This window comes from Monodelphis domestica, chromosome 2 (assembly GCF_027887165.1).
Source record: "Monodelphis domestica isolate mMonDom1 chromosome 2, mMonDom1.pri, whole genome shotgun sequence".
Taxonomy (NCBI): Eukaryota; Metazoa; Chordata; class Mammalia; order Didelphimorphia; family Didelphidae; genus Monodelphis; species Monodelphis domestica.
This window is the reverse complement of record NC_077228.1, coordinates 491,801,993-492,090,350: the sequence shown is the minus strand read 5'-3', so window position 1 is coordinate 492,090,350 and position 288,358 is coordinate 491,801,993. Positions and strand designations below refer to the sequence as shown.

At 38.2% G+C, this 288,358-nt stretch overlaps 3 protein-coding genes and 1 long non-coding RNA gene across 8 annotated transcripts; 1 reads left to right on the top strand and 3 right to left on the bottom strand.

Annotated features, from left to right (window-relative positions):
* Positions 1 to 14,208: 14,208 nt before the first annotated feature.
* PHGDH (phosphoglycerate dehydrogenase) lies at positions 14,209 to 56,512 on the bottom strand. 2 transcript variants are annotated; one of them, XM_001367133.3, is made up of 12 exons: positions 56,237 to 56,512; positions 44,369 to 44,520; positions 41,810 to 41,875; positions 40,995 to 41,049; positions 40,795 to 40,893; positions 25,672 to 25,804; positions 23,101 to 23,249; positions 21,042 to 21,194; positions 18,840 to 18,972; positions 17,353 to 17,483; positions 15,850 to 16,087; positions 14,209 to 14,541 (listed from the first exon to the last, which is right to left on the bottom strand). In XM_001367133.3, the coding sequence occupies exons 1-12, from the start codon at positions 56,372 to 56,374 to the stop codon at positions 14,387 to 14,389; spliced, it is 1,602 nt and encodes a 533-aa protein (XP_001367170.2). In that variant the 5' UTR covers positions 56,375 to 56,512; the 3' UTR covers positions 14,209 to 14,386. The 2 variants fall into 2 exon arrangements, with proteins under 2 accessions (XP_001367170.2, XP_056675244.1); XM_056819266.1 differs by lacking the exon at positions 56,237 to 56,512 and adding an exon at positions 54,396 to 54,505.
* A 69,540-nt stretch (positions 56,513 to 126,052) lies between these two features.
* LOC100012668 (3 beta-hydroxysteroid dehydrogenase/Delta 5-->4-isomerase-like) lies at positions 126,053 to 134,215 on the bottom strand. 4 transcript variants are annotated; one of them, XM_007485291.3, is made up of 4 exons: positions 133,295 to 134,215; positions 132,655 to 132,843; positions 129,075 to 129,239; positions 126,053 to 127,282 (listed from the first exon to the last, which is right to left on the bottom strand). In XM_007485291.3, the coding sequence occupies exons 2-4, from the start codon at positions 132,809 to 132,811 to the stop codon at positions 126,471 to 126,473; spliced, it is 1,134 nt and encodes a 377-aa protein (XP_007485353.1). In that variant the 5' UTR covers positions 132,812 to 132,843; positions 133,295 to 134,215; the 3' UTR covers positions 126,053 to 126,470. The 4 variants fall into 4 exon arrangements, with proteins under 4 accessions (XP_007485353.1, XP_007485352.1, XP_007485351.1 ...); XM_007485290.3 differs by having other exon boundaries at positions 132,655 to 132,840; XM_007485289.3 differs by having other exon boundaries at positions 132,655 to 132,840; positions 133,344 to 134,214.
* Positions 134,216 to 150,921: 16,706 nt separating this feature from the next.
* HAO2 (hydroxyacid oxidase 2) lies at positions 150,922 to 194,807 on the bottom strand. The gene is made up of 8 exons (XM_007485287.3): positions 194,627 to 194,807; positions 181,487 to 181,631; positions 178,880 to 179,031; positions 176,434 to 176,717; positions 164,659 to 164,868; positions 163,080 to 163,238; positions 155,991 to 156,060; positions 150,922 to 152,420 (listed from the first exon to the last, which is right to left on the bottom strand). Exons 2-8 carry the CDS (start codon positions 181,615 to 181,617, stop codon positions 152,365 to 152,367), a joined length of 1,062 nt encoding a protein of 353 aa, XP_007485349.1. The 5' UTR covers positions 181,618 to 181,631; positions 194,627 to 194,807; the 3' UTR covers positions 150,922 to 152,364.
* On the top strand, positions 178,975 to 263,479 carry LOC103104648 (uncharacterized). The gene is made up of 3 exons (XR_001627318.2): positions 178,975 to 179,695; positions 251,226 to 251,364; positions 262,751 to 263,479. It is a non-coding gene; the product is annotated as an uncharacterized LOC103104648 (long non-coding RNA).
* The last annotated feature ends 24,879 nt before the right edge of the window (positions 263,480 to 288,358 follow it).

The following is a 288,358-nucleotide window of genomic DNA, read 5'->3' as shown; positions in this document are numbered from 1 at the left end:
ATGAGTTTCCTGACTTGAGGCCAGGTACTCTATCCATTGTGCTACATAGCTGTCCCTGTCCTTCCAATGGGTTTTAGCAAAGCAGGATCTGCCCAGACAAAACCCAAGGTTACAGCTCCTCCCCAACTTCCAGGCAAACTCTCTACTTTTATCCCTTCTCTGATTTTATAGTCTTTCCCTCCTTACAATGCTTCATGAGACCAAAGGCTCTTTTGTCAATAAAAGTCAAGCCCAGGAAGTGATATTTCCTGGGGCAACTTAGCGAACCCCAAGGGTAGAAGATGGGAATGTCATTGGAATAGGTAGAAAATAGGGTGTAAATTTGAGAATTTCTTTCTCCGCCAGTGGGCATTTATTTCTAACATCCTGATCTCCCCAGTAATGCCAAGACAGTGATATACTTAAAATAGAATAAAGATCCTGGGTTAAAAAAAAAAGGGTAGTGGAGGAGAGGGATGCAAGAACTCCAAGAACAAATTTGTAGGATCCATTAATAATACCAGCTCATTTTAATTGCTCAGAGAGCCAGCCCACTTGGTTCTTTTTTTTCCACTACCCTCTCCCATGAGCAAGCCTTTTGGGTACTAGTTCACTAAATGTCACCAGTTTTCCAATAACTCTCCTGGTCTTTCTTTCTCTCCCAGGGAAATTACCTTTTTCAGGGTCAAAAATTCCCTAACACAAGAATAGAATAGAATAGTTAAGAGCTCTTAAAAGTTTTCAAAACATTTTACAGATATTATCTTATCTGATCCTCACAATAGTTCTGGGATATAAATGCTGGCACCATTATTATCCTCATTTTACAGATGAAGAAACTGAAATAGACAGAGGATAAATCACTTGCCCAGTTAGTATCTGAGGCTGAATTTGAACTCTCGGCTTCTTGAAATCAGATCCATCCATCCATCGGCTATGATACTTGGCTGCCTCTACTCATCCCTGACCTAGTTTTAGATGAATCCTGAGAGGAAATCGTTCAGGAACATGTTAACCCATATGTAGTCTGTGTCCTCAGGTTCAGGCTACTTTCTGGTATTTGAGGCAGCAACTGAGAGCACTCTTTGTCTGTCTTTGTCTCTGTCTGCCTCTGTCTTCTGTCTCTCTGACTCTATCTCTCTTTATAAAATTTTTATTCATTCACTTGTTTTTATTTCCATATTATTAATTTTTATGAGGAAGCAATCTTACAAAACCAAAACCTCAAAACATAAACACAAATAAACATATGAAAAATTGCACACTTTTATCTGCATTCTGACTCAGCAGTTCTTTCTCTGGAGGTGGAGAGCATTCTTTGTTCCAAGTCCCTCAGAATTATCCTAGATCATTGTATTGCTGAGAGCAGCCAAATCTATCAGTTGATCATTCTACTATACTGTTGTTACTGTGTAAAATGTTTTCCTGGTTCTGCTCATTTCACTTTGCATAATTCCATGAAGGTCTTTCTCTCTCTTTTTGTTTGTCTATCTCTCTCCTACTCTATTCCCTTTCTTGTACTTTCTCTCTATTCCTTCTGTCTTATCTGTGACTTAGGCAGTCTTTGGTAGGAGAGATAAAGAGGGAGCTTAGCATAATGTCCCACAAAGGTTTCAGCTTGCTAATCTGGGACTCCAGCCTAAGAGAGACTTTTTTCATTAATCTATAAAGCAATCTTAGCCAATTGGCACCCCCTAATAACAAATACATCGAGCAGAGGGTTTACATCTACTGTACATAAGGAACAATTTTCTCATTTTAATAGGAATCTCCCAGAAGCAGTGAAGGCAAGAGAATGGTCCTCAATGATTGAAAAGGAAGATGAAATAACCTAGACTGTAATATTCTAAAATGGACTGAAAAACAGCATAGAATACCACTTCACACCTAGCAGATTGGCTAACATGACAACAAAGGAAGATAATAAATGTTGGAGGAGCTATAGAAAAATAGGGACATTAATGCATTGCTGGTGGAGTTGTGAATTGATCCAACCATTCTGGATGACAAGTTGGAACTAAAGACTCTGCTCTTTGATCCAGTCGTACCACTGCTGGGTTTGTGCCCCAAAGAGATAATAAAGAAAAAGATTTGTACAAAAATATTTGTAGTTGCATTGTTTGTGGTGGCAAAAATTTGAAAAATGAGAGGATGTCCATCAATTGGGGAATGGCTGAACAAATTGTGGTTTCTGTTGGTGATGGAATACTAATGTGCTCAAAGGAATAATGAACTGGAGGAATTCCATGTGAACTTGAACAACCTCCAGGAATTGAAGCAGAGTGAAAGGAGCAGAACCAGGAGAACATTGTACACAGAAACTGATATACTGTGGCACAATCCAATGTAATGGACTTCACTACTAGCAGCATGCAATGATCCAGGACAATTCTGAGGGACTTATGAAAAAGAACCCTATCCACATTCAGAGGAAGAACTGTGGGAGTAGAAACACAGTAGAAAAACAACTGCTTGATCACATGGTTTGATGGGGATATGACTGTGGATGTAGACTCTAAGTGATCGCCCTAGTGCAAATATCAATAATATGGAAATAGATCTTGATCAATGACACATGTAAAAGCCAGTGAAATTGCATGTTGGCTACAAGAGGGGAGTGTGAGGAAGGGAGGTGTGACCAAGACACAAACCATGAATGCACAGACTAGAAAAGATTCCTTACTTACCAGCTTGCAGGAATCTTATGAGGATTTTGATTTTTCAAGTCCCAGGAACATGGCATATCTTAAAATGTGTTGTGAGGATTTGCTACAGGGAATAAAATAGTTATCTGAAAGGCCAAATGTATGAGGAAAGTTTGATTGTTTGACCCAAGGGAAAAAAGAACATCTTTCTGCATTTATTTATTGCCTTCTCAAAAATATCAGGGGGTTAATGGGATTCAGCCCTGATTCACAGGAATCAGTGGCACATGTAAGAAGACAATTTCTTAAAGGCTATGACAAGCATTTGAGAGATTTCTTCTGAAACTACTTCCCTAAATATGATTCTATCCTGCTTAATGAACTCAGGGACACTGCCACCTAATTACATGAAAACAAAGTAGAACAGGAAAGGGAAAAAGAAGACCTTACAAAAAAAGCTGCAGGATACTACTGAAACACTTGGGCAGAAAGAGATAGAAGTTAAGAAACTTGCTACAATTAAAACATTCAATAGACAGCCCCTACAATACCGGCAGACCCCTCAGTATCAACAGAGGGTATAAAGAGACACCAGGAGATGTTTTCTATGTTCAAGACAAGATCACATAGTGAGAAATTGCCCACAGAAACACAGAAACAGTTTATGAGCATAACCAAAACAAGAGAGAAGGGCGGTATCAGAATTCATATTCACAGGGCAGGGTGTACACTAACAAAAATTATGGGAGGCAAGACTCAAATAATAAGCAATGTTGTTCCCACTGCAGACTTAAAGAACAAGACACCCCAGATCTAAAATCAGTGGAAGCAGCAAATTGCGTCTGGAGCAAAACTCCATTATTCAGAGGTTGTGGCAAGGAATACTCACTATTCAGCATGATGCCAGGCCTCAGCTACATTTAGTACTCAAAAAGGGACAAATTTGGGAGGCACCCCCGGGAGAAAACATGAGGGCATAAGCATAGAGTGCAAAAAGGGGAATGGCAGAAAGGAGAAAGAAAACTCAAAAATTTTAGTGGCGGAGAAACAAACAGTTTGGGAAATTGAAAAGGGAAGCAACCTAAGTGCAAAGCAAAGGTTGTGGAAAGGAAACAAGACTGACAGTTTGTGGGGGAAGAGGCTATCTGGGAGTTACTATTGGTTGGAATTCTTCTGCATAAGGATTTAAGGTTGACTTTTCTATTATGTCACTGGTATTTTCTTTTGTAATATAATCCCTGCTTTCCATGCCATTATCTCCAGGAGGTCTGCTAATGAATTACATTGGGTTTCATTACACTATAAAGCTACTGTGAAATTGACATTTATGCGAAAAAAATTGGTCTCGGTATCTACAATGGAAACACAATAAAAACATTAAATTTATGTTGCCCAGACTAAGGAGCGTTAGCTAGGCAATATTTTCTACCTCCTTCCTACATTTCCCTCTCTTACTATCACCATTTTGCTATAATACAGCTACTAACAGTCTTATAACATAATATTTAATAATGCAACTTCTTGAGGCTGTACAAGGAAGTGGCAATAATCCACTGTAGATCACACACAGGGGCTAATGATCATGTGTCTTTAGGAAACCATAGAGCTGACATTATAGCAAAATTTGGAGCTAGAGAAGGACCTTTTCATGTATTGAATTTCTCAATAGTTGAACAGGACAATCTAACTGGTGCCTATAATGAGCAGGAAATTCAATCATGGATAAAGAACTTAGGTGCAAAACAAATAAGAGGAATATGGTTTTCACAACTAGGCAAGCTCATCCTGCCTAAAAATTTATTTTATCACGTGGGCAATGCAATACATGCACAAGGACACTGTGGAACCCAAGCTGTGATCGATTCAGTGAGACGATTTTGGACTGCATCAGGAATATCCTCATATGCCATAAGAATTTGTCAAAAATGTAAAATTTGTATGCAATTTAATCAGGGAGTTTATAAGACCAAAGGCTTAGGAGGTAGTCCCTTAGCATATACTCCATTTGAATGCATACAGATAGATTTTATCAATATGCCAAAAGACAAAGGGTTTAAGTATTGCCTTGTCATCATAGACAGACTGACTAGATGGCCAGAAGTTTTTCCTTCCAAAAAGAACAACGCAGCATTTGTGGTCAAAATCCTATTAAAAGAAATCATACCTAGATTTGGGATTCCCTCAAAATTGGACTCGGACCGTGGAAGTCATTTTACTCAGTCAATATTAAATGAAATTTATAAAAATCTAGGAATACAAGCAACATACCACACACCATATCATCCCCAAAGTTCAGGGCAAGTGGAAAGATTAAATAAAGACATTAAAACATTGATAGGAAAAATTTGTGCAAAAACACACCAAAAATGGACAAACATTCTGCCATTAGTTCTGTTCCATCTTAGAACATGACCCAGTGGAGATTTGCACATCTCTTCATTTGAGATGCTATATGGACACGCAATTTGGCAAGGAAGGACTTGTAAACCAGCTTACATTGCCATGATAGGTGGAGATCATCAATTAACAAAATATATACAACCTTTACAGACAAGAATAGCAGAATTGCATGAAATGGGCTTGATACAACAAACAGTACCCCTGGATTACAATTTGCACAACATCAAACCAGGAGACATAGTATACTTAAAAAATTTCAATAGAAAATTGGCTACAGACATAAAATGGACTGGACCACATGAAGTATTGCTTACTACCCCAACAGCTATAAAAGTTGCAGGGAAAGACTCATGGTTTCACTGTTCCCACGTGAAACCAGAAAAAGTTCAACATCACTGTAACAGACATAGTAGATAATTAGACAACAGATAGGGCTGAGAAATGAAAACAAAAACTGATTAACATAAAAAGTACAATACAAAGAAATAATAGTGAAATATAATGTTCGAGACAACTTCCCAGCCCAGAGGAAAAGCAACTCAGAGGAAAAGCATCCCAGAGGAAAAGCAACCCAGAGGAAAAGCACCCCAGAGGAAAAGCATCCCAGAGGAAAAGCATCCCAGAGGAAAAGATTTTAAACCAGCCCAGAGGAAAAGCATCAAGAAAAGATGCTAGAGACAAGAAACAAAGAGGAAAAGCTGAAATGGACAGCTAGGACTTTGAACTTTGTAAATTTGTTTATATAAGAAGGGGACAGATCAAAAACGAGACTTATATGTAAGACTGAGTGTGTTGAAATAATAAAACAAAAGTAACTTCACATATTAGGGAAATAGCATGCATCACTACATAACATGGAAGAAAGAAGAGATCCATCAGTCAACATGAGAAGTGGAAATCTGAAGAAACTTGATAAGTATTAATTCAACACAACACTATTAGACACAAAACACAAAAGCACAAACTGACATATTGAGAGACCTTGTTTATATAAACAAGGGTCTGAAATTGTATTTATGCAAAATGTAAATATGTATATAGTTAGTTCCATAAGGTCTTAGGCAAATAGAAAGATCAATAGATATTTCTATTTGACATCAGGATGTGGAACAATGTATATTGTTGTATTATATGTAAATAATTTCTGTAAATAATGTATTAGTTTTAGTTAACTTAGAGTAAGTAGTATTATCACTAAGATTCAAATTTCTTGTAATAGTTTTGTTCAACATTTATTGTACTGAATTTATTGTAAAACCCTAAAACTACCCTTATCTAAACTTTCCTGCTAAGAATTCCTTGGAGTAGATTTTCTAAATTTGTAACTATCATATAAATATGTGACCTTGGGAAGGTCACAACAAAAAAAGGGGATGATTGTGGAAAGGAAACAAGACTGACAGTTTGTGGGGAAGTGGCCAACTGGGAGTGGCAGTGGGGTCTTGGGACTAGCACTTCCTTCCTGCCGTGGGGGACTGGCTTCCGGGTGTTGGAGGAGAGGGGAGCTTGTTCAGCCCAGTCTGGTGTGGTGTGCCGCCTCTTTCTTGGTTCAGTCTGAAGATTCAGGCCCAATCTCTTCTGAGGGTCAGATTTGTTCTTGTTTGCTTTCTGTCTACTGCTAAGATTCTGAATTATACAAAATTGGACTGATATAGAGGAGACAGAAGTGGGAAAACCCTCCGCCAGCCTCTAGGGCCTGGCCCTCTACTCTGAAGCTAAGGAAATACTCCAATTCCAACTGGATTATTAAATTTTATATTATATTATATTATATTTATATTAAAATTTATATTATAATATATTTATAAATGCAGTCAGATACGTGGACTATCATTTCTGGTCATAGAGGGAGCTGAACTTCAGTTTCAGTCATTCAAAGACAAACAGACCTCATTGGACCCCTGCTGTTTCCTCTCAGCAGGGGGCATCTCCCTCCTTTGCCTCACCAGGCAGTATACCCTCTCTCCCCTCTCTCCTCCATAGCACCATACAAACCTCCCATTTATCCCCTGTTTTCCAATTCCCTATTTCCTTTCCCAATAAATATTACAAGGTCCATAATTGAGATAAGAGAAATTGCACAGCTATAACAGACATAAAATGTGACATTTTCGGTTCACAACACATGGGCATACAAATCTGCATGGAGAAAAGCAAGGACCAATTTAAAACCTTTTTTGGAGAATTTCTTAGAATGCAGAATGGGTCTAGGAATTAGAAAATCAAACAGGGCTAGCAAATCTTTAAAACAACTACTTGATTCTGCAGACCACTCTGACAAGGCAGCCCACAGAGACATTGTTTCAAAGGACTTAAAAGCTGATACATTTGAATATCAAGGAGAGGGTGGAAAGAGAACTAAGGGTAGAACTAACTTAAACCCAAATGCTAAAGATTTTTACCCATGAGATCACATAAAAAAATCTTATACCACTCAAAATTGGTAGTCCTGGGGAAGGATTTAGCACATGTCAATACCGTATATCCACTGACACGCCATAATTTGAACCAGAGACTGGAAAACAATCTAAGGGAGTGGGAACAGAAAAGTTTAGAGAAATTTTGACGAAGAAACATCATGCAGGCAGTTCTCAAACAGAGCATCTGAGCAAGCTATCAGTTCACAGATAGGAGTGGTCCAAAATACTACAAGGCTAGTCAATCGTAGACTGAAGGGGGATGGAATAACTTTAAAGGGGATGGAGAATTACACACTAACATCTGGAAACACTCAAACATCTACTAACTATACAAGTTCATTACAAGCTATGGAGCAAGAGGGTACAAAAGATATTGAGGAGCCTGCCCTTTCCAGTAACATGATAACAGATCCTCAGAAAGGAGCAAGTCCACAGGAATCAAATTGATCACCATAGAACACAAAATTGCAGCATAGAACAGGGCAAGAACTAGTGAAAGACCTGGAGAATACAGAAATCATTGAACAAGAGCCAGAGCTAGACATAGATAATACAGAACCACTAGGTACAATAATATTTGACTCAGATAGTGATATAGAACAAGAACCTTATGAATACACCAAGCTCTACAAAAAAAGACTACAATGATTTACAAGAGTGGGAAACAGATTGGCACAGTGAACCTTTGAATCCAGAAATAATGATCTTTTCTGATGAGTTAAGCCAAGACATAGAAAACACAGTATCAGTAGAGGAAATGTTGCATGCATTAGGAGTCAATAGCTATGAAGAACTTTATGAAAAGTCTGAGGAATGGGGAAAGTGACACTGAAATAGAAGTAAATGAAACTGCATTACAAGATATGACAAAGAATAAACTGAAGAAGATATAGACAATTTAATCTTATTATCAAATTCTCCTTTCTCCAACTTTGAGTCTCCCATAAGCCTAGTTATACCACCTATTGAGAAGACTTGGTACCAAGACTTGCCTGAGTTCCATAGGGTAGCAGACAACAAGAAACCTTATAAGAACCCAGACTGGTACTAGACATAAGATCCAATACTTAATCCACAAAGTAACCTTGATCTAATCAGGAAAAACCCAAAACTCATAGTAACAAGCCCTGGCTAAAAAAAAATTAAGACAATTCCACAGACCCCAGTAAATGGAGATGGGAAACATTCAAGATGCTATTGGAGCACCTTCCCCAAATAAAATTTATTGTGTGGAACCATGAATCTGAAAACAAAGGCACCAAAACAGATTACAAAAGAGAAAAGAAAGTGGTTACCCATATCCCTCATCCTCCACCTAAAACACAATCTTTCCAGGGGGGAGGACGAGAGGAAGGGCATCCCACAGAGATATTAACTAACAGTTTCATGCATCCGACATTAAACAGCACTATGCCCACAGTGACACACCAGAAGAAAACTTAATTGAAGCCCAGAATCCATGCAGGCACATATGCATCAAGAAAAGCCCTTGATAAACAAACAGAAAGCCCAGGAGCCTACCCAAGATACAGAGAGAGAAACAAAGACACCTAACAGAGACAGCCTGAATAATAATAAAAACAAAACAGAATGATGCGCAACACAGATAGTAAACATATATTCAATTCTTCATCTCAGACTTAGACTAAAATATCATTAACCTCTACAATTAACCACATAGGAAAATAATGTTTGCTTTACTATCACACATTAAGAAATACACCTACATTCATTACAAAAGAATCTCACTTGCACACACTCAATGAAAATCCACTCTTACACACAAGCACACAATGGCATAACAATCTTACACACACGCATGATCCTGTAGTTTGGATACTTGAGATCGTCTTTCAAGGTGAGACAATAGTCAAGTATGTATCCAATAAAGGCGAAGGTATCTGGACCTGTGACAACTTCAAGAAACACCAAAGGCTGGAAGACATGTTAACAACTGGAAAGAACTTTAAATCAAGGACATTAGGGGGAACAAACTTTAGGAAAATGGGTCATGTAAGATTAATCATCAATCATGTTAACTTCACATATAGGGAATTGCATCCACAGACACATAAGAGTCAACATAGAAAGAATGAAGAATATATCTTCAGGCAACATGAGAAGAGGATTTCCTTAAGAAGAGAAAGTATGCAACCATCACCACATATTTAGCACACAAACCACAAATTCACACTGACCTTAGGGGCTATTTTGTAAATAAGGACAGTCCATAAACTGTATGTTTGTAAATAAATCTCTATTAGGACTCATAGAGATGGGAAGGAAATGATTTTCCTGTCTGGATGACTTCAAACCAGAGAATATATATATATATATATATATATATATATATATATATATATATATATATGTATGTATATGAACATGTACCATATGTAAATGTGCAAAAAAATTGTTTCAGGTAGATAGCATTAAATGTAAAACATAGAATAGTTTATTCTCACTTAACTAGTTAAATGTTACATGATTAGGATAGAGATGTGCATTAAGTTTATAGTTGAAAATTTGTTGTATTCACGAATTGTTACATGCTACATTGTAAAAACTCTTATTTTTTTGACACATGTAATCCTGATCCCCCCTTCCTGAATTCATTCCCTAGTCTAAAATAGGATATTAAGATAGTAGTACATAGACAGATTAGGATAAGATTTATTACTTTGGGAGGGGGGAGGTTAGGTGGGAATAGTAAATATCATAGATAGTTTAGAATAGAAACATATAGAAGGTAAGTAATTATTGTGGGATCATGGTGACACCATACTCACAACAGGAAATAGAGGATTGTGATAGAGGTTTCAAACCCTAGAACTGGAGTTACAGTCTAGGAAATTGATGGCGCCTCAGTCACAGCAGGGGAGGGGCTCCAGGAGATGTTCTGTAATCTTGGGAGAGCAAGAGTTTTCTGTCAGAGAGAGGCAGTTAGCTCTCTCTCAATCCTGAGACAGCCTAAGGAAAGGGTGTCAAGACTTTGTTCCTGAGGGAAGACTTACATTTTTCTCCTGGTGATTGGACATCCTTCCTCCCATCGATTCCCAATTGAAGGGGCAGTTGGAGAAGACAGCCAAGCTGCTGACTAGATCACCTCACAGCTCCTGGTGCCCTGGGTCTGACCTGTGCCTGTGGACTAAGACCAGGGCCATCCACATCTGAATCTCTCAGGGGCCCAAGGCTGCCAAGGTCTGGGTTCTCCAACTTGAGGAGGGAGGTAAGGGCAGCTAGAATAGGGATGCCTTTTCCCCTCTTTCTGCACAAAAACCCTTCCCACAGCCATTTCCCTGTGTTATTTCCAAATTGATTCAGTTAGAATAAAGTTTGTCATTTTCCCCAACTGACTCTAGTATGAGTGGGAAACAGTTCTAACTTGAGGGGGAAGGGTAACTCTCTCTCTTTGAGGAAAGACTTTAGTAGTAGAGGGAAGTCAAGAGGCAGTTTGGGGTTGAACAGTCATAGTTGAGGAGAAGCTAAAGGAGGAAACTACTCTCTCCCCCTCTCTTCTCCCTTGGCCAAGTTAAACAGCAACTGTCTCTCCTGAACCCCAATTTGAAAGGGGAGGTCTCTACTCTTTCTCCCTCTCTCTCTTTACCACCAGATTTAACTGGTATAGAGGGAATGAACATAAATCATGTAACCATGGAAAAATTCTTTTAATCAATTAAATAAAGTTAAAAAAAAGGCAGCATGGAATATTGAATTGAAACTTGGCTAGAAAGATCTATGTTCAAGGTTGACCTCCACTTGTAAATTGTGTGATCCTGGGCAAGTTACCTCTCTTCTATGCTATAAGCAACTCTATGTTTCTACATTGCAGAGAAGGTACCTGCCTTGTGAGAGAGTTTCTCTCTCTGGAAGTTTTCTAATCCCAATGGAATCACTGTTCTGAAAGAAAAATATTCCCAGATATCATACTGCCTAGAATTAGTTTTTTAAGGCTAATTTTTTTTTCAGTTTTTAGCCAGGGAGATACCACAAAAATGTTGCTGTCCTCATGAGGAAACTGAGATTCACAGGCAAAATAACTCTCCCAGGGTTGTCAGAGGCAGGACTTGAACCCAAGTCTTCCTTGGACCCTCCCTGCCTCCCTCCCACATCAGCTATAGTGCTCTCATTCTTCTCCAATTATCTTGCTCTTATCTACCTCTTTTACTCATGTGTTTGTATCCACAGCACCTAGCAAGGAGTCCTGCAAAGAGTAAGCACTTGAATGCTTCTGGAATTATACTGAATTATTTCAACATCTGTCCATTCTTCCCACCCTTTGTGAATATACAAAGCACTAGTCAGAACCAACAGGAACCAACAGACACAAGAATGGAAATTCTGTTTTAACTGTGCTAATGTGCACCTGGCTCACTGAGAGGTGGCAAACCACAAGGCACACCACGTGGCTACTCATTTGTGGCTTCTTCCTGCTGATGACTAATCTACAGTCAAGGAATGGAGCCTTTTCAATTCATATGGCCAAGAATTTGTAGTCAGCCCTTGGGGGAGCTGGGAAGAGGACACAGGGACCCTGCCTTCCATGGCCTCTTTTTTCACCTGTACCAAGAAGTTAATTTATGGTGCTCAAGTACTTTGGGGCCCAGGTATTGTTTTCAGTGCTTGCCATAAATCTCTGCCTGTTTCGGGGCAAAAACACCATGTTTACAGTCCAGGAAGTGGTTGAGCTAAGAATCACCAAACCATATATAGTATAAGGTTTCTGAGAAGTGAGTCTTGAATCAAAAAGTGGGCTCTATTTTTTACTAGAATAATGACAACAGGAAAAGTCAAATCATTCCTCTAAGCCACATTTTTCCTGGATATAAAATTGTGTGTGTATGTGTAGGGACAGAAAAGAGAGACAAAGAAATATTCCTCAAATTGTTGACATCTAAGGGTCAAAACATAAAACTAGGAAATAGCATATGTGCCTATATTCCAGTCATGACTCAGCAGTTAATAATAAATGGCATAATTGTGAGGAACATGAGCTCCTATTTCCTTCTCTATTAAAAAATACCTAGGAGGCAACTGGGTGGCTCAGTGGATTGAGAGTCAGGCCTAGAGACTGGAGGTCCTAGGTTTAAATCTGGCCTCAGAAATTTTCCAGCTGTGACCCTGGGCAGGTCACTTAACCCCATTGCCTAGCCCTTACCACTCTTCTGTCTTGGAGTCAATACCAGTGTTGATTCTAAGATGGAAGGTAACGGTTTAAATAAAAATACCTACTTTTCATCCATAACATCATAGGAAAGGTACAAGTATAAATGAGATGCCATATGAAAATCCTTTGTACTCTTAGCATTATATGCATGTATTAATTACAAATATCAGTATCTAAATGTTTAAATAAAATTATTAATAATTTTGTAAAGTACATTAGATTTTGTTAAGCACTTATCACACATTACCACTTCATATGAATATAGTCTGTGACCAACTACTCAAGCTCAGTACTGAGTCACAGCTCATGGCTATCTCTGCTCTATTCTAGTTCTTTCCTCTGCTCAACTGGATCACAAATGGATTTTGCTAGCTCTATGGTGCAAGATAGTAAAGATGGATCAGCACAAACTCATTAATTACCATTGAGTAAAACTCAGATATGTAAAGCCACTTTCAGGTAATTAGGAAGGCACATGTAGATGACTCTCAATTTTTTTAGAAGAGTCACCATTAAGGTCCTCTGCTGAGGCCTCATCAGACTTTAGGGATGTCTGTGTTCTTAAAGCCAATGCTTGCAGTCTCTGGTAGGTTCTCCCATGCTTGAGATGCTCCCAGTAAAACCTATCTATACAGACAGATAAATTTGTCACTAGATAGTTGGTCACTAAAAGATAGAATTCTGGTCATAGACATTTGTGAAACCACTACATAAAAATAATTCTGATTTATATTAGTGATCCACCTGTACCTGCAATATATGGCACTCTGGCTTATGAAACTATGGATCCTTAAGGAGTTATTGTGAACAGGGAGGTTGCATGGTGGAGGGATGAGAGTATTTGTTGCATTGGGAGATAGCAGACCTTGGTTCAAATCCTGGTTTAGCTTCTTAATGTGGACAAGGCACTTATTATTCTGAGTATGTCTCTACTTTTGCAAAATTAGAGCAATGGATCAGATGGCCTCGGGGTCCCTTCCAGCTCAAAACTGGTGATCTTATGAATATGCTTTCAACTTTTGTGGAAAAAAATACCTGTGTATTTTTTCAAAGTTCCTGGGGAAGGTAATCCAATTGAAAGCACTATAGCTGAAGGCTGTGGTATCTAGAACTAGAAAAGAGATCTTTTTGTCCTATCTACTAATTTTGCCTATGGTGGAAAGTTCAAACTCAGGCCATTTGACTCCCAAGCTAGTACTCATGCCTTGAGGTTTATGTACTTCTAAATATCTTTAGAAAAGGGGTTCTTAACTTGGGGGTTATGAATTTGTTTTCTTGATATTTCAATAATCATATTTCAATATGATCGGTTTCCTTTGTAATCTGATGTATTTTATCTCTTTAAAAATGTTATTCTGAGAAGGGGTCTATAGGTGCTGCTTGACTACCAAAGAGATCCATCCATAGTATAAAGAAGGTTAAATAGCCTGTTTTTAGAAACATCCTAGGGATCTGAGTTTAATATATACAATAATGCCTATTCCAGGCTCCAGTTATGTGCCTCCATCCTTTAACCAGATTGACTCAGGACCCTCATTGTCTTGTGATGGGCTTTCTTGTGGATTTACAGGGGTAGAAAGAAAGCTAGACAACTGGCTTAGTTTCTGGTAGTCTCTTTATTAAATGGTTATTTCCAAACTACATAAGGATGACATTCTGGAATGGAAGCAGTGACAGAAGCCACTACTGAAAACCCAGGATTCATGAAATGGCCCTTTCTTTGCTAATCCTATCAGAGCTCTCTTCTTGCAGAGTTTGTTTCAGAAGGACCAGATTTAAAAGCTAAACTGGAAGGCCTCTGTCACATGCTGCTTCCATGCATCAAGATTTGGCAATGAAGAGGAGAGGCCCATGACGTGCCATGTTTCTCCATCCAACACCCCCGAGGTCTGGTAGGACAGCAACTGTGTCCCTGACTTTGCCAGGAGCCCTAGGGAAAGGAAGAAAGAGGACATCTCATTTGTCTGGGGATGAAGAAGTAAAATGAAGATGTTCAATGACTCATGTATTTCGACCTTTGGGGGGGGGGGAGATCTTAGAGATGTAATACTCCGACTCTTCCATTTTACTTATGAGGAAACTGAGGCAGACAATGGACAAATTACTTGCCTAGAATCAAATAGCTAGCAACTATTTGGTGTAAGATTAGAACTCAAGTCAAACTCAGTTGGTAAGTCTAATGTTATCTATCTATTCTGTTAAAACCATAATACTTTAATTCTGCTACTTAAGGGATATGGAGGGAATCTGGGGATTCCAAAATCATGGTGTGGCCTTCCCATGATATATTCCCAGACTTGAAAAGTAGCATTAGAATCTCTGGAGTCACATAAGAGCATAGATCAGGATTGGGAGAGACCCAGGAAATCTAGGATAACTTTGGTCTCCCCCAGTTCAGAGGGATTCTCTCTTGAGTTCCATTGCCACTGAAAGAAACCATGAGGACTGAGCTTCTGAGTCAAAACTCCTGGATGAAAGGTTTTTATAAAAGTACAAGAGTGGCAACATAGTAAATGAGAATGAGGAAGCCTAGGTTCTGGGTTATCACTGCCATGGAAAAAAATTTATAGCCTACTTGATCTCTTTGACCTTAAGTCTTTTCATCTACAAAATGGGGGTGGTTGGATCATTGATGTCCTTCTTGACTAAAATTTGGGCTTTTGTTTTGGAAACCACATTCATTATCTCCTCATGAGGTTAATTCCTTGCAATGTCATTCACTCCCTTTCCCCACCATCTCACCAAAACAGACCTATGGACAGCACCTGGCGTTTTTTACAGGGGTTTAAGATTCAGATCACTGTTTCTATCTTGGGGTAGAGACTCTAAAACAAAGAGAGGCAGCTAGCTCGAGTGGTAGATTAGCACTGGGTTTGGAGTAAGAAGGTGAGTTTTAATCCAATTTCAGACACTTACTAGCTGTGTGACCCTGGGAAAGTCATTTAATTTTATTTGCCTCAGTTTCCTCATCTATAAAATTAGTTGAAGAAGGAAATGGTAAACCAATCCAGCTTTTTTTCCAAGAAAACCTCAAATAGGGTCCTAAAGAGTCAAATGAGACTGAAATATATGAACAAGAACAAAGAGAAGATGAAGTGAGATGGGGGAGATACATGGGGCACCTTGGGCAGACACACAAACTCCCAAGGAGGTCTCTTTCCCATAGCCTTGTGCAATGAGGTCATTGCTTGGTGGCAGGGGTAGCTGGGTACTAGGAGGTAGTAGGCATCACTCTTACCAATCATTGTAGGCAGCAATTCTGGGTTGGAGGACCGGGCCCTGTAGAATAGCAGGGGGAGATCTCGGCGGAGAGGCACTTCGGGTTTAAATATGGCACCATTGAGTTCTTGCAAAACTGGGGTTGTACCCTGGACTAACCCCACTGCTCTGTAAGGGGCACCTGCCAGGGAGATGGTCAGCAGGCTATCCCCACTGCTATGATCCAGGGGGCAGACTGGGCTGTGTGTGGTAGTGACCTATAGGCAAAAGGCAACAAAAAGTAAGAGTTAGCCACTTTGGATATTGTCTCAACATCCAACCTACAACTCCAAATAAATGGTGAAGAATATAGATCTTCCTTAGAGGATCTCTCAGTTCAGGGGATTAGATACATGAAACTAGGGGGACTGGCCCAACAGTTGTGGCCAGACATGACAGGGTAGGATCAGAAATTCTCAGAGTTAGAACATATCTCAGAAGTGATCTAACTCGCACCAACACCACTCTGCCTACCTCAGGAACTGCTTATTCCCAAGATGCTTATTCATTTCTGCCTGAAAACCTATAGTCCTGGAGAGCTCACTACCTCTACTCTAAGGCAGTTTTAGCTGTTAGAAGGGCTTTCCTTATATTCAGAGATTCTCTCCAACTTCTATCCATCATTTTTGGTTCTATCCTCTGGGATCAAAAGAAATCAACTTTTTAAAAACATTTTTCAAATTCTAGAAGGTAACTTTTGTATATTATATCCAGGGGCATGGTGGTAAATGTTTAACCACTGGGTTTCCAAAAAATGCACAAAGGACACACTTTTAAGTATAGTTTGCATTATTTGTTTTCTCTTTCACTTTTTGAATGTCTAAACAATCAACAAAATAATAACTCAAGTTCTGATTTGTATAGTTTGCTGATTTTTGAGGGCTAGCTCACACTAAAAACAACTGACTCCAGATCAGTTCTCTTGATTACTTCTGATCAATGGTACACAAAGACAGGATAGATGGCAGGATTTGAACCCAGATCTCACTGGCTTTAAGGACCCTGATGTGCCCATTTATACCACCTTATATCTCTCTGCTAGTATCTCCACATTGGTCATGCTGTGGAAGAAGACTCATAAAACAAATTTTTAAAAAAGTGAAAAATAATATGTTTCCTCCTTTTTATTCTTGTGTAATTCTTCTTATTGGTTTCCCCTTCAAAGCTGCCTTTAATGTTTATATAGACCAATTATGACCTGTATAAAAACTATGAGAGAAAAGTTAAAGGTAATGGAGAAGAGGAAAAATATAGTGGAGTCACAAAACTCAAGTCATGGCAATTGCCCTATCAGAGTATAGAGAGGGCTTTGGCTACCCAAAGTAGATGTGATTGAGGAAGGACTTCAGATTTAAGGAAGAGAAAAGGGAGGCGCCTTAAAATGAGGCTGAGTAGTGTTGCTAAGACATCTAGTACTTCTCAGCCTGAAAGAAGGAGAAATCGGTGAGGGAAGGAGACTGACCCTAAGTCAAAGAAGACCTACATTGAGTCCAGCCTCTTGCATCAGAAGCTTGGCATTCACCAAGTTTACTTCTGCCTGGGTGGCTGTTTCCTTCAGGAGGCCAACAATGACTGCAGGGCTCAGGGAGCTCCCTGAGTTCTTCAGAGATGGTCCTGCAGACAGAAGGAAGGTCAGTGCCTTGGTTTTCTCATCTATAAAATGGGGATAATAGTACCTTCTCCTTTAAGGTTGTTGTAACGATAAAATGAGGTAAAATGTTAACTATTCTATAAATCATACAGGGTTATGTTATTAGAGTTATTATCATGTATGTTATACCTACTAATATATTATAACATATATAATAATTGTTATGATAATTATTATAATTATATATTATAAATAATATATGTATATTATACATAGTATATGATACATAGTTATGTGTTATATTATAATAGATTAAAGTATTATATTAATGGCGATAATAACTTGACCACATTTTCAATGGCCACTCGGCTATACTTCTATCTTCAGCTGATCTAAAAACCTACAAGTTCATTCATAGACTCCCTCTCACTGCCTACATTAGTATCATTCATCCTAAGCTAATAAATCACTAATGGTGAGAAGCTCACGGCCTCAAAAGGTCTGGACAACTTGAACTCTAAGAAAGCCTTCCTTTTATTTAGCCAAAAAAGTCCTCCCTGTGACTTTTATTACTGGTTCAAATCTCTGGAGCTTCCTAGAATAAGTTGAATTTCTGTTCTTTCAGATCTTAGAAGCCAGCTATGGTATTTATCACCAAAATCTCTTTTTATTTAGATGAATTATTATAAATTTCAATAATATCAATAATGTGGGTTTTAAAAATATTGTGCCTGAGGGACTGCATCCCCTAGCATGCTCCAGGGGTCCCTCCCCCTACTTCCTGGCATGGAATTGGTCTTGAATGAACCAATCCCATGCTAGAGAGAGACCACGCCCCCTACTTCCTGGCATGGATTGGTCTACATAAGGACCAATCCTGGGCCATGGAGGGACCTTTTGAAACTGACTAGATTAGGGGTTTAGCAGACAATCAATTTCAGGCTAGGGAACTCCAGTGTTTTTTCTTAGAAATAAAATTTTTGTGAGATCAAAAAGATAGTTTCCTTTCAGTATAACAGTAACAACAATAACAGTAATAACAATAACAGAATATCCCAAGCTTTAAGAGTTATTCCTAAATATGGTTTCCAGATCTCAATTTATCCTGATCACTTGTTTTCTAGACACATTTCAGTCTCTGAATCTCCTCCCCAAAATATTCCTGATGTGTTGTGACCAGTGCAAAGCCCAGAGAGGCTCTTACCTCTTTTATCTGGTAAGAGTGACATCTCTCCATGAAGCTAAGGGTTGTCTCTTAGTATATCTGTTTTGGAAGCTGGCATTTTTATGGGAGAGGATTTCTCATAGTAGACTATCCTTCCCACCCTCTTTACTGTAGCTCAGTTCTTTGATGAAGACAAATTGAAGTCTGGGCTCACCCTGTGTCATGACTTGAATGGTCCCTTTGGGTGACCCAGCCCAGGCTCGAATCAACGTGCCCAGAGCTTCTGCCAGACCGATCCAGGGCTTGGTGCTGGGTGAGAAGGCGCTGGCGAGGGCCTGGGCATTCACCTGCAAAGAAAAGAGGGAAAACTGCAGTGCTCAGGCTGAAGCTGATAGTCCCAGGTTAGCTCAGAAGTCAGGACCTTCTGGAGACAGATTCATGGAGTACTAAAAGCAGGAAGCTTGCTCTATCCAGAAAGAAATGTAAAAAAGGTATACAATTTCTTTAGCTGAGATAAATAATAAAAGAAAAGTCAATTACTAAGAGAAACCAGTCAATATACAAACATTCATTAAGTATATACAATGTGACAGGTAGAAAGTATGCCAGGTGATGAGAGTGGAGCATGATACTTATGTCTCTATCTATTTGAAGGGCTTATATGTGAAAGAAATTTGTTCTATTTGGACATAGAGAGTGGAAATTGGAGTAACAAATGGAAGACATCGAGGAAGATTTAGTATCTATATGAGAAAAAAAAATTCAAAGAATTAGTTGTTTGAAAGTGGAGTAAGTTGCTTGGGGGCAGTAGTAGGTTCCCTTCCATTGGAGAGCGTCACACTGAGATTGGTTGATACTACCACTGGTTGGCAGTATGGTAGAGGGGGATCTTTGGTCAGATATGAGTTGGACTTGGACTTGTGAAGAATGAAGCAAACTCTCTTTGTCTATCAATCAGTAACTTTAAAGTTAATCAATCAAAACCTTGTGAACTCTCATATTTAGTGACTGGTAAGGTACTAAGTAGGGGTACTAAGTAGGTGCTGATTGATAGGGAGTTTGATTGACTCTTCATAGACTAATAACTCTTATTAGATTCTGTGATTTTGGTAAAAACAGCAGGTGTTCTAGGAGCACAAGATTATGGGATGCTGGAGTCATTATGAAAGGCTTTCTGGGGTGGGTAGTACTTGATCCAGGTGTTAAAGGATGAGTAAGTTCTTAGTAGGCAAAGAGGAAAGGAGAAGTCAGTCTTGGACAAAGGATTGAGGTGGAGGAGTTCAGATAAGGAAAAGAATAAAAAAAACAGAATAAAAGATTGAGTCCTGAAGAAACCGAGGAGTACTATGATTGCTGAAGAAAAGTTGGCACTGGGGACAAAGCTGGAAAGGCAGGTTAGGAAGGAAGAACTAAGAAAGGCTTTAAATGGCAGGCTGAGGTGTTTGAACTTGATCCTAAGAAGGTTTTTGAGCAGGGGAGAAGAATGGTGAAAATAAGCATTTAACCTAGCAGCAGAGTACAGGGCATATTGAAGCAGGAGGCAGGCAGCCTAATTAGACAAATTATCATGAATAAGAACCTAGGCAGGGAATATAGAGATGTAAGACTTGAAAGGCTGAGAAAATGGAAAAATCTCAATGGAGGAAAGAGCAGAAATCTGGGACTGACTGATTCCTCCACTCTTCCATAGCCAAAGTTGGTGCATGAGCTTGGTTGGCTAAGGAACGATAGAGATCATCAGAAGGGGAGAGACATTTTTTTAATAGCACCAAAGAAAGGAGACTGATGGGTATCCTGGTCTCTGAGTCTCTTCCTTCTGAAGCAACATTTTTCTGGAAATTATGTTCTTATTTTGGATGGGTGCTTTGGGACGGTGCCAAGGTGTACCATGTTGGTGAACAAGATGGAGGCTGACTGGGGTGTTCTCTAACTCTCCTTCTATTCCCCTTCCTACAAGAGTTAGTTTTCCTGGCCTGCATCCATGAGCTTTCAACCATACAAAATTACCCAAGCAACAGGCTTCTGACCCCAAAGCTGGCAGAGCACCAGGGGTGGAGCCTTTCACAGAGGCCCTGGGAAATGGCACTCTCTCTGTGCCTAGGGGTACAATGAGCCAGGGCTGAGCCTTTCACTGACTCCCTTCCTCCCTCTCTCACCCACATCAAGCCTTTGAGTCCATGGCCACAACCCAAGGAAAGAGACAGACGCTCTCTCCTCTTAGTGGTTGGGCAGCTCTCCCACAGTGTGGGGAGGGAAGAGTGTCTTTCATTTATCCAAATCCCCAGGCTGGGCAGTGGTCCCAGTTCTGCCCTGTCTCTCCTCCCCCTGCTGCTTCTAAACCCAGATTCTTTTGTTCCCCCCTTTTTTATTGTCCTCCCCTCTCCTCTGTGCTTCCCCAGGACAAGGTTATACTTACAACCCCAGTCAGAGACTTGCCCTTCACCATGTTCACAAACTGAACAGCGATTTCTTCCCCACACCGGCTCTGGGCTTCCTTGGTGCTGGCACCCAAGTGGGGGGAGCTGATGACATTCTCATGGTTCACCAGGGCCAGGTCTCTCGGGGGCTCCTACGCAGAAAAGCCATTTCCATGAAAACAGAGTTTGAGGTGGGCTCTCAGACTAGTAGAGATGAAGAATAAAGGAACAACAGGCTCCCCATAGTGGGTAAAAAAACTAGAGGTATTTTTTTACTCCATTTAACAGCTGAGTGCCTTGGCTGAGATGAGTATGTGAGTGCACCCCCTGGAACCCAATGTACTGCCCATGGCCCTAGAAAACATTCATGAAGAGGAAAGGATACAGCAGAGGTCTTTCCTGGAGGTTTTGTTGGTTCTATCCTCTTGGCCGTTTCTATGGCATGTTAAAGTTTGTGAAGAAATTCACAAATATATAAGCAAAATGTCATTTCTGAAATACTTCTTTCTCTGAAAGTCCAGCATGTCTGGGATACTTCTGTTTTATCGCAAATTGCCTTGACTTTTTTGTTCATTTTTTTGGTGGCTATTTCTTTAAAAAATATTTTTTTCTGATTGTTTATTTTCTATATCACTTTTAATAGCCAATCTACTCTTTTTCATCCTGAGTCTGGGATGGGAGGGAGAGGGGAGATGAAAGTGGAGGATAGACTGGGGAGGGGGAGAAAAAGAGGGAGGAAGGGAGGGAGAGAGGAAGGGAAAGAGAGAAAGGGGGGAGAGAGAGAGGAAATGGGGGAAAAGAGGGAGGGAGGGAGGGAGAGAGAAAGGGGGAAAGAGAGAGAAGAAAGGGGGAAAGAGAGAGAGGAAAGGGGGGGAGAGAGGGGAGGAAAGGGAGAGAAGGCAGAAATGAGGGAGGGAGGGATACAGAGAGGGAGGGAGATAGGAAAGGGAGGAGAGAGGGAGAGAGAGGAAAGGGGGAAAGAGAGAGGGAGAGACAGAAGGAAAGAAGAAAGCAAGGAAAGCAATTCAGATTCCACATCAAATGAGGTAACATATGTATGGTGCTTTGCAAACCTTAAAGCTCTCTATAAATACTACCTGTGGTTATTATTATTTGCTATTTTTAGATGAGGAAACTGAACTCCCAGGGAGGGTAACACAGTCTGTTATGTGTCTAACAATGCATCCAGTTCCTGGCTGAGAGAGTGAAAAATAAAGCTTAGATTCTAAAACCCTAAAAAAGTGGTCTCTAGTGGCAAAGGCCATTCTCTGTGAAACAGACCCAAGTGCCAACAAGTGAAGCAGGAAGATGTGGGATAGGATGACAAAAGCAGCATTCAAAAACACTAGTGGACCCAACCAGATTAAAAGTATAATTGAGAAATAATTAACAAAATAATTAAAAATACAACATGAAGTTAATATATGGCTTTCTAAGTCAACATGCAGTCAACAAGCAGCCCCCATTTCTATTTCAGTTGGATACCATTGCTCTAAAGGAAGAGGCACCCAGGTCAGGGAGCTCTTTATATTCATTCAAGTTGGCACTTTCTTTATACCTTGTAGTATTAGAGGATTTCCTACAGAACTAAGAGGAAGGTGATTTTTCTAGGATCATATAGCTGGTATGTGCCAAGAGGAAGAACTTGAACTCAAGGTCTTCCAGTCTAGCTCTCTATCCACTATACTAAATTTTCTCTCATTACTACAACTTGCCCATTTTGCTTCTGGGTTCCTACAATTACTCAGTTGGCTCTGATGATCAATAAACCCAAGTGAACTACCCAATAGAAAATTAGAAAAAGAAAACCCATAGTCCTTCCCAGTCTGGAGCTGGGGGAGCAAGAATGCAGATGAGGTTGACTCATTTTTACTTATTTGGGATTAATACTAGAAATTTAGGATATAGAAACCCAGTTTCCCACATTCCACACTCCTCCATCCTATTCATTTCCCTCCCTGGAATACAGCCACATCAATGAATGTGTTGGGGAATGAAACAGTTCCATTCAGCCTTTGACTTGTCTCCCTCCTCATTCCCACCCAGCCCAAGACTCACTTCTGTGAACACATCCAGGGCAGCCCCACCACACTGGCCTGACTGCAGGGCATGGAGCAGGGCTCCCTCATCCACGATCCCTCCCCGAGCACAGTTCACCACCCGGACTCCTTTCTTGCACTGGGCAAAGGTGTTCTCATTCAGCAAACCTGAGAAAGGAGAACAAGGAATTTCCCATGATGCAGGCTGCCTTTTCCATCCTCCAGTGTGCAACCCAAGTTCCCGAGATCCCTTCACCAGGAAAATGTATTTCTTTCCCATGATATTTGAGTTCCATTCCCCAGATACTCAGGTCTCTCCTGCCAGAGAACAGTTCTATCATCTTTACTCATATCCCGAGTAAAAGACTACAGACAGTCTGCATTTCATCCAGGGTGGAAGCAGAGATTGAGAGGACAATCTGGGCACCAAGGATGCTCCCTTTTTCCAAAGGACTAGAACTTACTTGGATATATTTCTTTTCTAGAGAACTCCCAAACCAATTTTCCTTTTGAACTTCTATGGGAAATTGGCTCCAGGATCAGAAAAGAATGTCTTTCTCTACACCTGAACTCTCTAATAGAATCCTACCCTTCAGAGATATGGGGAAGGGACTGCAACACCCCAGGGCATCAATGCAATGGCAAAAGGTGCTCAGTGGCTCAATACTCTAAGTAGGAGGATTTGGGGAGGAGAGGAACAACTTGACATGGGAATGTCTCTGTAGGGCATTGTTGGGTACCATTTTTTTTTACACAAAAGATTGATAAAACATCTTGACTTCTACTATTGGCTAGTCCAGTCCATTGTCGTTGAGACCTCCTCCCTTCAGGTCTCAAGTCCTCATTGTCATCTCTGCCAAAATACTGCCATAACCCACAAATCCACATCTTGGAGACACTCTTCGTGCTGGGTCTTTAGTGCTACTAGACCCTCTGAGCATCCTAATTGGTTCTAATATACTGAAATTCAATGGGTATGGTTGGTTGACTATTTCTACCTTCAAAAGGAAGGAAGGGAGGGAAAGAAGGAGGAACAAGAAAAAAATTGAGTGAGTACAAGTCCAAATGAACACAATTCCTATAATAAAAGTATGGCTGCCCAATATGATTCTTGGGTGGAGATAATATCCTCAGAGACTATTCGGGGAAAAAGAGAAAGCAAATTAGAGAATCCTTGGATAAAATAATGGAGAATGCCATCTGCTTCAGAATTAGGACCAATAACGCCTTTATTGGGGTCCTTTTTACTTCTCACTCAAATTATTGCAATAGCCTATTAACCAGTCTTCTTGACTCAAGTTTCCTTCTACCCCAGGCCATTCTATATCCAGCTGCCAAAATGATTTTTTAAGGGCAGACTTGATAATGTGACTTTCCAGTTCTACAAATCCTCAGTCCCCAACTACCTCCAGTATAAAATAGAAACTCTTAAGATTTTAAAGATTTAAACAGCCCAGTCCCAACCTATCTTTTGGGTCTCACCGGATGTCATTCCACCTCCCAACACTGTGACCTTCCTCACACATGACAATTTGTCTCTCATTTTTATGCTTTTGCTTCAGCTATGCCTTCTACCTAGAGTGGGATTCCTTCTTCCTTCTGCCTTAAAGACTCTTCTTTTAGGATGAGTCCCTTCTGGAGCCCTTAAATATCTAGTTAGTAATTTTGACAACTAACATATTTGGATTTATTCATTTTATATAGTTATTTGTACTTGTTATCCTCTTCCTCATTAAAATGTAAGCTCATTTTGAGTAAAGATTGTGTCTTTTTTTTTTTTTTTGGTATGTATAATCTCAATGCCTAACACAGTTCCTGGCACATAGCAGAAACCTAGTAAATGTCTTGGATTTATATGGTGACCATTCCCAGATTTTTAGATACGAGACTGTTTAAAGATGTTTGCTGGTAACCTCAAGTTAATGTCCCACAGACTCCTAAAGCTTAACATATCAAAACTGAAATGATCATTTTTCCCCTGAAATCTCCCCATTCTCCACTCCTGTCCATTCTCCATTCAGCTATTTGTTAGGTCACCAAAATTCCAGTGGCTCCCAATAACCTCTTGTTTGGCATTCAAAGCCTTTATAACCCCCCCCCTTTATAACTCTAACCCCTGTTTTCCAGTCTCCTGACCCTTTACTTCTGCCATCATATATTTTGCAGTCCATTATCACTGGTCTCCTTGCTGTTCCTGGCACAAGACACTCCACCAAACCTGGGCATTTTCTCTAGCCTGAAATGTTCTCCCTCCTTCCTGGCTTCCTTTATGTCCCAGATAAATTCCAACCTTCTATAAGAAACCTTTCCCATTCCCTTTTCATGCTAATGCCTTCCCTCCATTGATGATTTCCAATTTATCCAGCATATAACTTGTCTGTACATAGTGATGTGCATCTTTTTCCTCCCATTAGACTAGAGCTCCTTGAGGAGCAAGGACTGTCTCTTGTCTTTTTTTGTATGCCCAGAACTTGGAAGTCCTGGACACATAGTAGGTGTCAAGTAAATGCTTATTGACTGACCGACTTGCACAGTTATCTGGTCTTCTGGAACCTGTGCCCAGGCCAAGACAAGGAGATTTAACATCTACCTGTGGTGGAAGGTAGAAGAGGTGTGTGCACGGTGATGAAGTCACAGATGGGCCATATCTGCTCCAGGGGCAGCTGCTGAACACCAAAGGATGCTGAGACCTCTGGAGGGATGATGGGGTCATATCCCACTGTCTGATCATGGAAATTGAGGTGGTGGTAAGGATGAGGAGGAGGAAAGGCAGAGAGAGGGATAAAAGGAAAAGAGAGAAGAGGAAGAGAGAAAAAAGGGAATGAAAAATAGGGGGGACGGAAAACAGAAAGGAAGGAAAGGAGGGAGAGAGGCATGGAGGAAGGAAGAAAGGGATAGGAGGTAGAGAAGGAAAGAGGGAGGGAGGGAGGGGGAAGGAGGAAAGAAGGAAGTATGAAAGGGAAGAAGGAAGGGAGGGAGGAATGGAGGAATGGAGGAAGAGAAAAGAAAGAATGGGAAGGAGAAAGGAAGGAAGAAAAGAAGGAAGAGAAGGAAGGCAGGAGGCAAGGAGGGAGGAAAGAACGGTAGAAAGGAAGGAAGGGAAGGAGGGAAGGAAAAAGGAAGCATGGGAGGGAAGGAAGAAGGATGGAAAGAAGAGAGGGAGGGAAGGAGGGGAAAAGGAAGTATGGGAGGAAAGGAAGAAGGAAGGGAGGGAGGCAGGGAGGAAGAAAGGAAGAAAATAAGTTAGTACAGTACAAATTAACACAATTCTTATAATAAAAAAGTATAGCTACCCAATATGATCCTTGGGTGGAGATAATACCCTCACAGAGATTATTCAGGAAAAACATAAAGGAAATTAAGAGAATCCTTGGATAAAACAATGGAACCAAATGCCATCTGCTTCAGAATTAGGAAGACCAGAGTAGGTTAAAAAGGAAAGAAGATGGGGAAAAAAATGGAAAATATAAGGAAGTGATAAGACTTGGACAAAGATCTCTCCCTTGGGGGAGCAGGGTTTATCTTACAAGGAGGCCGAGTAGGTGTGATTTCACGAGCTCTCAGAATGCTCCTTGTCCCCTGCAAAGCCAGCAGCAGACCCACCAGTTTGCTGACACCTAAAATTCCTTCCACAAGGCACAAAGTCCCTTTATCTCATATTGAAAATGAAGGATGAAAATGCAAATTGCCCTAGAGAAAGAGCTGACTGATACAGACTAGAGCTTCATGGATAGATGGAATTCCCCTTTCCTGAAATTTACAGGCTTAAAGGATGCTGCTCAGAGTTGTCCAGTCACAGTCAATACATGTTGTGTTTCCTACACCCACGGAAGGGGAAGTGGCAAGGAACTGTCATAGATCCTAGATTTGGAGTTAGAAGAGAATTTAGCAGCCATTTAGTCCAACTCCTTTTTGTGACTGATCAAGAAACAGACACCATGGGAGATTGTGACTTGCCCAAGTGCCACAGAGAATAAACATCAAAGCCAGGATTCAAACCTGGGTCCTCTGACTCAAAATTGACTACTCTTTCTGCTTTATCATGTTGTTCTTTGGACATTATTATTTTATCATCCCCCTCTTAATGATCTTCGATAGAAAAAATTCCTGGAACAAACTACCATGATTCTTTATGGTCAAAGATCTACAATATATTGAAAAGGTGGATTTTTTTTAAAGCTGCTTTCTGTTGTTGAATAAAATTATTAGAGTGCAAGCTCATCCTCTGTAAGGTCCCTCACAGAAAACAGAATCAGATCAGCCTTGAGGGCTCCTGGGTGCTCTAGGTGTCTCTCAGGAGAGTCTACAATAATTATGAATAAATAACAAGCTCTGAATGGTTTCATTTCATTGCAAATATGTGGTCAAAGTACTAAAAGGCACATGGAATAGGGATGCCTGGCCCTCGGTGTGGCCTCTCAGGAATGTGCTGGACAGTTCTGTTCCTAGGCTCTGATTGGACAAGAGATAGGCAATAGATGACCAAGTTATGACTCAGGATGATGGTGAGTCTTACCTATGCTGACTGTCCTCATACTTCCCAGGAATGGACACACACAGATGCATTTAGAAGAACTCTGAATAGTTACAAGACCCCAAAGAACTTACAGTCTATGGGACGGAGATCAGGCTAGTTCTCTCTTCTGAAAATTGAGAAGACTGGACTAGAAGATCTCCAAGGTCTCTTATAGCCTAAAATCCTACAAATAGAATTTTTTGATGTTGCTCCTTGCTCAAAACCCTTTAAGGGGCTCTTCATTGCCTATCATATAAAGTTCAGACTCAGCCTGGCATTTGAAGCTCTCTACCATCTGGGGACACCTCACCTTTCTAGCTTTATCTCATAATATTTCCTTCTATATAATCTAAATAACTAATCTGGATTACTCTATCCCTTGTATATTTCATACACTAAATTTCTTATAAATTTTTCATACTTTCCTGCTTTTGTGGTTTTTATTGTTGTTGTTCAGTTGTGTCCAACTCTTTGTGACCCCATTTGGGGTTTTCTGGGCAAAGAAACATCTTCTTTTTTCTGAGCAAAGAAAGAGTGGTCTACCATTTCTGTCTCCGGTTCATTTTACAGATGAAGAAACTGAGGCAAACAAAATTAAGGGACTTGTCCAAAGTGTCTAAGGCTGGATTTTAGTTCAAGTCTTCCTGACTCCAGGGCCAGCACATTATGTCACCTCCCCGCCCAGTCAGTAATGTCCTTCCAAATGACCTCAGAAAGCACTTAGTTTGTACCATATCTGGGTAGTAATCACAATAATGAATTATTTTGTATTGTCATTATCAATTAATGTGTTATATCTCCTTATTAGATGTTATTTCTATAAGTGCAAGGACTATATTTTGACTCAAAAAAAACCTATTAGGTACCTAATGTGTGCAGAACACCATTCTTTTTTTTTTAAACTTTAATAGTTTTCTCCAATTACATGTAAAAACAAATTTTAAGACATTCATTTTCTAAAGTTTTAGTTCCAAATTACTTTTTTCTTCCCTCCCTCCAGCATTCTGATATCTATTTTACATGTGCAACCATGTATAAAACATGTTTCCATTATTAATTTTTCAAACACAAAAATAATAGAAAGAAAATGAAATATAGTATATTTCAGCCTATATTCAGTCTCTATCAGTTTTTTTCTTTTCTTAGATCACTGCATTACTAAGAATAGCCAGGTCATTCACAGTCATTCATCAAAAAATGCTACTTTCACTGTGTACAATGTTCTTCTGGTTTGGCTTGCTTCACTTTGAATCAGTTCATGTGAGTCTTTCAAGATTTTTTCAAAACCATATTTGTCATTTCCTATATCACAAAAGTATTCTTCATAATCATATATTCCCCATTCTCCAATTCATAAATAACACATCCATTTCAATTCTTGCTACTACAAAAAGAGTTGCAATAAATATTTTTTACAAGTCTTTTCCTCTTTTAAAAAAATCTTTTTTCAGTTATGGACCTAGTAATAATAATGATGGATTAAAAGTATGCAGTTTTAGTCCTCTGAGCACAGTTCCAAATTGTTCTCCAGCATGGTTGGATCAGATCACAATTCCATCAACGGTGTATTAATGCCTTGAATTTCCCGTATCCTCTCCAACATTTAGAATTTCTCTTTTATGTCATATTATCTAATCAATTAGGTGTGGGGTCATACGTCAGAGCTTTTTAAATGTACATTTTTCTAATCAAGTGTGACTTAAGAGCATTTTTTGATATGACTATAGATGGCTATGATTTTTACATATGAAAACTTCCTGTTCATATCCTTTGACCATTTATCAATTGGAGAATAATTTTGATTTTTATAAATTTGACCTAGTTCTTTATGTATTAGAGAAATGAGAGAAACTTGCTATAAAATTTTTCTCCCAAGTTTTTGCTTTCTTGGTTACATTGGTTTTGTTTACAAAAAATCTTTTAAATTCAAATAACCAAAATTATCCATTTTACATTTTCTAATGCTCTCTATCTCTTGTTTGGTCCTAAATTTCCCCCATATCCATAAATTTAACAAGTAGACTAATTAGACTAGTGCTCCCTTAATTTGCAATATTAAATAGTGGTGATAATGGGCACCCTTGAATCACCCTTGATCTTACTGAGAAATCTTCTACTTTATCCCCACTATGGATAATACTTACTGATGGTTTTAGAGAGATGTTATTTATTATTTTAAGGAAAGCTCATTTATTCCTATATTTTCTAGTGGTTTTAAAAATAGGAATAGGTATTGTATTTTGTCAAAAGCTTTTCATGCATCTTGAGATAATCACGTGATTTCTGTTGATTTTGTTACTGATAAGGTCAATTATACTGATAGTTTTCCTAAAAACTGAATCAGGGGGTAGCTGGGTGGCTCAATGGATTGAGAACCAAGTCTAGAGATGGGAGGTCCTAGGTTCAAACCTGGGACTCAGACACTTCCCAGCTGTATAATCCTGGGCAAGTCACTTAACCCCCATTGCCTAGTCCTTACTGCTCTTCTGTCTTGGAACCAATACAAAGTATTGATTCTAAGATAGAAGACAAGGGTTTAAAAAAATAAACAAAATAAAATTGAATCAGTCTTGTATTCTTGGTATGAAAACCACCTGGTCTTAGTGAATGATCCTTGTGATATATTGCTGTCTTCTTGCTAGTAATTTATTTAAAATTTCTGCATCAATATTTAATATTGGTCTAGTTTTCTTTCTGTTTTTGCTATTCCTACTATAAGTATCAGCACCATTTTTGAGTCATAAAAGAAATTCAGGAAGACTCCTTTTTGCCTAATTATCAAAATAATTGAATGAATGAGTATACTTCCAAGAAGACCCTCTTGAGCATTCATCTTATGATCACATCCAATTTCCACATGACCAATGGAGAAAAAGCAGAGAGACATTTCCAGGAGCAGTGGGAACCAAGCAGAATCACTGTTCTCAGGATACGTAGCCGAGATCACGTAAGTAGACAGTGACCACATCAGCTAGCTGCCTAATCAATATTTCTTTTGATTGACAGATTTAAAATCTCGTCCCTGATCTCAGAGTATTATCTAATGGAGAGAGATAGCACATACACTGATAATATGATATGAATTAGTGTAAAAGACATAAAACAAAATGTAATAATACATGAAATAGACAAGATAATACATTAGTGTAATAGACATAAAATAATACATGATCATGATTAATGCCTAGATAAAGCACAAACTAAGTGCTTTCTGAAGTCATTTGGAATCCACTATCAATGATGTTAGCAAATGCATCTCACTGAGCAAATCAGTGAAAAATTCAGTTAATCCCTTACAGAGCTGGACAAAGGCTCTGACCCAAAGCTCATGATCTACAGAAAGGTGCATGCAAAGTTTGTCAGGGAGGACCCATCAAGTCCTATAGGAAATAGATAAAGGGGAGAGATCCCTGGAAAATATCTCCCACCACACACTAGGGCAAAGTTTCAGCCTTTGATAATAAGGGGAAAGAAATCATTTTATTTGCTTAGATTTCTGAGACAGAAGTCAGCCCTAGAAAGATTCCCTAGCCAGCGGGTCACCATCAGGCTTACAGAATCAGCTGCTTCTGCCAAAAACATAGAAAGTAAGCTCAGAAAACACTTTAGGTTACCAAAAGGGAAAGACTGGTCTCAAGAAAGGAGGAGCCCTGATATTACAAGTGTTCTCTGTCTGCAGATTTACAAACTGGCTAAAACAATGACCGAGTTCATTTCAGCTCTCGGGGAAAAGAGGAGGGATGTGTGTGAGTGCACGCGTGCATGTGTGTGTGTGTGTGTGTGTGTGTGTGTGAGAGAGAGAGAGAGAGAAAGAGAGAGAGAGAGAGAGAGAGAGAGAGAGAGAGAGAGAGAGAGAGAGAGAGAGAGAGAGAGAGAGAGAGTTCACAGCCATTCTTCCCATGCTCATTTCATAAAAGCACTCAAGAATAATCAGGGTGAGAATTCTATCAAATGAAATTTCAGGCAGGAGAATCATGGTAAGTTACAAGCTGTGTGGCAGAGTAATTGATAGACATTTTCTTTTCTTTGTAAAAAAAACCCTTCACTTTTTAGAATCTAGATTATGTATTGGTTCAAAGGCAGAAGAGGCAAATGGGGAGGCAGTTAATGACTTGCCCGGAGATGGGAAATGTCTGGGGCCATCTTTGAATCCAAGACCTCCCATTCCTAGGTGTGGCTCTGTATCCACTGAGCCATATAGGTGCCCCAAGTCATTTCACATAAGGAAAATAGAAATTACCTACCCAACTTTTTTTCTTCTCTTTTTTTTCCTCTGTGATTCCCCAGAAAAGAGGAATCAAGGACTTCTCTGAAAATAACACCCCACTGGGGACTGAGAGTGTAGGAAGCCCATAATCTAGGTAGCTCCTTTTCCTTGCTGGGCTCCCTGACTTCTTAAAGCAACTGTGTTTCCTTGTTGAATTTATTGTATTTGTGCATCCAAATCTATTTGAATATGTTCAACTTTCCTTTGTCCAGCTCACATATGAGTGAAGTTCATGAGATGACTATTCCTTCCCTCTCTGCATCACCTCTATATTTTTTATTCTTCTTCTACATCCCAATTATAAGGGTTCCTTCCATTGCTTCCTCTGGCTATTCCTTCTCCCTCTTCCTTTTCCTCCTCTTAAACAAACAATAAAAAAGAACAATCTTGCCCAGTTCCTACATTCATCGTTTTTTTTAATCTCTGTGACCCTTGAACACAGCGGCATTCTGAAAGCACTCCTATCTCTCCTGGTTCTATTAGAATATTTGCATTTCACCATTATTCAACCCCTTCCAATTACTCAATTGCATTTACCTTTCTAGTTTTCTCTTTATTCCAGTGTTTACACTTTAAATATTCTTCTCAGGATACTTAAAAGTCCCCAAATCTTACAAATGTTTATTTTATTCTCCTGCAAATTATACTTTATTTTGGAAGGTAAATTAATTAACTCTTTCAGACAAGCATCTTTATTTTGTTTTTTTTTAATAAATATATTCTAAAGATCCTCTTGTATGTAATGCAGTGTGATCCTTACTATGGTTCCTTGTTACTTGAACTCTTTCTTTCTGTCCGGTTTATATTATTATGATCAAGCAGCCAAAATCCTGAGATTCCAGTCACTGAATTTTTCTTATATTCTCAGTGTTTTCATACTTAAAATGGGGATGATAATAATAACACTTGAACTCCGGTTTTTGGGAAGACTACAGATGAACATATCAAGCACTTTGCAAATATTAAAGTATATTAGTGAAGGCTAGCTACCCCCTTCCCTTGCACATTGCTTTTCTAAGCACCTAAAGGCTTCTGGCAACCTTGTGTAGTCCTAAGCTGGATGGAAGAATCTACTGAAATTCTTTCATTTTTAAAAATAATTTTTCCATCTGATGTCCTCTTTATTTTTTTAAAAAATACCTACTATGCCTTTATTTTATCATCTGATGTCCTTTTGGATTTCTGGAGGAGTGTTTGTGCAAGAACTAGGCTTTCTTGTCTGTCTCTATTTCAACTTAAAGTTTGACCAATATCAATTATTAATGAAATGGGGGCAGCCTGGAGATGTGTTCAAATCTGACCTCAGACATTTCCCAACTGTCCCATTGGCTTCTAATCTCCCACAGAATCCAGGGAGTTCCCAATAACCTAAAAAGAGAACTAGAGAGGGGAAGCTGATTTTTTAATTTTATTTTATAGAGAGGAAGCTGATTTTAAAAAAGAAGGGGAAAAAAAGGACATTGCTGAGAAACATCAGCAGTTTTCATGAGGAATTCTTGAACAAAAGAGAAAAGACTAAATAAGGGTCTTAAGCTGGACTGTTAATTGATAGATGGACAGAGCTTGTTGTTCCCCTGGTTATGCCAGACAGTGACCCCAAGAAGTCACAGTCTGTAATCTATTGAAACATCAAGTGGGAAGATTACTATGGATCCCAAGAACAGATGAAATAATTCAACAAGGAAACTATTAGGGATACAGAGACTGAAAAACTCTAAAGCCTAAAAAAAAGTGATTAAAATGTACAAATTTTTGCCTTTGAGATTCCCATTTTAGGGACTCATTTCCTGGGAGGGGGTGGTCAAAGACAGAATGGCTCCATAAGAAAACAAATATTCACAGCAGCATTTTTTGTGTGGTAGGGAAAAACTAGAAATAAAGTAGATGGTTACTGACTGGAGACTGGCTGAATAAACTGTACTATATAAAGATATTATTTTACTTTTAAGAAGAAATAAGGATTATGAAGGAGTCAAGAAACTTAAGAGTGAAATAAGCAGGACCATGAAAACAATATAAAAAGTGACTATGATTATATAAATATAAATTCCAATGAGATGAAACTATCTAATATTGGTTCTATATATTAGATGAAAAAGTACACCTTCCTCCTTTCATTTAAAGTGGGTGTAGAATGTTGAATATGAAGTCAGAGGAGGTTGACGTATCGGTTATTTTTGTTTAGTTAAAAAAATCTTTGTAACAAAGCTAGACAAAAGGAGACAATATTCAGAAAACAAAAATGATATAAAAACAAAAATTATGAAGAAAACTTCAAAAATTATTTGTTAGCATCTTAGCAGGAATTGACAATCCTTTATATGCTAGCTAAAATCTCACTTTCTGTAGGAAATCTATTTCAGTCCCCTTTAATCCTAGTGTTCTTTCTCTGTTCGTTATTTCCAATTTTTCTGTCTATAGCTGGTTTGTACAAGCTGTTTGCATGCTGAGGGCCCTCATTATACTGTGAGTTTCTTAAAAACAGACTATCTTTTATTTTCCTTTGATATATTTCCTGGAATATAGTAGGTTCTTAATAAACGCTTGTTGACTGATCAACATCTAGTAGTCATTGAACTAGGGAATAAGAGAAGAGTCTAGGCAAGTCACTTAACTTCATTCTGCCTCAGTTTCCTCTATTAAATGGGGAATAATGTGTTTACCTCTTAGATTTGTTCATTCTTTCATTCATTCATTCTTTTCTTCTCTTTTTCTTTCCTTCCTTCCTCTCTTTCTTCCTGTCTCTCTTACTTTCTTTTTCTTTCCTTCTCTCTCCTTTCTTTCCTTCCTCTCTTTCTTCCTGTCTCTCTTACTTTCTTTTTCTTTCCTTCCCTTTTCCTCCCTTCCTTTCATTTAAAAAAAAATCCTTACCTTCTATCTTAGAATTGATAATAAGTATTGATTTTAAGGCAAAGGAGTGGTAAAGGCTAGGTAATTAGGTTTAAGTCCCATCACTGTACCTTGAACAAGACACTCCATCTCTCAACTTTGGGTATTTTTCATGGGCTATTCCCCATCCACACCTGGAATGCTCTTCCTCTTCATGTCTACCTCCTGGCTTCACTGGCATCCTTCACATCCCAGCTAAAATTCTATCTTCTACAAGAAGCCTTTCCTGATTTCCCCTTTAGTGTTTTAGTACTTTTCCTATTGAGTTATCCTGCCTATCTTATTTGTACATAGTTGTTTGCCTACTCTCTCCTCCACGTTTACGTTTGGTGCTCAATGCAGAGAAAAAACAAAAACTCCTTTCCATCTCTGCCATCTCCTGCTTTTGTGCCTCTGACCTTTGCCTACAAATATTTGTTTTTGTGGTCCCATAGTTGAGTCATTTTCTAAATACATCACTATGATCATATCACTTCTCTACTCAGAATTCTTGAAGGACTCCTTTAACTAAGGAAGCCTCTGAAAACTGGATCCAACCTGTTTGTCCAGCCTTATTTCACATCATCCCCACCTTTGATTCTCTTTCATGACTGACTGCTTTTACTGGTGGTCCCCTATGCCTGAGACATTTTCCTGGTTTCAAATTTCAGCTAAAGTCACATATTTTTTCCAATTAAATCTTTTCTGGTTCTTCTTAATCCAGTGCCTTTCTTCTGAGATGACCTCCAATTGATTCTGCCTATAGTTTGTACATAGTAGTCTGCAAGTCATCTCTTCCTCATCAAAGTGTGGACTCCTTGATAGCAAGGACATTCTCCCATTTTTTTTTGTATCTCCAGAGCTTTTCAGTGCTTGGAATATAGTCATTTGATAAATGTTTATTGACTGACAAACAGGAGGTACTCAAGAAATATTTATTTATTGAATTTGAGTTGTTCCTTAGTCAGTCTGTGTTAATCATGGAGATTTAAAACTATTTGTCCTAAAAGAAGGATCATAAAATGTTAAAGAATGTAAAGATGGGATTAACTCTCCCCTGCCCATTTTTAGATTTAATCACCAGAAGTGCATGTACCCCACTTATTCTTAAGTATGGGGAGGTCTGTGACCCTCGGTGTGCTATAGTGAATGACAAATCAAAACCCACCAACTTCCCCCTGGGCAATCCTAAGCAAAACTATAGCTGCAACTGGTCCATGTAAAGTGGAAGGAAGGCACAGGAAGTGACGGAAAGGAAGGGTCTTTAAAAGTGGCATGAACTTCCTGTGAAGAGCTCTTTCGGTTTAGAACTTGATTTTGAAGGAGCTCTGCCTTGGGACCTTGAACTGCTCTTTGATTTTCTCTTAGGACTACCACATGGGTGAGTGAAAAAGGCTGACTCCCTTTCTTGGCTTTTCTGGAGGTACTGGCCTCTGGAAAGGCCCTGGAGGAGGCCTTGTGGCTAAAACCCTCAATATAATTTACCTTTGGGCCCCCTTTGCTGGAGTCTCTGAAGCCCTGCCCAGTTCAGACAGGGCTGGAGTAATTATTTGCTCTACTTCATTTCCTTACTTTTACTCTTTCCCTCTATTTTATAAATACATTGCTAAAAAGTCATTCTGACTTAAGATATATTAATTTTGGTGACCACACTCAATCCTTTAATTTTAACCCTTACAAAAGAAACCCTCATGGGAGAAGAAAAGAAAATTTACTACCAGAATACAAGCTAGAGGTACTTCTTGCTTCCTCTTGCAGGGAGGTATTTCCCAAACAAGGAAGGTAGGAAGGATGCTGACATATTTGCCCCCTGTTACCTCTCCCAAGACAAAGCTCAGGTTCCAAGAATGGAAGACTTTAGTCCAGTTATGGTCTATGATTTCTGCCATGTTCCTGGCCCTTCCAACTGAGCCTCTTGAATGAATAAATGAGTGAACAAATTATGAAGTGCTTGCTATGTGCAAAACAAATAGAAAAGTCCTCTTGGGAGGATAAAAAAAGACAAGTGAGTCTGTAAGAGGAAAACTTCAAGGGAGGAGGGAACAAACCTACTCTATGCCAAGCATTGTGCTAAATGCTTTATAAATATTATCTCGTTTGACCCTCACAACAACCCTAGGAGGTAGGCACTATTATCTCTATTTTATAGGTGAGGAAACTGAGGCAAATAGATGCGACTAGCCCAGAGTCACAAGGCTAGTATATACAAAGTCACGTTTGAACTCAAGTCTTCTTGACTCTAGGTCCAGCACTCTATCCACTATATGACCTAGCTGCCTCAGCATCCCCCATGTTTTTTCCAGGATTTCCTTGATTTATAGACTTTTCTATTTTGGTTAAAAGTCAGCGTTCTATTACTTGGGCAAGGACTCTACAATTTTTCCCAGCATTTCCTTAACTTACAGACCTTCCCATTTTGGATAAAACTGGCTTTCTCTTATTTAGACAAGAAGGACGCCACAATTTTTTCTAGGATTTCCTTGACTTACAGGCCTTTCTACTTTGGTTAAAAGCTGGCTATTATTTGGGCAGGGATTATACAATTGTTTCCAGGATCTCCTTGACTCCTACCTTAGTTAAATGCAGCTTTCTATTATTTGGGCAAGGATTCCACAATTTTTTTCCAAGATTTCCTTGACTCCTACCCTAGTTAAAAGCCACTTTCTATTATTTGAACAAGGATTCCACAGTTTTTTCCAATATTTCTTTGACTCCTGCCCTAGTTTAAAGCCACTTTCTATTATTTGGACAAGGATTCCACAATTTTTCCCCAAGATTTCCTTGACTCCTATCCTAATTAAAAGCCACTTTCTTTTTGGGCAAGTATTCTATAATGTTTTCCAGGATTTTCTTAACTGACAGAACTTCCTACTTTGATTAAAAGCAGCTTTCTATTATTTGGGCAAGGACTCCACAATTTTTTTTCCCAGGATTTATATATTCACTCATACTTAGGTTTAAAACTGGTTTTCAATTATCCAAGTAAGGATGAAGGCTGGGCTTTTGGTTTGCTTTAAACCTCTCTGTAGTTGGTATTCCCAGCTGGAGTCCTAGGCTGGCCTTGGGGCAAAGAGCCATAGCAGAGGATGTGTTATCTATGATAGGTCTGATAGTCTCTACAAACACTGTTCCCTCAACAAAACCTGTTTGTCTTCACAAATATGGTAAAAGTCCAAGATCACTCACAATAAGGGCATCTGATTTTTACTTGAAGTTCAGGAGTTCTCTAAGCTCAAGTCTTTTTTTATTTTTAATGTTTTCTTAATAATTTCATAATCTCACTTTCTAGTGATTCCTTGCCTCACCTAGCACAACCTGCTCTGGTAACAAAGTACAATTAAATTAGACAAATCAACTATTAACAATGTCTGAAAATCTGGGTCTTATTCTGCACATTTTACCACCTCTTTTCTAAGAAAAGTCCTAGTTGGTTGTTTTTTTTTTTTTAGTTTAGAAATATCCCCAGTAGGTTGTCTAATAAGATAATAAAGAGCAGCCCATCATAAGAGAACACTTTGCATGGTTTTCCAGTGAGGAACTTGCATTGAGCTCTGATTCCTTTCCAAATAGCCTTCACACTTAAGATTTCCAGAAACGTAGGCAGAGAAAGATTGCTTATCCTTCTTAATACTATGGCGAACACAATTGGTGATCCAGAAATGAGCCCATTCTCTGGGAAAGAGAAAAAAAAAGTCTTCCGGTACAGTCTAAAGGGAGGACCATTGCCAATGAGCAGGAGATCTGGGCTTTCACCCTTGTGCATTTATCAGCTCTATAATTTTGAGTAAGTCACTGTTGAGAAACTTGGTCCTTGAGAGACTACCTTGAGATGGTTACTGTCTTCTTTTTGAATCATATCCTGAACTTCTTCATGAAACTCAAGTTTTCAAAGACACCAGAACCTACAGAAATTTAGCATATGGGAGAAGTTTAATAGATGGTTATTGAATTAAAGCTAAGCTCATCAAGGGCTCCATGGTTTTTCCATTTCCAATCTCCGTTTTCCACATCCCAGAGAACTTCATTTTTCATTGTCTACCAGCCAAATAAATCTTCCACCTTTCATATGATGCATTCCTGGTCTCCCTGGATACTTGTCCTTATCCCCCCAACTCTGACAACTTTGCATTCATTTTGCTTATGTTCTGAATATAATAATATGTGTACACGCTCTCTCTTCCATTAGAATGTAAGCTCATGGAAGGGAGGAAACTATTTCACCTAGCACAATTAAAGTGATAAATAAATTATTTGTTAAATGATTGTGTAATGGGGGTGAGGGTCTGAAAAATGAAAGTAATATGTCAGGTGCAAATCCAACATGTGAGATTTTGGTGAGCCCCTTTTGGTCTTGGAGAATTAAAAGGACCCTTCCTCCTTCTTCAAAGCCCAATACATAAAATAGCTTCTCATTACATAAAGTTTGAGATGGTGTAATCAAATTACTCTCATTGGGGCAAAAGATAACCATTTGTATTAGTAGCCTGACATATCTAAGTCTAATGCATTAATTAGTCCTATCCCCCCAACACCAGGTATTAATTTCTACCCAGTTGTATTTGTGCAAGGCATATTCTCTTTGTCCCTGTGTTGTCTCCTGTCTGCCCTTTCCCCCTTTTAGATGGCAAACAACTATTTCTTGAAAGGGGAAGAACTTTACTAAAATGAGGATCTTTAAAAATCACTAGCAACAAAGCCATATTCGTTTTAAAACCAAATAACAAGCAAAAAAAATCTAGTGATCCCTTGTGGGGGTTGGGTAGGAATTAAAACCAGACAAACATCCAACAGAAGAAAAAGGGTAAAAAGACAGAAAAATCACCGTTTGCTGGCAACCTCCTAAGTATTCCTATTTGTGAAAATAAATAAATTCCCAATAAAATGAATGGCCAGTCTGCAGAGAGAGATGATATAGCACCATTAGTGAGAAGGAGTGGCTTCAGTGTCCTTTCCCAAATATGTAGGAAAGCATTTAATTGTTATAGAAAATTTTTTCTAGATCTAAGAACAAGCTAAAACTCTTAGGAACTAATATATATATATATATATTATATATATATATATATATATATTCACACATATACACAAATTATATAATTATATATAACACATAAATAAAATAAAACATATTTGTTTCAAGTGGCCAAAACCCCCACATTTTAATATATAATATATAAATTATAAAATTTATACATACTATATAAAATTATAAATATAAATATATAAAATATATAAATATATTATATATAATTACAAATATATAAAATATAATATGAAAATATAAAAATAATTATAAATTTTATATATATTTTAAATAAAGTATATTAGGAAGAGTTTTCAAAAGGCCAAACATAACTTGATTCCCCCCCCCCCCAGCCCATGAATTCAGACAAGTGGGTGGGAGGAGGAACAGGATGTTTCATTACTGCATTACTTTTTTAAATTTAATTACAATTATTTAATAAATACTATTAATTATAATTATATATTTAATTATTTATTAATCTAATATATGATGTGTAATAATAAATTATAATTAATAAAATATTATTTATTTAATTACAAATTACTGCAAGTAATTTGTCCCAGAGTCTAACCTCACAGAAAACTGGGTAATTTTCATTTAAAGGGACAAGTTCTGACTACGATATATTGGTCCTTTTCCTTCTAATGGAATATCCTATGTAGTCTATGACCATTAAAAAGCAGATACATTCCCCTGCTTCCCGATCGTGAAATGAAGGGACTTTAATGAAAATGAAAGTTCTTTGTTCTTTGGGGTACTGACTCTATAGGTGAGTGGAGCCATCTCCACGAAAAACCCCAAGGATGTCAAAGTCACTGGGACCAATGTGTAAGAGGCTGCAGGCTGTTGGTGCTTCCCGATTCTCTTGGACCCATTTGCAGAACTGTACCAAGGCAACTAGTCTTGTTAGGTTATCTCACAGCACCCCAAAAATTACTCTGAGAAAAAGGAACCCACCTAGGGATAAGCTCTTTAGAGCCATGGTGAAGTGACTACATTTTTGAGAACAGCCCAAGGGGGGCTCTTCACTCCTTACCTTCATCCCAAAGGACTGCATCCTGGTGGCCACCTCTCTCCCGATTCTCCCCAGCCCCAGGATCCCCAGAGTTTTCCCATACAGCTCGGTCCCCATGAACTACAACAGAAACAGATAAAAGGCATGACATCAAGGACCACCCCCCAAAGAACACCTCTGATGTACATGGGGGAAGCAGGGAGAAACCTCCAGATACTCACCTTTTTTCGTTCCCATTTCCCATTCTTCATGGAAGCTGCAGCTTGGGGGATCTGCCTGGAAAGAAAGAAGGAGGTCCAACCGGAAGTCATAACCTCCAAGTGCTAGACAGGACGTATATGCCGGGCCTGAGCAATCACAGCCTTACTCATCATCATCTTAACTCTTAATCCTAGAAATCTACAGAGCGGCCAGGAGAGCGACTGTCCTAGCAGTCTTTCCAGTGTCTAGGGCCATCCAAGATTCATGGTTAGAAATGCTAAGGGAATTTCTGAGGAATAAATTGGAGGGTGAACCTAGAATTAGAGGAGAAGCAGTAACTACGACCTGGTTATAGAACAGGACCACTAAAGTAGAGCTGAAAGGAACGTCAAAGACCATCTAGTCTAGCATCATCTTACAGACAAAGAAACGGAGGCACCAAGTGGTTTAATGACTTGCCCATGCTCTAGAAGGCAGAATGTGAACTCACACCGAGATTTTAGAAAACCACTTAAAAAGTCTCTTATTCTATTCTTATGGAAAATGTGGAGACCTAGGGGCTGAGGTCAAGGGATTTGAAACTAAGTGAATAGACAGAACTGTAAAGGAATTCCTTAAAGGTTCAGCTCAGGAACATTTGCTTGGCCATTGTCTGTTTAATACCCTTTTATTTTTCCTCCAATAATTCAGATAAGGTAAATATGGCATAACATCCCATCCAAGGGGCATTGCTGTCTTATGTCTAAGTTTCTCTAGGCTAATTTATTCAATGTTAACTGAACAATTGGCATTAGATTAATGAGGGAGTGAGTCTAAGGAGAAACCATAAACTTACCTGGCCAGGCTCATGATCATCCCACAGGTGAGCTCAGCAGCACTGAGGCTGTTCCCATTGGGGGTGCTGAAAACCAAAGCCAAGAAAAACTCATCAGTGGAACTAGTGAGCTGTAGCAGATGTTCCCGCTCAAAGCAAAATGTTCATATTTTCAGACGAATTTTAATGTCTTATTCTGGGTTTCCTTTCTGGTACTATTTCTGATTACCTTTTTTTTTTATCAGATTCTTTAGTCTCAAGACTTTCTCCATGCATACATCCTACCTCAGTTGATAACTATTTCCGTTTTATATAAGAAAAAATGAAGTTCTAAAAAAAATGTCTTAGAGAAAACACTAGGGATAAAAGGAATGGTATCATTTCTTTTAACCCTTTTTGCATATCTATAAGTAGAAATGACAAGGAAATTAAAATGTCACACCCAACTTTACCCAATAAAATGGTAGAAGCAAAACTAATGTGTAACTCTTCTGACTCCCAACTCACCATCTTCCTGACAAGACTGTAAGATGAAAATTAATATCCGATAACTCTAAGTATTATTTTATAAGATTTATTAATAATTTGTTAATTTTATTAAAATTTCAATTTATTAAATATATAAATTACATATGGATATATAAATATATAATGTAATATATAAAATATAATATATAAATAAATATTAATTTATAGAAAATTTATTAATAATCACTTGAAGTTGAGGAAATAGAAAAAGCTGAGTAAAGAGGACTTTTCCAGGCCACGACAGCAGAAGAAGAGAGAGAGGGTAGAGTTACACAAACTATCTATAAAACACAAGGATGTAAGGTCAGGGAAATGAAGTTAAAGGGTACAAAAATTCTAATTAACACAAGACCTTATTAAACCCCTGAATGTGGAAGAATATACATTTCTAGAGCTGAGGAATTGGTTCCTTCTAGGAACAGTACATATACTGCATATGCCTGGGTCCATTCTGTCTGACTGCTTAAATCCCAGGAACGATTCTGAGGATGGATTAGAAAGAGCAGGGAAGGTCTTCGAAGACACTAACAAGGATGGGGTGGTCCTTGGATTTATTTATGACCCACATTTAACCCTTGACATTTTTTGTGCCTGAGACCTTTTGAAGAGTTCAGATTATGATAGAGCAAATTCTCCCCAGGGATGGGGAGAATCATAAACAAACACACAAACACAGAAAAGGAAGAACATCAAAGCTCATGTAGCCATATTTCCTCCTCTGATTCTTCAAGAGCAATCCACCCTACAAAAGCCACCTGATGAAACAATTGGTTGTTGACATCTCTAGAAAGCAAAGAGGACTATTGGCAGGAACCTCTATTTTTCTTGAGTGTATTAACAGTATAATAATGAATATCCTTATTGTTCTTCTTTTACATCTGACATGTAATTATCCAAGTAGACTCTGCACTATGAATGAATGCCAGAAGGATCATTTCCAGGAAAATAACAGCCCAACAAGCGACGAGGAAAGCCTAAGAATGGCTCAGTGGAAGAGAATGAAGATGCAGCAAAACTGAATCTAAGGTTTAGAGTAAGATTCTTGAGTCAATATCAATCTATGTCTTGGTAAACAACAATGATGGGTCATTTCATGACATCCATTTTCAGTTTTCTGGAACATTTTTTAAAAATACCCCATTTTTTCCCTTTATCTTGTATAGATAAAAGACAAAAGGGAGAACCTATGCTCTTTTTATAGCCATTCTGGTTAAGTACAGAAGTTCAATAGAAGGAGTGTTGGTTTTAGAGTGAGATTTGAGTTCAAATCCTGTTCCAGATCCTTAACTAGTTAATGGTTTGGTTTTGTTGTTGTTTGGTTGATGTCTGACTCTTCATGGTGCCATTTTGGTTTTCTTGGCAAAGATAATGGAGTGATTTGCCATTTCCTTCTCAAGTTCATTTGACAGATGAGGAAACTGAGGCAAATAGGGTTCAATGGCCTCCCTAGAGTCACATGACTAGTAAGTATCTGAGACCAAATTTGAACTCAGGTCCTTTGGCTCGAGGGTCAGTGTTCTTCTATCCACTTGGACACCTAGCTAGTGTTTTCCTTGGCAAATCACTTAACCTTCTTCAGCCTCAAATTTCCCCTCTTAAAATGGAGATAATTATAGTATCTGACTCAGTGATGTCAATGATCAGATGAAATCTTAAATAAATGCTAATTATTATTATTATCTTTCTTCTTGATCTAAGCATTAACCCACCCAGAAATGAGAAGCTAGGGAAGATGACTTCCTGATGTTTGTTCTCACTCAAGATTCAGCAGGAACCATTGCCAGCCCATACCTTATTGCCAAAAGTCCTTTTCATTACTATTATTTACTCAAATCTGTACAATGTTTGTAGGTCTACAAAGTGATATTCTTACAAAAGCCCTTTGAAGTAGGTAGTGTAACTACTACTGTCTTCATTTAACAGATGAAAAAACAAAGGTAGAGAACTAATTAGCCTGCTCAAGGAGGTCTCAGTTTATGAACCCAGTTGTGTCTCCTGAGTCCCAGTCCAATCCTTTATCCTATCCCACAATGCCTCGTGCCCCACGCTCACTTCATGACGAGGACACCTTTTCTCGTTGCTGCCTCCAAATCCACATTGTCTACCCCTGTGCCAGCTCTGCCCACCACCTGGAGCTTCTCAGCAGCATTGATGACGTCTGAGGTCACTTTAGTCGCTGAGCGGACAATCAGTCCCTCACAGTCCTGCAACAAAGCAAAGAAATATTTGAAACCAAACCCTGCCTTTCTAAAGTCCTAGAGACACCACGGTTTGTATTTTTTTAAATAGTACCCAGTGTCTAAGCCCAAGGAATGTAATTCAGATAAAATCGACCAGCACATATGAATGGATTTCCTACTCTAGAGACAATAGATTGGTTTAGCCATTGGAGAAACAAAAATAAAAGGCATAGTCTTTGTTCCTAGGAAACTGTTCGTCAACGCGGGTGAAAGGATAGTTCCACTAGTAGCTCTTCATACAAGGTAGGATGTGATTGGTGCACAGGAGATTTCTGAATGACAGGAAATTGGTTGGTTTGGGAGGATTCCAGCTTTCATTGCTACTAAGCCACCATCTTGACTCCATCCCAGAATGGCAGGAAATTTTGTGTTTGGGAGGATTCTCAGGGTGGTTCCGAGCTTTCACTGTTACTAAGCTGCCATCTTGGCTCCATCCCCCAATGGCAGGGAAATGGTTGGTTTGGGAGGATTCTCAGGGCAGTTCCCAGTTTTTTGCTGCTACTAAGTCGCCATCTTGGCTCCACCCTCCCATGACAGGAAATTGGGAGAAAGAGAAATACAATTAGCCAGCACTTGGCTCCATCTCCCAATGGCAGGGAAATGGTTGGTTTGGGAGAATTCTCAGGGCAGTTCCCAGTTTTTGCTGCTACTAAGTCGCCATCTTGGCTCTACCCTCCCAGACAGGAAATTGGGAGAAAGAGAAATATAATTAGCCAGCACTTGGCTCCATCTCCCAATGGCAGGAAAATGGTTGGTTTGGGAGGATTCTCAGGGAAGTTCCCAGTTTTTTGCTGCTACTAAGTTGCCATCTTGGCTCCACCCTCCCATGACAGGAAATTGGGAGAAAGAGAAATACAATTAGCCAGCACTGACATAACATGTTAAGGTTTACAAATTATTTTATACACATTAACTCATTTCATCCTTACCACAACCCTGGGAGATAGGTGCTAGCATTATACCCATTTTACAGATTAAGAAACACCTAAAGAACAGTTAAGTGATTTACCCAGAATCACACAAGTAGCAAGTGTCTACAGCAGGATTTAAACTTAGGTCTTTCTGACTCCAAGTCCAACATTCTATCCTTCATACTGACCTTCTGCCCAACAAGAAAGAAACTTCTATGGGCTCTTCTTAGTTCATAGAGGTTTTCACAGAGGAAATGTCTGAGGTCAAATTTGAACCCAGGACCTCCTGTCTCCAGGTCTAGCTTTCTTTCCACTGAGCCACCTAGCTGCCCCAGCCCAGCACACCATTCTTGACCCCAGCTGATGCTTATTGAGAACATCACTGAATCTCTAGTACCAGAAAATTCTTTGTGATGTTAAGACACCCATGCAAGTTACTATTAAAGAAAGGATTGAATGGAGAAGTAATGAAGAGTTATGAAATAGCATGGCAGAGGGTAAAGAAAACACTGACTCTGGAGCCAGAGGTTCTGCATTCAAATCCTGCCTCTTACTACCTGTGTTCCTTTTTTTGGCCAATTCTACCACTTCTCAGATTCAGTTTCCTCATTGATTAAAGTTAGTTTTCAAAGTCCCATCTTTGAGCTGCTAAGGGGGAAATCTCTAAGGAGAAAACCCAAAGATATGGTGGAAAACAAAAAAAATGAAATAGTTTAAGGTTAACAAGGAAAAGAGAATTTTATAGCCTAGGAATGGCATAGCATCATAGAATAAATTAGCAGCTATGGAAATCAAAGAACACAGGTTCAAATCTTGGCTTTTTCTATTTATTATCTGTCAGTTGACCAGCATTTATTAAATGCCTGCTATGTGCTAGGTACTTTGCTGAGGACATGAAGAAAAGTAGAAGACAGTCCCTGCCTTCAAGAAACTTAGTATCACCCCAAAAAGATCATAAGGGAAAAAACTTGCACAAAAATACTTATAGCCACTTTCTCTGTGGTGGCAAAAATTGGAAAATGGGGGGATGCCCTCTGATTGGGAAATGGCTGAACAAACTGTGGTATATGTTGGTGATGGAATATTATTGTGCTAAAAGGAAAAATGAACTGGAGGAATTCCATGTGAATTGGAACAACCTCCAGGAAGTGATGCAGAGTGAAAGGAGCAGAACCAGGAGAACATTGTACACAGAGACAGATACACTGTGGTACAATCTAATGTAATGGACTTCTCTGCTAGTAGCAATGCAATGATCCGGAAGAATGCTGAGGAATTTATGAGAAAGAGAGCTATCCACACCCAGAGGAAGAACTGTGGGAGCGAAAACATAGAAGAAAAACAAACTGCCTGATCACATGGTTTGATGGGGATATGATTGGGGATGTAGATTCTAAATGATCACTCTAGTGCACATATCAATAATATGGAAATAGGTTTTGATCAATGACACATGTAAAACCCAGTGGAATTGCATGTTGGCTACAAGAGCAGGGTGGGAGGAGGGGAGAGAAAGAACATGAATCATGTAACCATGCGGAAAAATTCTATATTAATTAATTAAATAAACTTAATAAAATAAATAAAAAAGAAAATTAGCATTGAATGCAGGAAAAAAATAAATAAAAAAAAAGAAAATTAGTATCGAATGCAGGAAAAACGTGAAAACAACAATGTATAATAATAATGAGGAGAATAACTATTTATATAATGCTTAGTTATTTCATTTGTTGTCAGCAAGTAATGGGTTAACTACATAGCCTGAGGAAAACCTTTGGAGTCCCAAATTTAGGTTTCTGATGCAATCTTGAATTAATATGTCTTCCCAGAACAAGAATATTCTTGCCTAGACATATGATGAAAAGTCCTATAACATGCAGGATGGGGAAGCAAGTCAGCTTCTCTCTTGTTTCTAACCAGGTGCTGAAGGAACTTGTGAAATGTTCTGCTAAATAAACTAGGCTAGAATTCCAGGGATTCGGATTCTAGTCCCAGCTACGCCACTGACTAAGTCACTTGACTGTAGGCAATCCATGCAGCCTCTTTGGGTCTCAGATTTCTCATTTGCAAAATGGGGGAGTTGGACAAGTCCCCCCTCAACATGTCTCATTCACTGTTTCTTTTTCTTTGCCCCAGTAGACATCACTTTTCTTTCTTTTTTTCACATAGGCAAGGACTTAGCCCCTGAAGGCGGTGAAAACAGGAAATTAATTTTGAATGTTGAGAATTTTGACTATGGTTTTGCAACATATCTGAACTGAGTCTAACACGTCGGGGCAAGCAGCCTAGAAAAAGAATCAAGGTGGGGTACTCACTAGACTGGAAGACTTATGCAAAAGAAAATAAATAAATAATAAAATAAAAAAACAACCTAAGCAACAAAAAAACCCAAAATACCCAAAATCTGAAGCTCTTTCTACAGATGACTAAAATAGCAAAACTTATAGATACGCCTCAGCTTTTTAACCCTGGACAAATCACTAAAATCCCCCTTATGTTCTCTTTTCCCTTAGAACCAATGTGGATTCTAATTCACAAGGCAAGGGTTTAAAAACAAATAGTAAAATAGTAAAAATTAAGACTTCAGCTGGAATATCAGGTACTTGGACTAGTCACAAAGAAGGTCTTTCTTGGGGATGAACTTACCTGCCTTACAAAAGCAGTTCTAGCTCCCTAAATTGTTAAAGCCTCACAAGAGCATTAAGCCTGACTGAGCACATGACAGATAAATTTTGAAAAAGGAGAAAAAAGAAGAAAGATTCAGAGAACAAGGTATCCCTCCATGGAAGGGGGTGGCCCGAACATCTAGGAAACCCTGAAAGGAAAGTGAGAAGATAAGAGCAAATTTACCTATATCAAACTTCAACCTCAGGAGAATTGGGTCTAAAGCCAAGTTTGGCAAACTACATCCCAGGGGCTTTTTCTAGGGCTTAGCTAAGATCGGGCTTTTCCTACATTTTAAAATACAATTGTGGGGGAAGCTGGGTAGCTCAGTGGATTGAGAGGTAAGGGTCTAAAAAAAATAAAATAAAATGCAATTGTGGGCTGGATTTGATTCTCTGGGCTGTAAGTTGCTGACTTTTCAACTAAAGATTGGGAACCTTAGAGGCTTTCCAGCCCTCCCTTTCTCATCTATATTCCTGTGCCTTCTAAGAGTGGTCTAGAAGTCACCAGCAATAAAAAGAGTGATATTCTCAGTCATCACTAATGTATTGGGGGAGTGGGCAAAGTTCTGGGCTGATAGCCTATTTTTACAATAGGAAAAGAAGTTTCCTTAGCAGTCGAATAGCAGAGATCCCATAAGAAAGTTAAAAACTGAAGATTCCATCCCCAATAAGGGAAATCTGGGGAAATTTTTGAGTGACTTTCAATAAGCACATACTGTTTGTATTTCTGCATGGCTAAGTGACATCTCATATTCAAGAGTGCAAGCTCATCTCATTCCTAGAAGAAAATTAATTACAAGCCTAGATCAAAGGCATGATATAGTCATTCTGGGGAACTTTAATTATCAAGACATCTGCAGGATCTCTTTTTGTCCCCAAATTAGAACGGTTATTACTTTCTTGAATTGTTTTACTCATTTTACCTTCTAAAAGGTGGAAGAAATACTGAAAGGGGTAATTCAATTCAATTCTAGATCCTATTCTTACTAATAAAAAACTGTGTTGGAGCTGAAAATGATGGTATCTTTTGGAAGGAAGTGACCGCAGTCCCTCGTATGTTTCTGATGGGGGAGGGGGGGGGAAACAGACACAAAGAGAGACAGAGACAGAGAGGAAAGGATAGAGAAAGAGGAGGAATGAGAGGGAGGGAAAAGGAGGGAGAGAAGAAAGAGGAAAGAGAGAAAAGCTGCAGAGTCTGGCATGCACCCTAGATTTCGGGAGAGCACTTTCAAAGGGTTCAAAAAATATATATAATATAATATTATATATAATATATATAATCAGAGTAATATTCTATGGGTAAAAGCTAGCAAACTCTCCAAAATGACTCAGAGGACAGAAGAATAACTTTTATGATGAGGATAAAGAGGAGTTATCTAAAAAGATAAATATATCCAAAGGGAACTCACCAACCAACTTAGATTTTAAGAAGTCATGTCCAGAATATAGGCTCCAGAGAGAGTGACAAAAACATGGCAGGAAAGATAGCAACCAGTGCAGTAAAACATAAAATGAGTTAAGGCTACCAGGGAAAGCCAAAAAATACAAAGGTGCGTGGTTTTCTTTTTCAAGCTAATTTTTTTTTTGGGGGGGGGAGGATGTAAGAAGATATAGGATCACTACTCTGAATAAATGAGTTTCTCCTTTTGTATTTTGTTCATTTTCTCTGCCAACAAGAATGAGCACTGGACTGAAAAGGTCAGAACAAATTCGACTACATGAGAAGAGATAGGCACAAAAGGTTCAGAGGAAAAGGATCTTGTGATAAAACTCTTGGGACCTTACCTCCTGAAAAGACCTGTGGAGGTCATAACTGAGCCCCCTTAGCTGAAAGATCACAGAAGATGGGAGAAGCCCCAAGAGTCCAAAGAGGCAAATACCACCCTTATTTTCAAAAAGGGGAAAAAATTGTAACAATTTCCAAGAAATTTTTAGACAATAATTTATTGGGGAAAAGGGATGATTGATAGACAGCTAGAGAAAAGAAGTAGCCGTAACAAATTATCAGAAAGGCTTCACAACACAGGTTGTACCTGACTAACCACATTTCTTTTTCTGGAGGAAGACAAAGGTGGTACCGGGCATGGTGGACTGTCCTCAGTTCGAATCTACTTCAGTCATTTACTAATTGTATGACCCTTGGCAAATCAATTAACCTCAGTTTCCTCATCTGTAAAATGCAAAATGGGGATAATAAAAGTAAACACTTCCTAGGGTTGTTGTGAAGATCAAATGAAATGGCCACATAACTAATTTAAAGTATTTAATATTAAATTATTTATATTTATATTGAATTAAATATTTAATATAAAGTATTTGATATTTAATAAATCAACAATAATAAATATATTTATAATAAATTTATGATAAATAATAAATAAATTTAATATTTAATAAATACTTTCTTCCTTCCTTCCCTCTCTCTTTTCCTTTCTTCATCCCGCTTGCCCTCCTTTCCTTCCTTCCAATAGGATTACTAAATTAGTACATCAAGGGAAATTCTGTTAATAAAATTTTTCTGCCTTAAAAAAAATTTTAGCAAAGTAATAGTCTCATGAAATATAGATTACATATCATGTATATATACACGTATCTCTCTATACATACAAATATACATGTGTAAGTACATGTGTGTATGTATATTATAAATGTAGCCACAGAGATGTGTATATATATGTACACACACACACACACACACACACATACATATATATGGGTATACCCAGAGATATGGGCTGGCCAAAGGATACAACTAAATAGATTTAGAACCAGCTGAATAGCTCAACTTAAAAACCATTCAATAAAATTTTAGGTCAACTTTCAAGGTCTCCAGTGCAGAATTCTAGGAAGCTGTTTTTTTTAACACTTTTATCAACAAGTTGAATAAAGATATAGGATAAGGCTGCTAGAATTGCTGGTGACATCAAGCTGGGTGGGATAGCTACCACATTGTTTGACAGAGGCAGGATCCAAAAAAGGGAGGAAAAAAAAAATATATATATATATAAATAAATAAATATATAAACGTTATATAAATAAATATATAAACGTTATATAAATAAATAATATATATATATATATATATATATATATATATATACACACACACATATGCTGACATGTTAAACCTTTGGACCTCAGCAAATACGATTAAATTTATGAGGGATCAATACTATGTTACATCAGGGATTTTTAAAAATCAAATTTCTTAAGCTGAACATGGAAAGAGTGCTGAATGTATGCTCCGAGGACTTGGGTTCGAATCCACAGGAGCTTGGGACAAATTGCTTCATTTCTCTTAAGGGAGGAGGCCGGACTAGAAGGAGGCTTCCAGGTCCTCCCTAGCCCTGAATGCAGGATTCTGAGATTCTCAGCACTGTGGTGACAAGGAGAGAGGAAGCTCCGGCAATCTGAGGCTCCCTTTAGATAACCAAAGGGTCCCGATCAAGGGCATATCCTGAAGAGCCGGTGTACTGTGCCCTCTTCGGACCACATCAGAAATGAAAAGACGCTGATCCAGCGGGAGGATTTCTGAAGGAGGGGGACAGGACTTCAGTTTCATGCTATGTCATCTATACTAGAGTTCAAAGAAATGGTCATGTTTAGCCCAGGAAAAGGGAGAAAAAAAAACCCACCTAGGAAGGGGCCATGATAGAAGTCTTCAACCACCAGAACTACCAGGTCTAAGTATTAGACTTAATATTTCTAGATCCAGAGAGGCAAAAGATGGAATTTGTTGTTCTGTCAGTTTTCAGTCACCCCATTTGCAGTTTGGGGGGCAGATCCTGGAAAGGTTGGCCATTTCCTTTTCTAGCTCATTTGATAGATGAGGAAACTGAGGCAAACAGGATTAAATGACTTAGCCAGGGCTACCCAGCTAAGAAAGAGGAGTCTTCTTGACTCCAAGTCCAGGGTTCTATCCATTATGCCACAGGGAAGCAAATTTAAGCTTGGTGTGGGGGGAAAAATAGTTGCTAGAGCGATTCAAAAGTGGAATGGGCTAGTTCTGGAGGTAGTGAGTTTCCCCCTCCATGGAGGTGGCCATTGGTCAGTGGCCCGATGGTCACCGTGTCCCCTTAGCCACCGCTGAAAGATCTTGAAAGATGGGAGAAGCCCCAAGGAGAGTCGCTGTAGAGGGAATTTGTTTTCTGGTGCAGGGTTGACTAGCGGTCCAAGGAGGACCCATTTAGCTCTGAAATCCTGTGATAATCTTGTGGAAAATGACCATTAGTTCTGGGAGATAAAGGTAGTGTGGCAAAGGTTAATAAGTTAATGGTTGCAAAGTATTCTGGGATGCTTGGAGAAGGCAAGCAGTCAGAACAGAGCCGGGACCAAAGTTCACTCCTTGGAGCCCCGGGACCCCAGAGCAGACTCTAAACCCCAGGCTGATACAATCTTTTAATCTACTTACCCTTGAATGTAATGGGGAAATTGGATATTTAACAGAAACAGAGGCTTTCACAATGCCTTCTACAACCCAATCTTCTCTATCCAAGCTTATCTCCAATCACCAGGGCCTTCCTGCTGCATTCCAGGTAGAGGGACCACAGTGTTCCCCAGCACAGGCTGTGGTCATCACGATTCGGGCCTCCTGGGCCTTTTTTCAAGCTAAAAATAGCTCAAACTTATCTAATTCTTTAAGGTTTTCAAAACCCTTTTCATACATTGCCTCGTTTAAAGTGCTATTATCCTATTTTTACTGAGGAAACTGAGGCACAGAGGCTAGATGACTTGCCCAGAATCCTTTACCTATATTATCTCACTTAAGGTGTTATTATCATCCTAATTTTACTGATGAGGAAACTGAGGCACAGAGGTTAGATGACTTGCCCAGAATCCTTTACCTATATTATCTCACTTAAGGTGTTATTATCATCCTAATTTTACTGATGAGGAAACTGAGGCACAAAGGCTAGATGACTTGCCTAGAATCCTTTACCTATATTATCTCACTGAAGGTGTTATTATCATCCTAATTTTACTGATGAGGAAACTGAGGCACAGAGGTTAGATGACTTGCCCAGAATCCTTTACCTATATTATCTCACTTAGGGTGTTATTATCATCCTAATTTTACTGATGAGGAAACTGAGGCACAAAGGCTAGATGACTTGCCCAGAATCCTTTACCTATATTATCTCACTTAAGGTGTTATCCTAATTTTACTGATGAGGAAACTAAGGCACAGAGGTTAGATGATTTGCCCAAGGTAGCTAGAAAGGGTCTGAGGCTGAATTTGAACTCTGGTCTAAGCCCAGTGCTCTATATAGATGCTCTCCCTATTCTTCTCTGCTGATTCAGATTTAATTCAAATGTCATACTCATCATACTCATGGTTTCCAGAACTGGAGGACACCTCAAATTTTTTAAAGATTTAAATTAAGATTAAAACTTAAATTAAATTTTAAGATTTAAATTAATTTAAATTTTAAAAGACTTTCACTCCAGAGAATTCTTCCTTCTATTTCAACCTAGTGTCCGCCTTTATATCATTTGGCATTTAAGTAAATGATGTCTTCTACAAAAATCAAGGACTTGGTTTTACATTTCTAACAGTGTTAAGAACACTCAAGGACACTTTTATCCAGTAATAAATTTTTAACATTTTATTATGACATTTTGCAATTCTCGAATTCTCTCTCCCTCCCTCCTTCTCTGCCTTTCCTTCTTCCTCACCTTCACTCATTCTCTCTCCCCTTCTCTAAGATGGAATTTAAGGGTTTTAAAATGGTGTCCTTCGAATATGGAAGTATATGTATCACGTGACAACCTGTGTATAATCTGTTTAGTGTCTCAAGGGGGGGGGGGTGGAGAGAGAAAGGAGGAGGGGGAGAGGGGGAAGGGGAGGGAGACAGAATCAATACTAAGCCAGAACAATTTTGTAAGAATGCTCTCAACCTCCAGATAAAGAATTGGAGTCAGAATGCAAATGGGAAGCACGTGATTTTTCAATTGTTTATTTGGGTTTATGTTTGAGTTTTGATAAGATTACTCAGGAAAATGAACAATACAGAAATATGTTTTTGCATGATAATACACATATACACCAAATCAAATTGCCTGCCAGCACCAAGAGGGGGAAGGAAAAGGAGGGAGTTTGATCCTATAACTTGGGAAAACTTGTGTGGAAATTACTACATGTAATGAATAAAAAATAAAAGTTTTAAGAAAAAAAAGAATACTGTGTATGGGTTTCAAGGTCTTAGAGAAGGGTTAGGCAACGGGAGCTGGGTTTGGATCTCCATCCGCTTGAGCCACCTACCTGCCCACGGGGAACCCTTGTGGCCCCTAGTCCTTGTCCAAATTGGCATCGCAGGGGGCACAGGTGTACTGGATCTCTTCACTCTAGCTGTAAATCATTGGGGCATAATGATCCGAGGGGCCAGGGGGCGGGGCATAAAGGAGGCGGGGCATAAAGAAGATGGGAGGAGCCGCGAGGTTGAAGGAGATAAGGGAGAAGGTCCCGGATGGCGGAGGGATGTCTGGGATAGTAAAAGGCTTCTGTGCCTGAGGTTGGTGGAGGGGATACAGATTTTGAAGATGAAATTACAGGAGGGCTTCCAAGACAGAAGGTAAAAGTTAAAAAAAAAATGAAGTCACTAAAAAGAAGTCAAATCACTTTCTCGTGTCTCCTCAGGGAGAAAATGATGGCCTGTCGGCCTTTCAAGCAGGCTGGGTGTAGCATTATTTATTAATTTTTACAAGAGATGCCCGTCTGCTACCCAAATCCTAAGAGATAACTTCCTGGGACGGTTGGATTGGGTAAGGGGAGATAAGCGCTGCTATCGAGATTTTAGACACCTTCAATTTTCCTCTGTTCTACAGAGGCAACATAAGTGAGAAGAGCCCTTGCCTGGAGCAAGGAAATTTTGGATTCAGATCCTCCAAGGTGGTGTGGTGCTGGGCAAGTCACTGGGAACCTCTCTGTACCTTGGTTTCTTCGTCTGTCAAAATGGTGGGGCGGGGAAGGGGGGACTCGTAAATTCCTTCCAGCTTTAAGCTGGAATTCCAGACCACAGATCCCTAAGCCCTTGGGTAGCGCGTCCTCAGGCCTCCTAGGAAGGGGAAGGACCCAACGTGCCAAGTCCCCATCCCCCTCTGCCTGGCCTGAGGCCGCGAAAGCAAGTCTCGTTCTTGCATCAGACAAAGACGGCCCGGGACTGGCTGGGCACCGCAAAGCTGTTCTCCCTGCAGCTCCCGCAGCAGTCCCGGCCCTGTCTGGCCCAGCACTCCGCAGGGTTGGGTGCAAGGGCCCAAAGACGGACTGGAGAGATCGCTGGCCCAAGACTCATGGGTGAGGAGATGCCCAACCAGCCTAAGATGCTAGCACTCCCTGCCCCCAGGCTCACTCCTCTGCCGCCAAAGAAACGCACACAGCCCCAAGCCAAACACCAACCCCCCCCCCCCCAACCTAGCCCTCGATTCACTGTATCGAGGTAATGAAACCCTGCCCCCCCCCTCCGCCCCATGCAATGCATTCTCCCAGGTCAAGAAATGCACTGTTCCAAGCCGAGCACCCCCCCCCCGCCCCCCAAAGAGAAAGCATTCCACCACCTCCCTCTGTCCCGTGCAGTACACACCCCAGTCCCTTGCAATTCATCTAGTTCCACACGATGTACCCCTCCCGAGACTCATGCTATGCACCGTCCTACACCGTGCACAGAACCCCCCCCCCCCCGCCCCACGTGATGTACTCCTAGGCATTCGAAGGCCCGGAGTTCCACACGCAGCCCTCCCCCGCCCACACGATGCATCCCAGCCCAGGCACAAGCAACACCCTAAGCCCCCTCCCACTGCCCTTGACTTCCCATCCCCCATCGCGACTCTTTGGGGGTCAGCTTTAGTACCGGGAGCGCTGGCACCCGGGCTAAAGAATGACACGCCTCTCTCTCCTGTGCCCGCTGAAAACCCGCCCAAGCAGGAGCACCACGGGCTATAAACGAGCGCGGCAGAAAGTTTGCACTTTCTGCTCTCCGCAGATCCGAAGCCCCCGAGGCTCACGAGGCAGACTGGGTCGCAGCCCCTAGTCCCGGAGCCCAGGAGCGCTGGCTTGCCCAGGGTGCGAGGACGCGAGCCGGCCCTCCTCCTGCGCTGCCACGTTACCTGCAGCTCGGCTAGGAGAGCCTCTTTGCTCAGGTTCTGCTTCTCCACCACCTGCAGCCCTCCGTCTTCCAGGATCTTCCGGCAGCAGGGGTCCAGGCTGTCACTGATTAAGACCTTCCGGAGATTCGCAAAGGCCATGGTCAAAATCCCGTCTCAGACCAGCGCTGCTGCCCTGCAGAAATCGCTTAAGGAGGACTGCTCGGGCAGGACGGGCTACTGTAACTGGGGGGGAGTCTCTCGGGTTTGTTTTTCCTCCGTACATTGATTGGGCAGAAACGTTCAAAATCTCCATAATCCCGCCCTCTTTCTCAGCCCCCCCCCCCCCCGAAAACCCACCCTCCTGCAACGTCTCCCCGCCCGTTTTGCTCTTCCTGAGATGAATTAATTTCTTTGAGGCAGTTTCCCACACTTGGTGCCCACATAAAAAACACCAACTGGTGTCTGAAGTGAAAGGCGAAAGAGCTAACTCGTGCTGGTTTCTTCTATAAGAATGAAGTGTTAACTGGAAAAACAAAACAAAACAAAACACAGAACTATTAAATAGCCCGATAAACCACTTTTAAATTTTTTTAAACCCTTACCTTCCGACTTAGAATCGATATTGTGTACTGATTGCAAGGTAGATGAGCAGTTAAGGCTAGGCAGTGAGGGTTAAAGTGACTCGCCTGGAGTCCCACAGCTAGGAACTATATGAGGTCAAATTTGAACCCAGGACCTCCTATCTGGACCTGGATTTCAATCCACTGAGCCCTGTAGCTGCCCCCAGATAAGTTTTTTGAGATTTAGAGCTGAAGCCTCCTGGAAGTCAGTTGTTAGATTGTTAGTTGTGAGTATTTGAATAGGCAAATAGTACAAATCAGGGCTTGATTCAGTGTCTTGTCCAGACTTAGGAAAGTGATGGGTTCCAGCTAGGTGGTTCAGTTTAGGGACAGGAGGTCCTGGGTTCAAATGTCTCAGATACTTTATAGTTGTGTGACCCTGCACAAGTCACTCGTTGTCTAGCTGTTCCTGTTATTTTGCCTGGGAACCAATACATACATAGTATTGATTCTAGGAAGGAAGGAAGGAAGGAAGGAAGGAAGGAAGGAAGGAAGGAAGGAAGGAAGGAAGGAAGGAAGGAAGGAAGGAAGGAAGGAAGGAAGGAAGGAAGGAAGGAAGGAAGGAAGGTAGTGTTGTGGGGGGCTTGAGGTGAACCCCCGGGGTTCAGGAAGGGTACCTTTTGCAAGGATGCAAGACTCTGAAACTTAGCTTAAAAATAAAAAGAGAAATTTATTAGTTTAGAAAGTAATGTTGAATCAGGCCAGGAGGACAGCATAGGTGGTAGACTGCCTCCTAGGGGGAACAGCATGGATGGAATGTTGTTCTCCCATATGATATGATTTCTGGAGTCTCTATACTCTTTACAGCAGTGGAGACATGACTTTGTGCTATGCAGAAGACATGACTTTAGAGTGGTGTGCACTGAGGTATGGGTGGGGAGGGTTGGTCATCTGACCGGGGTCTGTCTGAAGACAGGGTGTGACCCTCATAGTTTAGGGCACAAGACATAGGGGGTGACCCTCATAGTTTAGGGGACATAGTTTAGATACAACCTGATAATATCAAGGCATAGCCTGGATGGTATATCTTTCTGTCCATCCCAAATCTAAAGAACTATCCAAGGAGAATAATCCTTTCAGGTCTTATAGGAGTTATCAGATGTTTGGGGTTAGGAGTCACAGGGATAGAAGGGAGCAAAGGAATTTTCCTGCTTATAGTTTGCTTTCTATGGTTTTGGGGGTACAATGCCCATGCCAGTAGGAGGGAAGGAAGGAAAGAAAGGAAGGAAATAAGGAAGGAAGGAAGGAAGGAAGGAAGGAAGGAAGAAGAAAGGAAGGAAAGAAGAGAAAATGCTAACAATGCAGATTAAAAGTAAAAGTGTGCCACACATACATTTTCAGAAAGCTGGTTGTTAAACATTTAGCAGTATACTCCTTCGGTCACCTGTCTTCACTGCCCCCACTTCATAAACATCCCATCACTTCAACTAGAGAAGTATACCTAAACTTTCATAATGTTGATGAAAATAAACAAACACATTATGGAAAAATATCCAGAGGCTTGGAAGTTTGTTGGAAAGAAAAGGAAGTGCACAATTCTTCCAATTTTCCCTTTCTGGTTTAGGATCAAGCAATCAATGAACATTTATTAAATTAGAGAGTCAAACGTTTATTAATCATCTACTTTATGTTTCATATTGTATAAGGAGATACAAAGGTAAAAATAAAAAAAAATTCCTATTCTAAAGGAATTTTTTTTTAAAAACCCTCATATTCTATCTTAATTAATACTGTGTTATTTGTTCCAAGGCAGAAGAGTAGTAAGGGCTAAGCAATGAGAGTTAAGTGACTTACCCAGGGTCACACAGCTAGGAAGTATCTGAAGCCAGACTTGGACCGAGGACACCCCCCCCCCATCTCTGGGCCTGGGTCTCAATCCACTGAGTCACTTAGCTGCCCCATCTCAAGGAATTTAATATTCCATAGACTGAGATAACACATATACATTTGTTGCTGTTTCAATTAGTGTCCAACCCTTCATGATCCCATTAGGGTTTTCTTGTCAAAGATATTAGAGTAGCTGGCCAATTCCTTTTCTAGTTTATTTTTACAGATGAGGAAACAGAGTCAAACAGGGCTAAGTGACTTGCCCAGGATCAAGCTAGTAAGTGTCTGAGACCTGATTTGAATTGATGTTCAGCTGACTCCAGAGCTGATACGATCCATTGTGCCTCCTAGCTGCCCTGTACACATTTAAGTACATACAAAACAAATATATATAAAATACAGGCAAAATAAATTGAAAATAAATTGAAAAGTCAGGCATTAATAACTGAAGAGCTCAGGAATGGCCTCAAGAAGGAGGTGGTGGAAGTAGGCTCAGAATTTTGGCACAAAGTAGGAATGCTCAAAAGGAGAAGTGAGGAGGAAGCCCAGTTGGCCAGAGATAGGAGATGGGAACAGCAAGATGGCAGGTCTGACTTGGGCAAAGAGTGTGTAAAGGAGAATGAATCACTTATAATAGCCAGGATGTGGCTCCTAGATCCCAAAGGGGAACTAGATTTGAAATCATAGGAGTTTATGTAGTAAAGAAATAGCACGTTGACCCAGTGGTTTGAGTGTTGAACCTAGAGGCAAGAAGACCTGAATTCACATTGTCCTTAGATACTTATGAACTGTGTGACCCTGGGCAAGTCACTTAACCCTGTTTGCCTCACTTTCCTCACCTGTAAAACCAACTGGAAAAGGAATTGGCAAACCACTGCAGTATATTTTGCAAAGAAAACCCTAAATGGGGTCACTGAATCAGGACTGACTGAAATAGCTGAACAATAGTAACAAAATAGCACTTATCCCCCAAGGTTGTTGTGAGGATAAAATAAAATAATACACATAAAGCATTTTATCAACCCCAAAGTTCTATGCAAATACTATTATTATTATTCTTAGGAATACCATTTTGGCAGCTGTGTGGACAATGGATTAAACCAAGGTGAGTCCTAGTGCAGGAGAAATAGATCCCTGCAGAAACCAGTCCATGGGAGCAATGATGAGAGTCTGAACTAGGGTGTTACCGTGGGAATGTAGAGAAGGGGACTGATTTAAGAGACTGGAGATAGATTTAATGATTCAGCAATAGATGGGATAGGGGAGGTAAATGGGAATGAGGAGTTGGCTCCCAACCTGTCTGACTGGAAGAATGGTGCTGCCCTCAGGAGAAATAGGGAAGTTTGAGAAAGGGATGGGTTGTGGGAAAGAGTATTTTTGGTATCTTTCCAGAATTTTCAGTTCCAAATGTTTAATAAACAGTTGATAATTTGGGACGGAGGTCTAGAGAAAGACAAGGTCTGGATATATCACTGTGGGAGCTATTTGTGTAGAGATAATTGAAGCCAGGGAAGTTAATGAGGCTCATAAAACAGGAGAAAAAAGATTAGGGCCCAGAACAGGGACTTGGGAAATATTTTCCCTTTGACTTGGTAATTTACTATTGAGAACCCTGAAACTCAATGATTTTATTTTTGGATTCTTCTTTTTTTTCTCCTTTGGTAATGTTTTATTCTTATCCAGTTATACAGAAAACAACTTTGGTATTTGTTTTCTAATATTTTGAGTTCCAAATTCTCTGTCTCCCTCCCCTCTGTCCTTCCTTCCTGAGATGGTAAACAATTTTATATTGATTATGCACAAGCGATCATATTCTGAGTCTTTTTAATAGTCTTTGGCTCAAATTTCCCATGAGGGGATTATTGTCACATGTGGCCAGTTTAGTAAGTAAAGAGACCTATGAACATTATCTTAATTCATGGCAATAATCCTCTTGTCTTGGCTCCAAAAAAAATTGAAGATCATAACTTCAAAATATGTACCTGCCACCACAATAAAACAATTAGGATGGCTAATAGAATCCCACAAGATGGGCCTTTACCTGTTGTTAAAGATACCTATGGGCAACTATGGGGCACAGTGGATAGAGTCAAGAGGACCTGAGTTCAAATCAGGCCTCAGATACTTACTAGCCCCTGTTGGCCTTAGTTTCCTCATCTGTCAAATGAGCTGGAGAAGGAAATGGTAAACCACTCCAGCATCTTTGCCAAGAAAACCCCAAATGGGGTCCCACAAGTTGGATGTGACTGAAAAACAACTGACTTTAGGGGATGGCTAGATAGCACAGTGGCTAGAATGCTAGGTCTGGAGTTGAGAGGATCTGGGTTCAAATATGGCCTCAGACACTTCCTTAGCTTTGTGACCCATGACAAGTTCCCTAACCCCGATTGCCTAGCCCTTGCTGCTCTTCTGTCTTAGAATTGGTACTTGGGCAGAAAGTGAGGGTTAAACACAATAAATAAAGCTGCCTGGAAAAGAGAAGGAGGAGTAAGATTGTGAAGAAAGTTTTGGTGGGCAAGCCTAACTCTTCTATTGCAAAAGGAGGAACCAGATATAAGAGAGTGCACATCCCTGTAAGCAGGAGAAATTCTGCTGTTTGCCTTTGAAGTACTGACGTTTCAACCTAGCTCTGTAACTCACAATTTCCTTTATTTTATTTCTACCCTCACCTTTTTTTAGTAGAAAGTCGTTTTTAACCATAACTTGTCTCCAGAGATCATATTAGAGAAAAGGACAAAATTTTTGGTCTTCATCCAAGAGACCAAGTTGGAGCCAGTAGTAATATTGGGAAATCTTCCAGCCCCTGGAGATGGGGTTTGGGGATTACACCACAGAGAAAGAGTAGGTTGAGGGATGGGTTTTTTTTTTCCTGCTGTTTTAAGTTTAATGAACTATTAGGCTCCTTCTTATATTCCTTCCCAGACCCTAAGCCTAGCTAAGACAAGGGTTCTCTACTAGACAGGAAGAAGATATGTGTATGGGAATTTTTAGGGAATGTAAGAGGAAGCCTTGAGCTTTCCTTGAAAGGATAGGTAGGAGTTAGACTGGCAGAGTTAAGAACAAAGTGAATTTCAGGTGGAGCTAGAGGATAAACAAATAGGCAAAAATCCTAGGATCATAAATTTAGAAGAGACGTTAGAAACTATCAAAACTAGACCCCTCAGTTTACAGATAAAGAAACTGAGGCAAAGAATAAGTGACTTGCCCAGATTTACACAGCTAGGCAGTTTGAACTTGAAACTTTCTTGCTTCAACTCCAAGACATTATCCTCTGTATCACCTCTAAACATTGCACCATCACTGATAAGTCTACTCGAAATGGAAATACCCACTTGCATCACAATGTTGTGGGGTGCTAGAGGTGAACCCCCTAGGGTTTGGGAAGGATACCTCTTGCAAGAATGTGAGACTCCAAAGCTTAACTTAAAAATAAAAAATGAGAAATTTATTAATTTAGAAAGTAATGTTGAATCTGTCCAGGAGAATAGTATAGGTGGAACAGCAAGATGAAAGGCTACTCCCAGAATTCATCAATTCTGGGGATTATATACTCTTTACAACAGTGGGAATGTGTTGTTGTGTCGTGGTGAGGATGTGATTCTAGAGGAGTAAACACTCAGGCATCAGTGGGGGGTTTTGGACATCTGACTGGAGTCTGCCTGGTGGCCTTCATAGTTTAGGGGACAGATAGATGTCTGAGATACAGTCCAGTGGTATCAAGGTGTAGCCTGGAGGTGTATCTTTAGATTCATCTCAAATCTAAAGGACAGTCCAAGGATGATGATCATCTCAGAATCTTATAGAAGTTATCAGATGTTATTGGGTTAGGAGTCACAAGGACAGAAGGGAGCAAAGGAATTTGCAACAATCCTCTTTTGGCCAATAATAACTGTTAGAAACTTTTCCCTTACATTTAATCAAAGGCTTTCACTCTATAACTTCCACCATATATAACTAGTTCTGCCTTTGGGAACAATGACAGATCTTGTCCTTCTTTTTCCTCATCATAGTCCTTCATATAAAGATTGCTTTCCATGATCCTCTCTGTCTGCTATCATGACCCCTTCCTCTACCCCATGCTTCTTTTTCTCCAGGCTAAACACCTGCACTTCCTTCAAACAACCACCAAATGGCATGGTCACTGGGCTTTCCATCATCTTGGTCACTGTCTTCTTCTGATTGCACTCCAACTTAACCTATGTCCTCCTTCAAATATGGCGGAAATGATACTCCAAATGAAAACTGACTAGGGTGAAATGTAATAGGGTTGTTACCTCCTTGATCTAGACTTTCTTAATGTGAGAATTATAGGTAAAACAGTGAATAGAGTGCCAGAGCTGGAGTCAAGAAGACTGTAGTTCAAATCCAATCTGAGATATGTACTTGCTGTGTGACCTTGGGCAAATCACTTAAAAACCTCTGGTTTTTTCAGTAAATTTCTTAGTAAAATGAAGATAATAATAACATATACTTTCCAGGATTGTGGTGAGAATAAATGAGCTAAATACTGTAGAGAGCTTAAAACAGTGCCTAGCTATCATCATCATTCTTAAAATATGTATCAAAATCTTCACAGGGTCACTTTTTGTGGCAGCAAAAAACTAGAAACAAAATAGATAACCACTGGAGAATGGCTGACCTTCTAGTCATTTCTCACACATGCCATTCAAAGCATTTGCCTCACCAAATTCATTTCTAAATGGAACATATCTGATGGAAGCAGTATTATAGGAAACAATGTCTTGGCTGTCTGCAGTTTATTCCTTAGGGGTGCTTTCATGAATTGAGTAGCTCTGTTGTTGGAAACTCTGGTATAGACTATATTTCCTGGACGCTTGGTGGCTCACAGAGACATGGCCTAGTCTGCTCTAATTTAAAGCAGCAACTAATAAAACACATAAAAGATGGAAAACTGGCCACACCATGAGATTATGTATTTCAAGGTCCCCAGTTGGAGAGAGCAGGACACTGGTGCTACCTTTCTCTTCCAACTGGAGACTTCCTGTGGTCCTTGAGTCAGTTACCAAAAGGAAAAGGACGATGGCTAGTCATTGCTTTTTGTAGGTAACCAGTCTTGTTCATCAGCTAACTAAGACTTTTCCTTGCAATGCAGAAAGCAGGTAAGAAATATTCACAGAATATTTGTATATGCTCTGAACATATTTTATGTGTATGTGTTTATGTATGTAAACATATGTATCTCTCTCTCTAACCCCAACCCTCTCCCTGTCTCTCTCCTGTCTCTCTCTCTCTCTGTCTCTCTCTCTGTCTCTCTCTCTTTTTCTCTCTCTTGTAAAGTGTTTTAGGGTTTGTAAAACTCACTTAATATAAGTTACGTCATTTTATTCTTGCAACAATCCTGTAAGGTAGATTCTACCATTACCATTTTATGAATGTGGAAACTGAGGTTCTTAGCAGTTAAGTGACTTGCCCCTGGTCATACAACTATTAAGTCTCTGAAGCAGGAATTTAACTTCTGCTGTCCTGACTCCAAGTTCAATGTTATAACCATTGTGCTTCTTAGTGCACATTTGTGTACATTTGTTTCCACCCAGAACAACGAGCTTTATGTCAGGGTCTGTTTCATTTAGCCTTTGTATTCCTAGATCCTGGCACACTCCTGGTTCCTAATAGCACTTGTTGACTGATGAAAACTCTTTAGTAGAATATTATTGTTATAAAAAAATTAATATGACTAATTCCAAAAACTATAGAAAGATATTAATGAACTGATTCAGGATAAAGTAAACAGAATCAGGAAAACAATAAAAGGAATAAACACAACAATATTAATTGAAAGGATATTTTTAAAATATACTTCTCTCTTTTTTAAAGAGGTAGGGGATTTGTGAATGTGGTATATGGAATATGCTTTCAGATAGTTGATGTCAAAGAAAAATGTTAATATTATTATTATACTCTGAGGGATTTTTTTTTGTCCCAAATCATCCAAAAACTATTTAATTTATCATCATTCTCTATCTAAGCCATATCTAGCGTGTAGAAAAAGAGGTATATTTAAACTGGCATATTCTCCCATGCCCTCTGATATGACTCTTTGCCCCAACAAAAGATTTTAGGTACTATTAACAGGAATCTAGAACAAGGAAAAAAGATGTTGAAATATCATCTAGGTTAATATACTTTATTATTACATTATTTATTTATTTTTATTATTTATTATTATATTAAGAATAGTTGAGGAACCAAATTGCCTAGAACACTCCCCCTCAGTACTGGAAAAATATGTTTTATCTTGTACTTTGAAGCTCTCAACTTTATAACAGGAGATAGTTAGCATGTTTCATCATTAGTCCTCCAGAGTCAGTGGTTAGTTATTATGCTAGTAAGAGTTCCGAATTTTTTCATAGTTGTTTCCCTTTACAATACTTTGCCATTGTATAACTTATTCTCTTGGTTCTGTTAACTTCACTCTGCATAAGCTTACGTATCAGTCTTCCCAGGTTTCTCTGAAAACCTTCTCTTCATCATTTTTTACAACTGTAAAAGTTAAAATTAAATCTCAATAAATGAAATATTATATTTTAGGAGATTTATTAATGATCATTTGAAATCAAGGAATAAAGAGGATACAAAATAAAGACCATGTGCCCATGGCCGATTAGACATTTTAAAATCCCCCGCCTTACTGCCGCCACCATGATTGCTGCAAGCCATAGAGAGGCTGGGACCCTCCACATGACTGCCTAATATTTCCTGTCTACAGGAAGTATATAACAACAGGAAGTCAATGGGCTCCTCAGATATGTAGTTCTTTTTTTTTTAGGTTAACAGATTTTCAATTATACATTCCCCCGATGATCAATTTGGGGGTTAGTCTCCCCCAATTTGATCATTTAACATAATCAACTTTTAAATTACAGTAATTTGGGGATAAAAAGGGAAAGAACAAACCCATGATTGCTAGGTGCATTAACAAAAAGCCAATTAGGGAGCAGTCCCCTTCAGCATAAGAGTGTATATACAAAACAAATGCATCCACCCCACATAGTTCAAATCACCACATCCCAAAGTTCACTCTGGATCTTCTGGTATAGTGTGTTGTCTGTGTAGGCATCTTCATGGTGCCTTCTCCATCAGTTCACTTTCTGAATTCAGAGAGGTAGCATATTTCTTATCCTAAAATTACTCTCAAAAGAATTTAAATGTATTTTAGAATAATTATACTTTCCCCTCTGAAGAGGGTGTTGAAAAACACAGGGATCACTTAGGGATGCATAGCTGAGTTATGAGGTATATGAATCAGTTGGCAAGAGAAATCAAAAACATAAAAAAATCCAAATAAAAGAGAGAAGATAACTTTTGAATGAAACTATCAACGTCTTATGTGTAAAAATTCTAAGTAAAGGAAAAATAAACCTATAACAAGTCCTTGAATCAGGACCTAATTAAAGTAATTTCTATCCCACAAGTCTGTAAGACAAAATGCAGTAATATTTCACTTACCCATTGTAAAATGGAGATTTGAACCCTAGACTTCAATCCCCAGAAGTCCTTGGTATTTCCCAGAATTCCCATAATCTCACCTGAGTCTCCACCTGGGCGAGATCACAAGGAATATTTAACTGGCTCTCTGCCTGACATGCGGCTCTCTCTCTTCTATTGCAATGAGGTAGAGGGTAAGCTAAGCATGTGGGTTTTGAATGGGCTAATCAGCCCTAGGCACATGGTTTTTCTATTTTGTATTTTCTTTATTCTTAATTCTAATAATCCTTAATAAACCTCATAAAATATAATATTACTATTACTAGAGACTAATTTAATTATTACACCATTTGCAGACAAGACTACAGGAAGTTGCCATACTATAACAGAAAAAAAAGGACTCAATTTTTGTGTGATAGGGAAGTGTCACTCCCTGGTCTGATTTTTACCTCCACTCTCAAAGATAGGGGGAGCCAGGATGATAGCCAAACTTCAGTACTTGTCTGTGAGTATTGCAATAATTAAAGGAATTGTAGAGGATTGAAGAGGTACAGGGGATAAGGAAGGTCTTGTAACAGGGAATGGAAGAGTTGCAGGGACAGAGAGAATATGCCTGCTGGTGAGGTAAAAGGAGAGAGACACCCCCTGCTGAGAGGCTGTTTTTGAAAATGGGGTTCCCAAGAAATGGGCCAACTATGATAGCCTGAGGAGATGTCTTCTCTATTGATTGCTATTGAAGATACCCCAGGGCAGGTAAGCATGGACCCTCCTGAGGGACAAGCCTCCCCCTGGACCAAGGTTTCCTAGTAGACGTCCAATAAGGACCATTTATGGTTGAATGGCTGTCCTTAGTTTCTTCTCCCTCTATGTCCCCCTGAAATGATAGTTCTCATCTTATCCAACTGGGAGTTATTTAAATAAAGATGAATTTAATAACAAGTTTGGATCAGGAAGATATCAGGGTAGAAGGAAGAGGGGTTCCCTATACTTTTGCCCAGATTGGGTTTGAGTCTCTCGCACCTTTTGAGCTGAGGCCAGCTCTCTCAGGCCAGTGGAGGGTTTCTTTTATTCCTGTCTATGCTAATTTATGCTAGCTTTCTTAAGTTCAAAGTCTTAGCAGTAAGAGGAAGAAAAGGTTCTGACTTTCAGAGCTGGTTGAGACTGTCTTTTCAGGCTAGCAACCCAAAAGACTGGCCTTACAGTTCAAACTGCTCCCCTTAAATTCTTTTGTTCGATGATACAATCACAGGAATCCAGGTAGAGCACACAGTTGGAAAAATCCAGGAATAGAGGCACTTCTATTCAGAGACAGGGAGAGAGTGCTCCTTCCAGTCCAAGGGTCAGGAAAAAGAAACCTCGAGAGCAACTGTCACTTTCCAAGTTGCCCCTCCCCCCCCCACCAACTGTCATCGTTGTCAATATCTTCACTCTTACATTTCAACTGCTGTCAGTTCCACCTCAGTACCAGAATGTTTGGAGCTTGATTCAGTTTTCCTTTCCACAGTATTTCACAAAGAATGTAGATACAAGGCATGCTGTGTCTTAACATAAGTCAAGTACCACAACCTCATCAAGTCTCACACTAGGTACAAGTCCTTTTGTATTGGCCTAGAAGTTCATCCATTCTACCTGGATTGGTTTGGTCCTTTTTGACCTTGTGCTTCTTGGCACTGTACAATGGTTCTTTTGTTCTCTTCTCCTGGAATCAGACAAAATCATTACGCAAAGTCCCATAATTTTTATCAATAAATGGCAGGTTTCCATAGTCTAAAATTTTGGGGTATGTATTAATATTATAGCAAATATATATCTTATATAAAATAAAAAAGTTAAAGAAAATCTCAATACTGGTGACATGTGCTTCAAATACAAAAAAGAGAAAAAATAAAATTGAAATAGTATAATGCACATGCAAGCAAAAACAATAAGAGTTTTATAAATCAAAAAAATATATAGCTTAAAACCATTGACACACTGTGTCAGCTAAAAGTAGAGTACAAAGGTTTCTCACCCAAAAATTAGATTCATTTCCTTTTTTAACCTGGCCATGATCCACAGTGAGTGCAAATGATTTCACAAAGTATCAGTTTTTTATAAAGAACAGTAGTCCAACAGATAATGCACATTCAAAAGGTATCAAAATCCCCAAAAGTTATAATAACCCATTTAATTACAATAGCAAACAAACCCATTATCATTAGGATTCACATGAGTCTGCTGTATGACATTTATTTTTTTTTCTTTTTTTCCTAATTTATTTATATTTTTATTTATTTATTTATTTTTACATTATTTTATTTGGTCATTTCCAAACATTATTAAATGGAAACAAAGATAATTTTCTTTTCTTCCCTCCCCCCCACCTCTCCCATAGCTGACGCGCAATTCGAACCCATTTCCATGTCGTTGGTATTTGCATTAGAGTGTTCATTTAGAGTCTCTCCTCTGTCATATCCCCTCAACCCCTGTAGTCAAGCATTTGCTTTTCATCAGTGTTTTTACTCCCACAGTTTATCCTCTGCTTGTGGAAAGTGTTTTTTAGATCCCTGCAGATTGTTCAGGGACACTGCATTGACACTAATGGAGAAGTCTATTACCTTCGATTGTACCACAGTGTATTAGTCTCTGTGTACAATGTTTTCCTGGTTCTGCTTCTTTCACTCTGCATCACTTCCTGGAGGTTGTTCCAGTCTCCATGGAATTCCTCCACTTTATTATTCCTTTTAGCACAATAGTATTCCATCACCAACATATACCACAATTTGTTCAGCCATTCCCCAATTGAAGGGCATCCCCTCGTTTTCCAATTTTTGTCCACCACAAAGAGCATAGCTATGAATATTCTTGTACAAGTCTTTTTCCTTATTATCTCTTTGGGATACAAACCCAGCAGTGCTATGACTGGACCAAAGGGCAGACAGTCTTTTATCGCCCTTTGGGCATAGTTCCAAATTGCCCTCCAGAATGGTTGGATCAATTCACAACTCCACCAGCAATGAATTAGTGTCCCTACTTTGCCAAATCCTCTCCAGCATTCATTACTTCCCATAGCTGTCATGTTAGCCAATCTGCTAGGTGTGAGGTGATACCTCAGAGTTGTTTTGCTTTGCATCTCTCTGATTGTAAGAGATGTAGAACACTTTTTGATTTCTTTGGCTGAGAACTGCCTGTTCATGTCCCTTGCCCATTTATCAATTGGAGAATGGCTTGATTTTTTTGTACAATTGATTTAGCTCTTTGTAAATTTGAGTAATTAAACCTTTGTCAGAGGTTTTTAGGAAGATTGTTAACCAATTTGTTGCTTCCCTTCTGATTTTAGTTACATTGGTTTTCTTTGTACAAAACCTTTTTAATTTGATGTGGTCAAAATTATTTATTTTATATTTTGTGACTCTTTCTAAGTCTTGCTTGGTTTTAAAATCTTTCCCTTCCCAAAGGTCTGACATGTACACTATTCTGTGTTAGTTATGATTACTAGCTGTGTATTTCCCAGCATTTTGATTTCTGCTCCTGTTCCTGCCTTTTCTTCTTTCACTATTTCCTTCTACACCAATTTTTGCTTTTAAACAGTCCCCCTTGTTCCCACCCTTATTTTACTTCCCTTTCTACCCCCTCCCTTTTTATTCCCCCCCTTATTTTCCCTGTAGTCTTTCTAAAATTAACCCCCCACCCCCTCCCTCTCTTGTACTGCTTCCCTCCCCACCAGACCATTTGTTACCCTTCTACTCCCCTATAGGGCGCAAATCTATTCTCTGTCCCCAGTGGATTGGATTGTTTTCCCCTCTTTGAATCAATTTCAAAGCACTTAAAAGTTGAGTATTTCCTGTCTCTGATCTCTTTACCCTTCCAGTGTATTGATGTTCTCCCCCCTCCTGAATGAGCTTCTTTATGACATATAAATTTACCCCCATTTGTTTCTTTTCCCATTTCTTTTAATACTAACCTATTTTTAAGCTCTAGTTATATATATATGTGTATATATACATATATGCAGACATTCATCCATCCATCCATCCATCCATCCATCTAGTTTTATAATAATAGTATTAGTTTTATTCACTTTTAGTAATGAGCTTATCAACTGTAGAACAAATGTCAAAATCAGAAGAATGAATAAAGATTTAAATATCACATTGCAAGCAATTATAGCAGATTCAATATAACCTATTTAAATTATTGACTGAAAAGTAGAAAATGGATATTAGTGAAGATGTAGACTCTACTTACCACCATTTTTTAGAGAAATTTTAACTTACTGTTAGGATGCTGGTGATACAGTCACTTCTACTTTTTTATACTTCTAAGAATCTTCTCCAAATTAAATATTCAGGTTTCATCAATTGATTCTTATATGGCTTGGACTCTTGGTACCACTCTTCCTCATTTGCTCCTAGTCATCCTAGTTTCACTATGTTGAACATTTTCTAGTTTATCACTGACCTTCATAAAATGTACTCAGAGTAGAACACAATACTCTGGATGCGATCTAACAAGAACAAGATGCAATATTAACACCTTTCCTATTTTTGTTGTACCTTTATCTTAATTCCCATCTTCACTTGATTCTGGGCTTTCATGAATAGTATACAATTAAAAAGAAAATTATCCTGAACATACAGAACATATAAAATGGGCATTTCAATATACATAGTAAAGCAGAAAAAAATAGATTAACTTGTAATTGCATCTTATAAGGCTGTCTTTTTAAATATAATGCATTCAGTATGTATGTTTCCAAAGTTCTCTTGCTTGTCTTTCTGACCTTCTATTCTGTGTATTTTTTAAAAGGCCATTTATATATTTTTCAGCCCCTCCCTTCCCATACCAAAGAACTCAACATCCAGCAAAATATATAGATGATGTCTTTTGTGTTTCCATTTCTTAGTTCATTCTCTGAAGGTGAACATTCACAAGTTATTCTTCAAATATTAAATATGTAGCTGTATATAACTCAGTTCTAATCATTTTACTCTTTATTATCTCATGTAGTTCTTTTGAAGTTCTTCTAATTAATCTGCTCATTATTTCACATGTTAGATTTAAAATAGTTTTGAGCGTTAAATAATTGTAGATAAGAGAGTGGGAGCCATAAACTGTGATAATTAAAATGTTTGGGAGCAAGGGAAATATATAACAATTATGTTTTCTACTGTGTCTTGGTTTTATATAGGTATAAGATGGTCGCCAGGGAATATATTCCCAATTTATGAATATGCCTAAGCCAACTGGGTTTTATAGAGAAATTTAATTTATAATACACTGATTAATCAATAGAAAAAGAGAGAAAGTAAGAAAGGAATAAGAATGAAGGGCCTCAAGCAATAAGGCCTAGACCTCAGTCCTAAGAGATAAATCAGTCATTTAGTTTTATCACTCACCCAAGATCTCTCTAGGTAAGGCTTCTCATGCCAACCTCAGGCTCCAACTTCAAGAGAGCCTCCTTTCAAGAAATGTTTCCAGAGAATCCTCCTCCTGACTCCTCCTGAGTTCTCCTTCCACAGCCTCCTTCAAGACCTCTCCAGGACTCTCCCTCCAGGACCTCTCTCCTCTCAGACCTCCTTCAGAGCATCCAAAAACCCCTCCAGTCCTCAGACCCCGCTATCTTTAAGCAAACAACCTAAGTTCCCTCCCCTCAGTTCTCACATCTACCAATCACTGTCGATGTCTCCCCTGTGCCAATGGTGGCTCTAGCTTAACCCAGGACCTCCCAGAGGTCTGTCTCCTTTGCACATGTCTGTTGAAGGTCATATTCTCAAATAATTAAATCTTGATCTTTGCTGCAGCCCTTCCTAAATCCTGTTACTCTGAGTTGGGTGGAGATTGTAGTTTCCAAGACCTGGTTCTGTCATTCCAGGTATCTCTATTGTATCAATTCTAAAATCAATCATGACTCAAAGAACTTCCTGTTCTATGCTTAAGCATAGGTCAAAGCCCTTTCCATTGTTTAGCAAAAGGTTTCTGTCCTAAAGTAGTCTTAAGTAGGGAGGAGAAGGATCCTCCTATGTCAAGGAGTTTCATATTCCAATAGAGTTCTTACCATCAGTGGGAAATTTCCAACATTCATAAGTCTAAGAAATTTTAAGGTTTACACACATGATGCTGTAGTATTCCATCAGTTGCTTGTTTATGTTTTAATTTTCAATACTTGTCTTTTAAAAATCTGAGCTTTTCAGTATGTTCACTCTGTAAACATAGCAGTATCTTTAGGCAATTTCCCTTTTCTTCATCTTAAGAATAGTGTCTGCTTTTGGCTTCAGAATCTTTTTCTTGAGAGTTTCACATCCTAGAAAATGTTGGGCCATTACATTTGTCCTATTCTTTTCCTGAACTCTATAATCTGTTCTCCTAAAATCTAGGGTATACATTAGACTATGTCTCTAAAAAAAACCTTCACTGTCACAAACTCCAAGGTTCTTGTCATTTTTAGTAAAGCAGCCTTGTTTGTCAGAATCAGGTCAGTGAGAGGATGTATGTCAACCACTTTGCAAATCTTGGAGCACAAGATAAATGTTAACTATTGTTATCAGTTCTTATTGTTTTTAGCCTATATTGTATTATTATTATCATCATTAAACATTTTACAGATTTATTAGCTATCTACTAGATTTGGCTAGTCAAATTCTCCCATTTTTATAATATACTTCTATGCCAGTTTTGTGATCTATTTCCCAAGCTCCTCATTTAATTCTTTTTCTAATCAATTTTATCTGTAGTGAACCTCTTCAACAAATATAATTTCTTTTCTACTACTGACCCAAATGCTTTCTACCATTTTTTCTCTCTTAATTTCCTAAATTTCCAAGAGAGAGAGAGACAGAGAAAGAGAGAACACATATATACATGTTTTATATCTTACTATTTAGCATATATTAGTATTTTTAAAATTCCTTTATAATAAATATGTGTTCTAGTGTTGAAATCTCTTCCCAAAATCATATTCTAGGAATGTGACCCATCATACTAGTTCCATTTCATATCTCCAGAAATATTAAGAGTTTTATTTTATTTATAAGTAAAATTAAAATCTCTCAGCAAAAATAATAAACATTCATCCTTCAATATAGGTATTCCAATTACAGTCCACCCATGCTGTCTAATTTCTGTCTGTCTTTCTAGAAATCCTCCATAGGGGGGTGTCTTATCTGTGAATGAATGAATGAATGAATGAAAAAGCATTTAAAACTATTATGCCAAACTCTATGTTAAGTGCTAGGGATACAAATACAAATGTAAGGATAATACCTGCCCTCAGCCTGTATTCTCATGAAGAAAACAGTACATAAAGGGGAGTAGTAGCCATGAAGGAATATTTTGTTTTGGAAAGTGTATGGGTTGCTCAGGGAGGGGTAGTATCTCTGGTATGGAGGGCTTGTTGTGCTCTCCTAGGGCAGCTTTCCAACCTCTGACCCTCACCTGAGGAGACCCACTTGTGTCTCCCACTAGCTGCTAACATGCGACAGTGGCCACACCCCGGGCAACGGCTTCAACAGGCCAGCTAAACCCTGTGAAGGTAGCCATCGGGTCATAGACCCCTGGTGAACTAAGGCTTTGTTCACCCAGCATGTGAAGACTGCTTCGGTCGAACAGACGGAAGAAACCAATAAGAAGGTTCAACGGCTGAGAGGGCAACGCAGCAAAGCACTGTGGAGTGCTTAGGGTGTGTTGGAGCACAAAAGACAACACAGCTATCCAGTGCAGCTGAGGAAGTCTCCAGGTGTAACAACTTTTCGTGCCAATGGACTGAGGCTTCCAACACCGAGAGAGTGGGACTGTCTCTGTGCATCGACTTTTCCACTTAAATCTTTTTCACACACAAATGTTTTTGTGTACACTCATCTACATCACAGATGAAAGCTCACAAAGACAATCATCATCCTTGGTTACCAAGAGACTACTACTACATACTACTCATGTGTATGTATTTTTGCATGCATATATCTATATACCTATTTATGTCTTGTCCTTTCATCCTATACAGTTTGTCACTGGTTCCCTCTAAGTGTACTTCTTTTTGCTGCCCAGGTTATGTAAAAAAATAGACTCGAATACAGGACTACAATCCCCACGAGCCTTTGCTCCACTTCCCCAGAATGCCTTGTAATCTCACCAGGGCCGAGATCGAGAAGGTATTTAAGCTGATTCAAAGGCTTTTGATGGCTCTCTCTCTCTCTCTCTCTCTCTGGGCTCTTTTTGGACTTCCGTTTTGGAGCAGGTGGTCTCTTGTGTGATGTGAGGTTATTTTGTCTAGGCCTCTGGCCTAGGCGCATGTTTTTTACTAGTATATTCTTTAATCTTTAACCTTCAATAAACCTCTAAAAAATATAATACTCCTTGCAGAGAGAAACTAATTTCTACCTGCCTCAGTCTCCCCATCTCCCCTAAATTTTAATCTTTACAGTTATAGTTTTTAATAGTTACCAATGACCTCTTTTCTTATAGGGATACATATCATTTTAACTTATTGAGTCTCTTAAAATTTTTTTTGTTTTGTTTTTCTTCCCCCCCCTCTTTTTTAATTACCTTTTGATGATTCTCTTGAGTTCTGTGCTTGGACATCAAATTTTCTGTTCAGGTCTGGTCTTTTCTTTACGAATTCTTGAAATTCTTCTATTTTGTTGAACGACCAGACTTTCCTCTGTAAGAATATAGTCAGTTTTGCTGGGTAGTTGATTCTTGGTTGTAGACCTAGTTCCCTTGCTTTCCAGAATATCATATTCCATGCCTTTCTTTTTCTCAGTGTGGATGCAGCCAGATCCTGCATTATCCTCACTGTGGTTCCGTGGTATCTGAATGACTTCTTCTTGGCAGCCTGTAATATCTTTCCTTTGGTCTGATAGTTATTGAATTTGGTCATGACATTCCTGGGTGTTGTCAGTTGGGGATTAAGCACAGGAGGTGATCTGTGGATTCTTCCAATCTCCACTTTTCCCTCTTGTTCTAGGATATCAGGGCAGTTTTCTTTAATAATTTCCTGTAATATAATGTCCAGGCTTTTTCTTTTGTCATGGTCTTCTGGTAGGTCAATGATTCTTAAATTGTCTCTCCTTGAAAGATTTTCTATATCCTCTGTTTTGTGAATGAGGTGCTTCATATTTTCCTCAAGTTTTTCATTTTTTTGGTTTTGTTTTATAGTGTCCTGCTGCCTTGTGAGGTCACTTGATTCTAGTTGTTGGTTCTTAAAGACTGGATTTCATCCTTAGTTTTTTGGTTATCCTTTTCCTTTTGGTCTGATTTTCTTTGGAGGTCATCTTTCATCTTCTTCACCTCATCTTTCATCTGCTTTGCCTCATCTTTCATCTCCTTTGCCTCATTTTCCAGCTGGTTGATTTTGGCTTTCAAGACACTATTTTCTTGTTTTAATTCAAGTGCCTCTGTTTCCAGATGACTTATCTTAGTTTTTAAGTTCTTTTCCCAATTGTCTTCAGCCTCTCTTAATTGTATTTTGAATTGCATTTTGAGTTCTTCCAAAGCCTGTATCCAATTTGCTGGGATTTCTGATTTTTTCTTTGCTGATCCCTCCCCATCTGTTTCATTCACTCTTTGCTCATTACCTGTGCAGAAGCTATCTATTGTAGTTTCTTTCTTCTTTTTCTGTTGTTTGCTCAAGTTTACTCCTTCTTTGCTCCCAGTATTTGTCTGTGCTCTTGCTCCTCTCATTTTATTTTGGTTTTGGGGCTATCAGTCTCCCCTCTTGGAGCTTTGTCAGATCTCTTTGTACAGTCTCTAGGTGAGGAATGTTAGCTTCCCTGTCCTCTGGAGGCTTTTGATCAGATTAAGTTCAGCTGGGTTGGGCTGTATGTGCTCTGAGGCCGAAGACTCCTGGAAGGGTGGGCCGCTCAGGCTCTCTCCAGTTCTCTCCAGCTGCTTCTCTGCTGTCCGCAAGGTTCCCTAGTGCCTTTGCCTACCTCCCTGAGCTCTGAGGAGTCCTGATGGGATTATGTTCAACTGGATTGGTCTGGATGTGCCCCAAGGCAATGGTGAGACTGGAGCCAGATGGAGGGACCCAGCCATGGCCCAGTCTCTCCCTGGTTTCTTCCCCGCTGTCCATGCTGGAAGCTCCGAGCCCGGCTCCCAGCTGCTCACAAGGTAGATCCTTGGAACCAGCACCTTTGCCCACTCAGAGGCTCTTGCTGCCGCTTGGGGCTCATCCCTCTGGGTTGGGGGGGAGGGGTCCTGGGACCTTCCCTCTGCCTTCCCCTTAGACCCGAGTATTCTTGGTACGGGCTTTTGGGGGACATACCTTTTGATTTGAGTCCAGAAGGAGGGTTCCCCACCTCTGTCCTGTTGTTCAGTTTGAATTTCGGTGCCCTAGGAGCATTCAGTTTGTAATCGGTAAGGAAGGGTTTTCTGAGGTCTAAACTTTTGCTGCTTGCTAAGCCACCATCTTGACTCTTCCCCCTGCTGTATGACATTTAAAGCTAATGAATACTTGTCATAAGTTCTTCAGGTGTAGCAGTCTTACAATCTTGGCTGAGAGATTTTAAAAATCTATTACTTACATTATTGCAAAAATATGGCAGACGAGTCTAGAAAAAACAAACCTCTACAGTGTTGATGTTGAGTCTAAAAGTGTCACCAAGCATCTAGATAATTCTGGTGGAAGGTGTGAAAATTAAAATTAACTCTCCCTTGATTATAACAATGAAAATATTTAACTCTCCCCTGATTGTGAAGATTAAATTGTAATCCCTTCCTGTTTTTAGAATATGGTACTTAACGTTGAGTAGGAGATCTGCCTAATTTTAGATTTAATAACCAAAGGTGTAAACACCCCATTCCACACATTGAGTGGGGGATGTCTGTGCCCCACATGTGCAATAGTGGGTGATGAATCAGAATTGACTTACTGCCTTCTGGACAGTCCTAAAACAAAGCATCAACTATGATTGGTAGATGTAAAATTAGGGGAAGGCACAGGAAGTGACACAAGAGAAAATGTCTTTAAAAGGAGCAGTCACTCTCTGTGAGAGTCAGTTTTTCATTCTTTGGAAATGGAGACTGAAACAATTCTTCATTCTTTGATCTCCTAGCTGGACCTGGGACCCTGTTCCCAACTGGACTGACATCTGATGAGTGAAAAGCTGACTCTTACCTGCTGGTTTTTCTCTGAAGAGACCAACGTCAAGAAAGACCTATCCTTTTGAGAAACCTCCCATGTCCTCGACTTTGCTGAGGCAGGCTGAAACTAATTCTTCCTGCCGGGAGTAGATTAAAACACAGTAGATTAAAATGATTCAGTATAACAGAATAGTATTAAATACATTAATGTATGAACTTAAAACAACATAATTAAATCTTAAAGCATACAATCAGCAAAATACAATAAAATACAGAGACTTTCATAAAAGAATGGAATCTGAACAGGCTTAAAATTTTCACCTCCAGTCTCTTTAAAGTTCTTTTCTCTATCCACTCAGATTCCTTTTGTCAGAAATGTGATATTTCCCATAGCGAGGGAGAACATGGGCTTGAGGGATCTCAAACTGGATGAATCTTAGAGCCTGGGCAGGCCCAAATGGCAAAGGGTTGTAGGGAGATGAATTTCTCCCATGAATCTCAGGCTAGATAAGTGAAAGATCAGTTTGGTAGTTTTGGTAAATGGTAGAAGCTATTTGAAATAGGCAAAGTCTTTCATAGAGTACGCCATGCTTGCAATTTTTACTTCTTGTCTAGATGAGTAAAAACTTCTTCCCTTCCTTCCCCCACTGAGGTAAAATGATAGGGAGCAATTTGTTTCCCCAGCCACATGGACAGGGAGTTAGGAGGCTAATTGTTGTCTAAGGAAAATACATCCCCATTTTTGCCATTGCCAGGAGAGCTACTCCAAGTTTGTGAGTTCCAAAGACACAGTGGCAGCTACCAGCAGTCTGGGACTAGGCTGGGGCTGGGGCTAGAGCAGGAGCAGGAGTGATTGGGATCAAGAAGATCAGGAGCAGATGTCTGGGACAACCCAGGAGGCTGGATCGCCAGCAGGAGCAGGAGCAGGAGCAAGAAGCAGCCTGCTAGGATTTAGCAGCCAGAGCAAACAGAATCAGAAGCAATAGGGCAAGAGGCAGTAGTAAGGTACTGAGGAACATGGGCTCAAGCAGATTGATGATAGAAGTGACATCTCTTTGCCAAGAGTTCCCTGGCTAAAAATAGCCCCGCTGGTAGGGAGAGTGACAAGGAAAAAAGTAGGCAAAGAAAAATGCAGCAGCTCCAAAGAGAGTTCAGAGTTTGCAAGGGTGGGTGGGGAGAGTGAAAAGCCTTGGCATGAGAAATGTGGCTTAAAAAAATTATCTAGGCTATCTTAAAAAGATTGAGAATTCCTTCTACAAGTGGTTGCCATCAATATAAAAGTTAAAATTAAATCTCAATAAATGAAATATTATATTTTAGGAGATTTGTTAATGATAATTAGAGAAATCAAGGAATAAATAGTATATAAAATAAAGACCATATGCCCATGACTGATTAGCCATTTCAAAATGCCCCGCCTTACTGCCTCCACCATTATCACTGCAAGGCAAAGAGAGGCCGGGACCCTCCACATCACTGCCTAATATCCCCTGTCTACAGGAAGTATGTAACAACAGGAAGTCAGTGAGCTCCTGGGAAATGTACTTCTTTTTTAGGGTAACAGATTTTCAATTATACACAACACAATAGTATCCCATCACATTTATATACCAAAACTTGTTCAGCTATTCTCCAGTTTATTGGTATTCCCTCAGATTCCCATTCCTTGCTATGTCAGTCAAGAATATACATTTTTGTGTGTATTTTTAGAATTTGTTTTGCATAGGGTGAATCCCTCCCTTAATTTAAATTTACCCTCTCTCTAATATTATTTTCTCCCTTTTTCTGATATTTCCTAATTGACTGAAATACACACATACACACACACACACACACACACACACACACACAATACTACAGTGTATACATTACTCCTTTTTTTTCAACCAGATGAAAGTGGGCTTCATGTGTTAGCTGTTACCTCTACATCCCTTCTTTCTTGTCCCCCCCCATAGATGTCTACTTGTGTACCCTGATTATATGAGCTAATTTTCTATAACTTTCCTTTCCCTCCACTATGCCACCCTTTCCCTTCCTGGCATATTTCTCTTCTCCTTTCCTTCCATTCTTCTCTTAAGGATGATTAATATATAATAGATATACTCCCAAGTGGTATCTAATTAGACTTCTTCTTTGACCCCTGATGATGTTAGGGTTCAGAGGAGACATGTATCATATCCCCATATTTGAATGTTAGTTTCTCTGTGTTTGAACTTCAAAGTTTCTATACAGCTCTGGTGTTTGCATCAGGAATAATTGGAGGTTTTCTATTTCACTAAAGATCTGATTTTTCCATTTGTAAGATTATTCTCAGTTTTTCTGGGTAAGTTGTTCTTGACTGTAAGTCTATATATCATTTGTCTTCTGGGTAATTATATTCTAAGCTTTCTACTTCTTGGTGGTGATAGTTAAATCATGTGATTCTGACTGTGGTTCTTTAGTACATGAATTTTATTTAATTATGTATTTTTGGCTACTTGTATTTTTACTTTAAGCTGAAATTTCTAGATTTTAGCTCTGATTTCTTGGTAATTTCAGTTTTTGAGTTTTTTCTTCCTATAGCAGATTAACAATGAATTCTTTCTATTTGTCTATTTTGTTCTCTAGTTTTAAGAGATCTGGACAGTCTTCTTTTAATATTTTTTTGATGTATGATGTCTAGATTCTTTTAATTGGTTATGGTTTTCAGGTAGTCCAAAGATTCCTGAGTTTTTGCTCTTCAGTCTGTTCTCCAGGTAAGTTGTTTTTGCTTTGAAATGCCTTACATCATCTTAAAAATAATTATTTAATTTTTATTAATTTATTTGTTTGTTGGCTACATTAAAATTCCCAGGCATCTCTGTAGCAGTCCACCCCTAGCTATGGGCAAGGGGAACAGTTGGTATGTGCAGATTGCCTTAAAAGAGAGCATGCTCAGTCTTGAGCATGCTCAGTATTGCTCATGGCTGGGAAGGCCTCTGACCCTTGACCCCAGCTTCCCCCAGGTTAGGCGGGAAAACAGGTTTCTTTGTTCTCGCCTGGTTAAGAGAAACCACAGCTATGCCTTGTCATTAACCAATGAGGATCATCCCTATGTACTGTGTATCAAAGGGTATAAGTAGCCCAGCAAGCTCCGCCTCTCTCTCTCTCTCTCTCTCTCTCTCTTTCAGGCTAGCTGATGGCTGTCCTTGCAGGAGCTTGGCCTCTGGCCAAGCTCCATCTTTAATCTTTCTCTTTCATCTCTCTGACCTGTGTGGTATTAAATGTGGATCTCTGGACTGGTAAAAGCCTTCGGAAGGGTCCTTTGATCAGAGCTTAGCTGTGGCTCACTGATAATTAATAAAGACTCATTCTGGCCACCTCATATCTCTAATTTGACTTTGTCATCCCCCTCGTGGTATCTAAAACTTCTATCCTGTCTCTATCTTCCTACCTTAAAGCTTCTCTCCCCCCTGAGAGAACTTCAATCTCTCTCCCTTCCTACCCTCCCTACAATAGATAAGCCATCACTTTCATATCTTTCATGTTTCTATTTATGGAGGTGGACATTCACAATTTAGTCTTCAAACATTATTTCTGTAGCTGTTTGTTCTATTTGTTTCACTTTTTATAATTGAATGTAACTTTCCAAGTTTTTTTTTTTAGTTTATCTGCTAGTCATTTCTTATAGTGCAATAGTATTCCAGCACAATCATATGCCACAACTTGTTCAGTCATTCCTCAATTTATGTATATTCCCTCAATTTTCATTCCTTTGCCTCACAAAGAGAGCTCTTATAAATATTTTGCAACATATAAATTCTTTTCTTTTTTCCCTGATCTCCCTGAGAAACAGACCCAACATACTATTGCTGGTCCATATATCTCTAGGCATATTCCAGATTGCTCTTCAATTAGATCAACTTGCCTTTTCCATCAACAGTGTATTAGTGTCCCCATTTTTTCCATTTCCTCCAATATTTGTCATTTTGCCTTTTTATCATTTTATATTGTTATTTTATTTTATAAACTTAAAAATTTTTAAATTACATATAGAAACAGTTTTTGATAATTGTTATCTGACACTTTGTTTTTCAGATTCTCTTCCCCCATTTCTCCTAGGCAGAAAATAGTCTGATATAGGTTATACCAGAACTGTCATGCAATACATATTTTCATATTCCTCACACCATGAAAGAAGATATGCATCACATACATAATTTTTTTAAAAACTCATGAAGGAAATAAAGGGGGAAATGGCATACTTTGATCCGCAGTAAAAGTCCACTAGTTCTTTCTTTGGATATGGATAGTATTTTTCATCATGATTCTCCTGGGGTTAACTTGGATCCTTGCTTTGCTGGAAGAATTTAATCTTTCACAGTGTTCTCTAGGTTCTGCTCACTTCATTTTGCATCAGTTCATATAAGTCTTTCAGACTTTTCTGAACAAATCTTATCTCATGTCTTATTTTGCAATGGTATTCCATTACAATCAATTACCACAACTTATTTAGCTATACCCCAATTGATGGACATCATTTCTATTTCTAATTTTTTGCCACTACAAAAAGAACTACTAAATATATCTTTGTACAAATAGGTCTTTTCTTCCTGCCTCTGATCTCATTGGGATATAGACCCCCTTTTATCATTTTAGTCAATCTAATAGATTTGATAACATCTTATAATTGTTTTGATTTACATTTCTTGAGTAAGTAATGATTTAGAGCATTTTTTCATATGCCTATATATGGCTTTGATTTCTTCATTCAAAAAACTGCCTGTTCATATCTTTTGACCATTTATCAATTGGGGAATGGTTCATATTCTTATAAATTTGACAAAATTCTTTATATATTTTATGTATGAGACCTCTGTCTAAGAAACCATAAAAATTTCCCCCCAAGTTTTTGCTTTGCTTCTAATCTTGGTTACAAATAGTTTTGCTTGTACAAAACTTTTTAAAATTAATGTAATCTAAATTATCTAGTTTTTATCTCACAATGCTCTCTGTATCTTATTTATTCATATATTCCACGTCCATATCCACTCTCCATTAATCTGATACATAATATGTTTCCTGTTCTTCTAATTTGCTTATGATATCTCCCTTTATATCTAGGTCGTTTTGCATTTTAAAAAATTTTTAATTGAAAAATTTTGTTTAATTAATTTAGAATATTTTTCTGTTTTCATGATTTATGTTCTTTCCCTCCCCTCACCCCACCCTGTAGCTGACACACATTTCCACTGAGTTTTACATGTATCATTGATCAAGACCTATTTCCTTAATTGTACAAAGGGTGATCCTTTAGAGTCTACATCCCCAATCATATTCCCATCGAACCATGTGACCAAGCAGCTGTTTTTCTTCTGTGTTTCTACTCCCACAGTTCTTTTTCTCATTTTTGCATTTTTGAAATTATCTTAGTGAGTGGTATGATATACTAGTCTATATCTAGTTTCTGCCAGACTGTTTTCCAATTTTCCCTGTATCAAATAGTGAATGTATATATCTCAAAAACTTGGATCTATGCTTTTGTCAAATTCAAGATTAGTATAATCTTTTTTTGTTGTTTCTTGTATGTCTGTCCTGTTCCATTGATCTTTCTTTCTATTTCTTAGCCAATACCAGATAGTTTTGGTAGAGATACCTTATATTTTCTTCTGCTTTTCTCAGTCTTTTGACTTCGTCTTAATATTTATTGTCTTATGGAGGATTTTATCTGTCCTATTCTAATTTTCAGAAAGTGTGTGTCTTGGACAGAATCTTGTACTTCTATTAATTCCTTTTTCAGTTCTTTTATAGTCCCATTTCTTTTCCATTTTCCCCTCCCCCAGCATTCTCATTTCATTTATAAAATTATTCATTTCTTCTAGGAATTTTAGTTGAATTGGTATCCACGCTGTGTTTTACTTTAAGCCTTTGCTTTTAGATATTTTAGAGTTTTTTTCTCTTTTTCTGAGTCTGTATCTAAGTGACCCTTTTAACATAATAGCATTAATATGGAGGAATTCTCTTTGTGTTTGCTCACTTTTCCAGACTTCCTATTTTTAGTTTTGATGTTAGGGACAATCTCTGGACTGGCCCTGGTTTTGTTTTCTTGGCGTATTGAGTGTTCTGTTTTTCTAGAATTTTAGGGACAATTCAGGCCAGGGCACAGCAAGTTTTGGTAAGTCAGTCAAAAAGCATTTATTAACCTTCTACTAGGTGCCAGACCCTGCAATACTTGCTGGGTATATAAAGACAAAAGGCAATCTATACTTCTGAGGTGATTATAGTTTAACGGTGAAGACAACATGCAAACAAATATGTACAAATGAACATATGAAGAATAAATAGAAAATTATCAACAAAAAGAAGACATTAGAATTAAGAAAGATTAGAAAAGATTTCATGTAGGTGGTAGAATTTTAGTTTGAGCTTGAATAATACTGGAGAAACTAGAGATGGAGAGGAGACAGCCAGAGAAAATGCCCAGAACCAAAGGTGGAATATATTGTTTGGGAAACAGCAAGGAGGCTGATTTTGGTGGATAGAAGAGTATATGGGGAGACAGTTGTAGGATAAAAAACTGGTGGTCAGGGAGGTTAGGCACTGACCTCTTTGTTAAACTGAGTAATTGTATTTTGTCCTGGAAGAGATAGGAACAAATAATGCATATTGAGTAAGGAGTAAGTAACCTGGTCACTTTAATGATCTGATCCAGAGCAAAGTCTGACTGTTGACTCCATGGTCTGAACTATGAAAGGTCTTGATTTGGGTTTGGGTCTGAGCAATAACTTTTATCAATATAACTGTCTGGGAAGCTCTGCTAATTCAGAGTGGCAGAATTATAAGCTCCTCTTGGGTTTGAGATTCCTATCCTACTATTCCTCTGCAGGCTTCAGACTGATCCAAAAGTTAGAATGGAGATTTTGTTCTGTTCCTGGGGTTACATTGCTGTTCTGAATTTCTGAATTTCCCTTTCCTAGTACCCAGCCCAAGGCCTGCAACCTTCCTCACCCTTGAATATGTTAAATTTTTTTTGTGGTTGAGACTGAAATATATTATGTGGTCGCCAGGGACTTAATTTCTAAATCCCAAAATGAATTACTAAAGTAAATGGAATTTATGGTAGTTTATTTACAATAGAGGGAAGATGTTAAGGAATAAGAGAAAAGGGGGGAGAGAGATAGAGCTCTGGCTTCCACTGATACCAGTTAGAATTTCTAAGCCCCAGCCAGGGGAAGAGAGTCTCAAGATGATGGGCCTTTCCTGAAGGCTTTACCAGCCTTTCACTCACCAAAGGTGACTGGTGACTGTCTAAATGAAAAGAAGTCTGGGTGTCTGTCTTCTGGTCACTCCTCAAGTGTCTATCTTCCAGTCTCTCTTCTGAGTCCAACTCTGAGTCAGAGATCCTCCATCCAACTCGAATCTTGAATCGAATATATCTTCTAGCCTTTGGTCCTCTTAAAGATCTTTTTCTCTTGTGTCACCTCCCCTAAATTTCATGTCTACCAATCACAGCAGAAGCTTTTTTACAGGACTGTCTACTCTAGTTCACACCTTCTTTGGTTAGGTTACGTATGTAGTTACTTAACACCTTTTTTGGTTAGTTCACCTTTTGTAGTTTTTACTTCACACCTTTTTGTAGTTAAAATGAGTAGATCTACTTAAAATACTGAGTTATCACCTTTTTGTAGATTAAAATCTAAAAATTGATTGTGGATTACAATTCTAGATTCACTATAAAGGAAGAACTAAACACCTTCATTGTTACAATCAGGAGATTACAATTTTATCTTCACAATAAAGGAAAAAATAAGTATCTTCATTGTTAAAATCAGGAAATAGCTGAATCCAGTCTTCACAGATACTTGACTGCCCGCCCTCCTTTCTTCTCTGGCTTTGTGATTCAGAACTGGCTAGTAGGCAAAATATTGCCAAGTGGCACTTGTTCTTATCAACTGCTCTAGGTCACTGTGTCCTGGCATAGGAATGGTATGACTTGCCCCTGTGCAGAGTCTTTCCTTGGATTGTAAGTGCTCTATCCACAAGGTCTTGGCTAGACTCCCATCCTCAGGGTCCATAACCTCTTTGTCTCCCTATTTTACCAGGGTTGGAGAAATGACTTTTTGAGAATTTTTCTTGAATTTCCCTTTCAGGATTTGATCTAATACATTTTCTAGATTTATTGGGAGGAATGTGAGGAGAGTAGCTTAGCCATACAGCTTTCTGCTGCTCCATCATTTTGGTTCCCATCACTATTGTTTCTAGTGGTATTTTCCCAAGTATTTCATATTTTATAAATGTTGATGTGGATTATTTTTATAGTATGCCTTTTAATTGTGTCAATTATCTGAATAATCTTTTGCATTACAATGAGCTATAAAATTTGAGATGGAGCTTTACATCCTTTAGTAAGTATAATATGGCTGGTCCTAAAAGATGAGACATCAGTCTGCTTTTGGAGGAAGATATATTTTGTTTCCAGACCACATAGGTTGAGTGTGGCCTTTTCCATTGGCCACATAGCCAAAACAGGATGAGGTTTTTAAACTACCAGACTGGGATGTGAGGAGTCCCATTTTGGGAAATGTGGGCATGAGAAAAAGAGCTAGTGTCAAAGCATGTTGAATTAAGAAAGTATCTGAATTCTGTTTAGGATATGAAATATGATAAAGCTTGGTCTCCTCACTTATGCTATATCTCTTGAATTAGAATATTGACTAGTTGGAAAAATGGATCTTATCAAGGGTTATTTGTATTTTGTATGATTGGGAAGGAACAAAAAGACCATTTCACAGATTACTAATTTTGTTTGCCAAATATATTAGGCATTATCTAACTGTGCCACATAAAATACTCAGCTCTACTACAAAATCTGAATGAAGATGAACCTAATGATTCAAATTATAATGTCAAGGTTCAGCATAGATGAGAGATCCTGTATTCTTGTTTTTCTTCCTTATGATACACTTCTCTCACTCTGATTCTTTTCTTCCCTTCATTGCTCCAGTCTCCCTTTATTTCACTTTCCCCAGTAGTGAGGGGAATTAATTTTATGCTAAACATGATTTGAGTGATGGAAGGGGAAAATAAAATGAAAATTGTTAAGGAGACTTATAAGTCTTAAAATCAATCTGGGAGTCCTGTTGAAAAGGTTCTAGGCGTTTGAATCCTTGCCCTCCAACTGGTTTGCTGTATGTAATCCATGTCAAATTGTTAAACCATAGGGTCTCATTTTCTTTGCACATAAAATGAGTTTGTATTCAATGGCCTTAAAGGTCCCTTCCAGCTCAAAACCATCTTTGTTACTGGTTGATGGTCAACATGCAAATCTGCCGTGCACCAGATCATCTTGGTTTCATTCAACTTCATCAAGCTCCCCTACAATAATTTGATAGAATCATATTATTTTGGGGTGGGAAGGGATTTTATTGTTAACTTCATCAAAACTAATTTCACAGATGAAAAAACTAATTCCAGAGAGGTTTAGTAATTTTCTCAAGATTCTACTACCAGCACTTTGCTAGAGAAAAAGAAAATCTTCTTTAAATTTCTACTATGGTAGGCTAAGTCAGATTTTAACCTTGTCTTCTCATTAAGTCCAAGTGCTGAATTAATAGTGAAACATTTTTTTCTTGAAAAACTCTCACTTCAACACTGGAATTTTTCTCCAATATTGAAAATTTTGTGGGAATTTGAAGATCAAGCAAATTAAAGACCTTCCATCTTTAATAGATGTTAGGGGATGGACAATAATCTGAAAATAGCATTTAAGAACCTCATTATGTTCCACATAGAGTTAACTTTTATTTTAAAATATACACTAACAACACCTAACTGTAAAGTGAATATGCATATTTTCCAACAGAATAGAGTACCTTTTCCAGGACCTTCCAAATTATGCAAGCTATCTAAATATATATTTTTGATTTTTTGTTTGTTTTTGTTTGCCAAGTAGGCAGATTTTCCTTCTTTTTCGGGATTGGGGGGTGGGGGGCGGTGAGGAAGTGGTTGCTTTGTTTTTTAAACAGATAATAGAGTTACCATTTTAGCCAAGAATGCTAAGCCTATCGATAAAATTAAAAGAAAAAATCGTATATGGAAAATGACCACAGATAGCAAGCTTTTTCTTGGAGGCTTCCAGTCGGGGGGAACAGTTTCTATGTTTTCTCTATACCGAGGTCTCTTGAAGAAGGGAGCATCCCAGTCGTGTCTGCAATAGCAATTTCTATGACTTCTGCAAATTCCTTCCTTGATACATTTGTCCGAGACACAGTCAACCTTGTAAACGTAAATCAGGTTACAGGTGTTGTTAAAGCACACAAATCCTTCACCACAGCGGCTGCAATCCCTAGTCTTTTCCACATCAGGTATCTGTACGGTGATCATTTCCCGATGGTAATCCGTCCCCCAGCAGATAATGCCCGTCTTATCCGCGATTTTCAAAATGACAGACCCGTCAGGCAAAATAGGCACATTCTTCGTTTGAGTACACAACAGCCTCCCGCAAAAGACGTCGCCGTCTGCACACTGCCTGTGAATCAGTCCGCCGAACCCAAACACGTGGGAGTCGCTTCCTTTTTCGTAGCAAACCCGAGGGGATTCGCGGGCCCTTTTAGCCAGAAGGCTCCAGCCTTCCAGACGGCAAAGTCCTCGGGAGCAGCAGCCTTCCCGAGTGCACCTCACTTCTCCGTAGCTGGACACCATCATCACCAGATCCGCGTAGTTTGGAGGCAATTGACAGGAACCGGTTTTTCCGGGAGACTGGTTCTGGTTCCACTGGCGGACTTTCTCTTTGTCAGTGAGTGGATCGCAGGTCTGGTTGGTCTGCACTTTTCTTTCTTGGACCCAGGGAAACAGGGTAGCGAAGTGCTCCATGCCCTCCACGCCCAGGAGGTAGGACAACCGTCCCGCAGTCTCCACGTCTCCGCCGTAGGAACTCAGCTGTCGCGGGATGGTCAGTACGCTGGAAATAAAGCTCCTCTCTGGAGGGAAGATGAAGTCGTGGGCCTGGCAACCCAGGCTGAGGAGGAGCGTGCCTAGGCCGAGCAGCCGAAGGAAGCCGCTCAGAGAGGACATAATCTCCTGAGCCCCCATCCTGGCTGGACCTGCGAAAAGCAGGACCCTCCCCTGAAGCGGGGGCTGGAGGAAATAGTAGAAGGGCAGGCGCTGCTGCGGCCAACTGGGTACTACTGGACACTACTGGATAGGGCGAAGCTGCAGAGAGTCTGAGCCTCAGCTCATCTCCAGCCTCCTCTGGACTCGCCTGCCCGTGCCCCACAGACGGTTAGGAACGCGCAGGGCCGGGGGCTGGGAGTGGGGACAGGCAGAGATTATGGGAAAGAAGGAGTGAGGATTGAGGAATCTCAGAGTGGGAAGGGAAGGAGACCAGTTAGCCCAGCCTATACCTGATAAAGAATACTCTCCACAACATCCCGGACGAAGGGTACTCTCTCACCTCTCCTTGAAGACCTCCTTTGCGGGGGACCTCTTCCTGAGGCAACTCAATTCATTGTGGGGTGGCTTTCATTGTTTTCTCTTATATCACAAAGAACCCTCCCCCTCCATCCCCAGGTGCGAGACTGAGTGCTTGTACACACACACACATACTTATTTCTCCTAGCTCTACCATCCCTGTTTATTTTTTCCCCCAAATCTGGAATACTCACCTATGTCCCCTCTGCCAATTCAATTCTTACCTACCTCCATGCACTTTCGGACTCCAAGGCCAAGCCCACCATGTCTTTAATAATTTCTTTAACTCAGATATTAGGTTAAGAGCTAGAAGAAACCTCAAGGCTTATCTCATCTGACTCCAGAGATAATGAAATGACTTGTCCAATGCGGTAATGAGGCTGAGCTATGATTTGATTGGGCTCTTTGCCATTCTCCTCCAACACGAAACACTATCTGTTCACTGGGCATTTTCACTGGCTCTTCCCTTGTTCCTAGATTGCTCTCTTACCTCATTTCCAAATCTCATATAAAGTTCCATTTTTCCTTTAATTTTAGTGTCTTCTCTCTGTTGATTATCTCTAATTAGATTTTATATAGTTGTTGGTGCAACAGTTGTTAGTATGTTGTTTCCCTTATAAAATGGGGCTCCATTGAAAGTGGACTTTTTTGCTTTTATTTGTACCCCCCCACTTTATTTTTATTTATTTTAAACCCTTACCTTCCTTCTTGGAGTCAATACTCTGTATTGGCTCCAAGGCAGAAGAGCAGTCAGGGGTAGGCAATGGGGGTTAAGTGACCTGCCCAGGGTCACAAAGTTGGGAAGTGTCTGAGGTTAGATTTGAACCTAGAACCTTCAGTCTCTAGACCTGGCTCTCAATCCACTCAGCTATCGAGCTGCCGCGAACCCCTCCACTTTAAAAGAAAAGAAACAAGCAATTATTAAGCACTTACTGTGTGCCAGGCACTAAATTTATGTAAAGTGCTTTACAGAGATTGCACTGATTTCTCACAACAGTCCTGTGAGCTAGGGGTCATTCCCATTTTACAGATAAGGAAATGGAGGCAGACAAATCAAATGTTTGCCTAGGGCATACACATAGTAAATGTCTGAGATGGGATTTGAACTCAGGTCTTTCTGACTCTAGTCTCAACTTTCTATCCATTATGCCACCTACTTTCTTATCACAATTATTGGCATATGCTAAGTATTTAATAAAGACTTATTTACATACATATAAATACATTGCACATAAAATATATAATAAATATATTGTGAAAATATAATAAAATATTGCATAAATTATATGTATTCTGTATATATATGTATGTGTGTATACACACATATAAATACACACACACACATACACACCTACATATGTAAATGACTGATTGAGAATCAAGGCTGGTAAATGGCTGGGAAAATGGAAGAAATCAAAGAGCCAGGTTGGTCCAATGGAAAAGAGTATTGAGACTGTATTAAGAGGTTCTGGATCTATGTCTTATCTCTACCACTCATTAGCAACATTGTCATAGACAAGTCAATTAAGTTCATTGGCCTCAGTTTCCTCATATGTAAAATGAGAGCTTTGCATTAGATGACTTGAGAGTCTTTTCAGCTTTGAAACAGAATTGAAGCAAGGAGGAAACAGGTTGGGAGAAGCTGGGATGAAATGTAACACTGTGGGATGAGAAAGAACCTGGAGTTCGAAGAGTCAATTAGTGAGTCAATCTATTTATTAAATCCTTACCTTCTGTTTTAGAATCAATACTAAATATAGGTTCCAAGGTAGAAGAGTGTTAAGGGCTAGGCAATTGAGGGTTAAGTGACTTGCTCAGAGTTATACAGCTAGGCAGTGTCTGAGGCCAGATTTGAACATAGGAACTCTTGTCTCCAGGTCTGACTCTATCCACTGAACCACCTAGTTGCCCTCAATCTATACGGATTTATTAAGTGTGAATTATCTGCCACTGCCATTTCATGGTACAGGAGCTTGTATAGCTCAATGAAATCATGAACTATATGATATAGAGTTACCCCAAATGGACCGGTTATAGTGTAGAGTTCTGTCAAAAGATGATAGACACATTGGAAGGGGAGATGGCAAACCACTCTATTGGAGGAGGAAATGACAACCCACTAATATTTTTGCCAAAGAAAACCTCATTGAAAATATTTTTAAAAAGAGATGACATTGGAAGATGAGATTGTGTCAGGGAAACAATAACATGAACTTGGACAAAAATTGAAAGAAAATGGAGGCTAGAAGGACCTGGTGTGCTAGGATCCATGGGATCATGAAAAAATGAACATGACTAAATAACTAAACAACAATGTTCCAGATTCTATGCCATGTTCTGGGTATTCATGGAAAGGTCAGAAGACAATTTCTATCCTCAATGAACTCACAATCTGATGATGGAGACATGCAAACAGATATAGACAAACAAATATTCAGGATAAATAGGAAATAATTAAAAGAGGGAAGGCACTAGAATTAAGAGGGATTGGAAAAGGCTTCCTATAGAATTTGGGAGAGTGACTAGAGTGGATAGCATGGCAAAGGAAGCAAGGTGGGTCAAAGTGAAGGTATTTCTTTGTTATGGTATCATGACACAGGGTATTCTTTTGCCATGATTTTATGAGTAGGGTAGAGTATGTCTCCAGAGACCAAGGCAATCATTCAGTCAAAAAACTTAAGGGCAGACTATGTACTAAGTACTGTGTTAGACCCTGGAACTACAAACTTGGAAGTAGAATAATCCCTGATTTCAAAGAATTTATTTATTTATTTGTGATTTGAAATTTTTATTTAATTAATTAATTTATAATATTTTTTCATGGTTACATGCTTTGTGTTCATTCCCTCCCTTTCTCCTACCCACCTCCTACAGCCAATGAACAATTCTACTGGGTTTTACATGTGTCAATCTCAAAGAATTCATATTCTCTTTGGGGACACATGTATATTTATAGTTAGGTACAAAATAGATACAAGGTGACTGGGAGGGGTGAAGACACTAGTGTAATGATGGGAAGTGGAACAAAAGAACCATTGGGAGAGAATGGAAGTTGAGAGCTCTACAGTGCATGAAGCAAGAATGACAGTTGGGAACTGAACAAGGACTTCTGGGAAATTCTCCTGAGGAGAGGGGGTCTTGGGTGCAGAGACACAGAAGGGAGTGGAAGGAGTTGCTATTTCTCTGGACCATTTTCAAGGCACCTGTGGAGATTTCTGAAACTGACAGAAATCTTAACATTGCGGGTTCCTGTTTAAAACATCACTGGTTCCTGTCAAGAAAACTTAATTTCTCTGAAGACTTCCATTCCATGAACTATTGAGATACTGGACTCAAATTGGTGAGCAGTATTCTCCCCTTTTTTACCTCTCCCCTGCCTATGAGAAAACCTTGTACTAACTTATTGAGAAAGAGATTTAGAGTGACCTACAACCCCTCCAACTTTTATCCCAAGCAATAGTAAATGATAATTGTTTGAAGAAAGTTAAATATAATATAATATAAATAAAAATATAATAGGATTGAAGGGGTTTTAGGGAAGAAACATAGAGGGAACATATAAATATTTTGATTTTATTAAACAAGGAAAGGGAAGGTAAAAAAGGAAGAAGGGGAAAAGGAGAGATCTTAATTATTTTACCCTCTAAATGATAAACTATCTGACTTTATTTTATTTTATTTATTTATTTATTTATTTATTTATTTATTTATTTATTTATGTCTAAGTACATTAAAGGCAAAGTCTTTAGAAATTAGTAATCTTACAAAAGAGTCTTTGGTGGGCAAAGTCCAAAAATTCCAAGAGAAATATCCAAAGGTGGTCTGTTTCTCAGGTTGGCCAGCTTCTTCTATCTGTCCGACAGAAGAATGAAGACTTCCTTCTTTTTCAAAGCCAAAGATATTCCCAGGTTTGTAATTTGAATGATGGTTTCTTAAGCTATTCTAGGAAAATACACCTGCCTTCTCCTTCATCCAGGTCCAGAGAGATTGTGTCAGTTGCTTAACTGTTTCTCTGGGATTCTATTCCACCAGCTTCAGGGAAAATTCTAAACCCATGCCCCATCAATCACTCTTATGTCCTAAGTCATATTTCCCATTGTAACAGTTTGGAACCACTTTATACTTACTCCAGTAGATCCTTAAATTTTCAGTGTGAGCTCTTATACCTTAAAAATAGGAAAACCTACAAAGCAAGACTTGATTTATTCTTTGGATGATTATCTAGACTTGAGAGTATTGGAGAAAATATTAATAATGAAGATTTAACTTAAAAATATGTACTGCTTACCAGTTTGGCTTTTTCTGAGTGCCTGTTCCTAAATTCTTAGTCAACAGGGATCAGGACATGCTTCACGGAAGATCTAACATTTAATATTGGGCTTTAAGGAATAGGCAGAAATTCAGTAAGCAAAGAGGGAGGATATTCTAGGAAAAGGGAAAATTGTAAGTGAAACCAAAAAAGTGAGAAAGGTGTAGGGCTGGTGAATTAGGGGATCTTTTTGATGAGAGTCTATTCCCAGGATACTAGTACATTGGTCCTAGTTGTTTCACCCCAGTTGTGGCTCTGATTTGCATATTGAAAATATCCTTCATTAAAACATAAGAACAGACATACCTTTGCAAATAATTCTCAGCAGTAGAAAGACTTTAGTCACAAAATTGACTGAAGTGTGCAGAGAATGCAGGATTATGTTATGTCTGTTGACTACAAAAGCTTATTTGATCCAAAATGCAACCTTAAAGTCTTCTTCTCCAAAAAGAAGTGTCTCAGACTTCTGGGTAAGCATGGTGGCAGTCTAGATGCTAGACACTTCCTCTCCCCAGCACTCACCTATATAGACTACCTCAAAAGACCTAAAAAAACCATTTTCATATGAAAGGAGGGGCTCTACAGTAGGGCGCAGCATTGAAGGTAGGTCGAATTTGGGCATTTCCACACTATAAGAGGGTGAAAAAGCTCCCAACCAAACGTGAGCTGAACTACCATTCCCCACCCTACCTATGGAGCCAGAGTCAGAGCTAGCCAGCACACGCCAGAATCAGCAAATGAGTGAGGGGCACCTCTAGAGTGAGCAAGGGGCACCTCTAGGTCTTGGGAGCTAACTAAGACTACCAAGAACCTACCCCTGAGAGCAGCTACACCTGAAAATCTGGAAGGTGGAGGAGCACAGACCATGGTCACTCCTATGAAGGTAGCACAGAGAAGAGCTGTGAACAGCTGTGGAGATTCAAGAGCTTGCCTAAGGCAAAATCCTTGCTCCTTAACTCCATACACAGAGAACCTGCACAGCTCACTCAGATTTCTGACTAAAAAGGGAAGGTAGAACCTCCCCAGTGATGGCAAATTGTTCACAGGAGCAAACACCCTCCAAGAAAAACAAACAAACAAAAAAGGCAGTGTCCCTCGGAAATTTTTATGGAGGAAAGACCCAGGCTACAGATGAAATACAGGAGGAAATTCAAACAAAAACAAAACCTTCTAAAAAATGGACATTGTCCACAAGCTCTGGAAGAATTTAAATTGGAGCTTATCAAAAAGAGGGAAGCCTTCTGGCAAGAGAAGTAGGAAATGGTTCAAAGAGAAAATAAAAAAAATTTATAGCAGAAAATCAAAAGATTAAAGCAGAAAACCAGGCCTTAAGGACCAGAATTGAACAACTGGAAACCAATGATCTTGCAAAACAGCAAGAATTAATGAAGCAAAGTCAAAAGACTGACAAAATAGAAGAAAACATAAAATATCTCACTGATAAGGTGACAGATCAGGAAAACAGAGGAAGGAGAGACAATTTGAGAATCATTTGTCTACCTGAAAAGCCAGAAATAAACAGAAATCTTGACATCATACTACAAGAAATCATCCAAGAAAACTGCCCTGATGTTCTTGAACAAGGGGCTCAATATAGACATTGAAATAGGTCATAGAACACCCTCTACACTAAATCCCCAAAAGGCAACTCCTAGGAATGTAATTGCCAAATACCAGAGCTTTCAAGCTAAGGAGAAAATTCTACAAGAAGTCAAAAAGAAACAATTCAGATACCAAGGAGTACCAATCAGGATCACACAAGACCTGGAAGCTTCCACAGTAAATGACCTCAAAGCCTGGAACACGATATTCAGAGAGGTAAGAGGACCAAGTCTTCAACCAAGAATCACCTATCCATCAAAAAATGACTATATACTTCCAGAGGAAAGTATGGACATTCAACAAAATAGAAGATTTCCAAATATTTGTAAAGAAAAGACCAGAACTAAGTGGAAAGTTTGACATCCAAAGACAAAGATTCAGAGAAACATGAAAAGGTAAATAAGAGAGGGAAAATGGGAAAAATGTTTTTTTTTTTAATATTCAAACTTTTCTTTAAGGTCTATAAGTAGAACAAATTATATATATATATTAATATATGGGGAAAATGTTATTTGTAACTTTCAAAAATTGTATTTGTTATTATGGTAATTAGAAGAATTACTCATAGGAAAAGATTGGGGCATTAAAAACTCTAAGATGATATGCAAAAAAAGAAAAAGTGTGGGGGGAATCGAATATGGTACCAAGAGATACTTGAAGAAATAAAAAAAAAGAGAATAATTTTTTTTCATACAAAGATACACATGGGAAGGGGAGGGGAAGAATACTCTTATAAGAAGAAGAGGAAGAGAGTGCTAATAGGTAATACTTAAACCTTACTCTCAGTGAAATCAACTCTGAGAGGGAAAAGCATCTAGATCCACTGGGATCTTGAATTTCATCTTATCCTACAGGGTAAGGGAGAAAGGAAAACTAAGGGGGGGTAGAGGGGAGGAAGTACAAAAAGGGAGGGAAGGAGAGGGGGAGGGAACTTAACAGACCTTAAGACAAAACAAAACAAAACAAAAAGCAACAAGAAGGGAACAAAAAGGGAGGGACCAGAAAGGGAAGCATACCAAGGGAGGGGATTAGGGGGATTGATTAAAAGTAAACCACTGGTTTAAAAGGATATAGCAAAAGAAGAAAGGTCAGAACTAGGAGAGGATATCAAAATGCTAGAGAATTTACAAGTGATAATTATAACTTTGAATGTAAAGGGGATGAACTCACCCATAAAACACAGACAAATAGGAGAGTGGATTAGAATCCAAAATCTTACCATATGTTGTCTACAAGAAGCACACCTGAGGAGGGTAGATACTCACAAGGTCAGAATTAAAGGTTGGAGCAAGATCTATTGGGCCTCAACTGATAGAAAGAAGGCAGGAGTAGCAATCATGATATCTGACAAAATCAAAGTAAAAATAGACCTGATCAAAAGGGATAGGGAAGGTAAATGCATCCTGATAAAAGGGAGTACAGGCAATGAGGAAATATCACTAATCAACATGTATGCACCAAATGGTATAGCACCCAAATTTCAATTGGAGAAACTAGTAGAATTGAAGGAGAAAATAGATAGTAAAACTATACTAGTGGGAGACCTGAACCTACCACTATCAAATTTAGATAAATCAAATAAAAATATAAATAAGAAAGAGGTAAAAGAGGTAAATGAAATCTTAGCAAAATTAGAGTTAAGAGATATATGGAGAAAAATAAATAGGGACAAAAAGGAATATGCCTTCCTTTCATCAGCACATAGTACATTCACAAAGATTAACCATATACTAGGTCATAAAAATATGGCATACAAATGCAGAAAAGCAGAAATAAAAAATGCAAACTTTTCAGATCATAAGGCAAGAAAAAATAATGATTAGTAAGGGTACATGGAGAGTCAAATAAAAAATTAATTGGAAATTAAACAATAAGATTCTCCAAAATTGGTTAGTTAGAGAAAAAATCATAGAAACAATTAATAATTTCATTGAAGAAAATGACAATGATGAGACATCCTTTCATACACTGTGGGATGCAGCCAGAGCAGTACTCAGGGGGAAATTTATATCCTTGAGTTCATATATTAACAAATTAGGGAGGGAAGAGGTCAATGAATTAGATATGCAAATCAAAAAACTTGAAAGCAAGCAAATTAAAACCCCCCAAAAGAAAACCAAATTAGAGATCCTAAAAATTAAGGGAGAAAATAAAATCAAAAGTGATAGAACTATTAAACTAAAAAATGAGACTAGCAGCTGGTATTTTGAAAAAAAAAACAAATAAAATAGACAAAGTACTGGTCAATCTAATTTAAAAAAAAGGAAAGAAGAAAACCAAATTAACAGTATCATGAATGAAAAGGAAGAACTCATCTCCAATGAAGAGGAAATTAAGGCAATCATTAAAAACTACTTTGCCCAATTATATGGCAATACATATGCCAATCTAGGTGATATGGGTGAATATTTAAAAAAATATAAATTGCCTAGATTAACAGAAGAAGAAATAGAATTCTTAAATAATCCCATATCAGAAAAATAAATTGAACAGGCCATCAGAGAACTCCCTAAGAAAAAATCCCCAGTGCCTGGTGGATTCACAAGTGAATTCTATCAAGCATTCAAAGACCAGCTAATACCAACACTATACAAACTATTTGACATAAGCAAAGAGGGAGTTCTATCAAATTCCTTTTATTACACTAATATGGTACTGATTCCAAAGTCAGGCAGGCCAAAAATGGAGAAAGAAAACTACAGACCAATCTCCTTAATGAACATAGATGCAAAAATATTAAATAGGATACTAGCAAAAAGACTCCAGCAAGTGATCAGGAGCGTTATTCACTATGATCAGGTGGGATTTATACCAGGAATGCAAGGATGGTTCAATATCAGGAAAACCATGCACATAATTGACCATATCATCAAGCAAACCAACAAAAATCACATGATTATCTCAATAGATGCAGAAAAAGCCTTTGACAAAATACAACACTCATTCCTATTAAAAACACTAGAAAGTATAGGAATAGAAGAGTCTTTCCTAAAAATAATAAACAGTATATATCTAAAACCATTAGCCAACATCATCTGCAATGGGGATAAAGTAGAATCCTTCCCAATAAGATCAGGAGTGAAACAAGGATGCCTATTATCACCTCTATTATTTAATATTGTCCTAGAAACACTAGCAGTAGCAAATAGAGAAGAAAAAGAAAGTGAAGGTATTAAAATTGGCAATGAAGAGAGAAAGCTATCACTCTTTGCAGATGATATGATGGTCTACTTAAAGAATCCTAGAGAATCAACTAAAAAGATAGTGGAAATAATCAACAACTTTAGCAAAGTTGCAGGATACAAAATAAACCCAAGTAAGTCATCAGCATTTCTATATATCTCTAACCCATTTCAGCAGCAAGAATTAGAAAGAGAAATTCAATTCAAAATCACCCTAGACGATATGAAATACTTAGGAATCTATCTGCCAAGACAAACACAGGAACTATATGAACACAACTACAAAACATTTCCACACAACTAAAACTAGATCTGAGCAATTGGAAAACATTAACTGCTAATGAGTAGGACGAGTTAACATAATAAAAATGACCATCCTAACCCAACTTATCTATTTATTTAGTGTCATACCCATCGAACTTCCAAAAAACTTTTTACTGAATTAGAAAAAACCATAACAAAGTTCATTTGAAAGAACAAAAATCAAGGCTATCCAGGGAAATAATGAAAAAAAAAAAGCAAAGGAAGGATGCCTTGCAGTCCCAGATCTCAAACTATACTATAGAGCAGTGGTCATCAAAACAATATGTTACTGGCTAAGAGACAGAAAGGAGGATCAGTGGAATAGACTTGGGGCAAGTGATCTCAGCAAGACAGTCTATGACAAGCCCAAAGATCCCAGCTTTGGGGACAAGAATCCACTATTTGATAAAAACTGCTAGGTAAATTGGAAGACAGTGTGGGAGAGATTAGGCTTGGATCAATACCTCAAACCCTACACCAAGATTAACTCAGAATGATTTGAACATAAAGAAGGAAAGTATAAGTAAATTATATGAATACAGAATAGTATACATGTCAGACCTTTGGGAAGGGAAAAATTTTAAAACCAAGCAAGACTTAGAATGAGTCATAAAATGTAAAATAAATAATTTTGACTACATCAAATTAAAAAGTTTTTGTACAAACAAAACCAATGTAGCCAAAATCAGAAGGGAAATAACAAACTGGGAAACAATCTTCATAACAAAAACCTCTGACAAAGGTCTAATTACTCGAATTTACTAAGAGCTAAATCAATTCTACAAAAAATCAAGCCATTCTCCAATTGATAAATGGGCAAGGGACATAAATAGGAAATTTTCAGTCAAAGAAATCAAGACTATTAATAAGCACATGAAAAAGTGTTCTAAATCTCTTATAATCAGAGAGATGCAAATCAAAACAACTCTGAGGTATCACCTCAACACCTAGCAGATTGGCTAACATGACAGCAAAGGAAAGTAATGAGTGCTGGAGGGGATATGTCAAAGTCAGGACATTAATTCATTGCTGGTGGAGTTGTGAATTGATCCAACCATTCTGGAGGGTAATTTGGAACTATGCCCAAAGGGCACTAAAAGACTGTCTGCCTTTTGGCCCAGCCATAGCACTGCTGGGTTTATACCCCAAAGAGATGATAAAGAAAATACATGTACATGCTGCGCTCTTTGTGGTGGCAAAAAAATTGGAAAATGAGGGAATGCCCTTCAATTGGGGAATGGCTGAGCAAATTGTGGTATATGTTGGTGATGGAATATTATTGTGCTCAAAGGAATAGAGGAATTCCATGGGAACTGCAACCACCTCCAGGAAGTGATGCAGAGCGAAAGGAGCAGAACCAGGAGAACATTGTACACAGAGACGGATATACTGTGGTACAATCGAATGTAATGGACTTCTCTATTAGTGGCAATGCAGTGATCCTGAACAACTTGGAGGGATCTATGAGAAAGAACACTATCCACATTCAGAGGAAAAACTCTGGGAGTAAAAACACGAAAGAAAAACAATTTCTTGAATACATGGGTTGAGGGGATATGATTGGAAATGTAGACTCTAAATGAACATCATAGTCCAAATACCAACAACATGGAAATGGGTTCTGATCAAGGACACATGTAATACCCAGTGGAATTGCGCCTTGGCTATGGGAGGGGTGTGGAGAGGGGAGGGAAGAATAGAAAATGATTTTTGTAACCAAGGAATAATGTTTGAAATTGACCAAATTAAAAAAAATGTTATAAAAAGAAAGCACTGAAAGCTAAAGGTTAAATTTATAGACTTAAAGATAAAACTAACAAATAAAAAAGGAGTGTCTCTTACTTATGTTCATGTCAAAAATTAATTAAAAATGTAACAATAGGGCTAACTGTTCAATGATCCTCTGATTATCATTGAGTAAGGGGTAAAGTAGGGAATAAGTTCACCAAAGATGTTTATCATATAAAATGGAGATTTGAACCCTGGACTTCAATCCCCAGAAGTCCTTGGTACTTCCCAGAATTCCCTATAATCTCACTTGAGTCCCCACCTGGGCAAGATCACAATTTGTATTTAAATTGGCTGCAATGCCTACTTTGGCCTCTCTCTTCCTTCCATTGCAATGATGTAGTAGGTAAGCTAAACGTGGGGGTTTTTTGAATTGGCTAATCAGCCATGGGCACAAACGTGGTTTATATTTTTGTATCCTTGATTTCTAATAATCTTTAATAAACCTCATAAAATATAATACTTTTATTACAAGAGACTATATTAACTGTTACAATCAGTATCACTGAAGATATTTTATGCAAGGTCCACATAGAAGAAGGATTCTCTTTAAATGGTAAGGGCTTGGGAATTCTTTTGTTTTCAGGTGATATCAAAATGATTTCCTCAAGCCCCAGGACAGATTCCTTCTTAAAAGAAGGTCCTCTCTGAAATATTCTTTCATGATGAGGTCCATGAATCTTCAGAAAAGATTGAATACACACAGGGGTATCTCCAGCCCCAAAGTCCTTCAGTATGTGACTTTCTCACAGGTAGAGATTAATGCCCTTTTAAGCATGAAGGGTGAAATAGAGTTGGTCAGGTAGATGAACTCCAGCCTTCTTCAGTCTTCTTTGGGACTCTTCAAATATCAGGTCCCTTTGGGTATTCCTGGCTTTCACTTTAGGGGAAAAAAATGGAAGAGACCAATCCTGTTTCAGGTTCCTGAAGGAAAAAATTCCAAGAAGGCACAGGAGGAGCTGACAAACTCCATCACATCCCTATTTACAGCTACCTATTGTGGAGATTTCAGAGGGCTTCTCCTTGGGTGAAATCTAAGATTTTCCTTGGCTAATTTCATTTATATCAATCTCAGTGGGAGAATTCCTTCACTCAGTATTGTCTGATAGTTTTGCTACTGATAGGAGTGGGTGGGTACCAGGTCTAGAGACAGAAAGACTTCTCTTTGATTCAAAATCTGGCCTCAAATGCTTCCTGGCTATGTGATCCTGGACAAGTCTCTTAACTCTCTTTTACCTCAGTTTCCTCATCTGTCAAATGACTTGGAGAAGGAAATGTCAAACCACTTCAGTATCTTTGCCAAGAAAACCTCAAATCGGGTCACAAAGAGTCAGATACAACTGAAAATACTGAACAGCAACAAAAACAAATATGTACAAATGGGTTTTCTTTGATGATTTCTATTCACTGTGTGTGTGTTCATTGCGAAACTGGTATTTGGTGGTAAAGAGATCACACTTTGGATGCAAAGAATGGGGTCCACCTTCTCCCAAATAATGACATAATGATTAGAACTTAGATAAAATATGATTGTATTCCCCAGACTAAAATACGTAAGGGAATAGATAGATATAATTCTAGTCAGGTGCTCTCTCTCTCTCTCTCTCTCTCTCTCTCTCTCTCTCTCTCTCTCTCTCTCTCTCTCTCTCTCTCTCTCTCTCTGATGAGAGCAGAAAGCAGCCTCTGGGCCAATTTCCTACTTCCCCTCCTGGCAGGAATGAAAGTCTTTCTTAGAGAAGGGTAGAGAGAAGGGACTAAAGATATATATTCTGCCTCTCTTCTACCACACATTGACACTCCCTGCTCCTTGTTGGGGGAAGAACCCTAGCTCCATGTAAGCCTTATTATACATGGGGCCTCTCTACAAATGACATTACACAGTGGGGGTTGTTAAAAGGAATATATATTTTTTCAAAAATATAATCATAAATATATAAACATATCCTCCCCCAACACATGGGGGTCATACTTCTGCTTGTCCTATCTTCCCATTTCAGTATCTGGGGAAGGGAGAGGAATTATATCCAAAGCTTAGCTTAAGTTTCCAGTAGAACATAGTCCCAGATTAAAGTTCAAAAACCCTTTTGGGTTTAAATCTCTGGAATCCTGTTGACTCAGGGCTTACAAGCTGGGGTAGCCTACAGCTCCTGCCTCTAAACTTGGCTCCAGAGTTTCTATAGTTGGAACTCATCTCCTACACCTGGCAGTGAGGAAATATAACACAAGGGAGAAACAAACACCCCCTGGTCCATTTTTTCTGAGTTCAGGTAAAAGAGGGAGAGCAAAGAAGAGGCAAATTTCTTTCCTCTCACCTGTTCAGTTCATGGCTGTCCCAGAATGGATGGAACACTGAGGAGCATAGCAGGAAGACATCAGTAAGAGAGAGGAATATCAATTTTAAAAATGTAGATAGCCAATCAAAGAAGGTGATACAGCAGGCTGTGTGTTAAGCAAATTGAGCATGTTCAAAACTGGATTATACTATTTAATCCTTTATATAGTTTACCTATCTATGCATCTATCTATGTATCTATCTATGGATCTATTTATCTATCTATCTATCTATCTATCTCTCTCTTTATTTGCATGTTGTCTCCCCCATTCGATTGTAAACTCTTTGAGGACAAGGATTCTCTTTTGTCTGTTTTTGTATCCCCACTATTTAGTATAATTCCTGGCACAAGGTAAGAGCTTAATACATGTTTACTGAATGATTGATTGTGTCTTTCAGAAGCCTATCTTTATTTGGGAAATTCTATCATCCAAGGACAATTCTGCTTCTCACTATATCAGTATGTTTATAAGAGTTAATCATTCCCTCAAAAAACCTGAGAGAGCAGCCGCCGCCATGGAGGAATATCAGCCCCACAATGATGGGATTGGTTTCAATGCTGATGAAGCACAATATTGTGAAAGAGTGTATAGATGCTATATTGGGTGGTATGGATTATAATCAGAATAATGTCAATCAGGGGGCAGAGTCAAAATGGCGGCTTAGAAGCAGCAAAAGTTCAGACCTCTGAAAACCCTTCCTTACCAATCACAAACTGAATGCTCCTAGGGGACTGAAATTCAAACTTAACAACAGGACAGAGGCAGGGAACCCTCCTTCTGAACTCAAATCAAAAGGTACATCCCCCAAAAGCCAGAATCTGAGAACACTCGATTCTAAGGGGAAGGCAGAGGGAAGGTCCCAGGACCCCTCCCCCCTAACCCAGAGGGATGAGCCCCCAGCGGCAGCAGGAACCTCTGGGCAGGCAAAGGTGCTGGTTTGGAGGGTCTACCTTGTGAGCAGCGGGGCGCCTGGCTCAGAGGGTCCAGTGTGGACAGCGGGAAGGAAGCCAGGGAGAGACAGGAGGCCGTGGCTGGGTCCTTCCATTTGGCTCCAGTCTCACTGGGAGGTTTTTGCCTCGGGGCACATCCAGACCAATCCAGTTGAACCTAATCCCATCAGGACTCCTGAGAGCTCAGGGAGGCCAGGACCCCTTCCCCCTAGAGTGCAGGGCCTCCGGCAAGGACAGGAACCTCGGGGCAGGCAAAGGAACTGGGGAACCTTGTGGACAGCAGAGAAGCGGCTGGAGAGAACTGGAGAGAGCCTGGGCAGCCCAGCCTTCCAGGAGTCTTTGGCCTCAGAGCACATATAGCCCAACCCAGCTGAACTTAATCTGATCAAAAGCCTCCAGAGTACAGGGAAGCTAAGAGACTAGAGACTGTACTAAGAGATCTTACAAAGCTCCAAGAGGGGAGACTGACAGCCCCAAAACCAAAAAACATGAGAGGAGCAAGAGCACAGACAAATATGGGGAGCAAAGAAGGGGTAAACTCGAGCAAACAACAGAAAAAGAAGAAAGAGTCTTCCGGTTAAGATGGTGGCTTAGAGAAAGCTAAAGCTCAGATCTCCTGAAAACCCTTCCCGACCGATCTCAAACGATAAGCTCCTAAGGCGCCGAAATTCAAAACGATCAACAGCACAGACCCTGGGAACCCTCCTCCTGGACCTGGACCCGGATCAAAAGGTACGGCTCCCCTTAAAAGCCAGAACCCGAGATCACTCGGACCTCAGGGGTAGGAGCACAGAGTCCAAGGCTCCCGGAAGCCGCAGCCCGGCCGGGCTCAGAGAGCAGAACCCTCAGGGCCTTCTACAGTCCCGGTGAAAGTTACTGCCTGGGGCTTCCGCTGCAGAGAGCTGGTCGAAACAACAGCAACCCTCAGGGCGGGCAAGACAGCCTCACGGGCTGGATCCTGCTATCCAAGTCTCAGTGAAAGTCCTTGCCCTAGAGCTTGGGAAAGCTGCAGCCCATCCCCCCCGCAGGCTGACGAAACAGCCTCACGACCAGCGATTCTGAAGGCAACTTCCGGAAAGCGAGCCGGGGGGAGAGTGTGGCCTCGTGGTCCGACCCTTCCATTCCAGTTCCAGTGAGGCATATTCAGTTTAACCCAGGGAAAGCTCATAGAACCATCTGCCCAGGACTAAAGCCTCTGAACACCAGACAGAGACAAGAAAAACGAATCCTCCACATTCAGAAATGGCAAACTCCACAGAACCACAGAAGCCCCAAAATACCAAGAAAAATAAGAAGAAAGGGGCGACTTTGGACACATTCTATGGAGCCAAAATACAAAATACAGAGCAGACAGAAGATAATATAAAAGAAAATGCTCCAAAACCTTCCAAAGGAAATGGAAACTCTCCACAAACCTATGAAGAATTTGAATCAGAAATGACCAAAAAGATGGAAGCCTTCTGGGAGGAAAAGTTGGAAATAATGCAAAAGAAATTCACGCATCTACAAAACCAGTTTGACCAAACTGTAAAAGAAAACCAGGCTTTAAAGGCCAGAATCAGGCAGCTGGAAGACAACGATCGTGTAAAAGAGCAAGAATCAATAAAGCAAAGCAAAGACCAAGAAATTAGAAGAGAACATAAAATATCTCACCGACAAGGTGATAGATCTGGAAAATAGGGGGAGAAGGGATAATTTAAGAATAATTGGACTCCCAGAAAAGCCAGAAATAAACACCAAACTGGACATGGTGATACAAGATATAATCAAAGAAAATTGCCCAGAGATTCTAGAACAAGGGGGCAATACAGCCACTGACAGAGCTCACAGAACACCTTCTACACTAAACCCCCAAAAGACAACTCCCAGGAATGTAATTGCCAAATTCCAAAGCTATCAAACAAAAGAAAAAATCCTACAGGAAGCCAGAAAAAGACAATTTAGATATAAAGGAATGCCAATCAGGGTCACCCAAGACCTTGCAAGTTCTACTCTGAATGATCGTAAGGCATGGAACATGATCTTCAGAAAGGCAAGAGAGCTGGGTCTCCAACCAAGAATCAGCTACCCAGCAAAACTGACTATATACTTCCAAGGGAAAGTATGGGCATTCAACAAAATAGAAGACTTCCAACTTTTTGCAAAGAAAAGACCAGAGCTCTGTGGAAAGTTTGATACCGAAAATCAAAGAGCAAGGAATACCTGAAAAGGTAAATATTAAGGAAAGGGGAAAATGTTATCTTCTTCTTTTACTCAAACTCTCTTCTATAAGGACTACATTTATATCAACCTATGTATACTAACATGTGGGGAAAATGTAATGTATAAATAGGGGGTAAAGAAAGACCAAATAGAATAATCATTCTCACACAAAGATTCACATGGGAAGGGGAGGGGAAGAAAACTCCTATAAGAAGGAGAGGAAGAGAGGGGGGGGGGGGTTACTTAAACCTCAATCTCAGGGAAATCAGCTCTGAGAGGGAAAAACATCCAGATCCATTGGGATCTTGAATTCTATCTTACCCAACAAGGGTAAGGAGAAGGGAAAACCAAGGGGGGGGGGAGAGGGAGAACAAAAAGGGAGGGAAAGAGAGGGGGGAGGGGGAGGGAACAAAAAAGGAGGGAATAAAAAGGGAAACATCAAGGGAGGGGACAAGGGGGACTGTTTCAAAGTAAATCACTGGACTAAAAGGTAGAGCCGAAGAAGAAAAGGTTAGAATTAGGGAAGGCAATCAAAATGCCAGGGAGTCCACAAATGACAATCATAACTTTGAACGTGAATGGGATGAACTCACCCATAAAATGTAGACAAATAGCAGAATGGATTAGAATCCAAAACCCTACCATATGTTGTCTTCAAGAAACACACATGAGGCGGGTTGACACCCACAAGGTCAGAATTAAAGGATGGAGTAAGACCTTCTGGGCTTCAACTGATAGAAAGAAGGCAGGAGTGGTAATCATGATATCTGATAAAGCCAATGCAAAAATAGACCTGATCAAAAGGGATAGGGAAGGTAATTATATTTTGTTAAAAGGGACTATAGACAATGAGGAAATATCATTAATCAATATGTATGCACCAAATAATATAGCACCCAAATTTCTAATGGAGAAACTAGGAGAATTGAAGGAAGAAATAGACAATAAAACCATACTAGTGGGAGACTTAAACCAACCATTATCAAATTTAGATAAATCAAATCAAAAAATAAATAAGAAAGAGGTAAAAGAAGTGAATGAAATCTTAGAAAAATTAGAATTAATAGACATATGGAGAAAAATAAATAGGGATAAAAAGGAATACACCTTCTTCTCAGCACCACATGGCACATTCACAAAAATTGACCATACATTAGGTCACAGAAACATAGCACACAAATGCAGAAAAGCAGAAATAATGAATGCAGCCTTCTCAGATCACAAGGCAATAAAAATAATGATTAGTAATGGTACATGGAAAACCAAATCTAAAACCAATTGGAAATTAAACAATATGATACTCCAAAACCGTTTAGTTAAAGAAGAAATCATAGAAACAATTAATAATTTCATCGAGGAAAATGACAATGGCGAAACATCCTTTCAAACCTTTTGGGATGCAGCCAAAGCGGTAATCAGAGGTAAATTCATATCCCTGAATGCTTATATTAACAAACAAGGGAGAGCAGAGATCAATCAATTGGAAATGCAAATGAAAAAACTGGAAAGCGATCAAATTAAAACCCCCCAGCAGAAAACCAAATTAGAAATCCTAAAAATTAAGGGAGAAATTAATAAAATCGAAAGTGATAGAACTATTGATTTAATAAATGAGACAAGAAGCTGGTACTTTGAAAAAACAAACAAAATAGACAAGGTACTGGTCAATCTAGTTAAAAAAAGGAAGGAAGAAAAGCAAATTCACAGCATTAAAGATGAAAAGGGGGACAGCACCTCCAATGAGGAGGAAATTAAGGCAATCATTAGAAATTACTTTGCCCAATTATATGGCAATAAATACACCAATTTAGGAGAAATGGATGAATATATACAAAAATACAAACTGCCTAGACTAACAGAAGAGGAAATAGAATTCCTAAATAATCCCATATCAGAAATTGAAATCCAACAAGCCATCAAAGAACTTCCTAAGAAAAAGTCCCCAGGGCCTGATGGATTCACCTGTGAATTCTATCAAACATTCAGAGAACAGTTAATCCCAATACTATACAAACTATTTGACATAATAAGCAAAGAGGGAGTTCTACCAAACTCCTTTTACGACACAAACATGGTACTGATTCCAAAACCAGGCAGGTCAAAAACAGAGAAAGAAAACTATAGGCCAATCTCCCTAATGAATATAGATGCAAAAATCTTAAATAGGATACTAGCAAAAAGACTCCAGCAAGTGATCAGAAGGATCATTCACCATGATCAAGTAGGATTCATACCAGGAATGCAGGGCTGGTTCAACATTAGGAAAACCATCCACATAATTGACCACATCAACAAGCAAACTAGCAAGAATCACATGATTATTTCAATAGATGCAGAAAAAGCCTTTGATAAAATACAACACCCATTCCTATTAAAAACACTAGAAAGCATAGGAATAGAAGGGTCATTCCTAAAAATAATAAACAGTATATATCTAAAACCAACAGCTAATATCATCTGCAATGGGGATAAACTAGATGCATTCCCAATAAGATCAGGAGTGAAACAAGGATGCCCATTATCACCTCTACTATTTGACATTGTACTAGAAACACTAGCAGTAGCAATTAGAGAAGATAAAGGAATTGAAGGCATCAAAATAGGCAAGGAGGAGACCAAGTTATCACTCTTTGCGGATGACATGATGGTCTACTTAAAGAATCCTAGAGATTCAACCAAAAAGCTAATTGAAATAATCAACAACTTTAGCAAAGTTGCAGGATACAAAATAAACCCACATAAATCATCAGCTTTTCTATATATCTCCAACACAGCTCAGCAGCAAGAACTAGAAAGAGAAATCCCATTCAAAATCACCTTAGACAAAATAAAATACCTAGGAATCTACCTCCCAAGACAAACACAGGAACTATATGAACACAACTACAAAACACTCGCCACACAACTAAAACTAGACTTGAACAAATGGAAAAACATTAACTGCTCATGGATAGGACGAGCCAATATAATAAAAATGACCATCCTACCCAAACTTATTTATCTATTTAGTGCCATACCCATTGAACTACCAAAATACTTCTTCACTGATTTAGAAAAAACCATAACAAAGTTCATTTGGAAGAACAAAAGATCAAGGATATCCAGGGAAATAATGAAAAAAAACACATATGATGGGGGCCTTGCAGTCCCTGACCTAAAACTATATTACAAAGCAGCAGTCATCAAAACAATTTGGTACTGGCTAAGAAACAGAAAGGAAGATCAGTGGAATAGACTGGGGGAAAGCGACCTCAGCAAGACAGTATACGATAAACCCAAAGATCCCAGCTTTTGGGACAAAAATCCACTATTCGATAAAAACTGCTGGGAAAATTGGAAGACAGTGTGGGAGAGACTAGGAATAGATCAACACCTCACACCCTACACCAAGATAAATTCAAAATGGGTGAGTGACTTAAACATAAAGAAGGAAACCATAAGTAAATTGGGTAAACACAGAATAGTATACATGTCAGACCTTTGGGAGGGGAAAGGCTTTAAAACCAAGCAAGATATAGTAAGAATCACAAAATGTAAAATAAATAATTTTGACTACATCAAACTAAAAAGCTTTTGTACAAACAAAACCAATATAACTAAAATCAGAAGGGAAACAACAAATTGGGAAAAAATCTTCATAGAAACCTCTGACAAAGGTTTAATTACTCATATTTATAAAGAGCTAAATCAATTGTACAAAAAATCAAGCCATTCTCCAATTGATAAATGGGCAAGGGATAGGCAGTTCTCAGATAAAGAAATCAAAACTATTAACAAGCACATGAAGAAGTGTTCTACATCTCTTATAATCAGAGAGATGCAAATCAAAACAACTCTGAGGTATCACCTCACACCTAGCAGATTGGCTAACATAACAGCAAAGGAAAGTAATGAATGCTGGAGGGGATGTGGCAAAATAGGGACATTAATTCATTGCTGGTGGAGCTGTGAACTGATCCAACCATTCTGGAGGGCAATTTGGAACTATGCCCAAAGGGTGCTAAAAGAATATCTACCCTTTGACCCAGCCATAGCACTGCTGGGTCTGTACCCCAAAGAGATAATGGACACAAAGACTTGTACAAAAATATTCATAGCTGCGCTCTTTGTGGTGGCCCAAAACTGGAAAATGAGGGGATGCCCATCAATTGGGGAATGGCTGAACAAACTGTGGTATATGTTGGTGATGGAGTACTATTGTGCTAAAAGGAATAATAAAGTGGAGAAGTTCCATGGAGACTGGAACAACCTCCAGGAAGTGATGCAGAGCGAGAGGAGCAGAACCAGGAGAACATTGTACACAGAGACAAACACACTGTGGTATCATCGAACGTAATGGACTTCTCCATTGGTGGTGGTGTAATGTCCCTGAACAACTTGCAGGGACCCAGGAGAAAAAAACACCATTCATAAGCAAAGGATAAACTATGGGAGTGGAAACACCGAGAAAAAGCAACTGCCTGAATACAGAGGTTGAGGGGACATGACAGAGGATAGACTCTAAATGAACACTCTAATGCAAATACTATCAACAAAGCAATGGGTTCAAATCAAGAAAACATCTAATGCCCAGTGGACTTACGCGTCGGCTATGGGGGGTCGGGGGGAGAGGAAAAGAAAATGATCTATGTCTTTAACGAATAATGCTTGGAAATGATCAAATAAAATATATTTAAAAAAAAAGTTAAAAAAGAAAAGAAAAAGAAAAGAAAAGAAAAAAAAAAAGAAAAAAAGAAAAAGAAGAAAGAAATTACAATAGACAGCTTCTGCACAGGTAATGAGCAAAAAGCGAATGAAACAGAGAGGGAGGGATCAGCAAAGGAAAAATCAGAAATCCCAGCGAATTGGATACAGGCTTTGGAAGAACTCAAAATGCAATTCAAAAGACAATTAAGAGAGGCTGAAGACAATTGGGAAAAGAACTTAAAAACTAAGATAAGTTATCTGGAAACAGAGGCACTTGAACTAAAACAAGAAAATAGTGTCTTGAAAGACAAAATCAACCAGTTGGAAAATGAGGCAAAGGAGATGAAAGATGAGGGAAAACAGATGTAAGATGAGGTGAAGAAGATGAAATATGAGAAAAAGGAGATGAAAGACGAGGTCCAAAGAAAATCAGACCAAAAAGCCAAGGATGAAATCCAGTCTTTAAGAACCAGAATACAATAACTAGAATGAAGTGACCTCACAAGGCAGCAGGACACTATAAAACAAAACCAAAAGAATGAAAAAATTGAAGAAAATATGAAGCATCTCATTTACAAAACAGAGGATTTAGAAATTGTTCAAGGAGAGACAATTTAAGAATCATTGGTCTATCAGAAGACAATGACAAAAGAAAAAGCCTGGACATTATATTACAGGAAATTATTAAAGAAAACTGCCCTGATATCCTAGAGCAAGAGGGAAAAGTGGAGATTGGAAGAATCCACAGATCATCTCCTGTACTTAATCCCCAACTAACAACACCCAGGAATGTTATAACCAAATTCAAGAACTATCAGACCAAAGAAAAATATTACAAGCTGCCAAGAAGAAGTCATTCAGATACCACGGAACCACAGTGAGGATAATGCAGGATCTGGCTGTATCCACACTGAAAAAAAGAAAGGCATGAAATATGATATTCAGGAAAGCAAGGGAACTAGGTCTACAACCAAGAATCAACTACCCAGCAAAACTGACTATATTCTTACAGAGGAAAGTATGGTCGTTCAACAAAATAGAAGAATTTCAAGAATTCGTAAAGAAAAGATCAGACCTGAACAGAAAATTTGATGTCCAAGTACAGAACTCAAGAAAATCATCAAAAAGTAATTAAAAAAGAGGGAAAAAAGAAAAACAACAAAAAAAATTTGAAGAGACTCAATAAATTAAAATGATATGTATCCTTATAAGAAAAGAGGTCATTGGTAACTCTTAAAAACTGTTGTTATAACCTGGGCAGCAAAAAGAAATACACTTAGAGAGAACAGTGACAAACTATATAGGATGAAAGGACAAGACATAAATAGGTATATAGATATATGCATGCATAAACACATACACATGAGTATGCATATATATATATACTTACATATATATATATATAACTAGATGTTAAAAATAGGTTAATATTAAAAGAAATGGGAAAAGAAACAAATGGGGGTAAGTTTATATGTCACAAAGAAGCTCATGGTGGGAGGGGGGAGAACATAAATATACTGGAAGGGTCAAGAGGTTGGAGACAGGAAATACTCAACTTTTACGTGCTTTTAAATTGACTCAAAGAGGGAAAAACAATCCAATCCATTGGGGTCAGAAAATAGATTTGCACCCTATAGGGGAGTAGAAGGGTAAGGGAAGCAGTACAAGGGATGGAGGGAGTGGGGGGTTAATTTTAGAAAGATTACAGGGAAAATAAGGGGGGGAAGTAAGAAGGGAGGGAGATAGAAAGGGAAGTAAAATAAGGGTGGGAACAAGGGGGACTGTTTCAAAGCAAACATTGATATAGAAGGAAATAGTGAAAGAAGAAAAGGCAGGAACAGGAGCACAAATCAAAATGCTGGGAAATAAACAGCTAGTAATCATAACTCTGAATGTGACTGGAATGAACTCACCCATAAAACACAAGTGAAAAGCAGAGTGGATTAGAATCCAAAAACCATACCATATTCTGTCTACAAGAAACATACACGAGGAAGGTAGATACACATTGGGTGAAAGTAAGAGGGTGGAGCCAAATCTATTTGGCATCAACTGACAAATAGAAGGCAGGAGTCGCAATTGTGATATTCAACAAAGCCAAAGGAAAAATAAATCTAGTTAAAAGAGATAGGGAAGGTAATTACATCCTGATAAAAGGCAGTATAGACAGTGAGGAAATATCTGTACTTAACATGTATGCACCAAATGGCATAGCATCCAAATTTCTAAAGGAGAAACTAGAGGAGCTCAAGGACGAAATAGATAGAAAAACTATACTAGTGGGAGACCTGAACCTTCCTTTATCCAAACTAGATAAATCAAACCAAAAAATAAATAAGAAAGAGGTAAGAGAAGTGAATGAAATCTTAGAAAAATTAGAGTGAGTAGACATGTGGAGAAAAATAAATAGGGACAAAAAGGAATATACCTTCTTTTCTGCAGCACATGGTACATTCACAAAAATTGATCATGTATTAGGGCATAAAAACATTGCAAAAAAGTACAAAAGAGCAGAAATAATAAATGCAACTTTCTCAGATCACAATGCAATGAAAATAATAATTAGTAAGGGAACATGGAGAGGTAAATCGAAAATTAATTGGAAATTAAATAATACGATTCTCCAAAACCAGTTAGTTAAAGAACAAATCTTAGAAACAATTAATAACTTCATTGAAAAAAATGACAATGATGAGACATCCTTTCAAAACCTATGGGATACAGCCAAAGCAGTACTCAGGGGGAAATTTATATCCTTGAGTTCATATATTAACAAATTAAGAAGGGCAGAGGTCAATGAATTGGACATGCAAATTAAAAAATTAGAAAGCGAACAAATTAAAAATCCTCAGATGAAGTCTAAATTACAGATCCTAAAACTCAAAGGAGAAATTAATTAAATTAAAAGTCAAAGAACTATTGATTTAATAAATAAGACTAGAAGCTGGTACTTTGAAAAAACAAATAAAATAGACAAAGTACTAGTCACAGTCTAATTTAAAAAAGGAAAGAAATAAACCAAATTGACAATATCCAAGATGAAAAAGGAGACCTCACCTCTAATAAAGAGGAAATTAAGGCAATCATTAGAAACTACTATGCCCTTTTGGGACAAAAATCCAGTATTTGATAAAAACTGCTGGGAAAATTGGAAGACAGAGTGGGAGAGATTAGGTTTGGATCAACACCTCACACCCTACACCACGATAAACAAAGAACGGGCGAATGACTTGAATATAAAGAAGGAAACTATAAGTAAATTAGGTGAACACAGAATAGTATACATGTCAGACCTTTGGGAAGGGAAAGATTTTAAAACCAAGCAAGACTTAGAAAGAGTCACAAAATGTAAAATAAATAATTTTGACTACATCAAATTAAAAAGTTTTTGTACAAACAAAACCAATGTAACTAAAATCAGAAGGAACACAACAAACTGGGAAACAATCTTCATAAAAAAAAACCTCTGACAAAGGTCTAATTACTCAAATCTATAAAGAGCTAAACCAGTTGTACAAAAAATCAAGGTATTCTCCAATTGAAAAATGGGCAAGGGACATGAATAGGCAATTTTCAGTTAAAGAAATCAAGACTATTAATAAGCACATGAAAAAGTGTTCTACATCTCTTATAATCAGAGAGATGCAAATCAAAACAACTCTGAGGTATCACTCACACCTAGCAGATTGTTCAACATGACAGCAAAGGAAAGTAATGAATGCTGGAGGGGGTGTGGCAAAGTAGGGACATTAATGCATTGCTGGTGGAGTTGTGAATTGATCCAACCATTCTGGAGGGCAATTTGGAACTATGCCCAAAGGGTGATAAAAGACTGTCTGCCCTTTGATCCAGCCATAGCACTGCTGGGTTTGTACCCCAAAAGAGATAATAAGGAAAAAGACTTGAACAAGAATATTCATAGCTGCGCTCTTTGTGGTGGCCAAAAATTGGAAAATGAGGGGATGCCCCTCAATTGGGGAATGGCTGAACAAATTGTGGTATATGTTGGTGATGGAATACTATTGTGCTAAAAGGAATAATAAAGTGGAGGAATTCCATTGTGACTGGAACAACCTCCAGGAAGTGATGCAGAGTGAGAGGAGCAGAACCAGGAGAACATTGTACACAGAGACTGACACATTGTGGTACAATCGAACATAATGGATTTCTCCAGTAATGGCTTTACAATGTCCCTGAACAACCTGCAGCGATCTACGAGAAAAAAAACAAACAAAAAACTATCCTCAAGCAGAGGACAAACTGAGGCAGTAAAAACACTGAGGAAAAGCAATTGCCTGACTACAGAGGTTGAGGGGACATGACCAAGGAGAGACACTAAATGAGCGCCCTAATGCAAATACCAACAACTAGGAAATGGGTTCAGAGCAAGAACACATGTGATACCCAGATGAATCGCGTCTCGGCTAGGTAAGGGGTGGCGGGGGTTTGGGGGGGAAGAAAAGAAAATGATCTGTTTCCAATGAACAATGTATGAAAATGACCAAATAAAATAATGTTTTAAAAACTAAAAAAAAAACCAAAAACTACTATGCCCAATTATATGGCAACAAATATGGCAATCTAGGTGATATGGATTAATACTTACAAAAATATAAATTGCCTAGACTAAAAGAGGAAGAAATAAACTACCTAAACAACCCCATATCAGAAAAAGAAATTGAACAAGCCATCAAAGAACTTCCTAAGAAAAAATCCCCAGGTCCAGATGGATTCACAAATGAATTCTATCAAACATTCAAAGAACAGCTAACCCCAATACTATACAAACTATTTGACAGAATAAGCCAAGAAGGAGTTCTACCAAGTTCATTTTACGACACAAACATGGTACTGATCCCAAAGCCAGGCAGGTCAAAAACAGAGAAAGAAAACTATAGACCAATCTCCCTAATGAATATAGATGCAAAAAATCTTAAATAGGATACTAGCAAAAAGACTCCAGCAAGTCATCACAAGGGTCATCCACTATGACCAGGCATGATTCATACCAGGAATGCAAGGGTGGTTCAATATTAGGAAAACCATCCCCATAATTGACCATATCATCAAGCAAACTGACAAAAATCACATGATTATCTCAATAGATGCAGAAAAAAGCCTTTGATAAAATACAACCCCCATTCCTATTGAAAACACTAGAAAGTATAGGAATAGAAGGGCCTTTCCTAAAAATAATAAATAGTATACATCTAAAACCATCAGCTAACATCATCTGCAATGGGAATAAACTAGAAGCCTTCCCAATAAGATCAGGAATAAAACAAGGATGCCTATTATCACCTCTATTATTTAACATTGTACTAGAAACACTAGCAGTAGCAATTAGAGAAGAAAAAGAAAGTGAAGGTATTTAAATTGGCAATGAGGAGACCAAGCTATCACTGTTTGCAGATTATATGATGGTTTACTTAAGGAATTCTAGAGAATCAACCAAAAAATTACTTGAAATAATCAACAACTTTAGCAAAGTTGCAGGATACAAAATAAACCAACATAAGTCATCAGCATTTCTATATATCTCTAACACATTTCAGCAGCAAGAATTAGAAAGAGAAGTACCATGTAAAATCACCCTAGACGATATAAAATACTTAGGAATCTATCTGCTAAGATAAACACAGGAACTATATGAACACAACTACAAAACACTTTCCACACAGTTAAAAATAGATTTAAACAATTGGAAAAAACATTGATTGCTCATGGGTGGGATGAGCTAACATAATAAAAATAACAATCCTACCCAAATTAATTTACTTATTTAATGCCATATCCATTGAACTACCAAAAAACGTCTTTACTGAATTAGAAAAAAAACATAACTAAGTTCATTTGGAAGAACAAAAGATCAAGGATATCCATGGAAATCATGAAAAAAAATGTGAAGGAAGGAGGACTTGCAGTCCCAGATCTCAAACTATACTATAAAGCAGTGGTTATCAAAACAATTTCGTATTGGCTAAGAGACAGAAAGGAGGAGCAGTGGAATAGACAGCGTAAATGATCTCAGCAAGACAGTTTATGACAAACCCAAAGACCCCAGCTTTGGGGACAAAAATCCATTATTTGATAAAAACTGCTGGGAAATTTGGAAGACAGTGTGGGAGAGATTAGGTTTGGATCAACACCTTACATCCTACACCAAGATAAACTCAGAGTGAGTGAATGACTTGAGTATAAAGAAGGAAACTATAAGTAAATTAGGTGAACACAGAATAGTATACATGTCAGACCTTTGGGAAGGGAAAAATTTTAAAACCAAGCAAGACTTAGAAAGAGTCACAAAATGCTAAATAAATAATTTTGACTACATCAAATTAAAAAGTTTTTGTACAAACAAAATCAATGTAACTAAAATCAGAAGGGAAGCAACAAATTAGGAAACAATCTTCATAAAATCCTCTGACAAAGGTTTAATTACTCAAATTTACAAAGAGCTAAATCGATTGTACAAAAAATCAAGCCATTCTCCAATTGAAAAATGGGAAAGGGACATGAACAGGCAGTTTTCAGCCAAAGAAATCAAAACTATTAATAAGCACATGAAAAAGTGCTCTACATCTCTTATAATCAGAGAGATGCAAATCAAAACAACTTTGAGGTATCACCTCACACCTAGCAGACTGGCTAACATGACAACTATGGAAAGTAATGAATGCTGGAGGGGATGTGGCAAAATTGGGACATTAACGCATTGCTGGTGGAGTTGTGAATTGATCCAACCATTCTGGAGGGCAATTTGGAACTATGCCAAAAGGGTGCTAAAAGACTATCTGCCCTTTGATCCAGCCATAGCACTGCTGGGTTTGTACCCCAACAGGGATAATAAGGAAAAAGACTTGAACAAGAATATTCATAGCCGCGCTCTTTGTGGTGGCCAAAAATTGGAAAATGAGTGGATGCCCTTCAATTGGGGAATGGCTGAACAAATTGTGGTATATGTTGGTGATGGAATACTATTGTGCTAAAAGTAGTAATAAAGTTGAGGAATTCCATGGGAACTGGAACAATCTCCAGGAAGTGATACAGAGTGAAAGGAGCAGAACCAGGAGAACATTGTACACAGAGACAGATACACTGTGGTACAATCGAATGTAATGGACTTCTCCATTAGTGTCAATGCAATGTCCCTGAACAATCTGCAGGGATCTAAAAAACACTACCCATAAGCAGAGGATAAACTGTGGGAGTAAAAACATCAATGAAAGCAACTGCTTGACTACAGGGGTGGAGAGGATATGACTGAGGAGAGACTCTAAATGAACACTCTAATGCAAATACCAACAACATGGAAATGGGTTCGAATCAAGGACACATGTGATACCCCGTGGAATCATGTGTCGGCTAAGGGAGAGGTGGTGGGAGGGGAGGAGGAAAAGAAAATGATCTTTGTTTCCAATGAATAAAGTTTGGAAATGACCAAATATAATAATGTTTAAAAAAAAAGAATAATGTCAATCAGTGGACTGCAGCTATAGTGGAATAATCCTTAACCCATTTGGTAAAGTTAAGGAAGACATTTAAATATATTGTTATTTGTGCAGTGATGCAGAAGAGTGGGTCTGGTTTACACACAGCCAGCTCATTTTTTTGGGATACTACATCTGATGGAACCTGTACCATAAGATTGGAGAATCAAACTATAAACTGTATTGCCAATGTTTTTGCCATTGCTATTATCCTGTAGCTAAATGGAAATATTATACCAGCACCTTTAATATAAGAAGTTATCAAGATGTTATTGATGGAATTGTTCATAGTATTATTTAATTACCTTATTATTGCACAAGAAGTGAAATTGTGCAATTGGCTTCAGAACAGTAAAAAGTAAACCTTATAACTAACTAATCTTATAACATAGCATACTTTAATTAAACACTTGCAGAGTTAGAAAAACATCAAACCCGAAAAATAAGGCATTAGATTTAAATACTCTATTTATATTTGCACCAGCTTTCCATTAACGCTATGTATCCAGAGAAATGGAGGAATTAAAATTAGGATGATAAAGTTCTCTTGTTTTGGAAAAATAACATTCTATCTGCCAAGTATATAAATTTACCCAAGTTCTTAGATCAGTGATTATCAGTGCTTTTTTTGATTATACAAACAAGATAGCATAAGTATTCTATGTTTTTCTTTTTATTGAGTACTATTATATAGTAACTAGAATTAAGTTGGTTTCCCCCCCAAGTAATTATTTAATAAGTTTTGCCTTTAATTCCAAAATCCAGATTTCATAATTTAACAATATGGGTGAATTGATTTCTCTAGCCTAATAAAATTCACTTTAGAATAAATAACAACATGTACTAATTCAACAATAATTGTCTTTCGATTCATTGTGTGTTCAACAAATATATGTTGATTACCCACTATGTGCAGCATTCTGTTTAATTACCACATTGCTGTTGCCTTCCGCCCAGTTTGGAAACAGTAGCATATATAATTTGGGCTGTGGATATGAGGATTAAAACATTTGGTTTGCAATTTAGAGTTTATAAGACAGTGGCAGTTAATTAATTTTAAGAGGAAAATAAAATGAGCAGAAGCCATGCAGAAGTTAGTTAAATCATGTTCTTGCTATAAATAGATTTTACTTACCATTGTAGACACTACTTTGAGAAATATTTAAAGAGATTTGGTTAGAATAAATATGCACATTTAATTTTGTTCTTAGTTTCATAACTAGTGAGTTGTATTTATTGTTTTGATTATTAACTGACATTTGTGAATAACCTACATGAAGTTTAAAATATATAGAGTAAGTTATAAATGTAAAGTGTATATTCTTTGTAAAGTTATATATAATGTAAAGTTATAATTCAGGGCTTATGATATGTAGAAAAATATATTGAGAAGTAAAGACTTTAAATTAGTATACACACAGCTGGGCTACCAAATGCAAAGTCAATCTGCTGTCTAAGCAAGAAAATAAAGTTATAAATACAAATAGTCTTAATACTGAGTAAATCTATGGAGTAAAACTAATACATTGAACTTTTGAAGAAAGGCTTAGTGGTGATTAGTAAATGATAATGGGGCATAAGGTTATATTTGCATGTTTGTATTTTAGATATGTAACAGATGCATATTCAAAAAAGATAAGTTCATTTTAAATGCAATAGTGTACCATTTTTGGTACATCAAAATTTATCTCAATTATTATTTTGATGTTATTTTTCTTGAACTTGAAGATTGTACTAGAGTGAGCAAAATGCTAATGTAATTGAGTGATGTTAGTGAATCTCAGTTTCTTTAAAAAATAATCATAGATACATATACCTTGTGAAATCACGTTTTAAAGAATTTGCTTGATACTGTTTCTGTAGCTGAAAGATAATAAAGATTGTCTGCCTTAAAAAAACCCCAAGAGAGTGGAAACACCGAGGAAAAGCAACTGCCTGAATACAGCGGTTGAGGGGACATGACAGAGGAGAGACTCTAAATGAACACATGAACACTCTAATGCAAATATTATCAACAAAGCAATGGGTTCAAATCAAGAAAACATGTAATGCCCAGTGGATTTACGCGTTGGCTATGGGGGGTGGGGGGGAGGAAAAGAAAATGATCTATGTCTTTAATGAATAATGCTTGGAAATGATCAAATAAAATATAATAATTAAAAAAAAAAAGAAAAAAAACCCCAAGAATTCCAGACCCCTTGGAAATAAAAGTATAGGTCTAAGGGGAAAAATAAATATATAAATATAATAAATAAATAATATAAAAATCAAATAAAAAAATAAAAAAGTAAAAGTATAAGCCTTAACCATTTCACAGTCTCATGAAGATGCCTTGATCTTACAGGCATTTCTGTTATTGCTTTGAATGAAAAAGTGTTTCATTAGAAAAAAATTCTATCTTTCCAATTTTTAGTATTATAGCCATAGTATTGTCTTGACAAGTATTTTTTTCTTCATAGAAATGGTTAGTAATGGGTTGTAAAGGGTGTTTAGGATATGCAAGGACACAATTGGCACAAGGGCTTGCTGAGCCCTGCCAATAAGCTCTCACCTGTGATGCTAAGAAGCTGTACTCTGAACAACAACCCCAGCCCAATAAACCATCTTAGCAGAAAGGCTAAACCATCTTCAAATGCATCAGTGAATTTGGGGTTGCCTACTCCAGGCATGTGAAGACTTGCCCCCATGGAAGAGGTGGATGCGAATTTGTTCCAGTGGCCATGAAGGCAGTGGAGCTTGGTTAGACACTGAAGAAGCCAAGATCATCCACTGCATCCCAAGCCATCACCAGTCATCTTAACTTTTGTCTTGACATTGGACTTGGAGAACTCTGAAAGAGAGAGTGAGGTTGATGACTTTGTACAACTCTGCTTCACCTAAATGCATAGGATCTCTTAGCCAGGCATTTCCTTTTCTGGAATACTCACTGATTTAAGATTAGGAAAGGATAACTCTAGAAACAGGGGCACGAGGTAACCGTGAAGAAATAGGGGCAATTGGGAAGCGAGCTATCCTGGCTGGCACGTGACAGCTCATAGCCCTTATGGCTTCACCACCAAGAAGGAACAAAGAGATGTGAGTGATGGGCTTTGTCTCTTTATATTAAATCTCAGTTCCCTCTGAGGGAACTCCTTTTGGCTCTGCAACTAATTAGAAAATTTCTCAATCATCTCCAAATCACAGGTTGCCAGAACATTCCACAGGATGAAATTAGGCAAGGAGTGTTGGCACATGAGCTGCATAATTCACTAGAAAGGACAAATCTGAGCATGCTCTTCGAATTGGTGCCTTGTAGGCTAGTTCCTCCATTACATTTGGATAATTCTACAAAGGTTTCCATTTTACTTGTGTTATTGAAAAGCACATCTTTGAAAACAAGGTGAAGACCAAGATTTTCTTTCATCTACAAGTTTCTGCCGCCATCATGTGGCCAGCCACCTCACTGGGTCTTTTTCATTTTTTATCGAGCCAGTTTTGTTTTTGGACAGCATGCCCAATAATATGTTTTGTCCTATCCCCAGATATAGCCATTGGAGGCATACCAGACTGAGGCCATAGGGTTTGTGATCTGAGGGCTCCTGTGCCTTTACCCAACCACAATACTTAGAATTCTTAGTCTGGAGAAATAGTTCAGGGAAACAGGATAAATTACAGAATTTCAGAGATGATTTTGACATCAGAGGACTTTATTGATTTTGCTGGCAGATCCGCAACTTGCTTTTTGTGTGAACTTGGACAAGTAACCTCAACTCTTTGGGTATCTGCTTCCTTCTCTGTAAAATAAGAAGATTGGGGTGTGGAGAGTTCACCACACTCCCTTCCAGCTCTCATACTGTGGGTCTATGACTTCGGAAGTTATCTAATCCAATCTCTACCTAATCAGGAACTCCTATGACAACCCTGACACTTAACTATGAATGAATAAATGAAACATTTATTCAATACTTCCTCTGTGCAATGTATCATGCTAAATGCTAAGGATATAAATAGAAATGTAAGAAAGACAGTCCCTGCTCTCAAGGGGTTCATATTCTAAGTGAGGAGAGGCAGGAGGGGACACAATATTTATTTTTGTTCAATCATTTTCCAATTGTGTTTGACTCTTTTGGATCCCATTTGGGGTTTTCTTGGCAAAGAGATCAGAATAGTTTGCCTTTTCCTTCTCTGCCACATTTTGCCGATGAGGAAACTGAGGCAAACAGGGTTAAGTGACTTGCTCAGGGTCACACAGCTTGTAAGTGTCAGAGGCCAGATTTGAACTTAGGAAAATGAATTTCCTGATTCCAGGGCTAGCACTCTATGTACTATGGCACCATCTAGGAGACCTGGGTTTAAATTATACTTTAGATCTTGGGCAAATCATTCAACTCTAATTACAAATAGGAAATTAATAGCACTTACAATACCTAAGAGAGTTGTCATTCTGGACCCGATATAATTCAAGCCAGTCCAAAAATTCAGTCTTGGAACATGGGACACAATAAAACACTCACAGAATATCAAATGCAATGAAAATTAGTTTTACTTGCAATAAACGATTAGAAGAATATAATTATTAAAAACAGGCATTATTGTCTTTTGCCTCAAAATCTCCAAGGCAGCAATGCTGGATTAAAAATATAACTAGCTAAAAAGTGGGAATTCCACCAAACCTCAGGAATCCCAATCTCACCACAAGCTAGATTTTTATACCTCATATGGCAAGGAAGACTTTGAACTCACCAAATTTCAAAGATGGTTTCCTTGCTCCTTTAAAGAGATACTAAACCAAGTTACATGATCACATCTGTCTACTTCATAGAGGAGGAGACTGAGGTGACTTGCCTGTGGTCATATATATATGCATTTGAGTGTCCAGAGAGTTTCAAAAATCTTTAGACTCCTCAAAGAGATTTATAATCTAAATCTAAGAATCATGGCCTAAGTATAACATGATTGGGGCAGATAGGCAGCAAAATGGATAGAGTACGAGGCCTGGAGTTGGGAGGATTTGGGTTCAAATCTGGCAAGTTTAGATCAGAAGTGTTGTGAGGATTATTCTAGCTCTAAAACATGTTGGTTATGGTCATTCTTCTTCTTCCACCCAATGACTGGCAATTTTTACCATGCTGTTTTTTCTGCTCATAAAGAGCAGATGCTTTATTGAAATTTCTGTTTAAAACTCATCCTCTAAGTTTGCTAGACAGTTATTAATCATTTTCTCCTCAATGCTCTCTCCTTTTTGGGTTTTCATGATGCTTCTCCTTTTTTATTCTCCTTGTACCTGTCTGATCATTCCTCCATAGCTATTTTTGATAATTCTTCATCTCCATCACATCCAATAACTATTGTTTTTGTGGTTCAGTCGTTTCAGTTGTGTCTGGTGCCCAGAGACCCCATTTGGAGTTTTCTTGGCAAAGATACAAAGATATGTTGCCCTTTCCTTCTCCATTTCATTTTACAGATGAAGAACCAAGGCACACATGGTTAAATGACTTTCCCAGGGTCTCACAGCTAGTAAATGTCTGAGGCCAGATAATTCAGGACATTGAGTCTTCTTGACTTCATGGCCAGCACCCTATGCACTATGGTGCCACCTACCTCCTGTGAAGATTAAATTTAACACTACCCTGATTATAACAATGAAAATGCTTAACTCTCCCCTACACTTGAGTGGGGAAGGTCTGTGACCCACGTGTGTGATAGTGGGAGACGAATCAGAATCAACTGATTCAGGGGACATCTATGGAGTCGCAATAGGGGACAGTTTAGAACTGTTGGGGGACAGCTTAGAACTGTCGGGGGACAACTTAGAGCTGTCGGAGAACAGCTACGGAGTCGCAAGAAAGAAAGATTGGAACATTATCAAAGCAGGGATAATGAATGTTTATTGTAAGCAGCACACAAGATTTAAAGCTCTCCTTGAGGGAAACAATCTATCCTCCCCATTCTTCCCCAGAATATGAACAGGGGAGTTAACCTGTTCTCAGGATTTCTTGGAACTGTTTATGCAGCCTTGAACTGAGATTACTATGTTTTGGCATACTCAGCAGGAATGGTATGCCTGGGAAGAGGAACTCTATTTCATGAGATCATGAAAGGTTCACTGCAAACTGACTGCTTTCTTGGCAGTCCTAGAGCAGAGCATCAACTGTGATTGTTAGACATAGAACTAGAGGAAGGCACAGGAAGTGGCACAAGAGAAAATGTCTTTAAAAGGAGCTGTTAATTCCTGTGAGAATTGAATTCTTCATGCTTTCAAGTTGAGGCTGGTGAAGAGGGGAAGAAGAATATGCTGACTGAACTGACACATGGTGAGTGAAAAACTGACTCTTAACTGCTGGATTTTTCTGAAAACAAACAAACAAACAAACAAACAAACAAACAAACAAACAAAAAAACAAAAAAACGCTATCCTCTGGAGAGACCTACTCTTGAGAGACACTTCCCAGGTCCTCAGCTTTGCCAAGGCCAGCTGAAACTAATTCTCCCTACCTGGAGTGGCTGGGAGTAAATTACTTAGTGCTCAGGCTAGATATCTTACCTTATCCTCTCTCTGATTTCTTGCTTCACTCTTTCTATATATTGTAAATAAATTATAAAAAAAAAATTCTCTTTGGAATTAATTAAATTCCTAGTGACCACACTCTTAATATATAAAATCCAACACTTTTAAAATTGAACCCCTTTAAAATCAAACCCCCTGTCCCCTTACACTCCCTAATAACCATGGGTACCCCTAATGATATATCTATATCCAAGGGTTTAATTACCAGAGTAATGCATATGATTCTCAGCACTGTATATCTAATGCTAATCTTTCTGCTGAGTTAGAGTCCCATAGAACTAACTGCCTACTGGACATCTCCAACTGGATGTCCCCATGACATCTTAATCTGTCCAAAAGAGAAATAATCATATTCCCCTCCAAACTCTCCCTTCTTCTGAACTTCCGTATTATTGGTGAGGGTAGCACTCTTCTCTCGGATATCTATATTTGAGGATAATTCTGAAACAGGGTTAGTTTATCTTTAATAACTTTAATTATTCCTTTCTTTAACTCTTTATCAGGGGGACCCTGAGAGAGTCAAGCAAAGATCAAAGGATAGAACTGAGTGGACTTGATTCCTAGAGCCATATCATACTTTGCAATCCTGGAAGTGCTCAAGATTGCATGGGACCAGATATGCCCGAAGCATCCCAGGGTCCTCAAAGCTTTGAGCTTTAGAAACCTTAGCAAAATGAGATTGGGAGAAGAGGGCTTAAAGAGTAGAAGCAAATGAGCAATTATACTTTATAATGAGGAGGGCTAAATAAGTGATCATTTCCATTTTAATGGCTCTAAGACCAAAAAGAGAGACCTCTTGATACCTAAGAATGGATATTACTGGCACTTGCCTATAGAGTGGCACAGCTTCCTAGGAAACCATTCCACTGCCCAACTAAGAGCCCATTATAACTTATGGTGGAATGGTGTAAGTGCCTATGCCCAGGTATGGAGAGGAAGTGATAGTAACATATTTCAGTTGCATTAACTGTCAATAATGTGGCAGAGGAGAGGGTCATCCAATAGCCACGCAGTGGGAGTTATTGAACTCAAGCCTTCTGGGAGAATGTTAAGAATTCCTGATCTTTTAGCCGTCTAGAGACAGAAATTTTGGGGCAGCCCCAGCCTTTTGGGGGAAGAAAAGGTTTGTGCAAGTGGTCCCAGGGGTAGAGGAACAGCAAGGGACCAAACCATAATATGGAGCAGCAGTTCTCCCTGTATTCCAGCTGTGAGTTGTTTGGACAGTGAAGGTTTGATGGGGAGGGGGAGTGTCTATCTGGCAACCCCAGTGTTCAGGGGTTCTTGACTTACTCTAGAGAAAGAAGAGGAAGCTCGTGTGTAGTACCATCCTGTAGAGGCAGGTAGGGAAGGTGGTTGCATTGATGTAACTTCAAGAGACTGAGCTATGATACAGAAAAGCAAAAAATTCTGATCTCTGCTCTTCACTATTATGTATTTTTGATTGGGGGAGGTCATGTGAGAAGGGGATTCTTCTGGAATAGCCCTAAGTTAATTTCCTCTTCATGTAATGACTTTTAAGCTCTTAGAGAAGTACCATAGGTTGAGAGAGAAGCCTTTCTAATATCTTCAAATTTGTTTCCCTTTGGAGGGGAATCCAAATCACAGGATTGTGATTTGCCCACAGGACTGTGGGCAAATTTGGAGGATTATATTAGGGGAAAGGGAGACTCGATAGAAAGGGAGCATATTATCAATTGTTGACAGGCTTCTGTGGAGCCTGTGGAATTTCTGTCTTTTTTTACTAAATATTTTGCCGCTTTATAAACTTACAGAGGAACTGGGGTACTGTTTATCTAGATTTATAGAAGCATTGACAGTGGTTCCCAGAAAAAAAACTTGGAGCAAGGCTAAAATGAGCCAATGATGACCTTTTTTTGGAGAAACTCTTCAAAATCAAATCTGACCCTTGGGAACCCATGGGAATTTGAGTTAACCTCTCATGACTTGGAGACAAAACTCCATTCTTCTTTATATTCAGGATAAACTCTTGATTTCCATGCTAATAGAAGAAAGTTTGGGCAAAAATTATCCCAAATCCTAGGTACAGATGAAACAGGCATATTAAATATTTTTCATCATCTTTATTAAATGTGAATTAATTTTTTTTGCATAGATTAGTATGCAATGAGTTTAAAAAGTACAAGTCTTTTTTTTTTGCCATGAGTAGTATAGAAACATAAGAAAATAGAAACCATGGACACCTTGACTTTCTATCATACCCTTTTTAAAGCAAAGACACATGGTTTTGAAATCAATCCTTGAAGTGAATGAATAAATAAACTTTTATTTCTTTTCCTTTCCATTTTTCATCCTATTTTCTAGGGGTTTCATTGGTAAGGAAGGAGAAAGGGATCCCACAGTGAGCATTGACATGTCCAGAAGTTTTCTAACCAGGGGAGGTATTGGACAACATGTCTCTCTAAAGGGAGGACCTAAAGCAGTGATTTCATGAACCCCTGCCTCCATGTTCCAAACATATCTAGATCAGGGGGTCTTTGTCTTCTGGTACTCACTGTTCTGTGCCACCAGTGTGCCTATCCACTGACTGGTTTTTTGCTTGGCTTCTAGCCAGCTGAAGCGAGGCTTATAACCAAAATCTTTCTGGGCCTTCTTGTAGGAGAAGGTAAAAATACTGTTAGTCAATGTTAGCAGATGGCGGTTAAAGGGAGGTTCATACATGAAAATGGGGCCTAGCATGAAACTTATCATCTCTAACAGGAAGGCTGCCCAATATAGGAATGTTAAAGGAATGCCTATTTTTGATCCAAGTTTGAAGCCCCATTCCTTGGTCATTTCATAGTTAAACTCAGAATAGCTCTGGTGAGGTGTATCATCAGAAATGTAATAGAACTGACCCCCAATGCTTTGGGCCTTCTCAGAGTCTTGCAGGGTTCTGAGTGCCAGGACATGTGCCCAAGCAACATTTCCAACATAGACTGGGTTGGCCTGGGCACCCTCCTTATTCCTTATAAAGGTCTTATCATTATCTAGGGCTCTGATTATTTGATCTTGGAGCAATTGGCTCCCTTCCCCATATATATACATGGGTCTTAAAGCACAGGTGTGCATGGTGGCACCATTTCTAAGAAGTTGCCCATTAGCTGCCAATATAGTCTTCTCAGCCAGCTTCTTGCTATAGGGATATGCATTGGACCATTTGGTTTCAAGGGGTTCACCCTCATGCCCATTTCGTACATGCTTTATAAATGAGTTGGGGCCAGCCACTTCCAGAGTGCTGGTATGGAGGAACACAGGCACGTTAGCTGAAATGCAGGCTTCTAAGAGGAGTTGAGTACCTGCCAAGGAAAGACAGAATTGTGATTGGCAGAAGGGAAAGACCTCTAGTGGTCAACCAAGATGATGAGGTCAGTAATAGTCAGAGTACATTTATTCAGCCTCAGCTTTTTCAGACTGGATACAACTCCAAGTCATCAGAAATGAGACAGTAAACCTATTTACTCCACCAATTGTTTCATTGAGTCATAGCAGAATAACCTACCTTCTTTTATTTGATTTTTAACAAATGTTAGTTGGTGTATACTTATATTAGGGAAGAGTCATAGACACAGTGATCTACTCTGGTCATTTCTCAGCCTCTCTTAATTCTAGTGCCTTCTTTCTCTATATAGCTTGTTTGTATAGCACAGTACCTAGCACATAGTATGTACTTAATAAATATTGCTTGATTGCTTGAAGAAGATAATTTCGTTAGAAGAGAGTCCATCTTCAAAAGGAAGCAAACATGGAAGATTTCAGCCTTGAAGGTATTTTGAGGAGACAGCCCATTGTGTCTGAACCCAAGAAATGAGCCCAGAGAGAGTGCTACAATTCTCCCTTCCCTCTCTCCTTCCTTCCTTTTCCAACCTTGTTCTTAGAGAGACTGGATCAGTATCAGGCAATATACTCAGCTATACAGTTTCTGGAGGGAGAATCTTGGGAGAGTCTTGAATGAAAAACTCTTATGTCTGGAGGGAACCTTACTTTTTCCCTTAAGTGGATTCGAGGTATGGGGCAAGTTGGTGGAATGTTGTTCACTTATGCCCCAAGGACATTGGCACAAAACTACAATCTCTGGGGACCACCATTACTATGCAAACTTGGAAATGATATTGTATGAAAAGAAATCTGCTTGAGTCATCCAGGAGTACCCAAAGCTCTGAGGAACTGTATTGCTGGGTTGGTGGGTCTTCAGGCCTTTGTGGTGCCAGATTTACTCTACCAAGATTAGAGGATCGCAATCGAAGGACAAAGTCCTTTGAGAGTTTCAGACCCGATTTTTTTTAAAGGAAGATTAAGTCCGCATATAGCACAAGAAACTATCACCAGGGATTTAAATTCTAAATTTTTACTTCTTTTAAAAAGCCTTTTCTACAATTGCTTCATCACATGAGTTGATGGGGATATGATTGGGGATGGACACTTTAAATGATCACCCTAGTGCAAACATCAATAATATGGAAATAGGTCTTGATCAATGACACATGTAAAACCCAGTGGAATTGCTCGTTGGCTACAGGATGGGTGGTAGGAGGGGAGGGAAAGAACGTGAACCTTGTAACCATGGAAAAATATTCTAAATTAACTCATTAAATAAAATAAAAAAAAGTCTTCTCTGATTTCCTTAATTGTTCCCCACTCCCACCTCTAAATAACTTTGTATTTATTTTGTGTATATGCTGTGCAGAGAAAAGATAGCAGTGGATTAGGAGCTGACTTCAAAGTAAGATCAGTTTTAGGTTCAAGTCTCACTTGTGACATGGACTGACTGTGAGGTACATATAAATCGCTAAGTCTATATGTTGTAGATAGGTATCCATCTGTATTGATAGAGAGAATTTCCTTACCTCACTGATAAATTCACAGGTCAGCCCATAATCCTGGCTCACTTTTTGATGAATGACTCATAGTAAGTGTTTAATAAATATTTGTGGATTTTTTTGATGGTTGATTAAGGGATGTGATGAAAGAAGGACTGTGGTTGTTGGGCTGGTCTCCATCTCTCAATCTTGGCAATAGTGCTAAGTTGAGAAGATGATAGCAAGCTTCTTCAGGGGAAGGACACCACACCAACCTGGGTAGCTCTCCTACCTTTCAGATTGACTTTCATGATGACCTCTTTCTTGATACATATTCCTGTGTCAATGATGCATGCAGTGTGAATGACAGCAGAGATGCCCTGGCAGGCTTTATGGACGAACTGCTCATCTAGAATATCTCCTTCCAGCACAGTCACTTTGGTTTTGTGCTTGAGCTCTGCACAAATAGAAGGCAGGTTAGTAGGGAACATTCTCAAAATCATGAGCATGGCTGTGAATGTTAGTTAGGGCCATGCTACTCCTTTAGGGACCTGGTAGCAGTCAACTGATGAGGAAGCTGGCTTTGAAAATGGAGAACTTATCATTATTGTCATCCAAAGACTGAGGAACAGAACTTCTCATGGTGATTTCTGATTTCTAGAGATAAGGAGAGACACCAGAATTAGGAAGAAGGAAGAGAGATCTGCTTTAGAGTTCTGGGAGTTGAAGAGGATAGAGGTAACATAGATAGGGAGTATTGAGTTATGGAGGAGAGGGTAGAAGTTGAGTTCTACTATTGAGTAGAAGGAGGAAGAGGAGACCAGAAAGAGGGTGGACTTTGGTGGGAGGTGAGAGAAGGTTGGGACAGTCACATGGATCACAGAGAGAGACATAGAAAGGGAAAGCGGATGAGAGCCACAAGCTTACTTGTACTCTTTTACAATTTCCTCCAGGGACAAAGGATCTTCTCCCCTTGCCCTTCTCCTTTATTTCTTTAGTCTGGCAATGACCATCCCAGAAAAGCTAAATTAATTTTAAATCGTGGAGATATTCCAGTATCAGAAGACAAGATGAAGGTAGTAGAGATGGTGATGGTGAGGAACAGTGAAACAGGAAATGCACAGAGGCATTTAGCTCATTGTCTGGTGAACATAATTGCAGAATGAAGAGATCCAATTCTGGTGGATTAGACAACTTAGGAAACACTTCCTCTCCTATATCCATTCCTTCTCCTTTGATAACCTTCCATACTCCTACGGGGGGGGGGGGGGGGGGAGAGTTATAGGCAATTATACAGAAGGACATTTCTTAATCTGACTTTTAATAAAATCATATTTTAAAAAAACATTCTTCATATTTCAAATGCCTTATTTTAAAATGTCATTCATTTATTACAAGTTTAGTTTATTAAAGTGAATGTGGGTAGTATATGAGATCTGAGTTTTGTAATTTTTCAAATCTTGTCTAACAATAATAATAGTTAGCAATTATATACTATTTTAAGATTTGCAAAGCATAACAGCCTTTTTAAATAGATGTCATTATTGCCTCCATTTTGCAAGTGAGGAACCTGAGGAAGACAGAGGCTAGATGACTCACCCAGGGTCAAACATTTAGTAAGTATCTGAAGTAGGAATGAAACTTAGATCTTCCTGACTCCAAGTTTAAAGCTCTTACCCATTCTCCCATCTATGCCTAAAAACAACAGCAACATGAGCAACTGCATGCTTTGAAGTGAATTTGGTCTGAGAATTTCAGGATGTTTTTTTGCAACAAGGGGTAGTATGAAAGAAAGGAAAGAACTGGGAAAGGAGGAGAGTCCAAAAAGTGGGTTCTACTTCCAGAATTGATTCTAACTTGCTATGTGACTCTGGGACTATCACTTGACCTTATTATGCCATTGGTTCATCATCTATAAAACCACACAGGAGTGAGATGCAGTGTGGCTTAGTAGATACATAACTGGGCTCAGAGACTGGAAGACTAGGGTTCAAGAGGGTAAGACCCGAGAAAGTCAGTCTACCTCTCAGCCCAGATACCAGGAGTTCTTAAGTTTTTTGTGTCCTGACTCTTTGACAGTCTGGTAAAGCCAATAGATCCCTTCTCCAAATATTGTTTTTAAATATATCAAATAAAAGATATAGGATTAAAAGGGAAAACAATTCAAATGAAATGCATCTATCTAAATATTTTTAAAAGCAAAAGTTCATAGGCACCAGGTTGGCAACCCTAGCTCTGAGTCTATAAATTACAAATCAGATGCCTTTTTCATACTTAGGAAGGGAAGTAATGGGAAGCAAACATTGTCCTCTGCAGTTGGTGCTTAAAGGAAAAAAAATGACAAGCATTTCTTCTGTGCTTACTTTGTGTCTAGCACTGTGCTAAGACAACAAATGTTGCCTGCAAGAAGCTGAAAATGGAGGTGGGTCTCCTGGCATCCATTTCTCAGGTCACAGTTCTCATCAAACCACAACCTTGAAAGAATGTTTCTGACACCAACCTTTCTCCTAGTACCAAACCAAGCAGGCCATTGGTCTATCTGAACAGAGAAAGCATATCTCTTTACCTCTTCTGGCACGGTATTCATTCACTCATACATTCTATTATTTGCCAAACCATCATTAGATGTCTACTATGTTCAAAGCATTGTGATAGAGGGCATAGCTTAGGGGATATAAGATGTGTTCTCTATCCTACCATCATCCCTAATCAGGAACAAACCAAAGGATTATTTCCCAGTCATTTCTGCGGCCTTAAAAAGCAAAGCTAATTCAGATCATAAAGAAACTATGCTGGGAGTCAGGAAAGGAGAACTGGGTTCTATTCCTGGTTGTATCACAATGGTCTTTGCAAGTCAGTATGTCTCTTTCTCTGGGTCTTATTTTCTCATCTGCCAAATAGAGCTAATACTTGCCCTACCGTCCTCCCAGAGTTGTGAGGATCTAGGAACAGGATGAAGTCTGAGTGGGGAGAAGGCATGAAATCTGAAAAATCCAGTGTCAGGAACACTTCAGTCTTTGTCCTGTACTACAGAGATTCATTTTAGAAAAGGACTAATAAAGTTTTGCTACAAAATCGACTCTCCCTTTTTGGCCAGATCTAGATTTCTTGATGAGGAAGGGCAGGACCAGATTAAATTATGGATGTTTACTAAAGTTTATGGACTAATGTTTCAGCCTCAACTTTCCACCAATGCCCTAAGCAGTCCCTCTCTCATCAATAGATTTTGTCAGTAATTTTATTTCCTACTGTAAAGAGAATAGTAAATAATAATAGAAGGCTGAATGATAAAGGGATGGGGGGGGGGAAGATTAGTAGGAAAAGGAAATAAAGCAAACAACCAGAAAAAGGGCCCAAGGTGGCTGAGATTCAAATGTCCTGTGATGTCGCAGAAAGCAGGGATTCATATAGCCTCATGGAGTTTTCAGGATAGAAAGAATCTTCTAAGTTTTTCTCCAGATCAGCTAGTCCCCCCCTGCCTTGAAAGCTAGTGCTTTGTCCAAGCTCATAAAACTTCAGAGCAATAAAGCTGTGCCCAGAAGCCAGGTCTCTAGACTCCCAGTTCAATATTTCCTCCTCTATCTCATATGAATTTTCTTTGGTGGTGTTTTGGAAATCAAAAGAGCCCACAGTGTGGTTCATCTATGTACAATGTCCACATCCATTTGGGAGGCTTTCCAAAACTGAAACATAAGATCCCAAGCATAGATTTGGAGATAGAAGGGATGTTAGAAGTTACCAAGTCCAACCATCTCATTTTATAGGTGATCAAACTGAGGCACAAGAGATTCATTCAGTCCTTTGCCTAGGACCACAGGTCTGCCTGACCTAAGTCCCAAAGAAACACACTTCAAACTATTGCTCCCACTTACCTGAAAATTCCAATAGCAACTGAGGGCTGAAGAATTTGTCCAGGACTCGAATCTCTTCTAGTTCTTTTTCTTCCTCCAGCAATAGACGGACAATCCTCTGACCCAGAAATCCTCCTGCTCCTGTCACGAGACAGCTCCATCTATCCGTGGGCAGCATAGTGCCAAATACCTCTTACCAGAAAATTCCTACTGATGAAAACACAGAGAACTTGAAAACAGCTTTTGGGACCTCGTCTGATTTCAGAGGAACCTCTAAAAGAAGTTCTTAACTAGATTCAAGCTCGGGGGAATGTCTGGAAGTTGCAGAGAGTCTGATTTTGACTTGCTCTAAAGAAAATCTTCCTAAATGATTAAGACTGGCCCAAACTGGAATAGACTGGTAGCATAGATAGTGAGTTACCATATGACATCAAGTAAAGTCAAGATGGTAACATATGGTGAAGGTATTAGAGAAAGGCTTTTTACATCATCAGCTGAAGGAAGTTTAGACTAAATGACTTTAGAGTCCCCTTGCAGCTTTAAGAATCGGTGGATTCTAAGCCTGATCTAATTCCTCAGTTTGTATTTATTCCTAGAGGACTTCTAGCCCCACCCAGACTACATGTGAAACAGGGAGAAAAGAAGGAAAAAGTGTGCTCACCCCCTGCCGCTAGCAAATCTAATCCCTGTTAGTTGTGAAAAGGCAGTACCTTTCAGCTCAAAATCCTGTGGTCCTCTAAGTAATCCTGGATGCTGTTTGCCCTTTATCCCAAAAGAGAGTTGGCTAATTTCATGCCTCACTGACAGCTGCGCACTTGGATCCTCCTCCTTGCCTCAGAATGTGGGTTTCCACAAATTTGTTTCTTTTTTGTTGTTGTTTTCTTAGCCTTCTTCCTCCCCCATTAAGCAAGGTCAGGCTTGCAGTGATAACTTTATCATGAATTCCAGGATGTATAACAAGTATGTACTCATCCCAAGGACACAGATTCACTCTCTGGGTTATGGGAGGGGAGAAAACATCTATATTTGGGCACAAAAAAACCAGAGTGAGTGGGAGTCTTGGACAAGGGAGTGGATAGGAGTGAAAACATCCTGTCTCTCAGGAGAGGTTTTGGGCATTCCTGTTTAGTTGGAGGCACAGCGTATAGAGTGCTAAGTCTGGAGACAGAAAGACCAAAGTTCAAATCTAGCCTCATATACTTACTAATTGTTTGATCCTCACTAAATCCTTTAACTTCTGTTTACCTCAGTTTCCTCAGCTATAAAATGGGAAGAGTAACATCACCTACTTTGTAGTGTTGTAAAGGTCAAATGAACTAATATTTGTAAAATGCTTAGCACAGTGTTTGGTGCACAATAAATCCTTATTCCTTAAGTACCTACCCAGGTTTTATCCTGGCTTGGAATGCCCTCTTCCCTCCTATTCCACTATCGAAATCTCAACCATCCTTCAGTAGCCCAGCTCAAATCCCACATTTTTCATGAATCTTTCTTTGAAAGTTTTCTCTGACATATACTGACTGTGTGACCCTAGATAAATCATTTAACCTCTCAGGGTGCTAGGCAACTAGGCTTAGAGAGTTTTTAGGAAAGATATTATCTGAATTGGCAGAGGGAATTTCTCTCTGAGTTCCCTGTATCACTGAAATCACATGCCTAGTACTTATTCTTATTTTTTCCCCGAAAAGAGTCTCTCTATTTTTACTCCCATGGCATATGCCATTTAATATTTCTAATGAATCTTCTCATGTGTTTATGTATTATCTTCTCATTTAGACTGCAAGTTTGTTGAGAGAAGGTATTAGATATCTCTCCAAATGGTTCTTACAATGTCACAAATGATAGGTCCCTTACTACATGGGTGTCATTGGGTAAGCCACTCCATCTCTCTGGGCCTCAGATCCAATTCCAAATCCAATGATCCAATAAATACATATTGATTGAGAGAATTCAGAGCACTGAACAAGGAAGCAGGAAAGGAATACCTGTTTGCTCATATATGATGCTATATACAACTTTGCTTTATAAAGCTCTTTATTCATTCATGGAGAGAACAATTATTTGATGCATCTTGCCTGTGTGAGGGTCAATGATTGCTTAGGAGAGAAGACATCCTAGACTTTGTTTTCTGGCTTCAACATAGGATTTTTCAGGGAAAGGGAGAGGGGAGGAGAGAGAGACAGACAGACAGACAGACAGAGACAGAGAGATAGAGACAGAGACACAGAGACAGAGAGAGGAGACAGAAAGAGAGAGAGAGAGAGAGAGAGAGAGAGAGAGAGAGAGAGAGAGAGAGAGAGAGAAGAGAGAGAGAGAGAGAGAGAGAGAGAGAGAGAGAGAGAGAGAGAGAGAGAGAGAGAGAGAGAGAGAGAGAGAGAGAGAGAGGAGAAAGAAGGGAGAGAGAATCCCAGAGTCCACAGAATCACAGAATCTCAAAGTTTGAAGGGATTTTAGTGGCCATCTTGTCTAACTCATCCCTGAACAAGAATCCCCTACATATCATTCCCAAGCAAATGACCATCCTGCCTTTCTTTACTGATCTTTAGAAAGGGAGCTCCTGTTCCTTCTGAGGTTTCCTATTCTACTTTTGTATGGTTCTAATAGGAAGTTTTCCCCCAATGTCAAGTTTAAGTTTGCTTCTTCACAACTTCCACTCAGCAGAAGTGAAATCCCTCTTCACCTGGCACACATTCAAATATTTGAACAAAGCTGTTGAATTTCTTCTTAAGGATTTGCTCCTTTTTTAAAAAAAGACCTTTACCAACTCCATCTTAGAATCAATGTTAAATATTGGTTACAAGGCAAAAGAGTGATCAGGGTTAGGCAATGGGGTTGTGACTTGTCCAGGATCACACAGCTGGGAAGTATCTGGGGCCAAATTTGAACCTGGGACTTCCTATTTCCAGACTTGACTCTCTATCTACTGGACCACGTAGCTTCCCCCATCCTTTTATCTTTTTTACTGAATTTCAACCAATTATTATATGGTATGATCTTGCATGGTATCCTTCATCATACTGCCTATTCTTTTCTAGATACTTTCCATCTTCTTTACATCCTCTCTAAAATGTGTCTACTCAGAGAACTCTAGAGTTTTTCTGTAAGTTTATCAACCAGGGCTGGTAATACTGTAAATAACAAACAATGAAAGGTCTGAGAAAACAAAATTTGATGTTCCAAGAATATTGATTTATTGAGTAATCCATGCCAATTGCCCATCAAATCTGGACCAAGCCCCCTCCTCAGTTAAGGGCTGAACCCCAAATATAGGGGTAGACAGACTTCTATACAATACAATTAATTATCAAATAAGACTGATTGATTAAAAGGAAACAATACAAGATTTGGTAGTCTCATTTCTAATCGGTTGAAAGATGAAGGACTTTTCAAGTGGGGAGGGGGCAAGAGTAAAGAGGAATGATTTCCTGAATTCAGGAAATGAATTGTCCCACTCCTCCCCAAGTGTCTGTAAAAAATCAATGGAACATGAAAACAATAACTGATTGATCAAGATGGGGCCAGTTTTCAGATAAGACAGGGGTTGCTTAAGATGTACAATTATGAGAAAAATCTTTCTAATCAGTCTTAGGTTTGTAAATCTTGAAATTTCTCAGACTTATGAATGTTAAAAATTTCCACATTGAGGAATCCTCCATTGGAACAAATTCCCTACTAGAAACATTCCCCATTTTGATGTGAGAACTCGCCAGGATCAGAAATGGGAGGACCTCTACTCCACCGGTACTTAAGACTGCTTTAGGGGAGAAAACTCCTTGCAATGGGAGGACCTCTACTCCACCCATACTTAAGACTGCTTTAGGGGAGAAAACTCCTTGCTAAACAATGAAAGTACTTGGACCCATGCTTATGATGAGGCAAGGACTTCTTTGAGCCATGCCTGTTTTTAGAATTGATACAATGGGATGCTAGGTACCTATACAGGCCGGGCAGGTTTTCTCTTAATGAGATTAGTCGAATCAGCTGTGTTTTCTCTAGTTCAGATTTAATGAGGGGATTAGTTGACACAGCAGCATTTTCTCTGGTTCAGACTTACTGAGGAGATTAGTCGACTTAGCAGGAATTCAGATGGGCAGTCCTTTGGAAAACGTCTACAGTGATTGGTAGATGTAAGGACTTAGGGGAGATGGCATAGGATTAAAACCCCTATATAAGAAAAAGCAGAATCTCTTGAGGAGACAATCCTTTTGAAGAAAGCTCTTATGAGGATCACTTGGGGAGAATCTCTTGAGAGAGGCTCTGGAGAAGGGAAGCTCTTGGAGGACAATCTCTAAGGAGGTCTCGCTGGAGCTCCTCTGAGGGGACTCTGTCCCTCTGGAAGCTCTGGAGAGAGGCCCTTTGAAATAGTCTCTGGCTTGATCTCTCTTTGAGGAGGACTCTGACTGGAACTCTCTCTGGTGAAATCAGCTGAGATGGAGCTGGCCTGGTGTCCCTAGAATCCTTGCTTAGACAGACCTTGTGGTGAGTGATAAAAGACTAACTGACTACTTCCGGTTAAGATGGCGGCTTAGAGAAAGCTAAAGCTCAGATCTCCGGAAAACCCTTCCCGACCAATCTCAAACGATAAGCTCCTAAGGCGCCGAAATTCAAAACGATCAACAGCACAGACCCTGGGAACCCTCCTCCTGGACCTGGACCCGGTTCAAAAGGTACGGCTCCCCTTAAAAGCCAGAACCCGAGATCCCTCGGACCTCAGGGGTAGGAGCGCAGAGTCCAAGGCTCCCGGAAGCCGCAGCCCGGCCGGCTCAGAGAGCAGGGTCCTCGGAAACAACAACCCTCAGGGCCTTCTACAGTCCCTGTGAAAGTTACTGCCTGGGGCTTCCGCTGCAGAGAGCTGGTCAAAACAACAGCAACCCTCAGGGCGGGCAAGACAGCCTCACGGGCTGGATCCTGCTATCCAAGTCTCAGTGAAAGTCTGTGCTCTCGGAGCTTGGGGAAGCGGCAGCCCATCCCCCCGCAGGCCTGCGAAACAGCCTCACGGCCAGCGATTCTGAAGGCAACTTCCGGAAAGCGAGCCGGGGGGAGAGTGTGGCCTCGTGGTCCGACCCTTCCATTCCAGTTCCAGTGAGGCATATTCAGTTTAACCCAGGGAAAGCCCATAGAACTATCTGCCCAGGACTGCCTCTGAACACCAGAAAGAGACAAGAAAAACTAATCCTCCACATTCAGAGATGACAAACTCCACAGAACCACAGAAGCCCCCAAATACCAAGAAAAATAAGAAGAAAGGGGCGACTTTGGACACATTCTATGGAGCCAAAATACAAAATACAGAGCAGACAGAAGATAATATAAAAGAAAATGCTCCAAAACCTTCCAAAGGAAATGGAAACTCTCCACAAACCTATGAAGAATTTGAATCAGAAATGACCAAAAAGATGGAAGCCTTCTGGGAGGAAAAGTTGGAAATAATGCAAAAGAAATTCACGCATCTACAAAACCAGTTTGACCAAACTGTAAAAGAAAACCAGGCTTTAAAGGCCAGAATCAGGCAGCTGGAAGACAACGAGCGTGTAAAAGAGCAAGAATCAATAAAGCAAAGCCAAAATACCAAGAAATTAGAAGAGAACATAAAATATCTCACCGACAAGGTGATAGATCTGGAAAATAGGGGGAGAAGGGATAATTTAAGAATAATTGGACTCCCAGATAAGCCAGAAATAAACACCAAACTGGACATGGTGATACAAGATATAATCAAAGAAAATTGCCCAGAGATTCTAGAACAAGGGGGCAATACAGCCACTGACAGAGCTCACAGAACACCTTCTACACTAAACCCCCAAAAGACAACTCCCAGGAATGTAATTGCCAAATTCCAAAGCTATCAAACAAAAGAAAAAATCCTACAGGAAGCCAGAAAAAGACAATTTAGATATAAAGGAATGCCAATCAGGGTCACCCAAGACCTTGCAAGTTCTACTCTGAATGATCGTAAGGCATGGAACATGATCTTCAGAAAGGCAAGAGAGCTGGGTCTCCAACCAAGAATCAGCTACCCAGCAAAACTGACTATATACTTCCAAGGGAAAGTATGGGCATTCAACAAAATAGAAGACTTCCAACTTTTTGCAAAGAAAAGACCAGAGCTCTGTGGAAAGTTTGATACCGAAAATCAAAGAGCAAGGAATACCTGAAAAGGTAAATATTAAGGAAAGGGGAAAATGTTATCTTCTTCTTTTACTCAAACTCTCTTCTATAAGGACTACATTTGTATCAACCTATGTATACTAACATGTGGGGAAAATGTAATGTATAAATAGGGGGTAAAGAAAGACCAAATAGAATAATCATTCTCACACAAAGATTCACATGGGAAGGGGAGGGGAAGAAAACTCCTATAAGAAGGAGAGGAAGAGAGGGGGGGGGGTTACTTAAACCTCAATCTCAGGGAAATCAGCTCTGAGAGGGAAAAACCTCCAGATCCATTGGGATCTTGAATTCTATCTTACCCAACAAGGGTAAGGAGAAGGGAAAACCAAGGGGGGGAGGGGGAGAGGGAGAACAAAAAGGGAGGGTAAGAGAGGGGGGAGGGGGAGGGAACAAAAAGGGAGGGACTAAAAAGGGAAACATCAAGGGAGGGGACAAGGGGGACTGTTTCAAAGTAAATCACTGGACTAAAAGGTAGAGCCGAAGAAGAAAAGGTTAGAATTAGGGAAGGCAATCAAAATGCCAGGGAGTCCACAAATGACAATCATAACTTTGAACGTGAATGGGATGAACTCACCCATAAAACGTAGACGAATAGCAGAATGGATTAGAATCCAAAACCCTACCATATGTTGTCTTCAAGAAACACACATGAGGCGGGTTGACACCCACAAGGTCAGAATTAAAGGATGGAGTAAGACCTTCTGGGCTTCAACTGATAGAAAGAAGGCAGGAGTGGTAATCATGATATCTGATAAAGCCAATGCAAAAATAGACCTGATCAAAAGGGATAGGGAAGGTAATTATATTTTGTTAAAAGGGACTATAGACAATGAGGAAATATCATTAATCAATATGTATGCACCAAATAATATAGCACCCAAATTTCTAATGGAGAAACTAGGAGAATTGAAGGAAGAAATAGACAATAAAACCATACTAGTGGGAGACTTAAACCAACCATTATCAAATTTAGATAAATCAAATCAAAAAATAAATAAGAAAGAGGTAAAAGAAGTGAATGAAATCTTAGAAAAATTAGAATTAATAGACATATGGAGAAAAATAAATAGGGATAAAAAGGAATACACCTTCTTCTCAGCACCACATGGCACATTCACAAAAATTGACCATACATTAGGTCACAGAAACATAGCACACAAATGCAGAAAAGCAGAAATAATGAATGCAGCCTTCTCAGATCACAAGGCAATAAAAATAATGATTAGTAATGGTACATGGAAAACCAAATCTAAAACCAATTGGAAATTAAACAATATGATACTCCAAAACCGTTTAGTTAAAGAAGAAATCATAGAAACAATTAATAATTTCATCGAGGAAAATGACAATGGCGAAACATCCTTCCAAACCTTTTGGGATGCAGCCAAAGCGGTAATCAGAGGTAAATTCATATCCCTGAATGCTTATATTAACAAACAAGGGAGAGCAGAGATCAATCAATTGGAAATGCAAATGAAAAAACTGGAAAGCGATCAAATTAAAACCCCCCAGCAGAAAACCAAATTAGAAATCCTAAAAATTAAGGGAGAAATTAATAAAATCGAAAGTGATAGAACTATTGATTTAATAAATGAGACAAGAAGCTGGTACTTTGAAAAAACAAACAAAATAGACAAGGTACTGGTCAATCTAGTTAAAAAAAGGAAGGAAGAAAAGCAAATTCACAGCATTAAAGATGAAAAGGGGGACAGCACCTCCAATGAGGAGGAAATTAAGGCAATCATTAGAAATTACTTTGCCCAATTATATGGCAATAAATACACCAATTTAGGAGAAATGGATGAATATATACAAAAATACAAACTGCCTAGACTAACAGAAGAGGAAATAGAATTCCTAAATAATCCCATATCAGAAATTGAAATCCAACAAGCCATCAAAGAACTTCCTAAGAAAAAGTCCCCAGGGCCTGATGGATTCACCTGTGAATTCTATCAAACATTCAGAGAACAGTTAATCCCAATACTATACAAACTATTTGACATAATAAGCAAAGAGGGAGTTCTACCAAACTCCTTTTACGACACAAACATGGTACTGATTCCAAAACCAGGCAGGTCAAAAACAGAGAAAGAAAACTATAGGCCAATCTCCCTAATGAATATAGATGCAAAAATCTTAAATAGGATACTAGCAAAAAGACTCCAGCAAGTGATCAGAAGGATCATTCACCATGATCAAGTAGGATTCATACCAGGGATGCAGGGCTGGTTCAACATTAGGAAAACCATCCACATAATTGACCACATCAACAAGCAAACTAGCAAGAATCACATGATTATTTCAATAGATGCAGAAAAAGCCTTTGATAAAATACAACACCCATTCCTATTAAAAACACTAGAAAGCATAGGAATAGAAGGGTCATTCCTAAAAATAATAAACAGTATATATCTAAAACCAACAGCTAATATCATCTGCAATGGGGATAAACTAGATGCATTCCCAATAAGATCAGGAGTGAAACAAGGATGCCCATTATCACCTCTACTATTTGACATTGTACTAGAAACACTAGCAGTAGCAATTAGAGAAGATAAAGGAATTGAAGGCATCAAAATAGGCAAGGAGGAGACCAAGTTATCACTCTTTGCGGATGACATGATGGTCTACTTAAAGAATCCTAGAGATTCAACCAAAAAGCTAATTGAAATAATCAACAACTTTAGCAAAGTTGCAGGATACAAAATAAACCCACATAAATCATCAGCTTTTCTATATATCTCCAACACAGCTCAGCAGCAAGAACTAGAAAGAGAAATCCCATTCAAAATCACCTTAGACAAAATAAAATACCTAGGAATCTACCTCCCAAGACAAACACAGGAACTATATGAACACAACTACAAAACACTCGCCACACAACTAAAACTAGACTTGAACAAATGGAAAAACATTAACTGCTCATGGATAGGACGAGCCAATATAATAAAAATGACCATCCTACCCAAACTTATTTATCTATTTAGTGCCATACCCATTGAACTACCAAAATACTTCTTCACTGATTTAGAAAAAAACATAACAAAGTTCATTTGGAAGAACAAAAGATCAAGGATATCCAGGGAAATAATGAAAAAAAAACACATATGATGGGGGCCTTGCAGTCCCTGACCTAAAACTATATTACAAAGCAGCAGTCATCAAAACAATTTGGTACTGGCTAAGAAATAGAAAGGAAGATCAGTGGAATAGACTGGGGGAAAGCGACCTCAGCAAGACAGTATACGATAAACCCAAAGATCCCAGCTTTTGGGACAAAAATCCACTATTTCATAAAAACTGCTGGGAAAATTGGAAGACAGTGTGGGAGAGACTAGGAATAGATCAACACCTCACACCCTACACCAAGATAAATTCAAAATGGGTGAGTGACTTAAACATAAAGAAGGAAACCATAAGTAAATTGGGTAAACACAGAATAGTATACATGTCAGACCTTTGGGAGGGGAAAGGCTTTAAAACCAAGCAAGATATAGAAAGAATCACAAAATGTAAAATAAATAATTTTGACTACATCAAACTAAAAAGCTTTTGTACAAACAAAACCAATATAACTAAAATCAGAAGGGAAACAACAAATTGGGAAAAAATCTTCATAGAAACCTCTGACAAAGGTTTAATTACTCATATTTATAAAGAGCTAAATCAATTGTACACAAAATCAAGCCATTCTCCAATTGATAAATGGGCAAGGGAAATGGATAGGCAGTTCTCAGATAAAGAAATCAAAACTATTAACAAGCACATGAAGAAGTGTTCTACATCTCTTATAATCAGAGAGATGCAAATCAAAACAACTCTGAGGTATCACCTCACACCTAGCAGATTGGCTAACATAACAGCAAAGGAAAGTAATGAATGCTGGAGGGGATCTGGCAAAGTAGGGACATTAATTCATTGCTGGTGGAGCTGTGAACTGATCCAACCATTCTGGAGGGCAATTTGGAACTATGCCCAAAGGGCGACAAAAGAATATCTACCCTTTGACCCAGCCATAGCACTGCTGGGTCTGTACCCCAAAGAGATAATGGACACAAAGACTTGTACAAAAATATTCATAGCTGCGCTCTTTGTGGTGGCCCAAAACTGGAAAATGAGGGGATGCCCATCAATTGGGGAATGGCTGAACAAACTGTGGTATATGTTGGTGATGGAGTACTATTGTGCTAAAAGGAATAATAAAGTGGAGAAGTTCCATGGAGACTGGAACAACCTCCAGGAAGTGATGCAGAGCGAGAGGAGCAGAACCAGGAGAACATTGTACACAGAGACAAACACACTGTGGTATCATCGAACGTAATGGACTTCTCCATTAGTGGTGGTGTAATGTCCCTGAACAACTTGCAGGGACCCAGGAGAAAAAAACAGCATTCATAAGCAAAGGATAAACTATGGGAGTGGAAACACCGAGAAAAAGCAACTGCCTGAATACAAAGATTGAGGGGACATGACAGAGGATAGACTCTAAATGAACACTCTAATGCAAATACTATCAACAAAGCAATGGGTTCAAATCAAGAAAACATCTAATGCCCAGTGGACTTACGCGTCGGCTATGGGGGGTTGGGGGGGGGAGGAAAAGAAAATGATCTATGTCTTTAACGAATAATGCTTGGAAATGACCAAATAAAATATATTTAAAAAAAAAAAAAAGACTAACTGACTGATCTCTCTCTCTTAAGACTCAGGTGTAGGCCATGTTGGCTTAAGGTCCTTCATACTTATTTCCTTTCTCTCTCTCTCTCTCTCTCTCTCTCTCTCTCTCTCTCTCTCTCTCTCTCTCTCTCTCTCTCTCTTTCTTTGATTACTCATTGAATTATTAATTAAATTCTCTACAAAACCCAGTTGACTTGGGCATATTCATGATTGGGAATATATTCCCGGGCGACCACCTTATATTTGATTTAAAAACCAAGACACTGTAATGAAACATATTTTCTGCAGTCAAATTTACTCACCCTCTCTTATATCTATCATAATTTATATCTTCCACCATTTTAACTCACTACAGTATACAACATCAACCATTTTAATTATTACAGTTTATGGCAGACACCTATTTTAAATATAACAGGATCTGACAGTATTTCTGGTCAAAATAAACTAGGTCCTTGGTAAACAGTCTCTAAAGAGCAGATATAGGTGATCCAGTTTTCCAGCCATACAGAACAAGGTTCAAACAATGCATTATGGTTTTCTCCTATTTCTTACAACTGAATAAACAAGCCAGAATTTAAACTAGGCTCATAATCGAATAGAAAGAGAACTAAACTAGCTCCAGAATTAAATCACAACATGGAGTCAGTGTGGTTCACTCAATTCCCACAATTAACCACTTGCTGTCCTAATCCTGTCTACAATTTTCTAACAACATCACGGGACTTGGAGACAGGAAGACCTGAGTTCAAATATGATCTCAGACATCACTATGTGACCCTGGGCAAATTACTTAATTCTGTGTGCCTCAGTTTCCTCATCTGTAAAAGGAGGTGGAAAAGAAAATGGCAAACTACTCCAGTATCTCTGCCAAGAAAACCCCAAATGCTGCCAGTAAGTGGTTTCATGACTGAAATGAGTGAACAACAACTAAATAATGATTGGTTGCTGCTTTGATCAGAGTTCTGGCATCTTGCAAGGTCATTATCCTTTATCTTGTTGTGGTCATGGGGGAAATTGTCTTTCCAGTTCCGCTCATCATTTCACTTTGAGCTTTTTGTTTCTTTTAATGCAACCTAAGATGAATTAACCTCCTTGACATCTACATAGTGATGCTTACCCATACTGAGTTTGCATAATAATAAGATCTCTCAGGCTTTTTTAGACAAATTGCTTTCTAGCCATGTTTTTCACATTTTGTACTTCTAATACTATTGTTGTTTTTAAACCAAATAGAAGACTAGATTTGTGACCTAGGGGTCCACCATTTATCTCTAAGAATAGCTTAAGGACTCATTGGGTCTAGTTGGAAATTCTCAGGTTTTGACAATAAGTTCCTGTGAATAGTATCATATCCCTTGAAGTCATGGAGAGAACTAACTAACTGATCCATAGCTGAACACAATAGTCTGTGGTGTCCAGAGCTAAATGTAATAATATAGAAGTAATATGATCAGAGAAGAGAATGTATAACACTGTTATCAAATGATTTACCAAAATTTAGGTAGATTATATATACAGCTGATCAGTCAGTTTAGCAATCCTAGACACCAAAAATCCCTACTTGCTCACAACTGGGGATTGACAAAGCAGACACCAAAAAGACTAGGGCAACAGATCCTGAAGGCAGAAAAGTTTGGTCTTGTAGCTCACCAGGGAAACACTTCGGAGACCCAGGCATGCAGACCAGATGCCTGCTCTTTCCCTGGACATAACAGCAGGAGAGGAAGAGAAAGAAAAGAGTGTACATTGGTGAGTATGGTTGCTGAGGGATGGGACAAGTAGGCTGTAGTCACCCCATAAGAGAGCAGAATCCTTGGTTGTTGCCACATTGGGAAATGAGGTGTCTGCTTGCAAAGGAAGAACTTGGGGGGTGTAAAATTGAGATTTGAACTCTGGACTTCAATCCCCACAAGCCCTTGCTCCACTTCCCCAGAATGCTTTGTAATCTCATGCAATTCTGAGATGGGCCGAGATCGAGGAAGGATTTAAGCTGATGGCAAAGGCTTTTGGTATTTTTTTTACTTCCATTTTGGAGCAGACGCGTCTCTTCCATGATGTGAGGTTATGTTGCCTAGGCTTCTGGCCTAGGCATGTGTTTTTTCTTATTCTATATTTTCTTTAATCTTTAACCTTTAATAAACCTCTAAAAATATAATACTCCTTGCAGAGAGAAACTAATTTCTACCTGCCTCAGTCTCCCCTAAATTTTAATCTTTACAGGGGGGAGGTCTGAGGGGGTCAGGGTGGGGAGGCTCCCTTGGAGCACCTGAGGTCAATCTTGGGCTGGAGCTTGAGTAGAGGACCTCAGATTACACCAACTCTGGATTATAGAAATCAGAGGAACTAAATAGGCCTAGAAAATAACAAACACACAAAAAAATCCTAAGATCTAGGGCACCACTTCCTAACACCCTAGGAACCCTGGGACTTTAGGGAAAAGGTAATAATTAAGTCTATTGGCCTGGCCACTGACATTTTTTTAAAAAAGAGTAAGCATAAGAGAAATAACCCAATTATTGATAGCAGGGAAGCTAATGATTTCCTAAGAAAAGAAATACTAAAGCAAAATAAAGAATGAAATAATAGAAGAGGATATGAAACATCTTAACATAAAAACAACTGCCTTGGAAAGTAGATCAAGGAGAGACAATATAAGAATAGTTGGACTCCCAGAAAGTTATGATTGAAAAAAGAGTTAAGACATCAAGAAATCACTAAGGAAAACTACTGAAATCCTAGAACTAGAGGGTAAAATAGAAGCTGAGTTTACAACAAGAATAACATACTCAGCAAAGCTGAGCATAATTACACCAAAATAAAAAGATATTTAATGAACTAAAGGAGTTTCAATTATTCCTGGGGGATGTAATCCCTGGAAAACCCAGACCTCAGTAGAAAACTTTATTAATAAGAAACATAAAAAGGTTAATTGTGAAAGATCAATTATAAGCAACCCCACAAGGTTGAATTGGTTAGTTCTTATATGGGTATCATCTATAACCCTTAAGAATAATATCATTACCTGGGTACTTTGAAAGAGATATATAGATAAAAGATGAGGTTAAATTACATAAATTGGAATGAGCTAAAGTAATAATAAAATAGACCAGGAAGAGGTAAACTGAAACAATGATCTCATATAAAAAAGGAATAAGAAGAACTGTCACCGAGAAGTAGAGGAGGAATTAGAGAGTCTGTTGTACTAGAATTCTACTCTCATCAGATCTGGGTTAAAAACAGCATATGTAACTAGAAGGGTAAAAGTCTTCTTAATGTTTAGAGAAATAGAAGAGAAAAGGATCAGTATAGGGAGAGACTGAGTTTCCTTACTGGACTATGAGAAGGAAGGATAGATTAAAAAAAAAGAGGATAAGGAGATGAATAGATTCTTAGATAAGTTAATTATGATGGATACCTGGAGAGAACTGAATGGGAACAGAGAGGATTATACCTTCTTCTCAATAGTACATTATGCCTTTATAAAAATTAATCATTTATTAGGGTAAAAAACCTTATACTTAAATGTAGGAAAGCAGAAATAGTAAATACATTCTTTTCTGACCATAATGCAATAAAAATTATATGTTATAAGGGACCATCGAAACAAAAAGTTAAAACTAATTGAAGACTAACAATCTTAAAGAATGGGTTAAAGAACAAATCATAGAAACAATAAATAATTTCATTAAAGAGAATGATAATAATGATACAACATAACAAAAGCTAGAAGAAAATTTATATCTCTGAATGCATTTAAAATAGAGAAAGAAAAGATCAATGAATTGTGAATACAATTTAAAAAATAGAAAAAAGACTAAGTTGAAAATCCCCACTAAATATCAAATTAAAGGTGTGATCAATAAAATTGAATGTAAGAAAACCATCAAATTAATAAATCAATCTAGGAGCTCAGTAGGTTTTTTATTGAGTGAGTTGAATGAGATTTTTATAAATAAGGATACTGAGGGATTACCCAAAATCCTGCAAGTAGAAAGTAACAGAGGTTGGATTTGAATTTCCAAAGCTGGTGAAGGCAATGTAGTGGATTGGAAAGAGACTTATATTTGGAGCCAGAAAACTTAGATTTAAGTCCCAGCTATGAGACTTTCTATGTGTGTGATCTTGGACAAATCACCTGGCCTCTCTTGGCCTCAATTTCCTCATCCATAAAATTAGGTGGTTGGACTAGATGACTGTTGAGATTCCTTCTAGTTCTAAAGATGATCCTATGGATTTTGGATCATCATTCTTTTCATTTCCTTACATTGTTCTTGAATTTTATAACTGCTTTCCTTCTTGAATATTATCTCCTGTGAATTTCTGGATGTCTCTGACCTCTGTGTTTTTGTATGGACCATTCTCTATGCTTGGGATGCCCTCCTTTATAGCCTCTTTCCAGAGAAGTCCTGTAAGATTATTCTCAGATACCATTCTCTCTGTGAAGGTTTTCCTGATCTTACTGGTTGTTAGTAATCTCTCCCTCTTCAGATGCCTTATGTTTACTTATCTGTGTGTATGACTTTTCCCCTAGTAGCAGGGCTGTTATAGTTCCCAATACCTAAACATAGTGATTCGCATATAGTGTGAATTTTAAAACTATTCCACCCTAATCAGACCATTCTTTAGAAGATCTGATTTAGCTATTTCCTGATCAATAACAATGGAGATACTTGGAATGACAGAATCAGGTCTTGGAAGCTCTACATTCTCCACCCTACTCAGTTTAACAAGATTTTGAAGATCTGCATCAAACTCAAGATTTAATTATCTGAGGAGATAGCCTTCAACAGACATGTGCAAAAAAAGGACAGACCTCTGGGCTGTCCTAAGTCAAGCTAGGTCCTCATTGGTACAGATGAGACACAAAAAAGTGATGTAAAAACATCCATATAAGGCACGTAACTTCCTGCCTCTTTCTCTTTTTCCCTGGAGAGGTGACCCTGGCTGGCAGTGTGCTAGGTGTTCTGACATCTTGGGAGTGGTGGCAGTTATTTGTCTGGGTTTTGGTGATGAGTTTTGTCCTTGACCTGATTTAGGTTCAGGTATCTCAGCTGAGCCCCTTTTGGAGTTCAGGTTGATTCCTTCCTCCTTCACACTCTAAAACCTAACTTTCTAAAACTCTATTATATCAATTAAATCACCATAAAATTTGGCAGCTGACTTGCGTATTTTATTATTTGGGTTTTTGATTAAGATTTTTATAAATAAAATCCTTGGCGATCTAAATTAATTATACATTCAGTCTCAGCCATAATTTCACCCTTTAAAATAGTAGGCATTTAGTAAATGCTTTTGGAATTGTACTGAACTGAATTGAATAATATGGGATTTACCATTCTTATTGTTAATGATTATCTTGAGATGATTCACACTAAATCCTATCTTGACATGCCAAGGTCCCAGACATAAAGAATGGTCTGAGAAATGACTGGGTAATAATTTACATTGTAATAGCTAGCGGAATTTGGAAAACCAGATGCTTTCAATAGGAGTTTATCAGTAAAATTGCTACACAGAACTCAAGGGACCCTGTAGGATTCATCAAATGTTGGGAGAAAGAAAGACAACATTGCATTAAGTTCTTTGAATTACACCCAACTTTTCAAGGCTCTTTCACTTCAAAGAACATATTGACCCTGGAAAAGTCCCATTTTATACCTGATAAATGGTTGGAAAGTTTAACTGTTTAGGAGAGGAAGGATAGGAATGGATGTAAGATCAGAGTTTCATTTTTGTAAATAAAGCTTAGAAAGGAAAGGACAAATGAATGGGAGTGGGGGTGGGGTATGGAAGTGATGGCATGGCATCTTTGGATTTTTCTTAAGAGCTTTAATTTCCTTCTCAGTTATTAGAAACACACACACAACCTTCCCATACTCCCCCCTAAAAAACTGCATAGTAGAAATGATACCTGTGACATTAAAAGGCACTGAGACCATTAACAAAAACTCTAAACTAGTTTCCACATTTCTAAATGGGGAAAATAATGTTTTCAGTACCTACCTAATGAACACCACAGTACCACTCACTTTATGCCCCCTTCTACATGTGAATGTGAAATCCCCTACCTGTGATTTTTAAATCTCCATCTTGCTTGGTCTAGCACCCAAAAATTGTGCACACCCACACTACATGGGCATGTGCTAGTCAATGGCAAATCAGAAATAACTAACTGTCCACCTGGGTTGTCTCAAGCCAAGCTTGAGCTACCATTGGCATGTGTGAGGTACAGGAAGTGAGGTAGAGAACAGCCTCTGGAGTTCGCTCACTTCCTGTGGACAGAGCTATGGCCAGTTCGTTCTAGGAGCTTGAGCAGGGAGGAGACCCGCAGGCAGCTTTCCTTCAGATCGGTCACGTGAGTCAAGGACTGGTTCCCTTCTCTGCCTTGGCCTTCTAAGGCCCGAACTCCCTCTGGTTCTGCCAGAAGGTCTTTCCTTGTCCCCTTCTTTCCTTCTCTCTCTCTCCTTCTTCTTACTCCCATTGTAATTAAACTGCCATAAAACTCCATTCTGACTTGAGTGTTTCATTTAGGAATTTCATAAGTGAATTCCTTGGCAACCTTAAATTAATATATATCAGTCTTTAAAAAATGATTTCACTATCACATACCCCACTCATGATTACATCAGTATCAGCAGTTTTTCCTAGTTTAGTTATTTTGTAGATCTTAAACTTTTCTAAAAATAATCAAGATATCCGCACAGCAGGTACACAGTGTTCTGACACTTCTCTCTTGTCTCTATTATGTAAAGTTGTGGTTCAAGCACATGTTATCTGATTTTACTTGATACTTGAGGATCTCTAGAGATAGCTGTAGAGATGGTGGGATTCTTGGGGAATTATGAATATATCTTGATTCTTGAGGAACTATAAGTATCTGAAAAATTATTGTACTATAGTGCAAGTTTTGGGGTATATGAGATGGTTACTCATAAGACTTGGGGTCTTTGGTTGCCAACCAGAGTCTGGTTTTATTGTAAGACTGACCCTCTCTCAATAAACATATTTATTTTTGGCTTGGAGACTTTGTTTTACTTTTTGGTATTTCTGCTAACAAATTTTCATCACAAACATTAATTTCCTTTTACAGGTTAGGTAATAAAAAAAATTCCAAGGGAATACCTTGGAAAATATTTTTATAGGACTTTTGAGCTAGGCTGGAGCTTACTGATCATTGGGTCTTATTTATTTTATAGATAAGAAAATGTACATTAAGTGACTTGCTCAAAGTCACTAAAATAGTGCAACTAAGGGATTCCTGGATATCCTACATAGCTCCTCCCTCTCACTTTCCCTCTTTCTTCTCTTCTCTTTCAAGAACATAATAATAATAATAATAATAATAATAATAATACACTGTTTATAGAGGGTTTTCAAATTTGTGAATCACTATACAAAAACAACCTCATTTAAGTTTTAAAACATTCCTGTAAAGTAGGTAAGATGGGTTTTATTATTGTGATTTTACATGTGAAGAAACTGAAAGCCACAAAATATTAAATGATTTTTGTCCATGGTTATACAGCCAGCAAGTATAAAATGGAGGGTTTATTATTATTATTATTATTAATTTGTTTGTCACATTAAAATTCCCAGGTATCTTCCTCTCTCTCCTTCCCACACTAGATAAAGAATCATTTGACAGAAAAATATACACATATATAAACTATGTCTTTTGTGTTTCTATGCATCAGTTCTTTCTCTGGAGGTTGAAGTTCACAAATTATTCTCCAAACTTTAATTCTGTAGCTATATATAACGTTTTCTTATTTCTACTCATTTTGCTTTTCATAATTTCTTGTAGGTATTTCCATATTTAAAAAAGCATTCTGCTTTTCATTTCTTAAGGCACAATAGTATTCCATCATAATTATATGTCATAACTTATCCAGCCATTCCTCAAGTGATGGACATCCTCTCAATTTCCAGTTTTTTGTTCCCTTAAACATGGAGGATTTGAAACCAGCTGTCCCTGACTCCATAACCAATACTCCATCAATTAGTAGGAGTAATAAGGGTAGCTCTGGCTTGTTGAAAATGAAAAGACTAAGTTGAATGGGAAAGAGAAAATTTTTACAAATGTAAGCAAGATATTTGTGTTCTCATCTATATTATTGCAGTATCCTCTAAAGCTCCAAGAAATAACAGCCACTTTTGAGCCAAACTATTATTAAAGAATACATAGTTAATCAATGTTTTCTTTATGTTTAGATTAGAAGGCAGGATCTTGGGTATGGACTATTTCTGGATGATAAATTGAGGCTTATGAAGACTCTGTGACATCTGTGTATTAGTGAAGGTCTTCTGGAGAGCCATTTGGAAGCTTGCCTACACATTTTTTGTGAAGTCAGAAAGAGAAATAGTCTTCAAATATTGAAAGAAGAATTTTCCTTTTAGTGATTAGATCCTTGGAATTTGAGACCCTCTGACCACTAATGATGGAAATGATCCTGGATGAGTACTACTTTTTGTCTGGTCCCTTTCTTCCCCTTCCAAAGTGAGCACTACATTGTTAATGTTGCAAATATTTTAATTATCATTGGGAAGCCCAAGTTGACCAGTCTGGTTTCTGGGTACAAGATATGCCAACAGAACCAGAACTTCAACTGATGGGAAAATCAGTCATTCCTTGACAAGAAAGGAGGAAATCAATTAGTTGGGCTTATAACTAGACCATCCCAATATCCCAGTTCTTGTTGATCCTGGTCCTCTTGCTCCTGAAATCCAGTTCAGTGGCACAGCTGGCTTGATGAGCTGTTTCCCCTGGCTAGGTTTTGGTGTGTGTATGTGCATGTACATGCATAGGTGTAAGGATAGAGCATCCATATGGTCACTTGATGTATCCATTCCTCAGATCATCATTGGAAAGGTCACCTCTTATAGCCTGGAGAATTTTACTAAGTCTTGGCTGATCTCTGAAACTGAATGGCAGCCTAAAACAATAACAATACAATATGTCAAGTTACATTCATCTGGACTTCTTTAATTCAAGGCTCCATGTTAATTTATACAGAAGAAACTTAGGTTGAATTAAAAAAAAATCCTTCCTTTCCCTCTTAGAATCAATACTAAGTATTGGTTTCAAGGCAGAAGATCTATAAGGATTAGTCAATTGGGGTTAGGTAACTTGCCCAGGGCCACACAGTTAGGAAGTATCTGAGGTCATATTTGAACCCAGGACCTTCCATCTCTAGGCCTGGTGTTCTATCCACTGAGCCACGTAACTGCCCTTTAGGTTGACTTTTATGCCATCCCCAAGCTTATTAACAAGGAATGCCTCATCTATTTGAAAGGATAAGTTATCTCAAATACTTTTGAAACATTTAAATAGAAAATCCTACTGTGAGAATAAAAAGTTTTTAATTAAATTAATTTTAATTAAATTTTTAATCACTTCATTTGAGCCATCCTTAAAAGATTTCTATTTGGCAACTTCATTGGCCTAGTCTTAAACACTATTTGCTATAAAAAGACAATTCATTTTATTTCTTAAAAATAATTACGACATTGTATGATTTTACATATATACACTATATTTCTGTGTCAAATGGTGGCCTTTGGTGTGGTGTGAGGAGGATGGGAGGGAGGTTGCTCAGAATTTGAAATATAACAAAAATAAATTAAATTTAAAAATTAGATTGGTCTTCCTTCATTAGATGTAGTGAGGGTGGTCCTAAGTTAGCTTAGGGCCCAGAATTCTTTGTATTTTAAACTCTTGTTCTCATCAGAGAATCAAAAGCTATTTCTATGAACTCTGTCACAGCCTCTTTCCAAGTATTGCATGATGCCTGAGTGGAAGTGGTGTGAGAAGGGTAGCTGAAAGTCTTTCCACTTTTCGGATTCAGACCATTTCTGATTCTTATCATTCTGCCTAGTCTGACCTACAGGTTGACCTCCTTGGTAGATATTTTAAACTCATCTTAAAATTTGTCAGTTTTTAAAGGTGGCCTAGACTTTTCAGGCTTGTTGGCACTGGTCAATTCAGGCAACTAACTTTCTGCATTCTGGGTAGGGTACAATGACTCAATTCTGTGGCAAAACTAGAAGCTGAATTTAAGTTTTCTAACCTTAATCTTAGTACTTGGGCCAAGATGTTTGATTTTGTGGCTTGGAGACATTCTAGATTCAAAGTCACTTTCCCCTAAACACTCAATTTACAGAAGATTTCCCTCCATTTAAATGGTAGGGAGTTCTATGGTTTACTATAGGATTGTGAGAATTTGTTTTTCACATTCTGTATCAATTGCTATATATTAGGGAGAATTATTGTATATTCCTGGTCTGAGATCTGAGTCAGAGATACCATCCAGTCTATTGATTTTTTCATTTTCTTTGACTTTGGGAATCCTAAGGAATATCTTCCTTTTAAAACAGAATTTGGTTATTAAATGTAAGGGAGGAGTATTCTTTTCTTGTGTGTGTGACCTGCCCACCTATGGGGATGGAGATGGGTGGATAATTTGATGGATCACCTCTTAATTAGTTGTCACCAATTAAAGATATCTTGGGATGCTCAAGGGAGGGGTTGAATAATGAGTTCCTAAAAAGTTTGGATCATCCCTTGGTCAGGAGAGAGCCATGGAGGCTTATATCACTTCATCAGCTATGATGCTGGCCTAACCAGTAAGCCTGATATAATCAATGAACTTGTATTCTTACCCCTAAATTAGTCTCGGGATCATTTTAATCACAATAGATTCAGGGCCTAGTCTCCCCTTCCCCCCCTCCCCCTTTTTAAATAAGACACTGAAAGGGAAGCAATAGCCTTAAGGAATGATTGAAGCAACTAGATAGAGTTAGTCCAAAGAAGAAAACATTGTTGAATGGTTTTTGTTTATGTGGTCAATTAGGCTACTAGTTTTCCCAATATTGAACCAGTCCTGCATCCCTGATATAAATCCCATCTGGTCATAGTGTATGATCTTGTGTGATATATTGCTTTAGTCACCATATTACTTTATTTAAAAATTTTGCATCCATATTCTTTAAGGAAATTGTCTATAGCAGTGATGTTGAACCTTTTAGAGACCAAGTGCCCACACTGCCCTCTCATGCAGCATGTGAACTGCTTCCTTACCCCAGACAGGGGAGAGAAGAAGTGCTTACATTCCTACATGAGAAGACAATACTTGTAACTTCTAAGAACTTCATCATTATTGGGGCAATTAGGAGGAGTGACTGCACGTGTATAACCTATATCAAATTACTTACTTTCTCAAAAAGGGGAGAAGGAAGTAATGAGGGAGGGAATTTGGAACTCTAAAAATGTTAAAATTATTTTTACATATAATTGGAAAAATATAAAAATTTAAATTTAAAAAATCCCTTTCAACACAAAGATTCTATGAGTATGGATCTCAACAAATTTTGATGTGAGGGAGAAAGAAAAAAATATTTCTTGTTTTAAATACTTTTTCATTTCTTTACTTCTAAACAGACACTCCTTATTTTAATGAGAGAATTTCCTTATCAGATGCTCTCTGTCCCCATGAATTTCTAGGTTCCCATGAAACTAAAATAAGAACTGAGATTTTAAATTATAAAGGGCATCAGTAGGTTTATCTCCCACCATAGGGGATAGATATTACACATTATAGTGGCCTGAATTAATTATTGATAATTTGACAAAATTATAATTAATAATTTGATAATAATAACTTGATGATAAATAATGATAATTAATTATCATAAAGTCTTGAGTACTTCTATTTCATATGATACCATTCAGTTCCACTTAATTCAATAACTACTGGGGACCAGGACTGGGCTTGATTTGAACTCAGGTATTCCTCAGATATTATCTGTAACCCAGGGCAAATTTTTGTTTGTCTCAATTTCTACATCTATAAAATTAGGATAATAATAGCACCTACTTCCCAGAGATGTTATGAGGTTCAAATGAGGTAATAATTGTAAAGCACTTAGCATAGTGCCTGTTACACAGTAAGAGCTATATAAATGTTAACCATTATTATTACTATTTAGTGTTAGAATGTCCTTACTCTTTTGTATAATAGCTACCTCAAATGCTTGCTGACAGCTAGCATTTCTCTTCTTTGTCTCCTCTCTTACAGACTAAAAACACAATATTTTAACTGTCCTTTATGTTCTAGTCCCCCATTCCCTTCTAGTACTCTTTCCTTTCTTTTAATACATTTTAGCTTCTCGAAATCCTTCCTAAAGAATGTTTCTTAGAACTAGACACAGTACTCCTGAGAATGTGATCTGTTTAGTGTTTTAAGCATAGTGAGCTAACTACTTTCCATAAACTTCTTTGTAACAATCAATTAATACAGCATTCCCACCCCCCCCTCCTACTTTCAAAAAAGCAGTCACATTAAGCTGCCTGTTCCAGTTAAGATTCTCCCTCTTGTGTTTCTCCCTTGTACTCCTTTCCTGTGGAGGAACATAAAATGGAGGGGAGGTGATGGATGAAAAAAGAGAGAAATTATACTTGTTCCTTATATGCATTACATTTAATACAAACCCAAAGTGAATCTTACCTGTAAGGGCCATGGATCTATAGAACTCCTTTTTTAATAAGTTCAAGAGTTGTTGAATTCCCTCTTCACCCTATTCCCAAAAGGAGATAACTGTGAGGCAATATTTTGACCATTTAGAACATGTGATCTGACCAACTAATGAATATGTCTTGATATACAAACTTAATGAATATAGACCAAAAACATAGACAAAATGCTTCTTCTCCTTCACCCAGAAGCATTTTACTTGAGGTTAAGAAAGTTTTGTTTTTGATTAGCCCACAATCAAGGAACTGTTTTTAGACTATTCTCAACCTTCCAATCATTTCTCAACCCATTTAGTACTTCCCAAGTTGGTCAATCATTTAGTAAGCATTTATTGAGTGTGTGCTATATGCTTAAGCACTAGGAATGTTGTTTGTCATCCTTCGTTTTCAAAGAGGACCACCGCTATCATGGAGTGATGTCTTGACTTGTACTAGAATTGGATTTAAGTGAGGCAAAGTTCCATAAAGTTGTCAGCCTCACTCTCTTCCAGGGTAATGAGAGTCTAGTGTCAAGACAAGAATCAAACTGACTGGCAATGGCCTAGGATGAAGTGGATAACTATGGAGTCTTTGATGTATGATTAAGCTCTAAACACCCCACAGCTCAAGTGATCCACAAGGAAATTGGTTTTATCAAGGCTCAAAGGGGGGAATTGAAAAAAAATAATCTATAGCTTAAGTAGTATTGATTATCTTAATGATTTATTTTAGTTTGTAAGGACTAATCCATATTGCTATTATATTTTATTTTTAAAACCCTTACCACCTTCCATCTTAGAATAAATACTGTGTATTGGTTCTAGGGAGGATGAGCAGTAAGGGCTAGGCAATAGGGGTTGAGTGACTTGCCCAGGGTCACACATGTCTGAAGCCAGATTTGAATCTAGCACCTCTAATCTCTAGGTCTGACTCTCAATCCACTGAGCAATATGCCCCCTTTATTACTATTTTAGAATGAGATATAGATCATGGTAGTAAAAGATTAAGTTCCTCATTGTTGCAGAGTTGAATCTATGCATACCTGAATTGAGCTTGTGCAGAGCTAAGCTGGTATGGCCAGTTTTTCATTTCATAGCTGTATAAGTTTCCCTTTGTGCCATCTAAGAGCATTCTCAACCACATTTACTTTAAGTGCCTCACTTTTCAGCTAAAGCAATAATTCTGTGATACAGAGATTGACTGTTTTAATGTAATAACCAAGCAGATAGACAGTTTGATGATCGTTATACTCTCAAAATGCCAGGTATGTCTCCCAACACATCTAGCAACCCTATATTGCAAATCAACTTACTTCTTTATTTCTGTTATACTTCCCTATTTCTGTAAATCTCATGAGTAATCATTAATGTCATGAATATGTATTAATCACATGAATATAATTTCTTGTGGGGAGCCAACAAACCCCTACTGACTGACAAGCTCACAGTTGGGAGTCAGGAACTGCAAAGCAGTCCCCCATGAACAAAGGCCCCTGCTGACCCCCTTCTGTGACTTCTTTCTCTCCAACTTTCCTTACTAATTGACTTGTTGTGATTATTATTCTCTCCTCAATACAGGAGAAATAATATGAGAGCAAATACTTATAGGATCAATACATATATATCCCACTTTAACCCTCTAGGTTATTATACCAAAAGACTGCAATTACAGAACTAAAGCCCAAAGATTATTGCCCATTACCCCTCCTTTCTTTCACTCAAACAGAGGTATGCTTCAAGGCCCCACAATAAACACTGGTCAAATGCTTGAACACTATAATTAATCTTTCCTTACAGTTATCACACTCCAATGAATTTGTTGATGAACAGAAACCAGGCAATATTGCCAGGCACTTCAAAGTAACACAAGAAAAACAGTAAATTGAGTAAAACCCCCAAACCAGTCTGCTTTAAGTCACCTTTTAACTAGATATGAAAATGTTTTGTTATACATCTCCTAAGCAATTGTGATTGATGGTAAAAGCTGATCAAAAGCACAATGATTCTCTCAGTAGGTCAAAGGGTACTAACCTACAAACGACTTTATTCATGTTATTCATATACATCACATAGTGTTGTAGAAACATAGTAAATGATCACAGAATTCTTTGTTGTAGTAACATCATAAGAATGTTGATTAATTGATTTGATAATATCCAATCAGAATGCAGAATATCACATGTAGAAAATTGATTGTGTGCCAAAGAAGTATGTACTTGAAACCCTGTATAATAAATGAACCACAGTACTATGGCAGAGCACTGTGTGTGCTGCCTACATATGTGGGTTTGAACATATAGTGTCTCTCACCTCATAATTCGACCGGATCATCACAGTTAGACAGAGAAAAAAGCCTCGGACCCTCAGAGAGACTGCTGGACAGCTCTCCTTAATTTCTCTTTTATTACTCTAAAATAAGCTCTATAAACACTAGTTTGTTTTTGTCCGCTGAGGAGCCATTGACTGTGTTTATTGGCAAATGCTAGCTTTGTTAATAAATTGAACATGCTCAGAACTTTTTGCCTCAGTTTCTGTTTATCTCAGATTTCTATTGTAATGATTAAGAATGAATTGAAAATTTAGGGAAAAACACAAAGGACAATGAAAGGGGTTTTTAAAGGTATTATTGGTATACTAAAGAAAAAGAAAGGATAAACTTATTGCTTTGAGAGAGATGGGGAACTGTGTAGGCTTCAATGATAATATGGAGAAAGTGGAACTTTTTGACTCTTCCTACCTTGCTCCAAACTTTATATCAAGGAGAATAATCTGGAAATAGTAGAAGATATTAAACATTTGAATCATGTGGTACTTCTGAGGTCTCTAGTAGCTTCATTATGCAATTATTTGATTTGATAAGAAGTGAAGAAATAGTTTTAGGGGGGTCTATAACTTCTGATTCTCTGGATCCCATGACTTCTGACTCATTCTACTACTATCTATTTATTTTATGTTGGTTCTTTCGTCTTTGTTATTGGGGAAAGCAGGTGTGCCAAAGAATATTCATTACTGAGCCAAAAAGAATCACCAGTGTTTTAGAAAGGATATCAAGAAGCTTATCCCTTAGATCTTAATTGATTGATAAGCAAGTGTTTATTGAGAGCTTCCTATGGGGATTTTAAAGAAGTATATGATGTGGCCTCTCATTCAAGGATTATGTGATGTATTCGAGGCAACAATATCTATATATGAAATGATAAATGATCAAGGCCTTTCATATGCATCAGTCAAGATTTGTGGAAGTTCATGGCAAAATTTGGTTGCCTAGAGAGGTTCAGCAGTACTGTACACCAACTCCATGTTGTATGATATACTTGTATGGGTTCTGGATAATGGATGAGAATCTTGTTCTTTCCCAGGCACCAATGGAGTAAAGCAAGACTGTGTGCTTGTTCCCTTACTTTTAGCAATGTTGTTAGATGCCTTTAATAAGGTCAAAAACAGCAATAAGGTCAGCTATCACACTGATGGTAAATTATTTAACTTGGAAAGACTACTAGCTCAGATGCAATAGAGTATGAATGATTTCTCTGCTGTTTGTGCTAATTTTGGCATGACAATTAACACCAAGAAAAAAAAGTTCTCCACCAGATAATACTGCACCTGCCATATGTTGAATCATGGGTTACAACAAATGGAGAAATTGTGAATGCTGTGGATAAGTTCACTTAACTTGGCCGTATACACACAAATGATGAGCTTGATATCTTGCTCAGTGTTTGGGAGACTCTGAAGGAAAGTGTGATAGAGAAGAAGGTAGGTTGCCTACCAAACTGAAGGTCTATAGAACTATTGTTCTGCCTCATTGTTGCATGTCTGTGAAACCTGGACAGTACACTGGTGCTAAGCCAGGAAATTGAATCACTTCCTTTTTAATTGTCTTGGGAAGATTCTGAAGATCATCTGAGAATATAAAGTACTGAACACTAAAGTCCTTTCTTGAACTGAACTGCCAACATTCCAATTGTAATGAAGAAAGTCTCTCTCTGATGGATAGTCACATTGTGTGAATGCCAAACACACATTTACCTAAAAAAACCCAAAACACTTTTTGGAGAACTCACACAAGGCAGAGCTTACAAGGTCAGAAGTGATACAAAGACACTCTCAAGGTCTCTCTAAAGAACTTTGGTATTTATTGTGAGACATTGTATGCACTGGAACAAGACCATCTAACATGGCATGCTATGCTCTATGATCAAAGCAGAATTGAAGTAGATCAAAAGAAATGTAGTATGTGCAACTTTAGATACATCTCCATTCCAGTGTTTATAATGGCTATTTGTACCCAACCTATAGTAGAGACTTCTGAGCTGATATTGGTCTGATCAGCCAAAATTGGACACAGCATACATTGACCTTGACATCTTGGTGTCATTTTGGTCCTCTTCAAGTACAAGGGACAACAACAGATCTATATGAGGCAATAGGATCTACATATAAAATCATGAATGGAAACACATGATGTCTTGAGGCAGGTTCTAAATCAGTAGAACCAATAATGAATGTAGTTGGACTTTACAGCAAAGGATGGTCTAGTCTAACTGGGATAGTTCAGGAAAAGCTTCTTGGAGGAAATGAATATTGATCTGGGCTTTGAAGGACAGATATAATAAGAGCTAGGCAGAAGTGAAAAGAGAGGACATTCCAAATAGAGATGCATAGAGAAAAAAATTCATGAGGCTTTTTCAGAGGACAGTGAGTAGAAATATCTGTCTGGAGTTGAGAGTTTATAATGTCACAAACTCTTCACAATTTGTCTCTAATCTGTCTTTCCAGTTTTATTCCATTTCCCTCCCTTTGGGGAACTAAGCCCAAATTGGACAATCCATGGTTCTTTAGACCCAGCATTCCATATTCTATATCAGTGCATTGCCCAAACCACCTCTCCTGCCTTTGGTTCAATCGTTTCCTTCAAGATTCAACTCGTGCAACTCAGGTGAACCCTTCCTGGTCTTTCTAATTGAAATCTTAATTTTTTAAAGAATAGGGATTGTTTCATTTTTTTGTATTTTTCTCCATATATATTATATCCATTATACTTCTCGCCCCCCCCAACTAGAGTAGAAAATTCATGTGAGAATACATTATTTTATTTTTAATTTTATATTCCTACTGTCTAGCACGGTCAGTGCTAGTGAACACATAGTATTTGAATGGGATGGAATATAGGAAGCAGTGAGAGATAAAACTAGAACCAGTTTTTGAGGATTGTGAATGTCAATCTAAGCAGACAAAGAACATTGTTCTGAGAATTAAGAGATTTTGATTTTTGTCTAAGTTCTGCTTCTTATTAGCTCTGTGAATTTGGGAAAGTAACTTAATCTGTTTGGGAACTCTGTTTCATTATCTGTAAAATGAATAGTTGGATTAAAAATTTACTTCTGTAGTAAAATAAATACTATGTATTGATTCCAAGGCATTGAGAATTAAGTTACCTGCCCAAGGTCACACATTTAGGAAGTATCTGAGATCAAATTTGTACCCAGGACCTCCAGTCTCTAGATTTGGCACAATCCACTGAGCCACCTATCTGTGCCCTGAGTAGTTGGATTATAGCCTCCAAGATCTTTTCTAGCTTGACCATCCTATACTTCTGTGATACCATTAGGTTTTCAAGGAAATATGTTGGGATGTTCTAAGAGTATTTGCTATGAACAGTGTTGTGGGATAGAGATTTCAGACCTGGATTATTTTCCTACACTCCAGAATGTGCATTGAGGGATTGAAATATAATGAATGGGAGAGGAGTAAAACTTTTTCTACTTGGCCTTGGAGGGCAGACCTAAGACCAAGTTATAGAATAAGATTTTAGTTTGAAATAAATATGGTATAATAGAAAGAGCACTGGATTTGCTCTGAGTCCAAATAGGTTAAAATTTTAGCTGTCCTACCTACTGCCTAAATGACCTTAAATGAATCATTTGATCTCTCTAGGTCTCAGTTTCCATATATATAAATTGTTGTTCAGTTGTTTCAGTTGTGTCTGACTCTGTGACCCCATTTGGGATTTTCTTGGCAAAGGTACTGGAGTGGTTTTGTGAATCTTAAAAACTGCTCAGACTCTACCTTAAAAGATTTGGTTAAGCTATTCCCTTACTGTAACAAATGAAGGTACTTGATCAGGAATATATTGGGAATTTTAACATGACTCCACCCATACTTAGACATACTTTTGGGGAAGATAAAGTTGTAAACTCCTTACTGAACAATGAAAAGTCCCCAACTCATACTTACAGTGAAGCAAAAATCCTAAGCTAGGTCTATTTTTAGATCTAATACAAAAGGGTGCTAAGTACCTATAAAGGTTAAATTAATCACTAAAAAGGTCAAGCAATGTACAAAAGGCAAGAGGTGTGAAGTTTTAGTTTACTCAGAGAAGGTGATAACAAAAGAAGATGTGAACTTAGAATGGTCAGTTCTGGGGAAAATGTCTACTGTGATTGGTAGATGTGAAAATTTAGGGGAAGTAACATAAGAGAAATTTCTCTTTAAAAGGAGCTGGCTCTTTGAACTTGGGGAGAGTTTGGAGTTAGTTTGGAGGATCTGGCTCTCTGAACTCAGTTCAGAAGTTGAGGATTTCAGTGAAGGATTGGAGTTTTGCTTTAGGATGATCTTGTGGTGAGTGATTAAAGACTGACTAGTCTCTCTTAAGGCTCAGGCCTAGGCCATTTGGCCTAGGCCCTTCATACTATTTACTCTCTACTCTCTCTCTCCCTTTCCTTAATTCCTTCATTTGTATTAATTAAAATCTCCATAAAACCCAGCTGACTTGGGTATTTTCATATTTGGGAATTTTTCCCATGGTGACCACTTATTTTTTTATTTAAATCAAGACACTAAAAATTATCTTTACAGTTTTGGCAATTCACAGTCTTGAAATTCACATTTTCGTGGTTACAGTTTGCTATTTCCTTCTCCAGCTCATTTTACAGATGAGTAACTGAGGCAAACAAGGTTGAGAGATGACCTCTAAGTTCCTCTTCTGGGTCTAGATCTTGGCATCCTATCTCTTGGGGAATGTCTTAAACAGATGGGTGAGCAGCTGTATTGTTTACCTCATGTACTCCTCTCTTTTACCTCACCTTGTAAGTGAGACCCCACAGGATTGGCCTTCCAAGGAAAATACACCTTGCACCAAGTGCTAGTGCCTTTAGTACATCTGTTCCAGTTCGGATGCCACCATCTAAGTAAACTTCTATTCTTCCTTTCACAGCATTTACAACTTCTGTCAGGGCATCAATCTGAAAAGAAATATAGCATGTTTTTTTGTTACTACTCTTGATTTTTTCTCAGTAGGGGTGAGGAGCTGGTGGAAAGAAGGTTATCAGTGGGTAGCGTCCTAGGAACGTGATGATACAAGCCATGGGTGCAATATTAACCTAAATTAATTTGCCCTTTCAATGTTATATCAAACAAACTACTGAAGGCTTATTTGATATACTAGGAAAATTTTTTTTTCAAAATTCATCTGAAGCAACAAAAAAGTTTTTAGGGAAATAATTTGTAAAATAACTTCATCAATAAAAGAAAAACTCTGAGGTTTGACCTTACATCTAGAAAATAAGCAAAGATGACAAAATGTAGAAAACAATCAATGTTGGAGTTCCTATGGAAAGACAAGCACACTAATAAATTATTGATAGGGCTATGAAATGGTCAAAGCATTCTAGAATTGATATGAAATAAATTTAAAAAACATTACTAAGATGTTGGTACCTTTGACCTGGTGCTCCCACTTGTAGGCATATACTCCAAGAAAGTCAGGGACAGGTAGATTTAACATATGACAAAATATTCACAGCAGCACTCTTTCATGGTGGTAAAGAATCAAAAACAAATTCATAATTGAGTATTGATTGGGGAATGGCTAAACAATTCTGGTCCATGAATGTAGTAGAAATAGAATAAGAAATGGTGAATATAAAGAATTCAGAGAACCATGGCATGATGATGGATTGATACTTAGTAATAAGCAGAACCAAGAATGCATAATACATGATGACAAAAAAAGTAAAGTACAAAAACCATACAGCAAAATTGAATACTGTGATCATACAGTGATCATATTTGACCCTGGAGAATAGGTGAGAAAATATGTCACTAGCCTCCTTTCATTGTAGAGGTGGGAGACTGTGGGTGTGGAATATTGCATATCTTGTCAGACACAGTGATTGATAGTTTTACTAAACTGTTTTTTCTTCTCTTTTAAAATATTTTCTATGAGGGATAACTCAGTGGGTAGTTGAAGAAGAACAGAAATATTCAGAAATGGATGTGATGTAAAATCAAGAGACCTCCATTAAAAAATGAATATTATACTGTTCTGTGGACACATGGCCTAGGGAAGAATAACATTCTCAGTCCTAGAATTTAAGACTCATTTTTGGACTTTATAAGTAATTGATTATAGTTCATAAAAAGAGGACAGAAACAGATACATGGAAGTGTGCTGAAAAAAAAAGGAGGTAAATAAAATATATAAAGATGTGTGTAAACCGAGGATGTATTTAGCATATGCACACAGTCTCCCTCTCTGTCTCTCTCACTCTGACTCTGTCTCTGTCTCTCTCTGTCTCTGTCTCTCTCTCTGTCTCTCTCTGTCTCTCTCTCTCTCTGTCTCTCACACACACACACACACAGCCCTGAGATTAGTAAACTTACTGTGGCTGGAATTGTATCCAGCTGCCTTCCACCATGGTTAGAGACAATAATGCCCTGCACATTGTGGTTTAGGGCCAGTTCAGCATCCTCCCTTGTTAAAATTCCTTTCAGGATGATGGGTAATTGTGTTATGGTCCTTATCCAGGCAAGGTCTTTCCAGCAGATTGATGAATCAATGCCTGAGATTGGGAGGAGAGTCTCTGCATTTTCCTTAAATGGACAGAAGGAAACATCATGTCATGGTGGACCACACTTTTGTACTAAAGACCAGATAATAATTTTACCATAGGTATCAACCTCCTGAATCAAACTTACTCTAGAGTTAACTTCACTAGTAGTTGGACTTTCTTGCCTTCCCAGGTTGGATTAGACAGATAGTGTTATGTTCACTTACAAGACACTGACATTACAACCTTGCCTCTTTCCTATCTCTAGTATCAAATATAGACTCTTCTGCTTTGTTTTTAAAATTCTTCACAACCTGGTCCGTTCCTGACTGCCTAGGGCTAATAGCTGCTTCCTTCAGCTTTGCACTGTACACCCAGGTTCATACAGTGACATAAAGGAGTTATCCTATTATTCTCTTTGATTTCTTCTATTGATTTTTCCTGATATCAGTGTTGCTTAAGAATATGTGGGACCAGTTAGGAGCCTATAGAAATTTCTATCATCCTTTGAAAATGGAAATTTAATTAAATCATAAAAACAAATCAAGAAGCTGGCTTCTTTCTCATTTCTGGAGAATTTCTGAATTTCTATTCAAAGTTCAACTGTTAGTCTATTAACCACAACAAAATTCTATTACAACAACAGAGTTCATTTATTCAAGGTGGTGGGTTTCCTCTCCTTAGAGGGAGACAGCTACTAAAGTTCTTTCCTTAGGTACAGATATGATCATTCCCCCCTTACTCATTAAACTCTAGTGACTTTCAATTACTTCTGTGCAAAGTGGAATCTTGGGGATCTGCACCCTAGAGTCATTCTAAGGAGCAGACAGGACACTTGACAAGATACTGGCAGAAAGATGTGGCCAGTATTAGAGAAAGGGGGGGATGGCGCTACTCTGAGTGGTGGACCCAAAGCAAAATTAACATAATCCTTCTCTTTTAATTGCCCACCACCTGTGTATGACACAATGTCTGGGTATGTTATATTTTTCTTTATCTTGTCCTACCCTCCTTAAGTTTTCCAGCATTCTTGAACCCCTGGGAACATTCCTCAAGTTTACAATTTCTAGGTTGAGTTTAGACATGGCCAAGGTCTTTCATAATCAAATATTTGATACAGGGAGTCAAGAGTATAACTATAGGTTAGGACTTTTCTCCTGGGAATTTTCCCTCACCATCCAGTTTCTAACCTCTTTTAACCTTTTGAATACTGACTGCCAGAGCTCTTTGGAATCCATAATAAGAAAAAGGGAAAAGGGAGAGAAAGGGAGTTCCTGGCCAAATTAGAAAAGAGTGTCAATTAGGACGATTATAGGTTTATATCTATAAAAAGCTGCTGGGGGAGAAGGATTTCTCTACTCTTCATAAGGAGAGAAAGATATCTCTTTCTAGAAGGGTATCTAACTTTCATTGATTTTCTCTAGGAAGGTGCCAATCTGAGATTACTAATACTAGCTAATATATGCTGCAGAATGATACATGATTTCAATCCACACAACTTCTAGGATAAAATATAAACTCTGTTTTTCTTTTAAAATCCTTTACAACAGCCATATCTTATCTCTCTGACCTCCTTATGTATTACTCTCCTTGTGTGCTCTCAGGCTAAAACTAATCTTATTGTTCCTCACGTGTAGAATTCTATTTCTTAGCCTTTATCCTGACCTAGCCTATGCCTAGTATATACTCTTTCCTCACCTCTTCTCTTTCTTCATAGTGCAGTCCCAAATCCCTTTTTCTGATTCCACTTATCATCTTCCTTCTCTCATATTCAACTATCTTGCTTTTATTTTTTTATTTACTCTGTATATACTTCAGGCCTCTAGGTGATGCAATCGATAGAACACTGGGTCTGGAGTCAGCAAGAACTGAGTTCAAATCTAGATTCAGACATTTATTATCTATGTGACCAAGTCCCTTAACTTCTCTGTGCCACTGTTTCTTCTACTGTAAAACAGAATAATAATTCACCTGACTTCCAAGATGGTTGTGAAGAGAAAATTAGATAACAGTTGTAAAGTATAAGACCTTGCACAGTTTTTCCCCCATCCCCTATACATTTATATGCATACATGTTGTCTCCCCTGATAGAAAAGTAGCATAGTGGAATGATGAAGTTGGAGAAGAGATAACCCAATTTCAAATTCTGCCTCAAACATGTGTGATCCTAGGCAAATCATCTGTAATGTGTGGATATTCATAGGGTTATCGTGAAGATAAAAAGATACAGTATATGTAAGTCGCTTTGCAAACCTTAAATCACAATAAAAATGTTAGTGAAGGGGATGTGCTAGTGTAGCTTATATGTGGATGTCCGCATGGGCTGTCTGAATGTGGATCTCAAAGATTTTTATCTCATTTCATCTCCGGGATTTTGCCTTTTCTTCACCAAGGGACAATTTAACGGCTATATAGAGATGAACAGGCAAAGGAGCCATGAGTCTGACTGTTCTATTTCCCTCAGAGAGAGGATACTGAACTGTAATCACTCAAAGGAGATTGGTCTCTTTATCTCCACAGGAAAGACAAGATAGATGAAGAATATCCATTAATCAGGATAGACACCTATGGGGTATCTATATGTGAGATCAGCAGTATAGGTGTACAATGAGATGGGACCAGAGTTGAAAAGGAACAGATGAATGGACTATAGTACTTTTGGGATATTATAAAGCTCTCTCATCGATCCTCAACTTCCCATAAAAACAAGGCTCACCTTTCACTACTAACTTTTAATTAACGTTTATTTTCATTTTAAGTTATTTATTTAGTCAATTTAGAACATTATTCCTTGGTTATAAGAATCATATTATTTCTGCCCCTCCCCTCCCCCTTGCCCTTTCTCCTAGCTGACATGCAGTTTCACTGGGTATTACATGTGTCCTTGCTTAGAACCCATTTCCATATTGTTGATGTTTGCACTAGGATGTTCATTTTGAGTCTACATCCCCAACCATATCACCTTGACCCATGTAACTAAGCAGTTGTTTTTCTTCTGAGTTTCTACTCCCACAGATTTTCCTCTGAATGTGAATAGTGTTTTTTCTCATAGATCCCTTCAAGTTGTTCAGGATCACTACATTGTCCCTAATAGAGAAGTCCATTATATTCGATTATACCACAGTGTATCAGTCTCTGTGTACAATGTTCTCCTGGTTCTGCTCCTTTCCCTCTGTATCAATTCCTGGAGGTCATTCCAATTCCCATGGAATTCCTCCAGTTCATTATTCCTTTGAGCACAACATATATCACAATTTGTTCAGCCATTCCCCAATTGAAGGACATCCCCTCGTTTTCCAATTTTTTGTCACCACAAAGAGTACAGCTATGAATATTCTTGTACATCTTTTTTCTTATTATCTCTTTGGGGTACAAACCCAACAGTGCTATGGCTGGATCAAAGGGCAGACAGTTTTTAGTGCCCTTAGCCAATCCGCTACGTGTGAGCTGATACCTCAGAGTTGTTTAGATTTGCATCTCTCTGATTATAAGAGATTTAGAACACTTTTTCATGTACTTATCAACGGTTTTAGTTTCTTTAACTAAAAATTGCCTAATTATGTCTTTTGTCCATTTATCAATTGGAGAATGGCTTGATTTTTTTTGTACAATTGGTTTAGCTCTTTATAAATTTCAGTAATTAGACCTTTGTCAGAGGTTTTTATTATGAAGATTGTTTCCCAATTTGTTGCTTCCCTTCTAATTTTAGTTGCATTGGTTTTGTTTGTACAAAACTTTTTTTTTAATTTGATGCAATCAAAATTATTTATTTTAGATTTTGTGATTTTTTTCTAGCTCTTGCTTGGTTTTAAATTCTTTCCTTTCCCTAAGATCTGACAGGTATACTATTCTGTGTTCACCTAATTTGCTTATAGTTTCCTTCTTTATATTCAGGTCATTCACCCATTCTGAGTTTATCTTGGTGTAGGGTATGAGATGTTGATCCAAAACTATTCTCTCCCATACTGTCTTACAATTTTCCCTGCATTTTTTATCAAATAGTGAATTATGGTCCCCAAAGCTGGGATCTTTGGACTTATTATAGACTGTCTTGCTGAGGTCACTTATCCCAAGTGTATCCTACTGAGCCAATACCAAATTGTTTTGATGACCACTGCTTTATAGTATAGTTTGAGATATGGGACTTCAAGGCCTCCTTCCTTCACATTTTTTTTCATGATTTCCCTGGATATCCTTGATCTTTTGTTCTTCCAAATAAACTTTGTTATGCTTTTTTTCTAATTCAGTAAAAAAGTTTTTTGGTAGTTCAATGGGTATGGTACTAAATAAGTAAATTAATTTGGGTAGGATTGTCATTTTTATTATGTTAGATCATCCTACCCATGAACAATTGATGTTTTTCTAATTGTTTAGATCTAGTTTTAATTGTGTGGAGAGTGTTTTATAGTTGTGTTCATATAGTTCCTGTGTTTGTCTTGGCAGATAGATTCCTAAGTATTTTATATTGTCTAGGGTGACTTAAAATGGAATTTCTCTTTCTAATTCTTGCTGCTGAGATGTCTTGGAAATATACAGAAATGCTGATGACTTATGTGAGTTTATTTTGTATCCTGCAACTTTACTAAAGTTGTTGATTATTTCAACTAGCTTTTTGGTTGATTGTCTAGGATTCTTTAAATAGACCATCATATCATCTGCAAAGAGTGATAACTTGGTCTCCTCATTGCCTATTTTAATACATTAGATTTCTTTTTCCTCTCTAATTGATACTGCTATTGTTTCTAGTACAATGTTAAATAATAGAGGTGATAATGGGCATCCTTATTTCACTCCTGATCTTATTGGGAAGGCTTCTAGTTTATCCCCATTGCAGACGATGTTTGCTGATGGTTTTAGATATATATTGCTTATTATTTTTAGGAAAGGCCCTTCTATTCCTATACTTTCTGGTGTTTTCAATAGGAATGAGTATTGTATTTTATAAAAAACTTTTTCTGCATCTATAGAGATAATCATGTGATTTTTGTTGGTTTGCTTGTTAATATGGTTAATTATGTGGATGGTTTTCCTAATATTGAACCATCCTTGAATTCCTGGTATGAATCCTACCTGGTCATAGTGAATAGCCCTTGTGATCACTTGTTGGAGTTTTTTTTTTTTGCTAGTATCCTATTTAAGATTTTGCATCTATATTCATTAAGGAGATTGGTCTATAGTTTTCTTTCTCTGTTTTTGACCTGCCTGGCTTTGGAATCAGTACCATATTTGTGTTGTAAAAGGAATTTGGTAGAACTCCTTCTTTGTTTATTCTGTCAAATAGTTTTGTATAATTTTGGTATTAGTTGTTCTTTGAATGTTTCATAGAATTCATTTGTGAATCCATCTGGTCCTGGGGATTTTTTTAGGGAGTTATTTGATGGCTTGTTCAATTTCTTTTTCTGATATGGGGTTGTTTAAGTAGTCTATTTCCTCCTCTATTAGTCTAAGCAATTTATATTTTTGTAAATATTCATCCATATCACCTAGATTGGTATATTTATTGCCATATAATTAGTCATAATAGTTTTTAATAATTACCTTAATTTCCTCTTCATTAGAGGTGAGGTCTCCCTTTTCATCTTGGATACAGTCAATTTGGTCTTCTTCTTTCCTTTTTTAAATTAGATTGACCAGTACTTTGTCTATTTTATTTGTTTTTATTCAAAGTACCAACTTCTAGTCTTATTTATTAAATCAATAGTTCTTTGACTTTTAATTTAATTAATTTCTCCTTTGATTTTTAGGATCCCTAATTTAGTCTTCTTATGAGGTTTTTTAATTTGTTCACTTTCTGGTTTTTTAATTTGCATGCCCAATTCATTGACCTCTGCCCTCTCTAATTTGTTAATATATGAACTCAAGGATATAAATTTTCCCCTGAGTACTGCTTTGGCTGTATCCCATAGATTTTGAAAGAATCTCATCATTGTCATTTTCTTCAACAAAATTATTAATTATTTCTATGATTTGTTCTTTAACTAATTCTGGAGAATCATATGTTTAATTTCCAATTAAATTTTTATTTGCCTCTCCATGTACCATTACTAATTATTATTTTCATTGCATTGTGAACTGAGAAGTTCACAGTTTATTATTTCTGCTCTTTTGCCCTTGGTTGCAATGTTTTTATGCCCTAGTACATGCTAAATCTTTGTGAATGTACCATGTGCTGCTGAAAAGAAGGTGTATACCTTTTTGTCCCTATGTATTTTTCTCCACATATCTACTAGCTCTAATTTTTCTAAGATTTCATTCACTTCTCTTACCTCTTTCTTATTTGTTTTTTGATTTGATTTGTCTAGTTTGGATAGAGGAAGGTTCAGGTCTCCCACTAGTATAGTTTTTCTATCTATTTCATATTTTAGCTCCACTAATTCTCCTTTAGAAATTTGGATACTATGCCATTTGATGCAAACATGTTGAGTACTGATATTTCCTCATTTTCTATACTGCCTTTTATCAGGATGTAATTACCTTCCCTATGTCTTTTGACTAGATCTATTTTTACTTTGGCTTTATCCAATATCATGATTGAGACTCCTGCCTTCTTTTTATCAGTTGATGCCCAATAGATTTGTCTCAATCCTCTTACTTTTGCCCTATGCATATCTACCTTCCTCCTGTGTGTTTCTTGTAGACAGCATATGGTAGGGTTTTGATTTCTAATCCACTCTGCTATTCACTTGTGTTTTATGGGTGGGTTCATTCCATTCACATTCAGAGTTATGATTACCAGCTGTGTATTTCCCAGTATTTTGATTTCTACTCCTAGTCCTGCCTTTTCTTCTTTCACTATTTCCTTTTACACAATGTTTTATTTTTAAAGTCCCCCTAATTCCCACCCTTATTTTACTTCCCTTTCTACCCCCTCCCTTCTTATTTTCTTTACAGACTTTGTAATCTTCCCCCCATCTCCCTCCCTTTTACTGCTTCCCTCTCCACCAGTCCTTTTGTTACCCTTCTACTTCCCTATAGGGTGCAAATCAATTCTCTGCCCCAATGTATTTGATTGTTCTCTCTTTGAGTCAATTTCAATGCATGTAAGAATGGAGTATTTCCTATCTCCAACCTCTTTACCATTCCAGTGTATTGATGTTCTCCCCACCCTCCCTCCATGTGCTTCTTTGTGACATATAAACTTACCCCATTTTGTTTATTTTCCCATTTCTTTTAGTATTAACCTCTTTTTTAGTTCTAGTTGTACATATATATACATATATATGCACCCACATATATGTATTTATGCATACATATATCTATATACATATTTATGTCTTGGAATTTCATCCTATATAGTTTGTCATTGTTACCTCTAATTATAATTCTTCTAGCTGCTCAGGTGCTAATAACAAGTTTTAAGAGTTAGCAATGACCTCCTTTCTTATAGGGATACATATCATTTTAACTTATTAGATCTCTTAAAAAAAGTTGTTGTTTTGTTTTGTTTTTCTTTTTTCCCTCTTTCTTAATAATCTTTTGATTTTTCTCTTGAGTTCTGTGTTTGGGCATCAAATTTTCTGTTCAGGTCTGGTCTTTTCTTTACAAATGCTTGGAATTCTTCTATTTTGTTAAATGACCATACTTTCCCCTGTAAGAATATAGTCAGTTTTGCTGGATAGTTGATTCTTGGTTGTAGACCTAGTTCCCTTGCTTTTCAGAATATCATATTCCATGCCTTTTGGTCCTTCAGTGTAGATGAAGCCAGATTCTGTGTTATCCTCACTGTAGTTCCATGGTATCTGAATGACTTCTTAGGAGCTTGTAATATCTTTTCCTTAGGCTGATAGTTCTTGAATTTGGCTATAACATTCCTGGGTGTTTTTAGTTGGGGATTAAGTACAGGAAGTGATCTGTGGATTCTTTCAATCTCCACTTTTCCCTCTTATTCTTCTTTTGTCATGGTCTTTTGATAGATCAATGATTCTTAAGTTGTCTCTCCTGGAACAATTTTCTAAATCTTCTGTTTTGTGAATGAGTTGCTTCATATTTTCCTCAATTTTTAAATTATTTTGATTTTGTTTTATAGTGTCCTGCTGCCTTGTGAAGTCACTTGCTTCTAATTGTTGTATTCTGTTTTTTACAGACTGGATTTCATCCCTGGCTTTTTGGTCATCCTCCTTCTGATCTTTAATTTCCTTTGCCTCATTTTCAAGCTGATTAATTTTGGCGTGCTTTTTACCTTCTTTTCCCAGTTGTCTTCAGCCTCTCTTAATTGTGTTTTGAATTGAATTTTGAGTTCTTCCAAAACCTATATCCAATTCGCTGGAGTTTCTGATTTTTTGCTTGCTGTTCCTTCATCCTTCTCGGTTCCATTTGCTCTTTCTTCATTGCCTGGATAGAAGCTGTCAATTATAATTTTCTTTTTTCTTTTTCATTTTTTTTGCTTATATTTACCATTTCTTTACTTCCTGTAGTTGCCTGAGCTTTTGCTCCTCTCGTTTTGTGTTGGATCTGTGGTTTTGGGCTTTTCTGTCAGCCTTCACCCTTGACGCTTAGTCAGCAAATCTTTCAGTGCAGTCTGTGGGAGAGGGGTGTTGGAACTTGAGTTTCCCTGCCCTCTGAAGGCTTTGATGGGATTAAGCCCAGCTGAGTTGCAAACCTGGATGTGCCCTGCGGCCAAAACCTCGGGAAGGGGGGGCGGCAATATGTAGAGTTTCTGCTGCTGCAACTAGGCTGCCCGCTCTATGCTTCTTCTCCAACTGCTTCCCCACCACCTGTGTTTGACACTCTGAGCCTAGCACAGCTTTGCTCACAAGGCACTCCCTCCATACCAGCACCCTTGCCTGCCCAGAGGTTCCAGTTACCACTAAAGGCTCAGTGCTCTAGGTGGGGGAGGGGTCCTGGGACCTTCCTTCTTCCTTCCCCTTAAACCCAAGCGTTCTCTAATTCAGGCTTTTGGGGAGCGTACCTTTTAAGTTGAGTCCAGCAGGAGGCTTCCTTTGCTCTGTCCTGTTGTTAGGTTTGATTTTCAGTCCCTCATTTCAGGAGCATTTAGTTTGTAATCCGTAAGTAAGGGTTTTCAGATGTCTGAACTTTCGCTGCCTTTACCTCGCCATCTTTACTTTACGTAAGCCATGATGGCAGTCAGCATTTGACAATACAAAATCAATGATTAACTCTGGAGAAGTAGAAGATGGTCAGTGGCAAGATTAAAAGGAGTCAAGTGGATAGCCAGATGACTCTACCTATAATATTGGAATTCTTTGAGAAAGTAAGGAGAGGAGAAGCCTTGTAGAACTTTGGCACTATGGGCATTTTGTGGTGAATTTGTAGAAGAATATGGTGGAGAATTGTTCAAAATAGGTCCCCTGTATCATCTAGTTTTTTCCCAAGCTATCACTCCTATCCTGGCTACAATTTTTTCCTTTCTCAACCTTGACCCCTTTGGCAAACCAGTTCAGTGCCATACCATCCTTTTCTCTGGAGTCCCTTGCCCCCTTATACTCTTAGAGATCTTGCCTTGCTCAGTCTCAGGCTCAGATTATTCCCATGATCTTCTATCTTCCCTCCTATTCATGCCTTGCTGAATAAAACCAGAGAAAATCATATAGTACAATACTGCCCGGGTCCCCTAAAAATGTATGTTCTCACTGGACCCTCACTGTTGCTAGGCAATTTTTTCACACCATTCTAATTAATTTAATAGCCCACAGGGAGATTTTACATAAAAGCTATAAGGGCATTTCCAAATATTTTTATCTCTCCTCAAATTTCACATGGCTCCTTCTCATCCCAGCCTTTCAGCTGAGAGCTTTGCCTTATATTTTACTGAAAAAAAATGGGACATTTGCCAACAGTTCTCTCTTCAAAAATGCTTGGGTACTTGCCTTGACATTTATAGGGGAATAATAGTTATGAAATGATGTTTTGCTTTAAAAGTTATGGGAATGGGAAGTAGAGCTAGAATAGATTGATACATCCTTTCCAGAAACATGGTTGTGTTGATTGTACATATATATAATTCTATTGTTCTCTCTCTCTCTCTGTCTCTCTCTGTCTCTCTATCTTTCTAGTTCTATACATTGTATATATAGTTCTAAAACTAGAAACGGGTAGAGGGAGCAGAAGGTATATGTGTGGCAGGCAGCAAAGAAGAAAAGATATCTAGGGGGTAAAGTGAAGCATGATTAGAGCCCTCCTAGATACAGCAGGTCACATGTGAGGCACTTCCTCAGAGAGTCAGTCAATTGATTAATATTTGTTAATTGCTTGATATATTGTCAGGCACTATGCCAAGTCCTAGGGATACAAAGAAAAACAAAAGACAATTCCTGCCCTCAAAGAGTTTACAATCTGGTGGGTTGAAGGGAGACCACTAGCAAACAACTATGTACAAGTAAACTATTGGCAGGGTAAATTAGAGAAAACAACAGAGAGAAAGCACTAGAATGAAGGGAGATTAGGACAAGGTATTTTGGGTTTGTTTTTTTTTTCCCAGAAAATGAGACATTATCTTGGGCTTGAAAGAAGCCAAAGAAATCAAGAGGCAGAGATAAAGAGGGAAAGAATTCCATGAATAGGGTATTGTCAGTGAAAATATCCAGAGTCTGGGCACAGAATGTCTTAATTAAGAAACAGGAGCAGTTAGGTGACACAGTGGATAGAGTGCCAGATTTGGAGTTGGGAGGACCTGGGTTCAAAAATGGCCTCAGACACTTACTAGCTGTGAAACCCTGGGCAATTCACTTAATTATGTTTGTTTAGCCCTTGCCCTTATATATTAGAGTGGTTACTAAGACAGTTTAAAAAAAGAAATAGCTTACATTCTAATGGGAGAGACAACATAAACTTATCTAACTATATCTATATATTTTGAAATGAATACATGATAATGTTGGGAGGTGGGGATCTACTGGGTAGAGATCAGAAACATTTTCATTTGGAAAAAAAGATGGTAATTGAACAGGTCTTAATGGAAACTAGGGATTCTGGTAAAATATTGAATGTGTTGTAAAAGGGATTTTTCTATTGTATAGGTTAGACCAAATTGCCACTGAAGGACAGTTCTTCCTTTTCTGAAATTCAATAGGTTTTAGGTATATCACTTGAATTATCCTAGTTTCATTATTATACAACGTCTATTTCTTCTCCAACTATGTACATCATGCTTCCTCAGAGACTAAGGTAACCCTAGGATGACAATGAAACAGGATCTTCCAAGCCTAGCTGACAACCCCAGAGGTACTGAGCACTTTATACTGCTCTCACAGGTGCCCAGTTATTACAAAATCTTTGCATAATTGCATAGTTATTGCCAGCAACACAAATATCACCAGAATCCTATAGAAGCTATTCTGGCTTTATCCTCTTTTTCACCATAGACTCTTTAGAGGTCATGCAATCTAACATCCCACTCAGGTCAGGAATCCCCCCACTTTGATGCATCAGAAAGGTCATTCAGGTTCTATGTGAATATATTCTCCCATCCACCCATCACCTGCCTTCTGTACTGTGAAAGTTAGTGACTAACTCCTTTGTGAGGCAGCCTATTTTACTGGTTCAGCTATTCAGTGTTACAAAGTTTGTTCTCCCATTAAGTCAAATCTGCTTCTCTGTAACATTCATCCATTGTTCCCAACTTTTTCCCCATGTGAAGTATCCTCCATACCTCAATATTCACATGGAAGGTTTTCATCTGTATAAATGTTCCCAAAGAGAATTTGTTGCGATTATCTTGTAATCTGTTCCCCAAAACAGCAGTGTCTACAGTGAGGACCAGAGCTTTGTAGCCGAGGGCTTCCACTTGCTGGATCAGCTTCTTTGTTAGTTGCCGGTCATGTTGTATATACAGTTGAAACCATCGAAGGCCATTGGGGGCAGCAGCCACAATGTCCTCAAAAGTGCAAGTGGAAAAACTACTGGTGACATAGCAGATATTCATGGCTTGTGCAGCTACAGGAGACAATACAAGAAATGAATTAGGGAAGAGGACATAGGAGTCCTGGCATGGATATGGTTGGCTCAATGATTTGAGCACTGAGTGGTCCAGAATCAGGAAGATTAGTTCATATCTGATCTCAGACATTTACTAGCTGGTTGACCCTAAGCATATCATTTAACCTCTGCCTGACTCAGTTTCCTTAACTATAAAATTGGGATAGTAATAAATAGTACTTGCCTCCAAGGGTGTAGTGAGGATCAAAATGATATATTTATAAAACACTCAGCACAGTGTCTGACACATAGTAGGCACCTAATAAATGTTTATTTCCTCCCTTCCTTTCTATTCTAGTGTATCTATAGAAATGACCCTTGTATTTGGTATTGGCTAAGTTTAGAATAAAAGTGAAATTTTAACAAATGTCAATAAGAACATGGTAATTATGGGCAACCAGGATTTATAGGACCAGTCTCTTAGGGAGCTTTGTGGGAATGGATAGATTTCCAATAATGATTAGTGTTATTTGCTTAGACTAAAGTCAATAGATAATTGCTCAACCCAAACTTTGCCCATGGAGATAAAATCATGGATGGAAAGTAATACTTTAGAAGGCTACAAACTCAATATGAGTTAGCAATGTGACATGGCAGCCCTGAAAGCTAATTTGATCTTGGACTATATTGAGAGGTATAATTTCTAGGAAAAGGAAGTGGGAGGCAACTGGGTGGCTTAGTGGATTGAGAGTCAGGCCTAGAGATGGGAGGTCCAAGGTTCAAATCTAACCTCAGACACTTCCCAGCTTTGTGACCCTGGGCAGGTCACTTAACCCCCATTTGCCTACCCCTGACTGCTCTTCTGCCTTAGAACCAATGCTCAGTATTGATTCTAAGATGGAAAGTGGTAAGGGTTTAAAAAAAATAAATTAGAAACAGGGAAGTTATGGTCTCTCTGCAGTTTGCCTTTGTTAGACCTTGACTATTGTTGATAAACTGGAGAATATCCAGAGGAAAGAATGATTAATGGCCAGAATTTATGTCATAAGAGGACTGGACAAAGGAACCAATGTGAATATGTTTATCCTGGAGATAAGAAGACCCAAGAGAGACCATGATGATGTTGTTGTTGAGTCATTTCAGTCATGTCTAGGTCTTTGTGACTTCATTTGGGGCTGTCTTGGTAAAGATACTGGAGTGGTTTGTCATTTCCTTCTCCAGCTCATATAGATAAACAAACTGAGGCAAAGTGCGTTAAATGACTTCTTCAAGGTCACACAGTAAAAAAATCTCCAAATATTTGAAGAAATAGAAGGTTATCATTTGGAATAACAGCTAGCATTTATATAGTATTTTAAAACTGGAAGTGCTCCTTGCAAAAATTTTGTTATCTCATTTGTGCCTTACAATAACACAACAATATAGGTGTTATGATCCCCATTTGACAGATAAGGAAACTGAGACAGAGAGAACTTAAGGGACTTGTCCAGATCACACAGGTAAGAAGTACCTGATGGAGGATTCAAACTTGGGGCATCCTGACTTTACGGCCAGTGCTGTGTCCACTGTACCATCTAGGCACTTGAAAGCGGGATTTGTAAAGATTAAAATTAATATCCAATATGCCAAGCAGTATGTTTAATAATATTTATTAAATAATTAACTTGAAGTAAAAGGGAAAAAGTACAAGGGCTCAAGTTAATCATCCAAGCTCCCCACATGGAAAAAATGAGAGAGTGTGTGCTCACACAAAACCAAAACTAAATACGAAATCAATGTAATGGCGCACATACATGAAAGGGAAAAGAGGATTGTGGGAAATGTAGTCTCTAGGGTTCAAGATTCTAATTAATACAGATTTGTTGTTGCCTACAACCCTACAGAACAGAAGTAGGAGTTAGGGGTAGAATCAATGTAGAAGCAAATTTAGAATTGTCATAAAAATGCCTTCTAACAATTAGAGCTATTTAAAAGTAGATTGGGCTGCCCCAAGAGATGGTTCGTACCAGAGAAGGACAGATTCTATTTAGGAATCCATGGCTGTTTTTTGTTTGTTTGTTTGATTGATTGTTTTTCCTTCTTAGGCCTGAGTGAAGAGAATATAGTGTTTTCTACACACTAGATAGGACAATTTTTCTGCAGATCTCAATGCCTGTATACAGACATGAAGGAATGAATACCTTTAGCTGTACTCTTTTCTCCTTCAGGCCAACAAAGACAATGGAAACCAGTGGGCCCAATGCAGACTGGAAAGCTGATCTCACACCCTTGAATTGTGGTCCTGGTGTCTACCACAGACATATTTCTCAGATAACGGGGACGAAGATGAATTCTGTGAGACAGAAATAACAAAGTTACTTCCTTGGTAGATGTTCCCATCTTCAGATCAGGGATTTCAAGAAGGGAAGGACCTAACTTCTGGAAGCTTGTGGTCTGTTTTCTATGATAACATGTCCAAAGTGACAGAGTGCAAAAGTGTTGAAGAAAGTGTTTGAGTTGGAATTTGAATTCAGGTCTTCTGACCCTAGGCATCACATTTTAGAAATGTGAAGATTAAATTTAATTCTCTCCTTCTTATAACAATGAAAATACTTAACTCTCCTCTGATTGTTAAGATTAAATTGTAATCTCTGACTATTTTTAGTTTTAATCCCCATAAGTGTAAATGCCCTACTTAAAGTTGAGTATATAGATCTGCCTATTTTAGATCTAATCACCAAAGATGTAAACACCCCATGTCACACATTAAGTGGGAGGTCTGTGACCCATGTGTGAAATAGTGGGTGATGAATCAGAATCAACTAACTACTCAGGGGGGCAGTTGTAAAACAAACCATCAACTGTGATTGTTAGATGTAAAATTAGGGGCAGACACAGGAAGTGATGCAAAAGAAGCGTATTTAAAAGGAGCTGTCACTTCCTGTGAGAATTCAATTCTTCATTCTTTGATCTGCTGACTGAACTCGAGACCCTGTTCCTGACTGGACTAACACGTGGTGAGTGAAAAGCTAACTCTTAACTGCTGGTTTTTCTCTGAAGAGACTGGCCTCAGGAAAGACCTATCCTCTTGAGAGAGGTTCCCTGTATCCCCAGGGCCTCAGCTACAAGGACTGAGGCCCCACTGACTAAGAACTAACTCTCCCTGCCCAGGGGCTGGGAATAAATTACTTAGTGTTTAGGCTAGATAACTCACCTTATCTTACTTTACTCTTTCTACATTTTGTAAATCAATTGTAAATAAAATCTTTTTGGAATTAATTAAATTCCTGGCAACCATACTCTTAAATAATCAAGTCCAACCCTTTAAAAATAAACCCCTTTAAACCCTCACAGAAAGAATATAGAAGCAACTAGGTGTCTTGGTGGATAGAGTGCCAAGCTGGGAGTGGGGAGGTCCTGGGTTCAAATTTGGCCTCAGAAAACTTCCTAACTTGTGTAAGTCTGGGCAAGTCATTTAACCCCAAATACCTAACCCTTACTACTCTTCTACCTTAGAATCTTTACTTAGTATTGATTCTAAGACAGAAGGTAGGAGTTAGAAAAAAAGAAAGAATAAAATAAGGTGGATCATGTTTAGAGTACAATCTGGACGTCAACAGAACTGGTGGCTATATATAAAAGGATTGACTTAAAGCCCTGAGGGCATTTATTTAGAGGCAACTATATGGTTCAGTGGAGAGAATGCTGGTCCTGGAATCAAGAAGACCTGAGTCCAAATTCCACATCAGATGCTCACTAGCTATGTGACCCTGGGCAAATTACTTAACCTTACTTTTCTCATCTGTAGAATGGGGATAACCATACCACTTAGGGTTGTTGTGAAGATTATTATGAGATAATACTTGCAAGACATTTTGCAAACCTTAATGTGCTATATAAATGCTACATTTATTATTTTAAAGCAGTTGTCATGCCTGCTCTTCCTTCCTGTACCCTTTTTCCTGATCTCCTCTTTACCAGCATAAATCTGCTCAGTTCCTTCAGTCTCATTTGTAATGAACTCAAAACCCATCATCATCCCACCTGCCAATTTCTGTCATCAATATACTTCTGAAACTGAGTGCCATATCTTGTTTCCCAATCTAGATTATAAACACTTTGAGGGTTGGAATCAGATCCTACTTTCTCCCTTTATATCTATTATCATTTCCAGGAAAAATATTGGTCATACTGAATGTTAAACAATGATATTTCTTGTCCTTTTCACTGTCATTTAGTCTCTTGTCTCATTCATTTTTGAGTCTCCTCCTTCATTTCTAATACCTCTTTCCCCCTAATTTTTAAACTCTGAGCTTTAGCCTGGATCCACCTCTGTTTCCTTTTCTTTTCTCCCTCATAGCAGATACTTAGGGATTTAATATAAGGACAGGAGAATGCGTGGCATGGGTTATACAGGGAAACTTGACTCATCCACTGTATTATAAATGACTTCATAACTGGTGCTCCCCCTTAGCTGTTTTCTTCTTGATGGACTAGCAACCTCTTGTTTCTGGAGACTAGAACAGAATCTTTGATCATTTTCTTTCAACCCATCATCACCAGGAACCAAAGAATGAAGTCCTTAAGAATATAAAAAGTTGTGTCATGTGCTTTCCATACATTTAGGATTTTGTGGCTGGTTAATAAACCCAGTATGAACACAGACAGACAGACAGACAGACAGACAGACAGACAGATACAGAGGAGAAGGGAGAAAGAGAAAGATAGAAGAATGAGAGAGAAAAGAGAAAAAAGAGAGACAGAGATGGAGAAAGAGAAGGAGAGAGGATGGATATACAATACCAAACTTTTTATATGCTGAGATATTCTCATCTCTTGTGATACATTCATCAGCTCCTCCTTCGATGAACTCCCAAGTAGACTTGGGAAGATTGTCTTTGGCATATGCTTGAAAGTCAGCCAAACAAAAGAAAGCCATTGTCTGGAAGAACTCTGAAAAAGGAAGAATGGTCAAAATATGTCAGACACAGGGTAGTGAGGGAAATGGAAATGACAGTTAAAGAAAAAAACCCCAAAGCAATCCCTGCCCTTATTTGCCACAATGGTCACTTGAGACTTTTGCTAACACAGAGTAGGGGGCAAAAAGGAACGTGTGGTTCTGGTTTTAAGGTCATGCTGCTTTTCTCATGGGTCTTACCCATTACTGTGGGTGTCAATTTATAATGCTAATGAATTGATCCTGGCCATGAGGTAGCCAAGGTAGCAGTGTCTGGCCTCAGACACTTCCTAGCTCTGTCACCCTGGGCAAGTCACTTATCCCCCATTCCCTAGTTCTTACTGCTCTTCTGCCTTGGAACTGTGTAACTAGAATTTTGTACCCCAGGACTCCATTTCCCAGCACTCCACTCTCTTCCTGTCATTATGTGCTGACGTAGGCAGGATATAAATTCTGTGAAGCTTCTCCTCTTGTTCTCTTCTCTTCCTGTGGTGGCAGATATGGATGCAGGGTTTTCGAGCAGGTAGAAAAGCTTGGTCAAGTGGATTTATTTTGTTAGATAATTTTTAATTCCTTTACTTCAAATGATTATTGATAAATCTTATAAAATATAATACTTGGAGTTATTGTATATTAATTTCAATCTTATATAACCAATATTTAGTATTGATGCTAAGGTGGAAGGTAAGGGTTTAAAAATGTAGTAAGCAATTATCTGTAAAGCATTGTGCTAAGTTCTGGGATATAAAGAAAACATGAAACTATATTTACCCTTAGGGAGTAAGCATCACACTAAAAGTTCCTATTATATGTGCTGAGAATGATATAAAACTTAGCTAAGGTTTGATCCCTGCCCTTATGAAACTTATAATCATGTCAGTTAATATGTCATACAGATAACCATAACACAAAACAACATGATTGACTCGATATTTTAATGTAACAAGTAAATTAAAAGTGGAACAAAACAAAAGATGAGGCACAAAATAAAGTGTGTTGAGATGATGGCTTATGCTGTTGCAGCACTTACTCCACAGGGAATCTCAGAATTGAAGGAGTAAGCAGCAATGGATGATGGAAGGCACAGTTAAATCCAGTCTACTATAACAGAAAGAACTATGCTGTACTGTCCCTCTCCCCAAGCTTTAATTCATCCTCAGTTTATACTGTGGTTGTTCAGTGGTTTTCAGTTGTGTGTGAATCTTTGAGAGTCATTTGGGGTTTTATTGGCAAAGCAACTAGAGTGGTTTGCCATTTTCTTCTCCAGCTTATTTTACAGATGAAGAAACTGAGGCAAACAAAGTTAAATGACTTGATCTGGGTCACAGAGCTAGTAAGTGTCTGAGACCAGATCTGCAATCAGGCAAAGGAGTCTTCCTGACTCCAGGTATATCATACTGTCCATTGTGAAACCTAGCTGTGTTAAAATACTATATAAATAACTATTATTAAGGAGACCCGTGAAGATGCTAAACCATCTAGCTTCCCCTCAAATTATACGGCCATAAGTCTAGAATGTCAATGATGTCTTTAGAAATTTGAATATAGTAGGTGACAGTCATTAAATATCTAGATAAGAACAGTATTTTTTAGTACTTTTGAAAATGAATCACTAACTTTTCCCCACACAAATGAAATGGCAAATAACTCATCTTTCATAATCACTCACAGTACTGCCATTTCATTTTTATTATCTAATTAACATTTATGTCAATCTTTGCTCTAACTGATCAATGATCACTTCACATGTTCATGGCTGATTATGGCCACATCATAGGATTTAAATCTGGAATAGATTTTAGAGAACATCTTGTCTTTCCTTCTAATTTTATAGATGAGAAAATAGTCCCACATCATGAAATGACTGAATCCTTCCCAACTTCCCTATTTCTTCCCAGGGAATTGCTATCCTTGTAGCCAACTAGGTTTATAATTTTAGAGATATGTTGGACTTGTCATTTTCCTTTACCCCACATGTACAAATGGACTCTGATTTTACCTCCACCCCATCACATCTGTTCCCTTCTCTTTACTCACACAATCACCACCCTCATTGAATCCTTATCACTTCTTGTCTGGATTATTGCAATAGCCTCTTAAGTAAACTTCCTGCCTCAAAACCATCTCAAATCCATTGTCTGCCTTATTGATGGACTGATATTTCTAAAGCATAGATCTGACCATATAGCTTCTCTGTGCAAGAAGACTTAACTCTCTATTGCCATTTTCTCAAAACCTTTACCTTCATATTAGAATCAATACTGTGTATCAGTTCCAAGGCAGAAGAGTGGTAATGGCTAGACAATGGGGGTCAAGTGACTTGAAAGTTGTGAAAATCTTCAAAGAATTTCACTATTTATTCATTCTTTGCTATCTGGATGAGGACGCACAAGAACTCATATTTATGATGGTTTGGTTTCTTCACAATTACAAAGATCACTCAGCTTGGAGAACATCCAATGTTTCACGAAAGATGTTTCTTTTAGCCTTCGGGCATGTGATGTAAGCAATTCTCCTGACCTCTAATCATTTTCCAAGAACATCCAGGATGCCCTTTCAGTGAGCTGCTACTTTTTTTGCTTTCTGTATTCATTACCATGAGAATTATAATACAGATGTGTCATTTCCTCCAACAGTTTGTCAATGTGAGGTCATTAAATGCATATTAACTGAAATAGTTAAGTTGATAGAAAAATGTTTAATGTTGCATAATGATAAAACTGTCTGAATCTTGATCCTCTCTATAACCTTTTTCCATCATTTTGCTATAGTCTCTGCAGAATAGAAAGAGATTAAACAGAACTGAGGGACTGATTGTATTTTTCCCCTTTGATAATTTGTGTTAGACCAGAAAAAAAATTCCCAAGTGACCAACAAAGGTTAGTCTACTTTAAAATTTAGCAAAGGACTCTCTTGATGTCCAGCTTGCAATCTATATCTCTTTACATGTTATTTAATTTTTAATTTTTTATTGATGTATTTGGATTTTTATATTCTCACAGATTTCTCCAACACTCCTTTTGATCCTCTTCCCAAAGAGCCATCCCATATAACAAATGATATTTTTAAAGACAAAATTACAAGGAAAAGTCAGCATAACTGATCAATTCATTGAAAAAGTCTGAAAACATATACAATTTTAAACACCTATAGACCTTCCATCTTTGGGAAGGGGTTAAGTTAGGAATGCAGTATTGCATTTTTCATTGGGGTCATGCCTGATTTTTATAATTTTGTTACATTCACTTTTGATTGTTGTAGTCTTTGTGTATATTGTTTTCTTGGCTCTACATCAGTTCCCATAGATCTTTCTAGGCTTTTTTGTGTTCATCAAATGGGATTCTAAGAAGGTCTTGCATGTATAATAGCTATGCTCTGGTAAAAAAAAAAAACATCTTGGCATATGGGTTAAACTGGGTTGAAGGTACCTGACAGGCCTCAGACTCATCAGGGGGATATTTACCTCAAATATGAGAAGACATCTCCTGGGAGAATGGGCAGATATGAACAATTTGTTCCAAAGACTAGGAAGATGGCTGAAACAGGTGCTATGAAAAGCTTAGATATCATTCCCTACATCCTAGGACATTGCCAGTCATTCTGACTTTTGTCTTGTCACTGGACTTTAATAACTGGAAAAGAGATAGAGACTGACAACTCTTTGCAACTCTGCCTCACTTAAATCCAATTCTTATCCAAGTCAAGTCATCACCCCATGATGTCTTTGTTACTCTTTGAAACAGAATGAATAATCATCATCATCATCATCATCATCATCATCGTCATCATCATCGCCATCATCATCATAGTATTTCTCATAGTAGAGTAATTACTTCACTTTATTCCTAGGCCATAATTTGTTTATCAATTCCCCAACTGATGGACAATGACTTTGTTTCTACTTTGATATTACAAAAAGTACTGCTATAAATATTTTGGTGTTTATGGGTAATTTCTTTTTATCAATGACTTCCTTAGGGGATAGGTCCATTAATGGAGTCTTTAGTACAAAGGATATGGACATTTTGGTGATTATATGTGCAAAATTCCAAACACTTTTCAACATATTTGGACCATTTTATTGTTTCACTGATAATGTATTTATGGGTCTATCATTTCACAACTCCATCAACATTGAATACTGATATTTTGAGTCATCTTTATCTATTTGCAGGATGTTAAGTGAAATCTCAGGGTTGTTTTGATTTACATTTCTCTTATTACTAGCAATTTGGAGAATTCTTTCATGAGTTTATTAATATTTTGTAATTCCTTTGAAAACTATTTATATCATTTAACCACTTATCTTTTGGGTAATGATAATTAGTCTAATACAGAAATTTACTAATTGCTTATATATCTTAGACACCAAACAATTATCAGAGAAATTTGATATAAAGATTCCCCACCCCCATTTGATGACTTCCCTTATTTTCTTACATGTCTTATTTTTGTCAGTGCAGAAGTTTTCAGTTTTACCTAATCAGTGCTAAATATTTTGTGTTTTGTAATTGCCTCTGTCTCTGGTTAAGAATGCATCTCCTACCTTTAGCTGTAAGAAGTATGTGAACTGTTTTTTTTTCTTCTAATTTTTGTGTAGCATGATCTTTACAGTTAAGGTTGCATTTCCATTTAGAATGTATTATGAAATACTGTGTAAGATGTTAGTCTAAGCCTAATTTCTATCAGATTTCTTTCCAGCTTCCTCAGAAGGTTTTATCACATAAGGGTCCCCTTCCCCATGTTTTTACTTTCTATGAGTTCCATTGTTTCTGATTTTCTCTTGTCTGATCTATTACATTCATCTATTTTCCTCTTTGTAAACCAAAACCAGATGGTTTTGATGACTTCTTACTATATAATGTAATTTGAGGTCTGAAAGAGTGATTTCCCCCTTCATCCCCACCTCTTTTCACAATTTCCCTTGATATTCTATATCTTTTGTTTATCCAAATGAATTCTATTATTTTATCAAGTTCTCTTGGTAATTTGGTAAATGGTATACCATTTGGTAATTTGATTGGTATAGCATTAAAAGTATACATTAACTTTGGTAGTATTAATTTTTGTTATTTTGGCTAGGACCAGCCATGAGCACTGACCATTCCTCTAGTTATTTAAGTTACTAATTTCTTCAAGGCTCATTTCATAATTGAGTCTATGTAAGTTTTTTTCTTTTGCTTTGTAGATCAATCCACTGATATTTTATATATTTTCCAGTTTTTAAGAGAATGAGATTTTTATGGGAATTGAATAAATCATAGAATTTCCCTTTCTATTATGGCTTTTTGGATTTTGTCATTTATTACATAGAAATGCAGTTGAATTTGGAGGGGTAATTTTAGGACCTACAACTTTATTGAAGCTATTATCTCAATTAGTATCTTTGCTGATTCACTGGGATTTTCTAGGTATGCCATTTATATCAGCAAATAGAGATAGTTTTATCTTGTTACCTATCCTTATACCTTTATTTTTTCCTCTTCTCTTATTGTATTTGTTAATATTTTTGAAGTATCTCACATAAGAGTGGGGAGAGTAGATGTCCTTGCTTTGCTACCATCTTTAATGGAAAAAGGTTCTAGAGGGTTTCCCTTGCATACGATACTTACTTTTGGTTTTAGATAATTAAAAAAAAATTTTTTTCCAAAGGTCCCTCTATGCTTATATTTTGGAGGATTTTTTCCATCAAAGAATGTCAAAGGCATTTTCTGGATCTAGAGAGATTATTATATACTTTTGAATGTCTTAGTTTTTAAATTTTATTGATTGTATTATATTGATTATATAAATAGTACTAATAAATTGTATTTATTATTTTCCTAATGTTGATCCATCCCTGCATCCCTGGTATAAATCTAACTTGGTCATAATAAATGATTTATTGGATAAATCACTGTAGTCTGTTTGACAGGATTATCTTACAATTTTTTGAATCAATATTCATTAATTCCCTATCTTTTTTCTTTTAAGTTTTATCTTTTTGTTTGTTTGTTTTGGGTATTAGGACTATATTTATTTCATAAAAATATTCCGGTAGAGTACTTTCTCAATTTTTCAGAATAATTTGGTAGTATGGGTAATTGTTATTCCTTAAAAGATTAACAGAATTCTCTGAATTCATTGAGTCTAGAATTTTCTTCTTTGGTAGTTCCTTTATAGCTAGTTCAATCTCCTTTTCTGAGATTTGAGTTATTTAAGATCACTATCTGGGTTTCTAATACTGAATATTTTATGATTTAGAAGATATTCCCTTGACCTTTTTGCATTCTCTGTTTTTTAGCATATAACTATGTATAATATATATTCTGATCATTTTTTAAAAAATTCTTTTGGTTTTCCCATGATTTTATCTGTTTCATTTGCTACTTTATTGATTTAATTTTCTGCCTTCTTAGTTTAATCAGGTTAGCAAAACTTTCAATTTTATTAGTTTTTTCAAAGAACCAACTTTTAGTTTTATTCATTGTTTCTGGATTGTTGTTTCCCCCCCCCAATTTATCTATTTTCCCTCTAGTTTCTTATATCTCCCTAACTGTGCTGATTTTAGGTTCATTTATTGATTTTCTAATTTTTTAAATGCAAATTCAGTTCATTAATCATCTCTTTTACTCTCTTGTTATTGTTTGTAGGGATGTGATTTTTCCCTTGATGATTACTTTTGCTGCATACCAGAAGTGTTGTCATGTTGTTTCATTGTCATTTTCTTTCACATAATTTTGATTATTTCTCTTAATTATTCTTTGACTCACTCATTATTTAAGATTTCATTATTGTCTCCATTTTGTCTTTTGTTTGTAGATCCTGAAGTAAAGGCTTTATTGCTTAAGTAGTTTCTGTCTTTGCTTTGTAGAGTTTGCTCCATTTCCCTCCCTTTCCATGGTGCCCAGAAAGATGCCAATTCCTGCAGGGAAAAAACATGGCAGGACCCTCTTCCAGTGTGACCAGTTATGTAGCCCACTGATTGTTACCCTTTCTTTGGTCATCTTCCTTCCAAACTTGTCTCAAAATTACCATCCTGGGTTCTTGTCTTCTTGCTCCTCTAGGCACTGGCAGCTCCTGAAAGATCCAACTCCTCAAGACAAAATGAATGGTCTTTTCACATGCCAAATCTTCATAAATAATAACTGATTCAAGGTCCTCATCTCCTTTCATAGGACATCTCTCTTCACCCATAGGGGCATTCATTGTTGGCTCCTTTTTCTTCCACCAAAACAATCATTCCTTTAAAAAATCCTTTCCCCTACTTTTCAGATTTTTATTTTCCTAAAAGCCTCTAGGAATAACCTGGTCCTTGTACCAGGGCACACTAGGCTCATCCCCTTATCTACTTTCTCCCCTTCCTCCCCTTCCTCCTAGCATGCACCCTCCCACTTTGTTAGTTAAAACAAAACAAAAATTAAAATTTGTAAAATGTATAAATTTCAAATGTGTAATTTAACACCAAACCAAGCCCCCAAAAGAATCGATTCTTTTGTAAGTGGTTTGCCAGAAAGTTGTGTCCATATTGTCCCAGGTTCAGTTCTCTACAGTCTTATCTGCCTGATTTTAGCCTTCACACCTGTCTTCTGTATATTTATTTATTTATTCATTTATTCATTCATTTATTTATTTGCCTATTTATTTATTCATTTATTTGTTTTTTATTTGTTTATTTATTCACTCATTTAATTCATTTATTTGTTTATCTGTCTGTCTATCTATCTATCTATCTATCTATCTATCTATCTATCTACCTATCTACCTATCTACCTATCTGTCTCTCTATTTTTAAATCCCTTACCTTGTGTCTTGAAATCAATATGGTGTATTGTTTCCAAGGTAGAAGAGCGGTAAAACTAGACAATGGGGGTTAAGTGACTTGCCCAGGGTCACAAAGCTGGAAAGTATCTGATGTCAAATTTGAACCTAGGACCTCCTGTCTCTAGGTCTGGCTTTCAAACCTCCAAGCTACCCAGATCCCACCCCCCCCCTTCTGTACATTTAGAAAGAGGTCTCTAACTGGTCTCTCTGTTGCTGGTTGCCATCCTTGACTGGCATTTCTGGCATTTCCTGCTCTGACATTTCTATTGTTTGGGGAGTTCAAGAATTAAATAATATCTTCATGTCTGTTCTGATGAATCATATTTCAGCATTTCAACATGTATTTTAACATATTTTCATATTCATATTCAACATAGTTCAACAAATATTTCAATATAATTCAACATAGAAACTGAACTGGAAGACAATTTAAGCATAATGTAGCAGCTAAATAGTGCCTTTATCCAGGAGTTAAAAGAGATCAAAAGAAACTAGTTCCATGAACAATAAATCAGATTAATATGTCTGTCTGATCTGGTTGGAAGCAGTTCCCAGGGGTATCTTTTTTCTTTTTTTTTAGCCTCCTTTTCAAAGTATATTCTGATTATATTAAAAATAATCCTTGTACTAACAGCAAAGAAGAGAAAACCTGTGATATTCTAGTGGCATACTTTCCACACTAGTTTCACTAGATTGAAGGCTTAGATGTTTGTTAAACAACAAATATCCCTGAAGGGTTTATCCATCAAACTGTTATTGGCCACTTCCTGATAACAGGATGTGTACCCACAGAATTATGAATGAAGGGCCTTGATGGTGGCAGAAATATGAGACTTTTGCAAAACTCAGCAGGGTCACAGAGAAACAAATACATTCAAGGTCAGAAAAATGGAAAAATTGAAGAGTAATGGTAACAAAGAATATGTATCACATAGTTAATAGCGACTTAGGAGTTAAATTTGAGGGAGATTTTATGGATTGTTATACTGGCTCGGTGACAATAAGCAAATTATTTAACCTGTCTGGGCCTCAGATTCTTCCTTGGTAAAATAAGGATACAGAGTGGAGAGAATAGGCATTTGCATACTTCTTCCTACGTGCCAGGCACTGGGCTAAGCATTTTTTATAAATATTATCTCTTTTGATCCTCATAACAACCCTGGAGGTAGGTGTGATTATCATCTCTATTTTATAGCTAAGGAAACTAAAGTAAGCTGAACTTAAATGACTTGCCAAGAGTCATACAACCAATAAGTATCTGCGACTGGATTTGAATTCAGGCCTTCCTGACTTCAAACCCATTGCTCTCTATCCACTGTTCTGAAAAACTGCTGCTGAATTAAATGACCTCTCAGGTCCTTCAACTCTATAAATTCTATGGTCCAATCACTTTGTATCTCTAGCACAATGCTTGGCACATGGTAATAGGTGCTTGCTAAATGTTAGTTGACCAACCTTCTTCATTTTATAGAGAAGGAAGCTTCTGGTACCCAAAGAGCTTAAGGCAATAAAGGGCAGAACTCAGATTTGAACACACACCATCTGACTAGAGATTCAGCTCTTTTCCCAGTGGACTGTATTATTGAGATTGGAATTCAGTTCATCCTAACTCCATATAGAATGGTCTTTCCATTTTATCATGATCTCCATCCTTGAAAAGCAGGATCACCAGAGTGTAAAGTTATGACCATTGATATTATGGCTTTAGACAAAGGTGTGTGTGAGCTTGGCTCCTTCAGTTGCCCTTGATTGACTCAAAGAAAAAAAAATTCACTAAGGGAGCAATGCTTCTAGAATGCTCTTGCACACTGGGAGGGAATCTCTTATTTTTCCCCCTTCTCTCCCATATCTTAGAGAGGAGGTAATGGCATCCTATAAAAGGGATTGAAGGACATTTTTCAAGACCTTAGTTGGGTAAAGCAAATGGGATGGAGACCATTGAAAGGATTAGGTCTGAAAGCACGCCATCTTCCACTGTATTTCCTTCGTAAGCTTTTTATTGTATGTGGGACAAATGTCTCCTGTCATGGCATGAGCAATATGGAAATATGTACATGAAAGTACTACTTTAACCTATAGCAGACTATTTTACCTTCTTGGGGAGGGGGGGAAGGGAAGAAGGGAGAAATGTTAGAAAACAATGATCAAAAATTGTTTCTACATGTAACTGAAAAAGAAATAAATGCTTGTAGATAAATAAATGCTTTTTTTTAAAGAAAGGATTAGATCTGTAAAGGGAGTTTACCAAATGGCCAGTCTTTGACCCTATGGTAGCTGTGTATCGAACAGGACCACCTAGAGACTCTCCATTTTACTCTGTTGAGTGAGTTTTCAGGGGCACTGAGGTAGTGAAGTGGATAGAGAGTCAGACCTGGAGCCAGGAGGACCTGAGTTCAAATCTGTCCTCAGATACTTCCTCATTAGGTGACCCTAGGCAAGTCACTTAACCCCATTTGCCTAGCTCTTGCCTTCTACATTAGAGTTGTTACTAAGACAGAGAGTAAGGTTAAAAAAAAAAAGATTAAGTTTCAGTATCTTCTACCCAAGGACTACTCTTACTCTGGAGACAAAAGAGAAGGATCTAAGTACTTTGTATCTAAAGCAAAGCTATGACAGGAATCTTAGCACTAAGGACAAGTTCAATTGAGTGTGTGTGTGTGTGTGTGTGTGTGTGTTGACTTGAGTGACACTAGTGTATTGACCTAGAGAATAAGAGTATCAGGGCAACTAGGTGACTCATTGGATAGAGAGCCAGGTCTGGAGACAGGAGGCCCTGGGTTCAAATGTAGCCCCTTAGCTGTGTGACCCTAGGCAAGTCACTTAACTCCAATTTCCTAGCTCTTACCATTGTGCCTTGGAACTTATACTTGATATTGAGTCCAAGACAAGAAGTAAGAAAAAGAAAAAAGATCAAACGATAACATGTTTTTCATGAGGGGACCAACTTACTCTGTGTCCCAAAGAAGGAACACAGCCAGGGAGGGAAAAATGGGTGCACTGTATTTTGGTATATGCATGTGCCCTTCCTTAGGTCCTTTCTCCTTTTTTTTCCCTTTCTCTTTTCTAATGTTTCCTATTGAGCCTGTGAGAATTTAGTTTTCATAGACTGTATTCTTATACTGTGTTCCTTTGTATTCTGGAGAGTTATTGTGTTTCCATGTGCCTGGGATCTGGTCAGACATACTATCTAGTCTGCTACTTTTTGCATTTTCTTTGCCCTTGGGAATTACAAAGGATGTCTAATATGTCTAATTCTTTTTTTTTTTAAACAGATTCCAGTTAATGAAGGAAGGAGACTAGGGTCCCTTTCCTGTGTACATATTACCCATGAAGTGGGGATGAGGAAGGATGGCTAGACTGATAGATCCCCTCTTAATTAGCAATCACCAATTAAAGATGTCTTGATAAGATCAAAGGAGGGGCTGAATAATGAACGCCCCCCCCAAATCTATTTATTAGACCGCCTGATCCAGTTGATGTTGTCCCTGATCCCGAGAGAGTCATGGAGACCTGTATCACTTTATCAGTTATGATGATGGCCTAACCAATAAACTGGATATAGTCGATAAACTTATGTATATTGTTGTATTGCAAAATCAGCCTCTTGAGAGAATTTCAATTGTAGTATGTCCTAATTTAAAAAATAGAGCAGATTCTGCACTACAAGTCTCATTGGCTATTCCAACATTAACATGAAGAGATATGAGAAGACACCCTAATCTACTGCTTGGGGAAGGCTGTTATACACTGCATATTTCTGGGAACTTATTTATTTATTTTAAATACATTTTTCCATGATTACATGATTCATGCTCTCTCTCTTCCCTCTACTCTACCCCTTCCTGGAGTTGACAAACAATTTAACTGGGTTATACATATATTATCACTTAAATCCTGTTTCTATATTTTTTGAAAACCCAAACCCCAAATCATGTACCCATATATACAAGTGATCATTCATATGTTTTGCTTCTGTGTTTCTACTCCCACAGTTCTTTCTCTAGATGTGGATAGCGTTCTTTCTCATTAGTCTTCTTGGGACTTTTTAATGGTATCAATTAATGTATCAGCACAATTTAATGTGTTGATTTCCCCCCTTCTCAAAAAAGACTATTTTTCACACAGGATGGCTCTCTGGGAGGGGAAAGGAAAGGAAGGGAAGGGATATATATATGTACATATATATATTTCTATATATATATATATATATATACATGGGAAACTCTGGTGATGCAAGAAAAAAGAAAATTTTGATAAAAACATACAAAAAAGAAAAATAAACCAAATAATAATAATCTCTAAAATAGTATAAAATTAAAAATAATTTCAGATCTGTAGCCCTACATGGTCTTATTCTTGAGATCAGAGCTGACTCTTTGACTAAACAGGTATCCCTTCAGCATCATGACTTCCTCCATCATGGTTTTGATACATAGTGGATCACAGTAAAATATTTAGTGGGAATTTGGGGGAAGTTTTGCAGAAGCTGCAGATGACATGTGATGGCCAGCAGATGACACAGAAAAAGTTTAGAACTCAGAAATGCATAAAATATATGTATAGTGTTGTATAATATCAACCTTTTTATCTTTTAATAACATTAATATGCACAATTTATTTTTAAAAGTTAAAATAGATAAAAAGTTAAAGTTTGCCAAAAAGAATGTGGAAAGCTAGCAAGCAACCCCCAAGGGCTAGAAATGTAGGGATATGTTTAAAGGCTTAGTATCTAATAAGAGCATATAGGGGACTGCAAACATCCCATCAAAAGAAAAGAAAAAATTCAGACTACTCTGGTGGGAAGGAAGGTGCAAGAAATTTTACATGGATTGCCTGGATCTCAGGGGGCCCTATACCCCTAACCTCCATGTTGTGGAAGGGATACATATATAATCTTTCTTACCAGTGACCTTTCAATAATCCCAGGTTTTCTCTACAAGAGCACTAGTTAAGATGGAGGGGGAGATTTTCCTTTTCCCTATTACCTGTCCCATGCAGGTTTACAGAGGGAAAGTGAAAATCAGTTTTCCTTGGGAATGCCCTTTTTCCCCTTTCCCACAATTGTTTTTTTTTTGTTTGTTTGTTTATTTTAAGATGGATTCTCTATAGCACCAGGAAACTCCCTCACAGAGCTCAAAAGATCTAAGGGAGAGGAGTTTCCAATCTTTGCCCTTGTCCTGCCTCCTACCTTTTGGTGATTGAAGTCAGGAAGTCACGGAGCAGATAGACAAACAGCAAACCTGTTTCCTGTTTCTGAAATGGTAGAGGAACAGTGAGATACAGCTTGGACTTCTTCAACAGGTCACCAGTCAGATCACTGTAGGATTTAATGGAAAGCTGACCAGATCACTGAAGGCAACAATAACAAAAACAACCTTTGTCCACCATTTGCATTTTCAAAAGTGTGCAATATTTGTCCTGAAAGTTAATAAGTTGTGAAACCACATTGAAGTTTAATTTTCAAGTGAACTTTGTCTAGCTGAGTTGGAGAGATGCTGAAGCCCTGGTGAAGGATCCATTTTCCAGTTGTTATAAAAGGGAAGAAAATTAATTTTATAGAAGACTAGTCAGTAAGCTTTTCTTTGATTCCCATAAAAGTTGTAGAACAGATTATTAAAAAGATGGCTAGTAACCACCTAGAGACGGAAGTGGTGATACAAGAGGGCTGGCCCAGTTTCCATTGGGTCAGACTTTGGCAGGCTAATTGTAGTTCCTTTCCCTCTGCCCCCCTTTTAAAACCCATATCTTCTCTTAGAATCAATACTAAGTATTGGTTCCAAAGCAGCAGAATGATAAGAGCTAGGCAATAGGGGTTAAGTGACTTGGCCAGGGTCACACAGCTAGGGAGTGTCTGAGTCCAGATTTTAACCCAAAACCTCCTGTTTCCAGTCCTGGCTTTTATTTCTTTCTTGAAAGGGTTAATTGATAGAAGAGAAGACCTTGGGGAAGGGAGGAGACAACTGTTCTTCCCCCCCCCTTTTAAAATTTAGAATATTTTCCCATGGTTACATGATTTATGATCTCCCTCCCCCCCCCCCCCAGCCCTGCTCTTTCCTCTCTCCTCCTGGAGCTGACAATTATACATGTATCATTGTTATACATGTATCATTGTTCAAAACCTAACAACTACTCTTAGACATTTGAAGAGCTGACATGAGGGAGAGAAATTTGATTTGATTTGTTTTTTATTCTACCCTTGGCTTCTGACTCTAGGCTTTGCCATCCTGATGCAGTTGCCTTCTCATTCTGGAAATTCCTTTCCACCATACTTTTCTCCATTTGGTGAGTTCTTTCTGGAGTCCTCTGTTTTGGGGTTGGCCCAGCTTGGGGCCATGTTACCTTCCGCTCCTGACTGTGCTTTTGACTCTCTGGACATTGCCACCATGTTACTTCTGTGACAAGGAAATCACTTTAAAAGACTGATATATATTAATTTAAGGTCGCCAAGGAATTCAGCTATGTAATTCCTAAATGAAAACTCAAGTCAGCAGTTAACCTTTTATGGAGTTTAATTACAAACAGGAGGAAGAAAGAGATAGAGAGAGAGAGGGAGAGAGAAAGGGGAGAGAAGGGAATAGGGCTTAAATACCCCCTCTGTTTAGGCTGGGCCAAAAGGCCCAAGCCCTTAGATAGCTGGGGCAAAGAAAGGAGATCAGTCCCTATTACTCACGTGACCAAAATGGAGAAACAGTCTCAGAGGCCCCCACCTCCAGCTTCCTTCAGAGCAAGCTTCTCAGAGAACCTCTCCAACCACTCAGAGCCAAAACTCTCCAACCACCCTTCAGTCCTCAGACCCCTCTATCTTTAAGGAAACCATCCAAGTTCCCTCCCCTCAGTTCTCACATCTACCAATCACTGTCCATCATTTTCCCTGTGCCAATGGTGGCTCTAGCTTAACCCAGGACCACCCAGAGGTCTGTGGCTTTGCACATGTCTGTTGGAGGTCATATTTTCAAATAATTAAATCTTGATCTTTTGCTACAGCCCTTCCTAAATCCTGTTACCCTGAGTAAGGTAGAGATTGAAATAATTAAATTTTGATCTATGCTGCAGCCCTTCCTAAATCCTGTTAGGACTGAGTAGGGTGGAGATTGCAATTTCCAAGACTTGGTTCTGTCATTCCAAGTATCTCCATTGTATCAATTCTAAAATCAATCATGACTCAAAGAAATTCCTGTTCTATGCTTAAGCATAGGTCAAAGTCCTTTCCATTGTTCAGCAAAAGGTTTCTGTCCTAAAGTAATCTTAAGAAGGGAGGAGGAGGAACCTCCCATGCCAATGGGGTTCACATTCCAATAGCCAAGACCCACTATCAATAGGAAATTTTTCAAGTATGAAATTTCCCAATGGTGAAATCTCCAACATTTATAAGTCTAAGAAATTTTAAGGTTTACACTTCTCCCCTCCCACCCTTTGGCTCGCATTTCTATACTCACCTTTTCAGAACATATATCACCAAGACTACATATGACCTGGTCATGAAACATAGTAAGCAGCTTGGCAAAGTAGAAAACAAACCAAAACATAAATATAGGAGTCAGAAGACCCAAGTTCTATCCTTGCTCTGCTGCTATAACTGGCTACATGGCTACCATGAGGTCCCTCCATCCATCAATTGCTTATCTGTGGAATAAAGGGATTGGTCTGGGTGATCTTTAGCTCTAATGACTAATTAGATAATTAATGATGGTGGTTAATTAAATAATTAATATGATTAATTATATACCTGATTAATAATAAATTTTTGGATCCAAGAAATTATATATCCATTTTGAAGAGCTAATTCTTATCTTCTGTGAGACTCATTTCCTTGATGGCCAAATGAGCTGGTTGAGCTTTGAGGTCCCTTTTGGTATTAGATTTATGACTTATTTCAGAGGATTGTGTATGCAGAATGAGACCACACAGATATACATATTTCATATATGTAAAGTTGTTTTTGTTTGACAAACCTGAAATTGTCATCATCATGTTCTGTCTCAAAGAAATGACTGATGATTTTCTTTTATTAGTAGGTCACATTTATTTGGCACTAGTTACAAATCATTTTTTCATAACCATTAGGGGAAAAAGGGAGAGAGATTAAATATTCTTCTTCTCATTTTTTATAAACAGATGAAGCTTGCAGAGCATTAAATGTCTTACTAATGGTGACAGCCCTAGTCACTGAATATTGAAGGAGCCACTGACCTTTTAATTTCTTTTCAACTTTGGTCTATTGTTCAAACACTAGATGGCAATATTGCTTCAGAAACAGTACAAGGCATTCTAAGATGCAGACTCCTAGGAACCAACTTACATTCTTAATCAATTTTGCTCAACCCCATGTAAACCACCTGGAAAACAAAATTGTGGGAAAAGTCACTGATTTTAAGAGCTTTTCCATAACTCTCTTATTTTGTTCCAGGCTTTCTGGTAGAACAATAATTCTCAAATTGTCTCTCCTGGACCTGTTTTCTAGGTCGGTCATCTTCTCAATGATATATTTCATGTTTCCTTCTATTTTTTTTCATTCTTTTGATTTTGCTTTATTAATTCTTGCTGTCTCATGAAATTATTAGCTTCTAATTGCCCAATTCTAATCTTTAAAGACTCATTTTCAGCCGTTATCTTTTGATTTTCCTTTTTGGTTTGTTCTATCCTATTTTTCATGGCTTCTAGCAGGTCAATTCTGGTCTCCAGTTTGCTTATGACTTAATTTGATTTCTGTGCCTCTTTTTTCATATGGGCAATTTTGTCTTTTAAGCTGTTATTTTCTTTTTGTATTACTTTCATTTCTTTTTCCCACTTTCCTTCCCATTTTTTGTCTATCTTTCTTACTTGGGTCTTGAACTTCTTTTTGAGTTCCTTGAGATGTATTTTTTTAGAAAGTATGGATGTGTTTGCTTGTTTGTTACTTTCTGCTGTTACTTCTGTATTTTGCTCCTTTTTTCCCCACAGAAATTATCCAGAGTCAACAGTGTTGGGTTTTTTTTTGTTTGTTTGTTTGTTTTTGCTGCTGCTTATTCCTTTTTCCCCTAGTGGATTGGGGTTCCTGCATATTAATTGCTTTCTTAGCTTCTGTCTTGCAGGGCTTTACCTTGGTCGTATCTTCCCTTCCCAGTCAGAAGCTGGAGTGAAGGAAGATAATGTGATCTTCTTTGTGTAGCACATGTGTTTTGCCCTGAGGCTATCTTTCCAATCCATCCTGCCTTGACTGTATCCAGCCTTATTTCTGGCCAAGATCCACACTCTGTTGCCCAGGCTCCTCACTCTTCAGCCTTGGGTCTCAAGTCTCACTGCCAACACCTTGTACTGCCTTCAGGGGTAAGTCTGTGGCGCTTTCAGCCAGGACCTAAGGATTTAGACATTGCCTTGTCCTTGCTCTGACTCTGGCATGGTAGGTGGTGTGGGGGAGGAGTGATCAGCTTGCACTTTGATAAGTGCCATTTTGCCCCCTTATAGCATGGGAATTCCTAAATACTGACTACCTTTAAGACTGTATCCAGAGAGAGAGCCCCTTTAATTCTCCAATTTTTTATTTCTGTTCTTTTGAGATGCTTTGTAATGATTGGTTGGAAGGAGATTAAGAAGGCTTCTGCTTCTATGCTGCCATATTACCTCTGTTCATCCTCCATACTTCTCTTAATGCCCTCTCCTTTTCTCATGTGACTGGTACATCCTCATACTACCCATTCCTTCCACTTTGGGCTCTCCAGAGAGAACCTCTTCAAAGGAACATAGATTTAGATCTGGAAGGGACCTCAGAGCCATTTTACAGATGAGGAAGCTGAGTCTGTAAGAGTTTAAGTTTCTCCCTGCCCAGAGAGAAACAGTGAGCAGATATCTGAGATAGGATTTAAAACTGAATTTTCCTCACTAGTCAGGTTAGTGTCTAAGGAAAATTTTACTGCCTTTATATCCCTTTCCATTGTTCCAATGTGTTTATATAGACATTTCCAGTAGTCTGGGGTCGGGGGGACTCTTCTTCCCAAGTTCAAATCTGGCCTCAGATACTAATTGTAGCATACCAGGCATATTAGCATCTTGTGAGTATGAATGATGTATTGATATTGTATCTTATGTATTCATTTACCTAATGAGAAGTATGAGGGGCATCAGTGTTGCGAGAAGCAAGTGGGCATGAGGAGCAAGAGAGGCTAGAACAGCAAGAGGCTCCAGAGCAGTCAGAAGATCAAGAGGGAGTCTTGCTCTCTTCCCCAACTTTTATTGGAGATTTTAAGAATGTCAAGTGGGAGGTGATTAATGAATACGTAACATGACATAGGTTTTAACATTGGTTGAATTGACAATCATGAAATCAAAGTGGAGGAGATTAATCCAACATGTATCTTGGAAAGGAATGTGATCTGACAAGGTGTGAGCTAGGACACAGTGGCCTGTAATGCCCTGCTCAGGAATTCTCTTGCCCTTTGGACTGCAGATTTGTCCATACAGTGATCAATAAATGACCTGACCATGAGTCTGGCAAATGAATACATAAGATACAATATCAATACATCAATCATACTTTCCAAGATGCTAATATGTCTGCTATGCTACACTAATTTGCTGTGTGACCCTGGGCAAGTCATTTTATCCTACTTGCCTCAGTTTCTTCATCTCTAAAATGAGCTAGAGAAGGAAATGGCAAACCAGTATCTGTGCTAAGAAAGCCCCAAATGGAAAAATGAAAATTGGATATGAATGAATGCAATGTTTACACAGATTACCTAGGGGTCTGACCTATAGTAAATCAGATCTGAATTAAAATTTGTCCTTGGATACTTGGGACCCTGGGAAAATCATGGAGTTACCTCAAAAGTTCAGATTTGAACCCTCTAAAAAGGAAGGCTTTTGGACGAGTTTATACTCCAACCTCCAGTCAAAGGGGAGAGGTAATTGAAGATGCAGAGAAAGCACTGAGCTTCAAAAAAGAAGCTAATCAGTATGTAGGTGAGATTTCAGGTGATCAGCTTAGATAACCATGACGTCCTTTAGAATCATGATGTTCCAATCAAAGCAGCTGATGGAAAATGGAGAACTACCATCACAACATACAAGATAAATATCAAATGATGGAAGGTGATAAGAGGAGATAACTCTAGACCCTGGGAAGATCAGGAAAGGCTTCCCGAAGGAGGTGGCCCTCAAGCTAGAAGCTAGAGATTCTAAGAGGTTGACATGAGGAGGGAGAGCATTCTAGGCATGGTGGGCAGCTAGTGCAAGAGCACAGAGATGAGAGACAGAATGTTGTGTGAGAAGAACATGAGATAGGACAAGATGATTAAATTGCATCAGATGTAGAAGTGGGTAGAATGGACAAAGATTGGAAGCACAGGAAAAGGTCAAGGGAAGAGTATTTAAATGTCAAAAAACTTTTAATTTGATCTTGGATATATTAGGGAGCCTTTGGAATTTAATGGGTATGGGGATGGAGTGTGACAGTAAGACTTGCATTTTAGGAAATTGCTTTCATAACCAAGAGAAGTATAGATTGCAGTGGTGTGATAGAGGCTGGTACTAGAGAAAAAGTGCCAGACTGAAGAGTATGTGAAATTGATCAGCTTGATGGGGGAGAGGACCCAGGAGTGAAATCAGATTGAGGAGAAGACTCTGGCTGGGAGAAGAGTGAGGCCTCTCAGTTTTGAGAAGCCAAAGAGAGAAGGTGGGAAAAAGACTTTCTTCTGAGGGTCACCCACTTTTCCTGCTGGTGACTGGAAATCTTTCCCTCTAACACTTCCCAATTGAAGGGACCTTCTTTTTTTATTTTTATTTTAATTTATTTATTTATTATAACCCTTACCTTCCATCTTGGAGTCAATACTGTGTATTGGCTCCAAGGCAGAAGAGTGGTAAGGGCTAGACAATGGGGGTCAAGTGACTTGCCCAGGGTCACACAGCTGGGTAGTGTCTGAGGCTAGATTTGAACCTAGCACCTCCTGTCTCTAGGCCTGGCTCTCAATCCACTGAGTTACCTAGCTGCCCCCTGAAAGGATTTTCTGAAGAGAAACCTGAGCAGACTTTACCTCAGCTCCTGTTGCCCAGGAGTAAGTCAACCTGATTTTTTCTAAGGGGGCTCAGGCTTCCAAGACCTGAGTTCCCCCCAAACTCTAGGAGGGAGGGAAAGGGTTTAGATAGAGACAGGGACCCCTTTTCTCACATTCCTTTTCCCATTCTTCCCTGCCCATTGTTCCTTTTGTATTACCTGATTGAGTTAATATTAAAAGTTATCTGTTCCCCAAGCTGAGTGTGACTGAATGGATCAAGGGGAGACCTTCTGGTCTCGAGTAGTGGGGGTGGGGTAAGAGGGACAAGAGAAAATTGGGGAGAGCAGCTTTAGCTAAGGAGGGAAGGCAGAAGGGGGAAAATCTTCAAACCCCTTCTCCTCTCTCTGAGCCAATCCATTATATCTGCTGTCTCCCCTGAATACCAAAAGTCCAAGCCTTCTCTTGGGGTACAAAACTTCTCTTTTTTTCTTTTTTTAAGACAGTGGGGAGGAACTTCTGACAGATCAATTAAAAGCTTCTTGCAATAGTAGAGGTAAGAGATGATGAAAGAGTTGTGCTGGATAAATGTAAAGGAGAGGCTTCTGTAAGAAAGGCTGCAGAGAAAGAAACAAGAAGATTTGGCAACTTAATGGTTGTGTGAAATGAGTAATAGAGAGAAGAGTTGAGGATGACACCTAGATAGCAAACCAGGTGAATTAGAAGGACAATGGTGCCCTTATTAGTAGCAGAGAAGTTCAGAAAGAGGAGGCTTTGGAGGGGAAAGATAATTTTCATTTTGGACAGGTTGAGTCCAAGATGCCTAAGAGACACCCAATTTGAGATGTCCAAACAAGCAGTTGGTGATGTAGGAGCTCAGGAGAAAGGCTAGTTTGGGATATATAATTCTGGGAATCATATGCCAAGATATAGTAATTGAATCCATAGTAACTGATAAGACTCTCCAAATATAAGAGCATAGAGATAAAAGAGAAGGGGATGTAGGACAAAGATTTGGGGTAAAATCCTGGTTAGTGGGTATGTAATGGGTAAAGATCCAACAAAAAGGAGTAGTCAGAAAGGAAAAACAAGAGATTAGTCAGAAGAAGAAAAAACACCCATAGAGGATAATAAGGTATTCAGGAGGAAAAGGAAGTTGAAATGTAAAATGATGCAGAGAGGTCAAGAAAGATGAAGATCAAGAAGAAGCCATTAGATTTGACAATTAAAGGATCACTGGTAATTTTGGAGAGGGTAGTTTTGGTTGAGTGACAGGGATGGAAGCCTGATTGTGTTGTGTTTAGAAGAGATTGAGAAGAGAGGAAGTAGTGGCATCTATGTAGATATTTTTTTTTAAAGAATTTGGTTGGGAAAGAGTAAAAATATATAGGGGAAAAATTGAGAGACATGCTCAAATCTAATGGTATTTAAATTTTTTCTTACCAATGGAGTAGTCAAGGGTGTATTTGTAGGAAATAGGTAAGGGTAAGGATCCAGAGAGATTGAAGATTAGAGAAATCGGGGCTCATAGTGTAAGTAATCACTGTAGAAAACGGGACAGGATTAGATCAAAGGTCCATTTGGATTTGCCTTTGGTAAAGAGAAGGGCCATATCTTCATCAGAGTATAGAGTGAGGGAAGTGATAGTGGGACAATGTCAGAAAGATGCAAGCCAAAGAAAAGGGGAAGCTTTCAGAGAATGGCCTTTTTTTTTTTCCTATGAAGTTTGAGGAAAGATCATCAGCAGAGAAAATAAAGAGAAATAGCATGGGAGGCTTGATAAATGAAAAAAAAAAGATTTGGAACCATTGCTGTGGAGAGTAGAGGTGGGGAACAATTAGGGAGGAAAAGGGGCATTATTTTGCTATAGTAAAGACAAAATTGAGATTAGCTGGCATAAACTGTAGTGGATTCACTAAAGCAGGTTGTTTTTTTTTATTTCTTTCAGTCCCATTCCAAAGTGTGAGTAAAAGCAATAGAGGAAGAAGATAGTGATATTCCAGGAAAGATATGATCAATAATAGTGCAAGAAGAGAACAAGGGATCTAGAGTAGAGGACAGTGTAGAATAGAATTGTCAGCAGGAAAAAAAGAGAGTTAGTGGGGCTGGAATGATGTCCTGGCATAGTATTGAGGAGAGCAGAGATTGGAGGCCAGGGTGAATATGAAGGAAAGTTATAGGAGAAATGTCAAATCTTCCTATTAGACACTAAACCCCTTGAGGGCAGGGATTGAGCCTTATTTAATTTATGTATTTAACACAGAGTATAGTTGGCATTGTGCTTTACAACATAGTGCATATTTAATAAACGTGTGACCAGTATTTGTTACTGAGATACTTACTACTCCCTAGAGTCAGTGAAAACTTCCAAAAGGTTGCATTAGCTAAGTTAGACCGTATAATCTTGTCCTAATATCAAGGTGATCATAATCTTTTTGGAACTCTAGAACTATTTTCCTAAACCTGAGTTCATAGAAGGCTCGGACCACCTAATAATGTTATGAATACTTGAAGTATAATATATAGAATCTTCATTTAAAAATGTCTATGTCTGACACAGTTTGGGTTAAACCAATTTTATATGACTGATAGGAAGTCTCTTTTCTTTGACATAGAGTCCATGGAGAGGAATGTTCATTATTTTAACATGCCCAAGTAACTTGCTTGAGATGTCCTCTGAGATCATTCATCAGTTCTCCAAGATCAAGTCAGGCGTTGAAGGGTTGTATCTTATGAGTTGCTTCTTAGGTCTATCTTACATGCCATTCATGCAGTGAAAATGTTTATCTTCTTGCTAAATTAGGGTCTCAACTATCCCTTCTGCTCCTCCACAGATGAGTCCAGACAGATTGTCTGAAATCCATTTTTGGACTGTAGGACTATAGGATAAGGTTTGCTTGCTGGCCCAGAAACCCTTAAGTAAGCAATCCCAGTTACTTCATTCCTTTCCTATGGAAAATTTGTTTGGGGATTATTTGATTTTATTTTTCTATGTCTCTTTAAGCCTACTTGCCTCATTATTGAGTAAATTTGGAATTCTAATAGTTCTCTTGCAATGACAGGGATCCACTGAAGGAAATTTCAAATTCTCTTTTATTTGTTGTTGAGTCATTTCACAGCCATGTCTGACTCTTCACAACCCCTTTTGAAGTTTTCTTGGCAGAAATACTAGAGTGGCTTGCCATTTCCTTTGCCAGATCATTTTAGAGATGAGGAAATGGAGACCAATAGGTTAAATGACTTGCCCAGGAACACATAGCTAGTCAGTGTCTAAGGCCAGATTTGAAAATTCATCAAGATGAATCTTCGTGATTCCAGGCCTAGTACTCCACTGTACCACCTAGCTGCCCAATCCCTTTCACATAGAGACCAAGACAAATCTCACCTACAGGGACCTCTACAATAATTGTGATGGGCCTTGTATCATGAGGAACATCTAGAAATTTTTGTTCCCATCCCATTTGGATAGTTTTAACCTCTAAGAGAGTCATGGAAGATTTTTACCCAGAACATTTTGATTTCTTGCCCTGAATTCCCCCAAAATTAATTGACCTTTCCTTATTTAAATTAACTAAGGACTAAACCTTGAAAAGCTCCAGTATTTCTTGCCAAGTAAACACCAAATGGAGTCACAAAGTCAGAAACGATTATGAAATGACTAAATAACTCATGAAAGGGAACTTGAAATTTCCCTCAATGAATCCTTGTCACTGTGTAAGAGAACTATGTGTGCAAGTTCAAAGTAATAATAATAATAGCTAGAATTTAGATAGGACTTTCATGTTTGAAAAGCACTTTATGAATATTTCATTTTATCCTTATAACCCTGTAAGGGTAGTGTTATTATTAATACCCCTTTTTATAAATGAGGAAAATGAGGCAGTCAGAGGTTAAGTGACTTGCCCAGAGTGTCTGAGATCAGACAGATTAAAATCAGGTTTTCATATTTCTAGGTCTAGGACTCTAACCACTGAATCACCTAGATGCTTGGTTTTATTGTGGGAAATGATAAAAAAAAGATGTGTACTATGTGATTTTTTTGTCTCTCTGTTCTGAGCAGGAAACAAAGCCAGTTTAGATCTGGGAATTTACACATCATAGCAAGTGAGACTTGGGAGAAGTATGCTCCAAAGTATACATGGGCTGCAAAAGTATTTGAAGGCTATCATGTTGGAATGGGAAGAGGGAGAAACTAGGAACAATGCCTAGAAGTTGTAAAGAGGCAAATTTGGCCTTGATGTAAAGAAAAACATCCTCTCAGAGCTATCTCAAAGTAGGATGGGTTACCTTAGGAAATAGGGGCTTCTCTGTCAGGAGAGTGTTTATGCAAAGGCTGTAGGACCACTTGTCAGGTATCTCGTAGAACTTTTGTGGTATAGGAAAGACAAGAAAAGGAAATGGTAAACCAGAGTCGTATCTTTGTCAAGAAAACTCCAATCAAATCACAAAGAGTTGGACATGATTGAAAATGACTCAATAGCAAAAAGACAGGAGAAGGAAATGGCAATCCATTCCAGTATCTTTGCCAAGAAAACCCCATGGGCAATATGATCTATGGAGTCATGAAGAGTTGGGCACAACTGAACAACAGCAAACACAAGGTAGTCACTGAAGATGTATCTGTCTCTGAGATTCCATGATTCTTTGAGAAAGTAGGGAATTAGGTCCCTGCCCTGGGGTTTATGAATTTTATCACTGTGAACACTTTCATTGCCAACATATATTGCAGACCTTCTACAATTTAGTCCCAAATGTTGCCTAAGTCACAGAAAAGGTAAATAAATTTCCCTGGCTGTATAGTTAGTAAAAATCAGAGGAGGATTTGATCCCAGGTCTTCCTGACTTTAAGCCAAATTTTGTTGGGTTGAGGAAGAATTTAATGATCTTACTGGCTTCTTTGTAGAAGGAGAGAGAGAGAGAGAGAGAGAGAGAGAGAGAGAGAGAGAGAGAGAGAGAGAGAGAGAGAGAGAGAGAGAGAGAGAGAGAAAGAAAGAGAGAGAGAGAGAGAGAAAGAAAGAGAGAGAGAGAGAGAGAGAGAGAGTGTGTGTTAATTTTTTCCTACCCTTTAAACTTCAGAATTCAGGCATGAAGCTCAGGCTCCTTGCTCTAGGGACAGCTCTGCTGTGTAGAGCCTTACAAATACTCAGCAGCCAAGTCTTCATGAGGAGGTAAGACATCAAAATTCCTCCTTCACAGAAAAAGAAGCTGGCACAGAATGGCAATATTTGGAAACTTTGTTTTCTAATGCTCATCTTTTCCATATTCCTTCCCTCCTGGGAGAAAAGTCCTATGAGGATGCAATGAATGAATCCAGACGGTGGCTTTGAGCGATCATGGCCAAAGGCTGGTGCTTGATGCCAGTGTCCACATTCTAATCCCTCTGTGTTCCCAAGGTTCTCTGTCATTCAAGATAAGCAGGTTCTGGCCTCCACATGAATGCACTGGGACATGTGTGTATAATGAGTTTAATGGTCCACAGCATTGATGAGGTTATGCACTCCTGGCCAGACCCCCCTCCATTTACCCCTTGGCTCAACCACAATTTGCCTCCATATGGGCCACATATGTTCAGCTGCTGAAATGAGCTTCCCCAGGTATAAATGAACTGACTGCACCTGCCAGGTTGGCTAATATACCAAGTACATTTGGGTAAAGGGAACCTTCTGTGCTGCTGAATTGATGAGAGACACCTGAAGAATCATTATTTCTACCCTTACTCCCATTTTACCCCAATACACTGAAAGTAAAAGCTGCCTTCCTAGAGTCTATGCATTTTTGGGGTATGCTTGGAGGATGTGCTTTGTTCCGAGAATGTTTAGGTCCAATGAACATGCTAAATGGTTTAGCTTAGAGTTGTCTGGGGCCTGTACGTTCTTGTCAAGGTGATCTGTATACCAGGTTGCTATGGAAGGAGAAAGCCTAGAATGAGACCCAAATTGGTTCTGAAATGGACCTCGTTTTCTGAGAGTCCCACAGACTAGAGATGATTCAGCAATCAAACCCTTGCAATCATGGCTATACAAGAGTGGCATGTGGTGGAAAGTGCAGTGTCTAGGAATCAAGAGATGTAGGGTGATATAATAGAGAGAGTAGACTTTGAGTCAGGTAGGTAATAGTTTTAAATTTTGATGCTTGCTAGCTGTAAGAAAATGGACAAACCACGTAACTATTGGATTTTCTTATCTGTAAAATGAGGAGAATAATAATCTAGAATCATAGGTTCATAATGAGAAGCAACCTTATAGGTTATCTGTTTCATCCCTTTCACCTTACAAAAGAGGAACTAAAGTCTGGGTTACTAAGTAGCAGACCTGAATATGCACCTTAGTCTTCTAATTTTAAGTGTGATACTTCATTATCATTTAAAAAATGCCCAGTGCTTGGCATGTAGGAAATTCCTTCCTTAGTTTCTTTATTCCTTTGTTCGTTTCTTTGTTCCTTTGTTTCTTTGTTCATTTGTTTGCTCCTTCCTTCCTTCCTTCCTTTGTACCATACTGCAGAACAGAATTCATTATATTTCCCTTCAAACTCATCCCTCTTCCTAATTTCCCTGTTTTTGTGAGGGTAACATTCTTTCTTTTACTCAAATTCAAAACTTTGGATTCACTGCCAACTTTTCATTCTTTCTCATTCCCCCAAACCAAACAGTTGCCAAGTTTTGCCAATTCTGCATTAAAATGTCTTGTGTCCATTTTCTTGTCTATACTACACTCCCTTAGTTCAAGTCTTTATTGCCTCTTCTCTGGAACAGTTATAGCTTCCCAATTGGTCTGTTTCTAGTTTTTTCCCTTGCCAATCCATAGTCCACAAAGTTTCCAACCCGGCCTCCCACAGTAGAGTTCTGACTATGTCATCTCCAATGACTCCCTATTGCTGCTAAGATAAAATACAAACTCTCTTGTTTGGCATTGAAAACCCTTCACAGTCTAGTTCCATTCTACTTATTCAGACTTATTAAACCTTATACCCCTTTAAACACCCTACATTAAGGCTAAACTGGCCTTCTAGCTTCTCAAGATATTCTAACTCCCATGATTGTTCCTTTTCACTCTTTCCCATATTTGGAATGTATTCCCATCTTACTTTAGACTTAGCTAATTTACTTAATTTAGCTTATTTCAAGGCTCAGCTCAGAGGCCATAGCCTACAAGAAACCTTTCCTGATGGTCCCAATTAGTTAATGTCCTTCTTCTCCCAAATCACTACAATTTTATTTATATACTTTACTTATCTGTGCTCATATAGTCTCTACTACCTCCCATTCCTACAAATAGAATATAAGGTCCTTGAGGGCAAGAACTGTATCATTTAAAATATATATTTATATCTCCAGGCAGAATCAAGATGGTGAAATGAGAAGTCACAAATTCTTTCACACTGAACACAGAAAACTTTCCAAACTTGATTCTGAACAGGAAAGCCAAGACAAATTCACAGTGAATCACTTTTCCAGCCCATTGTAGCTTAGGAAGATAGAGAGGTCTACAGAGGCTGGGTTGGGAGCTGGCCAGGAGTGCAGTATAATAGTGGAAGCAGTGCTTAATGTGGTGGCAGCATCAACATCAGCAGGGAGAAGATCCTAGGGACAATAAGGTTACTCTATACCTGACGAAAAAGAGATCCCAGGGGACTCCTGGGCTAGCACTTGGAGCAGGAATAGCTACCAATTGGCAGCGTTGTTGCCCATTACCCAGATCTGGGTCACACTTCTGGTTAGAGAGGAACAATTGTGGTCATGAATGGAACAAGGGCCCTACTTGTAAAAGGAGCAAAGTACAGACTAGGAAGGCAGAAAACATACCTTTTTTGGAACATACTGAAAACCTACAGGCTTCCAGGCTCAGCTATAAAAGTAGCAGAAAGACTGAAGCTTAGATTAATCATCTCCTTTGATCCCAAGTGGTAAAGAGAGCCCAACTCTTACATTAAGTCCAAAGTCAAGAAATAGGCTAGGAAAATGAGCAAACAACAATAAGAAAAAAAAAAAGCCTGATTATTAAAACATAAAACTACTATGGTGACAAGGAAGCCAAAAACAACATTGTGAAAATGTTTATAAGAAAAGCCTCCAAGGTAAAAAAGGCATCACATGGAAAATTTTTGAAGGAAGGAAACAAGTATTTATATGGTATATATATTATATGCCAGACAGTGTGCAAAGCACTTTACAAATATGATTTAATTTTATTCTCACAACAATCCTGGGAGAGTAGGTGCTTTTATTATCCCCATTTTGCAGTTGAGAAAGTAGAGGCAGATGGATCTGAAGTAATTTGTTCAGGTTCAAACAATTAATAAGTGTCTCATACTGGATTTTAACTCAGGTCTTCCTGGCTCCAGGTCTAGTGCTCTGTCCACTGCATCACCTCTCTGCTCCCAGCATGACCATTATTATTGTTATTCAGTCATATTCAATACTTTGTAACTTAATTTGAGGTTTCCTTGGCAAAGATACTGGAATGGTTTGTCATTTTCTTCTCCAGCTCATTTTACAGATAAAGAAACTGAGACAAACAGAGTTAATTGACTTGCCCAGGGTTACACTGCTAGTAAGTGCTAGTAAGAGGAGTCTTCCTAACTTCAGTCCCAGAATACTATCCATTCTGCAACCTGGGTACTACATAGTCAATGTAGCCTCTCAGAATAAAAGATAAAGTTGAGAATTCTGGGAGGAATGTTAGCTCAAGCAGAATTGTCCACTAGTCAGAATTCTACTCTCTTATCTGAGTTAATGCCCGCCTTCCTGATGTCTCCTCTGGTTTTGCTTGTCTATTTTGCAATCTATTCTAGGTTTGGGAATAGGAATCCATTCTCTTTTTGTCTTGCCTGGTTCTCAAATTGGTTATTTCTTCAGTGAATGGCCTGCTTTTAATTTCAAATCATTTCTCTTATTATCCCCTAGACTGTTTATTTCCTAGTTCATGGTTTGCTTTGAACTCAGGCAGAAATACTCCAACTCATCCCAGTTCCTAGTGGCTGGCCCTGGTCCCATTCATTTCCTTTCCCCTCTTCTCCTCCACCTTCAGTGGTATATAACATTATGTTCTTTTTTTCTTTGCCAACTCCCTTGACCTTGTCTGCATTTGTTTTGTCTCGTATTTTTTCAGTCCCTTCTTAGATCTTCCTGAAATGATCCTATCTCTGTCATTTTTAAGATCTTTAAAAGATTTCAAAGGCCAAAGAATTTAGAACTGGAAGGGACTAGCCACTCACTCGTTGACCTCTGTCTTTGTCATAACAAGAAAAAAACTTAAGTAAAAAAGACCAACAAGACAATTACATGAATGAATGAAAGAGCACCTATTAAGCACCTCCTTCTTCAATGCCTCACTTGATTTTCATTTCAAATCATTTTTCCTATCACCCCCTGATCATTTATTTCTCTAGTTTATAGTTTGCTTTGAATTCACACTAGCTGAAACACCTCAAATCACCCCAGTTCCTATTGGCTGCTCCTGGTTCCATTTATTCCCTCTCCCCTTCACCTTCACCGTACCTTCTGCATATATAACCATGCCAAATGATGAGGGAAACAAATAGAAAATGCTTGACAGCCCCTATTCTCAAAGAGGTAACATTCTAACTGAGAGGACATGCTATAATAGAAAGTTCCATTGCAAGGCAGATGGGAAGGTCCAGAAGTTCTTAGGAGGTTTTGAAAGTGTTAAGATGCAAATGCCAAGGAATAGGGCATTTGAATGGCAGAGAAGCAGAGTAGATGGTTGTCTTGGAGGATCAGGAACTATTTTTTTTGCCTCTTCTTGGAAGGTTTTAATGGCAAGCTGAGTAGTTTGCCTTTAATCCTAAAGGCAAAAGAGAGACACTGAAGATTTTTGAGGGGAGGATTTTTACATATAGGCAGATTCGCATATAAAGAGATTCTTTTGATAGATCGTGAAGTATAGATTAGAGAAGAGAGATTGGAGGAAGGGATACCAGTGAGAAGGTGTTGGCATCCTCTCACAGTGAACACACCAACATTCTACTAAGGAACAATGACATATATATGTGGTACTTTGGACAGTGAAGTGTGGAAGTAGATAGAGAACTGAGCTTGGAGTCAGAAAAACGAATTCAAATGTGGCATCAAGTTACTTAGTAACTGTATAACACTGGGCAAGTCACATTACCTTTGCTTTAATCCACTGGAAAAAAATGACAAACCACTCCATTGTGTTTGTTAAAAAAAATCTCATGTGTTCAGGGACAGGGATTACATGAACAAAAGGACACCTCAAGCCCACCCCTTGAAGTCCCAGGCCCATAGTGAGGCTTAGAAGTCCATACTCCTGGGCTCTTTCAAGCCTGTCCTACTGCAGTACAGACCTATCCCCAGGGCATAATTGGTTACACTGCTGAACCCAGCAAGTCAGCAGCAGAGGAGATATATTCAGCAAGCAGCTCTCAGAGTTCCCAGGCCACAGGAAAAAAAAGGCTAGGAAAATGAGCAAACAGCAAAAGGTACTTTTTGCACTCAAAATTTCTATGAGGACAAACATCAAAGAACAGAACCAACAGGAGATGATGAGATCCAAGCAACCACACGCAAAACTTCAAAATAGAGTGGGACTTAGTCTCAAGCTCTGGAACAACTTAAAAAGGAACTCAAAAGTCAAATAATATAGGTCAAAGAAAAATGGGGAAAAGAAATGAAAATAATGCAAAAAGAAAATAACTTAAAAAGCAAAATTAGTCAACTAGAAAAAGAGGCATGAAAATCTAATGAAGAAAATAGTTCCATGAAAAGTAAAATGGACCAAATGGAAAAGGAGGCTAAAAAGGCCATGGAAGAAATTTAGTCTTTAAAAACTAGAATTGGGCAAATAGAAGCTAATATCTTCAAGAAACATCAAGAAACAATCAAACAAAATCAAGAGAGTGAAAAAGTAGGAAAAATACAAAATATCTCATTGAAAAAGCAACTGACTTGGAAAATAGGTCCATGAGAGACAATTTAAGAATTATTGGACTACCTGAAAGTCATGATGAAAAAAGGCCTAGATATCACATTACAAGAAATTATTCAAGAAAACTGCCCTGACATTCTTGAACAAGGGGGCAAAATATAAATCTAAAGAATACATAGATGACCCCCTGCAATAAATCCTCAAGTGACAACTCCCAGGAATGTTATAGTCAAGTTCAAGAGTTCCCAGGTCAAGGAGAAAATACTTCAAACAGCTAGAAAGAAACAATTCAAATACCATGGAACCCAAGTCCAGATTACACAGGATTTGGCAGCTTCCACAGTGAAGGGCCAGAAGGTGTGAAATAGGATATTGTGAAAGACAAGGGAATTGAGTTTACAAACAAAATCACCTATCCATCAAAACTGACTATATATTTTTTTTCAGGTGAAAGAATGGTCATTTAATAAAATAGAAAAATTTCAAGGCATTCTTATAGAAAAGAGCAGACTTCAACAGAAATTTTGAGGTCTGAATACAAAATACAAGTGAAGCATAAAATGGTAAATAAGAAAGAGAAAAACTTTAGGGGATTCAATAGGGTTAGATTGTTTATATTTCTACATGGAAAGATGATATCTTGTAAATCTTAAAAACTGTTATCATTATCATAATGGACAGTGGAAGTATACATAGACAGAGGAGGGGGCAGTAAGATGTTCAGGATGATATGTCAAAAAACAAAACTAGGACTAAAAAAAGAGGATTGTACTAAAATAAATAGGAAGAGAGAAGAAAATGGGGTAAATTGTATTACATAAAGAGGTGCAAGGGAGAAAAACTATAACAGTGGAGTGGAGGATACAGGTGTTAACAGGTAATACCTAAACCTTACTCTCATTGGAATTGGCTCAGAGAGGGAAGAACAGCCACATTCATTGTGGTATAGAAGTTTACCCTATAAAGAAGTAGGAAGGGAATAAGATAAGGGGTAGTGGGGAGGTAATGAATATAAAGGAGGGAAAGTTGGGGAGCTATTAAAAGACCCTATAGAGAAGTAGAAGGGGAATAAGAAGAGTAGTGGTGAGAAGGGTAGTAATATATGGGAGGGGGAAGAGAAGGGACAAACTAAAAGCAAAATGTTGGTGTGTAGGGAAAGAGTAAAAGGAGAAAAGGCAGGATTAAAAGAGGAAATCAAGATGGAGGGGAATACATAGATAATAATAATAATAACTAGGATGTAAATGGGATTAACTCACCTCTGTGAAGTGAGAAATTAGTGTTATTCTCAAGGTAATAGTTATTAATATCCCCAAAATGAATACACCTGGGACCCCAGTAAAATTAGTCTCTCCTAGGATTGCCTCAACCCATTAAGGCCTCTTAAATACCTTTGGCTTCAGTGAGACAGAAACAATGTATATCTTTATTATCAGAAGAAACCAATATCGCTAATAAAAAAGTGTTTTAGGATGAATTGTTTAAGTTTATATTTTAAAATGTTAATAAGTTTGTCCTTTCTCCCAGTTTCCGTAAACCTTACCCCACATACCATATATCTATCTGCATTCTTAGTAAATATGCAGATTAGAACCTATAACCAAACCCTGACCAGAGTGTTCCAACAGAATCTGTTTGGTTTTATAAATCAGAAACTCTGACTTACAAGAGAGTGTGTTCTAACTGAGTCTGGATTCATTAGAGAGTGTATTCCAATTGAGTCAGGAGCAGGTTAAGGATGTGTAGGATTTCCCCCCAGGGTTTTCTCTCTTTCTCTCTCAATAAACAACTGCATTGTAATTGATGGTCTCCTAGTCGACTTAATAGTGGCTAGATCACCACTGAATAGATCACCCATAAAATAGAAGCAGATAGTAGAGTGGATTAAAAAACAGAATTCTAACATATGTTGTTTACAAGAAACACATTTGAGGCAGGTCGACACACACAGAGTAAAGGTAATGTGCTGGAGCAGAATCTATTGGGCTTCAATTGAGACAAAAAAGGCAGGAATAGCAATCATGATCTCAGACAAAGCTAAAGCAAAAATAGATCTGATTAAAAGAGATAAGGAAGGTAATTATATCTTAATTAAAGGTAGTATAAACAATGAAGAAATATTGGTACTTAATATACTTGTGCCAAATGATATAATATCCAGGTTTTTAAAGGAGAAACTAAAGGAGCTTAAGGAGGAAATAGATAGTAAAACTATCCTAGTGGGAGACCTCAACCTTCCCCTCTCAGAACTAGATAAATCTAACCAAAAAAAAAAAAATTAAGAAAGAAGTAGGAAAACTGAATGAAATTTTAGAAAAGTTATATTTAATAGATATCTGGAGAAAAATGAATAGGGATAAAAAGAAAATCCTATTGGTTTTGGTTTTATAAGATTATTCACTTGCAAAAATGAATAATATGGAAATAAATTTTGCATGATAATATATGTATAACCCAGATTGAATTGCTTGTCAACTCCAGGAAGGGGGAGGGGAGAAAGGATGGAGAGAATATAAATCATATAACTTTGGAAAATTTATGTGGAAATTTGTTATGAAAATAAAGACAAACCATAAATAAATAAATAAAATGAAAAAAATGAAAAAAAAATCCCATGGACAGTATTGTTGAGCTATGGTCCATATGTCACAGAATCAGACATTGAGGAATGACTGACTGAACAACAAAAATTGTCTCAATGTGTTTCCCTTATTTTATACTTATGAAGCTGAATTTTAGGACCTAATTGTACAAACTTTTACATTTATTCCTACTGGATTTCATCTTATTGTATTCAGCCCAATATTCTAATCTTTCAAGATCTCTTTGTAAACTGATTCTGTCACCCAGTGTCTTAAACATTGCACTAAACTTTTTGCCTTCGCCATAGAGGGAAAAAACAGGGTCCTTGGGTATAAATTGCAGAGGCAAATTTAGATTTGATGGAAAGTAAGGCTTCCTCACATTAGAGCTGTCTGAAAGTGGAATGGTCCAAGTCAACCTAAACCAGTGCCTCTTCACTAGGAATTTTCTGGCAGGGGTTGGGATTTTGAAAAGCTTCAATTTAGGTCCAAATTGGAATAGAGTGCCCTTGGTATCCCCTCTAATTCTAATATTCAGGCAATTTGCAACTCTGTGAAGATATGGATAACTAAGAAGCAAGCTTCTTGTCTTGCAGATTGCTTCTCTTTTTTTGTCAGTCATTTTTGCTATTGGTATGTAATAGAAGTATAAAATGCAAATGCAGAAATACATGCCATATCATGCGAAGTCAGGGACTAATCATTTTTGTCTTTGTATTTTCAGCATCTAGGACAGTTGGGAACCTAATGGATACTCTGTAGATGAATTGAATTGAATTTATATGGTCACTCACTTGGTTCTTCAGGGATATAGAGAGGCAGCATTGATAACTGCTGCAAAAGGTTAAAGTTTCATTCCATAGCTTCTCTGGCAATGATTTTAAAGTTCTTAATAAGTGACAAAGTTTAATGATTGGAAATATTGACATTTAGGAGGCCTTTTCCCAGTGGATTATATGGTGGATGATTCAGTCACTGAAGTTTTCTTTTTTTTTTAAACCCTTACCTTCTGTGTATTCTGTGTACCAATACTGTGTATTGGCTCCAAGGCAGAAGAGTGGTAAGGGCTAGTCAATGGGGGTCAAGTGACTTGCCCAGGGTCACACAGCTGGGAAGTGTCTGAGGCCAGAATTGAACCTAGGACCTCCCATCTCTAGGCCTGGCTCTCAATCCACTGAGCTATCCAGCTGCCCCCAGTCACTGAAGCTTTTGATGGTAGGAACTGCTACATTCTATAGGAGTTATATGGGGTACTGGAAAGAATGTTGAATATAGTGTTATAGATACTGAATCCTCATTCCACCCTTTGTTAGACTAGAAACTCTGAGTGGAGAGGGGCCATGTATGAGAGACTATAGTGAAAGTAGGATTAATAATAGTCAACAACTAATTGGACATGAAACATGAGTGACTATAGAGTTGGAGTTTGGTTTCTTTGAAGATTGAAGAAACAGTGTCTCAATAGGAACAAAGAAGTCTGGGAAGGAGAAGTTTGTGGGGGGAAGTATGAGTTCTATTTTGGACATATGTTTAAGATGTCTTGTGGGTTATGCTAAAATCCCACTTTTTGCAAGATAGCTTTCCCAGTCTCTTTAAAAAAATGTATTGATATTTTCTATTTCTTATATTGTTACAGTAGCCAATGTATCCCTCCTTTTACCTTTCCCAGTAAGCCATCCCATAAAGCATAACATTTTTTGGTGAGAAAAAAAAAGTCAGCAAAATTGATCAATACATTGAAAAAATCCAAAACCATGTGCAATAGATGACACTTGTGAATCTCCCACCTTTACAAAGGGATGAATTGGGGATTTCTTCTTATGCCTCTTCATTACTAGTCCTATTTCATCTTTATACTTTTGTTAAACTTGTTTTTTAGGGTGTTGTTTTTTCCATTTAAATTGTTGTAGTTACTGTGTATATTGTTTTCTTGGAAACTCTTACTGTTTTGGGTTCTCTTGGTACCTAGTAAAATTTTTCCCATCCTTTTAGTTTTATTTTATGAATTTCTTTGCTTTTAAAATGTGCTTCTTATAAGCAATAAATCATAGGTTCTTGTTTTCTTATTTAATCTGCCTTTCTTTTTCATTTTATTAGAGTGCTTAATCCATTCACATTTAAAGTTATGAGTTAGGTTTATACTTTACCCCAATTGTCTCTAAAATGATTTTTTTAGTAAATTTTTTTCTTTCTTCCATTGAAAACACAATATTAGTTTCCTTTGGTTACTTTAATCTTTTTTTAGGTGACTCTGTTTACCTGAATCCCCTTTCTCATTTGTTTCCCTTTTCCCTTTAGAGTTTTATTTGTTAGTTTCTTTTTCATTTTTGCTTTGATTTGGTTATATATGTCTTCCTCCTCTTTTTTTTCAAATAGATTCCTCCATTCTCTATTAGACTTCGGTGAGTCCTGTTCTATAGTATTAAAAAAAAAAAAACCAGCTCTACCTTCTATCTTCGAATTAACACTAAGTATTGGTTACAAGGAAGAAGAATGTAAGGGCTATGAAGTTGGAGTTAAGGGACTTGCTCAGGGTCACATAGCCAGGAAGTGACTGAAGTGGATTTGAACTAAGGAATGTCTATTCTAGTTTTTTAAAATTTCCCACATTTTTGTGTCCCTTTTCAAAACATGATTTTTCTCATTCTCTTCATTTTCTATATTCTCCTATACCTTGAATTCCATTGCTTTTTGGAACATATTGTTCCATTCCTTCTTCCTTTTTCTAGAAGGTGTAGAATAGTCTGGCATTATTCTAATGTCTTCCTTTGTGTTTGAAAGTCTTTTTCTTTTCTTTTCTTCTCTTTTTTAAAAACCCTTACCTTCCATCTTGGAATCAGTGCTGTGTATTGGTTCCAAGGCAGAAGAGTGGGAAGGGCTAGGCAATGGGGGTTAAGTGACTTGCCCAGGGTCACACAGCTGGGAAGTATCTGAGGCCACATTTGAACCCAGGACATCTCATCTCTAGGCCTGACTCTCAATCCACTGAGCTACTCAGTTGCCCCTTGAAAGTCTGTTTCTTGATGGCCTAAAGAACTTCTTTCTGAATGTAACTGTTAAATTCATAAAAGTTTAAAATAAATCTCAACAATAAAAATATTATATTTTAAGAGATTTATTAATGATCATTAGAAATCAAGGAATAAAGAAGATACAAAATAAAAACCACGTGCCCAAGACTGATCAGCCAGTTCAAATACCCGCCTTACCACCACCAAGCTTGGAAAAGGAAGTAAAGAGGTGGGACCCTTCATGTCCTTGCCTAATATCCCCTGTCTACAGGAAGTACGTAATGACAGGAAATCAGTGGGCTCCTGAGAAATGTAGTGTTTTTTTCTTAGGGTAACAGATTTTCAATTATACAAATTAAATCTCTGTGTCTTGGAGTTGGTAGTCGGGTTTTTTGTTTTTTGTTTTTTGTTTTTTACTTTTAGAAGAATCAATCTATAAATTCTTCCAATTGGGATTTAATTTTCTATGTTTAGCCATTCTGGGAAGTTCTCTTTAATTATTACTTTCTTTATGGTGTTAATATTTTTTTTCTTGTAATGTTTTTCTGGGAGACCTATGATCCTTAGGTTTCTCTGTACATCCTGTCTTTGAGATACATTTGTTTTACTTGCATAGTGAATATATTTTCTTTTAATGTTATTTTTGCTTCTCTTTCTAGGTTATCTTTCACTTCTATGTTTTTGCATTCCCAATCCATTATTCTTTCTTTTATTTCTTTGGTAAGGCTTGCCATTGCAGATTAATTTTTTTTCCTATTCTGCTTATTACTTTTGTTCTGCAGGACATACATTTTGTACTCATAATTCTCATTTCTCTTTATACATCTCAGGAATAGAATGTTGCAGTTCCATGTTCAAACATTCCTCTGTCTTATCAAAGGATGGATCATTTTCCTTCATTTTTGCAGTTTTTTTATTGACGTCTGAACATGTTACCAGATGAGAAGCCCATGTTTCCTTCTGTTGTTACTGTTTTTTTTTCTGTTGACTTATCTGTTTTTATTCAAGATCTTTGAGTTTTCTTCTTGAAATCTTTGAGATTTTCAGTTTCTTCCCACTTGCCCATTTTCTTATCATTTATTTCCTAACTCAGTGCCCAGTGATGAGGTTTCTTTGACGGCTCCTCCCATGTAGGGCAATTCATAGTTCACTAGTTTAAGTGTTGTCAACCTGGAAAAACACAGAACCACATGGCAGTTACAAAGAACAAATCTTTAATCAGGACAAGAAAGACAGAGTTCTTGTGGCCACCACACAGAGTCTTAAACATATACGACAAGGAGCCAAGCTCCTGAACTCTGGAAACAGTATCTTTGGCGAAAATGCACCACAAATATAAATGTCCATCATGGGAATTGCCAATGAATTGAAAACCTTGGGGTCCTATAAACCCTTTGGGAAGTATAGGAAAGTAAGGACAACTGACCAGTTACACAGAGTCTTCAGAAAGAGGTTGGACATTTCGCTCATATTAACTATTGCTTTTTTAAAAAATTATTTCAGATTTTTTTAACTCTTGTGCACTTTCAGGATATGCTTTCTCTCTATATGTAACTGAATCCCAAATTAAAACACCACATCTGAGTGACTGGATGTCTGTTTGAGGTAGAAAGATCATAGGTCATTTTTCCTACTGATAACGAAAACTCAGTATTCATCCACCTGATTGTTTGAATGGCTAAAATTCTATATAACTGCATCTTCAATTCCTACATAAGTCAGCATTAGCCTATCTAAGACTTTTTATCTTTAATGAGTTTAGAAAACTTGTTATAACAGGGGAAAAGAGAGACATAGCTAAAATAAGGGAGACGTGCTCCCCTAATTTGGAGTATTAATGCCAGGCATAAGCTGGCAATGATGCCCAGCCATGTAATAGAACCTACCAGGTATAAAACTGAAGCTTCTTTCTAGGGAAGTTAGCCAAGCACCCTCACAACTTTCCAGTGATACAAAACTATACATTCAGTTACCAGAAGACACTCCATAAGTCTTCTTGCATCATCGACCAATTTGTTCTATAGCATTTCTTCAAATTACATTTTCATTCAATTTAACCTCAAATGGCAGTTCTCTCCAGTCGTGTTTAGGGTTAAATATAACAATCTCCTACTGTTAACAATTATATCCATAAAAACTGTCGGGCTCCATTATTCTTTTCCAAATTCTTCTGTCACCAGATTGAGAAATAAATTATATTCTGAATATAAAACACTTTATGCAAACTTAGGAAAACACCCTAGAAATTTTGTTTTAAAGCTCCTAATTAACAGATATTATATTAAGCCTCTTAACAAAATAAAACGCATCTGAGTTGAAATTTTCCTACTCTGGTTAAATGAGAGAAATGTATTTGAAATACAATATAGATAAAATTCAGAACTTAAATTCTCGAACTTCTATGAGAAGCTTTTTCACCATTATAAAAAACTTAAGTTATAGCATTTCATACCATGAGGAACTTTCCTCCATTATAATTGGTCCAAAGCAGTTACCCAAACTTAGAGAGACATTGGGGTTTAATGACCTCAACTCTAGCACTCCAGCTCAACTTCCAAAGCTTTCAGCAAACCATCCAAAGAGATTCTTTTGCACTGCCATTGCATCTCTTATCTGTACCACACCATCCCCTCTCCTACTTCTCTAGGGTTAAGGGTGGGGAGAGACACAACTGCTGTGCTTTGTTGTGGGAGAGCTTGAGATTAACCCTGAGCCAGGAAGGGTGCTTCTTTAAGAATGACAGACTCCAGTGATTATCTTTAAAATAGAGAAATTTATTTAGGATGAATGGCTAGGAGGCAGGTACAGGACCAACCAGCCTCCCTGAAGAGAAGGAGTCTGGGATTTTTATATTCTAAAGGAATAGGGTTTGCATGACTTAGAAAGAAATGTGGGGAGGAGGACAAACAAGAGGGGATACGGTCAGGTGCCTTAGAGTCTGAGGCAGAAGCACAGGTATTCATTGTTTATGGCATCCTGATCATAAAGGTGGATGAGTTGCCTATCTCCAGAAACCCAGTGATGTTTGAGTTGCAAACAGATAGTATCCCTCTGTGCTAAGACACCTATCATTAAAACTAGTGTAAATGCATTTAAAACAAGAGGCAGAGAGTCCTTTGTTTATTCAGTCTTCTCTTTGGTTGCACTAGGGCCAGCCTTCTTCAACCAGCACTGCAAGGGTGCAAGATTGGGAAATTCCTCATGTAATCTTTGATCTGGGATTCCTCTAGGGGTTTGGCATGTCCAGGGGACCCTATGTTCCCATCTCTGCTTCACTCACATTTATACACAAAACACACACACACACACACAACCAAACACATACGTGAATATGGACGTTTCACAGCCAGGCTGAATTGAACCCCATTTTGGCCAAAAAGAATGCTCAGGGTCAGAGTTATGTAACTTTTGCCAGTTATCTCAACACCTACAGTCTAAACACCTATAGGTACCTGGTCCAAGATTTGTGGACATTTCTGGCAGCAGCCCCCTACATGGGACTTGCTGGGGCAGACACATCACTGCCCATAGTTCAACAAACTCCTGATTAAAGAGCAGTTCAGTTTCCCACATACACAAGTTTGTTGTCAAGAGTTTCACTCAACCAGCCAACCTGCCAGGTTGAGTACGGAATGGAACTCAATTTAGTTCACTCTAGCAGGTGGGCTTAGGCAAGCAACAACTTTGAATCGCCGTGGGATCTCCAAATATGTCAACCTAGAAAAATGCAGGACCACTAAAGCAGCTACAAAGAACAAGTCTTTGATCAGAACAAGGGAGACAAGAGTTCTTATGGCCACCACACAGTCATAAACAATATGACACAGAGCCAAACTCTGAGACTCTGGGAACAATGTCTCTGGGGAAATGCATGACAAATATAAATGTCCATCATGAGAATTTCCAATGAACTGAAAAAACTTGGGATCCTTTATACCTTTTGGGAACTACAGGAAAGTAAGGACAAATGGCCAGTTACATAGGGGCTTCAGTATCTGGGAGAGACCCAAATAAAACTCGAGAAACCAAAGGAAAAAAAAAGGGAAGTTAAGATTTTATTATCTTTATCACTTCTATCCAAGGTGCTTAATGGGACTAGAAGGAGAGAGAATGTGACCAACAATGTTGGAAGCTTTGGAGAGGTGAAAAAAAGATGAAGCTGGAAGGAGAATAAGGTAGTCATTCTGTTACTGCAACTTGAGTTCATCAATATTTAGATAGGAAGACATGATTTTTTTAGATTCAGTCCTATCCATTCAGAAGAGAGTGATAATAAGCGCCAAAAATCCCATTTGCTTAGGTGGGGATTTTGATTTGCTCATCAATTGTTCAGTCCATGAAGTCAGAATTGGTAATGAATATATTAATAGCCATTAATTGCTTATTTATGGAATCCTAAGAAAGACCATTGGGAATCTTGGTTCTCTGGGAGAATTCTTTCCAGTGAGGGGAGGGGAGTTAACCAGGATCACCATTTGATTAACTCAGGAGAAATTAGGATCAATATCCCATTGCCAGATGTACTCCTAGCCTGACTCATTTCCTTTCTCATTCTGGTGGATGCTTAAGTCAATCAATTAGTCAACAAGAATTTAACAATAAATCTGAAATAATGTGAGAACTGAGGTACAAGTCTGAACTTATCTATTTACTGACAAGGTTAGCGGTTGCTAAGTAATAGGTCCTTTAGTAACCAAAGACATAGTAATCCTGACTTAGAACTACTCTTTTAAACAGTTTGGTGGTTACCTAATATCCAGAGACACCTTCCCCCCAACCTGAGATTGTAATTTGGCCTTAAGTATACTATCTGACCACCTGACCATGAGTCTTCATCCATCATGGTGGCCTGCAAACCCAAATTAGGCCAAAATCCTCTTGCAAGAACCAATCCCACAGTGACTTCTCAGACTAGGGACTTTCCAGAGTTCATGGTGTTATGAAGGGGTGCATAGAATTAGTCCTCTCTCTGCCACATTTTCTGGAAGATCTCTTATCTACCACTCTCTGTACCAGTGGAACCCAACAGTGGGAAAACATCTTGATTTTTTCCATCTCTCTTATCTGGCATCTTGCTTTGCTCACTTATTGAGAGTTGGCATTAGATGATCTATGCAATAATACTCTAAACTTCAAAGCCTCAAAGTTGATTTCAATGATAAAGCTCAATTATAATGATCACTATTATGATTAACAAAGCCCTTAACCATAATTCAATCATTGGCAATCAATGATCAATTTCATAAGTTAGGGCAAAAACAAGGGCAGTCTACCAACCCTCTTGCATTGGGACTAGAGCTAACACCTCTCTGTCTCTGTCTCTCTCTCTCTCTCTCCACATATATATATAAAATCAGGGATATAATCAGATAGTATTCAGGTCATAGCAGGAAGAAAGATTTAATAATAGCATAGCAAGACATTAATCTCTGGACTTAATGTATTTTTTTCCACCAAACTTTCATGGGGACTTCTGGATCCATGTTTTGGGGCAGATGAGCTAGCTTGGGGATCATAAGTAATTCCAAAATCAGAGCAAAATGTTGTCAAAATATTTTTTTAAAACCTTCAAGTTCATGGATCCCAGATTAAGGATCCCTGAACATGACTCACTTTTGGGATCACCCTTATTACATCTTCATCTGCAAAATGGCATAGAGTTTAAAACTAGACAGAACATCATACCAAGTAAAGATGAGAAGAATTTAAATGCTTTATATTGGGGGGGGGGTGATCTGACCTCTTTTTCCCCCTTTATTTAATTCCCAGATGAGATAGAAATCCATGACCCTTCTTCTCCCAATGGGACATGATTGTAAAAAGCAATGAGATAACTGATATAATGGTGTGTGCTATTCCAAAGTGAGGAGAATTTTGCAGTGGTAATAGGCTGCCAGTTTCACCAGGCTCTGGCAAATGTGTTTTAAGTTTATCAAAAGAGAGTGGGAGAAAGGAGCCAACTGTCTTCGAAGAACTTCATGAACAAGAATGCAGTCTTTAATTAGGGAAATCCAAGGTTGATTTTTTCTCCCTGCTCCTTTTTTCTCTGACAGACAAATAACAAGAAATGAATGAGGCTGAGGGCAAATGAAAACCATATTGAAAAAAGCAAAGCTTATTCTGACTTTTGGCTGAGCTGGTTACAAAAGTTAAGGTTTTTTAATCATCTATTGGAGATGCAGCCAAGGAGTGCAATTCAGATAACACAAACACATAGAGAGACTGCACTTTCCCCATATCCTTTTCCCTTGCTTTCATTATAGATAAAGAGAGATGGTGGGTGAGGACAGTACAGGATAAGAACCATGTCTGGTCTCCACCTAGTTTATAGACAGCCTTGGCATTTGGAGATCTTAATTATTCTGGTTTGAGGAATTCATTTATCAGCTTCTAAGATTTGAATCTTCTAGCACTGCAAATCTCCAAGGCCCTTAAAACATCAAAGATCCAGTGATAGACTGTGAATCAAGAGTTGGCAGAGTATCTGGGGTCTTCAGATTGTCCCAGTAGAGAGGATGGACAGGTCTTTCTGGGCTGAAAAGTCATTATTAGATCTGGAAAGAGAATTGTACTGTAGCAGGAATCTGGTCATCTTTTTTTGTTAGCAAACAAAAGAAACAGAAATGGAATTCACTTAGTTCAAAGTCATTGACCACCTTACACATCAGGTAACTCTCTATGTAGTGTGGCTTCCGGTTTTCCTCACCATCTGGCTAATTCCTTAATTTAAGACTTTAATCCCTTTTATATTATTGTCTTTGCCAATAAACAAGTTCATAATGATTTTATTCTGACTTTGAAGTACATTATATTAATTTAGGGGTATGAAGTGAATTTGGTTATCTGATGATAATATATTTAGACTTGATGGGGAAAGGAACTAGAAATTAGATTGCCATTAATTTTCTGGATTATGTCAGGCAAATCATTTCCTCTTCCTGGTCTTCAATCTTCTCTTCTGTAAAATGAAAGGGGCTATGCTAGATGATCCTATGGTTTCCCACTGCCTTAGAGGGAGGAAATTGAATAGTGATGCATTTATATATTAGTGTAAATGAAAGATGGATACCCAGATTTTTAGGGGAAAGACAGAGAGTGAAAAGTAATATCAGTAGAAGAAAGGTAGAAGAAGAAATGGAAAAGACTTTACCTTTGTTACCATGTTTGCATAGATTTTGCCCAGGTCAAATCCTCTTGGGATCAATGACGAAAACCTTTCCAACCTAAATATTGTGTTGTAAAGATTTTTGTGGTTGCATCATAAATAACTTTAGTGCCACATCCCATCAGAAACTATCACTTCCTTTTCCTGTTCAATAGCCAACAAGGCAGAGTGAAAATACACTCTACTTGGAGTAGAGGGAGAGGAAAGAGGAAATTATTTACTTCTTGACCTTTAACTACAATGACCCATTTCTTAGTGTCTATAAACTCCTTTGCAATGGCCTTCCAGTCTTTACCTTTTATTTTTTCTTTTTTTCTTCCTTATTCTCCTCTTCCCTCTTCCCAGCCTCCAAAGTGGCTGATATGGGGTACCCTGATGAGAGCTTTCTGGCTGTGCATCTGGAACATGAATCCCTGGAAGATGAGCTAGAGATGTGACTGATGTTCCCCTCTATCCCCTTTGGGGCTCCTTCCAACACCCAGGGCCTGTCAGCACTCCTTCTTTGCCCCAAAGTCTGGCCCAATTCCTGAGGCTGCATTCATCAGGGGCCTCTTGGGGCAGGGGGAGTGAGTGTGGGTGGTGTTAAACTGCTGAAACATTGATGTAAGTGAGAGAGGAGGCTGGAAGCTGTCAGAAGGAAAACAAAAGCTAGTAATGGCTAAATAACCAATAGGTAGGGACAAACAAGAATAGTTATTAGGAAATCAAAGTAGGTTCCTCAATAGGGAAGCAGAAGAATTGGAAGGTTGGGCAATAGAAGTAAATCATTAGGAGAAAGCCAGTTTGATAAATTGGAAATATGAATTTATTGGTCCAGATTAATAGAATCTCAGTTGGCTTAGAGTAGAGGTGTCAAAGTAGAACCAGATTAAAATATAATTGGGAAAGACTTAAGCACAAAATACAATAAAACAGAGATAATGGAAATTTGTGATTTTCTAAGCTAACAAATATCTAAGCCCGCCGAGAGTCTCGTGTATGGTTTAGCACCACTAACTAGCTCAGAGGATGGAGCATAAAACATGGAGTTAGAGGGACCTGGATTCAATTCCTGTCAGCTACTTACTACTCAGGTCACTATGGTCAGGTCATTTAATTTCTCTGTGCTTCGTTTCTTCATCTGAAAAGTTGGGGGCTGTCCATTCCAGTTCTAAATCTATGTTCCTATGATGCTTTAGGAGTCATCCAGTCTAACCTTTACCTGAATGGATGACCTCCACAACATATCTGATAAATGTTCCTCTAGTTCTTTCTTGAAGCCTTCTAGTGAGGTCCTGAAGTAACCTATTGCACTTTGGGATAGCTCCAGTGTTTAGAATGTTGTTTCTTGACACCAAATCTCAGTACTCCTGGTTCTGTCCTTTTGTAGCCAAGAACAATCTCAATTCATCTTTCGTATGATACTTTTTTTAAAAACTTGAAAGCAACTATTTTATTTTCAGGAAATCAAATCAAGATTCTCATAGAGGAGGTATATGAAATGTGTGTGTGTGTGTTTCATTCCCTTCCCTTCCCTTCCCTTCCCTTCCCTTCCCTTCCCTTCCCTTCCCTTCCCTTCCCTTCCCTTCCCTTCCCTTCCCTTCCCTTCCCTTCCCTTCCCTTCCCTTCCCTTCCCTTCCCTTCCCTTCCCTTCCCTTCCCTTTTTTTAAACCTTTACCTTTTGTCTTAGTATAAGTTCTAAGAAAAAGAATGGAAACCTTTTGCCCAAGGTTACACAGATAGAAATTATTTGAGGCCAGATTTAAACCTAGGTCTTCCTGACTCTGGTCCTGGTGATCGATCCACTGTGCTACCTAGCTGCCCCTTTCTGATATAATCTTACACATCTACTGACCTCCTATAGTGGTCAAACAATTGATTTTTGATATAGACTTGTGTTGCTGCAAACCACCAACACAAGAAGCTTACTATTCCCTTCTCCAAAGTAGATGAGAAGGATCATGTAGCCTGATGACAAGTTGTAGGAACAAATTGGAGGCCCAATGAGAAGGATGAGTATCTAGTGATGAGAAAGATCCTTGAGAGTCAGTAACTAGAATGGTCTGCTTCAAATTACTAATTGCTAAACTCCAAACACAATAACAAATAAATCTTGGTATCTGGCACCAAGGGTAAAATAAAAATTAAAGGGGCCAAAGACCCCATAGTTGAGTCATAGAAGAGGAGCTCTGTTGTCTGGTGTTTTGATTGATTCCAGCATTAAAATCCAGTTCAAAACCATGGCCAATATTATGTAGTAAGTACTGTATATTGTGTCAGGATAGAAAACTGACTATTGTTTTCTCCTTGGAAAGACCTACAAAAATCTGGCCCACTTGTGTGGAGTTGGCCTAAGTGCACAAAAGAATGCTGTGTGTCCCATTAAAATATTGTGATTTCTTCACCCCCCCCATTGCAATGTTGATGTTAGAATTCCATTAAAACAAGATGCTGAAAATTATTCATATGTATAAACAAAACAAAAGCCAAACTAAAGAAAAGTCTTAAGAAGGAATGAAAAATTCTCTCCCTAGTTCTTGAAAAGCCATTGAAAGAGAAGTTGACAGTTACCATCATGCAGAGCAATTTGAATGCCATCATTAAACAGAGAAGTAATGAAAAGTAGACCAGCATGTAACAGTTAATTTTAGCCTCTTGTATTAAAAGTATTATATTTTTATGATGTTTATTAAAGATTATTAGAAATCAAGGAAATAAGAAAATACAAAATAAGAAAAAGCACATGCCTAGGGCTGAATAGCCCATTTAAAGCCACTTATTCTACATCTTGTATGCCAGGTAGAGAGACGTGTGTGCTTAGAAGTGGAAGAAGAGACTCTTGGGAGGCAGAGAGCCCTTTAAATAAAAATTCTGTTCTCGCACTCAGGTGAGGACTCAGGTAAGATTATAGGGAATTCTGGGATGTACCAAGGACTTCTGGGGATTGAAGTCTGGGGTGCAAATCTCCATTTTTACAAGCAGGGGCATACTTTGAAGAGAATTTAGATTAGAAGTAGTGAATGAGGATCAAGTTTAGACAGTCTTATCACCATTAATTTTCATATTATTGTTTCATGAACATATATTTTCAGAGGATGGAGAAAACCTATGCATTTGGAAATGTCTAATGAGAACTGTATGAAAGTACCCCAAGGTCACATTGCCAGGACTAGAATATAAGTCTTAAGTCCCAATTTAAGGGATCTCATTGAATGGACACATTGCACCCAGTTAAATTCATATCAAAACACCTAGTCATGATAAAACAAGATGGGATTTTATAAAAGCACAAATAATTCCAAAATATCAATGAGAAATTGCTCCACCTAGAAGCACTGATTGGTACAATTAAATCTTGGGTTCACAGAGGAGAAAAAGGCTATCAGAGACCATGAATGTTTTTAAGTTCCTAACCTCAGAGAATACAAGCCAACTCCAAAATAGTGAATGTTGTTACAAAACAGAAAATGGGAAAGAACACTATTAGTTCCTTAATAAATCTGAGATATGAGATATTTATTAGAAAAACTTGATACAAAGATTTTTTTCCTCCTTCCTAATTTATTTTTATTAGTTTCGTTAGTGCAAAACCTTCTAATTAAAAAAAAATTGAAATTGTCCATTTTTTTCTTCCAAGATCCTCTCTATTCCTTGGCCAGTCATAAACTCTTCCCCTATGCATAGATCTGAAAGGAAATCTCTTCCTTGCTTTTTTATGATTTCATCTTTTATGTCTAAGTTATGTATCCATTTAGAGTTTATCATGGCATACGATATGAGATATTAGTCTATGACTTATTTCTGCCTTATTTCTCTAGTTTGGTTTTTTTCTGTCATAATTTTCAAAGATTATTGCAAGTCTAAAGTCATCTCCTTTCATCTGAAGTTTTAAATCCAAATACTTTTGTAAGCAATAACTATAAATTTTTATTTATTTGGCAACAATTCATGATGATATGTTGATAGTGGAAAGGTAGATTAAGTTTAAAAAAACCTGTGGCTTCTTTTTTGTCAGTTAGTGAACATCTATGATATGATTATGTTTGTAATAAAGTAAATTAAACTTAATAAATAGCTTTGCAAATTTTCTAGCAGTTTTTGTCATACAATGATTCCTCATCCCAGTAACAAATCTTTGGGTTTATTGAACACTATAATGCTGTGTACTTTTGCTTCTGTATGTTATATACCTAATCTATTCTACTAATTGACCTCTTCATATTTTTTAACCAATATCAAGTCATTTTAATGATGTTGACTGCTTTGTAATATATGTCAGGTACAGAGATCCTCTTCTTTCTTTTTTATTTTAAAAAATTTGAGAGGTAAGTACTGTGGTTATCCCCAGTTTATGGATAAGGAAAGTGGAGTTTAAATGACTTTCCCAGGATCATAGCTGAGAAATGTCTGAGGCAACACAGTTCTTTGTGACACCTAGTCCAACATTATCCACTATGTCTCCTAGCTACCTATTCCCTAAAATAGAAAGGTGGGGGAAAAAATAGTCAAGAAAAAGTAACCTGTGCACCAACTGATGCTGACAATCTATGCATTTGTTCCATGTTGTTTTTGATGTTCAGTTGTGTCTGATTCATTTTGAACCCATTTGGGGTTTTCTTGGCAAAGGTTATGGAGTGGCTTGCCATTTCCTCATTGACAAATGAAGAAACTGAGGCAAATGGGATAGAGTAACTTGCTCTGAGTCACATAGCTAGTAAGTGCCTGAGGTCAGATTTGAACTCAGGAAGATGGGTCTTTTTGACTCCAGGTTCTGTGCTTTATCTACTCTGCCACCTATCTGCCCCTATTACCCATATTCAAAGAAAAAGTAGCTTCTGCAATTATTTTTAATCAAATTTCTCTTTCAATCTCTTACTTATGGGTTTTGGTGGGGGATATAAAGGGATGTTTATGATTTATGTGGATTTATTTTATATACTGCAACTTTGGTGAACGCATTGCTTCAATTAATTTTGTCACTCTGTTGATTGCAGAGTGTTTTCTAAAGCTCAAAGCCCCTTGCATGGAATTGTCCTCATTAAAAAAGATTGATTACTCAATGATCAGTATCTTCATGAGGGAAGAGGTAGAGTTGGTGAGAACTTGAGAAAAGAAAGATCTTGGTCTTCGGGCTTTGAGGGAAGTTCCAAACTTTCTTCAGGGAGAGATTTACAAAGACAAATAATAATTCTGGTAAGAAGCCCAGGTAACTACACTAGAGATTTTGGGAAATTTCCATTTGGGTAAGATTTGGGACTCTCTCTCTCTTGGTTGAGCTATAATATCTCATGCCCAAGTAGGGCTCTCTGTGTTTTCTCTGATTTTAGTTTTGCTATTGGCTTGGATAAGTGGGTTTATTTGTTAGACACCTTCTGAGTGGTGTTTATAGAACTAGAATTTAATGAGGAGACAAGCCTTAAATATATAGCTTGGGACACCCTTTCCCTGTGTAAGGATAGAGTTCATGAATATAACTTGAATCTAAAAATTATTTTCTCTAGATTAACTATAGTTAGGGTGGGAATATATATGTATATATCAATATGTGTGTGTGTGTGTATCTTTATAGCCTGTTAGTCTTGCTCTGAGGAAAACAGAAGGCCTAACATCTGATGCCAATCTCCCCTTTCCCCTTCTGGCAAGAATGAAAGTCTTCCTTAGAGAGGAGTAGGCAAATGAGACTGGTGATATCTCTTTGTGCTCCCTATTGAGTCACACTTAGAATTATGGGTACACCCATAATCTACCTGGGTGACAATACCACTACCTCATAAATTAATCATTATACCATATATAAAATGCAGCAATTATGTTCCCTTTTTTGCCTATCTTTATTCCATTTATTTTTCTGTCTTTTCTTATTGAAGTAGTTAGCATTTTGAGCACTATATTCAACAGTAGCAGTGAATTAACACTCTTATTATTTTACTCTTTATCTTACTGGAAAGGTCTCATTTTAGAATTATGTTTATTATTGACATGATTGAATGTTTATACTTTTTCTATATTTAATCAACCTTGCAATTCTGTTATAAATTCAACCTAGTCAGAGTGTATAATCTTTCTAATATATTATTGTAGCCTACATATTAATATTTTATTTTTAAATTTTGCGACAATGTCATTAGGGACATTAACCCATACTTTTGTTTCTGTTTTGTCTCTCCTTGGTTAAGAAATTGAGGTCATATTTATATTGTATAAAGAACTTGGAAAGGCCTCTTCTTTTCTTATTTTTACAGTTTTTTAACTTAATTTCTTTATTTTGTACCAATTTTAACACAATTTTGAAGTCTGTAAAAGCAAATATTTTATTATTTTTTAAAAATATTTTTCTTTGCTTATATGCTTCATGTTCTTTCCCTTCCCTCTTCCCTCCCCCCTCCCAGAGCTAACAAGCAATTCCACTGGATTATACATTTACAAACATTTATCTAACATTAGAATAAATTGTTCTTTGGATGTTCAATAAGATGCCCTTGAGAAGTCATATAGTCTTGGAATATTGTTTTCTTTGGGAGTTCATTTATGACATTAAATTCTTTTTTTCTGATATTATATTATTTAAATAGTTTACTTTTTCTTTTGTTAATATTGGCATTTTGTATTTTTTTGCCTTTCCCCATTTCTTCCAAGTCATCAGTTTTTAGCATATAATAGGGTAAAATGGTTTCTGATACTGAAAAAAATTTCCTCCTTAATTTTTGTAAATTGTCCTTTTTTTGATATGGAGAACTTGGGTTTCTTCTCTCTTTTAAAAGTCAGATGGTAAAACGATCACCCTAGTGCAATTAGCAGTAATATGGAAATAAGTCTAGATCAATGACACATGTAAAATCCAGTGGAATTGTGCATCAGCTGGGGGGAGGGCAGGGAAAGAACATGAATCATGTAACCATGGAAAAATATTCTAAATTAATTAATTAAATAAAAATTTTCAATTAAAAAAAAGTCAGATGGTGGGTTGGTGGTCATTTAGGTGGCTAAGTGGATAGAGAGCCAGGCCTACTTAGAGTCAGGGGACCTGGGTTCAAATTTGGCCTCAGAAACTTCCTAGTTATGTGACTATAGGTAAGTCGCAAAAGTTAGATCAGCTCACTGTTCATTTCATTGTTATAAAAAAAGTTCCTAGATTTATCAATTCATTTTTTGTTTTCAATTTCATTATTCTCATATTAGATTTTCACAATTTCTATTTTGTTGTTAAATTGGGGATTTTGATTTGTTGCTTAAATTTTTAAAAATCATGTACTCAATTGACTTCCTTCCTTTTGTTAATTAAAGCATTTAGAGATATACATTTTTCTCTAAGGACTGCATCAATGTATCCCATAAGTTTTGGTATGTTGTCTCATTATAATTTTTTTAATGAATTGGTCCATTTTCTGTAATTTATTCTCTATACAACTAGTTCCTTAAAATGGAATTATTTTTCTCCAATTACTTTAAATCCTTTCTTCAAAGCCCAGTTATTTAATATAATTTTCATTTCATTGTCATCAAGTAGATCATATATTTAGTATTTTGGCTTTCATGCATTTTTGTGAAGCTTTTTTGTTCTAATACATTCCTATTCAATAATCACTAGAGATCTATGATGTTTAATTTGTCTAAAGTTTTGTTCTGGTCCTTAACTTCTTTTGTGATTATTTTTTATTATATATTCTAGGTCTGAAAGGAATACACAGAAAACCTTGCTATTGATGTTTTTAAATATTTCTTTCGCCTTGCAATTCAATTAGCTTTTCTTAAGCATATATATATATATATATACACACACATGTATGTATGTATTTAAAAAACCTTACCTTCTATCTTAGAATCAATATTGTATATTGGTTCCAAGGCAGAAGAGTGGTAAGGGCTAGGCAATGGGGGGTAAGTGACTTGCCCAGGGTCACACAGCTAGGAAATGTCTGAGATCAGAACTGAACCCAGTATTTCCCATTTCTGGGACTGACTCTCTGTTCATTGTGACACTCAGCTACCTCAAGTATTTATATTTTAAGCTATTTGGTGAACATGTTAAGTTCTTATTTTGATTTATTATCTATGTTACCTTGAAGCATAAAGTAGCTTCCTTGCTTATAATTTTTGATATTTATATTTGTTGTAGCCTTATCTGATATTCTGATTGCAACCTCCGTTTTTTTTTAATTCAGCTGAAGAATAACAGAATTTACTTCAGCCCTTCATTTTAACCTTGTCTGAACCTTTCTGTTTCAAATGTGCTTTCTAGAAATCATATTGTGTTGGATTCATTTTTCTAAGGCATCTATTTTTCCATTTTGTAAATTAATTAATTGTATTCATATTCCCATTATAGTTATTAAATAGAGTAGCTCTTTCCATTCTGTTCTTTCTCCTCCCCTACCCCCCAGACCTATTTTTTCCCCTTTATTTGCTTCTACTTCCATTTTTACAAATAAGAAGAAGGTGGTAGAAAGGAAGTTTGCCTAACACTTAAAGTCTTTGAATGTAAAAGGCTCTTTTTGTTCTGTTTCCCCTATTCTCTTCTACTTGCCCTGCCTTGATCCCAGGTTTTTTCTCCTTTTACCCTCCTCCCCCTTCCTCTTCAGGTTTCCCTCTCCAGCACTACAGTTTGTTTTGTTTATGGCCATTTCTTTACCTCTCCTATCCTCTCTTTAACCCTTCCCCTCTTTAACTCATTCTGATCCCTTCTTTTCCTTTTTCCAGTTTAAGGTATTTCTATGCCAAAACCCATGTGTCAAAGTATGTGCAGTTTTGTTTAATCTACCTTTGTGTCAAATGAAATTGAAGTTTGTGGGATGTGTATTTTCTCTGCCCTTCCTTTCATCTTTAAATACTCTTCATCTTGTGCACCTCAATATATGTGTCATTTCCTTCCCCATTCTTTCCCCAATTTAGTCTCCATCTCTCCAATTTCTGTCTTCTCCTGAAACCATCAAGACAGAACAAAACCACAGATGGGTGCTCTGTCTGTTATACTTACCTTTCTCTAGGACCTTTGAAGATAATTAGAATTCTGAGATGATATGTTTTGTATACCTCTATTAGCAGGCAAGCAGATCCTCCCTCCCCACTTAGTCCCTTCTAACAGAACACATTTTGTAGCATTCTATGTTTCTCATGATTCCTACATTTCCATTACAGAATAATTCTTTTCCTTGAACTAAAGATGCCCAATTCCTTCAACTAGTCAGCATATGGAATGGACTCCAGGCCGCTCACTATTCTGCTCACCCTTCTATGGACCTATTCCAACTTTTAGTATCATTTCTAAAATGTGGGGCTTCAACCTGAACTCAATACTCCTGATGTGGCAGAGTTCAAAGAAACTCTCATGTTTCTAGTTTTGAACACAATGTTTCTGTTAATGCTGCTTAAGATTGCACCAGGTTTCTTTTCATCTCCCAAATTATAGTGTTGACTTGTATAGAATTTGCAGCCTGCTAAAATCTCCAGGTCTTTTTCACATTAATTTTTGTATATTCATGTCTCCCCAATCCTGTGCTTGTGTAGTTAGTGTTTTGACCCCTAATATTAGCCTTTGGGTAATGGGATGTAGACCTGGAAGGAACATTAGAGATCATCTAGTCCAGTCGTATTTTTACAGAAAAGATAACTGAGACCAGCTTCATGTTAACTTTATATTTGATAAGTATGCCCATCTAGGCCTTCATCCAAATCACTGATAAAAATGAACAGAACAAGGGGAAGCATAGAGCTCTGAGGAATGTTAGGTCTCTCTAGGCTAGTCTTATACCTTACTCCCCACTATGTCCTCTTTGATCCAGTAACACTGATCTCCTGGCTATTCTATAAATAAGACACTCCATCTCTCAGCTCCAGTCATTTCTCCCCATGCCTGGAATGCTCCCCCTCTTCTCTACTTACTGACTCGCCTGGCTTTCTTTAAGTCTTAGCTAAAATTCCATTTTTTGCAAGAAGTCTTTTCCAACCCCTCTTAGTGCCTTCTCTTTGTTAATTATTTTAATTTGTTCTCTATGTAGCTTATTTATATAGACTTATTTTGCATTTTATCTCTCCTATTAGATTATTAGCATATTGAGGGCAGGGACTGTCCTATGCCTCCTTTTTGTATCCCCAGTGCTTAGGATAGTGCTTAATAAGTGTTGATTGATTGATGTAAATTTATTATTCAATACATTTTAGAGATTACTAAACCAGTTCTGAATCTATTCAACTGTATTATAATTCATCTCTGTACCACACCTCTTGTGCCCATTTAGCAACCCCATCAAAAATAGAAAATAAAAAAAAGAAATTAAATTATTTTGGCCTGGATTAGGTTGGATTTCCTCCCACCCCCAAAATGTATTTTCTTCTATAGGTGTATCAAGATGTCCTTCAAAATGGTTTATCTCAGGCAGAAGATTAGGGAATGACTTGTTTATAATCCATATTTCATCCCAAACCATTGACTTTGCCAGCTTGCTAAAATTCCCAGGTATTTTGCACATTAATTGTTTAAATAATCCTGAATGAGTCATAACATTGTCTAGTTCCTGATGGTAACAGAGATGAGAGGAACCCTACTAAGGGATTCACCATTTCCAGGACACAGAAGACATGCCACATCTACCCTTGAAGAGCATACATTGTCTCTGGGTTGAACCTGGATATTACATATATAATCCACTATAAAAGGAATGAATTCCTGAATTAGTAGACATCACCAGGGAAGAAGCATTTCAGAAAGTGTTAGACACTGAAATAACATATTCTCGGCATTTATATGTAGAATTATAAAATCTGAAATCATCCTTGGCAAGCTAAACATGGGTTAGGCTAGGAAACTAGCAAAGAAGATGGTTCTGGGCACCATTCTTGGTTTGTATAACATGTACATGTTTGTTCAATGATATGGATAAGTGAACCTGCAACTCCATTTCTGCAGCCCTCAACACCAGATGAATCATGGTGGGGGTGGGGGTGGGGAAGGGAGAAGGGAGAAGGGACGGAGATATTTCTTTAACAAGTATTGACTAGATATAGAAATATTTAGGGGCTCAGCTTAATCAGCACCATGGCCAGTGGTCTCATTCATGGTTCTGCCAGCCTCAGTGATGCTGCTAATGGTTGTTCCTACCAATTAGTACCTCCATACTCATGCCCCATCCATTTACTCTTCAGACTTAGAATTTTCAGGGGTTTGAACTGTAGTTCCAGTTGGATGAACATTAAAGCATGTATAACTCTCCCCCAGAAACAACTGACTACTACAAATGGTATGAATTCTGGGTGGAACTGACTGTCTGCAATCCTAATATTTAATTCTTCAGACTAACTACCAAATGATATCTCTTTGCTCATGAGAAGACTAGCACCTCATGTGCAAGGACTTGCTGAGACTTTTCAGGGCCACTCATTCATCTTTGATATTCACCTGCCATCCACCTCTCACTTGCGGCTCCAAGAAGTGCAGTAGCCACATCCTGGAAAAACCATCTCAGCAGATGGGCTAAATGAGGCTGAGGGTAACCAAATGGCTTCAAATCCATCTGTGAGTTAGGAGGATGACTTCTCCTGGAAGATAAGAACAATTTGTTCCAATGGCTATGCAACTGGCTGAAGCAGGTCCTGTGGAGCACTTAGTGCTTGGATAGATATTGAAGACAAAGCTCATCCACTGCATCCTGCCCATTGGCAACCTTCCTGACTTTTGTCTTGGACTTCAATGACTCTTCTAAGAGAGAATAAGGCTGATGATTTCGTGCAACTTTGTCTTATTGAAATCCAATTTGTGCAAGAGTCAAGACATCACGCTATGATGTCATTGATCTTCTTTGAAAAATGAACAACATTGATTTCCAAAATATTATTTGATCCTGGCACTAGTCCCATTTTTGTGTTTTAGAGACAATTTCCTGCCTTTAACCTCTCTGTCCTGGAGAAATAATGTAATAACCCCTTGTGTTCCTTTTCTTGATTTATATGAAATTTAGATGACATGGTAAAATTATATCCCCCTCATTCCCATGATTTTTATTTCACCAACACGTCCATATTGATCAGAAATAAGTCCACAATGGAAATTACCCTCGCTACTTCATCTGCTTTCCAAGAGAATTGCTTCTAAGGCAATCTAAGAATTCATGAATTACCATGCTTTTGCAGAATGAGACTTATAGCTGATATACAGAAAATTTAAACCCTCTATCCTCATCACATCATGCTTCACCATCAAATATATAATCAGTTAGGATTTCATCAAATGTTTCCTCTATCTGAATTAGGGGTGAAATGAATAGCCTGGAGTCAGGAAATCATGAATTCAAATCTGGCCTCAGATACTTCCTGGGCAAGTCAGAACTTCTGTTTATCTTATTTTCCTCATCTGAAAAACAAGGATAATAATAAAGCCTTCTTCCCAGGGTTATCATATGGATCAAAGGTGATAATATTTATAAAGTGCTTAGGACATTGCCTGGAACCTAATAAGTACTAAAAAAACATTAACTATTCGGCTGTCTGAAGTATACTTCCATTATATCACTTACTTTTCATTTATTATTACCTGAATAGATTCTCCTTAATTTTATGGACCATGCTTAGGTAGAGACATAATGCTATTCCTATTTCTGTTTCTTTTAAATATAACTTCCTCTTTCCTCTTTTAGACATGCCATATTCCAATTTGAGGTTCCATTTCATAAAATTTTAATGATACATATGAGGCCATATTTGCTTTCTTCCACTAAACACTCACATTCATTTTGTTTCTACCCATGTTCTGTTTATTGGTGGGTAGAGAGAACAAATCTGAGAGAACAAATAGTATAACTGACTCCTTTACAACTTGTTCTTTTTGTGAGTGAATATATGAACTCTCCACTGAAATTCTTTTTGTTTCTTGTCAAATCCTCCATAGTATCTAGGTTTTTCTTTTTGTTGTTCAGTTGTGCCAGACTCTTTGTGACCTCACTTGAGGTTTTCTTGACAAAGATACTGGAGTGGTTGGCTATTTCCTTCTCCAGCTTATTTGACAGAAGAGGAAACTGAAAAAAAACCAGGGTTAAGTGACTTGCCTAGGGTCATACAGCTAGTAAATGTCTGAAGCCAGATTTGAATTCAGGAGGAGTCTTGACTCTAGGTCTGCTACTCTATACACTGATACATGAAAGGAGGTGACTAGCAAATAGCATTATAGTTTAGAAAGATATACTCTTTTGAACCAGAACAAATAGGGGGAAGCATGAAGAACAGCATTTGGGGGGAAGTTAATCAAGACAGGATCAAGAAAGATACTATCATCAGAATATATCATAGATTATCTGAACAGAGAAGAAATTGGTGAAGAACTTAAGATGTGGTCTCCAAGCTTAGCATGGAGGCAAGCTTAGCATGATATGGTAGCAATGAGAGACTTCAATTATCTGTCAGACAACTGTGGGAGTTACTAAGAGCCAAGCAGTTCAAAAGTTTTTGTCTGGCATGAATAATAATTGCTGTTCAAAGGACTGAGAAACCAAAGAGCAAGAGGCCCAATTTTGGACTTTCTCTCTAATAAGAAGCAACCAGTTGCTGAGGCAGGATGATGGGAGTCAGGAAAATGTTACCACTCTACCTTAGAATTTGTGACAGAGAAAGAGAGGAAGGTCAAGCAAAGAGTGAGATAAGCTATACACAGTACTTTGAAAATCTGAAAGTATTATTTAAATGTTATTATTATTGTTGAGATAGATATATAGTGTCATGGAAACAACAAACACGAATTTGGACAGACTTTGAAAGATAGTGGAGGATAGAAGGGCCTGCCATGCTATGGTCAATGGAAATCAAAAAAGAGTCAGAGATGACAATTATCAAACAACAACAAAAATTGTTATTATTGTTGTTATTATTTTTAGAACCCTAACCTTCTGTCTTAGAATTGATACTGGGTATTGGTTCTAAGGTAGAAGAGCATTAAATACTAGGTAGTTGGGGTTAAGTAACTTACCCAGGGTCACACAGCTAGGAAGTATCTGAAGTAGATTTGAAACCAGGACCTCCCATTTCTAAGTTTGGCTCTTAATCCACTGAGTCACCTAACTGTCCCTAATGTTGTTGTTATTATTCCTTGGTTTGGGAAAGGTAGATTTCAAAGGGCTCAGGAAAAGATTTCATGGTTTAAAATTCCAGGAGGAAAGTTAGCCCATGTAGGATAGGAAGTCCTTGAAGGCAAAATTCTAAAAATGCAAAAAGAAATAATTCAGATGATCAGGAAAGGGAGGAGTTGTGTCAAGAAATCAATGTAGATACAGAATGAACTCCAACAATTTAGTATTTCTTTTAAACCCTTACCTTCCATATTCGAATCAATACTGTATACTGGTTCCATGGCAGAAAAGCAGAAAGAGCTGGGCAATGGGGGTTATGTGATTTGCCCAGGGTCACCCAGCTAGGAAGTGTCTGAGATCAAATTTGAACCCAAGACCTCTTGTTTCTGAACCTGGCTCTCAATCTACAGAGACACCTAGATGCTCCCACCAACTTAGATTTTTTAAATGGAAGATGGAAACATGGACAAATAATAAAGCTGGCTCCAAATGGAAATAGGCTGGGATAAAATGTACTTGCCCTCATTAGAGGTGTTTCAGGTGAATGTGGAATTATCACTGTGTTGTGGGGAAGGGAACTATTTTGGTCAAGTATAGTAGGGATTAGATGTCTTTTGTATGAGCTCCCTTACAACTTGGAGATTCTCCAGTTCTTTGCCAGACTCATTCTGCTTTTATAGGGTTCACAACTTAGTAATAGAGATAAGATGGACCCACAGATAAAAAAATAAAGATAATAAAGAAAGCATCCAAGAAATAAGATCTTTCCCAGCTCTCACTTTCTTGGATTCTGTTGAATCCTGGAATCTTTCTTGCACCTCACAGCTACTTTCCTACAACCTTTTATTTGTTTTGGACATTATATATATTTATATAAATGCAAGTTTCCTCTTCCAATAGAATGTAACCTACTGGGAGGCTGGAACTGATTGAATAACTTTGCCTTTATATTCCCAATGTCTGGTACTTTGTTGCTGATTGTTATTCAGTCATTTCAGTCATGTCCAACTCTTCAGGACCCTATTTGGGATTTTTTTTGAACATTATTTTATTTGGTCATTTCCAAACATTATTCATTGGAGACAAAGATCATTTGCTTTTCCTCCCCCCGCCCCCACCTCTCCCAAAGCCAACACATGATTCCACTGGGTATCACATGTGTTCTTGATTCAAACACATTTCCATGTTGTGGGTATTTGCATTAGAGTGTTCATTTAGAGTCTCTCCTCTGTTATGTCCCCTCAACCCCTGTAGTCAAGCAGTTGATTTTCCTCAGTGTTTTTACTCCCACAGTTTATCCTCTGCTTGTGGATAGTGTTTTTTCTCCTAGATCCCTGCAGATTGTTCAGGGACATTGCATTAACACTAGTGGAGAAGCCCATTACATTCGATTGTACCACAGTGTATCAGTATTTGTGTACAATGTTCTCCTGGTTCTGCTCCTCTCACTCTGCATCACTTCCTGGAGGTTGTTCCAGTCTCCATGGAATTCCTCCAGTTTATTGTTCCTTTTAGCACAATAGTATTCCATCACCAACATATACCACAAGTTGTGCAGCCATTCCTCAATTGAAGGGCATCCCCTCATTTTCCAATTTTTGGACACCACAAAGAGCACAGCTATGAATATTCTTGTACAGGTCTTTTTCCTTATTATCTCTTTGGGGTACAGACCCAGCAGTGCTATGGCTGGATCAAAGGTCAGACAGTCTTTTATTGCCCTTTGGGCATAGTTCCAAATTGCCCTCCAGAATGGTTGGATCAATTCACAACTCCACCAGCAATGAATTAATGTCCCAATTTTGCCACATCCCTTCCAGCATTCATTACTTTCCTTTGCTGCCATGTTAGCCAATCTGCTAGGTATGAGGTGATACCTCAGAGTTGTTTTGATTTGCATCGCTCTGATTATAAGAGATTTAGAACACTTTTTCATGTGCTTATTAATAGTTTTGATTTCTTCATCTGAAAACTGCCTATTCATGTCCCTTGCCCATTTATCAATTGTAGAATGGCTTGATTTTTTGTACAATTGATTTAGCTCTTTGTAAATTTGAACGTCAGAGGTTTTTATGAAGATATTTCCCCAATTTGTTGTTTCCCTTCTGATTTTAGTTACATTGGTTTTGTTTGTATAAAACCTTTTTAATTTGATGCAGTCAAAATTATTTATTTTACATTTTGTGACTCTTTCTAAGTCTTGCTTGGTTTTAAAGCCTTTCCCCTCCCAAAGGTCTGACATGTATACTATTCTGTGTTCACCTAATTTACTTAGAGTTTCCTTCTTTATGTTCAAGTTATTCACCCATTCTGAATTTATCTTGGTGTAGGGTGTGAGGTATTGATCCAAACCTAATCTCTCCCACACTGTCTTCCAATTTTCCCAGCAGTTTTTATGAAATAGTGGATTTTTGTCCCCAAAGCTGGGATCTTTGGGTTTATCATATACTGTCTTGCTGAGGTCACTTACCCCAAGTCTATTCCACTGATCCTCCGGGGATTTTCTTGATTAAGAAACTGAAATGGTTTGCCATATCCTTCTCCAGATCATTTGACAGATTGGGAAACTAAGGCAAATAGAATTAAGTTATTTACATGGGGTCATACAGCTAGGATTTGAACTCATGAAGTTGAGTCTTCCTGATTCCAGACCCTATACTCCTATTGCTCCTCTTAGTAAGTGATTAATAAATGTTTACTGATTGAATGATCCGTTGAATATAAATGAAGTGCTACAAGAGTTCATGAGAGAGAAGAGTGTCACCCTTGGGTTGTGAGGGTGTGTGTGAGAAGGGTGGGTGAGTAAATTAAGGGAAGGATTCATAGAAAAGATAGAATTTTAATTGAGCCTTAAAAAAGTAGAACATCAATCAGCAGGGGTGGAAGCAGTGGAGGAGAAAAGGACATTCTAGGTATTGGGACTACAGATACATAAAAGTAGGATATTTTATGATTAGGAACAGAGAAAGTCTGCTCAGGCACCATCAAATTAGTCAAATCTGATGAAGACTATGAGATGCTTTCAGGTTTTCCTGAGTTAATGCTAATTTGTACATGTGTGATTGCTTACCTGGTAATGAATTTCTTTGGAGGGAAAACCATAATATTTTAATGTGCTATTCACAGGAGCAGAGGCATCCATTGTAGTGCCCTGGATACATTCCAGGGGATTTCTTTCTTTCTTTATAAATCCTTTATACTCTTCTACCCCTTGGAGGGCCAAGTTTTGGTCACATACAATTCATTAATCTAACAGAGTCTAGCAAGAATGAATGGAGAAGTGGGGCAGAGAGGGCAGAGTTATTCCAGTCTTGCAGCAGGCTGAGAATCAGGAAATTTGGGTTGCAATGTGGCTTTACAATTGACTGGTAAATCATTTTGTGATCCTAGAAAAATATTTCTTTTCCCTGAGGCTGCGTTTCCCAGTCCATGAAATGGAGATAGTAAACTCTCTCCAGAAATGTTAAAGAGAAAAGGATTTGTAGGTAATATTTGTAAATGGATATATATAGAATAAAGTTTCTGATTTGATGCATATATAATATGTGTGTATATATGTAGGCATATAGATGCTTATATTATGTGTACATGTATGATATATTTATGTATTGTCAAATATACATATACACATATGTATACATACACATCCAGATAAGTTATCCTCTTTATACTTATGGAATAGAAAAAAAATAAATCTCCCAAATTAGGCAGATTAGGTATCTCTGCTATACTAACTAGGATTTTAGAGACAAATAATTAATTTATAGCTAACCCTGAGGAGAAGATAAATCTTAGGGAAAATTGGGTGGCTAGATAATGAAACAAAATAAAATAAGATCTTATAGTCAGGCTTCAATAAATAGCAGTTTACTAAGTTTTGGACATACTCATACTGTATTGTGATGTGTAGATTCATAGGAAGTATGGTGACCTTTGTGCTGGGCACCAGTGTTAGCTTGGATTACACCTATGATTCCAAAGAGACTCAGTGAGGCATAATGGATGGAGAGCTGGTCTTGGATATGGCAAGATTTGGGTTTGAGTTCTATCTTAGACATTATGTCAGTTTCACCATTTGTACAAAATAAGAGTTAGACTTGATGACCTCTTAGGTCCCTTCTAGCTCTAAAGTTCTGCTCCTGTGATATCTCTCATCTATATAGTGCCTAGATCTCCTCTGAGTGCCAAAGGATTATTAGCCAACTGTGTACTTACTGTTAGATTGTGCCCAAGTCCCTGGCTTGCCACCTGGGTTTCTTGGATGGTACTAGGGGTTGGTTGTTGGTGTGACTAACAATGCTGCCATTCTCCAACATGCCTCCAAGACCTGCAGAGGGTCTATAGATACCATTACCCTATTACCTTCTTCCCTACTGGTCCTTTCTTACTTATGGATCCATGGAATGAAGTAATTATTCTTTTCTAGGACTCTTTTTTGGGTCCATCATAGCCCAATCATCTACCTGCTCCTTGGAGAAGGTGAGGCATCTTCATTTTCATTCCTTAAGAGGTAAGGTATGCAAAAGTTTCATGTCTCATATTTAAAAATGGAAAAAGGAAGAGGAAAGGAAGGGAACTAGCATCCATTAAGTACCTGGTATTTAGCAAGCACTGTGCAAAGCACTTTATAAAGAAAGAAGAGGGTAAGTCAATCAACCAAAGTTGGCCAGGGAAAGAGCTGAAATTTGAACCTAAGATTATCAAACTCCCATCCTCATGATTACTATATATTACAGAGTTTTCTCCTTGCCTGCTTTGTTTCTCAGCCTCTTGGCCCTTTAGGTTGGGTTTAAAAATGAGTGTCTGTCGTGGTAACAAAGATAACAATAATTTCAGCATAAGAAAAACAAGGAACCAAGCTGTAAAATCTGCACAAGCTGTTGTTTGTAGGAATGTTCCTCATCAAATGATGTATCGGGCTGTCCCCCTCCCATTCCTTGCCTGAAACTTAATTAATCATGTTTGCATCTGGATTCAGACAAGACAATAGCAGAGATGTGTTTCTGGTTAGGAACCAAAGCTGCATTCACAAAGGAATGTTGATTAGTTCGTGGTTGGTATCATTTTTCATGCCTTTTTAAGTTATAAAAAATTTTAATATCAAAGCTTTTTATCCCACGGCTGCACATATCTATTTCTTGTAAGTGCATTCTGCTGGCGTAATGTTCTTTTCCTTCCTGAGGCACTCTTTATGGGAGATGATCTATTAGGTTGTCTGGGGATCTCCATTCAGCCCATCAGTGAGCAGAGGCATTCCAGGTGAGCTGTGTGTTGCAGGCATGTGATAGACTATCTCAGTCTGGCACCATTTGGAAGGGAAGGGAAAGGAGGCTGGACTTTAGAATCTGGGCTGGAGCAAATACTCATAGGAATGCCCAAGATCAGATTTGAAGTGAGAGAAAAAATTAGGGGGCCATTCTCTGAGGTAAAGAAGCCACAGAACTGTTCATTCTTCTCCTTAGTGCCACTTCTCAAAGGACCTGGGTTCAAACCTGTCTCACATGTGGCCACTATGTGGCCATGGACAAGTCAATAATCCTCTCTGTGATTCAGTATCTTGTAAAATTGGAAAATAGCCTTATTGGCCTGTTGTGAGGATAAACTGAGATGATGCATGTAAGACACTGTGAATTTTAAAGCTGTATATAACATCAGATCACCATTCTTCTTCTTCGTTAAGTAGTGACTGTTTGGGGAATAATAGTGACAGTGTCTCCTAAAGAGAAGAATACCTTCTCCTTTCCTATGGTACCCCCCGAGTACATAAGAATGCTGAGATCCATCTTAAATTCTGAACCCGGAAAATGCCCGAAGTCTGGGAAAATCCCTTAATGCAGGAAACGTGTCCTAATGTGTACAACATGCCCATATGTGTAGAACATTTCAAGTCACAGGTGATAAGTCATGATAGAAAAAGCCTGCCCTAAAGTGGGGGACATTGGTTAATGCTGAAAATATGTGGCAGTGCCGGAAATCTACTCTGCTTTAGAATGGTGATTGAGAAGGCAAAGGAGACCCAATAGCTTTTTTTGCCTCTGGCCCCTTTAAGTATGCCTCCAGATCTATGGGAAGTACTATGACTCAACTGGGAAATGGCAGCAACCAATTGGTTAATAAGCATCTATACATGCCTGGTATTGGGTTGGGTGCTAGGGATATGAATTATAAAAATTATTTACATTTTTCTCAGGGAAGAGAACCTACATGTAGTTGTATTTTGTTGTTCAGTCATTTCAGTCCTGTCCAACTTTTAATGATCTAATTTGGGGTTTTCTTGGCAAAGATACTGGAATGGTTTATGGTTTCCTTCACATCTCATTTTGTAGATGAAGAAACTGAGGCAAACTGGGTTAAGTGATTTGCCCAAGGGCAGTCACACAGCTTTTGAACTCATGAAGATGAGTCTTCTTAATTCCAAGCCCAATACTCTATCCACCAAGCCGACTAGCTTTCTACATGTTGTATACACAAAATAAATAAAAGGTAATTGGGGGAAAGAAGGCAATGGCAGCTGTTGGTATCAAGAAAGGTTTCACGTAGAAAGTGGCACTTAATTGGAATATTCAAGGATACAAAAGAAGCTTAAGAGTCAGAGATGAGGAGAGAATGCTTTCCAGGCAAAGGCAATAGGGAAGAGATATAGAGGAATAGTAAGTGGACTGATGTGTAAGAGACTGAAAAGACAGGGAATAGCTTTGATGTGCTTCCCTCCTCCCAGGTGATTTGCAAAATGGACTTAATATAACAATGACAAGAATAATAATTCATTATGATCATAACCATGCCATACAGTTCTTTGTGTTTTAGGAAGTGATTTGTCTATGGGTTTCATGGAACTGGTCTAAATCTCCCAGAGCCAGTTCTGCCAAAGAAATTGAAATGGGGCTAGTGATTAGAGAAGAGTGTCATCAGGTAGAATCGCTTTCCTGAGGTCAAATCTAGCCTCAGACACTTACTATATGAACCTAGGCAAGTCACTCAACCCCGTTTTACCACAGTTTTTTTTCTTTTGTAAAATGATCCGGAGAAACAAATGGAAAACCACTACAGTATTTTTGCCAAGAAAATCTTAAATGGGGGCATGAAGAGTCGGATAAAACTAAAATGAATGAATGGCAACAAATGTCCCAGAGCCTTCTGCCAAAGACATTGAGATAAGGGCTGGTAATTAGATCAGATGAGTCATTTTTATCCCAGACCCAGGAGAAATTGCAAGTTCTATAATGTGTGTTTGACCATGTATGGCAATGATAATATATGTGTGTATGCATGTGTATGTACAGAACTTCTGGTGAGAAAACCATCCTGTATCCAATGTAGCTTGGTACCTTGTTTGCATTTCACTCTCAGAGAATAGCCAGAGATGCTGAGAGGGTGTAAGCCACTTGCCTGGGATCACACAATAAGTATGTATCAGAGATAAGATTCAAATTCAGATCTTCCTGTCCCTGAAGTTGGATATCTATTTACTCCATTAGGCTGTCTCAATAACTACAGACACCGCAACCACCACCAGCATCACAAACCACATGCATGTATATTATATATTGCATTTAAAGGATAATCTTCTGATGTCTACAAATAGAATAAAATAAAATTGTGGATAAATAGAAAGTGCTTTAAGCTCTTAAAACTTAAAACCATAATAAGGTTTTTATAGTCCCCTGCATATTAGGACAGGAAGTGTAAGAGGCAAAGTGAGAACTGAGAAGTTTAGTTTAGAACCCTGGAAAAATTGGACAGGAATATTTTAAAAATGGGTCAGTTATTGGGTCTTTGAAATAAATGGGACTTTTCCACAACTTCCATTTGGTCTAACCAAAAGGCCTGTGGGCATTTAATTAGAAAAAGGCCACTCTGAAGAACAGAAGGATCCTGTCCTTTCATAGACAGGAGTATGGACAACCTAACACACTCTTAGAAAGATCAAAGGTAATATTTGAGGGGAGGGTATTTTTCCCACTCTGTTTTTACAGGGGCACACATACACATATAAGTCCTTTTCTAGCCTAGGGTTGAGGTTTTTTTTAGATAGTAAAAGAAAAGTTTAATTACAAAAAGCAATGGGGATTAAGTGACTTGCTCAGGATCACATAGCCAGGAAGTGTCTGAAGCTAGAGTTGAATCCAGGACCTCCTGTCTATAGACCTAGCTCTCAGTTCATTTAGCCACCTTGTCCCCAGTGCTATTTAAAAAAAAATTCTTGTCATTCTTTTAACATTGTTCTTTAGTTGTGCTTGTTGGGTTAATATTTTGTCAGTGGTCTTTTTGACTGAGCTCCATAGTGGGTTCCTATGAAGCCACACCAATTTCTTTGGAATCTTCTCCTTGACTTCTTTTTCATCAGCATGATTCAATACATACATCAACCAAGCTGACCCATCAGCATCCCAAATTCAATATAGCCAAAATAAAACTCATTCTTCTTCCATTTTAGTTGAGGGAACCATTATCCTCTCAGTCACCCAGGTTAATAGTTATATACATATTTATCCGTAACTTCTCCTCTCTCATCCCCATATGTAATCAGTTAATTTCAAGTCTCACCAATTCCATTTCTTCAAAACCTGTCATAATCAGTCTTTATTTTGCCTCTCACTTATGTTCCAACCAAGCTCAACATTCTACCACTTACATCTTGGTATTAAAGTGAATGCACTCTTGGACTATATTCCATCCTTCTCTTCTTTAAAAATATTTATCTTTATTCAAGGGTCAGCTCTGATACCACCTCCTCTGTGAAATCTCTTCAGACCTCCTTAATATTTGGTTCTTTCTCTCTCCTCAGATTATTTATTTATCTATATATATGTTGCATACCCCAATAGAAGTTCTTTGAGATGAAAGGTTATTTTATTTTTATCTTTGTATTCTTGTGCCTAGCACAGTGCCTTGTACATAGTATTCACTCAAATTGAATTATCAAGAGTTTTTTTTCCCCTTTAGGATCTACTACCTTGCTGGATTTTACTTTTCTTTTTTGAATTTCTGACCATGGGATCCTAGATGTTGAGCTTTTTGAAATTCATTCTCTTTAAGTCTAAGATGTACACCTAATCACCATTGGGTTCACTTCATTGACTATCAAAAAACACTAATCATTTAATTTTTTAAAATTCGAGGTTCTTGTGATTTCCACATCATGCTTGTTTCTATTAGTCAGAATTATAAATGAAGTAATTACATTTTCCCCCCTTCATATTCCTTTTAAAAGAAAGCACTGAGCAAAATAAATCAGGAATTTATTAGTCTGTGGCAGCACAGCTATCAGTGAGAAATGATAGAATTTGGAACAGCTCAACATGCTGCAACTCTATTAGAGGCAATAAAACTTCAGAACAGGAATGAGCCCATCTTGAGACACTCTACACAAGTATAGAAGGCAGAGAAGGTTGAAAACCTACAAACTCTCATGTGGTAGCATAACCCAGAGGCTACAAGGGAGCAGAGAGGAAGACCAGCTGAACTTCAGGAAACTACTCATTCTCATATGACAACAGAGTGCTGAAGGTAGTTGAGTCCAAAGCAGGGGACCTGCCCAGCCCAAGCCACTTGGCAGGGGCAGAGAAGCAGAAAAGCAGGGACCAGCGGAGCCCACAAACAAACAAACAAACAAACAGGAGAACTGATAAGATAGGGTGCTAAATATAGCTGGATAAGACAGATGTAAACCTCTCCAGAGAAAGCCAGCAGGGTCACCTCCTCAACAAATACACCAGGAAAAATAAGGGCAGCTGGACCTACCCCAAGTACCATAGAAGAGTACTCTGTAGGTTTGGGGCAGTATGCTCTACCCCACAAACAGAAAAGAACCTCAAAAGATAGATAAGATAATGGGGGGAAAGAACAACTAGAAAAATGAGCTAAAGACAAAAAAACCCTCTCATCTGAAAAAGTTACTTTAGTGGCAGGGAAGACCAAAATACAAACTTAGAAAAGGACAATTCCAAAAGGAAATATGTGAAGCCTCAAAAGAAAGTGCAAAAGGATGTCAGGTTCCAAAAGAACCCCTGGAAGAACTCAAAGAGAAGTGAAAGAACCAAATAATAAGAGAATTGACTGAAAAACTCAACAGCTAGGAAAAAATTCACTGAATTAATTAATTCCCTGAAAAACAGAATAGGCCAAAAGGAAAAAGAGGCACAAAAATACACTGAAGAAAAGAACTTTCTAAGGAATAAAATGAGACCGAATGGAAATGGAGATTATAAAAACACTGAAGAAAACAACTCTTTAAAGAGTAGAATTGGCCAAATGGAAAAGGAAACACAAAAACTCAAGGAAGAAAATAACTTTCTAAAAATTATAATTGGACAAATAGAAGCTAATGAAACAATGACATCAGAAAATATTGACACCATTTTTTAAAAAGAAAAAATATAAAAGAAAATGTAAAATACTGGAAAAATTGGAAAGTTCACTGGAAAAACAACCAACATGGAAAATAGCTACAGGAGAGATCATCTAAGAATCATCAGAACACCTAAATTTCACAATAAAAAAAAGAGCCTGGATATCATATTACAAGGAATCATCAGGGAAAATTGCCTTGATATCTTTGAGCAAGCGAGAAAAATAGAAATGGAAAGAATGCACCTCTCCTTAAGGAGATCCCAAAATAAAATATTCGACTATTATAGTTAAATTCAGAACTCCTAAACAGGGAAAAGTACTATAAGTTGCCAAAAGGAAACAATTCAAATTCTGAGGAGCCATAATCAGGATTATACAGAACCTAGCAGCTTCTATATTAAAAAACCAGAAGTCATGGAATATGACAATCTGAAAGGTAAAGGATCTAGGACTACAACCTAGAATTACATACTCAGGAAGATTGAGCATAATTCCCCAAAGGGGAAAAATTTATGTTTAATGAAATAGTGGAATTTCAGACTTTCCTGACCAAAAAATCGGAACTGAAAAGAAAATTTGAGATAAAATTTGACATTCAGGAGAAGTACAAGAAGGTAAGGGGAAAGAGTTTTCAAATTTTTGAACTGAGTACTCATGCCTGGGAAGGTGAAAATTGAAATAATTAAGATACTTGAGAAAGGTAAAGTACTTAAAGTATGCATGATACCTAAAGTACCTAAGATACACCAAATCTCTACTTTTCTTCCTTCCTTTCTTTCTCCTTCCTGCCTTCCTTTTAAAGCACAAAACTGTTCGAATTTGAATTATTCTTTCCAGAATATTTTGAAACTTTTTACTACTTTCTAAAATGCTAACCTATAGAAGTACAATCCTTTAGCTCTTTCACTTTTTCTAGTCTCTAGGAGACGTATTTCTCCTTTGTAAAAATTTATATGATGTTTGCCTCCAGCAAGAAGTCATTTCATATCGCTGCTATAGCTGCCACCATTTTTGTGCTTTTGGTGTCCAAAGATTAGTATTAGGGTTAAGGTTATCACAGGGAACCATGGTCCTATGTGGCTTTTGCCCAAATATATACTGTGAAGGGTCAGACAATTAGCCCCTTTGCCAAGTCCATTTGTATTCCTGAGCACTCCTAACTCTGGGAACTCTTAGGATCTGAATGTCTGGTGCTAATTTGCCTAGCCTTAACTTAATTTGTTTAGGTCTAATTTATGTCTCTTCTCCTTCATACATTTTTAGCTCACTAATTAGAAAGGGCCAAGGGAATGGCAGGGAAATACGGTTCTCTAACCATTTCTCATCAGGCTAGGGGTTTTCCTATTTTATTTATTTTTAAATTTTATTTAATTGATTAATTTAGAGCATTTTTCCAGGATTACAAAAATCATGTTCTTTTCCTCCCCTCTCCCATCTCCCTTCCATATCCAACGCAAAATTCCACTGGGTGTTTTCCTATTTAGATCACCTCCTCTTTGGAGGTAGCTAGAAGTCAAATATATTCAGTACAGACACTGGCCACTATTAGGTAACACAGTGATAGATCATTCATTAGGAGAAGAGTAACTAAGTCAGGACAACTTGTTCTTTGACACAAAGCACTACAATCTAGAAGGTATAAATAGTACTTGTACTCCTTTATCAGGTTAAAAAAATAAAATTAGCACCTAGTTAGAAAAATTAATTATTTAAAAGAGGAAATGCCATTATTATCTACTCTCTAGATTAATCATATCTTCTTCTCTTTTCCCCTAGCAGCCTTGCAGTGACAACCTTGGGTTTCCCAGGATAACCCTATATATGATCTTGCATCCTAAAGTTTGAAGTCTTTCTCCAAGAGCTTTCCCCAACCCCATCTCCTATCCTCTAGCCAACCAAATATCATAAAATACAGGTAATCCTTCCACATTGTGACTTTCCCTATTGAGGTTTTCATATGTTGTGGGACAACATAGCAAAATAAATGTTGGGAAAGTTGTACAGAAACCACAGACGACATGTGAAGGCCAGAAGATGATATAGAAAACATTTAGAAATTCAGAAATGCATAAGATATGTGCATAATATTGTATATCAACATATTTTATCTTTTAATACCACAAATATACACAATTTCTTTTTTAAGTTAAAATAAGTAAAATGTTTAAGTTTGCAAAAAGAATATAAAAGCTAGAAGATGACACACAAAGGCTAGAGATGTTAACATTGACCAATATATTGCCTATGACCAAATGCTTATCCCCAATTTTACAATAAATAATGTAAATATCCTATGAAAGAAAAATTTAAAAAATTCAGACTTCTGTGATATGAGGGGTGGTTTAAAAATTTTTATTTGGACTTCCCAGATTGTGGAGGGGGTGGGGGAAAAGTGGGAGAAGTGCACAGCACCCTGAACCTCAACAAGATAGAAAGGAAACCTGTAGTTTGATGTGATTTGCTTGTAGTTCTGCTTACTAGAATATTCAAAAATCTTTCTTCTTTTGAGATGCCTTCCACTTCCCAACTTCTTTTGCATCTGATCCTCCCCCCAACTTCCTCTTTCCTTCTGTAGGGCATACACTTGGAGGCTGAGCTCCTTCAAGATTTCAAGGAATAAATCTTTCTATTGATCAAGTCAAGAAGTCAACAAATATTATTTGAACAGCTTATTCTTTGGGACATCTAGGTTGCCCAATGGATAGAGCTGGACCTGGAATCAAGATAGACTTGAGTTCAAATCCAGACTCAAGATACTTACTTATTGTGTGACCCTTGGCAAATCATTTAACCTTGGATTGCCTTAGTTTCCTATTCTGTAAATAAGGATACAAATAACACCTACTTCTTAGGATTGTTGTGAGAGTCAAATGAGATAACAATTATCAAGTGCCTGGCACTCAGTTAGTACTATATGGTAGCTATTATTTATGATAATAATAATGGTGATGATGTATCTATTTTGGGCTAAGGGCTAAAGGCACAAATACAAACAGATAGTCTCTGCCCTCTAGGAGTATAAATTCTGATGAGGAAAGACACCACAAAAAAGAACTAAAAAGGATGTGTGGGGGCTAGTAGAAGTGGGAGGGTGTCTTGGTAGGATCAGAGGATCAGGAAGGATCAGAGTATAGACTGGATAGGAAGAAAATAAGGGCATTATTGGCACCCTGAGAAGACAAAAAATAATTATGTGGGCATCTACATGTATGTGTATATGTGTATGTATACATATGTCAGGGAGATCTATAACTCACAAATACACATATACAATACCTAAATACACAAGTTTAGATGTATTGGCACTCAGAAATATATACAGACAGGATCCTATGCTTATATGCAAACATATATACACGCATGTACGTAAATAGTTGTGCATCTACCTATACACTGGAAAGGGGAGGCAAACTTGTTAGATATAGTGACTTTGAAGCCTGGAAGTGGTTGGTGTTGGGTGAGGGTTGATGGGGATTCTCTAGTCCTTTCTGGCTTCATTCGGGAGGGTAGTGGGATATTAGTATTTAGATCATCACTTTTGGGGGGATCCTCTGCTAGGAATTTAGTTACAGCTATAACCTTGGGCTCACACGCAGAACTTTGGGTTGAATGCAAGGCTTGCCAAGAAATGGACACAGTTCTTAAAGTCCAGTCCACATTCCTTAGAAGGCACACAATGGGAACAAGTTAGTTACAGGTATGGCTATGGGGGCATTTGGGGGCAAAGGCATAGGAGTTATATGGAGGAGAATTCAGTACAAGGTGATTCCATCTTAGACACAGCTCAGCAAAGTGCAGCAGGAGTCCCAGACTGGGAAATCAGGACACTTGGGTTCTAGTCCTGGCTCATTCAGTCTTTTCCAAGCTGTGAGACCTTAGACAAAGTATTTTGCCTCTTCCAGCCGATCTTAATCCTGTCTCAATCCAGTTTTGAACTGGGGACCCTAGAAGGGAGGGGATCCACTGGCAACAGGATAAACTGGAACCTTGGTCGGGACCCAGATGGCGCTGGCCTTTCAGATGGGCGAGGCCTTGGGCTGGCTGCAATGGAGAAGGCTCTGGCAGTAAAGCAGAGAGGATCCCCCACAAGAAATATATCACCTGCTGACACTTTTATGACCCAGGCCCCCTCTTAGAAAACGCAGCCCCGAAGAGCAGCTCTGTTTTTTCCTGCCCAGCTTGAGATCACATGCTTGCCCTGGGGCTGCCACCCCGAGTCAGGGAGGCCCATCTATTTCCCTCCTCGCATAGGTCTAGTGATTCTAGTCAGGTGCAGAAAGCTGATAAATCACCAGAGCCGTCTCCTTGTATCTATCAGTCAGGAGGCTTGTCATTTCCCAGGCCTCGAGCCACATGAAAGCAAATGGAGAAATGGGAGAGGGCTGTGGAGAGGGAAAGGGGAGAGGGAGTGAGGGTGATGGGGAAACAGGGCAAGGAACAAGTGGGATCTGAGAGAAAAGGAATGCCACCTGGAGGGGAGCTGGGGAGAGAATCCGCGCAAGTGTTCGCAGTTTGGAGGAGAGGCAGTGAAAATTTACACCTCCTCCCCCTCCCCACCGACTTCCTTTCCCTTTGAAGCTTCGAGGTGGTTGGGGCTGGGCTGAGGATTGACAGGGAGGGGGATTCTCTAGTCCTCCCTGGCTTCAGTGGAGGGGGATGGCCAGTTAGTGTTTAGATCATCACGTCTTTGGGGATCCTCTACTAGGAATTTAGGACATAGAGGATGTATATGGAAGCTTCTTTATTCACAAGTCACATGGAGGGGAATTTAGTACAGGGGTGATTCCATCTGGGGTGCAGCAAGAAAGAGTGTTGGACTGGGAGTCAGGAGACCTGGGTTCCAGTTCCGGCTCACTCAGTCTCTTCTAAGCTCTGAACCCTTAGACAAATTATTTTGCTTCACCCAGCCTATGTTGCCTTATCTACCAAATGAAGGACTGAATCAAGCATTCTTCATCTTTTTGTGACATAGACACGTTCTCAGAATAAGAGGTTTGGTGTGTATAAAGTAAGAAAACCATAGAATTACACAGGAAACCAAATGGGTTGAAATGCAATTTTTAAGATACTTTTTAGAAAAACAAGTTCACAGACCCTAAGAAGCCCTAAGAAGATCTCGAGGGCCCTTTTCAGTTCCTCAAGTCCATCATTTCCTCTTCAACCCATGACAATTGCTTAGCTCAGCAATCAGCAATCAGCCAGGCTACTTTCCCACCAGTCAGTCCTCCAAGTTGGCCTTCAGGCTGCCATTTCCTTCACAGTCTTTAAAAGTCACATGACCAGTAACTGTTATTAGAAGACACTACATTTTTGTCCAAAAGACTCATGCCAGTCACACTCAGGGCTCGGTATACCTGAGCCCTTATAGGGATTGTTGGTGAGGAGCTCTCTCTCTCTCTCTCTCTCTCTCTCTCTCTCTCTCTCTCTCTCTCTCTCTCTCTCTCTCTCTCTCTCTCTCTCTCTGTCTCCCTGTCTCTCTATCTCTCTGTCTCTGTCTCTATCTCTCTGTCTCTGTCTCTATCTCTCTGTCTCTGTCTCTGTCTCTGGCTCTATCTCTCTGTCTCTGTCTCTATCTCTCTGTCTCTGTCTCTCTCTCTGTCTCCCTGTCTCTGTCTCTGTCTCTGTCTCTCTCCTTCTCTCTCTCTCCCCCCTCCTTCCCCCAAGTTAGGATATATACACAAATATGTATGTATATATATATATATATTCATACAGATATGTGTTTATACATCCATGCATATACACACAAATATATTCCAAAAATTCTAGTTCAGGTTTAAGTTGTTAAATATTTTGGGACAGTTTGTATAAGACAGAATGAGTGTAAAAATTATTGAATGAAGAAGAATATTGTCCAGTCAGATACACACACACAAATATATATGTGTGTAGATTGAGTACTGGGCTTGGAATCAGAAAGACTCATCTACATGAGTTCAAATCCAGTCTCAGACACTCTCAGACACTCAGACACACTCAGACACACTCAGACACTAGCTGTTTGATCCTGTGAAAATCACTTAACCCTGTTGGACTCAATTGCTCATCTCTAAAATGAGCTGGAGAAGGAAATGGCAAATCAGTCCAGTATTTTTGCTAAGACAATGCCAAATGGAGTCACAAAGAGTCAGACACCACTGAAATAACTGCACAACAACCATAGATAGTGTAGATTAGATTGGTAGATGGATGGACAAACAGATAGACAGACAGAAAGACAGATAGATAGATAGACAAACAGATAGATAGATAGATAGATAGATAGATAGATAGATAGATAGATAGATAGATAGATAGATAGACGGATGGACGGATGGACGGATAGACAGACGGACAGGCAGACGGACGGACGGACAGACAGACAGACAGACAGACAGACAGACAGACAGACAGACAGACAGACAGACAGATAGATAGATAGATAGATAGATAGATGATAGATAGATAGATAGATGGACGGATGGACGGATAGACAGACGGACAGGCAGACGGACAGACAGACAGACAGACAGACAGATAGATAGATAGATAGATAGATAGATAGATAGATAGATAGATAGATAGATAGATAATTTCCAGATCTGTGATTCATAGCTGAAGCACTTAGAGACTGATTGACTTGTTCCCACAAATATGTCACAGGCAGAACTTGAACTGAAGTCTTCCTGACTCCAAAGCCAGTCTTCTATCTGGTGTTCAAGCTTCTAATGCATATCATACAGCATCATTATTTTAAGGCTCATTTCGCTAATCAGGGATCTGGAATACAAACTTCTTTCTCTCCTGTATTGTCTTTTTCTACCTGCCCCCACCTCCTCAAGCACCAATGAATGACTTATTCTGGGTCACAGAGTACTAAAACTGTGAGTGGGGCCCAAAGCTCCTAATCTGCCTAGCTTATGGTTCTTTTCTCTAGGTCATGGCTCTCCACCACACTCATTTTTAGAAGAACAGGAACAGAAAGTGTTGTTGATGAGCCAAGCTTTCTCATTTGTTCATTCCACTTTGTGCAAGATATATCTTCCCTGGGTGCAGGAGGAAGATGCTCTCTCTCCATCCTTCTGAATTTTTCAGTTTGTTCAGGGCAATGACTGGGTGAAGAATTAGTTGGCCCTCCTCCAGGAGTTCCTCTTTTGCCATGGAGAAGATTGGTGAGTGCACAGCTGTTGTACAGAGGGAGAGTTCTATGCAGGGAAACCAGCTGCTAGAAAATTCATCCTCTAGAATCCCAGCCATGAATGCTATTCTCCTCTTTTCCAGTCACACCCCTAGTTTGGGCTGTGTGCCAGAGGCTGCAGCATGGCACATGTGTGCATCCTGGGGAGCTCTACTTCTCCCTCCACACACTCAAATACTTTCCAGTAAGAAGGGGAACAGGCATTTGCAGAGAGTTTCCTGGAGCTCTGAACTAAGAACTAGAAAGAGATGCAAAGAGCACAGAATAGTCCCAGCCTCCAGCTAGCTGGAAGACAGAGTTTTCTCATGAAGCAAATGGAGAATACTTTCTTTTACTGGGAACTTATCAACCAAGGGAAAAGGAGAGCAAGGGGCCAAGAGCAAGATGAGGGATGGTTAAATTTTTACCCTCGGAAATCAGCAAATACTGCAAATCAGGGCTTGATTCATTGCATTGACCATCTAAGACTCAAGAAGGTGATAGGGAAAATGTTAATGTAGATTCAACTGGTGTGTCCTGGTGCATTTATCTTTACCAGACGGGTTATTATTAAACATTTACTAGCACATCCTTGGACCTGGGTATATAGTGGTATCCCCAAAGTCTTAGTGCAAGTTTAGGATAACGAGACAGAGAGATAGATGGGGGAGGGGGTTTATTAAACACTGTGGACATACCTTGGAGTCAGGAAGATATGATTCAAATTCTAACTCTAAGACTAAATTATAAAAGACTTGTTGGAAAATAGTTTCCACAATGGAATTTACTTATACCAATGAAATTATGTTTCAAATAAATAAAATGAATTGGCATTCATATTTTACTTTAAAGTGTGCCAAGGGCTTTTTATTGATTATCTCATTTGATGTTCATTAGAACCTTATAAGAACTATTTTGTCTTTCTCACTTTAAAGAAGGGGAAACGGAGGCTGAGAAACTAAAGAACTTACCCAGCTATACAGAGCTGGTAAATATCTGAGATCTGAGTCTAAGTGTTTTTAGTCTCACTGACTCACACTAACTGCCTCTAAGACTGGTACCATGTTCTTTATATTCTGTTTAATGACTGTCGATCAGCATACTCTAAGATGCCTTATCCATCCCTCAAGGTTTAGGCTAAGTTCTACCTTCTTCATGAAGATATCTTGTCACTTCTACCTAGATCCATATTTTCCTTTCTTAAAACGCCTTACACTCTACTTGTGCATCTATGTAGTGTGGAATCATATACTATTTTGTTGTCTATTTTGCTTATTTATGTTCATGTCTTATCTTCCCAACTCAATTATAAGCTCCTTGAGGGCAGGGTGCATTTCTTATTATTTCTTTGTGTGGTGCATGTTCTGGAGCTACTGTTCCATGTGTCTGGAGGGAGACTGGCTACTACTTCTCTCAAGGATCTAGGTTTGACCTCAAGGAGTTATGAGTACTTCTCCAATACTATGGTTCATGAGCACCCACCAACATCCTTCTCTAATTATTATTAATAAGAATCAACCAAACAAAATATCTTCAAAGGGTAGAAGCATTGGGGTCTGTTTCTAAGAAGAAGCAAGAAATGAAAATATCAAAGACACAAACTTTGTCTTGACATGAAAAACTTCCTAATAGTTTGAACTGTCTAGAAGTCAAATGAGATGCTTCAAAAAGTTGTAGGCTTCCTTCCTTCATGAAAAGGCTGGATGAGCACTTAAGGTATTTCATTGGTGGAATTCTTATATACAATTGGGTTGGACTAAATGTCTTCTGAGGTTTGTTTGTTTTTTTAAACTCTTACCTTCTCTCTTAGAATAAATGTGTATTGCTTCCAAGGCAGAAGTTCTGAGTGGGAAGGGTGAGGCAATGGAGGTTAAGTGACCTGCTCAGTGTCATATAGCTAGAAGTATCTGAGGACAGATCTGAACCCAGGATTTCCTATCTCTAGGCCTGGCTCTCAATCCTCTGAGCATTCTAGCAGCCCTCTTCTAAGGTTTGTTTTTTTTAAACTCTTGAGATTTAATGATTCAAGGATGACAATTCTCCTCTCTCTTGTAACCGCGAAAATGTGGTTTTCAGGACTGTGAATTGCCAAAACTGTAAAGGTTTCGGCCAAACTGTAAAGATAATTTTTAGTGTCTTGATTTAAATAAAAAATAAGTGGTCACCATGGGAAAATTCCCAAATATGAAAATCCCCAAGTCAGCTGGGTTTTATGGAGATTTTAATTAATACAAATGAAGAAATTAAGGAAAGGGGAGAGAGATGGAGAAATAGAAATAGTAGAAAGGGTGAGCCTTAAGGGAGAGTGAGTCAGTCTTTATCACTCACCACAAGATCATCTCAAGTAAGCTCCAGTCCTCCACTGAACTCCTGAACTCCTGAACTGAGTTCAGAGCTCCAATTCAGCTTCCAAACTGAATTAAATTCTCCTTTTAAAGAAATTTTCTCTTATGTCACCTCCCCTAAATTTTCACATCTACCAATCACAGTAGACACTTTTCCCCAGGACTGCCCATTCTTAGTTCTCACCACTCTTTAGTTCTCACCTTCTCTGGTTAGATTATATCTTCTAAGTACTTCACATATCTTTTGCTAAGCTTGCCTTTTGTAAGTTGCTTGACCTTTTAGTGATTAATTTAACCTTTATAGGTACTTAGCACCCTTTTGTATTAGATCTAAAAATAAACCTAGCTTAAGGTTCTAGCTTTACTATAAGTATGAGTTAGGGACCTTTCATTGTTCCATCAGGAGTTTACAACTTTATCTTCCCCTAAGGCACACTGTCTGAGCAGGGTGGAGTAATTTTAAAGTTCTCAATACATTCCTGACCAAGTACCTCCATTGTAGAAAATGGGAAATAGCTTAATCAAATCTTCTGAAGTAGAGTCTGAGCAGTTTTAAGATTCACACTCTGATAGGTAACTATTTATCATTTAAAAACATTTTTTCTTTCTTTCTTTCTTTTTAAAAATTTTCCATGTTTACAAGATTCATATTTTCTCCCTCCCCTTATCCCTTCCCCCTCCTGGAGTTGACAAGCAATTCCATGGGATTGGTATCTATTTATCTTTAAAGGGCTGCATAGTCTTCCAGACTAATAGTACCATTTCAAAGTTAAGGACTACTCTACAAGGTGAAAGAATATATCATCACAAGAGAACTGACACCTTTCCCCAAGTTATATTCTCTGGAGCTTACACAGGCATCTCCAGAATACCCTAATTGACGTCTCCAAGATACCCTAGCTGAGGACTTTCTCTGGAAGGAGAGAAAATTTCAGACTGAGATTATCCACCCCTTTCCACAGACTTCCACAGTATATATGACTTATAAAACCAAAGGACAGGGTCTGTGTTTGCCCCACATTGTGCCTCTATTTCTATTTGGTACAGGAACTTGGCGCATTCTGCCACCTCTTCTCTACTTCTGCCATCTCTGGTGATGCTGGCTTCCTTAAAGTCAATGAGCAGAGCAGAAATCCAAATCTACTCTCCTTATATACTTTCTCTTTCCTTTCTTTGTAACTTCACCATCTCTTCAAGGCCAAGGTCATACTCCAGTGTTAATGGTACCCAGGACGGGACAAGTTTCACACTTGTCCAAGAGTGACCTTGTCAAGGAAATTTCACACTTTATTAAGGAGCCCTCATCAAATCAACTCGTAAACAAAGACCTTATCCACTGGCAAAAAGGACCTTTGAATCTACATAGGTACAAATTCCCTGAACCCAGGAAAACACCTGTGTACATCCTCTACAATTATAAGATATTGTAGCAGAAAGATTTAGAAATCCCAGATCAGAGGTCCAACTTTCTCCCACTTGCTAACTTGAGCAAGTTGCACAAATGTCTCAGCTTTTGTTTTTTCTGTAAAATAAGGACTGTGTTACCTGTGTTATAATGTGTAGGAAGTATGACTTTATGACCACAGAGCATAAGATTAATAGGGTTAAAGGCTAGAATTATAATTTCTTTGTTATAAAGAACTTTCCAGATGAGGACACTCTCCATATCCATGAAAATCATCCACTTAGATTCTTGGAGACGTAGCCAGAGCCCCAAGAGGTTAAGTGACTTGTCACGTCATCGGGACCAGAACCCAGGTTTTATTGGCTCCAAGGTCAACTCTCTATCAATTAACTCCTACTGTTTCCCATCTTATAAAGGTCAGTAATAATTAGTAGTAGTGTTTGTGTGACTTTTTTGTGTAATGGTATTTGCAGATGTCACTATGGGGGATGTGTGTGTATGAAAAGGGGTCAAGTGGATAATCAGAAGCACCAGGGTGAAGACTTGAGCTGGCTAATTTTCCAGACAACTCAAAGCACTTTATAAAGAGTTCCTTACATTATACTGGTGAGGCAGGAATTATTGCCCCATTTTATGGATGGCACAATGAAGGTTCAGTGAAGAAAAGTTATTTTTCTGTAGCTACTCAAAAGACAAGTAGCAGATGTGAATGAAAATAAGGCCAGTCTGTACACTACAGGACCTTTGTTCTATTCACCAGTGACTATAGATTCTTTAAGTGGATAAAATACCACTTTCATTCTTCACAGGTTTGGGGTGAATCTCATTGAATTCCCATCAGTCAAATGCTTGGAGAGCTCCAGATGAAAGGCACCAAGATATGTAAACTACTACTCTGCCTTTAGGTCAGCTGCTTTTCAGCTTTTGGCCACATGCATGAGCCAGGCTGTTTCCATCTGCTGATCTGTCAGGCAGCTCCTCTCCCAGGCTCCTTCCCTCTTTCCTTGGAGTTTCTTCAATGAAACATTTCACTCCTTCAAAAGCTGCTTCCCCAAATGGGGTGGGAAGGGTCCAATATGGTTGCAGTTAGCTTTCGGGGGATGAGCAGGATGCTTTCCCTTCAATATAATGGTCCCAGCAAATGGGTATTAAAAGCCTTCTCTCTCAACAAAACTGAAGAAATAAGTTTCAACTCAGTTTTTCCAAGAAAGCTAGGAATCTAAATAAAATCACTTCCCCCTAGCCACCTTCTCACCCTAGAAGATCCTTCCTCATTTCTTATTGGTCAGTTCTCTTGGAGCTGCCATTTTAAGCAAAGAACTCAGGTGGACTAGCTTACCCCTTCATTCCTCTTTGGGCTCCAATCCTTACTTTCTATTTCTTTCTCTACCATGCTACACTTTCCCAATCTCCAACCCCTTATGTACCTATCCACTCCCTCTTCAGCTTCCTTTTAAGTGTTGTCTCCATGGGCATCCCCATCACCCTGTTAGACTGTATGTTTCTTGAGGACAGAGACTTTTTTTTCCTTCTGTTTCTTTCCTACTGCTTAGCACAGTGCCTGATCCATAGTAAGTACTTTAGAAAATCTTTCTGGGGAAGCTAGATAGCTCTGTGGATAGAGAACAGGTGTAGAGATGTGAGAGCCTAGGTTCAAATCTGACCTTGGATACTTCCTAGCTGAGTGACCTTGGAAAAGTCACTTAATCCCCATTGCCTAGTCCTTACTACTCTTCTGCCTTGGAACCAATCCTTAGTATTGATTCTAAAATTGAAGGTAAGGGGTTTAAAAAAATTCTTGCTGTCTTGACTTGTTAATGTATAATGCATTATGGTTTCTAGAGGATTTTATACATTTGGCACCACTTGAACCTCACAACAGTTTTGTGAATAGATAATGTGAAGAAGATGACTACCCTCTTTACAGATGAGAAAACTACAGCTCAGAGCTTAGCTTACAGTTCATCTAGACCAGCTTTCTCATTTTACAGATAAAAGAATTGAGGCCCAGAGAAGGAAAGTGACTTGTCTAAGGAAATCCAGAGAGTAAATATCAGTCAGAAATTGAACCTAGCTCTTCTGACTCCATAATGGATAGTGTGCCAGGACCTGAAGTCAGGAATGCTCATGTTACTAAGTTCAAATCTGGCCTCAGATATCTACTAGTTGTATGATGCTGGGCAAATCACCTAACTCTGTTTATCTCAGTTTCCTCATCTGTAAAATGAGCTGTATAAGGAAATGGCAAATCACTTTAGTATCTTTGCCAAGACTACCTCAACGGGGTAAAAAAAAAGAGTTGGAGCTGACTGAAAACAACCCAACAACCTCTGATACCAAAGTCAATGTTTAGTTCTTTTCAATCATCAAGCATTTCTTTTTTTCATCTTCCCAGGTCTCTCCACTCCTTAAAATAAAGAAAAGAAGAAGAGAGAAAGGAAGGAAAGATGGAAAGATGATGAAAGAAAGATGTAAAAAAGAAATACAGAATGCTTTCTTGTATTATATCGTCATGATAAAGCAAAATAAATTTCCAAGTTGACCTCTTCTAAAAATGTGCTTCTCATTTTTCAGTTTCAGAGAGATCTAGGAAGACTTGTATGACCTGATGAAGAGTGAAATGAGCAAAACCAGGAGAACAATTTATAATATAATATCAATATTGTGAAAGCAAAATTCTGAAAGACAACTCATCAATAAAATGATCAACCATGATACCAGAAGATTGTTTAAGAACTCTATCTACCTCATGACAAAGAGATGGACTAACAAGCAGAATGAGAAACACATTCCATGATTTCATTGGGGGTATATTACTAAGATATAGTAGAAATGATTCTGTGCCCTGCACTGGTGTCTATGAACTTTGTACAAATGTTTGGAAGAGCATGATCAGGGAGTTCCCTAGTCATCTTTTTGGTCTTTATGGCCATCCTTTGATTAGGACAGATGTAAACCCAAGAACAGACCTTGGTTAAATAACTCCCATCAAGTCTTTCTCTGTTTCTGGGAAAATATTTTTAATACTTCTAATTTAAAAGGGAAAAAGACATTTAATTTAGTGATTTTGTCTTGGTTTGCTATTTTTACCCCATGTTTTAATATAATTTCTTTAATTTAAAAATGTTACTGATTTTTTTGTTTCTTATACACCATAGATACCCCCATGTATCCCTCTTTCTCCCTCTCCCAGAAAACCATTTCATATGACATATAGTATTTTTAAAGGGGGAGTAAAAAGTCAGCATAACTGATTGATACATTGAAAAAGTCTGAAAACAAAGTATGAATTGTTTACCTGTGGACCTCCCACCTCAATGAAGGGGTAGGCTATGGGGCTTCTCTCATATTTCTTCATTCATATCCTGCTTGACCTTTATAATTTTGTTCCATTCAATTTTAATTTTTTTGATGTGTGGTTGTTTTTTCCATTTACATTGTTGGAGTTGCTATGTATATCTTTATCTTGACTCTGTTGACTTCATTCTGTATCAGTTATATAGATCTTTCCATGCTTCCCTGTATTCATCACATACATCATTTCTTATAGTACAGAAATATCTCATTACATTCATGGACTCTAATTTATTTAGTTATTCCTCAACTGATAAACATCTACTTTGTTCCCACACCTTTACTATTAAAAAATGCTGCTACAAATATTTTGTAATACATGAAGTGTTTTCATATAATTTCTACACTAAAGACCATTAGACTAACTTAAAAGTGCTACAAGCTTACTTAATCACGTAAGGGAAGAGGATGAAAATTTGAAATGATTTCAGTTTTTGTAGTGGGTCTAGGAATTCAGGAGCCTCAAAGGTATTGGCAGGAGATGGATATGGGTTGGAAGGTAAACCTTGAAGATTAACTAGCTTGCAGAAGTCAGTGGCAGAGCTAGGATTTGAATCCACACCCTTTCCATTTCCAGGTCAATGATCTTTCCACTATACATTAGCATGTTACCTTAAAGATAGAAAGCTGTGCTACTTTGTGATTTGGTTTGAAAAGATTAGCCTCTAGTTCATCCAGTTTCTCCATTCTCACCTTAGTCTCTTAGGGATCAGAGATTTGGAAAGAAAGAAATCCCAGTTGAAATGGGAAAGGGTTGGGTGGATCAAAGGAAAAGCCTGAGGCTTAGATGGAATAAAAGTCTTATTGATGTGATCTGATTTGCCCAAGCACAAGGAAGCATATCTAAGAATGGGAGAAGCCAAAGTAACCAGTTCATCTGTAGTTAACATGCAGGACAGAGCAAGGTAAAGGACATGAAAAATATTGCCTTACCAATGACATATTTTCAGTGTCAGTAATTTCTGCTCTTTTTGGATGCAGGTACGCAACTTCTCTTCTATTACTTAGTAAGCTCAGAGCCCTTTTGAGGTTGCCTAAGGGTGCTTAAAAGCATTGCAAGTAGGGTAGGGCAACTTATACTTTGTCTCAGAGTACCCACTTCTGGATGGGGTGGGAGTGGGTAGCCTTTACAGCCTGGGCTATATTGGAAGGCTGACCACGCTCCCTTGTTCAGTCTTGAGTCACCATGTGTCACTGTGATGCCTCTCTCTCTCTCTCTCTCTCTCTCTCTCTCTCTCTCTCTCTCTCTCTCTCTCTCTCTCTCAGGGTCCACTTATCCCCACTGCCACATCATCCTACCTCTTCCCTTGGGATTGTAGGATGAGAGACCATAATTCCTACTTTGACACCACAGAGCAGATACCCCAAGGGATGGATTACCTTCTCTCCCAGAATGACTACACCTGGCTCTGATTGTCCTCTTGCAATCCCTCTCTGATCCCTGCTCAACTTAATTTGTCCCAGGTACAAGCAGTTCCTAGTTATAGCTCTAGCCTTTAATAATAGTGACTCAAAGTTTTATCATGCTTTAGCTTTGAAAAATGCATAGATATTTATTTATGATCTTTTATGAGTTAACAGTAAGGCTTTGATCCTTTACATACACAATCTCATTCAAACCCAATAACTTTATGTATGAAGTAGTATTAGAGATATTACCAACCTCATTGCCAGAATTCAGGCTTAGAGAGATGAATGACTTGCATGTGGTCACATGGCTAATAAATACTTGAGATAAGATTTGAAGTCAGATTCCAAATCCACACTGAGATGCTGCCTCGGTTTCCAAATAAAGACTAGTTCTTGTACTCAAAGGAAGGAGGTGGCACAATATATCTATAGTGCTGGGCTAGGAAACAGATAGACCAGAGCTCAAATGCAACCTCAGATGCTTACTGTGTGATCCTGGGCAAGTCACTTAGTGTTTGTCTGACTCAGCTCCCATAACTGTAAAATGGGGAGATTAATAGCACCTACCTCCCAGTATTGTTATTAGAATCAAATGAGATGATATTTATAAAACACTTAGCACACAGAAGGTGCTATATAAGTGCTTATTCCCTTCCACCACCCCCATACTTATAGAGTTTCCATTCCCATAGGAGGCAATGATAATACACAATTCCTACAATATGTACATTAATTAAATAGGTCAATACTTAGTGAATTCTAGGGATGGCTAGGGAGTGCAACTGCTAGAGTACCAGACCTGGAGTCAGGAAGTCTCATCTTCCTGAGTTCAAATCTGGACTCAGACACTTCCTAGCTGTGGAATCCTGGGCAAGTCACTTACAAGTCACTTACAAGTCACAAACACTGTTTGTCTCAGTTTCTTCACCTGTCAAATGAGCTAGAGAAGGAAATGGCAAACCACTCCAGTATCTTTGCCAAGAAAACCCCATCTGAGGTCATGAAGAGTCAGACATGACAAAATGACAACTACAAAGAGTATATTCTATGAGCTTGCCTCTGTACTATGGATACAAAGACAAAAACAAAGATTTGCACTCAGAACAACTTGGGCATGATTGGTCATAGGATAGTCCTGGAAGATCCTTTTCAAAATAAAAGTTGTATATATTGCCTGAGATTCAGCTAGTGTTTTCTGCTTTGTCTCTGCAGACAGATTTGTTAGCCATTAATTTCTATGCCAGATTAAACTTCCTTATTAAAACAAATGAATTAAATCAACATTTTAAAACCCCCCTCATAGAAGTTGATACCAAGTTGCAGAGCATCCAAATCTGAAGGTACATTAAAGTGTCTTTCTTCTGCAAAAACTAAAATTAATCTCAAATAATAAAAATATTTTATTTCTAGAGATTTATTAATGATCCTTAGAAATAAAGTAATAAAGGGGTAACAAAATAAAACCACGTGCCCACAGCTAATCAAGCTGTTCAAAACTCCCGCTTACCATGACAGTCACAAGCCAGGAAGCAAAGAGAGCCAACACCAGCAACCCCACTGAATTTGTCCCTCTGTCCACAGGAAGTACATAATGACAGGACATTAGTGGGCTCCTGGGAAATGCAGTTTTTAGGGTAACATTTCCAATTACACACTTCTAAGGCTTTCAACTTATTCCTTTTCTTCCACTCACGTCTAATTCTCTCATTTTCCCCTGTCTCTCACTTTAGAGAGGATAAAATCTTTTCATTCATCTAACTTAATTTGGTTCCCAAAATCTCCCTGAGATACTCAGGACCAACTGTAACTATCACTGCTAAGAACATAACTTTTGGGATACACTCTTAAAATCTACTTATGATTCCTGTGCAACTACGTTTTCCACTAAATTTGGCTTTATATACTTCTTAGCTGTGTGATCCTGGTTAAGTCATTTAACCCCATTTGCCTGGACCTTACCACTCTTCTGCCTTGGAAATGATGATTACTATCTATTCTAAAACAGAAGGTAAAGGTTTTAAAAAAGAAAAAAAAAATAATCCCCTCAAATATTTCTGTTTCTTATCCTCTTCCCCTTAAGGAAAAAAAGTTGAGAGGGACTTTTTAAAATCCTCAATCTATTTTCAGTCTTTCCAGCCCATTTGATGATATATTTTTCAACTCTGTTATTGATACATTTTTACTTTGTTTCTTTTCAAGAAGTTTCTCTGCATCCTTTCCTTCTGGTATTTGGTTGAACCTTTCCTACAATGGTAAAAAAGTTGTTCAGTAATTTTAGTTTAATGGCTTAAACTGAATTATATACTGGGAAGGTCAGCTTCCTTCTATGAATTAGGTCAAGAAACAATTAAAAATTAAACTAAATTATTATTAAAATTAAAAATTATGATTCCCAAATGAGTCCAAGATATTACGGAAGAATGACGGAAGAAGCAGCTTTCTGTTTATTCATGACACAGGACTTCCTCAATTCAAAACTTATTCCTTCCTTAGAAAAAAGACACCATCTTCCTTGACCTTCAGCGCTAGCAGAAAATGGAATGTATTAATAGATTTAGAGCTGTAAGGGCCAGAAATCCAGCCCCTTCACTTTATAGGTGAAGAAAAGGAAGCCCAGAGAGGATAAATGACTTGATCAAGATTATATGGAGAATGATAGAGGAAGTATTTGAACCCAGGTCTTCTCACTCCACCTCCACTGTTCTTTCCACTAAACTAAACTTTTTAAGAGAAGATAATTTTAAGATTGTTTCACCCTTGGGGGAGTAGACATGGGTCCTGGCAAGTAGAAATTTGATTATGAATGTATGATCTGATTCAACCAGAAGTTGTAGGCTTGGATTCAAGATTCAGGTCTTCTGGGGTCTTTCTCTTGACCTTGCCCTGTCTTCCTGTAGACTCAACAATGAAATGGGGTTGGCTATATTCTTCTGCTCTCTCTCTCTCAAACTACTTTATTCTCTCAGATTGAGTAGAAGAAATTTGGCTTAATTCTTATGGTCTCTCTCCCTCTTTCTATTTTTATCTCTCCATTTTGCATTTCCTCTTTTTTTGGTTGGTCAAGAAGCATTCTTTAGCTCATCAGGAATAAGATAGAGTTAGATGAACCATCCATTGCCATCTTTTAAAACATTTATTTGTTCATCTGTAAATTTGAAATATTAAGATACTCAGTGAATTCCCTCCCCTTCTACCCCTTCATTAGAGAAGGCACCATTTGACAAAAAAAGATATTTGTATATATAAAACTATGTCTTTCTTATTTCTATTTATCAGTTCTTCTCTGGAGTTAGACATACACAAGTCATTCTTCAAAAATATTTCTGTTGCTGTACTTAATGTTCTCTTGGTTCTCCTTGTTTCAACTCTCCATAATTTCATGTAGGTCTTTACATGGTTTCCCGAAATTAACTCGTTCGTCATTTCTTATGGTGCAGTAGTATTCTGTCACGATCATACAATATATATTGAAATATTCAAAGACTTGTGAGTTCATTGATTTGGACATTCTGCCAGTGATAAAGATTAGAGACTCAAACATGACTTCTTGTACAGTGTGACTCTCCTAACATCACGAGAACATGTAGAGCACACAGGCTGTCCACCTGGTATGTCTAGTCTTCATCATGTGGCCAGTTCATTATCTTTTTCTATTATACTAATTTGGTCATATATAGTATAAATTACTTATACTGACTATGAGCCTCTCCGTTATTCTCTCCCTGTGTGACATTTATTCAACCAAAGCAAATCAAGTATTTGAAGGCCAAAGTACTTTTTATACTCTTTGGTTCCGTTCCTTTGTTATGAGAATTCTTTGATACCAATATTGTACTTGGAGGGTTTTATCAGGTTCTTCATAGAATTTCTCTACATCTTTCCCCTAACATTGGGACCTAAACTATAATCTTTTCCATGGCGGTCTTTCCTCCCCCCAATACTTGGCATGAGATCTACCCATAATACAAGAATATCAAATGTTCCATTAAATGGTGTCTTTTTATGTGTCATAAAACTGACTCCATCAACCCCTTTCCCTGTCTCTCCAAGGAGTACTTATGAGTTATCCTTAGATTTAGCTGCAACTTCTTTTTTTCTTCAGGTTCATTTCATTGGGAAATTGTAATGATTTCAACAATTATAATAATAGCTGGTGTTTATTTATATAACTTTTAAATCAATTTAGGTCGACAAGCATTTAATCAGAACCCATGGTGTGACAGGTACTGCTCTTAGTGCTAGGGATACAAAGAAAAGAAAAAAAAAGAGTAAAAATAGTTTATTTTTTATACTTTTTTGGTCATTCACTTAACAAATGTGGGAGAAAACAGTCAAACAACTATGTAAATACAAGATATATACAGGACAAATTGAGGCGGATGTTAGAGGGGAGGCTCTAGCATTAAGGCAGAGAAGGTTGGATTTAATTCGGACTTCTTTCAAGAAGTCAGGAGGCAGGAATGAGAAGAAACTGATTCTGGGAGAAATTTTAAGGTTTACAAAGTATTGAAAATATATTACTTCCAAAGTAGTATTATTATCATCCATATTTTATATAGAAGAGGAAACTGAAGGAGACAAAAGCCAAGTGACTTGGCCAGGATGATTCAGATGGTAAGTTTCTGACTCAGAATTTGAACTCTGGTCTTCCCATTTCCAAGTCCAGCCCTGTTTCCTATGCCACTTGTGGCCTTATAGAGTACTAAAATCCAAAGAAAAAAATTTATATAGTCTAGAAACAGACTACTGGCACCCTCTACCTTCTTCATTTTAATAATTCAATACATATTTGTAAAGAGGCTACCACGTGCCAGGCACCATGCTAAGTTCCATCACTCCGATATCATCATTATAGAAGCAGAAGAGGGCCACACAGCACTGAGGGCTATTTTGCATTTCTCTTTGTTTTGTGGCTTGACATAGCCAAAAGAAGTCATTACAAGAGGACATGGATAATGAGCCTTTTTATACCTAACTAAGCTGTTCCTCTTAGAAAAGCTGACTCAGTCAGTCTGTTGTTGGGAACAGACTTGAAGCCTTTTCAACCTAGTTAATACATGCTATTGCTTATATTCTTTTTGGCATAACCTTTGAGGATTGAGGGCTACCTCCATGTGACACAATCAGAATTAAGCTTTGCGGCAGGGGAAAACATATTTTTATGTTATTTTTTCCCAGTTGTGTCTGACTTTTTGTGACACCATTTGGAGTCTTCTTGGAAGAAATATTGGAGTTTGGATTTCCTTCACTAGCTCATTTGACAGTTGAGGAAACTGAGACAAATAGGATTAAATGACTCATCCAGGGTCACACAGCTAGTTTCTGAGGCCAGATTTAAACTCAGGGAGATGAGCCTTCCTGACTCTAAGCCCACTGTGCCACATTTAAAAAAAAATAAAATTGGGAGTGTATCCTGAGCTAATAAATTTCTTTTTTGCCTTATAGCCTGATAGAATATACTCACTAGATATCGACTGCTTGAGCAAAATTGTGGCTTTATTTTGTGGGGCTTGGTACTCAGGCACTTTGCCAACCAAAGCTTTGAAAATTCTAAGATTCCTGGCCCCAACATATTTGGGGTACAGCAGGCTTAATAACACTCAACAGCTGCCCAGTAGCTGCCTTTACAAATCACCTTGAAGAGGAGTTTACTAAACCCCACAATATTTTGAGCAGAATTTGGGCAGAAAATTAAACTAATTTCATCATACCAAAGAAGAAACTAAAAACAAGTGGGCAGTAAAATGAGCCGGAGCTAGTCAGTTAATAAATTTCACTGAGCAATCTGGTCAAAGTTGAGTCACTGAAGCACATGGGAAGATTCCATCCAACTGCTAGACAGCAGAATTTCTTCAGTGCTAAGGTCACCATAGTTTAGGACCCAAAGCAGATTCTCATGGGGTTTAGAAAAGGCTGAATTTAACTTCTATCCAAAGGAGGAAAGAATCCTATTTGTCTCCCCTTTCTCATTCCAATAGAGGAAATTTGACTATTTCAGTACATCTGAGACAAGAGCAAAACCTCAAACCCTTCTTATGAATCAGTCATCTGAGTTTCAGCCTTTGTCTCACGTGCTCATGATACCTGGAGTTAAAACTAAACTGAATCTTGGCTACCAAGGATCTCGGCATACTGCAACAGCATGACCCCTTGACAATAATTACTGTTAAACTTAGTACAAAGGGAGAAACCGGAGCACAGAGAAAGAATGTCATGTCCTTTCCAATTCTTGGTCATGTCCACTAGATTAGTATTTCCTTTGCGTTTCTCCAAAGGATGTTGTTCTGCCTCTAACTCATTTGGGAATTGGGGGTGGGAGGAGAAGGTGGGGCTCTTTCAATTTAAATACTCATGTTTCTATTCCCTCCTGCCTCACAAATTCCATTTGTCTAATGTCTCTGAACCTTCCAATTTTTTTATTAGATCTGGTTTCAGTCAATGTCTCTTTTAATGATCTGAAGAGAGGTGGTAAGTGCATATTAATGAGTTTCACAAATGAGCCAAATCAGAAGCTCTAAGAATGCCTGGTGATGACAGGACACTAAAATAGGGATCTAGAGAAACCCAAACAAGGGACATGTAACCACCAAATAGGATTGAATCTAGACAAGTGCCATTAATACACTAGAGGAAATTAACTCAAAGGTCAGATATTCCAAAGTTGAGAGACCAAAGGGAGATGGCCAGAAGCAAATGATAAATGAACTCACAATAGGATAGAGTCAGCCAGATTCCCTTTAGTGTGGTGAGAGGCTGCCTATCATAAATCTAAGAAGGGAGGCTTTCTCACAGTTTCCTAGGGAAAGGAGAGCATTTCAATCTGCTCCTCCTCTCCTCCCCCCTTTCTCCTAGCTTACCCCAAATTGGTTATCATACAGTTCACAAAGCAGCATCACACTCAAAATTAATCATAGGGCCAAAGTGTGGAAAATGAGGATGTTGCTAAGGTGACTACCACATGGGTGCAGAAGCTCATGAGACTGGCCACTCCCCTAGACGTTAAGAAGAATCACAGGATCTCAAGGTTAAAAGGGACCTCTGAGGTCATCTAGAATAGATTTTGAAAGACAAGCAGCTGTGACCTGAGGGGAGTTGGGCTCCCAGCTGCCAATGGTAGTGACTGATTACACCTAGGCAATAAGAGAGTATTAGAACATTTCTCCCAAGGCAGTTGTTCCATAGAGTAGATGTGCACAAAGCTGAAGCTAATTTGGTATTGATAGAGTGTGATGCTAGTTAATACAAGAATGCAAGTAGCCAGACTGTGAGTCAATATATCCTCAGTAGGGTATGAATCACTACATATGAGGGGAGGATCTTTGGGAAATCAGAAAATGCATTTTGTGCCTTCAGGTGCAGTCAGGATTTGAGAATATGGAAAGAATGAGTACTGGGACTAAGTCCACTGGTCGACTCCAGCCTCTGACTCTAGACTGAATTATGCTGCCAGGACCTAGGGCAAATCCTCATGGAGCGATATAAGGATTTGGGGGCAAGAATGATCAAACATTGGCAGATGTGACCTCTGATTCTGAATCCCTAAGAGTTTTTGTAAACAAAAATAGGGCACCCAGGGCAACAAAAAGAAACCTACTCCCTTTGTTTGAAAGATGGTGGTATATGTGTGTGTGCTTCAGTCTGTAACCATTTTCCATCTCTGTGAACCTGGGTAAGTCATTTAACCCTGTTTGCCTCAGTTTCTTCATATATAAAATGAGATACAGAAGGCAATGGTGATCCATTCCAGTATTTTTGCTAAGAAAACTTCAAATCACAGTCACAAAGAGTTTGATACAACTGCACAACAACAACAAGATTATTTATTTGGGGGCAGATAGTTGGTATAGCTGATAGAATACTAGGTCTGGAGACGGGAAGACATACCTTCTGGAGTTAAAATTTGGCTTTAGACACTTACTAGTTGGGTGACCATGGGTAAGTCATTGGACCCTGTTTGCTGCTAGTTTCCTCATCTTTCAAATGAGCTGGAGAAGGAAATGACAAACCACTCCAGTATCTCTGCCAAGAAAACCCTAAATGGGATCACAAAGAGTTGGATACAATTAAAATACCCGAACAATAAAAATATAATTAAGCAGGAATACCCTGTATAGAAATAGATATTTCATCTCTTGACTTCCTGCCATCCCACGTTTTTTTCCCTCATCTCTAGAATACCCATCATTATCACTGTGTAAGGGAGAGGGAGTCAGCTAGATGCTACAGTGTAAAGAGTGCTGGGCCTGAAGTCAGGAAGACTCATCTTCCCAAGTTCAGATCTGACATTAAAAAGCTAACAATAGCTAATAAACTGTGTGACTGGGCAAGCCACTTAATCCTGTTTGCCCCAATTTCCTCATCTGTTAAATGATGGAATCTGTTAAATAGAGAAGCAAATGGCAAACTTCTCCAATATCTCTGCCAAGAAACCACTCCCAAAAGAGATCATGAAGAGTTGGACATAACCAAAATGAATGAACAACACCAAAGAGGGAGGGAAGGAACTGCCTTTTAGAAGAATCCTTTTCTTCCTTCAAAGTTAAGTTCAGTGGATCCTCTTCAATTTTCCTCAAGTATTTCCTCTGATATCCTTCTGGACCCACTCTTTGATGGCATTTTGTTATCTATGTGCAAGCTTGAGTATGCCTTTTAGTTTGTTCCTTTGCTTCTTACTCTCCTAGTAATTCCAATGTCTTGATTCTCTCCTTAGATTTCTTGAATTAAATAGAATTGAAAAGAGAGTGAGTGTGATCAGAGCCTAGTCAAGTGGGAGAAATCACCATGGAGGGGGAAATGGGCAGAGAATTGGGAGGCTTGTTTGACTAAGGATAAATTTTGCCAAGTTTACAATTTTGCCTGTGGCTAGATATGTGTGTACCCACTTAAGTTTTTCTATATGCCCATCCTTAATTCCACTATCACCATTATGTATGAAAAAATGACGACAGAGTCCATGTTAGCTTTATTAAATGTGACTTTTTTTTAATCCTTACTTTCTATCTTGGAATCAATACTATGCATTGGTTCTAAGGCAGAAGAATGGTAAGGGTGAGGCAATTGAGGTTAAGTCACTTGCCCAGGCTCACACAGCTAGGAAGTATCACCTGTCATCTTTAGGTCTGGCTATCTATCCTCTGAGTCATTTAGCTTCCCCCATATGTGACTCTTTAGGACCCTTCCTCAAGGGTCTAGCAAGAGAGGAAGAGAATTTTTCTTCTTCTCTCCCAAATAAGCCCTATACCACCAGTAATGTATCACTAATGACTTTTAGTCATTGTTTTCTGTTGGACTTCTTCAACACCTTGAATATCTTGGTGGGATGTGGGGGTGGAGGGAGAGGGAGTATTATTTTCCCTCCAGATATAGCAAACTGCATTTTTTCCAAGCTGCATATCATTTTATTGCTTCCTCCGATAGTTCCAATCTGCTTGGGTCTATATACATTTCTTCCTTCTGGCTGATATTTAGAGTCACTCCTCAGGAGACGTTCAGAGGGCATTTGAACAATGAGGTTTGGCCCAATATTGTGGAATTTCCTGAAAAACAGCAGTCGTCTCTGGGGTTGTTGTTGGGACTGGGTGATCAAGAACTTTTAACACTGGAGATGGAGTTGTACCACTCCATTCCAAGAGCTTTTCAGAGGAAGCTCATCTGGAAACTATCAGTACCATTAATTAGCTAACTTTCAGAACCAGGGTTTGGGACTAAAGTTTCTGTGGCCAAAAACAAAAGTGCCAGATACTCTGAGGCTAGTAAGTAAGGGACAGAGTCCCCATCACTTGCTCTAGAGGCCTACTCTCTTGTAAATAAATTTCTAGATTTCTGATTCTATGATATGCACTGGTTTATTATATTTAATCTCAGAAGAGATGCTTTAGTTATAGGAATGAGAGCCCTTCTATAATGTTGAAAGGGGTATACTATGGAAGAGGGATCCAATTTATTCTTTTTTGCTCCAAAGAGGTGAACTGGGACCAAAGGGACAACATTGTAGAAGGAATTCCTGCTCAGATGTAGGATGGACTAGATTAACTCTAAGGACCATTAAAACCCTCAGATTCCAAAATTGTAAAGCATAAGAAGGAAGGTTTTAGGTCAACATAAAGAAGAACTTAAAATTAGAACTATGTAAAGGGGGGAAAATTGAAGAATGGAACTCAGGAAGAATTAATCAACAAGTATTATTAGGTTCCTACTATGTTATAGATGCTGTGGAAACTGAGAAGATTAAAAACAAAATAGGACCTGCCTTTAAAGACCTTATATTCTATTGGAGGGAAATAAGTAAATGCATAAGTAAAGACACATACAAATTTAAAAGGAGCCTCTGATCATTTTAATTACTACCCTTCTCCAATCAACTTGAAGGGATTTTAGATTGTGACTATTTGCCCAAAGGATAGATACTTCTCCTGGAGGTGGATGTCAACTGTAGCCCTTTGAGGTTGAGAAGACAAGGGAACTCTTATGATTGACCCCCAGTGACTGGGGCTGCCTCCAAAATGGTTGGTAATGGAGAATTAAAAGAGATGGGCTCCTGTTCAAAGAATTATCCATCCCTACCTACCTTACCAGAGGTGAGCAAAATCTAACATAATGTCCAAAGTCAAAAGAAAGTTTAAAAAAAAAGCAAACACACAAGAAGATGACTTGAAAATATCTACAAGCAAAATGTTAAAGAAAATTGAGGACTGGACAAAGACCAACAAGAATTCCTAGAAGAGTTAAAGAAGTAAAAAAGGGTAAAAATTCATTTTAAAAATTAAATAATAATGAAAGTATGTAATTAGAAATCTTGTACATTTGAACTATATTATCCTGGAGACTACTTACTTTCAAGTATTGGATATTAATTTAACATTAATTGGGAAACAATATTAGAATTAGGCAAGGATCTAGTATTACAACCAACTATCATCAACCCACTAAAACTAAGTATAATCTTACAGGAGGAATTCCTGAGAAAACACCAGAGCTGAATAGAAATTTTTACAACCAACACAAGACTCAAGAAAAAGAAAAAGACATGAGAAATCATGAGGGATTTAACAAGATTAAACTGTTTATATTCTCATATGGGAAGATGAAACACATAACTCTTCAGAATTTAACTAAGGCAATTTGTTTTTTGGGTTTTTTGTTTTTAAAATTCTTACCTTGTTTCTTAGAATCAATACTGTGTATTGGTTCCAAGGCAGAAGAGTGGTAAGGATTAGGCAATGGAGGTTAAGTGACTTGCCCAGGGTTACACAGCTAGGCAGTGTCTGAGGTCAAATTTGAACCTAGGACTTCCCATCTCTAGAACTGACCCAGCTGCTCCCTAACTCAGGCAATTTGAATGAGAATAATTAGAGCTATTTGAAAGAGTCTATTTAGAGAATAGGCATCAGAGAGATTCTATTATGTTGAGATGATTTCTCAAAAGAAGAATGGGAAGATGAGAAAGAAGGATGAACTTGGAAAGGGGAAAGGAGAAGAAGAATGAGAAAAACTATCTCACAAAAATGAGGTCAATGTATTCAATGGAAGAGAAGATTGGAGAGGAACAGGTAACATTTGAACCTTGCTTTTATCTGAACTGGTTTCAAAGAGGAGAGAATATATCTATGCACAGTTGAGTACAGAAATCCATTTTACCCAACAGAAAAGGGATTAAGGGCAGGGAAGGGAAAGGGATTAAGAGAAATGGGGGGGGGTAGGAGGGAAGTTAGATAAAAGAAGGTAGTGGTTATAAGCAAAACAGACTGTTGAGGAAGGGACAAGAGTCAAAAAAGAGAAGAATAAATAAAGGATGGAGGGAAATATTCATGATATAACTTTGGGAAGAGGGGTAGAGAAGGACCAAACCTGTGATTATTTTGGTGTAGACAGCTCCAAGTGAGGGAATTCTTGTATCTATTTGGATCCACATCTGTTCTACAATTTATATAAATTTTTACCTGAGGCAATAGGAGAGTAAATGATTTGTCCAAGTCATGCAGAAGCCACATTAAATTTGAGGTCCTCTTGACTAGAGACTGGTCACACTATTTTCTGTATCAGAATTGTTAAACATTTGATCTCCAGCTACATACAGCCTGCAATCATCCCAAATGTGACCTGAACCAGATTGAAATGCATTTGGGCAATCATGTGGGAATCCTTTGGGAAACAAAGTAAATAAAAATGCAAGAAAACAGATGATATTACATCTTAAAAGTAAGTCTCTCTGCAGCCCAGAAGGACCCTTATGTGTATATTCCTGTTTGAATCTGCTGCCACTGCTGTACATCACACTGGCTCTTGTATAGCATTTTAAGGTTTGTAAATTGTTTGAAGAATAGTCTCTACTTATGAAACATTTTAACACTTTCAAAGTGCTTTTCTCACAACGATCTTGAGAGTATTTAAAGCAATTATTATTTCATATCATTATTAGTATTTAATGCAATTATTATAATTCTGATTTCATGGATGAGTTAACCGAGGCTTTGAGAGGCTAAATAACTTGTCCACCATCACATAGCTAGTGTCAGAGCTGAAATTCAAATTCCAGTAGTTTCCAAGTACTACACACTATCCACAATGAGTTAAGTAACTAACAGCGGTCAACTAACATTTATTAAGCACCTACTATGTGCCAGGCAGTGTACTAAATGCTGGTGATATAAAGAAAGGCACCTCCCTCAAAGTAAGACAATCCCTGCTCTCAAGGAGCTCACAGCCTAATGAGGGAGACCACATACAATCAAGAGGTATACAGGATAAATTGGAAATATCTCAGAGGAAAGGCACTAAAATTAAGGGAGGACTGAGTACAGCTTGTTGTAGAATGTTGAACTCCACGAAAAACATGATGAGAAACATTAGTTCAAAAAATAATAAATAAAAAACCCTTAGATCTATTAGAACCTGAAGAAAAAGTAAAAATAGAAAGAAGCTACCAGTCAATTCCTTAGAGAAACTCCAAAAAGAAAAATGGACATAGAAAATTGTTATTTCTAAAATGGCAATAATTTTCCATTGTGGTCATAAAAGACAGTTTCCTGCTTTTCCTAGGGTGTGAAACCAGAATTCATCTTTCTGTCAGATAAACCACAAATAGGCAATATATAATTGCTTTATAGTTGTCAAAAGTTCTAGTTATCAGGGCTTCCCAGTTATCCACCTCAAAGTCTTCATAACAGTCATACATAAATTCGCTGTCAGAAGCAAGGCACCTTAGCAATTTTTCCCTTCCGTAAATAATTTTTCTCCTTCCTCTCTCTCTGATCCTCTCAGAACTGTCTGTTTCTCTGGTTATTTTTCTTTAAGAATCGATCTTTTTCAGAGGTTCTCAGACCTGTCTACATTTCTATCTCTTTCTATAAATAAAATGTTTCCAAATCCAAAAGGCTAACACCTTCCAATAAGATCATAGGATCACAGACTTCGTGTTGAAAGGGACCAAAACTGAAGCCCAAGATAATGTGGGTAGTAAGTGCCATGTGCCTCTCTGGGATGATCCCCACACTCTTTAAGCCAGCCAAACTGGTCTTTTTACTGTTCCACACACACACAAACTCTCCCTCCCTCCTCCACACCTTTGCCCTAGCTGTGTCCCTTTCATGGAAAGCCTTCTTTCCTCATCTCTGCTTCATAGAACTTCTCTCTTCCTTCAAGATGCAGCTCAAGCACAAACTTATATATTAAGCCTTCTTGACTTCCCTTTCCTGCTTCCTGTGCCCTCCCTTTCAAACAACATACTCAACTCCTTTGTACTTATTCTCTTTATATATTTATTATATACTAATATGTGCCCTTGTTTTCTCCATTATTAATTAATATAAATTCCTTGCAAATAAGGATTTTTCCATTGTTTTTGCATCTAGTTCAGTGTCTGGCACATAATATGTTCTTAATAAATATTTGTTGACTGATGGATGATAGGGGAAACTCTTGATTTGTCGCCACTGATGGCAGCTGATTTGAAGACCATTGGTGACTGAGAGCTGGATACATGGGCTATTGTCAAGTCAAGAAGCATTTATTAAGCACCTACTATGTACTAGTCCTATCCCAACTCCTTTGTGACCTAAAAAGAATTCATATCAGATAGCCCCACTTTTATCTTTCAGACCCTTTGACCTGGGGACTTTTTTCCAGCACTTTCTCTCCTTTAGGATTCTAGCAAATTTTCTCTCATGTCTTCCACCCCCAACCCTGTGGTAATGTCAGTTTGCAGGAGAAGCATTTGGCAACAGGAGACATTTTGTTTGTCTAGGTATACCTGAGCCTGAAACTCCAGTCCCTAGCTACCTTCTTCTGCCTTTTATTTCTTTTCCTTAGTTTAGATCAATAGCTAGAATCCTGAGAAAATGGACAATTCAATCCTTAATGGTTATCTCCTTATCCTGAATTAATGAGTTTCTGAATTGGTATTACAGAATTCAGCACATAGTAGGTGCTTAATAAATTCTCATTCCTTTCCTTCTGAGGAGGGAAGCACAAAACAGTTGCAAAACCATAATGAATTTTAGACTTTTCAGAGTATCTCTGATCCCAGTTACCAAAAAAATGCATTCGATGCCTTCCTCCCTTCTTGCAAATGTGGGGTGCTATGGGTATGGAAAATCACATATATGTTTAGACATGGTTGACGTGTTGTTGGGTTTTGCGGAATTTCTCTTTTTCTCCATCTTTTTTATCATTTTTTACAAGGGATGATTCATTGGATGGGAAGTGAGAGGGCTTTATTCAGAAATGAGGGGGATGTAAAAACTAATTCCCGAAATTATGCTTAAAAAAAGGAAAGGAAAGGAAAGGAAAGGAACGAAGAGAAGAGAAGAGAAGAGAAGAGAAGAGAAGAGAAGAGAAGAGAAGAGAAGAGAAGACTTTTCAGCCAAAGAGAGACTCTGCCCTACCTGTCTGAGACTTCAGTTTCTAACATGAGAAGGGCATCTGAATGCATTCAGAATCTGTCCTCTTGAGGCAGGAAAGCAGGATCTCAGAGAGATGTGAAGGTGAAAGCAGTTGGGTGGAAAGAAAAAGAAACTCACCCACCAGTTCCTTACCAAGCCTTCTCCCTAATGGATGTGAAGGGAGCTGAGAAGCTCCAATATCTTCTGCCAAGTAGAAAGAGCAGGTTTAAAGCAGGGCTAACCCTTCACAGTCAAGCTGACCTCTAGGAAGTTTAATCAATTCTAATGAAATCCAACACCCTTTCTGACATCAGAGCAGGGACTCCAGCCTGACATCAAAGGGAATGAAATGAGCCCTTTCATCCCCCTCAGCCCCGGGCTTCTGTGGTGTGCTCTAGTTTAGAGCACTTTAGGGTCTTCTCTTACTCAGCCCAGATTCTTCCGGACAGAAGTCCTAAGGGGATATAGGGTGTGGGAGGCAGGGCTGACCTCAGGCTAGGAGAGGGCTCCTGGCAGGTTTTAGCCAGCCAATCCCAACCCCTTGTGTCTAGAATTCCATGATCACTTTTTCATTTCTTCAGCCCCTGTTAAAAGACCTTCTTGCCACACTCAGCCCCCACCATTGGTAACAATTGTGGCCCAACAGTCTAGTGGGAATGAGTTTAGAATTGCATTCCATACAAATGGGAAATGGAGGACTGTGCACTGGGGTATGATGAGGAAAGAGACCAAAAGGTAGAGTAATGGATGATTACCTGAGGATTAAGATGTGGGAAGGAGAGGACTCCAGGAATGGGGGAAAGGGTGAAAGAAAGTGAGGATGGGGGGGGGGAGGAATGACTTCATAATTTCATAGGCTCTGTCCAAAGCCTATCTTCTTTTTTTAAGTTATTATTTTTTTTTATATTCAAAACCCTACCTTCCATCTTAGAATCAATACTATGCATTGGTTCCAAGGCAGGGTCACCCAGCTAGGAAGTGTCTGAGGTCAGATTTGAACCCAGGACCTCCCTTCTCTGGGTCTGTCTCAATCCACTGAGCCTCCCAAAGCCTGTCTTCTTTTTTATTTATTTTTATTTGATTTTTATATATTTTTATTTTACCTTCCATTTTGGAATCAATACTGTGTATTGGTTCTAAGGCAGAAGAGTGGTAAGGGCTAGGCAATGGGGGTCAAGTGATTTGCCCAGGGTCACATAGATAGGAAGTGTCTGAGGTCAGATTTGAACCTAGGACCTCCCATCTCTAGAACTGGTTCTCAATCCACTGAGACACCCAACTGCCCCCCAAAGCCAGTCTTCTGCAAGAAACCTTTCTCATCCCTCAACCATCCATTCCACCCCCTTCAGCTTACCTTCCATCTACTCTGCCTGTACCTACTAGTTTGTTTGATTTCTTTTTAATATATTGTCTTCCTCAATAGCATATAAGCTCCTTGAGGGCAGGATTTATTTATTTATTTGGCTTTTCTTTCTCTCCCTGAAATCAGATGGAGATTAGATTTTTTAAAAATAATTGAAGAGGGCTAATATAGTGGATGAGTAAGGGTGGAAGGGTAAAAGGAGGCAGGCAGGAGAGGGGCAGCTAAAAATGGCATTACAATGATATAGGCTTAGGATGCTAAAGGATACAATCTGGAGCCAAAGTTCTGGAACAGAAAAAATAGAAGCAGGCAAAATGGATTTTGTTTGTTGTACTGCAGAAGGGACAATTGGGAAGTGAGGGAGCAATTTAGATTCAACCAGAACTGAAGGAAAAAATAAACCTGGCTGTCTCTCCTCATTGGCAAGGAGTTCCCCGAGGCTGTCAAATGTCAGTGGAGAGCTAAGTGTTTGATAACTATTAGACTGGCTTGAAACTCTAGGCAAGATATCTCTGAGCAATGAAAAAGACCTTAAATAAATCGAGGGGAATCAAATTGTAAAAAGCTAGATGAAAAATAAGCAATGAGAGGTTCGATGCAGAGTGGCCAGAGCAGGCAAGGTGGAGACAGGAGCATGGCTACTGCCCGAGCAGACTGGCCTTCCAAGGACTTGGGTTCCCAGAAGGGAGACCAGCCTCCTCTGCTTTCTGACCAAAGGACTATGGTGTGGATCTGGGGTACCAAAAAAAAGGTGCTATTTCTAATGATTACACATCAGTCTAGGAAATAACCAAGGGTAGCAAAGAGAATAAAACAATGGACCTGGAGTTAGGAAAACCTGAATTCAAATTCTACCTTAGCCATTTGCTAGCTGTGTGATCCTTGGCAAATCATTTGATCTCTCTGAGGCTCTATCTGTTCAATGAAGATAATAACAGTAGCTACTTAATTAGGATTATTGTGAGCATCAAATGGGATGATGTATCTAAATCACTTTGAAAATGTTAAAACACTCTAAATATTAGTTTTTAAATTGTGGCCATTGAGTAGGAAAACGAATGATGAGATGATGGAGGAATGGAGGAAAAGGAATAAGCAGGGGTATGAGGGTAGCTCCTCTCATCCTTGTTCTCCTTCAGTACAATCTTAAACTGTCAGACCTTTCATCACCAGGCACCCAACTCTTCCATTTCTTCTGGTGGCAGAGAGCAGGGTGCAGGTGGAGAGGAAGGCAGAAGGTGTTTTAAAAGCCTCTTCTACAGCTGATTGCTCAATAATGTGGAAGACTGAACTTTGAGGATGCTGGTGGTAGACAGGAGTTTAACTCCCATTTATTCTTGGTATCTCTTGGTAGAAACTTTAGTTCCCCTGCACAAAGTAAAGAAGCAATAGATTCCCCCTCCTAAAAACTGCATAATATTTTTATTTCAATCAACAAATATTAATTGAAGCTCCTACTCTGAAAGGCACTATCTATCGTGACAAAACCAAATGAGTGCCTAGGAGGCTGTGCAGTATAATGGAAATAGCATTGTTTCTGGCATCAGAAGAAGAACAGAGTTCAAATTCTGACTTTGCCAGTTAATACCTATATGACCTTGAATAAGTTATTTAATGCCCTTAAACCTCAATTTCTTTACCTGTAAAATGATAGTGTCAGGCTAAATGGTCTCTGAGGACTCTGTAAAGATTAAAATTTAGGAATATGGGGAGACTGAGGCAGGTAGAAATTAGTTTCTCTCTGCAAGGAGTATTATATTTTTTAGAGGTTTATTAAGGATTAAGGATTAAAGAACATACAAGTAAGAAACATGTGCCTAGGCCAGAGGCCTAGACAAAATAACCTCACATCATGGAAGAGACACCTCTACTCCAAAACAAAAGTCCAAAAGAGCAAGCAAGCCCCCTCAACAGCCTTTAAATACCTTCTCGATCTCGGCCCAGGTGAGATTACAAGGCATTCTGGGGAAGTGGAGCAAAGGCTCATGGGGATTGTAGTCCTGTATTCGAGTCTATTTTTCACACTCTTCCCATTTTAGATCTGTGATTGCATGCCCTCAGAGAGCTTAAATTGTATTAGATGCGAACACCACGGACAAGGGTGATTCAAGGAGAGAACAGCACTGGTAACTGAGGTGGGGAAACTTTTTTGGTGGAAGTGCTTATCTCATGAGCTCTCATGGGTTCCATTAGCATCACCAGGTAGAAAGATTCCTAGTTCTACATTTCTAAATCAAGAAGCTTTACTGATCATTAGCCCCACATCACCAATTGCCTTTTGGCCATCTTGAACTGGATGTCACATAGGCATCTCAAACTAAACACATTCCAAACAAAACTTATGATCTTCCCCCTCAAAAATCCTCTCTTCTGAACTTCCCTCACTTTTGTCAGTGAGTTAGGGAGGCTATCTACCCCAAGTATGTGAAGATTTCCCCCATTGGAATGAGAAGAAGAGAACAATCTGTTCCAATAGCTCTGAAGGTGACTGGGGCAGACACTGTGGAGTACTTAGAACTTGGTTAGCTATGGAAGATGTCAATGTCATGTACTGCATCCCCAGTCATCCCCAGTCATCCTGACTTTTCTCTTGCCATTAGACTTTAATGATTCTAGAAGAGAGAGTGATGCAGATGATTTTTGTGCAATTCTGCCTTGCTTAAATCCAAATCACGCACAAGGGATGGCATTACTCCATGATGAAAACAAAGGACAAACAACAATAACAATCCTCCCAGTCATCCAGGCTCACAACCTTGGTCTCAACCTCAGCTCATTCTCAGTCATGACAAGCATCCAAACTGTTGACAGATCTGATCATTTCTGCCTTTGTAACATCTTTCCTTTATGTCCCTTCTCTGCACTCATATAGCCACCACCCTTTTTTGGGCTGTCATCACTTCTCACTTGAAATAATGCAATAGCCTTCTAATTGATCTCCTTCTTATACATCTCTCCATATTCCTATTCATTCTCCATATTCAGCTGCCAAATCTGAGTACATCATACTCTACTTAATAAGTTTCAGTGGTTTCCTAATGCCTTTAGGGTAAAATAGAAAGTCTTCTGGTAATTTTTAAACTTTTTGTTTTTATTAAAGTTTTCTTTTTGTAATGAACAAAAAATTTATTTTCTCTTCCTTCCACTACCCAAACCATTAGGAAAAGAACAAAAGAATTTGTTGTAACAAATGCACATAATTAAGTAAAACAATTCCCTCCATTACTTGTATATTTGTGTATATATATACATATATATGCATATATAACACATGTATAGTACATGTATATTATAGTATGTATCATATATTTCATGGACATATAGTTAGATTACATATATACATATATTATATATCATTAGTACATTGCATATACATATATTTAGAACTTTCCTATATGTGTATATATTTATATATTTTTTTCATTCTGTGTCTCCTATTTCGCTGTCAGGGAGGGCAAAGCATACTTGATCATTGGGGCTCTGGAATGACGGATGGTTATCGCATTGGTCAAAGTTCTTACAGCTTTCCAAGTTTTTTTGCCCATTTAGTATTGTCCCTATTATATAATTGTTCTAGTTTTGTTCATTCCATTCTTTATCAGTTAGTAAAAATTTTCAAAATAGTTCATTTTTATAATATTGTTGTTATAATAGAAATTGTCCTGGTTCTTCTTATTTCACTCTGTATCACTTCATATAAATCTTTTCATATTTCTTTGAAATCATCTACTCATTTCTTACAACATAATATTTCATCACATTCATAGACCACAATTTGTTCAGTCATTCCTCAGTAGATAGATATTCCCTTAGTTTTTAATTTGTTACCACTGCTAAAGAAAGAGATTCTTTAAATGTTTTTGTACAGATAGAAACTTTTCCTCTTTCTGTGATCTTTATGGTTATAAGTCTAGTAATGGTATGGATGGATCAAAGGGAAAGTATTTAAAAATTTTTAATATATAATTCCAGATTGCTTTGCAGAATGGTTATATCCATTCACAGGTCCATTAACAGTACATTCAAGGCCTTATTTTTCCATATCTCCTCACTTAAAGCTCTTTGTAGCTTTTCTACTTTTTCGGTTTTCTTTGAGTTTTCCTCCCCTTCACACAGTAACAAACCTAACTACATTGGCCTATTTGTAGTTCCCCAGACATGACATTTTAGTTCTCATTTTTGTGCCTTTACAGTGGCTATCTCTCATGGCTAGATTTTTTTGTTTGTTCCCCCCCCACACCCTGGCTCTTGGTTTCCCTGGTTTCCTTCAAGACTCAAGTTAAAGCCCACCTTCTACAGGATGTCTTCCTGGTCCACCAAATTGCCAATACCTTCTTCTCAGAGATTATCTTTCATTTACTGTGCCCTGGGTATATATCTGATATATGACTGGATATAGTTATAGATTTTTCCCATTAGAATGTAAGTCCTTTGAAGGGAAATACTATTTTTTGCCTTACTTTGTATAGAACAGTGCCTGGCACATAGTTTACATTTCATAAATGTGTGTTGACTGACTGAATTTCTAAAATGAATCTTTAAGGAAGAGAAGAATTCTAAAAAGTGAGGTGAGAATGCAGTGCATGCATGAGGGCAGAAAAATAGCATGCTTAATTTGGGCAAAAGTAGCCCATTTATGCTGATATAGAATATATATTTTTAAGAAAGTAATATAAATCGAGGAAAAGAGAGCAAAACCAAATTGTGAAAGACCTTAAAAACCAGACTGAGGAGTTTATATTTTATCTCAGGGGCAATTGTTATAATGGGAATTGGTAGAGGAATGAACAAGAGGGAAACATAAAAATTAGATTTATTGTTGGGAAAAGGAGAAAGGGTTAGGAGAATGATTACAAGTAATCTTAAGCTCTAATTTCTATAAATCTATCTTATCCTATCTTATTCTAAGCTAAACAATAAGTTTCCTCAATAACCAAATCTCACAAGTGGAGTCCAATCAAATGGTCCAGGATCTTCAAGTGACAACTGTCCAATCAGGTCCAGTGGAGAAGTGTGTCCTCAATCTTCTGTTCAAGCTGCCAGCAGCCAGTTCAAAAGATTCCTCTCTTCAGCTGGTATCACCAAAGCCAGAAACCTGTTTTTCAAAACCTCCAACTTCAGGTCCTTCAGAAGAGAGAAGTGCCAAGACAGGTGGGACCTCAGAATCTTTGGCCAGATCCTGGCCCTTAGGCTCCCATATGGCTTTCAGTCCCATGCTCCTATCAATCACACAATGCATAGCCACGCAAAGTTTTGGTGTAGGGAAGTTAATTAGCCAGACTGTGTAGTAAGATACTTTTGGCAGCTGCGTGAAAAAATGGATTGAAGCCTCAGAAAAAATAGAGGCAGCAAGTTATCACAATGTGGGGCTAATAAGTAAAGAGAAGAGAATGGGTATGAAGGCTGAATTGGCAGGATGTGGTGATTTGGTCATTGGTGGACATTGAAAAAGAGAAAAGTAGTTATTTATTAAAAAAAATTTTAATAATATTTAATTAAATGTTTATTCATTTTAAGGATAAAACTGAAATCAGGACAGCTAGTTGGTTCAGTAGATTGAAAAACAGGCTCTAGAGATGGGAGATTATGAGTTTCAATATGGCCTCAGGCACTTCCTAGCTATGTGACCCTGGGCAAGTCACAACCCCATTGCCTAGCCCATCCTGCTCTTGGAACCAATATAAAGTATTGATTCTAAGACAGAAAGTGAGGGTTTTTTCCTTTAAAGAATAAAACCAAATTTATGAACCTGGATTATTAGAAGGATTGTAGTCTTCTAAAAGAAATAAGAAAGTTTGGAAGAGAGATGAATGTGTTTAAAGAAATAATTTAACTACCATGTTGTATCAGTAGCCACTTAATTGGTTCAATTTGACAGGAAGAATAAGACTCTCTGGTTAGATCTCATACTTGTTTGCTCCATCCCCATTGATGGTGAGTGATTGGAGAAGTACCAAACTATGATTTCACTTGCCTTCCCTCTAGCACATGTTTTTTTAAATGTAGGCTGTTTGTGAATTCTGTTTCTTCTTCTTCATCATCATTTGTAACTGTATCTCCAGAATTTCATTTTCCAGAGCTTATGGTCCTTTTCTTCTCTTAGTTTTCCACTCTTTCTGCTTCCTACTTACCTGAGATCAAAACATTATTGTTGCAGTTGTTTTACAAAATCCGTTGCTATGGAGATTTTTCTAATTTTATAAAGGATAACAGCATGCTATGGAGAAGAAGCAAAAAGAAACACGAAAAGGGCAATTTATGGTACAATGGAAATAATCTGGGTTTGAATCCTGGTTCTGACATTTTCTTAGTTGTGTGAGCTTGGGTAAGTCACTCAACTGCTCTGTAACCCAGTTTCCTTTTTGTAAAATGTGAAGAATAGTCTTTGCATGATCTACCTTATGGCTTATTGAGAGGAAAGTGCTTTGTAAACAATAAAGTGTAGAATTAAAAATTTGGACATTTCCAGAAAAATTGATGGAACTCTCACTCCCAGGATCTTGGCTCCACCTAGTGGTTTTATTTTCTTTTGCATAAAATCTTGAGGAGGCCACCTTGCTCTAGTATTTCTTTCAACTTGTAGTTTGTTTCACCCTCTTTTCATTCTTGTTCTATTGTTTTCTCAGTAAGTTGAGGGGAAAAATAATTTCTTGCCATGTTGGGTTTTGTTTCCCACTGAGCAAGAAAGTTCCTCATTCATTTAACAAGCTGGTATTCCAGGAGGGATTATTTTGCATTACAGAATTTGGGTGGGAAAGGACCTCTGTGTGATCTTAGAGCATCTCTGGCTGTTTAAATTCTATCCACCCTTCAAGATTTAAAGTCTTGGAATTTAAAACCTACCTATTTCTAGAGTGTTTCAATGATTGCACTAGTTGGAAGTAACCTTCTCCCCTATACTGTGGCATTTTGTATCTATCTCTTATGCTCATGTTGTATTTGTAAATCCTTTCATGTGCTTTAGGCATTTCAAATTGTAATTATTTCCATTTAAATC

What these genes read in the sequence shown, in the direction of transcription:
- PHGDH (XM_001367133.3), bottom strand. Translation starts at nt 56,374, where the DNA reads ATGGCCTTTGCGAATCTCCGGAAGGTCTTAATCAGTGACAGCCTGGAC. An exon ending in AAAGGTGTCCTCGTCATGAA is followed by an intron (nt 41,876 to 44,368) that starts GTGAGCGTGGGG and finishes TTTGGTTTTCAG; the next exon opens with CACCCCCAATGGGAACAGCC. An exon ending in ATGATCATGAGCCTGGCCAG is followed by an intron (nt 41,050 to 41,809) that starts GTAAGTTTATGG and finishes CTTTCTTTCCAG; the next exon opens with GCAGATCCCCCAAGCTGCAG.
- LOC100012668 (XM_007485291.3), bottom strand. Translation starts at nt 132,811, where the DNA reads ATGCTGCCCACGGATAGATGGAGCTGTCTCGTGACAGGAGCAGGAGGA. An exon ending in GTTGCTATTGGAATTTTCAG is followed by an intron (nt 129,240 to 132,654) that starts GTAAGTGGGAGC and finishes CTATTTGTGCAG; the next exon opens with AGCTCAAGCACAAAACCAAA. An exon ending in CATGAAAGTCAATCTGAAAG is followed by an intron (nt 127,283 to 129,074) that starts GTAGGAGAGCTA and finishes TTTCCTTGGCAG; the next exon opens with GTACTCAACTCCTCTTAGAA.
- HAO2 (XM_007485287.3), bottom strand. Translation starts at nt 181,617, where the DNA reads ATGGCTTTCTTTTGTTTGGCTGACTTTCAAGCATATGCCAAAGACAAT. An exon ending in AGAAAAGAGTACAGCTAAAG is followed by an intron (nt 176,718 to 178,879) that starts GTATTCATTCCT and finishes TGTCTCCTGTAG; the next exon opens with CTGCACAAGCCATGAATATC. An exon ending in TGTGGGGTCTCACTTACAAG is followed by an intron (nt 156,061 to 163,079) that starts GTGAGGTAAAAG and finishes TTTTGGGAATAG; the next exon opens with GGTGAAGAGGGAATTCAACA.